The sequence below is a fragment of the Tympanuchus pallidicinctus genome, unplaced genomic scaffold (assembly GCF_026119805.1).
Source record: "Tympanuchus pallidicinctus isolate F22 unplaced genomic scaffold, pur_lepc_1.0 scaffold4, whole genome shotgun sequence".
NCBI classification, from domain to species: domain Eukaryota; kingdom Metazoa; phylum Chordata; class Aves; order Galliformes; family Phasianidae; genus Tympanuchus; species Tympanuchus pallidicinctus.
The window spans coordinates 42,498,339-42,786,696 of NW_026294758.1; the positions used below are offsets into that span (position 1 = coordinate 42,498,339).

The 288,358-nt window shown below is 39.3% G+C and overlaps 4 protein-coding genes, 1 long non-coding RNA gene and 1 pseudogene across 18 annotated transcripts; 5 read left to right on the plus strand and 1 right to left on the minus strand.

Annotated features, from left to right (window-relative positions):
• The first annotated feature begins 1,884 nt into the window (after positions 1 to 1,884).
• Positions 1,885 to 87,797, plus strand: TTC39B (tetratricopeptide repeat domain 39B). Its single transcript, XM_052701117.1, has 19 exons — positions 1,885 to 2,008; positions 29,209 to 29,243; positions 50,550 to 50,654; positions 53,238 to 53,369; positions 54,928 to 55,004; positions 56,197 to 56,264; positions 60,195 to 60,259; positions 60,431 to 60,536; positions 61,932 to 61,997; positions 63,521 to 63,629; positions 64,510 to 64,577; positions 64,665 to 64,724; positions 65,041 to 65,202; positions 66,205 to 66,296; positions 66,624 to 66,744; positions 67,853 to 67,964; positions 78,110 to 78,227; positions 81,527 to 81,643; positions 82,691 to 87,797. Exons 1-19 carry the CDS (start codon positions 1,961 to 1,963, stop codon positions 82,785 to 82,787), a joined length of 1,758 nt encoding a protein of 585 aa, XP_052557077.1. The 5' UTR covers positions 1,885 to 1,960; the 3' UTR covers positions 82,788 to 87,797.
• Positions 87,798 to 93,489: 5,692 nt separating this feature from the next.
• LOC128089198 (PHD finger protein 7-like) lies at positions 93,490 to 95,625 on the minus strand (annotated as a pseudogene).
• A 4,305-nt stretch (positions 95,626 to 99,930) lies between these two features.
• Positions 99,931 to 133,547, plus strand: LOC128089690 (uncharacterized). Its single transcript, XR_008210647.1, has 3 exons — positions 99,931 to 100,258; positions 131,844 to 131,936; positions 133,392 to 133,547. It is a non-coding gene; the product is annotated as an uncharacterized LOC128089690 (long non-coding RNA).
• A 1,722-nt stretch (positions 133,548 to 135,269) lies between these two features.
• Positions 135,270 to 208,439, plus strand: FREM1 (FRAS1 related extracellular matrix 1). Of its 6 annotated transcripts, XR_008210501.1 has the most exons (38): positions 135,277 to 135,666; positions 150,433 to 150,935; positions 155,243 to 155,337; positions 155,901 to 156,202; positions 156,713 to 156,909; positions 157,556 to 157,879; positions 159,664 to 159,772; positions 161,108 to 161,239; positions 163,560 to 163,904; positions 164,526 to 164,668; positions 165,094 to 165,290; positions 166,449 to 166,539; positions 167,344 to 167,511; positions 167,967 to 168,175; positions 169,432 to 169,525; positions 170,123 to 170,375; positions 171,705 to 171,899; positions 173,060 to 173,245; positions 173,770 to 173,966; positions 174,489 to 174,711; positions 175,929 to 176,073; positions 179,300 to 179,441; positions 180,570 to 180,765; positions 181,509 to 181,773; positions 186,213 to 186,631; positions 187,296 to 187,493; positions 188,023 to 188,167; positions 190,904 to 191,033; positions 192,292 to 192,364; positions 194,407 to 194,556; positions 195,665 to 195,903; positions 196,607 to 196,654; positions 196,891 to 197,073; positions 197,340 to 197,465; positions 198,170 to 198,285; positions 203,300 to 203,324; positions 203,412 to 203,497; positions 204,427 to 204,547. XR_008210501.1 is itself a non-coding variant. In XM_052700719.1 (37 exons), the coding sequence occupies exons 2-37, from the start codon at positions 150,705 to 150,707 to the stop codon at positions 204,624 to 204,626; spliced, it is 6,552 nt and encodes a 2,183-aa protein (XP_052556679.1). In that variant the 5' UTR covers positions 135,279 to 135,666; positions 150,433 to 150,704; the 3' UTR covers positions 204,627 to 208,439. The 6 variants fall into 6 exon arrangements, 4 of the variants coding, with proteins under 4 accessions (XP_052556681.1, XP_052556680.1, XP_052556682.1 ...); XM_052700719.1 differs by lacking the exon at positions 203,300 to 203,324 and having other exon boundaries at positions 135,279 to 135,666; positions 204,427 to 208,439; XR_008210502.1 differs by lacking the exons at positions 203,300 to 203,324; positions 203,412 to 203,497; positions 204,427 to 204,547 and having other exon boundaries at positions 197,340 to 197,988; positions 198,170 to 198,281.
• A 5,241-nt stretch (positions 208,440 to 213,680) lies between these two features.
• On the plus strand, positions 213,681 to 216,259 carry CER1 (cerberus 1, DAN family BMP antagonist). Its single transcript, XM_052700791.1, has 2 exons — positions 213,681 to 214,205; positions 214,392 to 216,259. Exons 1-2 carry the CDS (start codon positions 213,681 to 213,683, stop codon positions 214,683 to 214,685), a joined length of 819 nt encoding a protein of 272 aa, XP_052556751.1. The 3' UTR covers positions 214,686 to 216,259.
• A 6,088-nt stretch (positions 216,260 to 222,347) lies between these two features.
• Positions 222,348 to 263,917, plus strand: ZDHHC21 (zinc finger DHHC-type palmitoyltransferase 21). 9 transcript variants are annotated; one of them, XM_052700808.1, is made up of 10 exons: positions 222,349 to 222,502; positions 222,653 to 222,756; positions 225,290 to 225,407; positions 229,435 to 229,636; positions 232,011 to 232,109; positions 234,541 to 234,652; positions 236,249 to 236,387; positions 245,691 to 245,807; positions 259,343 to 259,386; positions 259,869 to 263,917. In XM_052700808.1, exons 4-10 carry the CDS (start codon positions 229,483 to 229,485, stop codon positions 259,999 to 260,001), a joined length of 798 nt encoding a protein of 265 aa, XP_052556768.1. In that variant the 5' UTR covers positions 222,349 to 222,502; positions 222,653 to 222,756; positions 225,290 to 225,407; positions 229,435 to 229,482; the 3' UTR covers positions 260,002 to 263,917. The 9 variants fall into 9 exon arrangements, with proteins under 9 accessions (XP_052556771.1, XP_052556772.1, XP_052556768.1 ...); XM_052700805.1 differs by having other exon boundaries at positions 225,293 to 225,407; XM_052700807.1 differs by lacking the exon at positions 222,653 to 222,756 and adding an exon at positions 224,143 to 224,191.
• The last annotated feature ends 24,441 nt before the right edge of the window (positions 263,918 to 288,358 follow it).

Below are 288,358 nucleotides of genomic sequence, written 5' to 3' on the forward strand. Positions count from 1 at the left end.
AATAGAAACAGAGTCATGTCTTTAACAGAAGATGATAACCTGTGTAATTGTGGTGAATGATGTAGAACCATGGTGTAATGGTAACATGAGTTTTAGGTGGAGCTGCGTGGGCAGTGTTAAGCTGTGAATCAAACAGAAGACATGTGTGGGCCTGTCTGCTGCATCTGCACCATAAACACTTCTGGTATGTTTCGGATCAGTCCTGGAGAGGTGTGTAACAACCCTGGAGCATCTTCCAGTAAGCTGTCAGTGAAGAAATTCATATTGGTGCAATCAGAACATAAGAGAACAGTGTGTCAGTAACACCTTACTTGCGAAGAGTGCTGTCTTGCAGAGCAGAGGAATGCACTCACGTGTGCCTTCTCTTCCCTCTTTACCTACCCAGGCTGGGTAAAAATAGAAGAGCAGGTACAGCAGAAGTGTATCTAAATAAGACTAATAGGGACATTTCCTAGCCTACACTGAAAGCTTATAGTGCAATGTCATTATACTAAGCAAACTTGCTTATGTCTTGACTGTAATCTTCAGTCTGGCAAAAAGCTTTCCCTCCTGTTGAGCTGAATCTGTTCAGTTGCCTTTCTTAATCTCTCTCTGATTCTAATCGAAGTTGGTATATAAAAACTTTATTTTAGAGGCTGTAACAAAGATGTAACTTACAGGAAACTGAAACGGGGCACTTTATCAACTATTTTATTAGTAGAACTTGTCAGCTGGCAGAAAAGGTGAAAGCAAAAGCAGACAGATTTTCAGAGAGGAACATTACAATACTGTGAACGACTCCCCTTGCTTTCAAGAGGAGGCAGAGGGAAGGGAGCAGTGCTTCTCTCAGAAAACAAACTGCTTCGCAAACAACTTTTCAAGAACAAGCCTCCTGTGGAGATGAAGCAGCTCTCTGCAGAGTCAGGTCACAGCACTGAAGGACTGCAGCGTGTTTCCATAGGATCTCAAGTGGCAGATACCTGGAGCAGACAGACAGCAGACTCACTCGGCAGCCTGCATGAGGAAAACATGCTGCCTGCACAGCACACTTACTAAACCATCTAAAGAAGTCTACTCAGATGAAGACCAAAGCAAGCAAAGAAGCATGGGCCCTTCTTTCCTTTCCATGCAGTCAGTGGCTGGATACCATGACGAATTCACACTTGTGGTGCATGGCACAGATGGTAGTGATCACACAGTGCTGGGCACCGATGCAGATAACGGCGTCCCATCAGGGATGGTGACAGACAGGCTCTATACAGCATCTCCAGTGACTGAAATGCCTAGTGGGTTGGTGGGGCTGGGTGATGCGGGTGGAAGGCATGTGATGTCCCCACAGAGCGGGCCTCGGGATGGCTTGTGATGGAGCTCAGCTTTCCTGGAAAGCCAAGTACTGAAGCGTTGTCCTGACAGACCTCCTTGCCGCGAGGCAGACCAGGAAATGCGTTTCCCTGAGATGGAAACCTCACGGATGCTCTCACCATGAAACGGCGGGCAGAAGTTAGCTCTCACTGAGGCAGCTGCCGCCCTGGGTGCCCGGGGACCAGCACCGAGCAGGCTCGCTGACGGGGCCGCCGGCAACTGAGGCTCCATCTGAGCTTCGCTGCAAAACCCCATCGGAGCGTGCGGCGGCCAAACTCGCCGTACTCGGGCCCCGCCGCCAGGGGCGCCGCTGCCCCCCCGCTTCCCGGGGCAGAGCCGGGCAGCGCCTCGCGGCCGCAGGACCCGGCTCGTTGCCCGGGGCGGGGCCTGCGATGCAAACGAGGGGGCGCGGACACCGGAGTTGTGTGGCGGTCGGGGAGGAGGAAGCGAGCGCTGCTCCTCGCGGGCCGGACGGCCGGGACAGGCGGCAGGCGGCGGGGCCGGACAGGGCGGAGCGGGGGCGGCCGGGAAGAACGAGAGGCGGGGACTCGGCGGCGGGGAGCGGGACGGGGCGCGGCGGCCGCGTTCATCCCGGAGCGGCGGGCGGCGGAGCGGGAACATGGCGAGCGTCGGAAACGGCACGGAGGAGAGCGGCGGCGGGGAGGAGGTAACGGCGGGCAGCGCTCGGGCCCTGGCGACGCGTCGGCGGGGGCAGCGCAGGCCGGGCCTGCCCGCCCGCATCCCGCTCACCCCGCGCCGCGGCCGCCGCGTTCCGCAGCCGGCTCGGCCCGGCCGCCGTCGGGGAGAGGGCGAGCCGGGAGTTGAGGAAAGTTGCGGCGCGGGCGGCCCCTTCCCCTGCCGCACAGCGAGCGGCCGCCGGCCCGCGCCTTTCCTTTCCTCTTCTTTTTTTTTTTTCCCCCTTCTTTTCCCCCTTCCCTTTTTGACTCAGCTCCGAGTCGGCGCCGCGCGGTATCGCCTGTCCGGCGACGGCGGGGAGAGGCGGGCGGGCCGGCAGGTGCCCCGGGCTCCGCCGCCGGGAGCGGCCGTCCCGGAAGATGCGGTGCTGCCCTGTAGGCCCCGCGTGGAGGGCGGGCCGGGGAGCCGCGCGGGCAGCGCAGGGCAGGGCAGGTGTGGGCTGCAGCCCGCTGCGACTGGCGGGCACCCTTCCGCTGTTGCCCGGTGCAAAGTACGAGCGGCAAGCCTCGCGTCTGAACAGCGCTGCCCGAACGTTTCCTTTTTGGTGCCCTCTCAGCCGGAGGGATGCAGTGGCTGCGTCGTGCGGCTGTCGGCGGTGTGGCTGTGTGTCACCCGGCGAGTGCGGGCTGCTCCAGAAGGAGCGGCTCTCGCAGGGAAGGGGGCGCGCGTTGCGGTGCTGACCCGGCTTCTGGCGGCGTGCGCTTAAAGCGCTGCTTTACGTGTTGCTTATGCTCAGTAGCTCTTTCAAAAAGGGTTTGTAAGGCACGGCTCCTGCTGAACTTAGATGTAGGAAATTTATGAATCACATAGCAGATTTTATCCCGTCTTTTTTTTTTTTTTTTCCTTTTCTTTCTGTTTTTAAAGGCCATGCTAGGGTGAGTTTTTAAATTGAACACGTGCCAGTGCCCCATTGCTGAGGTAGGGCATACACCTGTATAACAGAGCATCTGAGAAATGCGTGAAAGTATAGGACTGGGTTGCTGTATGGTTCTGCACGTTGCTGGTGTTCTGTATTTGGCAGCTGCAGAGTTGTTCTTGGATGAGACAGTAGAAAACCAGCTTCTTCCTTTCCTCAGTTGGAAGGTGCGGATATGCCAGCGCCAGCACCTTAGGGCAGGCTGTGAAAGTTGGTACTTCTTAACTCTGTCGTGTGGAGAGATAATGCGAAATGCTTTTATCTCATTGTGTGTTGGAGTGAATCATTGCAAAATCATAGGGAGCTGAGTAGAGGCTGTGATTTCTGCAAGGCTAAGGTTTGTTTCCAGTGTAAGGAGTGAGTAAGTACTGGTGGGAACAGGTTATTAATCAACTCCTGCTGCTGTCAGTAAGCAAGAAGTTGGAATTCACAGTTGGTAGAACAGGTAGTTAGCAATTTAGCTGTAGTACAACTGTCCTGCATAAGCACTGTGTATTGTTTGAATATTGTTCAGTTTGCTGCCAAGTATCAGTATACTCTATCTCTTAGAGGAAAAAAAGGACATCCTTATGAAAGCATGTAAAAAATATAAAAGCACCTAGAAAAAGCTGTATGTAAGGAATAGTATGCAGAAAGCACACAGACTTTTTCCAGATGAGCTCTAAAGAGCTCATGTTCTCTGTAGAGACTTGTGCGTGATCTGCTGGTGTCTGAGAGAGTTGTGAATAGGTAATGGAGTGAGTACTTGAATGTTTTGCTGGTAGAATCTGAAAGTTCAAAGAGAAAGGGCAGGTGCTGGCTTTATCGTGGAGATGGTCGTTTCTGTGACAAAACTTACCCGTACCACTGGCATCTTATGTCTACAGGTTCACCAGCCTTCACTATTAAGCTTGATGTTCTGCAGTTCAGATATGAGCTAGTTGTTTTTATGCACATTTGTGTTATTTTTTTTAATTAGGTATTAAAATTTGTGTTTTAATGGGGAATGTTAGTGCTAGTTATGTTTGTGAAAGCAGTGTGCTTCTTAATAATGTTTACATGGAACATGAAGGATATGAGCTATTTATTCTTTAACTTACTTACTGCTGTATGCATATAGATCTTAACGAAGGATTTTTCCTCTGAAAGTACTTGGAAATACTTGTTCATCCCTGAAGCTTTGAAAAAAGATGTTCTTGAAGTTGTTTCCTGCCTACAGGGAACCTAACTAGGTCTCAACTAAGACGACTGTTCTGAAGTCCAGACTTAGTGGTGCAATTTAGCTATTCACTACTGAAGTCTGTGATGATACGAGCTGTGGTTTTTCTTATGCTTCCTTGTAGCTCAAGGAAATGCCAGACTCATATTTATATTTGTTTTCTTTTTTGCCGATTTATGCCTCGTCCTTCAGCTCTGGCTTTCCACTGTGCATTAAAAGGAAGTACTATGAACTGTATGCCTTTGTTTAATTCCCCCCAAACTATGCAAGCCTAGTAGTTTAGGTCTTGGTTGCCAACTGGCATTGAAGACATAAGCCCAAGAAGCTGTATGAATGTGACAGTGTTGTGAGTATGCTCATCTGGTGAAAACAAATGGTTGTCAGACTCAGGATTTTCCTGTGCGATGATTTCAGGGTGCTACAAGTGTGTGTAATGTTCCTCTACCAGGATTTATTTTCCTGGCTGCTGTGTTACCAGAATGAAAGTGTCCACCGATTATGTGTCTAGTTGTGAACTCAGAGCATATGTTGTATGTGCGTCAAGAGCTATTACCATTGAATTTCTGTTTTAAAAGTATTCGTATCTGTATTCTTCTGGAACAGGTTGCAAATCTAGGACAGATGTGCTTAGGGGCAAAATAATATTCCTGGCCACAGCAATCTTCAAGCAAAACTTTAAGCCTTCCCCTTCTCCCCCCCTCAACTGTCTAAAGATTACTTAAAATAGTGGGCCAGATCTGCTTCCCATTAAGTTCACTCTGTGCTGCCCTGGTTTTTCAAAGTCTTAAAGCCAGCTTAATTGGTTACTTGGGGATTCCCTATGCATTAAGAAAAAACAAACCAACAAACCCATCCTTGGCCTTTGTGCCTGTGAGGGTTGTGGCCAGACAAAAAGGATCATGCTCAAGAAGTGTTTGTGTGCTACGGGAAAGTCTTGTTTGGTCACAGCCAGCTAGGCTAAGGATTAGGGAGGGATCTGCAAGTGATTGTGCCCTTGCTGTGGTTAACTCTAAGGCCTGTATTAAGGACAGGTTGGTCAATTCAGCTAATGTGTGCCTCAGCACTAGCCTAACCTGTTAAAGAAAATTTGTGTAATGGAGATTTGATGATGCATGCTGTACTCTCTTGAATTGCCCAAGCTAGAGCAATACTATGCAGGCTGGCTTTACAAGCCTGGGCAGTTTATCTTCTGAACTCAGTTCAGCATGAAACAAGTGTCTTCAGAACTGGTATTCTTTAATCTAAGAGGTGTTTAGTATTCCCCAGTACTCTGTTTAAGTACTCAAAGCTTTTTATTCACAGCTGCTGCGGCTATGGCACTCGTAATCACAGTTGTAGAGTCCTTGTTTTCACCAGTAACCTAATATCGCAATGTACTTCATGTTAAAGAAGCCTACAGTGCTGTGTTTTTACTCTGAAAACTTTTTGCTGCTTTGGATGGTAATTCTAACCTGGAAAAAGAATGCCAATAGGGAGAAATGAGGGTAGCTGCCCTCCTCCTCTTCCTCCTGGGGAGCTGGAGCAAGCTGATAGGGCACATTTTCTTCTCTTGAAATGGAAAGTTTTGTCAGAAGGAGCTAAGAAGGGGTAATGAAGGCATTTCCTTTCCTGAAGGATGGTTTCTGTCAAAGAGATGAAACATACAAATCCGGTAAGCTTAAAAAGTAGATCTTGCTGAAGACTTGCAATTTGGACTTCTTTTTTCAGCATAGTCTAAGGCTAGTTGTTTGGCATGTGCTCAGCTGTTTCTCCTGTTCCTCTTTTGGCCTCTCTGACTTCCATAGCACATCAACATCTGAGCTGAGGGACAGGCTTTTCTAGGAGTGCAGATAAGAAAAGAACCAAGGGAAAGCCAAGCAAGTATAATAGTTTCTTCCTAAATAAATAAGGCTTCTCTTTCTGTTTCTGAAGTCCAAAGGTTCTTTATTTTAAATAAAATATGCCATGACCTTGACAGGAGGCTATTTTACCCATGGATGCACTTGTTGAGAGACATTATTTTTTTTTTCTTGTAATATTTTGATAGTGTAATAATACACTCAAAATGTGTACTTCAATTTTCTATTACCAACTATTGGTACTGTTCTGAGATGGCAAATGATTTTTCTTTGCATTTTTCTGTGTTCTTGTTGGCTTCCTTGCTTTGCTCTTTGAGCCCCTTTAACAGCAAACAAACTTGAAGAAACTGTGACTTTAAGTCTTCGTTCGTTTCCTGGGGAGGCAAAGGAAGCACATGTAACGTGTTCCAGTTAAATATTCTTATTTAATGCTCACTCTGATTGGTTGTCTTCTCAGAGAGAGCTATATGAGAGGAAGTGTGGTTATAGTGGTTAATGGTTTACATCAGTAAAGCCTGGTTTATTGCTCACTGCCTGTGTGCACATTGCTTCTACAAGTAGTAAGGTCTGCTGAGGGAGCAAACATGGCTGAATGTGTGGTTTCAAGATAGCTATGTTATTCAGTAAGCTGGAGATTTCTTCAATGGGAACACTAAGGAAAATATTACAGGCTGCCATGATACGGGAAGCTCAGGATGCATCTTACAGAAGCAAAGCTGAACTTTTGTGGAAGCTAAATACCTGTGAGACTGTTTCAATCTGTTACAATTTGCCTTTACTTTTGTCTAATTTTTTTTTTTTAATAGGGAAATATTTGCTATATCTATTGAGGTGGGGGGAAAAAAGCTGAATAAAAGGTGATAGTTATTGCTGAACATTTGCTTTTCTTTTTGTATATTGAACTATTACTATATTATTGTGGAAAATGGCATCTAAGATTTTTATTTTTATTTTTAAGGGAGCATTTACTTTACTTTGAGTAATGGAGTTATCTATATTACAAGTATGGCTGTTTTGGTAACTGTAGCTAAGAGTTCTCCATCACTACATTAGACAGTTCTACTTTACAGAAACTTAGGGAAAATACAATATTGCTGCTTGTTGTTGAGTAAATCTGTGTGAGAATTAGGATTTTGTGGAAGCCTGATTTTGCCAATGTGTAGCAAGGAAAGCTTCAAATAAATAATGCTACTTTCACTTCTTATGTGGCATGAGGACAGCGGACTGACATCAGGAACACAGGCTGGGAGACCACATCCATTTGGTGGGCAGTGATTTTCGTGATCACTGTTACTTCTGGATTAATAGGAAGAATGTTATACTTCAAGGAGGAGAAATAGTGAAGCACTAATCTCTTTCTGATAAGTGAACGATGTCAGACAGGATTTGAGACTCTGCTTTTAGAGATGAGCCTATGCTGCTGTTGATACATGTTTAGATTGTAGCCTACATCTATCCAGTAATCTTGTGCTGTGGTTGGTGAGGTGCCTGCATAGAGAAACAGGTCTAAAACAGGTGAGAAGTCTGTGTTAAGTGCTAAAAATTTTTTGTGCTTTTCTAAGCCCTCTCAGGGTCAAAAACACTTTAGGTAAGTTAGCAATAAGTAAGTGTCACAGAGCTGTGGATTTATTCCCAGATACCAGGTGCTAAAAGCAAGAAGTAAAGATCTACCTGGTGTCTTTTTCTGAAGTCAGAGAAGTGATGTTGTTACCGCATGCACGTCAAGATAATCTGATACCTCCAACCTTAGTTGCAGTGATCTTCTGTCATGATGTGGTGAGTGCATTGTGTTTTTATTCCACTTCCCTTATGTATTCACTGTGCAATAGAATAATAAAAAAACCTTTATGAGCTAGTGTTTGAGTATAGCAGTGCTTTGGTTTCTTCCCAGGATCTGGAATTGTGCACATTCTTGCCTTCAAGAAATTCTTTTTTAAGAACGTTCAAGAAAACAGAATGTTTTTGTAGAAACTAATTCTGAAGGCATTTGTCTTTGGCATGTGCTGAGAGTACTGTAGGTTCTGAGAAGTGTAATGCTTAAGAGGTGACGAGTAACACCTGTCCATAACCAATAACAGGTGACCAGTAGAAAGAAATAGCCTTAGTAGTTCTATGCTGAAGGAATTTTGGTTATAAAGGAATTTTGGTTATAAAGGTGAAGACCTACTGGTGTTTATTTTCATCAAGAACTGATAGACTAGGAAAAAAAAACATTTATCTAGATTGTTTCCCTTACGACACTTGTTTACCAATCCAGTGGGAGAGCCAGCTAAACAAAATGTTTTTTTGGTGTGATGGTGCTTTTTTTCCCTTTGTATCTGTTCTGCCAAGTTTTTAAGCTTCCAGCTTTCATTCAGTTTCCTTTAAATAATGTGAAAAAATAATGTAAAAATGTGAATTCACTGTTTAAATGACTACTCTAAGATTATGTGGCAAAAGCTAAGTGTGCTGCTAAATATTCTGTAGAGATGTAGAACTACCATTTATGGCTTTGGAAAAGAGGCCTTTTAGATGACGCAAATTTGGAAGGATATTTGGGTTTCTGAAGTTCACCTGGCTAGAAAGCGCTGAGGAAATATGCCATAAATCTCAAGTACTGCGTGTTCTTTACAGAAGTTATCTCCCGTTTTAGTTTCGGGAGACAATGCTCTGTCATGGAAATTGTTGCAAGTAATGGCTTTGAAGGGAGCAATACTGTATGATATATATAGCTAAAAAATATTAGCTATAAATATACATAGCTAAATATATATATCATATAGCTATATATATGATACAGCTAACCTTAAGTGTGTAACTTGGATGAGAACAGAAGCTTCAATACGAGATCCATTGGTGTAAGCCTAGAATTAAAGAATATCTTAATCTATGCTTCGTACATGCTTTTCATACTAAGAGTCTTCATCTGTACAACTCTGGAAAATCCCATTAAATGTGTCTGCCTATGTACTGTTGCCTGACACCAGTGGAGTAGCTGACTCTATTAAGTTACACTCTACTGAACTTAAGCAAAATTTCTTTAAAGTCTTAGGAAAGCTCAGTGTCTGTGTCTTTTAATATCATCTGTATTAAAAACAGCTATATATAGCTGTACCTCCCTCTATCAAGATATCTCTTATTTATCATCAGTCTTTAGAGTCTAAAGATGACCCAGGTGACTGGAAAATAGCTAATGTTATTCTAGCTTTCAAGAAAGGCAAGAAAGAAGTTTTGGTAGCCTGTCAGTCTCTCTTCAGTGCCTTACAAAATTATGGAGCAGGTTGTTTTTGGAATTACTGAAAAGAGCTAGAAAGGCTATGCAGTCATTTGTCAATACCGTCATGAGTTCCTAAAGGGAAGATCATGCATTACTAACTTGATATATATATATATATATATATATCAAGTTATCTGTCATGGTACTTTTCAGAACAAGATGCTCAGTTTAAAGCTGGAAAGTATACTGTGCATTTAGCCAGAGGGTCAGGTTCAAAAGGTGGTAGATGGGATAATGTTAGACTCCATCAGTCACTAGTGCTGTTCACCAAGGCTTAATTTGAGAGCATTTCTCTCCCTCTTTATTTATTTATTTATTTTTTCTGTGAACTGGACGTAAGAGTTAAATGTGTAAGAATGAAGCTCGCAGATAATACTGATGTAGGAGCCGTCCGTACCTTTGGGATAGTGAGGTGTTACAGAGAGATCTTGTTAGATTGGAGTGCTCAGCAGTCACCAAGAGCATGAAATTGAACAAGAACAAATGCTGGATTTTGCACCTAGGACAGTGCAATCCTGGATGCACTTATTGGTTAGGGGACAAGTGGTTGGAATGTAGACTTGCACAGAGGGCTTTAGGGAGTTTTGGTAGATGGTAAGGTCAGTACGATTCAGCAACATGCACAGGTGACCAAAATGTCCAACCTTATTCTGAAGTGTATCAAGTGCAGTATAGCTAGCTGGTTAAAATAAGCGACTGTCCCATTGTGCTCAGCAGTGGTGCAGCCTTCCTTCTAGTAGTGTGTGTAGTTTTGTGTTCCTCACTGTAAGGAGGATACAAGAAATGTGTAGAATGTGTTAAAGGAATTATTAAAAACAGAAAAATATGTGGAATGTGTAGAAAGGAAAGCAACAAAAATGGTGAAAGCGCATGACTTATGAGAAGTAACTGAGGATTCTTGTGTTTTTGTTTTTTTTCTGCTTGGAGTAGATAGAGTGTACTGAAGTCATCACTTACCAGCTGTATTATGGTGGGGAGTGGAGAGGGATGTGCTGATCACTCTGGTGACAGGATGTGAAGGAATGTCATACTGTTGCATTGGGGAAGTTCACATTGGTCGTTAAGAAGTTCTTCACTGAGGTGATCAAACAGGAAACAAGCTCCCTGTGGAAGTGATCGCAGCCTCCGGCCTGTTTGTGTTCAAGAAGCATTTGGATAATGTCCCTAGGTATGATTTAACTCTTAGGTTACCCTTTGGGAATCAGGAATTAGACGTGATGACCCTTATGGGTTTCTTCCAGCACAGGGTATTCTGTGACTCTAAACTGAACTATTTTTATGGTAGATTGAGTCATGCTGATTACATCAGAAAGTACTAGTTGGGTATCTAAATTTCAGAGCAAACATACTTCTCAGTGAGTCAGCACGAAATGAATGTTGAAGTCCAAATAAAAAAAAAGATTGTGTTAGGCTGTCTTGAAGTCTGTTTCACTATTTTGGTGGAATTTTTATCGTCCTCTTAAGTTCATTCAGTGACATGGGAAAGTACGCTAGTTGTTACTGGAGAGACTCTAGAGCTCTGCATCCATGCGTCCGTGGTGCCTAGGTTGCTTTGCTATTGTGGACTGTTTTGTGTTTGTGGAGGTACTTTGCTGTTACAAGGACAGGTAGAGTGTGAAAAGGATAAACTGAAGTACTAGCTCTTGGTGTGTGGCCATCTTTGTAATGAACTTCCATAGCCATGTTCTCTACCTGGGCGTCAGTATCTTTCTGTAATGCAAAGGTTGCTTCTTTGGGCAACCTGTTCTAATGCATTTGCACCCTCAAAGTGAAGAATTTCTTTGTAATCTGTAGTCTGAATTTACCTACTTTTAGCTTAAAACCGTTACCTTTGTCTATCGCAGCACTTCCTGATGAATAGTGCATCCCCCTCTATACTGTAGACTTCCTTTAGGTACAAGAAGTCTGCAATAATTTCTCCCCAAAACTTTCTCTTCTCCTGAGTGAACAAGCACCTGTCTCAACCTGTCCTCAGGAGAGCTGCTCTAGCTCTCTGGTCATCCTTGTAGCCTCCTCTAGAGCTGCACTGCATTTTCCTTATGCTGGGAGTCACAGAGGTGAAGGCAGTACTGCAAGTAGCATCCCATAAGACAGTAAAGGGGAAGAATTGCCTGCTGGGAGTCACAGAGGTGAAGGCAGTACTGCAAGTAGCATCTCATAAGACAGTAAAGGGGAAGAATTGCCTCCTCTAACTTGGCTAGCTACGCTTCTTTTGATGCAGCTCCAGATATGGCTGGCTTTCTGAGCTTCAATTGCACGTTGTCAGTTCATGTTCAGTTTTCTGTCTGCCTAGCACCAAGTCCTTCTCCACAAGGCTGCTCTCAATCTGCTCATTGCCCAGCCATCAGTAATTGAACACAAAATTATAGTTAGCATTGGCTGGTGCTATAGTGGCAGTAAAGCACATAACATTATGCTACCTACAAAGGACAAAACTTATATTGTATTTTGTGATTTATATATCTGGTTAGAGTATACATCATGGTATAATTTAGTCACTTTTGATCATGCAGGTGAGTTAACTAAAGTCATGTGAGATTTCAAAAACATTTATAACAGTAACCACAAAGTCATAAAAACTTTCATGGTGTATGACAACCACATGCTAAAGTGAAAATGAATATGAATATCAGCAATGGGCAGAGGTCAGATGTGACATGAATAGTTCACTGCCAGCCTGTAGTAGCTAGTTGTCTATCTACACGTTCCATAGTTAAGAAATATCCTATGCTTTGTCTAATGGGTCTGTCATTTCTGTGGTACATGCCTGAATGCTGTTGGAAGAAGTTGTAGAACTTCAGTGCTTTAGACTGGACTATGCAGTTGTGGGGGTTCCTTTTCTGTTGCGTGAGTCATCCCAGTCCAATTCACCAGCCATTTACTGCTGTGTGAACTTGTGAAGGAGCCAGTTTGTGGACTTTCCCTGAGTAGGTGCTTAGTATTACAGAGAAGTGTAAAAGTACTGAAGGAGGGAAAGTGTATCTGAGCAGTGTCCTAATCACACCGGCATACTGTAAGTGTAACTGTACTCCTAATGTGATGTTAACAATCCTTTGGGCCAAACTGTCGATTGCAGCAATTGTATGTTCCTTCTGTCATTATTACATTCCTTGTAAAACTTCTGAAGGCTTTAAGTTGCTTTAAATGACATCAGTAAGCTGTACTGTATGTGTGTGTGATAGAGAAAACTGTCTTTGACAGAGCTCAGTACGTAAATGGATGGTGTGACTTCTCTGTGAGAAAATGTGTGCTAAATTCGGTGCATCGGTGTATTTTTTTTTTTTCTGGATGCTGTAGCTTTCTTTTAATGCCTGAGGAAATAAGCAAGCTCTGCCTGGGGATCATTCTGGATGAAGAGTTAATGTAGAGGGAATTTTGACTTAAGAAGCAAAGTCACAGACATATGTCACACCAGCAAAACTTCAGAGGTCCCTTAGTAGATTAACTCTTAATTTTTATTAGTGTAATTTGAAAGCATGTGTTACTTACAATATTGGTTGAAGCAGAGTTACCTTCATAAATTCAGATGAACTGGTACACTTGGGTGCAAACTTTGTACTTTCCCTTAGGTAGCCTAAAAAACCTTCAGCTTTCTGTTCAGTTGAGTCAAGATCTGATTCTTCTCAGCGTAATTTAATGTGATACATGTTCTGGTTGTGACACTGTGTTTTCGTGGCAGGCTTTTGTTTGTCTTGCTCTGATTCTAGTAAAAACAGAATGGAGTTTTCAGAATGTGTGTATAAAACAGCTACTGATTTGTTAGTTTTATACTAGTAAGGAAATTAAATCCCTTTAAGATGGTCTCTCATTTTTCATTACTCTAATTTCTAGGGGAGATGGAAGGTGGTCTCTTTTTCTTTCATCAGGGGAACAGGTTGTGCACTGGATGAAAGTCATTGCTTTAGTCCTATGCAGACTAGATCTTCAACTCTAGATAATGTTTTCTAAACCTTTGCTGCTTTGTTACTGCACTCTGTGCTAATGGTGAATTAGAAGATATCCACAGAGGCTTGCATATAATGTGAAGAACATCACAAATAGGTTGTTGCAATTACTGTTGTTGCAGCAAGGGCTTCTTTTAAAGGAAATGATCCACTTAAGGATAATCACTTCAGTAAATTTTCACTATGAAACAGAACTTTTTGGTGCTTCTTGTGAAGCCGCTGTTTCATTCTATACAAATAATTGATCAGCCATGTAATCCAAAAAAGTGCTTAACCGAGGGAGGGTAGGGAGGTTAATACCTAAGATGCTTGTGCTAATATCTGTTTCATATAACTAATGAAATAAAGACAGACAAAACTGAAACTGAGTCATCTTTAATACAAAATGAGCAGATCGTTCTTCAGTTTGGATTCCTCTCTAAGGAGTGTTAGCAATTCCAAAGTGGTGTCTCTGTAATGAGACTTATTTAGAATTGTTGACTGCATAGTAATTGATAAGCATTCTGGAATTCCAGTATTACCAGTGTTTGGTAATAAGCGATGCTTTTGTCTAAATAATCTGTAATAGGTATACAGTGACAGTTATGTAAACAGGATTTTTCTTTGAGACCTTACAAATCGATAGAATCAGCAAGCATCTTTATTTTAAATAGTCTATGTTTGGAACAATATGACTTACTCTCTTTCTTGCTATTTGTATTATGTACCTTTTTTTCTTTACTGGGATGCAGTCTTCACTGCCTATTCCTTTTGCGTTCCACGTTAAGGTTAATTTTCAACATGTAGTTGAAGTTTGACGTAACATTGTGCCCTTCTGTTTTATACATTCTGAAATGTGTGAGACTTTTGAGTTTTTTAAAGATTTACTTGTTTTGGTTTTTTTTGCTTTCAACTATGATGAATAGCCACTTACGTTGTGAGATAAGGGGAGAGAGACTGGAATTGAAGTTTTGATGCTTCCTACTCTGAGCTACTCATGCTTAACATGAACTTGATTATGCGAGTAGAAACCTCATCAAAGTTTGGTAACTATTACTTGATAACATGATCTTCACTGGAGAAAAACTTGGAAATTCAGTAAGTTCATTTAAATCTCAACCATGAATACTTATTTAGTGTAGGTTAAAAACAAACAAAAAGCCTTAGATGTTAGGAAGCCTTCATTTGCTAAAGGCTTGCATCTAAAGGTCTGGGATAGTATTTCAGAGGATGACATGTAGCATGAGTTGCATTTCCAGCCATTCAATAGTTGCTTCCACCACTATAAGCATACAGCTCTTGCTCTGATGGGTTTATGGGGGGGAGATATAATCAGTCCACCGGGTATTTCAGCAGTATTTCAGCTGTCATTCTCCATTCCAGAGAGGCTTTACCCACTTGGCTTGCTTAATTGCAGTGCATGTGCTGCATTCATGGATAATCTGTGCGATAGCATTCGTGGTCAAGCCCACCTCTTGATTCTGAGCCCATCTATGAGTTGCATTTCTTCCTGATATTTCTTCCACTAATAGCCTGAGATGTCATGGGCCTACTGAGCTGGAAATAATTCACCCTTACCTTGCTAGTCCAGATCTTCCAGTGCCCCTTCAATCCTGTAAGCGTGATCCATGTGCTGGTTTGTCATGATTCTGTCCTGGTTTCATGACAGGGGTACCGATGCCTGGGGAAAGGAATAGGCAGGGAGATGGGCCTGGGAGCAAAGCAGTGACTAAGAGCTAAGGGAGAAAATTAATTTACTAAATATGATAGTGGAATGTGAGATAATACAATATAATTGGAATTGTAGCTAATACGTCAAATAGATGAGAGTATCCAAAACCCAAAGGCTTTAATGCTGAAGATGAGATGGCTAGGGAGTACAAACTACAGAGACAAGCAGAAAGAGAAGGGATTATGGTCTTGTGACTCCCAGTAAGTTTTATCTTTCCCTTTGAATGGAAAACAGAATGATGAAGTCTTCTGGGAGCTGTAGTTTGTTCTTCTGAGGGCCAGAACAATCAATCTATAGAACTGCAGCAGTAACTCTTTAACTCCCAGTGCACAGTGTGATGTTATGATGTGGAATACTGATAACAGAAATCAAAAACCACGGCACGGTTATCTTGGTGTTTTTCAATAGTACAGCTCTTGGTGTGTGGCCATCTTTGTAATGTACTTCCATAGCCATGTTCTCTACCTGAGCATCAATATCTTTTCTATAATGCAGCTTCTCACAGGTGTTTAATCTCTGTGCTGCCAGTTGTTCTACTTCTGTTGCTGTAACAGCCCCCATAGGGCATTTGTTACCATCCATGAGGCAGTATGGAGAGAGATCACTGATCACTGCTCTCATTCAGCAGTTTATCTCGTTCAGCAATTTATCTGAAGCAAGCTGGATTGCCTTCAGTCCTGTACAGTTGCTTGATTTACCTTCTCCATCAGCAGTGTCTGCAAATTGTCATGTAGGGCTCTATACAGTAGCCTTCCATCACTGATGTTTTCTCCCGAAACAACAGAACCCATCAGTGAACAAGACTTACTGCTTCTCATTTTCTTGTAGTTGACTCTACCTGGCCTCTTCAACACACGTCATCTCCTCCTCTCATAGTGTTTGAATTAAATCTTTGCCTCTGGACCAGTATATGATCACTTCTGAGATTCTTGGATGACTGAGGTTTCCTCTTTGAGCCCACTGTGTGATCACTGCTTAGTCTGTGTGGCATCAGTTGTACAGCATGTGGAGAGGACCTTCCATCTGAACGTCCAGCTCAGCACGGACAGTTGAAGTGTGTCACGTTGTCATATTACTAAGATAAAAGTGAATTTAAAAAAACATTAGAGTGCTGTTCTTTAATGGCTGCCACTGATACCCAATACCGACCAACAGTAATAGATTTTTCTGAAGCATGGTAATTCTCTAACAGCAGCACTCCCTTGCACATATCACACAGTTCTTTTTTTTTTTTTTTTTTTTTTATGGTTGCTTGTAATATAGCTCTGACTTGAGCTATTCTTATTTATCTGCGTGTGCTTAAGCCATAAAATAAGTTGTTGTGTGAAGGATGTGAAGTCTGTAGAATCATGACAACTGAGGATGCATTTAAATGAGGTTTTCAGAAAGCCTCCTTTTATAAAATATGAAATTCTCTGTGGTAGATGAGACGCAGGTTATCTTGGAAAAAGCAGTACTGCCAGATGTCATATTGTCAGACTGCCTCTCTGCTGCCATCTGTCACACGGCATCGACATTCAATGGAATATTGGTGGGAAGGTTCAACCTGTACTTCCATACCACCAACATCTACCTCTGATGTCCCCTTGTATATATGACATACTTAGTGAATACAGGTACCAAATCTTATTTTAATCTTTAACATCTTTTTATTTGAAAAAGGAAGCAGTAAAACCACAAAACTAGTGGCATATGTGACACTTTTTTTGTGAAGCAATTACATCAGTCTGTCTTGATAGCAGTGGCTGCAATTTTAGGTGAATTCTCAAGTTGTTCATTAGAGGTTTTTAATGGAATTTTACTCTTCCTGTACTTAATCCTTCGAGCAGTTTCTCATAAATACATGTACTGCCTAAAGCAGTGTTGTGAGTAAGATGCACTGTGCCCTTCCTGTATCTTGGTTTTGGCCCAAACAGTGCCTGTCATGCACCGATGTTTGGTGGTTGTGACAGATGGGTACATGCCCAGGGCTGGGCTGTGCTGCTTGGTGGGGCAGAGCTGCTGCCATGATGGCACGGGGCAGGGCATGGTGCAGAGTGGGGTGGGCTGGGCTGAACTGGGCTGCCATGGGTTGTAAGTGCCCGCTTTACCCCGTGGTAATATAGACTGTGCTGTTTCATTAGTGAAAGGGATGGCTTTTGTTTCAGCTTCTAAGCAGTGCTATTGGGAGAAAATATGCGACTAATTACTTATTATGATGAGCAGGTGTTTTGAAAGATAGCTTTTTAATTCATGTTTGAAAGGTAGCTTTTTAAATCAGTTGATTCATGACTTTCACAAAGAAAGAGGAGTGGCATCCCAAACCCCTCTTTTTAGCCCTTTTGTTTTCCCATGCAGTTTAGTGCAGGATTAAGTCCTGTCTATTGAGAAGTGTGCTCACGCTGCTTGAAAGGTGAAGCTGTTCTTTCTTACCACCCGTTTTGGCTGGTATCTTAACTTTGAAATTGTCTTCATTTATAAGACAGTTCAGCATTAGAAATGCATTTACCACAGTATCAATGCTTCTTGTTTTACTTCTATGTTTTTCAGTCCTTGGAGGTGTTCTTGAGTGCTAACTAGCTGCTTTCTGTTTTTTGTTCTCTTTAGAGTTGATCAGCTGCATCAACAACTAAGTTCAGTTGCAGCTAATGGCATTGCTGTCAAAATCTGGGGAAGGCAAAGTGCTTACTTTGTGGTCTGAATAAATTGTTCTTGACAACTATGAATTTCCAATTTTTTAAAAAATTGATTTACTAGCAAATATGTACACTTGCAAATGAACAAGTTAGCAGGGCAAAAATAGATTCACATTTATGAAGCAGAAATAAAAGTTACTTTTAATCGCTATAGAAGAGATACTTCTGTCAAACTGTTCAGTCTAAGGTCATGGTGGAAATAAATCTCATGTGGAAACAGGAGTAAGTTTAATTTAACTACTGCCTTAATTTCATCAAATTAAATTTCATCAAGTCAATTTGTATGAAATAAGTGACTTAAGAAATTATCATTCAACTTTATCATTCAACTCTTTCTGTTTTTTTCAATTGTTGAGGAATGCTTTTCAGTCAGCAAACTGAAAGTCTTTCATGGGTGGAAGCAAATATCTTTTTACATTGGCTGTTGCTGCTTCTGATTTTACTGTTGTTTTTTTTTTAAATGTATTTTGAGCATCCTGTGGTAATACTGTGGATAGTGTAGCCTAGAAGCAAAACCTGGCAGCTTTCACTGCCACCTGCATTAAGAGTACTGAAATAAAGAAATTAATGTGGGAAGGCTATGTGAGGCACCTGGGCAGATCTGCCCTTATGAGAAAAAAAAAAAATAATGAAGATTGTGTACTGTAAACAAAACAGTCAGACCGATCTCACAGTCTGGTGTTTGTAAAATGGATCCTCCAGATTCCCTTTTCATAGTAGCTTTTATCTTGGTGCATTTTGTGGAGTCACATGAACTCAAGTGAACATCGTATCATTTTATGCACTACGACTATATCTTTTGAAGTTACGCTGTTGTGTTAGGATCAGATTGTCTCATTACCCTTTGACTTGTCTGAACTGAAGTTTCTGTAATGTTTTGGCAATTATGGAAAGCTAACCTACATGAGCAATAGTCATTTCTGAGCTATAACAGGTGAATTTCCCTAGCTGTGAAATTTTGTCTTCACTAGACTAAAGATCAAGCTTTATAAATTGCATCACAAACCTGTGAGTTTGATTTTTGATGTCTTGGTTGCATATAAGCAACTCAAGAAAATGCTTTTTCTGTCTAAAACAGAAGCTCTATGTTTTTCCTTTTGTGTTTTTTCCCTCTGCTTGTCTCTCTGTGAAAATGCATTTCCATATCTTCTGATGGAGAAAAAAAAAAAAGGCCTCTGTAGACTATTTGGAAACTGATTCGAGAAGGCTGATAATCTAGATGGCTGGAAGTAGAAATGTCTTCACAAGTTTTGTTGTGGAAAATGTAGACATACACAATTACTCTGTACATGGCTACGCTTCTGAAGAATTAGGTTTAGAAACTTCCAGACATTGTAAGAAGTTCCTTTTGATTTCAATAGGGCTTCATGCAATTTCTATGAAATTACTAAATACTCCTCCCACTGTAAGTGAAGATCAAGTTTGCAAACACCTGAAGAACCTGAATGTCCTTAAGTCTGCAGATCCTGATCAGATGCACCCCAGAGATCTGAGGGAATTGGCTGATATAGTCACCAAGCCATTCTCAATTACATTTGAAAAGCCATGACAATCAGGTGAAGTCCTTGGTGACTGGATAAAAGGCAACGTCACGCCCATTTTTAAGAAGTCTAGAAAGGATGACCCAGGGAACTACTGGCCTGTTGGTCTCACCTCTGATCTGGGGAAAATTGTGGAAAAGATATGCCTTATCATAGTCTGGGGAGACAGGGAGGTGATACGGCACAACCAGCATGCCTTCGTCAAGAAGTAAGGCCTGAGAGTTGGTGGTGTCCCTGGAGATGTTCAAGGTCAAGCTGAACCAGACTCCGAGAAGCCTGTTCTAGCTATAGATGTCTGTATTTGTTGTAGGGGTGCTGGACTAGATCACTTTTAAACGTCTATTCCAACTCAAATGATTCAGTGATCATTTTTATGACAATTCTATGGTTACAAGAGGTTTCCATTGAAGTTTTTAAAAAGCTTGACAAACTTGGCACAAAGTTTTACAGGACTTGGAAGGGCATGTCTGGTTAAAGAGGTGTTAGGCTAATCAATTGTTCTTTCTTACAGCTAATGACAGCAGACTTGTAGTATCTGCTGGAGTGTCTGCTTTGAGGAGAGTGGTTTTGTGTAGTCCTGTTGTGGTTTAACCCAGCAGGTACCTAAGCACCATACAGTCATTTGCTCACTCCCTCCCATTTCGATCTGGATGAGGGAGAGAATCAGAGGGAAAAAGAAGAAGTAGAACTCATGGGCTGAGATAAAACTATTTACTCAAATAGAGAAACGGCAGAGGATAATATTTATTTCTGTATATATCTGGATTAGAGTTCAGCCAACTTTAACTGTAATTATACTGTCACTTTTATGTGCGAAAAGTCAGATCTGAATATGAACATCAGTAACTGTTGACAGGAGCCATTTGCATGCCAGTTAAAATGATATACTTTTAGATTCTTGCTGAACATGTAACTGAATCTGCTTATTTCCACTTCTCAGTCATAAGGGAGAGGTGCTGTTTAAAACAGGACAAGCTCAGCCAGCTGCATTTGGAACAATTAAGACTGATGTCAGTGTACTGAAGTGTGGTTCCATTAGGCAACCTGTTCAGAAGCAGATTTAGAAAGCTTCATCTTGTTGCTTACATCAGTACAGACACATCCTGCAGCTGGTACAGCTCACCTATGGCTGCCCCCTGCCCCAGACTATAAAGGCAGTGGCTCTAGCCCGAGTCAAACCTCCACTGCAGTATTAACCCTAAAGGGGTTGAAAGCTGGAGGGAATGATGCAGTGCTAAATCAAGTGATGGGAAATAAGTTTATGTGTTATGATACATTGGCTAAACACAGTCCTGTGAGCAGGGAAAAACAAAACAACAGCAACAAAAACCTGTAGCTGTGCTTTCCGTTTTGATGAAGGTATTTGAGAATAGATTTTGAGATTGCTGAAAAAGTCATCATTTTTTGGTGTATTTGTGCTTCTATTTTCCATCAGCATAAATTATTTGTGAATTTTCAAGTGGGATGTATGAAGTTGTATGGAGATATTCAATTCACTCAACCGGTCATGTGTCTTCATCAGAATTCTATAAGCCCTATCTTACCATAGAGAAATATTCCTCACTTCACAATGACATCTTATTTGTGTCAGTGTTTTTTGGCAGTACATACATTTGTGAAAAATTGCTTAAAAAGATGAAGTACAGGAAGAGTAAAATTCTGTCAAAAATCTCTGACAAACTTCTTGAGAGCTCACCGAGACTTGCAGCCACTATCATCAAACCTGATATGTTAGTTTCACAAAAACAGGGTCACATATCCCGCTAGTTTTATGGTTGCGTTGCTCTTTTCTAAAAATAATATTTTAATAAAAATACAAACAATAAAATTTATAAGATATACAAAAATAAGATGTTACTACTTCACATTTATTTAATATATTTTATGAGGGCTGCTCCAAAATCAATGCCTCCTGTTTTATTATGTTGTCCCATGATATCAGAGATGGATGTTGGTGGTATGACAGCAGATGTTGAACCTTCCTGACAGTATTCTATTACGTGTTGTTGTCGAGTGACAGATGGCAGCGCAGGGCAGTCAGACACAATGGCATCTGGCATGAAGTACATCTAAAGCAAGCATGAAATTAAATTTTTTTTCCCCTGTGCAGAAAAAGCTGCATCCATTGACATTCGTTGACTCTTGCTAAATATTTACGGAGACCGAAGAATGGATGTGAGCAGTGTGAGGTGATGGCTAGCACATTTCAGCAGTGGCAATTGTAGCAAAGCATCATCTTTACTGGTGCAGATTTTGATGAGCATGGTGTGCAAGCTCTTTTCATTGCTGGTGAGAATACGTAGCCAGTTGTAGTGACGGTTGCTGGAAGATAATGTTGCGTAGCTGACAATGTGCTCTATCAAGCAGTGTTAGTGCGCTCATTGTGTTTGTTACAGTTTCCATGTGTCATGGTTCTATGTTTTTGTTTTTGTCTTTTTTTTTTTATGGTTTCAGTATTCCACATCAAAACATCATGTAGTGTACGGGCCATTAAAGTGTCACTGCCCTAATCCCAGGTTCCTATCCCTGTACATTACAGCAGTCACGGGATCTGGCCCTTCCGGGTGGGGGGGGCGCTCTCTTGCTGCCTGGCAGTGGGTGTTTGAGGGTGCTTTCCTGGCCGTTCCAAGCTTTTCAGGTTTGAATCGGTCCCGGGAACTCTCTCTCTCTCATCTTGTCTGATTTATTAATCTCAATTTCAATTAAATTGTATATATTGTGTTATCTTGTACTCCAATATTATAGTAAAATAAGTTTTCCTCCATAGATTGTTGCCGCTGCTCTTTTCCTCCCTTCCTTCCTTCCCATTTTCTGTGGGACCGGGGTGGGGGGGGGAGGGCAGAGGCCTGCCGCCCCTGTCACGGACATAGATTGATCTGGTCAACTCCGTGACACCATGGGAATAAATGGAAGGCATTACTTTTGGGATAGCAAACGTATATTCAACCCAAGAGAATTTGTCTTCACTGAACACAGCCCCGAGAAGCTGAAAGGTTGGGCATCCATGCACTAGTGTGTGTGTGGTGTGTCTGACCCACAAAGACTAGCATCACTGCATGTAATCATTCTCACTGCAGCTTTCATTTGTACAGAATGACTGCTATGATGCTTTAGAATTGTCCAGTTTTTATATAACTAAATGTAAATCAGAATTGCCTTTTTTTTGTTTTGTTTTAGAATGCCTTTTTTTTGCTTTTTGTTTTAGAATGTGCTGGTTATTAATATCTACCTACATCAGATATTTTCATTAAAAACTTTTAAAATTGAGGGCGGAACTTCCAGCCCTCAATTTTCCTATGACTTTGGTAGTTTGGAGGTAAGCAGCTATGTGGAAAGGTCACAACTGCAGTGAAAGGCTGCAGTGGAAATATCTTCGTTCTTGTGGGCGCTGACATCTTATGTTTGAACTAAATGACACCAAAGTTTATACTGCTGAACTCAGCTTCAGTTTATTTAGCCAAATTTCTAGTAAAGCTGTGCTCTGTCTTGTTGATTCCTGATTTCTTTTTAGATGTAGAGTTGTTGCTGTGTTGTTTGTTTGTTTGGCTAAAGCTTGACTCCTGACCAAGATACCAATCTCACTCTGGAAAAACTCAATCTTTTATGCAAAGCATAAAAGCATGGATCATATTTAAAGCTCAGGTATGTTTGAAATAATATGTAAGCGCAAAAAAGTCAACTGCTACTTAAGTATTCTGTTTATATATATATATATATAATTTATATGCATATATATTAACAACAAAACAGAATTGTTGAATTCTGCCCTTACATGACTATCATCTAATAGTTTGAAGGAAAAGTGTCCTAAGCAACAAAGTTGTAAGAATCACTTCTTATTTTTTGTTTTGTTCATAGAGCTTCTGTTTGAAGTTTTGAAACGTGTGTTGCCCCAAAGATGATCAGAGGTCTGGAGCACCTCCCCTATGAAGACAGGCTGAGGGAGCTGGGCTTGTTCAGCCTGGAGAAAAGAAGGCTGTGGGGTGACCTCATTGCGGCCTTTCAGTACCTAAAGGGAGCCTACAAACAGGAGGGGAATCAACTCTTTGAAAGGGTTGATAACTGCAGGACAAGGGGAAATGGTTTTAAGTTGAGGGAGGGAAGATTGAGATTGGATGTCAGAGGGAAATTCTTTACTGTGAGAGTGTTGAGGTGCTGGAACAGGCTGCCCAGGGAGGTTGTGGATGCCCCATCCCTGGAGGTGTTCAAGGGCAGACTGGATGTGGCCCTGGGCAGCCTGGTCTGGTATTAAATGGGGAGGTTGGTGGCCCTGCATGTGATGGGAGCGTTGGCAATTCATGATCCTTGAGGTCTCTTCCAACCTGGTCATTCTGTGATTGCCAAGTAACACTTGGCTTACTCTAGATGAATGAAATGAGTTTTAAAATTTGAACATATTTTTAACTGAGCTGTATTATCAACTGAACTTTTACAACTTCAGATCAGTAAGCTTGCACTGTTGTCTCCATCATTTTTTTTTTTGTGATGTTATTATTTCTGATATTTGATGCTTCAAGGGTGGTTTTAGGTGTGTATGTAAGGGGAAATTATTAAAAGCAGCAAAATGAAATCCAAATAATCTGTTATGGAGGTATTCTATGATATGTGGAGAATGATTGCACTTCTGGGAAGCAGCAATGTTGAGAAACTAAAAATGGAATCTAAAAATGTTATCTTTCTGATAGTGTGAAATGGAATTCTGATAGTAAACTATAGTGTAATTCTGTTCTGTAGCTCAAATTACAGGCTATGAGTTAATTTGAACAAATTCTTCATAAAGTAATGTTAGAACAAAAGCCATCAGTTTTCATGAGACTTGGCAGGCGCAGGTTTGAGGCTAGCAATTTTGTTCTTAGCTGAACCATAATGTGTGCTTCTCAGAATCTTAATCTGGAGCCATGAGAAACATGTCCAGTTCCACGAGTTAACACACTGCATGAGAGAAATGTGAATTTGAATCAGCAAGGAAAACATTATGAAAACTGATGTTCAGAAGAAATCACAGAGGTTTTGCTTTTTAGTGGTTTTATGTATGAGCCAGAGATGGTAACTATTTCTGCTTGGAAAATCAAAATGATTCAAGTTCTCAAAAAGCTGTTAAAATCAGCCGCGTGTTCAAGTTCCTGAACTATTTTGGGAGGAATCTCTATTGTATTCTTTAATAATTATCAGCCTTCAGGAAGGCTGAACTCTAAGGAAGCTAAGCTTTGCTGTTTTCATGCTCTGTGTTGCATCGTAACTTGTTTTTTCTACTGTTTGCAGATTCACTTATGGATCATAGTAACAATAGGAATTCATGTTGAATTACTTGTCGAAATTGCCTCTGAGTTTTCTTCAGCATTGTTGCTTTCTGTAGTACTGCCTCAGCCTGTTTCCATGTGCAGCTCCTCCTTCTAGACTAAGTACTCTTTAATCCCAGTCATTAAAGGCAATGTTTTCTTTTTCTTCTGTTTTGCTTTCCACTAGTTCTAATGAAATCTTCACCCATGAATAATTATGTTCATTTCTTGGGTATTGATTAGAAATTGAATTGGGGAAAAAAAAAAAAAAAAAAAAGAAACAAGTTTAATGATAGTCTTTTGATGACAACTGTTTTTCATTATGTTTAGTTGGCAAATTCTTAATATAAAGAATGTTTGGGTGATCTCTTAAAAACTAATCACTGTGGCATGTGAGCAAGCTTCCGTAACTGTGCTCTAATTTTTATTAATACCTTTTTAAAATTGCAAAAATGACATATATATGTACATTTTAAACAGAGATAGGTTTCATGTTGAGAAGTTTACAATGATACAGATCTTTCCAGTTCCATGCATTTATAGTAGCTCTGTGGTAGTGGCTGAATTTATTTCAGACTACTTGAAAGAAAGCTAAAGAAATAAAAATTAAGACTTGAAAACTCTCAGTATTTTTGTAATACAAATATAGAGTGAGTAGAGAACTGACAGTTGATAGTGTAGTATTTGTATTTCATTTAATACTGAGGATGTTGTTGTCCTCAAGGAGAGCTCCAAAGGAGCATGATAAATGGAAAGAAAAAAAAAGAAGAAAATGTCTGTGAAAAGTCTTGACTTTAGCACTGAGTAGATGAAACAAGCAGGTAAAAAACCTAAAATGAGGAATCTTACTGAAATTAACCCCACTAAAGTGGGATTATCCTATCATTTTGTTGCTTTAGAGTCAGTCATGTTCCTGTGCTGCACGTCTCAAGATATTTCCTGTTTCACTGATGTTTTTGTTCTTGGCTTGGTCAGGTCAACAGAAAGGAAGTATGTTGTCCTTTTGTATCATTGAGAAAAGTGGTCAGGAGCTTGCATCTTGCTGTAATGATAGCATATTGCTGATTTGTAGCTGTTGGCTTGTATTAAGCTGCCACCACCAAAGGCCTGTAGTTTAAAATGTATAGCCACTAATTTCTTTGGAATTGTTAATGTAACACTGGCTAAGGGCTGAGGGGAAATGAATGTACGTAAAGTAGTGTAATACAGAAGAATATCTAAATTCTGATCAAATAATATTTTTAATACTTGATTCCATTTGCTAATCAATCTATGTGGTGACTCCTGGCGTCTAGAAACTAGTGGCAGTATCCAAATGAAGACCATATAGAAAGCCTCTTTCATAGTCCTATTCCAAAGTATGGATATTGCAGATCAGCTTCGTTTCCCTATACCTCCTTATACCTCCCCTCCTCTTATCTTTAAAAAGTTGCAGTCCACAGCTGCTTAAGACATCATAGGTGACGCTGTAAATATGAAAGAAAGGAGAAAGAAATCCTAGCGTCAGAAATGCATCCTGTTATTACCAGGACAAGCAGTTGTTTCTACTTTCTACTAGTGTATTAAAAATGTAGTAACTGGTAAATCTCTGTAGTAATTTTAAAGTGACTCCGATTTTATTTTTCATGAGGCTTTATATGTAAATGGTGGTCTACTGTGAATGGTTTCTGCTGTTATTGCTAAGGAATGCTCAAACTGGTTTTTTTTTCTCTGTTTATATACTTGTCTGTTTATGTTTATTGTTGTCTGAGCTGAACTTTCTTGGATTTGGAAAATGGAAGTATCTCTAATTTATTGAAAACTTTTCAAACTGGCTTACATCTTAAACAAAAAAAACAAAACAAAACAAAAAAAAAAAATTAAAAAGTTGTTAAATAGAACAGTGGTCCAAGAAAAAAAATGATGGTATGATTCAGGAAAAGTCTTTTTAAGACAGCTTTATTTTATCAAGTATTCTGCCATTTTTTTAATTATTTTTTTTTTTACAGATTTGCAGGAAAGTCAGTTTTTGTCATGCCATCTAGTGGCAGGTTTATTTTCATTCTTGTGTTAAATACTCATACTGACCTGTTCTCTGGATGTGGCATAAAAATCTTAAGATTCAGCACTAGCCAGTGTATGTACTGAGGAACACCACTGTTAAACTGTTTCACTTGGTTCCAAATTAACTGTTAAATGTTTTTTTTTTTTTTTTTTTTTTTCTCCCCTCCCAATGAATAGAAAATATATGGAAAAACTGTGTAGGGTTTTCTTTCTTTTTTTTTTCTTCCTTTTTTTTTTTTTTTTTTTTTTTTTGACCCCACTGTCAGTATATCAGGACAAGGATATACCTTGGGACTTGCTTCAGCATGCACTCAAGTCAGCAGAAGAAAGTGGATAAGGGTTTGCATTGTCTGTGTCTGTGTCTATGTAAATAAAAGAAGTTCTATTAATCCGCTGGAGATTTTTGAATTATATAGGTCACAAATATGGCTGACTTAGTTGCACACAGCATTAGATTGGAAAGAAATTGTGCTTCTGGCATAAACTGACGTAAATAAGCACCCTTTGAAGCTGGTTATGGCAATGCAACTATATCTTCTGGATGTGATGAGGCGCTGAAAATGCAGTCTTTAGTAGGCTTTAGCTATGTGTGCAAGAGTGCCTGTTCTTATCTTCGGGCTGCTTCTGTACTCCAGGATCTAGATAAACATTACAAACCACTTGATTTTTGTTTTTTTTTAAATACATGTATGCATGTAATATATGCACACATTTATGACTTTACATGTTAAAAATGTATTTTATGTAACTCTTCACTCTATATTTTCTGTTGTTGAGCTGGCTAATTCATAAGTAAATTTGTAACAGGCTGCTTAGAAGAAAGTGAGTGTTTTCTGAGTGCTTTTGAAACATTTTATATTTTGGCAAGAACTTGACAAATCTCAGAACTTGATCTGAGGGAAACTATTTTGGGTATTTCAATTCAGTGTTTTCATTTATACTTGAGCATCATATACTTGTTTGAGTTGGAAGGAATTCTTAAAGGCTTTCTGATCTGTTCTTCCACTCCTACTGCTGGATCAGAGCCCTGTCTCACCCTGACCTTGAATGTCTCCATGGCTGAGGGATCCACCACACCTCTGGGCAACCTGAGGTCAGTGCCTGACCATGCTTATCCTAAGAAACTTATTCCTTAGATCCAATCTAAATCTCCTCTCTTTTAGTTTGAACCATTTCCCCTTGTCCTGTCACCACAGGCCCTGCTAAAGAGTCTGTCCCCTTCTTTCTTACACCGCTTTAGATTCTGATACTTCAGCTTAGAGGAGCATTTGATGAATATGAATAGCAGGAAACAAAATTCATCAGGAGACAGACTGTTGTGGTCCTTGCTGAGTGTGTGGAGGCAAGAAGAGATCCATTTGAGTTGTGTTTTTCTACATTGATACGGACTGCTGGTTGCTGCTGTTCTCTGCAAATATCTGACAGTTCAAACATCAGATAAAAAATCAGTTTCTTTCCATATAAAAAAAGGAAGCATTCTCAAAAAAGCTGCCATTGTGTTTTATGTATGTTGCTGAATTCTTCCTCCTGTCTCTGGAAATGGATCAAGGAGGCAAACAGTCTTCAGAGAAGTGCTTTATTATAAAACTGACTTTTATCATTGTCTGGAGTGAGACATGGATACGAGTGAAACAGGGTTTTTGTTTGGGATATTTGTTCCTGTTGGCATCTATACCGCTTTTGGAAACTTGGTTCCACTCTTCTCAGATCACATGTCATTTTATCTGCTTCTGACTTGATTACTGTACTTTTCAGAGTAGTCCTTATCCCTGTCTACCATAATATAGGCAGTTAACTTACTTTGAAAGAGAGCATTTAAGCAGTCTGTTAATGATTTTTCTTTAAATACATTTATAGTACTTCTTGGCCATGGTAGCTGCAGGCAAAAATAATAGCAGTTGCAGTATTTCAAAACGTGATGTAGTAATGTGTTCAACTGTTCAGCAGTTACTCTGAATGGATATTTTCCCTTAGTTAAAAATAAAAGTAAAGTAATGTTTTTTGGAAGGTGGATCACTGCTCATGAATATCTCCTGTAGAGGAGAAAGATTATCTGATCCATTATTGCCATTTGATTATTCTGATAAATTTGCAGGGAAATTTAAAATTCATGAAGCCTAGGTTTGTCTTCTGAAGTACTGCTGAATGTTAGCTTATATCTCATGTTATCGTGCTTGGGGTAAATATCACAAACTCTTTATCTTTCATCTCACCAGGAGTGAACTCTTAATAATATTGCAGGTGTGTGCGTTGTCTTTAGTAAGTGGATAACTTTAAGCTGTAATTGGTGTAAATTCAGCTACTTACACAAGGGTGGTACTTAAGAAACTTAAATTGCTTTCTTGTATTATTGTTGTTCTGCAAACATTTCTTTTTTTGAAAGTTTGTTGCAGGCATTATAGTGCTTGTATTATTTGTGGTAAAATATACTAGGAATGTTGTATAAGTTTTGTATCATTTTATTCCTTTGCATACCACTTTCAATGAGGTGTAAGACTGTATTCCCCTCAGTAATCAGTGAAAGTTGAAGAGGCTGGAGAGGAGAAAAATCTGTTTTATACTTACCATTAAACTATACTCTAGTGTAGTGAGCCTTTGGAAAATGTGTTTGGGTGATGATTTGCACTGAAAGCATGACTATGAATAATCCAGTAATTACTCCGTATTGAAGAATAAATGCTGCCTGGTAAAAGTGAATTTCTACTGTGTTACATAAAGAGTACCTGAGCACACACAGACTATTAATTGAAACACTTTCTTTCTTTTCCAGGAAAATTTTGAAGATGCTTTTGAAAACATCCCTGTGTAAGTAACAATTTAAAAATTGTGGGCTTGTTTTTTAAACTGTGTACAGCAATGAAATACTCTGTGCACGCCTTCTCACTGAAAAATGGTTCTGTATGCACCAACTTCATATTTTCTAGAGCAGTTACAAGTTCTCAAGAGCTGGGAAATGGAAGTGTAATTAGGTTGATGTATATGATGAAGTGCTTGTCAACAAATGAGAAAGTTGTGAAGAATTAACATAACAATTTTAGTAACTTTGCTGTACGCTGACAGCTGCAGGCATATTTCTGTATGGTGAGCAAAAGATAATTTACATAGGTTGAAAAAGTTTGGATAAGACATTATACTTGACCACCAAGGCAATGCTTTTGAATGGAAATTGCAACACCAACTGTTGCTCAGGTATTGTTCCTTAATGTAGGTAGGTACACATATATACATCTACATATATTTTTATATATATATTCTGTCTATAATAAATGTGTGTATATATAAATATATATATTATATACCTATATATATATATACTAAAACCAATTTTCCAGTTCTTTAGACTTCACAGATTTGAGTTCAGCCTGCTTTAGTAACGTAGGACCACATGCAGTTCTTGTGGAGTAGTATTTGAGAGATCACAAAGTGAACTTCATAACCTATGTTTATGGCTATTAGAAAAGGAAAACAGCTGGACAGCTATGCAACAGATTCTGTTTTTCAGGGCTAGGAGAACACGCAGTGTGACTAACTGCATTCACTGAGCTCTTAGTTGTTTTTCTGATTTTTTTTTTTTTTTTCTGATTACTTCAGTATTTTATGTAGAAAAAAATGCATAAATTCATCTTCACGTCTCAAGAATTGTTTACGTTTATGGAACAGCTACATCAAAAAAACTGTAGGTACATAGTATGGACAAGAATGGCATTTGAACAAACTCTGAAATTATATGTCATGATTGCATATGCTGTTAAAATGGTCTGTACTAAAAAAACTGTCATAGATGGAAAGGGCAGCGTGTGTCATCCTTTTGGAAGCCTAGCATGCTGGCTTGTCATGAGGTGTGCATTGTGTGCTGAACATTCTTCATGGAGTGTGTCTTCTCTTTCTTTGGTTAGTTGAGTAGCACAAATATGAGATGGCAGTTTTAGCCCTGAAATAATTTTGGGATTAATCTTTGTCATACTCACTGACAGGCTACTGAACCAGTGAAGACCTCACTTTTTGTAGCTGTCAAGAGGATACCTACTAAAGTGCGCTGTGTTCAGACTCATGAACGCTGCTCAGGTGTACTTGGCAGTGCCTCTTCTAAACAGACAGCTGTTTAAATAAAGCTTTTGCAATAAGAGAGTTGTGCTTTCCAATTCGCTGAAGTGAAGTACTGGGCTTCTCAAGTCCAACAGAATGTATAGATTAACAAGCAAGTATATGAGGTTTTCCAACATTGGGTTCTGAATGTCATTATTTTTTGACTGTTTTGATGGACTTAAGCATGAATGAAGGGGCTAGTAATATTCAAGAGAAAGTATTCATAGTTTTCTATGCATACATCTAAAATGTCTGCCATTAGTCCAACGATGTATGGTTTTCAAAATTACTATGAAATCCTGTGGTTTTTTGTATTTTTTTTTTAAGCTTTTTCTTCCAAAGAGGAAGAATTACTTGGAGCTGAATTTTAGTAGTTTTGAACTACTATTTTGTTCCATTTGAGTTATGTGGTGGCAGTTAACTGGTGAAAGGTACCAGGAATACATGTCTGAGCAGCACTGTTCTTCCAACTATTGTGATTTTTTTTTTTTTAGTACAATTTAGAAATTTGGATTCAATTGTAATATTAATGCAAAACAAGATTTGGAGTGTATAATAGGACTGTAGAAGTGTTATAGTATAGTATGGAAGTTTGTAGTTGTATGGAAGTATTGTTAGTTTTACACACTACTGCTGAGCTTTGAGTACCTTTCATTAGATATTTGCAGGTAGTGAGGAGGCTGTTGAAGGCTTTTGGTTCATCAACAGTATTAAAGGCCTTTAAGTTCTTAACTATCCAGGATAAAAGGAAGGAAGAAGAAATTGCCTACCTAATAAAGTTTTGCAGGGTTCTGAAAAGCATTAGTGATTTACAGTGTCAGCTTCTAATTTCAGTTAAACATTCTGCTGAAGCTACAGTAAGTTTCAGGTATTTCTGTTAGTACTTTCTTCTGGTTCACGTGTGTTTACTGTAGGTGACAGAGGAATGCGCTGTGAGAGTGAACTGAACCTCTTGTCATAGTGATCACTGTCTTACGAACTTACACCTTCCCTTACCAGATGGCTCAAGCTTTCCCTGTACCTGTCCTCATGACCTACTTACCTCTTCTTCCCCCAAGTGCATCTTCCTTACTCCTGGATGGTCAGTGTGCAGTTTCATTTTTCAGCAGATCAATGCAAGTATTGCGCTGTAACTTGTCCCTCATTAGGTCCCTGTTTCATATGTTTCTGCACTACCTCGGTGTTGACTTAAACTGTTTCTTAGGTCTGCTACTGTTCTGTAAACTTTACTTGATTGACAATGGTCAATAAGTTAAGAGATAAAGAGTGTGATCAGACAGTTGGGATAATTAGTGTGCATTATTTGCTTGGAAAATAAAGTTTGTGGAGAAGACTTGTGAAGATTGGAGCAGTAAGAACAGGATATTCTTGGAATACTTGCTGCTGCTGACTTGCTCTATGTTTAGATAATTAGCTACTTTTCAGATGTGGACATTATGTAGAAATACATATATTCTTCTGTATCTGTCCAGGATTTATCACTTAACTAGACTTTCTCCTTCATCAAATTCTTCAAAATGTATAGCTGTTATACAAAGTCTCTACAGAACTTCAAAAAGCCTTGAGACTTTAATGTTCTGGGACTGTTTTGGAATTCTTTAACCTTGTTTTCTTGAAATTCCTTGGTTTCAATATTCAGAGGACACTGCTAAGCAGCTTCGGGAAGGCCTTTCCCAAATCTAGTGTCACACTGGTCATTCTTCGCCTTAATCTGTCTAGATTTAATGGTAATTTTTTCTTTTACTAAAACAGTAATAAAAACTTGGAAACATGACTGCATTGAAACAGTGAATTGCTAGAGGCTCTGTCTTTTGGGAAGCTGCATCTTGTTTTTGATTTTTGCTGTTGATAAAGTTCCTCTTAGAATTTTCCAATGTACCAATGTTTCAATCTCTTCTAATCAGAAAAAAGTCAGAAGGAAGTTAAATGGTTACAACTGTGACAATATATCTGGCATTTATTTGAGTGACTTACTGCAGTTTGATTTTACACAGGTGATTTCTACTAAAATTTAACAAAAATATTTTTTAATATACAATACTGTAGATATAAAACGATTTTGGTGTACTTACAAGGAAAGAGTTTATTCAAGACCAATTTGTTATTTTAGAGAATTCTAAAAGAGTGAGTGGGACCCAACTCATCACAGTATTTTATATACCAGTCTGTAATTCTTTTAATAAAATATCTATAAAGTGCCATTGCTCTGTGTATTGCTTCACAGAATCACAGAATCACCCGGGTTGGAAGGGACCTCAGGAAGTTCTAGCAAATAATTTTGTTACATTATCTTCTCTTTAACTATCTTTATTCACTTTTTAATTTGTTATTATTGCTGAACCATGGATAGGTTGTATAAAATTAAATGCTAAAAGGACAGTGAGTTATCTTCAGAGGGTGAAATCCTTCCCTAAATCTTTAGTACTGGCTGCTGTATCTGTGGATGAGTCTGGGAGGAAATTGGTCTTTGCTCTGATTGTCCAAATGGATTAGATTCTTTATCTAGACTCTTCTGTGATCTTCTACTTGTGCTAGCTGCTGTAGGTATATTCAGCAGCTTTGCTAGTGTCCTTGGTTTACAGAAGTATGAACGGATCATGAAGTGTGAATAGGTTTCTTTATTGACCAGAGCTAAAGTAAGGCTACTAAGTCATTCTGCCATTTTGCTTAGAAGGAACAGTGGCACGTGACGTATCTTCTCTGCTGAATTTACCTACTGAATTTTGTAGGTCTTGGCTAGAATTTTTGGTATGGCATGTTCAACCTCACAAGGAAGATTGGTGGGATAAACATGAAACTAGATCTTTCATGACGTGGTTGTGTTAATTCAGAACTATTTTTGTACTGGCATCTTCTTTTGCAGAATGACTGAGTAACTCGAAACTAAGGGATCTTTCTGTTTTTAAATTTCAAACCTCTGCCAGTAATCAAGTTTTCTAGTGGTAAGCTGCTGCTTACCAGATATTTTGCTCTGCTTCTGTTTGAGTGTCTGCTTGCTTCAAGCACTGTGCAAGTCTGTTTTATAAGGTAACTTGACGTTATTAGCTACAGAAGATCTATAGTTTCAAAGACATGCATGAATACAACAGATTTGTGATTTTTTTTCTTCTAGTTCTTGCTAAAATACTTCACCAGTATCTGAATTTTGTGGTGAGAAAGTTATCAAATATAATTCTATCCTTATTTCTGCTATTTAAATTTGCCCCCAGATTATTCATAAATTCTTCTTACAGAATACAGAAATCCATGTTTTCTGTTGTCAGAATATGGTATTTATTTATTTACCAAGAAGATCATTAAAATGCATGAGCTCTTTCCAGCTTCTCATCATATTATGCCTGGTAATGTACTGACCTTTGTCACTGATAATTTTTGTATGTATTTTCTCCTCTGAAGTTCTCCATCTGTTAGAAACTTACATGAAATGTTGATTATTTTGATTTTTCTTGTTTCATTTAATTTTTCCTTGCAGTGTTATCTTTATGTGACAGGAATAAGTTACCATCAAATTATTGTACTTTCCAATAGTCTCGTGGGTGTGCAATATTTTTCTCTATGGAAAAGGCAAGAAAATATATTCAATTACCACCTGTTTATCAGAGGCTTATTTAAAGGAATAACATCTAAAGTAACAATATTGTGATAGCTCCTTGGATTTATTTTATAGAGGATGCCCTGTAGTTATTTTTGGGAAGAAACGTAAGTCTGCCTGAGTGCTGTAATCAGTTCACTTACAGAGGTAGTCTTCATGTTACTACTCTCTCTATGTAGAAAATCCTGTCACTAGGTTGTGTGTTGTACCATTGATGGGAGAACTGGAAAAATAGTGTGATCTCCTGTAAACATAACTGAGCGATGAAATAGAGGAAATATGGGAGCTAGAATTCTACAGAAAAACAGACCAGTGAGTTTTGGTGAAGAATGGATTTCTTAGAATTTCCTAACCTTACTGATTTCAGCGAAAGTGCCCACATTTTCCTGTTGTAATATCATTCCTTTTGTATTTCCTTTTCCTACCCAAAGCTGGATTCAGCTAATCCTTGATCCTACCAAAGCAGCTCTGTGTGGTATTACTGGGGTGATAGATTAAGGGCCAGAAGTGTTTAAGGAAGTTAGAGCAGGTTATCCTTGTAATCTCAGAAGTGTAGTTAAGATTTTGGTTATACCTGCCCATGTGTCTGTGTTTTGTCAATTAAGGAGGCTGAAGAGCTGAGGAAAAGGCTGTGAATTCACATTTGAATACAGGAAGCCAAGAATGTGTAATAATGTTTTTTCTCTAAGTTGTAAAGCAGTGAGAAGTAGATCAAAATTTTATGTTCTTTTGTTCTGTCCTGAAGGCCAAAGAAAAGAGTAATCATGAAAAAATGTTTTAATAACATTTTCAGAGCTACACAAGTAAGATACTCTAGCTACTTTATATTGTTAGTCTAAAGATTTGCAGCAGCAGTAGGCACCTAATGTAACTTGTCTAAATTTGGGAGTTTTGAGTGCCCAATTATTGCAGTATTGCTAATTATTGTGTATGTGTTGTAACTACACCTATTGCCTCTGGTGCAACATTTGTTTGAGTCTTCAGACCAAGTACTGACCAAGTATTTTCTGATGACTCTGAAATATGCAATTCCACATGTCATTGTTTTCTTAAAAAGGGGAGAAAAAGGCAGCAGCAACAAACAAATACTATTGTAAATTTTCTAGAACAGCAGAGATGTGAAATTGGGCAACAGAATTGTGTTTGGTTGGGAACACTTAGCTGCTGAGTCACAGTTTTAACTTATGCGTGGTTGTGTTGTGGATCAGTTAGGTAGGCAATGATGTGCTGTGTTCCTATGGGTGTTCCATAGGACAAGAATTAATTTGATGAGTGAGCTAGTGAAAGTACTGAGATGCTGTGGTGGAATCAGTTGTTTAGGAAGAAAACCTATATGCTTAGCCATAACTGGCTTGGAAGTCAGTGTCAGAGTGGTAAGTATTAATAATACAATTCCTCTTCATGGATGCTTTTTGAGAACGGTATTTATTGCACATACTTTGGGGAGTCAAAATTTGTGTTATTTTTAATATTTTTCTGGTTGAGCAAAGAATTATTACTTGTACATGTTAATAAAATCCTTTATACTGTATATTGGTTTCCTCCAGGGTTTCAGGAAATAATGTGCAACTGTTTCCTAGTATGTGATGTGTATGTTTGCTTCCCAGTATTTATTTGACGCAAAATACGTTCTCACATGTTTTGAAAAGAGTTTTTTTAAAGATATGTTTGACATATTGCTTAATACCCAGCTGTAGTGACACATTTCAGTAAATGCAAAGCTATTGTTTGCTGTGCTGTTCTAATGGCTTTCCCAGACGAGTTTTTGTGAACAAAGCTCAGTTCCTCACAACGGTGGAAGTTGTGAATAGATCTCCTTAGCCCCCATGGTACAGCTTTAAAGAACGTTTTTAAAAGGTAACAATAGGTGGAGAAAGGTGGGTGGGAAGCTTGCAGGGTGGGGGGAGGCAGGGGGAAGAGGGGAGAGGCATGGCTTAACTTTCTGCTGCATAGCACCCATGTGCTGAGCTTTTTCTCTCATCTGGAGAGACTAGACCTAAGGGGTGAAACTTCCTGCTAGCTTCCGATTCCTACTTTCACCCGTGGCTATTGATATTACCGAAGATAACTTATTATTTGTATTAGCTGAGCTGTTTGTAATGTTTCAGTCATGGGACTTCAGCTAAAAATTTGAATTTCTAGGGAAAAGAATGTCAAAGGATAAGCAAAATTGTTGATTTGTGTGAGGACTATGAAATAATGAAAATCCAGCGTAAGCCAGTTAGTTCTCCTTAGAGGGCTGCTTGCTCCCAACTCCTGCACGTTTCTGTTCTGTTCTGTTTTTACCGCATTTGCATTACTATAGTTTTCTGTCTGACTTAAAAGATGCTATAATTAATCAGTGAACACCGAGGCAACTCCCTTTTTGTCTTTAAATATAAATCACTTTGCGTTCCTCCTGTCTCCATTTTCTCCTTGCAGTTAGGAGTGATGGATTAGAATTAGGCTGCAGCACAGATTGGGAAAATCTCCCAGCATCCTCTCCCTGCAGAGGCATCAGCTTCCAGCATTGACTGTAGCTGCTGCCACTCTAACTGACATTTCTTTTAAATTCAGCTATGGAGAGTGCCTCACATGCCAGCTGCTGGCTTGTGAACTTTTATCCTTTTTTTTTTCTTTTTTTGCTTTAACTCATTAATGGAACCTCACGGATGCTGAGGAGTAAAACAGTTTTCTCTGCATGCTTTTTTTTTTTTTCCTGTCTTTTTGATGTGTGGATCAAGGTGGAAAAAGGACAGTGAAAGAAGAAGCACTTATTTTTGGGTAAGGACTGTATTTACTTATCTGAAGTTAACCAAATTAGCCTTGTAAGTACATTGTTTCTGCCTATTAGTTGCTGAAAATGTAATTATGATGGCCAGATACATGGGGTTTTGTCTGTGGAAATCTACTTTGGCAGATATGCTGAACATTTTAAAAAATATATATTTGTAGTTTAGGTTGAGTTCCTTGGAGGAGAGAAAAAGGTTCTATTATGTTCAGAATGGATTTAAGAAGTAATTGTTTCTCCTCTTTTCTCCTCTGCACTTTGCAGAGGTGAACAATGCTTCTGGCAAGCAGCAGCTTCTCTGCTGATGTCAGTGCTTGATCAGCAAGGATGCTGTGGATTGTAGAACACCGCAAGGTGTGTATTTTGGGATGCTGTTCTTTAAAATGTGGGAGTTGAAGGACAGTGTAAGTCTTGTAGTCGTTTTTTGCACTTGCAGATTACATCTTTTCTTGGTAGGTGGATTGATTAAGCATTTGAGGTAGTATAATTTTTGATTTAAATAATTTATTTAATGGAATGCAGTTCTGTGCTCTTTAAGTACTGAATGCTATGTATAACAGTGTGCTTTTTTTAGAGATTTCAGTAATGTAAGGTCTCCAACAATGGCTGTAAGTTTAGTATGTGATGAATTCTGATAAATTGTTTTAAAGTTAGGTAGAACAGTCCTGTTAGTAGGACTGTTAGCAGTGTCCTAATTGTCTGCTTGGATCTGAGCCAGTATTCATGTGACGCAGTGCGAGTCCCATAAACATCTGGCCTGATCTGGTGTCCTACTTGCTGGATGATTTATTTCTTATCTTTTCTGTAGCAAGATAAGTGGATTTTTTAAAATTCATTTTGTGTAAATCTGTCAACAGTTATTATCACTTAAATATACTAGCTCTTTCCAAGAGGATCTTTTTGAAACTATTTTCTTGTCTTATGTCCTATTCCATATGGGAAATGCTGAACAAATTGATTTTTTTATTAGCTATGTAGCTATACATATATGCTGTATATTAAATTTTGACTGTATTGTTCACTAGCACATTCAGATGTTCTTTTTTCTGTTTGCTGTATCTTGTATTGACCTCAACTGGATTATTTCATATAAGGTATTAGACTCATGGCATATTAAACATAGTGAAATCTGAGTTTATCTGCAAAGATCACGTGTTAAAATGCACATCTAGATATATAGTTGAATTACTGTGTTTTGTTAGTGAATTTGGTACAACCTTTTATAATGGTATGCATTTCTACCGGTGTCCAACAGAACAGTGTTAAGCACGTTTGTACTTTTGTACCTGCTTTGTTTATTTCTTCTGCCTGTCCCCCCAGCCCCCAATCAAGCTGGTCACCTCAAAATTTTCAAGCTTTGATTTTTTTTGCTGGCTGTGTTTAGGGTAATGTATGTTTTGCAAGGTTGCATCAAAGTCATACTTCGTTTGCTTGAATAGGCTTGTATCACAATCAAACTAGTGATTAGATTAATTATATGTGCATATTCAGACAGATAAGTGGTAGCCTAGGTTTTTGCAGTGTCTGTTTTCTCAGTATGGCTGATTCATTGTGCAAGACATGTATTTTGTTTACTGTGCATGTGCAGTGCCAATTGCTGTTGAAGTAAAGAGTAGGTAAGAGCAGATAAAGGTGATTTTTCTTTTACTTTATTCACCACTTTAGCTTCTCTTTTTGAGTTTCAAACGGGTGCACTGTGATGTTGGCAATGACAAATGCTAGTCACCCAATAAGAAGAGTTTAATATTGACCCTTTATTTTTCTGTGCCATTTGGGACCTCAGTAGGTGAAGAACTTACCTCAGTTTTCTTGCTTTGTGCTTCTTCAATCATTTTTTTGCATCTGTACATCATATGTGAGAACAGAGCAATTGGATGTTTTCGTGTGCTATGGAGATACTACATTAATAATAAAGATACAAGTAAACTTCTTTTATCTGCCTCCACTATTCCATGAAGTCATGGATGTAAATTAGAGTAAATGTTTGGAAGCAAGATCTTTTGATCACTTCATTGCATTTCATTGCTAGGTTCTTCTGAAGTAGTGCAGTAGGCACTGGATTTCCTTTTAACTAGAACACACAGTTCTATTCATATCACAAAGCCCAAGACCACTAATAAGACTCAACTGAAGAATGTAAAGCAAAGATACACTAATAGTCTCCTGACAGGTGGTGGTCTAGTATCTGAAATTGGATGTCAGCTGAGATATTTTAAGAAGAATTTTTTTTTTTTAGAACATGTTTGTTGCATCTGAGTTTTTGAACATGCTTCATTCATAAGAGTATCAGAAATATTTTGACTAATGTGAGGAGTAGTACTCCCTAAAATAAAGCCCATGTCTTCTGTAGTGTGTATCTAATTCTAGCCTTTCTGAACTTCATAAAACTTACTGTTTTAAATAGGAATGGAGGCTAGGCACCTCTCTTGATGTGCCAGCATTTTTCTCTGACTTCTGATCCGTGAGGAATAAAGCCTTTTCTAGCTACCATCTGTCGTCTTTATTAGATCGTGTATGTCTGGTGAGATAGGAACTTTACTAAAACCTTTTTGTAGTTTCTTTACATAGCAAATGGTCTCACCTGTATGAATTTTCCAGTGTCCAAATAATACAAGTGAATAAAACTGCCAGTTTTCTTACAGTAATTTGCTTCTGGATCTCTTTTACCTCTCTATTTCTGTTTTCACAGTTGAATTCTGTTCAATTTTGTTGAAACTGACAAGGTTTTTAAATGTTGTTTCAGTAGAGGGACACTGGATAAAACAATCTGAAAAGAGTGCAGAAAAGCTGCACAGCAATTTCTTTTTTTACAAAAACTCTGAAAGGAATGATCCATGCAATTTATTGGCATAAGAGTCTACTGTGGTTAGCAGCTTAAGAGGACATTTGCTATGTACTCTTAGAACACCCAGGTACAGGTAGTGAGAGCTGGAGTGCTATACAGTCACCTTCATACAATTACAGAGGTAGTAATTAGCACAAAGCTTAACATTCACGAGCCCTTTTTTTTATAGTGGAGAGGGTCAGGGCAAACAGCAGCAACAATGATGAGTTTTAAAATAGAAGTGAAGATTTGATTATTAAAAACTGGAAAAACAAAACAACAAAAAACCAACAAAACCCAAAATAAATTCAAACACTTTTTTTTTTTTCAGGTATATTTATTGATGAATTAAAATGTTATCTCACTGAAATTCCACTATTCAGTGAAAAGCTGTCAATTCTAACTTTTGGCAATTCTGATGTTAAGTGAGAAGTCCTTATTTCCATGCATATTTTAATAATTCCTGATTTTTCACTAGGAGCAACTGTTTCATTTCTCATGTGGATACCTCAGTCTTGTTAATGTTTTTCTTTCTGATAATTTCATCTTTTTTTTTTCTTTTTTGCAACTGTTTCTTTTGAAAATTGATGTTTTGATGCTTTCTCTTGATTATATATACAAGTTTATAGTAGCAGCTAGCTAGTGTTTCTTTACTTTCTGTATCAACATTTCTGTCTCCACTGTAAGATGAGGGGGAAGAAGCAATTTGACTTTTAAAATATGCTAACTGTGATATTGCTTGATCGTGTAAATGCTCACAGAAGCAAGTGTCTTGGCATTGCAGCAACAGCAGTGTAATTCATGGTTTTAGACTTAGAAATAACAGACTAAATGCTGGTAGCTTATAATGAAATAGCATTGGGAGTGGAAGTTCAAGCCAACTGAACTGAATTCTCTCTACGTGCGGCATTTCTATCTTCTGCCGTTACTAGTTCTGTTTTGTGGATAGATGACTAACTGCAGTCTCCAGAAATCAAGGCAAACATAAACTCCTACTTGTGTGAGAGTAATGTGGTTTGCTGCTTTCATGGAATATTAATATAATTACGGTGTCCGGAAAAATCTATAGGGAGGAAGAAGTGAAAGTATTACTATTATGATTTTTCCAAAAATAACAAATGGAACTGACATCGGTTTCCCATGCAGTGCTATAGGCTTGGGGCTGAGTGGTTGGATGACTGAAGAGGTAAAGGGACCTGGGGGTGTTGGTTGATGCTTGGCTGAACATGAGCTGACAGTGTGCCCAGGTGGCCAAGAAGGCCAACGGTATCCTGGCCTGTGTTAGAAGTAGTGTGGCCAGCAGGAGCAGGGAGGTGATCATTTCTCTGTACTCAGCACTGGTGAGGCTGCACCTCAAGTACTGTGTTCAGTTTTGGGCCCCTCACTACAAAAAAGACATCAAGGCCATGGAGCACGTCCAGAGAAGGGCAACAGCTGGGATTGTTTAGCCCGGAGAAGAGGGGGCTCAGGGGAGACCTCATTGCACTCTACAACTTCCTGAAGGGAAAGGAGGAGGGGTTTGGCCTCTTCTCCCAGGCAACAAACAGGACCCGAGGAAACAGCCACGAGTTGTGCCAGAGGAGATGTAGGTTGGACATAAGAACTTTTTCTCTGAGTGAGTGGTCAGGCACTGGAATGGCTGCCCAGGGAAGTGGTGGAGTCGCCGTCCCTGGCAGTGTTCAAGAGGTGCCTGGATGAGGAGCTACGAGGTATGGTTTAGTAGCTTGTGGTAGCAGTGGTGATGGCAGGACAGTTGGACTCAGTGATCTTGTAGGTTGTTTTCAATCTCATGATTCTATGATTCTGTAATTCAAAGTGCAGGACCCAGCATTTGGTCATATTGAACCTCATCCCATTGGCTTCAGCCCAGCTATCCAGCCTGTCCAGATCCCTCTGAAGGGCCATGCTACTACTAGGCAGATGGGTACTTCCAGCCAACTTGGTGTCATCTGCAAACTTACTGAGGGTGCACTCAGTGCCAGCTTTTGCAGGAAAATAGCATGGGAGACAGTGTTGAAGGCTTTGCTGAAGTCTAGGTAGACTACATCAACAGTCTTTCCTTCATCCACCAGGTGGGTCACTAGATCATAGATGAAATCAGGTTGGTCAAGTAGGATCTGCTCTTCGTGAGCCCTGCTGGCTAGGCCTGATCCCCCGGTCACCCTGCACATGCCGCATGATCTCCCTCAAGACAATCTGCTCCATACCTTTCCCTGGTACCGAGGTCAGGCTAACAGGCCTGTAGTTCCCCGGATCCTCCTTACGACCTGTCTAGTAGATGGGAGTCACATTGGCAAGCCTCCAGTCTTCTGGGACCTCACTAGTCAAGGAGCACTGAGAGATAATGGGAAGCAGCTCAGCTGTCACCTCTGCCAGTTCCCTCAGCTCTCTTATTGAAAGGGCACTCAATCCCTTCATCAGTATTGTTGAAAAAGATATTGGGGAAAAAAATCTGGCCCCAATTCTGAGCCTTGGAAATGACTTGTGACTGACTGCCAGCTGGATTTAAGTCTGTTCACAGCAACCCTTTGGATCAAGCCATCCAGCCAGTTTTAACTAGTGAACAGGGCATCTGTCCAAACAAGTAGCAGCCAGTTACTCCAGGAGAAGGCTATGGGAAAGAGTATAAAATGTCTTGTTAAAGTTCAAGTAAACAGCAGACAGAACCTTCTCATTGTCCATTATACAGATCATCCTGTTGTAGGAGGACATCAGGTTAGTCAGGCATTTCATAAACCTGTACTGACTGAGTCAGGTCACTTAGTTATCCTGTACCACATCCTGTGCAGTGATGGTACTCAAGATGATCTGCTGCATGACTTCCCCAGGTACTGAGGTAAGGTTGACAGATCCAGTTCTCTGGATTATCCTTCTGGCCTTTCTTGTAGACAGATGTGAAAGTCATCAGCCTGCAGCCAGCTGCAATCTTGCTGGTCAGCCAGAACTGCTGGCAAATTTTTGACAGTGGCCTGGCTAATACTAACCTTCTTCTTCATCGTTGAATGGGGGGCTAGGGTATGTGTTGTGTGTCTGTTTTGTAGTCTTGTTTCTTTGTTTGAGTTTGCCTGTTTTAGAAAACTGCCCATTTTTGAATAGATCATAATACGGTGAGCTTTCAGAGTAACTTCTGCCTGTTGACAGTTTTGGCCAAAACTTGAGTAGTGCTGTTTCCTTAATAAATGTTGAATACACAATCTACAGCATGTGTTGATGAAGTTCTTCTGAAAAAGTGAAGACACTATGCCATTAAAGTAATTATTTCTTCAAATCTGTATTGCTTTTGCAAAAATTTCATTGTAATGCTTTCCATTAGTTGGTAACATTTCCACTGAATATATATATAATCTGCACAGATTTTACATTTGTAAAATTCATGCTTCTCGTGAAAGAATGTGTGCATAATCTACTAGGGAGATAAAACTGATATAAAACTGTCTGCTTGTATTTTTAAAGATCAAAACAACAACAACAAAAAAATGAATCCCACCTTTATGAGTGTTTTAAGAGTACTCCCTTCCAATAAGAAAATAATCCAGCATAGTTAAAAGCTACTGTCTTTGCTTCCATGACCATTTGTCATGTTCACAGTATGTGAATCTGAATTGTATTGCCCGGGTCCTTGATAAACTTTCCGACTGACCACAGCAAAACTGTGCAGAACATGAAATGTAGACCTAACTGCCTAGTTCTAAAGACAAGGTAAATGGCCAAACTCTTTTGTAAGCAGAAGGTTACTGTAATCTTCATTTCATCTCATAAAACTGTTGGTGGGTATTTACTATTTTATCTGTGGTAGGTAGGTAGTACACCCAATAAAATCTCTCATTGTATGTTTGGTGAGATTTTTGACTTCTGTTGCAACTTAATGCCTGTGTGAGGGATTGATGTGTGATAGCAAATAATATTGCCCATTAGGAAACTACCCAAATTAGTTTTTTGCACTCCTCAGCTCAGAGGAGTAGAGTATTACAATTGACTCATATGAGTAATGAATGATCAAGACAAAGTGAAACCAATTTTTTTCTTCTCAGTGGTGAGGACTACTGAGTTTAAAACTATGAAGAAAAACATCTGAAGAGAGATTTCCAGGTTGAAGAACCAATAGTTCATTTGTCTTTTGGTTTGCTTGGGTGTGATGTTTGCACATGGATGCATGTTAATGTGAAAATCATTTCCATTGGAGGATGGATATCTTTACAGCTCCTGTCTGCAGATATGCAGTCCTGTAAGTCACTGCTGTTTTGAGTCAGTACTCTGAATTAAAAATGCAGCAAAATGATGCTTGCACAGAAATCATTCCTTTTGCAGTAAAGCAGTGTCAGGGTCATTTGAGATAAATAAGTAGTAATGTGGTAATGGCATTCTAAGTGTTTTGGATCCTTGATAAGTAGAAAGGTAAGCAAAGAGGACATGAAGACTATTTTGGCATGTAAAGACATAGAATACTTCAGCTGGGAGGAGCCTTCAGAGATTATCAAGCTCAACTTCCTGACCTCTGCAGGACTAATGAAAAGTTACTGCAAAGGGAGGTTGCTTCTCAGCTTCAACTCTAGTCTTGGCAATCTGAGAGAGCTCAGCCTCCCTTCACTGGACATGCCTTGCTGCCCTGGTACCAGTTTTGGTGACCTTCTTTGCACACTTGCAAGTATCTTAACATCCATTTATGTGGTGGAGCCCAGAACTATGCACAGTATCTAAGGTGAAGTTATGCCAATACCAGATGTAGCAGGATAATCACTGCTTTTGACCGTCTGGCTGTGCCGGGTCTGCTGCACCCAAAAATGAGGTTTGCACTCTTGGCTGCCAGGGCACACTGCTGTCTCATACTCAACCTAGTGTCACTGGCATCCAGATCCTTCTCTGCTGAGCTGCTCTCCAGCCAGTTGTCTCACAGTGTATGTCTGTGTCTTGTAATTACTGTCCAAAGTGCAGCAGAAATACCCTTTGTGAACTTCATGCCTTGAGTCAGTAGCACCTCTCAACTTAGTGTCATCAGCAAATTTGCTAAAGAATGTGTTCAAATCCTGTATTCAGATCACTGATTGAAAAGAAGCTGAATAGGACTAGCCCTAGAGTTGAGCTCTGTGGCTATTTAATATCCACATGATGAGAATAGGGAATGATTATTTAATGATTTCTTTGTGAACTGACCGAGGGTGTTGTAGTTGAATGTAGTTGTTGTAGTTTTGGTGTTGTCTGGGAGAAGGTCTTCCAGGAAGACAGTTGTCATGGAGTTAACTAGGTCAGTCCATGCCCGTGACAGGCGGGCAGTTGGCCCCTGGGCCCCTCCAGCCCCACAGAATGGGAAGGGAAAAGGAAAAGGGAGATGGAGCTGGGCTCAAGGAAGGAAAAAAAAACAAACAGTGGCAACAATCTATGGAGGAAAACTTATTTTACTAACTATAATATTGGAATGCAAGATAATACAATGTAATTGAAATTGAGACTAATAAATCAAATAAAATGGGTGAGAGAGATCCTGAGACAGAGTCAAACCTGAAAAGCTTGGAACAGCTAGGAAAGTACCCTCCAGCACACACTGGAGGCAGTAAGAGAGTGCCCCACCCAGAAAGGCCAGATTCCATGACTTCTGTGATGTGCAGGAGTAGGTACCTGGAATTGGAGCATTAATACTTTAACTCCCAGTGCACTGCATGATGTCATGATGTGGAATACTGAAAACCAAAAAACATAAAACCATGGTAACAGTGGATTCCAACCCACTAAGACTTTGAAGGCTTGAGTTTACTTTATGTTAAGCACAGATAGCGGTGCACATCAAACACAGAGATCTCTTCTTCAACTGTAAAAAAATCCCTGTGTGTCTGCATGGTGGTCCTGCACAGGAGGAAGGAGAAGAAGGATCCCATCAGCTAAAGTTATCAGAATCTGCATTGATCTTGGACATTACAAAAGAAGAATCCATTCAAAGTAAGGAGTGTTCAAAAGTAACACAAGCCAGAAAGGTAGACATAACTGAGTAAGTTCTAGTCAAGCGATACTGCTATTTATTGTTATGTTGTGAGAAAAACTTAATTATTCATTTTGACAGTGTGGAACATAAACAGCAAAATACTACATTTTCTCATTGAAGATACTTATTACTTATGAAAGGAAAGTTCTGTTTTGAAGTTGTAGAAACAGTGAATAGCATCAGCGAGCATCAGATTTTGACAGTGTATTAAGGCTATTTGATTTATTTACTTGGTGAAAATACTTTTTAATGCTGTTTTGTCATCATTGTCTTAGCAATAAATGTCCTATTAGATACTTGCATGCATGTTGCTCAAGAAGAAGGCTACACGTTGTAGTTTCTTACTATCTTATCTATTGTATTCTGACTGAACCCAAAACAGTTTTTGTTTGTGTTAAGGAAACCAATATGTCTAAAGGAGATTATTCTTCAGCAGAGCTTCAGTAAATGCAATGAGTCACATACTTGCTAGCTCTTTCCTGAGAAATTATTCCTTAAGATGCAGTGCATTGTATTTTCTTGATTCTTTACATCAAAATAGCATCCTCTCTGCAATGTTCTTCAACATCTTTATCGAAGAGCTCATCAATGGGGTTAAGTTCACCACCAAGCAAGTTTGCTGACACCTAGCTGGGTGGCACAGCTGGGTGTTGTATCTGGATTGGGGCAATCCCACCTGTGTACAGACAGAAGAACTCCTTGAGAGCAGCCCTGAGGAGAGGACAAGGGAGATCATTGTGATCCTCTCTGCACTCCTGAGGTCCCATCTGGAGCACTGTGTTCAGGTCTGGATCCCCAGCATGGGAATGATGTGGAGCTGTTGGAGCAAGTCCAGAGGAGGGCTGTGAAGGTGATCAGAGGGCTGGAGCACTTCTCCAAAGAAAGGCTGTGAGCTGGACTTGTTCTGTCTGGGGAGACCTCATTGCAGTCATCCAGTACTGAAAGGGAGCTTAAAAGCAAGGGGGAGACAGACTTTTCACACTGGTATATGGTGATAGGACAAGAGGGAATGCTTTTAAGCTGAAGAAGAAGGGATATAGTTTAGGTATTAGGAGGATTTTTTTTTTTTTTTATTTTTACTCAGAGGGCAGTGAAGCACTGTCACAGGCTGCCCAGAGAAGTTGTAGGTGCCCCATCCCTGGAGTTGTTCAAGGCCAGGTTGGGTGGCAGCTTGATCCATCTGGTGTGTGGTAACTGCCATTTTTCCAGAGAATGGTTGCTAAGTTGTTGCAGTAAGGTTGACTGGCTAAATCTTAGATACAAAGGCAACAGCCTGTTCCACTTGATACTTTGAAGTCGCAATGACTGCCCTCCTGGGATAATCTTACACCGATAATTGACAGATTGTTTCTATCAAACTCATTAAATACGTGAATAACTTTATCTTAAATACTAAAGCAACAACTTTTTTTTCACCTACATTTTGAGCTGTTTGTCGTTACCAGTTCAGCCCATTTTAAATTAGCTGGGAAGTGAGGGGGGATAGCAGTGGGAACAGAGAATTAACAAGCTGTAAATAATTTCGGTGCGTTCAATTACTAACACTCCTTTATATACATGCTAGGGATTATTGTTCTAGTAGTAAATATTTCAATACATATTAGAAGAGAGAGAATAAAGGCTCATTCTGGCCATTTGCTAAATCTCAATTGTGTTTACTTTAAAAAAATAAATAAATAAATGAAGCAATCAGTGGAAATGTAGTATTTAAAAAGGAAAAGCCTATTAAATGTTTGTTGATGTTTTTCTTTGGAGAATTTCTTCAAATGAAACCATTTTTACTCTGGAAAGACGGATTACATATTCCATTTGTTAACCAAACACATGCTGTATGAAATTAGTTTCCTAAAACTAGCAAAGTCAAATGTGGACACAGAAGCCTTGGAAGGCACAGTGGTAGTGATGCTTTGTTACTGAAAGCTTAACTCATACCTCTCTCTTATAGCAGGAACAGAGAGAGGTAGCAATTAATTTTTCATAGCTATCTGTTTGCAGGTGCTGCTTATGGAATTAGCTAACTATTGTGTGAAGTTTTCAATTGTTCTAAATGAGTCTCTTATTTCTTACCACTGCTCTTTGGAGAGTATGCTGTTGAAGACATTTAAAGAAGATATGTAAAAACACATACATTTCTCTGCTAATGATATAAATCTTTTAATTTGGACTATTTTGTTGACATTCAGAATTCAAATACACAGATTGCTCTGGTTATATTTAGTAAATTTGAATGTTTATCAAGACAATATTTATTAATGAGAATAGGATCACAAACATACTGATTATTGATGATGGCTTTAATGGAAAACGTTTAACCCCTTGAACAAGTTTAAATGAAGTGCAAAGTCCTGTTTTGCCAAGGAGGTATGGAGCTTCCTTGCCTGTGTTTGTCTGCAACAGTGGCAAATTGTTGCTTTCGAATAAAAATCTGTATACTTGGTAAACCACTTTCCTTTTTCTCCTCATTAAGGAGGAGCCGATAGGAAGGATTAATCAGTTAATCTAAGTTAAGGACTTAGAGGAGAGAGTCTAAAATCAAAGAGATTATGCAAACCTTGTTAAAAGGGGAAAACTAAAATTGTCAGTGATCCTGTTGAAGTCACAGTGAAAATGGCATCTAGTTTTGTAGGCATCTTGAAACAGTGCTTCTGCTTTTCTTCTTTCCCTCTCTTCTAATTTTTCGTTGATGTGTGAGATTCAGAAATTTGAGAAAATACATATAGCGAGGGGGAAATGAAAATCAAATGCATAATGAAATACACTGCTGTCATTGAGTAGGCTTTAGTTATCTCGTGGAGATAATTCACACAGACTTGTATAAGGTTTAGGACTTGGAAAATGAAGAAAAAAGTAATAAATGAACATTTTTTTTTTTTTTTTTACAGTTCAGTTGTAGCACTACAGTCTAAGTACTCTCAAAGCTCTGGCTTCTAGTAAAATCAGTGATTTTATACTTAAATGCACACTATAAAGCTTTCTGAGTAAACAGAAAAGACCTGTGGTTAATGAAACTACTATAGCAAAAGATGAATGTGTAGGTTGGGTGAGAGTAGCTGACACTCTTTGAATTGTGAATTGATTCCTTATGTTCTATATTGTGCAATACGATCTAGGGTACGAAGAGCAGTATAGAAATAACAGGATACAGAGTTGTTTGACAGAAGCAGAAGAAAAAAAATTACTGCTGTTACTTAATCTGGTTTATAACTTGTTACTTTTGTTTTTGTTATTGTGATATTTTTATTTGCAGCTGTAACTAAATAAAATTTAGTAAAGATTGTTAAAATATTTGAGTAAAGATTATTCTTCCTGCATTGATTAAATGCTATATAAAATCATTGCTGTGTGTGATCGTGTACTTCTGTAGTTAGTTGACCAAAATTTACTTTATTATTCCATAGGGATTACATCAGTATTGCAATCACCAGAGCACCTTTCAGTAACAAAACGAATGTATGACCCTAAGTAGTACCTAGAGTGTAGAATACATCTCTTTTTTAGCCAGATATAGCCCATAGCTCCAGGCTCAGGATATGTCTTTTGTCTGTTTGCTTTTAAACAGTATCCCAAAGACTAAAAAAGGAGGGCTCTGTTGAGCAGTTTGCAGCTTCACAATTTTTTATAATGAAGTGCAAGATTTTCCTTTTGGTAGGCTCAGTATTAAATAGTGATTTTGAAGTGCTGAGTATATCTCTATGAAGTGATTTTTTTTTTTTTTTTTTATGTATGCTGTTAAAAAAGGGACAAACTTGAATAAATGTTTTCAGTGTTCATCTAGCCTTATCCCAGTTTTCTGCCCCAGAATGAATACAACAAGCAGAACCAATGTTTTTAAAAGTAATGGAGAGGTGGGGAAAAAAAAGGGGTTTTCTGTGTAAAAGCTTTTCCAATCATTTTAATATCATCTTTTGTTTAGGTTTTCTGTTCTGTTTTGTTTTGTTTTCCTGCATGCTTTCTTCCAGATTTAGAATAGCTGAACTCCCTATGGTTTGTCTTTCTTAAATTCCTCCTTTGGGATTCATCTCTTCTCGTGAGCACTTAAATATTCATCTCATTGCTGTGATCTGTTGCTTGGCACTGCTTAACCTTTCTTGAATAAAGCCCATTATGGAGCCTAAACCTGTTGTTTTAAAGCTGTAAACAGATTATCTTTTCCAGATCCAGATGCGCTCTTTAAAGGCTATGTAGCTGCTAGCTACTTGTTACTGCTGGGAATGTCTGGTGTGTTACCAGCTCCACACATGGAGTAGTAAGAGTGCTTCTTGACTATCAGACAAAACTGGTTGAGGTAGAAGTGTTGTTAGATAGCTTGCTCGTAAGCAATTCCCAGTAACTTAGCTGTGAAGTGAATTAGGAAGAACAAAAACTTTTGACATGTCTGAAGGCTTCTGACTGGAGTATTTTGAGGTTATTTGCAGAGTGAGTGTCTGTTTACTGCTTTCTTGGACTAAAGCTATTATGCTATCGTCTCTCTCCAGACTTTGAGTCTGAATAGAGTCTGATGCTACATTTATACTAATACAATTTATACTAATATGCAATTTATACTAATATGAGAGGTTAGATGCAATAACTTGTATGCTTGTTACACAAATATTAGTAAAAATGACTCCATTGCATATTGACTGCTAAACAGGATGGCAAAATGCTAACGATCAATTTAGTAAGTTTTCTTATATGTCTGTAGCATGGATAAAGTGATCTGTAGTGTGGATAAACAGTCTGACTTGGTTTTGTAATGTCAGATTTTAAAAATGAGCAATACCATACAATTGCTATCTAGCACCTGTTCAGTTATATTAGAAAACATATTTTTGTGTTTATTTTTACAACTTGACTGAAGTAAGAAGCTTCCTTTTTTTTCTTAGGGCATCCAAGATGGATCTCAAGAGTTCTCTGGAAGAATGTTCAATGGCACTGAATTTGTTTCTAAATAACAAGTTCTCTGAAGCCCTGGAATTACTTCGCCCATGGTGAGGTCATGATATTTGCTTGAATTTCCATGAACAGTGTAAAATATACTATCTGTAAGCTGAAGATCGGTTTAAAGCCTCTGAAGATAGTAGCTTTCATTTATTTCCTCTTGTCCAAAAGTATTTCTCAGTATTCTGGGGTTTTAGAACTGCTCATTTCTCTAGTCCATCACTAAAACTGTTAAAGAAATAGTCTTTTCACCTGCAGCAGGAAAAAACAGAAAAAGACCTCACCTAACGTGTCTTTGATCAGAGACTTTGTGCAGTGGAGATGTTTTTTCACACATTAACAAAGATGAAGAAATGCCTCCAGAATATTCTTTTAATGGTTTTTAAATTACATTTGCTTGACATCTGTATTTACTTTTAAATCAAACCTTTCAATTTTCTGATTATCTTCTTCCCTATTGCCTTTGCTCTTTACAATAAAGTCTTCATAAACTGACAGAATTACATAGAATGTTCTGAAGTGTGTGTGCTCTTGCTTTCTCAATATCACAGTCATCAGTGCAATACTGATAAACATGGTAATACACATTAGCAGTCATTTGCTTGCTCTGTAAATTATTCTGGTTTATGAAAGGAGACTTCATTACCATTTCACTGCAGAGAAATACAGGAGAAGAACTCTTGGGATTAGAACTGAAGCCTGTACAATACAAGCTCATTATTTCTAGGTGGTGTTGGTTAATAGCTATTTCAAATCATCTACTGGGCCATACCCACATTGAGTTCAAGAGTAGGTAGCTAGGGAACTTGAAAGGTTAGCTGGTGAGCTGTGTGGGTGAACTGTGACTGTGGGTAATCTGTGTGTCTGGGATGTGACTCCTATTCACAGTCCTTTTCCTGTCTGCTGTGTGTTATGTCAAAGGGTATTTCAGTGAGGGGGTTCTGTAAAGTGTGTTGGTAGAGTGATGTGAAGTTCCTGCTCTGCTGTTTGACAACAGTAAGATTGAGTGACAGTGGTGGGTTGGTAATGTTAGGTAGACAGTACAGACAAGTGAAAATGCACTGTTAAGTGAAATGTTGGGAAAGTAATTTAACTGTCTAATGTGTATCTAAGTTATATTCTGTGCATATTGCACCGTGTCTTCAAACACAAAATTGCTTGTTATAGGACAACATTTTGAGAAAGTACAATACAGAAAGCTAGTTAGATTTTTCTGAATTATTGTGAAATAGTACTGCATATAAGGGTTGTGTATATTAATAAATACAGGTACACACATTTCCAAAATATTTTAGTATATCTTTCATTATATATATTGGATTGTGATTATATAATAAAACAGCTCTGTAAGTCATATCACCATTTTATACTGTAATATATGGGTTTTTTAAAGTACAGTGAAGTGTTTCTTGTAATTGATTTAAGCTATGAAGAAAAATAATACTCTAGATACCTTGATTTCAACACTGAGTTCCTGGCAGTTAGCAGACTCTGAGCCTATTATACAGCATATTCAGCTAATCTGCAGAAGAGGGCTTAATCTAGCAAAGAAACAAATGCCACCTTTAAGAAAGAAGTTAAAACTGTTTTACTGAAAAATAACCTTTTAAAGAAAGTTAAATGTAAGTTCAAAAAGAACATTGAAAAATAGAGGAGGTGATACGTATAAGAAATAAATAGCCTACTGATAAATCTTCCCTGTTCTTACTGAAGAATTCTGTTTCCAAAGCTCTCCCAGGGTGTAAGTTCCTTGATTTAAAAAAACACACTGAAGAAACTGGAGAGGATCCTGGGAGGGATAGCAGCGTGGCCAGAAAATTATGTACATATAATTCTGTGATTGAGAGGTGGGCTGTTTTTAGTTTGGCAACAGGGAGACTTGGGGGATTAATCTAATAGTAGTTTGCAGCTATTGAGGGGAAGTGGCAGAGACAGTTTTATCCATAGTGGCAGATGGTAAAACAAGAGGCGGTTGCCCTAAGTTGAGGCTTAGAAAGTTCAAACTGGTTGTTAGGAAAGGTTATTTTAGAGGAGAAGTACAGCACCAGCGAAAGAGTGGCAGGAGATGTGTTCTGTCTTCATTTTCCTGGAGCTGTCCAAACTTGGTTGGTAGGTTTCACTTTGAGAACCTCTTTCCAACAACTTTTTAATTGTGTGATAGTATTTTTCTGATGTTGTGAAAATCAGGCTTGCTCAGTGTAGCCTTTTATGCAGAACTGATTACAGGTGTACTGCCCTTTCTGTGACATAGATGCAGATTTTTTTATCTTGGGGTGAGTTAACCATTCTCTAAGGATGTCCTTATCTCCTTTGTTAAGTGAAGGCAGAGCCAAAGGAATATGTCGTGGCTTAATTAGCTAAATGAAGCAGATATGCCAATGAACTACAAATGGCAATATAATTAAGTGCAGGTATTTATGAAACCACTTTTGGACATTTTCTGGGGCTTGCTGCAGCAGTAGCCTGTGAAGTGGCAAAAAGAAGAAAATTGTCCTTGTCTACATTATATTCTTAAGTCTTCTGTTTTTCTTTTGTTTTTACATAAGCTAATGTAGGTGTCTCAGACAGCATTTAATTTTGTCTTTTAAATTAAATTTTTGTTAAAATGTGCAAAACTTTTATGTTTGCCCTAGGTCTAAAGATAGTATGTACCATGCCCTTGGGTACAGCACTATTTTAGTTATGCAAGCTGCTATGACCTTTGAACAACAGGATATACAAATGGGAATTTCTACAATGAAAGAAGCTTTGCAAACCTGCCAAAGGTAAGTCCAAGCAATTTGTATTTACAAAGTACTTAATCTAGTGAGTGTTCTTTGTGAGATACCCCAGCTGTCTAAGTGCTTCCATGGCAGGATGCTGTTGATATGATAGAGATCTAAATTTGGAAAGATGAGGTAAGTCACCTATCGAATTTCTTTGAGTAAGATTATGCTTACTAATATTGTCAAATTTGGGTATTCATAACCTGTAAAGTTAAAGTGCTGATTGCACTGTAGACCTAGAGTCAAAGCTGACATTCTGAGCTATTTTAACCTGTGATGTTTATTCTCCATAGAGATCAATAGCTTAAAGCTCCCTATTTAAAATTTCCTTTTCTTTATGAAAATGTTCTTTTTAAGAATTGTTTTCAAAAGTAGACAAAATAGTCTAAGAGGACCAGGCTTGTACTTACGTTTCTTCTAAAACAATTAGCTACCTGAAGGGAAATTGTAGCAAGGTGGGAGTGGGCCTTTTCTGCCACAGGTCTAGTGGTAACGAGTCGTAATGGCCTTAAGATGCTCCAAGAGAGGTTTGGGATGGATATTAGGAAAGATTTCTTCTCTGAAAGAGTGGTGAGGCTACCCAGGAAGGTGGTGGAGTCATTGTCCCTGGTAATTTTCAAGGAACCTGTAGATGTGGTACTGAGTGATGTGGTTTAATGAGTATGGTGTTGCTGAGTTGATAATTGGACTGGATATTAGAGATCTTTTCCAACTGTAATGATTGTCTGATTCTAAGTAAGCTCTCATTGTTTTTAATGAATGACTCCCTGGTTTGGAAAATGTATTTCTTTTCTGAATTGTTTGTTGAGCTTCTTTGTAAGGCAGTTTGTAAATATCAGAGAATTCATTTTGGGAACATGATACTAAAATAATGATGCTAAAATAATAAAATAAACTAGTATGTCATAATATGAATAACTGAGATCTGTTAAAACTAAAATGTCTGCTCATCTGCTCTGGGAGGTCCAGTGTGAAATTCCATGTCTGGCATAAAAGGACATAAAATACTTACTCATTTACGTTGAAAACATCTTCCCCTTATTTTCATTGTAGCTCCCTGTGCAAGTTTGAGAACAAATAGAAAAAAAAAAATCATTAAAATCTGAAGTTGAATTAAAGTGGCTTACCCAGCATCAAAAAGACTTCTGCAGCAATTCTGGCAATTACATTACTTTGCCATCAGTTTGACTTTTTTTCTCAGAAGTCTCTTTTCAAATGCTAGAGGTCCAGTGAGAAACTTTTTAGCCTGTGGCACTGATTCATTCCCCAGCAGTGTTTCTGCATGTGTGTTGAATTAGGCAGGAACTTTATAGATGGAAGCTGGAAACGCTGTTGTATACTTAACATAGATTACATTTGTACTTGGAAAATAAATTAAGGTTGGATAGGCCTCTCAAAAAATCACTCAAAAAAAATGTAGCTATTTTAAAATTACGACTTTCTTAAGAATGTCTGCAGTTTGTGTTGGAATTGGTTAAGAATTGTAAATAATAAAGTTCTTTTCAGAATGTCACTTATGCTGTTTGGGTTTCTTTTCTTCTATGTATGACTGATTCAGATTCAGGAAAAGAAGCACAGTGGTAGAGTCCTTGTCCAATCTAGTTTCTAAACAGTCAGTGGATCAACTGAGTGAAGGTAAGTGGTTTATAATGCAGTTAAGTTAACAAAATTTTAAAAAGCCTGAGAACACTCTATCAGTGTGCACTAATATGCTATGCTCTATAATTTGAGTAGTATCTTACAGGAAAAAAAATTCCTGCATGTACCATCTTCGGTATTGCAGAGTCCTTTGGAAGCAATAATATTTAGTGCAGATCAATTACTAATTTGTCCTTTTTAATGCATAGTTTCTCAAAATTGTGTATTCCAAATCATTTGTCAGGCTCTGAGCATGCATCAAGTAAGAAAGGAGTTTGATAACCAGTTATGGTTTATTTTTTTCCCCCTCAACTTAAGATTGCTGCGAAAAGCTTAAGAATTACCTATGCTGTGGAATAAGTCCTTATCATTAGTTGTATTTGAATTGAATATATTAACAAGTTTTGTGCTTGTCTGTTTTGCCTTAAGGTGTTTTGAGAAATGGTATCAGTACATTGTTCATGGCTCTGAAAATGCTGATCTACTATTTCTGATTCAGGCAGAATCAAGTATGCATTTTTTTCTAACCTGACACAAAAGAACCCTCCTTATACTGAACACATCAAATTCACCGTGTGTGCACTGTACATACAGCAGCCTTATGCATGTGTCTGGTCTTGCAGCATGCAGTTACTCTTGTAGCAGAGTAACTCGTGTCGTGTGTGTTAAGTCAAATGGACTTTAGTGGTGCATGAGGACAGTCTGCCTGGGGCTTTCAGATTGTTTAGCATGACTTAATGAAAACTTGTTCATAATGTCTTACTGGACTTAGGATAACAGCTGAGCCACTGTGTTAGTGTTCATCTATGGAAGTTTTCTCAGATTTGAAAGGAGAATTTGAAGAACTAGCTGCTCTACGCTTGTATTTAAAGATAGTATCAATGGAAAGTACAGGAGATTATCAACCAGAGTAGTAAGAAGCTTTTGCCCGAGGCAGAAGGCAGCCATGACAAGATCAAGGTTTTTGTCTGAGGAGAGGTGAAACAAAATACTGTTTTTAGCTAGCTTCTCGATTACTAGTTCTGGTGGGATCTGCATGTTACAGCTGCTGTTCAGTAGTTATCAAAGCAGCAATGGCAGAGTCTGACCTTTTTTCTTGGCAGCATTTTATTTGTTCCATTGACCTCAAGAGGAGAATATTGATACTGTCAGCTTTGCTGACAGTAGATTACTTTTCTTTCTTATATAGAGGAAATGCATGCTGAAATCTGCTATGCGGAATGCTTACTGCAGAAAGCAGCTCTCACCTTTGTACAGGTAAAATCATTCCCATTCTGTGTTTCTATGTAACAGTTTAATGGAAAGATGTGAAGATGTTAGTGCTGGTAGAGCATTATCTCCAGAATAGATAAGTTAAGAAAAAAAAACTTCCTCTGAGTCAACTGATGTTACTTTATGACAGTAATTGAAAGTACAGCAAATGCTATGCTATCAAGCAATACTGTCACTTCAGACTTTTTGTTTTGTTTTGTTTCTGTGGATAACAAAAAGATGTCATTAATACCCAGGATCAAATGGTTGAAGGTGTCATACTGAATTACTGGCATCACATCTAAAACTATACAGGACTTGTTTAAAGAGATGTTCAACTGTGAGGAAATGTCTCGTTTGGAGAGCGAGTCTTTTTTTTTTTTTGTGCAAAAAGGATGGAGTTTTTTTCCCACCTAAGAATACTTAAACTGGTGTGCCATTGTCTTTAGTTCAGCGTGACTCTCCATGGCCTTTTGAAATGGTATCAGGGACAATACAGTAATGAATGACTATAAATTAGATGTGCCTTAGCATTGTTGAGATAATTATTCTGTTCACAGGAGAGTCTACTGTTACTGCTGTTTTAATCTTCTTGTTTAGCTTGTATTTTAGAGACTTAATATTGGTGTTCTTAAATATGAATTTTTTTGTCTTTTATACTTCGATTGCTTATGTGGATGTTTAATAAGTGTTTAATGAATGTATTTTAGATCACAGAATGGTTGATTGGAAACAGGATCCCTGGTGACCATCTAGTCCAACATCCCTGCTCAGACGGGGTTCCCTAGAGCAGCACATTACCAGTGATTGTGTCTCAGTAGCTTTGAAATATCTTCAGAGGAGATTCCACAGCCTCTCTGGACAGCCTGTTCCAGTGCTCAGTCACCCCCACAGTAAAGAAGTTTTTCATGACGTTCACTTGAAACTTCCTGTATTTCAGTTTGTAGGATGAGCCTATTTCATCTCATCCTCATTCATGCTTTCTCCTCCCCCAAGAAGAGCTTGTCTCCTCATCTTCATCCCTACTCTTAGCTATTTGTATGCATTGATCAGATCCCTTCAGAGCCTTCTCTTTTCCAGGCTAGCCAGTAAGCAGGTCCCGCTCTCAGCATTCCCTCATAAAAAAGAAGCTCTTGTCTCTTAATCAGTTTAATAGCTGTTCACTGGTCTCACTCAAAGAGCTCTTTTGTGTCTCTCTTGTACAGGGGAGCCCAGTGCTGTTTGTAATAATACAGTTGCGTCCTCACCAAAATTGAATAGAGGGAAAGATTACTCACCTTCAGTCTGCTGACAGTGTTCTTCCTAACACAACCCAGAATGCCATTGGCTGTCTTGACCACAAAGGCACATTTCTAGATCATAGTTAACTTATCCATCAGGATAAGTGGTGTACAAGATCCTTCTCTGCAGATCTACTTTCTAGCAGGTCAGCCCACAGCTTGTACTGGTGCCTAGGCGCAAGGCCTTGTACTCACCTTTGTTAAATTTTGGGAAGTTCCTCTCTGTCCATCTCAGACTGTCAAGATCTTTCTGAATGGCAGCAAAGCTTTCAGGACTATCAGCCACTACGCAATCTTATATCATCATCAGTCTTGCTGAGAAGGCACTCCAGCTTCTCCCATCCTTCATCCAAGTCTCTGATGAGTATGCTGAACAATTCTGGACTCAATATTGACCTGTGGGGGACACTTCTAGCTCCAGGCCTCCGACCAGACTCTGAACCATTGATCACAGTCCTTTGTGACCTTCTATTCAGCCTGTTCTCAATCCACCTCATCATTCACTTGTCCAGCCTACTTAACTATAAGGATCCTGAGTGACACTTTCAAAAGCCTTGCTGAAGTTCACATGCCACAGGGTGCATTGTTTTTGAGCTTGGAGGAAATGATCCTTAAATGTTAACCAGCTTCCTTTTCCTTCTAGAACTTATTTCCACGGGATAATTCTAGGAAGATTGCTGAAAAGGTCAAAGTTAGCCCTCCTGAAGTCCAGGGTTGCAGTCTTACTTATTGCTCAGTTTCCTTCTTGCGGGATCATGAACTCCATGATCTCATAGTCACTGTAGCAATGGCTGCTCTGAAGTTTTCATGTCCCTAATCAGTCCTTTTTTATTTGTAAGAACAAGGTCCAGCAACACACCTCTCCTTGTTAGCTTCTCCACCACCTTTATCAGAAATATATCACCAGTGCTTTCCAGGAGCCTGATGGATTGTTTGTGTCCTGCTGTGTTGTTCCTTCTGCAGATGTCGGGGTGGTTGAAGTCCCTCACAAGGGAGGGGCCAGGGCCTTTGATTGTAAAAGGCCTGATTTACTTCCTTGTGTTGATCCTGTGTTCTGTAGTAAACACTTAGAACAAAGTCACCCTTGTTAAGTCTTTCCTTTAATCCTTACCTGCTCATCATGCACTCTTAGGCAGAGCTCCATACATTCCTGGTGTTCTCCTGTATACAAATGAGCTACACCACCAATTCTTCCTGGCCAGTCTTTCCTAAAAAAAAAACATGTAGCCATTCATGACAATATTTCAGTCATATGAGCTATCCCACCATGTCTCTGTAATCACAGATCTCTAATTTTTCCCACACTGCATGCATTGGTATAGAGGCACTTCAGAGAGGTATTTGAGAGTGCCAGTTTCTCAGGAGGGGCGATAATCCCTTCAGATATAAACTAGGAGGAAGAAGTGAGACACAAATGTATAGGATCAATTTGACCCAAATAGTTAATTTAGCTCAGCTTTATATATCACTTAATAGAATACTTAGGTCCGAAGTGTCAGGAAATATTAGGAGTGGAATGGCAGTCTTTCCTTTCCTAATGAAAGAGAAGCAAATCTCTTTTTTTTTTTTTTTCCTTTTTTTTTTTTTCTTTCATTTGTTTTCTGATTTTGTTTTTAAGCACAAAGATAATTTTTAAGTGCTTGTTGAAGGAGATCAGCTTTGGGGCTGAATGAAGTGAAATACCTCTAGGGGAAGTGTACTCCTTCTGTGAAGCAGCACTTGCTGTCCGTTGTTTCATTTGCTTTGTTCTTTGCTGTAATACCCTGATCTGCTGATTGCCGCCATACTCCATTACCCCCTGGCTGACCTCCATTTGTCTGAGGATGGTGGTGGCAGTGAGATTGTAGTTATTTAGAAAGAGGTGTAGCAAGAATACTTGTAATAAATACCCACATTTAAGTGTTCAGTCTTTCAGGCAGAACAGTTGATTTTCAAAATGGTTGTCCATCCATGGAACCAGCACTTCCTTTAGTTCCTAATTCTGATAGTCTTTTTATGTGTGTTTATTTATTTATTTACTGTCAACATCGTATGTGCTGTCCTGGAATATTCAGTCAGGATTTCTGAAATGCTTTCACATGTTTCCCTCCTATGTTAATTCTAAGAGAAAAAAAACAAAAATCTGTCCTGCTGAATCGTTGGCCATCTTGCTATTTAGGAACTTATTTTTGATAGCTAGTGGATCATGGCTCTGATTTTCTTAGGGATGATAAACATGTATGTTGAGTAGTGTATGTAATAGCTGTTGTTTAGCAATCATAATTCATCTGCTTAGGGATTTTTTTGGTTTATCTTCTGCGAGGTTGTGCGTGTCAGAATCATCATTCCAAAATTTTTTAAAAGATTCCTACAGCACCACCTGGTGGAGAGATTTCTTTTTTGTTTATACGTGCTGGAAGTTCAGTCAAAAAACAGCTGCTCACTTTGCCTTCTTCTGGGTTTTGAAGCTCATCACATGCAACAGAAGAATGTTTCTATAAAAACATAATGCATGTGCTAACTTTAGTCTTAAAGATGACTCTATTAACTGAAAAACATTTTTAATATTTCCAGTGACTGTAAAGTGCTAAATAAAGTAAAATGTTGCTGAAAGTTTGTGTATGTTACTTGTATAGCTAAATATGTGTTTTTGTACAATTAATATTTTGTATTTCAGGATGAAAATATGATCAACTTTATCAAAGGTGGCCTCAAAATTAGGACAAGTTACCAAATATACAAGTAAGCTATTGGAAAATACTCAGATTCAGTGTTGGTATAAGCAGTCGAATAAATGCCTCCAAACTGGAGGGCGAAAAAAAAAAGATTGTTTTATAGAAAAGATACTGATTAAATTCAGTATACTTTCTAAGTCATGTTTCTCATCTCTCCTCTTTTTTTGTGCATCAAAAGAGAATGTCATCAGGTTCTACAGATGACTCAGGGGAACAAAAGCAAAATTGAAACTTACCACCAGTTTGAAGGAGGGGTAAAACTTGGAATTGGAGCATTCAATCTGGTATGACTTTTTCAGACTACATAAATTCATTTCAGTAATTCTGTAGGATTCTTTACATATATAATACTGTAATCCTAGTTTTAAAAAGTTAGTAAAACATGTTTGTAGGTTTTACAGCTTTTATGAAACATGAAAAGTTTAGCGGCTTTTTGCGTTGTGTCTTCTAGGATTTTTCTGCTAATTTGTTTTAAATTTTGTTTTATCTATTTTAATAACATATGCAATGCTTAAGATGGAAAGCAGCTATACTTACCTATATATGACTAGCATGACTTTTAAAGATGCTTCTACGGTTGGTTGTAAGATATCTGGAATGAATGCTTTTATTCTATCCCTCCCGTCATGTCATTCTTGTGCTTCATTATTTTGACATACTGTAAATTGTCACTGTGAATTACTGTAGACCATTCACAAATTCAGAAGAACAATCTGTAGCTTACTGGATTTGAATGAGAAACGACTGGTGCATCCACTGATGTTTTTATTTGCAATTACTACATTGCCTTTTCACATCTATCACAACAACAGTGAGAGTTGATTTCTGCTGGTATTTTAATTTCTGTATCATTCCAGACTGGAGCTGGCCAGTTCTGAGTATGGTCAGAAGAACTCAGGTCTCTCTGCACCTGTCAGTCTTTAAAACCCAAGCAACTGGTAGATGTCTTTCACAAGTACTCTGACCTCTCCTATACTTCATGAAGTCTTCTCAGCAAGAAGCTTAAAAGAAAAAGTCTGTTCTGGGCAGAATATAGTAGAGTGAATGGAGCTTACAAAAACTGACCTTCAAATAGACCTTCCTGTAATATTTTTTGAAAAGGTGGTTGTGATCTTTAAAAGTTTTCTCTTGTGTAGAATGTGGAGATTGCAGTTATGGGAGAATTAGAAAGTGCATGTAATATGGCAAAATTAGCTAATATTTCTAGAAAAGATAGACTGGCTAGTCTGCTGGTTCCATACTTCCCAAGTACGAAAAAGTGGAATTTTTGGATACCACTGTATTATTTCACTGGGATTAAAGGAAGATGACAATTGTTGATACGTACTGTCAAAATAGATAATACTTGCCTCTTATTCCACATGGCTCAAAATTTTCAAGCAGTTCTGATCAGCTGAAGACAGGAAAGTCATTATCTGAAAAAGAACAGATGGATTCTGTCTTGCTGTTTCCATGCTGGATGATCATCAAGTGTTCGAGTTTTCCTTAAGCTGCAAACTGATTGCATGTTGTTAATCATGCATGTCTGTTTTTGAGTTCATGTGTATTTTACTTTTTCAGTGATATGTAAGAGCATTCAATATAATAGTTAGCATTCTAGCTGTAGTTTATAGTAGTTTCACAGTTTGTGTGAATGTGTGTAAGTTTTTTATCTTACGCTTGTTTGAAATGTATTGCAGATGCTGTCGCTTTTACCAGCAAGGATCCTCCGATTTTTAGAGTTTATTGGATTTTCTGGCAATAGGGTATGGGATTTGTATTTGCTTTTTCCAATTAGACTTTTCCCAAGTAAAGACCTGGTGTATATAATACCATGCATTTCACACTAGGTATATAATGATATACATTGTTGATTATTACTTCAGTGTTCTTAAAAAAAATAAGTAGAAGAGATTATGCAAGTATGAAAGCAGATACGGTGATACCTGAATCTTTGAATCTTGATCAAGGAAAATCATGAGCTTGCTTTAGAGATGGTTTTCAAGTTACAATTTCATTTCTTTTTCCTGATCCTTATAAGGAGAATATCAGCTTCTTTTTTTCTTTTTTTTTTTCTGGCTCAGTGAGTCACTGTTCTACGTTTCTTTTCTTCACTTTCTCCTACCTTTGGGAGAATGAAGTTCCGAGTGTCTTGCTGTGCAATCCCAGTACCTCTGTTCCTCATGGCTGAAATATTTGTAATTATAACTTCTGATTATTCTGCAGCACTTTAATACTGCCTTTGCCACCTTCAAGAAATGAAGCAAACAAAAAAACAAATAAACCCACAGAATTACACAGAATTAAGTGTCATGTTGTTCATAAGCCAGAGAGAATATGATCATATTCCTCCTAGCTTGTCCACTAGTATATTTTATATAAAATTAGGTTTCAGCAGAGAGGCATTTGTTCTCTTGCTTCCTGTTCAAATTGTACTGCATGTTGGAGAATTTTCACGGCACATATTAGTGCCGTAAGTGAAAAGTTTATAGAAGTTTAAAGGAAAGCTGAACAATTGTTACGCAATAAAGCTCCTTAATTTTATTTTACTGTTCATTGATTTTAATTTACTTATTACTTTTTTTTTTTTCCCCAAAAACTGTTTAAATCACCTTCTAAAGACTTATTGCCCTTAAGCAATCTTATCAGTCTTATCAATCTTATCAATCTTACTAATCTTATCTCATCTTAACAATCCCCAGAGGAACCAAGCTGTCCTGTAATGGACATAAGCTGAAATGGTTAAAAAGAAGTTTCACATGTAATAGCCAAGTAAATGTCCCTGGTTTTTTTCAATACTCACAAATTAAATTGTAGCTTCTGGAAACTGTCTAGAAGTTGGTTTCTTAGCAAAGCTGTTATTTTGATCAGAAGCTCTAATTAGTGGCTGACTTGACAGGAGAGAATTGAGAATAACCAGTGACTTCTGTGAAGGAAGACTTTTGTCTGAAAGTAACACTAAAGAAGTTTCTATAAAACACAGTGTTAAAATCATTATTCTAAAAGGCTCATATCAATAAAATAGTGAGGAAGGGATTTAGGCCTGTGTAGCTGCATGGTCTGTGGAATTCATACGTAATTCTATTCAGCATTAACTTAAGCTGTTTTTGGCCAGCTGCGATTGGCAGGTCAGAAGTATTTTGGTAGAATGTTATGTTGGATCTGAGATAATGAAGTCCTAGATTATGAAATATTTATATTTAAAATGGGGTTTGGGTGATCTATAAATGACTGAAAGTAACTGTGTATACTGATAGCTAATTCTGCATGTGTTCGTGATGTTTCTTAGGAGCTGGGCCTCTATCAACTGTGGGAAGGAGCATCTGGCAGCAGTTTGAGAGCCATTCTGTGTACTTTTACTCTGTTGGTTTATCATACTTATGTCTCCTTAATCCTTGGTGAGACCCACTGTGTAGCTCTTCAGTCATATTACACATTGTGACAGACATTCTGCTATTTGAACTGAATTTAGAATCTGGGGCTATTAGTTTTGTAAGAGGAGATTTCTGTGTAACTCATTACATTCTGAAACTGATCTCTCTGACAAAGCTATGCTCCAAGAAGTAGTTAGACAGATGCTGTATTACACTGACATCAGGTTCTGTTTGAAGAAGTCCTTCAATTGTAACAGCAGAATTTCGTAGAACACTTTTAATTTCTGACAAGTCCTTTTCCATATATGAACATCAGGTATAGTGAAAGCCATCTCAGGAATGAGGTCTGTACTCCTAAATAATTTTCTTGGAAGATCAAACATAGAGAGAATTATTCTTCTGCCACATGGGCCTACAAGTTACTTTTAATTGTATATGCATCTTTAACAGACTTGTTTATGTTCTTTACTTTCTGCCCTTGTCCTTTAGGCTAATTAGGAAATTAAGATGAACTTCATTTCTTCTAGTATCACCCATGCTTTGTTATTGAGTTTAAAACTAGGAAAGAGGGTGGCTAGACATTGTTTTCTTTACTTGTTAAAACAATCAAAGGGACTTGAAAATATAAAAGAAATTTATAATGGAATAGTTTTAAGGTTAATATATTTTATCTTCTGCCTACAAACATTTTCTATACTAAAAGCCATTAGTTCTTACCAGACAAGAATTGATTTTTATAGACACATAATATGATCTAATGATATTTCTGCTTTTGAATAAAACTGGTCATTCGTTAATCTATACGTGTGTCATAATATGTTTTGGAAATGTAATTTTTCATGTGTTAAAGTCCTTTATCATATTTTCTGTAGGTAAACTGAAGTTGATTTATTATGTTTTCTAGGTACAGGGGACACCAATCTTCAGGAAGCAGACAGTCTCCTTGAACCCTACCTCCAAAAATTTCCAAATGTGTGTATTCTCAACAGATTTTGTAACAGTAATATATTTCCGTAAGCTTAAAGTAATAACTAAGTATTTTTCACCTCTCCTTTCAAGGGTTCCATTATACTGTTCTATGCTGCCAGAATAGATACGCTGAAAGGAAATTTTGAAAAGGTAAATCAATTTTTGCTTTTTAAGGTTTTTACTTGTTAAGTGTACAGCTGTGTTTTGTGCAAAAAAAAATTAGGTATGATTCATCTCAAAGTATACTGGAAATAGTAATTATGTTGTTTTCCCTGTTGACATCTAGTGTCAGTATTGATTGCAAGTCTTACTTTAAGATAAACTGAGGGGGAAGATTATGTGATTGTTGAAGTTGATTGTTCTTTATTTGGGTGCTGCAGAAGAATTTTCTATGTAATTAGATGCATCTCTATCATGGAACTGTAACTGAACAAGTTTTTGTTATTCCTACTTACCTAAATCCTAGGCGCAGTTAACATTCCAAGACTGCATAGCAGCCCAGCAAGAGTGGAAGCAGATTCATCATCTCTGTTACTGGGAACTGATGTGGTGTTACACCTTCCAGCAGAACTGGCTGCAGGCATATCGGTATGCAGACCTGCTGAGCAAAGAGAGCAGGTGGTCTAAGGTAAATGGTCAGGTGGACATTAATATGATATTCCAATAGCCACTCATAGTTACATTTGCATTTTGCTGTGCAAAATAAGTTTAATTTCTCCTTTCTTCTTAAATCTGTGAGTAAAGGGACAGTGCAACCAAATTGTAGGTTGAACTGTGTGGTTAAGGACAGAAGCACTAGCACCATTTAACAGTGTGTTAATCTCAGTAAAAACAGAAGCGCCCATCACAGTTGAGAGGAGAAAACAGGAAAGAAAAACTGTTGATTGCAATTCTAATTGAATTCTAATATTAGCTAATAGAACTTGGCTGAAGAAACAGTGTTTTCATTAATTATAAAAAGATGAAGGCATGTCTAGTCAGCACATGCTTTGTGACATGAAATAAAAAGTCTTCCGGAAATTGAGTCTTTTGAGTAAAGCTGGTCAGCCAATCTTATCCTTCTAAAACTACTCTCAGAGTAGGAACCAAGCACAATGTGCAAATAATTTTGGATAGATCTTTTATCTCTTCTTTTTTAGGTAATTCTTTTATAGTAGGTGAAAAAGAGGATGCATCCTGTTTATGACAAAAAACAGTGATAGTATCTTTTGTGTGAAGTGAAAATGTCTTAAATAGAATTATGGATGTTTGCTTTTTCTCTGTGCTAAGTCAAACTTCCCTTGAGGTAGTGCTCAGATCAGATAATACTCATTAGAATAGTTCGTTTGTCATTAACTTCTTTTTTTTATCAGTTATTTGTATTGTGAATTGTCTCACTTTTTGCAGGAAGGATTTTAATATTGACTTATTAAGAATATCAATAAATATGTTGAAAATAAAATTAAACTACATAATAAATGCATGGGTAAACATAAATAGTTCTATCCAACTGAGAATTACTGGAAGTACTTCACTGCAGCATGAAGGGTTTCCAGTAATTCTCGGGTGGACGAGAGATTTCAGTTCTTAGTGTATTCATTGAACACAGCATATCAGTGTGGTAATATGTTGATTTTTGTTTATGAAATAGGCAATATATGTATTCCAAAAAGCAGCAATTTTATGTATGCTTACAGAGGATGAATTGAAAAGTACCGGTGAGGACATTGTATCTTTGTTCAGGTAAACTTTTATGAAATAATTAGATATTCAGTCATTATATTCCATCCCAATTCCACACTCACAAACTAATTTCAACTTGAATATCTTCGTTTTGTATCACCTTCTCCCTATGTTTTATCATCAACTTTTCAACTTTTTGCATTACTTTTTACCATCACGTTGTTTAAAATGCATTTATTAGCAACGTACATCTTGCATCAGCATACTGTGTGGTGGAAAACCACACAGTTAAGATGTTATTCTTCCCAGAAAAATATAATATCTTACTACATGAGACTAAAGGAAATGAAAACTACTTAAACTGAGCTCTCTTTTGTCTCCTCTTAGACAAGTGGATGGTCTAAAACAGAGAATTGCAGGAAAATCTATTCCAACTGAAAAATTTGCAGTAAGGAAAGCTCGACGCTATGCAAGTTCTCAACCTGTGAAGCTGATATTACCTGCCTTGGTAATTATACTTGCTTTCTTTTTGTCCATTTTAAATGAAGAAATGGAGAAAAATTGTGGGGAAGAAAAGGAGTATAATTTCTAATATAATTTCTTACATTTTATCAGGTAATATGTATTTGATAATTACATTTTAAACTTTTTTTCCAAGTAATTATTGGCATTCATGCAAATGGAGTGGCCTTGGGATTTTTGTAAAATGTACTAATGGCAGTTCAAAACCAAATCAGATTTTCCACAAGGCCAGGCTGGATGTGGCTCTGGGCAGCCTGGTCCAGTGATTGGCGGCCCTGCACATAGCAGGGGGTTGAAACTAGATGATCACTGTGGTCCTTTTCAACCCAGGCCATTCTGTGATTCTGTGATTTACAGCTGATGACAATTCTAGTAAGTTGGTGTTTCTTAACACCAGACACCATCTGAAAAACCACATAGTTACAGCAGAAATATAAGCAGAAATATTTGAGTGGTGTATTGTATCTGCTTCAAAATGACATTGTTTTGTATTTCACAGATGTAATTACAATGCAAATAAACCAAACTGTACTGTATACTGAACTTTGTCATGAAAGCAAATATTATTTTTGGCTAGAATGAAACCTGCATAACTGTTCTCTCGTTCTTTTCAATTTTTATCACATCACACTTTAATGCATCTAAACAACCATATTGCTTACTGAAGCATCGGGGGAGCTTTTTGATAGGATTTGCTTGATGCTTAATTCTAAATAAGATTTGGAGGAATATATTAGATGCAGTTGCTGGATACATATATTATGATGTATTTATGTATTAGAACCACAGGGAAAATTTTATCTACTGTTGCTCTACATGGAAGATAGAGCCTATGATTGCCTTTGAAAATGTATATGTACCTGATGAAATGTCCATTACACATTCTCGAGTGCTTATTTGAAGTAACACGATTACTTCTATTCTTGGGCTTCTTAACAGTGACAAACTTTGAAACCTTTCATATTGTTTAAAACAAGTTTTTGTAGGCAGTATTTTCATGTTTTCAAAATGTTCCATAACATTCCCCCAGTGTATTCTCTTTAGTTAAGTGTATGTGCAATTTCATGAGATTGTCTTGTTTATTTTTTTGTCAGGAAATGATGTACGTCTGGAATGGCTTTGCAATTGTGGGCAAAAGAGCAGATCTCACTGAAAATTTATTGGTAACAATTGAAAAAGAAGAAACTGCTCTAAAAAATGAGACTAGTAAGTAGTTGATCAAGATGATGTTAATATGCTGGTACGAAACATTGACATTTTTCTTTGCTTCCATTTTACTAGCATTCTGTGAGGTAAGTTCTGTCTTACACAACATGCATTTAAATCTGAGCATTGAGATTTTGGAGCTGCTTGAATGTTTAATAGTGGTTCGTGATATGTCCTTCATCAAGTTTGATTAATGCTAGAGTAGAATATAGGAAAGTCAAGAATTTGAGGCCATTACTTACAAGACTTAACATAGTCTTCCTAGGACTTAAATGTCTGAAAGTACTGTTACTGAACCAGATTATACCACACTACAACTGTATATTGAGTAATGCATAAATGTAAAATGTATAAAAGAAATGCTAAAGTATTGTGCATGAGTGTATTTTGCTACTATTTTTTAAACTTATGTTAAAGTGAAACATTTGCCTTATTTGCTCTTCCTTAATTCAGGCTTTATTAGATTGCTGCTGTTTCCTGTTATGTAAGCTTCTCAGTAGACTTCTCCTATAAGTTCTTCTAAGATGAATAAATGTTAGGTTTTTTCCATAATGGTAATTCACAAAAACAGTTTGTTTTGTAGTCAGATTGTAATCATACCTATTACCAGTGTGGCAAGTTAGTTTTCCCACATCGTTAAAAGATGTAATTACATAATGTGTCAGTAGTTCTGTGAGAAGAGTTTACGAATTGCTGAATGAGGTGTCAGTTGTGTACATCAGTAATACTAATGTTCTTTGGCTGGACAGTACCAAAACCCTTTCAGTTTTTTACTAGCAGATAAAAATACCTGTTTAAAAATTGTCCAGAATAACTCTTCCTAAAGCATAGTATTCCTGTAAAGCCAAAACCCTTGGAAATTGAATTTCAAACTCCACCATTATGAATGTTCCCCTGAGCTCTATTCTGTAGGGAAGGTACAGTGTGAGGTGTTTGTACAAGCTGAGGAAAGGAAGCAATTAAATATCCTTGCTAGTAAAGAAAAGAATAGAAGTGAGTGCACACCAAAACTAGGGACTGATATTAATAGTATCCGAATGTTACAGCTTTATTTTATTCCAAAGATATATAAGAAAAGAGAGACATTCTAACACACAAGCTAAATACAAAATAATGTGGAATATAGTACCCTGTCTCGTGCTTAAATATTTCGTCTTCAAATAAGCAAACATGACCAATAGACTGCTGTGGAAGGTGAGGTTCTCTTTTCTTTTCCTCTTTTGTTGCCTCATTGAAATAAAGACATAACAAAATGTTTGTACCCTCAGTAAGTTTGCAGATGACACCAAGTTGGGAAGTATTGTTGATTTTCCTGAGGGTAGGAAAGCCTTTCAGAGGGATCTAGATAAGCTGGATCTCTGGGCTGAGGTGAATGGGATGAGGTTCAACAAGGCCAAGTGCAGGGTCCTGCACTTTGGCCACAAGAACCCCACGCAGCGCTACAGGCTTGGGGATGAGTGGCTGGATGACTGTGAAGAGGAAAGGGACCTGGGGGTGTTGGTTGATGCTTGGCTAAATGTGAGCCAACAGTGTGCCCAGGTGGCCAAGAGGCCCAATGCCATCCTGGCCTGCGTTAGAAATAGTGAGGTCAGCAGGAGTAGGGAGGCAATCATCAGCCTGTGCTCAGCACTGGTGAAGCCGCATCTTGAGTTCTGTGTTCAGTTTTGGGAACTTCAATACAAGAAAGACATGAAGGCTCTGGAACGTGGAAATAAAACTGGTGAGCACAAGTGTTATGAGGAGCAGCTGAGGGAGCTGGGATTGTGTAGACTATAGAAGAGGAGGCTCAGGGGAGACCTCATTGTAGGCTACAAATTCCTCAAGGGAGGCTGTGATGAGGAGGGGTTTGGCCTCTTCTCCCAGGTAACTAACACGACCCGAGGAATTGACAACAAGTTGGCCACCAGGTTGGTCAAGCAGGATTTGCCCTTGGTGAGGCCGTGCTGGTTCTCCCATATAAACTCACTGCCTTCCGTGTGGCTTAAGCATGCCATCCAGGAGGATCTGCTCCACCATCTTCCTTGGCACAGAGGTGAGACTGACATGTTGGTAGTACATGGAGTCATTCTTTTTACCCTTTTTAAAAATGGGGTACCAGAGCAGATTTAGATTAGACATAAGGAAAAGCTTTTTCTCTGAGTGAGTGGTCAGGCACTGGAATGGCTGCCCAGGGAAGTGGTGGAGTCACTGTCCCTGGCAGTGTTGAAGAGGCACCTGGATGAGGAGCTACGAGGTATGGTTTAGTAGCTTGTGGCAGCATTGGTGATGGGAGGACGGTTGGACTAGGTGATCTTGTAGGTCCTTTCCAACCTTGTGATTCTATGATCTGTGATTCAAATTTGTCTCAGCACTGCTCAGCCTCTAGGACAGCAGCCTCCTGGCTGGACCCCCAGAGCAGCTCTGGGGAGGAGCAGTGTGGGTGACTAGTGCTGGCAGGTGAAAAGGGCACAGCTCCCGTCTTGGTGGCACAAGTAAATAAGCTTGTTTATTTAAAAAAATACAGATTTTTTTAAAGAGAAGAGGCACTGCTGAGCCTGGCCCTTCCTCTTCTTACAAGCAAGATGGATGGGCTTAGAGACAGACGTTTAGGGCATCGAGCACATCTTCGCCCAGACTACGTAGACCTTCTTGTCAGTTGGTATGGCAGCAGCATCCTGGGCATGGTGCGAGTGGCACGATTTCTTGGAGCCACAGACAGGGTCACTGCAGGGCTGTGATGATGAGCTGTGTCAGGTGGTGATACTCTTTTGTGCTCCACAGAACGTTACACTGCCCGGTGGAGGGCTGCTGCCTTCTGCTTTGGTGCTCCAGCTGCTCTTGCTTCTCCTAGGGCACTTCTTCTACCGGGGACACCACTTGTGTCTTTTGGGGCCTGCCTTAATCCAGTCTGCCCCAGATGGTGCAGTCACATATGTGCTGGTGGACTGTTTCTCCCAGGACACTGCTGGCTGCAGTGGGCGGCCTGAAATGAGGCCAAGGTGGTTCAGCTTCAGAGAGCGGATGTGCAGCTCCAGGGTCTCACGCTCCTCCTCGGTCAGGAACTGAGCCTCGCAGTTGTGGAAGTACGTGGGCACCAGGCAGGATCCTGGTGCCTTGGCCCTACACTGCTGCCTCCTGACCTGGTCAGGATGGAGGGGGCACTTTGTCTTGGGTGTGGAGAGCGGGGCATCCTGTGTTGGCGGTAGGTGTTGCAGAGGTTCTGTGGACTTCTGCACTGTCGCAAGGGAGAGTTGAAACTTTAGGTCCAGGCATTTTCTGTCTGTGTGCATGGAGAGCTTCCCGCAAGTCACCTGATTGAATTGATTGACCTGCAGTTTTGGCACTGCCCTGATAGCTTTAATGTCAGCCACATCCAGGTCTGAGGTGCCCGTTTGACTGCTGCTGTTGTTTAGCTGTGCTGCTTTGGCTGGGCCAGGAAGTGCTGCTCTAGCTGCTGGACATTCTGTCTCCTTAGGTGCTGCGCACAGAGGCAAAAGAATCTTTGCTGACTCCTCAGGCTGGCCCTGGTGGTGCTGCTGCCTCTTACTGGGATGCCCCTGTGCCTCAACCTGGCCCTGGAAATAGGGAACAAACTCAATGAGATTCTCAGAAGGACCTATATTCTGGGGAAGCAGAAGCAGTGGGGGGCATGGCACCAGTGGGTTCTGGAAGATCTCAGTAGGGTTGGGGCCCTCCCACTATTTCAGCTCTTGCTTCTTAAGAATGTTGCCTGCTGTGCAGTCACCCTTGGTCTGCAGCAAGGGGCTCAGACGGTGCTGCAGCAGGGGCTGAGTCTGCCCTGGCTTGATGAGTTTGGGCAGGACAGAGCAGCATTGCCTTCACCTTGCCTGCATCTGGGAGAGCAAGAGCCGTTTGTGCAGGGCCCCCAGGTGCACTTTCAGGCTTTTCCGTGCATGCTCAGGGCTTTGTGGGCTCCAGCACTCCACACGGGTCCAGGGGTGCAAACTGGCACCGGCTCTGTTGGTGCTCTGCCAGGCAGTCAAGGAGTGGTCATAGCCTTCTCTGGGATAGCATCGAACCTCAGAGGAGCTGCAACAGTGGCACAACAGGCTGTTCTGCTTCATCAGTTCTTCCAGGTCCCTCCAGGCCGCCTGCCAGAAGTCAGGGCCCAGCACAGCCTTGCACCCAGGCAGCCCTGACAGGACCAGCTGCTGGAGCTCCTGGTCGGCCTTCCTGCAGGGGCGCAGTGGCTCGCACTGGGAGCTGCTGTGTCTGGCTGCCCGTCTCTCAGCACCTGCAAAACAGGGAGAAATCCTGAGCCACGGTGGGCTGGGGACTCGGGGGATGCTCTGGGTCAGCCATGTCCAATCTGCGGCCTGCGGGCCTCATGCAGCCTGGCACAGCTGTCACTGCAGCCTGGCTTCAGCCCGATGTCACCTGCAGCTCTGCCCTGCAGAGAGGCCCAGCCCGGCCCTAAGCACACACCCACCACAGCCCGGGGAAGCCAGAAGTTTGCACGCCCATGCCGTGGGCCCATCTGGCCAGGCTGCACTGTGCCACGTCCTGGGCCGCGGCTCAGCTGCTCCCAGAGGCTAGGCCCTGCCTGGGGACGGATGCTCCTGGGAAATGGATGCCTGGGGCTCAGGCTGACCCTCAGAGGGCTCACCTGGCTCTGGTGCCGCTGCTCGCCGCCACCATTTCCTCCACCGCAGGCGTCGTCTGCCAGCCTGTGGGCACATGGACATGGCACAGTTACACTCCTGAGATGTCCCAAGGCTTGACCGGGATTCACCCAGCCACGAGTCCCCCAGCCACAAGTCACCCCCACCCTCATATCTCCCCTACCTTTAGGTGTCGGATCACAGTGAGCAGGGAGATTCCGGTTGCCAGGAACATGAGGCCGTAGAGAAGGACAAGGGTGACAGGGACAAAGAGAGAGCTGCTGTCAACCATCGCTAAGCGCTGGTCACGACCGCAATAGCAGAGGTGGGACCACCCCTCTGAACTCAGAGTTCAGCTGTGCTGACATTACAGTGCTGCCCACTCACCCCTGGAACCTGGACGCACTATGAGGTGGAGCCTGGGTGGAACACTGCCTCCTCCTGCCAACCCCGTGCCTGCACACGCTTCGTGCTGGCCTCCATCTTGTTTTGAGGGCCCCTCTGAGATGGCAGCACTGGAAGTCCATATTCTAATGATTTGTCTTCCCAGAAGAGCTAGTCTCTTCCATTTGATCTCTACATTTCCCAAGGAATCTGCCTGCATGTCTAATGTCACCCTGAATCCAACACTTGGCTCAGAGGCTGGTGTTGAGGCAGAAACTTTGGGTTCTTTGATCATGGGGCAGTTGACGTGGTCCCTGGCCTGTGCATGGAACCCACCTGTCTCAACGTGGGAAACAAATCCTAGTGCAGGAGTTAGCGGGGCTTATTGAAAGAGCTTTAAACTAGCTACAACGGGGGAAGGAGACTTACCAGAGGCTCACCAGAGAGAGAGCCTAGGGGAACAATGCTCGAGCTGCGGGTGAGGCAGGTGACTCAGTTGGAGTTTGCACCTACTCCAATGCACACAGCATGGGCAACAAGCAGGAGGAACTGGAAGCGATTTTGCGGCAGGCTAACTATGACCTAGGTAGTATCACTGAAACATGCTGGGACCACTCCAATGACTGGAGAACTGTGATGGATGGCTATAAGCTCTTCAGAAGGGAAGACAAGGAAGGAAGCGTGGTGGTGTGGCCCTTTATATATTAAAGACTGTTTTGATGTTGAAGAGCTTGGGGTTATGAATTTGAGAACTTGAGTGTCTATGGGTACGAATCACGGGGAAGGCCCGTAAGAGTGACATCTGGCTGGAGGTCTGTTATAAACCACTTAATCAGGATGAAGAGATGGATGAGACATTCTATGAGCAACTTGTGGAAGTTCCACAATCACCAGACTTCAACTTCCCTGTTGTATGTTGGAAATATAATACAGAGCAGAGGAAGCAGTCAAAGAGGTTTCTAGAGTGTGTGGAAGATAGCTTCCTTACGCAGCTGGTACCAGAGCCTGCCAGGGGTGGTGCCCTGCTAGACCTGCTCTTCACTAACAGAGAAGGACTTGTGGGAGATGTGAAGGTTGGGGATTGTCTTGGGCAGACCGACCATGAAACTGTAGAATTCTCTCTTCTTGGAGATGCCAGAAGGGGGACTAGCAAAACTGCTACCTTGAACTTCAAGAGGCCGGACTCTGACCTGTTCCGGATGCTTGTTGCAGGGGTCCCTTATCTACACTCTGATCTGGAAGTCTGGAATGCTACTCAGAATATGCCCCTGGTGATTCAGGTAGAGACAGACAGCTCCTCCTCCGTCTGGATTGTCACAAGTCCATTGGATCAGACAGGCTCCATCCTAGGGTGCTGAAGGAGCTGGCAAGGATGATTGCCGAGCTGCTCTCAGCCATCTACCAGCGCTGGTTATCTGGAGAGGTCCAGGAGGGTTGGAGGCTTGCCAGTGTGACTCCCATCTACAAGAAGGGCTTTAAGGAGGATCCAGGGAACTACAGGCCTGTCAGCCTGACCTCGGTACCAGGGAAATTTATGGGGCAAATCACCTTGGGTGAGATCACACAGCACGTCCGAGGCACCCAGGGGATCAGGCCCAGCACAGGTTCACGAAAGGCAGGTCGTGCTTGACCAACCTCATCTCCTTCTATGACTGGGTGACCAGACTGGTAGATGAGGGGAAGGCTGTTGATGTAGTCTTCAGCAAAGCCTTTGACACGGTCTCTCACGGTATTCTCCTGGGGAAACTGGCTGCCCATGGCCTGGACAGGCATACTCTTCTTTACACAAGGAACTGGCTAGAGGGCTGTGCCCAACGAGTGAATGGAGCTAAGTCCTGCTGGCTATGCGTTACAAGTGGTGTCCCCCAGGGTTTGGTACTCGGGCCTGTCTTGTTTAATCTTTACTGATGAACTAGATGAGGAGATTGAGTGTACCCTCAGTAAGTTTGCAGATGACACCAAGTTGGGAGGTGATGTCGATCTGCCTGAGGGTACGGAGGCCCTTTGAAGGGATCAAGATAAGCTGGATCGTGGGGCTGAGGTGAATGGGATGAGGTTCAACAAGGCCAAGTGCAGGGTCCTGCACTTTGGCCACAAGAACCCCACGCAGCGCTACAGGCTTGGGGATGAGTGGCTGGATGACTGTGAAGAGGAAAGGGACCTGGGGGTGTTGGTTGATCTTGGCTAAAAATGAGCCGACAGTGTGCCCAGGAAGCCAAGAGGCCCAATGCCATCCTGGCCTGCGTTAGAAATAGTGAGGTCAGCAGGAGTAGGGAGGCAATCATCAGCCTGTGCTCAGCACTGGTGAAGCTGATGATGATCTTGTGGGTCCATTCCAACCTTGTGATTCGATGATTCAAAAAGCAAGACATCTGCAGATAAAGTTATGCTGCTCTGAATTTTGCGGAAAGAGTTCTGGCAGAAGCTGTTGAGAATCCAGAGGTGTTTCATGCAGAGATCTATGCTGTAAGTATCTAGTCAATTTAGAGCAGTGAAGTCAATTTCCTGTCAAATTCGTTGGCAGATATGTGCAAGATGCCACCATTAAAGAAACAGTAAAACAGTTGCAGTAGCACTGAAATAGAAATGAATTAGATGATTAGGGGTATAGAAGATACTTATATCTAAAGAAACAGGTGAGGTCTTGTTGAAGCAGAAAGCAGCTGATTGGTGTTTTAGGATCTACGTATCCATAAAAGCAGAGGCTGGAGGAGAAACAGAATGGTCTTGTTTGTTGTTTTAATTTTCTTCGAAACACTGGTGTGACTTCCTTTTTAACAACCGAATGGTAGGGTAAAACATGAGTGAGGATAAATGGATATGCCTTAAGTGAGTAAGTCATTAAGAATAAGGCTGCTTTCTGCGTGAGAACTTCCTGCATAGGAAAATGAACTTAGTTACCCTGTCCAAGCAAATAAACCAAGAAGTCCAAAGAAATCAGACTGTGTATCTAGAGGTTCTTTTCTGAGTTGCTGTCACATAAAAAATAAGCTGAGCTATTTATCTATAGCGTTCAGATGGAGATTAATTCTTGTAAAAATGAGTGTCCAAAAAGTAAACGAGTATGTGTGCAATGAATATTATAAAAATCTGAATTACATCTTGCTTAGACTAAATAGTAATGCTGTGGTTTTAGACGGTGGCATAAAATGTTTATTCATCACTTGGAATCCGTTGTTAACAGCAGCTAAAATAAATAAATTACTGGTGCTTTCAAATAGTATTTTTCTGTAAAAACAGTATGTTCTTCTAATAGAAACAAGCAGTTTACAAGTAAGATGTAATTCTGAAGCATATTTATTTTTACATTTTATTTGTCTTTTGTAGTAATAACTGCAGTGAAGTACGATTTTGTTCTGGAATTTCTCTCTTTGAGCCTGATAAACTTTTAATGATAAAGAGTCAGACAAAATAAAGACACTGATTACCAGAATTGCTGCCACTGAGTTGAGATCCAAAGAAAGTGTGTAAGGCTATTAGCAGAGTGAGGCGTGGATACAGCATTATTTTAAGAGACAGCTGTCAGTAGTAGAAAGCTTAAAAGGATCGCTAAGGTGCTGTTAAAAAAAAAAAGTAGGTTAATTATACACAGAGGTCATTTAGGGATTGATGCTTCTCAGAGAGAGCTGTTACTGCATTTGCTTCGTGTGAATGGGCACAGCAAGGAATCTGTCAGTGACTGAAAAATGGTTGTATAGAGCTCAAAATAGAGATGACAGATGGAATGGGATGGAACGCTTCAGAAATTACATTTTTTCTCAGGATTTTTCAGCATTTTTGTCATTTCTAAATAAGTATATAAAAAAGAGAATTGTTAACATTAAGAAATAATCATTTTGTAGTTATATTGCCATAAAATAATGGCAGTATTTCCTGCAGTACAGAGAACTGAAGGAAGATGGTCTTCCAAATATATTGCCAAGGTCATCCATGTTTAATTGGACTCTGCACTTACTGTTCCTGTTGCAGTGTTTTGGCTTACTGTCTTTTTTTCCTGTGGGACATACCAGGGAGATGTTAGTTGGAAAAAACATAAATAAAGAGCGGCTGGATTTTACTGATATCAATCTCAGTCCTAATAGTTTTGAGGAATTAGCTCTTTGGGAGATAACCACACGAATCTAACACTAGTAAAACAGGCTAGAGGAATGCAGCCATCTTTTTCTACCTGTCACTAAAAGCACAGTCTGTTGATTGTTATCTATCAAGACTTTCTGAGTTTAAACACAGAAGTAAGCTGGAGTACAGTGCAAAAGCACTCCCCCAAATCCTAACATACTCTTGTCTCACATATTTCAGAACTACTTTTGTAGGATGTTTTGGCAGACTATTAAAGAAAAAAAAAATTAACGTGACCTCAGAGAGCTGGTAATTAGTTGTAAACAACATGATGTGGAGGGAGGATGTTTTGCTTCTTGAATTGTTAATGTATGTGCAGCCATCTGTCTATCCATATGTGTTTTCTTTCTTTTCCTTCCCTACACCTAGCAAATGCTATAAACCAAGGCAAAAAAAAAAAAAAAAGAAAAAAAAAAAAAGACGAACAATACACATTTATATTTCCATACCACTTTGCCACAACTCATTTTGTCTGATATTTTTAGTCCTATTCAGCATAAAGCTTTCTTGAGTTTTCCAAATGTCATACTCTAATAGTGAACCTTTTTAATTGTTAGAGTTAATGCTAATAAAGATGATTTATTGAATTTCTATTGCCGCATAACGCATCCTAATAATTATGCAGAAATAAATCTTGTGCTTTTCACATTTCTGGCTGGTGCTGAGGGGGTTCTGCCAGCACTTTCCTTTCTGCTGTAGATGTTACATGTGTTAGAAGTCTTTAGCTGATGCCAATTCATGTCCTCTTTGTAATGACTTCCTAATACAGAAGACAGGGCAACACGTGGATATTTAGGTTTCTTCTTGTTCCTAGCTTCTATTCTTAGATATATATATAATTGCTATATGTGAATGCTCTCTAGTAGACATTTAAGTGTCTTACAGTATTTAAATTGTGCCTATGGATTATATGTGTGTTGAGTTGTAAAATTCTGAGAAGCAAGCTCCTGACTCCGATTACATATCTCCTACTGAAAATCTTGTTTGCCTTTTCATGATCATGTTTTCAAATTGTTCGGTGTGTTTTGCTTTTACTTTCAGGCCACACAGAGTACTATATGGATGATGTGTGCATGTTACAGTTACTAAAAGGCCTTTGTCTTAAACACTTGGGAAGACTCATGCAAGCTGAACTATGTTTCAATCAAGTAATTCAAAGGTAAATATAATAGACATTTTACTTCTATTTTGTACCTGTCATTGAGATTTATGATGTTTCTGCAGAAACCTTCACATTAGAATTTTGTATAATTAAACTTCATTATACTGTTAAGGGGCTGGAGTTAAAATATCTCTGAAAGTAGCTGGAGGATCACAAAATTTTGGTTATATTTTTCTACAGCAATTTAACATGAAATTATTTTTATAAAAATGTGATGCTTTAGGCCAAGTAAATCACACTGACAAGTAATGCATTTATCTGGATACATTTGTAATATTTTTGTGTTTGCAGAACTATCAATGTAAGTAAAGGTAATTTGTGTGAATTTATTGTTTCTCTCTCTCCTTTTTCCCCCAGTATTTAGTGCTTCTGGAGCTAATACTTCATTAAATAATGAGAAACTGTAGAACTTATTAGTTTCAATTGACAAATTGGATTTCCAGTGTTAGGAATTTATTCAACATTTTAGATCCATATCTACTATTATCTACTGTTACATTGAGTCATGCATTTATTGTTAATTTCTTCTTTTTTTATTTAATGAAGTAATTAGGTTGGAAAAGAAGTTACAATGTTTGTGCAATTCTTCTAATAAATAATAGTCTAGAAGAATTACTTTTTGTTAAAATGAGAATATTTTCTATAATTCTGGTGTCTTTTGCAGCTTTCTTGCCATCAGGCTTGTCTTACCATTTGTAAGATCCCTAATGGATTCAGTGAAACACTTAGCAAGTTACCTGACTCTATAAACTTCCTGAAAATCCTTCTCCAAAGATATTTGATCCAGTGAAGGCTTGATGCATCTCAAAAACTAATCAGACAAAACTTCTTTAAAAAGATGTTTTGAATGGGGGGGGGGAAGGAGGGATCTTCTGGTAAACTAAATATTTGGTTAGCTTTGCTCTCTACTTTCTTGAGCAGCTATAGAACATAAAGACTGTTTTAAAGACATATTTCTGTGCATCACAGCTTGCCTTGGTGGATGAGGTAACTCTAGAAGTATGACTCTCAAAATGTTGGTGTTTGTTGCAAACGTTATGTTCTGCAAAATTGTTTGATGTTTTATCTAGAAAAGAATGAAAGAATTGATTGTAGAGGATATTGGAAAGGCCGAGGTGCTTGGTGCCTTCTTCACCTCATTCTGTACTGCCAAGATCACTCTTCAGGAATTTTCCAGATCCCTGAGAGTTGTGGAAAAGTCTGGAACGAGAAAAACATTGTGGAAGAGGGTTATGTTAGGAAACATTTAAACAGACTGGGCGTACGTATGTCCATGGCAATTGAATATACCTAACGGGACCTATTGGTGTACATCCATGAGTACTTAGGGAACTGGCCAATGTTTTTTTTCTTTGAAAAGTCATGACAATTGAAGGAGGTTCCTGAGGAGTGGAAGAAAGCAAATGTCCCTCTAGTCTTCAAGAAGAAGAAGGAGAATACTTAGCGGAACTACAGAGCACTCAGCTTCACTCTGTGGGAAGAACAGTGGATGTTCATCTCCAGTTTAAAGAAGCTTTTGACATGGTGTCCTGTAATAGCATCATAGAGAAACTGATGAAGTCTAGATTAATTAAGGAGGCAGTGGTGTGAATTGAAAACTGGCTGAACTGTTGCATTCAGGAGGCCTGTGAAGGGAAGCACAAAGTCAGCCTGCCAGTCAGCAGCAGAATACTACAGGGTTTGACACTGGAATGCTTGTAGCTATAATGCAGTTGATACCACACCAGTGTTCTGGCTGTTATGAGGTATGCTCAGCTAGTCTGTCTCTTTAATGAACCCCTCAGTGAAATGCCAGTAGGCTGGGATTAGGCTAGAGGTGGGGACGGGACATCACCAGGACAGCTGACCTCAAAGCTGACATCAAAGAAATGCTCCATACTGTATGACATCATGCTCAGTAACAAAAGCTGGAGAAGGAGAATGGGAACAGAGGGCTATCGTGATTATATTTGTGTTCCTCAATAATTGCTACATGTACTGAAGTCATTCTTCCCAAGATGTGACTGATCATCATTTGGTGATGAGAATTAGAGAATTGCTTCTGCATTGTTTTAGCAGGTTTTTTTTTCTCCTGCATTAAACTTTTTTTTTTGGAGGGGGATTAAGAAAATGATGTGATTGAACTTAGCTGTCTGTCAGTGTGCAAGCACCATCCTAAGCTAGACAGATTATCTGATAGCAACCTCATGAAGTTCAGCAAAAGGAAATGGCAAGCTTTGGTGAAGAATAAAGCTCCCTGCACTGCTGCTTCTGGCAGCATGATGGGAAAGCAGATTGTCAGAAAAAGCCTTGGGGATATCCTAAACATCACAGTCAACTCCAGGAAGCCTTAGCGATGGGTTGTATTAGGAACAGTGTCCTCACTGGGTCAAGGGAGGTGATCTTTTGTCACTACTCAGTTCTGATGAGGCCGCATCTAGATTACTGTATCCAGTTCTGGTCTTTAGAGTACAAGAGAGGCATGAATGTACTGTATGAAGCCCTGCAAAAGGCCACAAAGATGATTAAGAGATTGAACTTCTATCATATCAAGAGAAACTGAGATAGCTGGGGCTGCTCAGCCTGAAGAAGGAAAGTCTTGGGTTGGATTGGAAGAGTCTTATGTATAAGTCACAGAATCACAGAATAACTTGTATTGGAAGGGACCCACAGTTATCATCAAGTCCAACTTCTGACTCCACACAGGACCACTCAATAATCAAACTGATTACATTGCTAAAAGCATTGTCAAAAGGGTCAGAGAGTCTGTAGAGTCTCCATCCTTGGAAATACTTAAAATCTAACTGGACACATTCCTGAGCTGGTTGCTGTTGTTGACTCTGCTCTGAGCAGAGTGTTGGATTAGATAATCTCCAGAGGTGCCTTCTGGCTGTTACGATTCTATAGGTTTTGTATGCTGAAGAAAAGTTGAATTTTCTTAGTTCTTTGAAGCTTTGTTCAGGCAAACTGACGTAATAAGGTTTTGTGTATAAGAAGTATTTGCATTGCTTTTAATCTTGTGTCATCTTTTTGTTCTTTTTTTTTTCAACTGTAAGTCACACCATCGAGTTCTAGTCCTGGGTGTATGTAGCTTGGATAATAATTAGGAATGAATAAATCTTTGCTTGCTGAAGATCGTGATAGTATTTTATACCCATGGCTTGCAAGTGTTACTGATATGCACAGTGTCAACTGGTAAAAATTTCCAGAGTTTTCTGTGGCCGTGGACTTCTACATATGGTGTTTGCGTTTGAAAGTTAATTGATCACATAAGACAATGTTGTATTTAGCCATTCTGTATTTTTCTGATTTCCTAGTGAGAAGCAAATAAAATATGATAGCTATTTGGTGCCATTCACCATGTATGAGCTGGGACTTCTATACAAACAACAGGATGAGAGAGAAAAAGCTATCAGATACATAGAAACTGCAAAGTAAGTCAATTTGTTTGTTTGTTCGTTTGTTTTAACCTGGAGATTAAGAATATCTGAGTAAATTTACCAACAAGAAATTTTTTTTTCTGACAGTCTCCTGCCAGAAGTAGAACTAGTATGCAAGTAGATCTTTGTTTTTGACTACAGAATTTGTCCAATATGGTTGAATTTGATAGTTTTGCTGTTGTACTGCTTCAGGCACAGTGGACTAGAGTATGCTGCACACACGGAGTATTCAGAGAAAGCATGTCCTTTTAATTTAGTTTTTAGAGATTCTGATGCTGTATGTAGGAAAGGGCTGCACTCTGCTGTATGTGTGATTTAGAGCTGGTGAGTCCATAGAAAGCTGTGACATGGAGAGCAGCTGTGGGCCTTGTATCTGCTGCAGTAAAAATGTCATTGAGAATAGGTTAAATGCTATCTGACCTACTTTTTTCTTTTTAAATTTGGTTGCAGAAGAGCACAGATAACAGAATTTACTAGAGTGCAGCATGTTCATTTCAAATATTGAGCACAGGAAGGAATGTAATTTGCCCCTAATGTGGGTAGGGAAGTGTACCAATTGTGCAGCAGTGTTGTGAATTAGAAAGAACAGTCTTACAAAATGCCTTTTAGAAACATAATAGCTTTTGTTTTCGTTTTGATTTGGTTTTGCTTACATAATTTGATTTCTTTGTTGTTTTATTACACTGTCTGAGTTCTGTTCTGAAGTTGAGAATGTATTTGCAGCTTACAGTCTTTCTTTTCTGTATTTTTCTAGTTTGTGTTTTCACAGCAAACATGTAGTCGGAAGGACTACTGAATGATCAAACTAAGTGAGGGAGACATGTTAAGACATGGATGAGGTTTGGCAGGAAATGTAATTGTTAGTGCTGGTAAAAGTCTCTGCTCTGTAGAGATAGCCTTAAATGTCATCAGAAGACTGTAATTCATCTGCTTATCAACCTCTGTCTCCTGTGGCAAGAGTGGAGGCTTTTAACTTTGTTATTTCAGTTGATATGTGAGGTAAAAATAATTCAACTAATAAAAGAACTTTATTATTTGCAGAAACAACTACAAAGAATACTCTATGGAGTCCAGATTGCACTTCAGGATACATGCAGCACTCGACAGCTTGAAAGTGTCACCTGCTTCAACACCTTGAATGAGGAGGGATGCATTTCATGCATATATTGCATGCAGTAGTCTGCACAATCTTTTTGCAATGTTTTTCAAATCTTCAGAAAGAAACAACTTAGTGATTGTTTTCTGACATCTCTGATTTGATGTATGTTATTTCCTTAGACTGTTCTTTTTCTTTATGGCTCATATATTGTATCTACTTGATACATTAAAAAAGACCTTATATTTTATTTGATAAAAATAATTTAATATTTGACTTAGTGGGGGATATTTAAAAAACAGTTGATGGTGCAATAACATTTAATTCAAACACTTTATTTTTTTATATGAAAACAGATGCTGGCTATGCAGTGGAACTGGTGATAATTTCAGCCTTTTGAGGAGGTTTGATTTTCTGCAGTACACTTGATATCTTTTCGCCTTTGGAACAATACTGCAATGGCTGCAGTAACTTGTACCCATATTTAGCATACCGTATTCTGAAATTTGCATTCCAGAGGAAAAAAAATCTTCATTTTTAACTTTATTTCATTTTGAGAACAAAATGAATTTGTCCAAAGTGCAATATTTTTATATCTTTTAAGGTAAAATTAAGCAGAGCTGCAGGTAAAAAGTCTCTGCAGCTCCAGTTCACTCGAAATAAGTGGTCACAGGGGACATTTATCAGTCACAGAAAAGCAGGAGTGCTAGGGACAATAAGAAACCATCTGTTATGTATTTCCACCCTTAAAGCAGAATCAAGGTCTTACGTTATTCTTTGCAGGTACTTGTTTAAACTATTTTTAACTACAAAAAATTGTAACTTGCACAAGCAGTGTTTTCCAGTACTTTATTATTTCTATGGGTAATTTTTTTCCTGATGTCTACCCCTAAATAATTCCTTGACTAAAACTGATTACTTTCCATCCTCCATGTCATGGATCTGGAGAATGGATTGTTCTCTTCCTTTTCTGGAGCAGTCTTGCAGTATTTAAAGACTGGCTCTTTTGTTGCTTTTTTTTTGTTCCAGCTAGAACAAATAAAATCTTGCAGAACATAATTGTTTCCCTGATCTTTGGGAATATGAGTTGCTTTTGCATCAAAAAGAGAATCCAGTTTTAAACTTGGAATTTAAAAAGTGCATATTCTAACCATTACTTTCTACCAAAAAGTGGGTATTGAGATATGGTTGTAAGTTTTGTTTTCTCATTAGTATGGGGAGAACATAATCAAATTTAATATCCCAATTCATTTCTAGTACTTCTGCAAGTTTTACTAGCACTGTATTCTTAATTAAGAATATACCTGACATACTGAACACTGGAACAAGCTTTGTAGAGAGCTGCTTGATGCTCTGTGACTGTCGGTGTTTAAGAGGCATTTGGACACTGCCCCCAATAATATGTTTTAACTTTTGGTTGGCACTGATGAGTTCAGGCAGTTGGACAAGATGATCTTTGAAGGCTGCTTCCAACTGTTCTGTTATGCTCTATTTTATTTTATTCTGTTGATTCCCAGAAACTGTCCTGTCAGAAATTATTGCAAAACCTGCCAATATCCATATTTCAGTAATTCTAGTATGCTTGTTTTCCTGTGATAAATAATTGATAGCAACTAAGTATGTGATTCTCTGCCTTCAGCTCCCACCCAAGAGAAAAGAAAGAAAGTAGGTGAAAGAAACTCTCCTCAATAAACGAGAGTAGATGAACAATAAAATTCTAACTAATTAGTGAATCTACTGTAAACACTCTAATTAAGAACACAGCTTTCTTCCATCACTGTAAATGAGAAATTATGTTGCATAAAAATCCATAATACAAGTGAAATAAGAGTTTATAAATAGTAGCTAAATAAATACAACAGGTCTTTCAAAGTGGAAAGCTATTCCAAAGTCTATTCTCTTTGCTGATTTGGATTTTTGTCCGCCTGTTTCAAATGTGCAATTAAACTATTGGGCTGAATTACATGTTTGAAGGTTAGATACCAAAGACACTGATTCATCAACACTTATATCGGAATGTGCTCTCTTAAGTTTGGCTCTTTGTCAACCAAGAGTAGCATATGCCACCACTTCTTAGACTTATTGTCCTTCTGTACACATCTGATTATAAATGATTAGGCAGCAAAATTGAATTTCTCTCTGTTTTGAGACAGCATTTTTATTGGACTATCTGGATATTTTCATTTTAATATTATGATTAACTGTGTTCAGTCTGGTTATTAAATTATAGCAGTCAAATGGGACCGCTTCATTTTCTTGTGAAAGGTGATGAAAGCAGTAGCTGGTGGAACTTCTGTAGTTTCTGTTTCAGATAACGATTCACTCCACTGAAGAGTAAGAACTGAGACTACAGACTCAGGATGGAGCATGAAGTAGTCTCTGCTCTCTTGTTTTTGCTCAGAGTGTCTTACATTTAGTATTTTATTGGAGATTTGGAATAGAAATTGAAATTGACAATATATAAAAAATGAGCTTCCTTAGAAGCTGATTTTTTTTGTAGTTTAGTTGCAAATGTTATGTAGCACTGTACTTTATTGATAATACAGACTGCAGAGGTAAGGAAGATCTTCATTTTCTTCATTTCAACCTTCCAAAGTCATTATTACACTCAGAACATGCCAGTTTTCTTATTCTCTTTTGGGATCACCTTTTTGCACACCTGCAGAGAACAGACATATCAACATAAATTTGCATTGTAGTCTAGTGTTTTGATGCTCTGAGGTCCCCAACCTAATTACCCTTTACAGTTTGTGTCCCTTTCTTTGCTGCTATTCCAAAATTATTTGATAGAATCTTGACCAATCAGGTTTTCTTAGCTTTATCCTGGAAATTAAAAAAAAAAAACCACAAAACTTAATAACAGTAGAAATGCAGCTGTGTAAGAATAACACGTAGCCCTTCATATAAGATAGGTCTTAATAGATCTCTAGAGATGCTTTTCTGAACACTGCAGAGGAAGCACATGGCTATGGTCTGCTCTTACACAGTGCATCATTGATGCAATAATATTCAGTACATTGTGTGTGTTAGGATAAGTGATCTGTGGATAAGAGTTTGAATGAAAAGTCATGTGTTCTTTTATACTTGCTGTGTACTGTACTTGGCCTTAATTACAACTCCGACTTAGTTTTAATTTTTTAATGCTCTTTAGAATCTTCACCTCATTTGCTTATGTCATGGGGCAATTCTGCATTATGTGCTGAAACTTTGAAACTGAGCAAGGTGGAGCATTTTCTTAGAATGCTGCAACATCTGTTGATAGTAGGGGACGACAGTGTATCCAGGAACTAGGCTAAGCCCTTTGTTTAAGCAAGCAAGGCTGAACTTGTAATGTTATGACTGAAGTCACACTGATCGTAGGTGGATGTTTTTTGAGGTGAGGATTAATAAAGCAGCTTGATTACAAAACAAAGCTTTGTTCACTCGAGATTTGTCTTCTTGGAAAACCAAAAAACCGCCTTGTCTGTGTATGTCAGTATTGTTCGGGCTCTTGGAGAGAGATGATTATATTTTGATTTTTATGAACGAGTTCACCATTTGAACATATTTAACGAAAGCTGATTAAAGATTGTGTTTCATGTCTGCTCTAATACACGTGGGTAGCAGCTGTGCTGAGGAACTTACAGCAACAATGATGTATAATGATTGGATCCTGTCATGTTTCTAAAATACTTTGCTGCTAGCTGAAGTATAAAAGAAGCCATTTACTGTGACAAATCCTGCTTAACTTTGCAATTATTTCATTATTCTTCATGTTTAATGTCATTTTGTTTCTGTATGTTGTTACATTGCATAGTTCAACAAAGAATGTTTGTATTTGCTGGTGAACTGGTGACTCAGTTTATTTGCTTATGAACTGTTGAGGTTTACACGTGTTCACGTTTGTTGCTTTAGTAGAGACAAGGTTAGAATAACAGACAATGAGTGTTAAGTTTTTTTTGTATTAAGAGCATGTAGAAGTGTTCATTTTGATGCAGTTGTTCAGATTCTCTCTTCAGGGGAATAATGACATGATTTCATGCAGATGCTGCTGAGTGCAAAATCTGTCACTGTCGTCTCATTGTATATAAAGAACCTTCTGCTGGGATTTATCAACAAGATCAACAAGAAGGATGTACACAAGTTTCAATATGCTGTCACAGGCATATTTCTCTGTTACCTATCTTCCAATTTATCAAAGTCTAGTAGAGAATACAAAGTCTTTTGAATTGTGATTAGCAAGTATAAAATTAAAAGCTACTTTAACTAGTCCCCGCAAGCCATATAACCCTTTAAAATGCTGCAGTGGTTAATAATTAACTCGTTCTGTTACAATTTATGACATTAAAACTAGTGAGATGTAGAAACGATGTAGTCATAGTATTCTATTACAATTCTAGCAAAAAACAGGGAGAAAATTAATTTTATATATGTGCAGGATTTGATTTTAATAGCATTCAACATTCAGAATTCTACATGTTTGGAATATTTTTCTTGGGTGGTACGATTAAACATTTTCATAGTCATGTGTTACTTCTAACCATTTAGGCCAACTTTTTGTCAAGAGTGGTGATCATAGTTCTCATAAGATGAGACACAATGGATGACTTAACTCAGAGAAAGGCAAAAGAATGGATATGCTCCTGCATGTGTTGTTATCTATAAGGCACTAATTTACTCGCAGTTGTAGACATACCATAACACAGAACAAAACAAAGCCTTAGTGGGTAGATTAGATTGCTTCCAGTGTGTTGAATAAAGATAGTATACTGAATAGAAGGATAGAACATGTGCTGAAGAAGAACATGAGTACTAAAGAAGGAACTGTATCTCCATTCATACATTTTGCAGAAGCTATTTTACATGTGAAAATCTACACTGTAGTTACCTTATGAACTCACTAATTGGCTTCCTTTGTTCCAACGGGAGGAAGAATATCTGTGTTGCTGGCACCTTAGCTCCATTTGGCTGCTTATGTACTGCTTTTGTTTGTTTACCTCTGGTCTTGTCATTTGCTTTTAAGTAAAAGCAAAATAATGTAGGACAGCTTCATAAGGAAATTTAATCATTGCAGCTCAGAGTTTTGCACTTTGTAAAAGAAATGGAATCCTGTGGTTAGCATAGCACGTTCTGTGTTCGAGGAATGCAAAATTAAATGCTGTCCTTTAGAAATGTAAGCAGGTAGTTCTGGAGGGAACTCATGTACAGGGAGGCATATGTCATCCAGTAATCATAGATAGGAACACTCTTCTAGTTGCTGTCACTCATTTCAGGAGAACTTCAAATTCATTAGCAGAAGATGGTGTCTGTATTCCGTGCCATAAATGTCATAATTGGAGCATTCAAGCCAAATGGGACAGATCTGATATCTACCTCATCTTAAGCCATAGGATGGAGAATACTCAGTGTTGATGACATGCCGTGCATGGAAAAACTGTTTAGGTTATTCTGGAATCCCACTGGAGGTGTTCATACCCTTGTATACTTAAGTATGTAAATGTGGATCACAGAGCATATTTTTATAATGGAAAGTGTGCATAAGGTTATATTGAATTTTTAAAAAAAATTTTTTTTTTTTTTTTTGGACATGCTTAAATGACCTGCTCTTACTTCAGTATCTAAAATCAGGGTGGAGGGATATGTAAGATTAGGTTAATGCTGCTTATTATAGCTTATGTGGATGGGGCTTAAGTAGTTTCAGAGTATTAGGAGATCTTCAGAATTAAACTTGATGTGGAAAAGAGGGTAGTATGAATTTAAATATGGTCTTTTTAATGCACTTTTTCTCAAGGGGGCAGAGCTTGAATCCAGGCAAAACGCAAGCTATGAATGCTGTGCTGAGCAACAGGCATAAAGCCAGAAAACTTCCATTAAAAAAAACTCTCAAACTGATTGGAGTCTCTTTTAAGAGAGATTATGTACTGCATGCATTGATAAACTTTCTTAGACAAATTTTACAAAGCATTCCAGCTGTGGTTTCAAATTGTATATAACTTAAAATGTGCATGTTCATACCTTACTTTGACAAGATGCTTGTCTTAAATCTTGCCAAAATCATATTAGTGCTATTTCAAGTTGATTTATGTTAGTTTATACGTAGCAGCAATCAAAACATCCTGTTGTTGGTGACAATGAGAAAATATGTGTTTTTTCACCTATTCTTTATTGTTTCACACACTTGAAGAATACTGGAAAGAAAAGTACACTTGTTTTTGTGTATAATGCCAATAAAGTTCAAGATTCACTTACTTTGACAGCCCAAATGGAAAATGCTGCTGTATTTCACATGCATTTCACTTGCAATGTTATGTTATGATTTATTTCACTTATTCCAAACAAATAATATGGATAACACCTGTGTTTATTCTGTAATGAATCTTTGAATGGTAAGTATATTATAAGTACAGAGGCTAGGCTTGTTCAGCCTGGAGAAACGAAGGCTGCAGACCATTGCAGCCTTCCAGTACCTAAAGGGAGCCCATAAACATGAGGGGAGCAAACTCTTTACAAGAGTAGGTAATAGCAGGACAAGGGGAAATGGTTTTAAGTTGAAGGACGGAAGACTTAGATTGGATATCAGGGAAGTTCTTTACTGTGAGAGTGGTGAGGTGCTGGAACAGGCAGCCCAGAGAGGTTGTGGATATCCTGTCCTGGAGGTGTTCAAGGCCAGGTTGGATGGGGATCTAGGCAGCCTGGTCTAGTATTAAATGTAGCAGGGGGGTTGAAGCTTGATGGTCCTTGATGTCCCTTCCAATCCAAGCCATTCTGTGATGCTATGAAAGTGAAATAATAGAATTATAGACTACCATAAGTAAGAAGAGACCCACAAGGATCATCGAGTCCATCGGCTCCACCAAAAACCATCCAGAATTCAAACCCTATGTCCAAACGCTCCTTGAACTCTTTCAGGTTTGGGGCCATGGCCACTGTCCTGGGCAGCCTGTTTCAAGGCCTGGCTACTGTCTGGTGAAGAACCAGTGCATTGGAGGAGGATTATAGTCTCTACAGATCATGAAGAGTCAAACAGAATGCTGCTTAACATGTAGTATACTCTGGAGTCTAGTGGCATGTTTTGCGTATGAATCATCTAGTGAATATTAAGGAATTTATAGAATACACAGCAGCCTTTTTTTTTTTTTTTTTTTTTTTTTTTGAACTAAGCTTTTAATCGTTTTCACTGAGGACAGAAAATAAACCTTAAGTCATGAAAACAGAACCTGCAACTTGAGATACTACTGCATGCTGTTAATTGGATGGTAAGAGTTTTGCTTATTGAACATGTCCCGCTTCTAAAGAAGTCTGGCGGTTGGACTCGATGATCTCTGGAGGTCCCTTCCAACCCCTACAATTCAATTGTGTGAAGAGTCAGTAAACCAGCTTCATGTTTTGTTTAGGTGAATGAAATGTTACTGCTCAGAAATCAGAGCATATTTTTTCTCCTTTGAGCAGTGGGTGCTCTTTAATGCCACTTCATACCGTAGTGGATCTTATACTATGAATGCTCATTTTCTGTCATTTTCACTTATTTAAAATTGCTGGGTTTTCTTTGTTTGTCTGCTTCTTTTACATGAGATACCATTTAAGTATCTTGTTGCAACACAAATATCGACAGATCTACTGTAAAATGGAACTTATATTCTCATGGCTAATGCTGGCAGGGCAAAAAACTGATACTTAAGTCTTACTTTCCGATACAGAAGCCAGTTTTGCTTGACTTTAGCAGTCCTATGTGTGCATGCAAATGAGATGAGATGTGGCAGTCCGAAATCCTTCCAGCGTGTCCTCAGGAAACTGTCCAGGTAGAGTTTCTGTTGTTCAATGACCAGTATTTCTGGTGTGTGAATGTGTGAGAGGTTTGTCAAAAGCTGTTTTTCTGGGTTTATATAAAGATAGGGAAAGAAAAACAACAAGAACAATAAAAACAAGACCTATACCTCTGCCTTTATTTTGCATCCTTGGATTTTTCCCTTAGTCTTGGAGAGCTAGGTTGGAACTTGTACTTGCTTACCTGCTTATGTGGAACCTGTAGTGGAAACTGTCAAGGAGAGACTTTGCTCATCATTAGTATCTGTGCATCGCGCTCCCCTGGTGTAATGCAGAGCCAAGATAAATGCATGTTGTTACTAGCAGTAGAAGTTGCTACCATTTGTATAGGATGGACAGTTATCATTAAGAGATGACCAACAGAGAAAATGCTGGAGATATATTAGAGGTGGGGAATAAGAGTGGGACAGAAGTAGGAATATACTCAATAGGGGTTTCAGTAGCACCCCTATTATTGATACCAAAGAGAAACGTGAAACTACAGAATTAAACAGTAATGTGAGGATAAAGCAAATGTGATCGTGGTAGAAAGATGTCATGAAAGAGAAGTTACAAAGTGGAGTCCTCACTAGTTGGTAAGAGGAAATAATACTGCTGATAGAACAAAGCATTTTATTCTGTGTAAGAAAAGAGCTGGTAAGGAATAGACATCCCACCAAACCATGATTGTCAGAAGTAGTTCTACTTCTGTGGTGACCAGGGGAATAAATTCTGCTCCTGCAAAGAATATACTCAAAGAAAAAAAAATCAAAGAAATAAATTCGATGTAAGTAGTTATTTTCAAGTCTTTCAGATGTTCCAGCTCAGGAAATCTAGATTGTTGCAGATATCTCTCATGTAGTTTGAGAGTTATCTGCTGAATGTTAAAGGATAAAAGTTACTGAGTTCCAATCTCTGAGTAACCTGGCCTAGCTGTGGGCGTTCCTATTCCTTTCAGGGAGTTGGACTGGGTGACCTTTCAGGTCTCTTCCAATTGAAACAATCCTATGATTCTAGGGATATGAACGCTCATCAGTGCAGCCTGTGTCTGTCTGAAAATCTTGCAGAACGATGGCTCATGGCAGTTTCTTAAGGTGACAGATGATTAAAATCCACGCTAAATATGGGGGGGAGGAGAGGAGGGGAGAAAGTGGGAATTTATAGTGAGGACTCAAGCATTTCATGTTTTTAGTTATCTCAAGAAAGTTTACTTTTGTGAATTGTTGACTTATTTTGGAAGAACTTCTTTGAAATTCCTTGTGTTCCTTCTGGGATAACTGTGCAGTTATCCATATGCAGATGTGAAACGTGTTTCATTCAGCCATCTGAGATATGAGCATTTATTGTGGTTTTCCTCAGTGGGCTTTGAGAAAAATCATGTGGTTTTTCTCAGAAGGAAAAGTTTGGGGCTAGGGTCTTGAACAAGGATCGATACTGGTCAGACTTGATGGCGAAATTAGATCAAATTAAACTGATTACTTTGAAAACAGTTGGTCTTAAATTTTTACTTATGTTATCTTCGGTGTCAAATTAGAAGCTCACGGTGGGCAGCACCTGTTCATCTCCTCTGTAAGGTGCTCAAGCTTCATGACATTTAACAGCAGTAAGGATCCCAGTATAACTGAGTTAACAGCAGTTCCACGTGCTCTTTGTAGTCTGAAATGTGGCTCAGCTGGCTTGAGATGTGTTATGGCATCTGTATGTGATGCCTTCTGTAGCCAAGGCCGTTGTACACTCTGCCCAGCAAAAGCAGCTTTCCCATGAGCAGTGTTTGTAAAACAGCTTATGCGGGCTTACAGTAACTCTGCTCTCTGCTACAGCAATACTGTACTCTCTCAAAATAAATGCAGGTTATATATATATAAAGGCACTTCTCGTAGTAAATTAATAGCAGCAACAATCAACAATCCAAGTAGAGGATAGAGTATACAACTGGAGTAGAGAAGAGTACAACAACTTCTTCCAGAACACTAGTGAAATAGTATGTTCCAAGGTTTTCAAGAGCTGTATTAGTTACTGTTCTATCAGTGGACCTATAAGCTCTTGCTGCTGAATTCTCTGTGACGTCTGTAAGGTTTGTGGACCTTCACAATTAATTTTGAAGCTTCTGTTCTTCTGTGGCTTGTGGTTTTTGGTTGGTTAGTTTTGGTTTCTTTGTCATAAAGTCCAGCGTGACTACAGTAGTTGTATATTTCATCACATAATAAATCATTTATATAAAAACATATGTGCTACTCGAAGGTGATGGTTTGGTCCTTTGAAGGGGTGGTGTACTAATGCAGTCCAGCCAGAGAGATCTACCTGGATAAGCAGGAATTTTGACTCTGGTTGCATCTCGACCTGGGTAGGTTGTTTGTTTGTTTTGGGAGACCAGGATGTCTTCCGCCGAGGAAGAGTTTGAACGCTTTTCATAAAGATAATTGTACGTTACCATTGTATTGGCATGACAGATGCTCACATTACCACGCTTACCATGTCTCGGGTGCCTTTCAAAATGTGTTTACTGATTTTAAACAATCGATGAAACATTAGGGGCTTGGATGGATTCTGTAAGCACATCTGATTTTAAAACAGTGTTATAAAAGGCAAAATTGTTAGACAATTTTCAAATAGTAGATGGAGAAACCTGTCTGGCTTTCTTCAGAAATTAAATTACAAGCTTGCTTTTATAGCCTGATGTGACAGCTGTGCTATGAGGTGCGAACCTTGGACTATGTGATTACGTGTCCGGTTTTAAACTCAGGTCTCCGCTTCTCATCACAAGGACTTTACGTTAGTGGAGGATTACTGCTGCGGACATACAGTAGGACCTTCAAATGAAATCTGAAGTTGGTTTCATATGAGATCCATTTGAAGTGTGCAAAATCACATTGCTGAAATGTCAGATCAGGATTAAGTTTTAGCCAGATGGACTCTGATGACTTTATTCAGCAACTCAGGCTTACACATGGCTGCTCCTGCATCAGCGGGGCCGGCGGTTGACGTTCTGAGCCTGACATGGTAACTGGGAGCGGCTTCACCCCTGGGCTGGCCCTCACCGCCTGGACAGGCTTCTGCGGCGTCTTTGGGGCTGGCTGTGGGTCCGTGCAGCCCGACATTCTAGAGGCGAGCGGCTTCGAGTCCGCGTCTGCCCTGTCTGCCTGGAGAGCAGCTCAGGCACCTGGGAACCTTGATCTGGTCCCGATTGGTGATCTGGTGCCTGGTTGGTGGTGTCGGAGCCACTGCTGTTCTGTCCTACAGGGCCTAGGGGATGGCCCCAGTCCCTGCTGGCTGGTGGTGCTGGGGCCAGTGCTGTCCAAATGGGTGCTGGAGGCTGTAAGGGGAGACAGGAAAGTGAGTAGACAGATCTCCAGCCCTGGGCTGGGACAGAGTCTCATTCCTCATGGGTGAAAGGGACTTGAGCAAGGCCTCGCCTGGCCCCAGCCCAGCAGCAAGTGGCTGCTTGCCTCTTACCGATGCCCTCTCCAGCACAGGTGTTGCACTCCCAGCCGGCTGCGGTAGGACTCAAGTTGGAGCAGAGTCGATGTGCGCCTTGTGCGGCGCAGGAGCTGCAGAGGAGCAGCTGCCAGGGCCTGGGGAAACCAATGGGTTGTGGCCGTGAGGACAAAGTGACCTGAGCCAGGGAGCACCCGGCAAAGCCCTACTGCTCAGTCTGTGCTCCCCCGGCCCGTGGTGAGGCCACAATCCCACGCAGAGCCCCAGAGGGCTGCTGATGTAACTCACCCCTCTCCCTCTGCTCGCTCCCTGCCGTGTGGGTAACGGCAGTCGCAGGCATTGCAGCTGCTGTGCCTAACTCCAAGGGAGGCGTAGGCACGGTTGGTCTCCCACTTTGGTTTCCTGCCAGAGAAGGGAGGGAATGTGATGAGCTCCCAGTGCCCGTAGACTAAGGCTGCCCAAATGCATCTCTGCTCTTCCAGCCTGACCGCAGTTCCACCCTATCTGTGAAGCTGAGGCCACTGCTCATGGGCAGCGAAGGGCCAGGCCTGCTGGGGCAGTCCCTTGTGCCCTCGTGTCTCGAGAGCTGGCTGAAGGACACCAACCTGACTGGGATGCGGATCCCCATGTTGATCATCTCTTGGATGAACTTGTCTCTGTCTCTACACAGAGGGCACTGGAAATAACGAAGCTCAGCACTCTTGGCCATTCCCTGCAGCAGAAACAGAAGCAGTGTGAGTGTAAGCAGGGTGTGGTGCTGCTGAGCACCTGTGGTGCCTGTGGGCAACGGGAGGGCACCTACTTGGATGCAGGCCCGATGGAACCAGGCATGTTGGCAAGCTGGGCACACCATGGTGGAGTACGACCGGCTGTCCCCCACAGGCTCCATGCAAATGATGCAGGTTGTGTCCTGCGTTGGCGCTGTCTCCACTGGCTGCTGTGGGAGGTGCTCCCAGCAGAAGGACCTGGGGGAAGATGGGAGGGATGGGCAAGGTGAGAAGTGCTGCACGGAGGGAAAAGGAACAAGAAGGAGCCCCAGGCCTTGGCTCTGGCCCTGTCAGGCTGCATGGAGGTGTCACAGCGCGTTCCTTGTTTCTTTGGCTGGTGCTGACAGCAGGGGTTGGAGGCCCACAGGCAACGCCCAGCAGCCCCTACCTGTGCTGATCAAAGTGCTGGGTGACACACTGACCCTCAGAAGCGCAGGGGAAATGGAAGCTGCGCTCACAGCCCGTCTCTGCACAGGTGACGAAGGCCCCCCTCTTGCCACAAACAAAGCAGAGCTGAAAAGAGCAGAGCAGCCCCCGTCAGCAGAGGCTCAGGGCCAACACAGCAGGCCCTGCACCTCTGGGCAGCGCACAAGGTGCGGGCAGGGCTGGGTGGCACTCTGCAGAGCTGCCTGGTGAGCAGGGCTCGTCTACAGAGCAGGAATTTCTCTTGGAGCTGGTTGCAACGGCTGCGTTTGTTTTCCTTGGACCAGGCTAAGCTCGCCATGCCTCTCCTGGCACCAAGCTCCCTGTTCCGGTCTGGTACTCACTGTCTGCTCTGCTTGCCTCATGGTGCGTATCAGGTCTTCAACATAGAAAAGGCCTTTATTTTGTTTGTCTATCCCATGTTGACAAAGACCATTGGCAAATCCCTGTACATGAGGAAAGAAAGTGGTCATGTTAATGCAGAAAGGAGGGAAGCACTGGTTGGAGGAAGGTGGCAGGAGCTACGAGGGAACTCACCACACAAAACGCATGGAAACACATCCCATACATCTCGTATCTCTTGCCAAAGATGGATGTCTTGTTATCCACTCGGCCACAGAGCACACATGCTGGAAAAGAGAGTAACAGCAGTGAGCACCTTGCGGGGCCAGGTGCCCCTGGGGACTGTCCCAGGGGCTGCTCTGCACCAGCAATGCCAGCTGAGGGGCAGGGCCAGAGGCTGTGGAGGGGAAGGGGCGCTGCAGGCCCAGTGGTGCCAGCAGGCAGCCACAGCCCAACCATGGCCCCACTGGCCAAAGAGCAGAGGGACCCTGCGTTCCCCCACCTCCCTCTCCACCGCAGGCAGAGCCCAGCACCCCTCCGCCCCATGGCGGGAAGCTGTGCAGGGACACTTTGTTCTCACCCAGCTCGCTCAAGCCAGCGGCCTCCTGCGTTCCCTCAGACATTGCATGCATCCACAGCGAGTGCTCGCAGAGTGTGTGTCCCAGAAACACCAGGCTTTCTCCTCCGCATGCCAACCTATGGGAGAAGCAGGTTGAGGCTGAGTTCTCAGCTAAGGCCCCTGAGCGCTGGGGAACCCTCCTCCCTTGGCAGCCTCAGGCAGAGCCATCCTCCCTGCTCACCTCACCAAGTCGCACTGAGCTCGGCCTGAGCCCCGCAGCCTTAGCTCTGTTGCACAGCCAGGGGTCACAGTGGATTGCTCTGTGCCTCCCCTGTGGAACCATCACGCACCACAGGGGCTGAGGGCACCCAGGCAAGAGGGCGGCGGCTCTTGCAGCCAGCACAGAGTGACACAGCCCCACTGGAACCTGGCGTGCTGGGGCTGCTGAAGGCACTGGGTGACACATCCACCCTCCTGGCCCCGCTGAATGCTACCAGGCCTGTGGCTCCATCAGTACCCCAATTTAGCGTTCATGTGTTGCCGTGACTTTTTGGCTGTTTGCTGCTGATTACCTCTCACTACAATAAATGACTCAGTTCATAGAATCACAGCATCTTTATGTCTTTCCATTACATGCTTGAGGCCTTACTCCTCCTGGCCCCAAAAGTAACGCCTCTCCTTTATTTCCACGGCAACAATAACAGGTAAAAAGAGGACAATAACACTAGGTAATACAGCAAGTTGTCAGCTACAAAACACTATTTTTCAACACAATCCCCCCCATTAGCTGTGCATCCTCAGCAACGATGATCAACAGACTGCATGCTACGCTCAGAATGTGCTCACCAGCCGTGATGATGCACTGTTGCTGCTGCCACTGCTGAAACGCACCACCCACCATCTCACTGCGCTCACAACTGCAGCTTGGCCTCCATAAATGTTCAGCAAGCATCAGTGAATATCAGTAGGTGACTTTGTTCTGCATGCATGGGTTCAGTGACACGTTGCATATGTTCCACACATGCTACTAGACCTGTGGGGTCTGCTAGCATTGATAGAAGTACTTCTCTTTTGGCTGCACTCACAGTGCAAGCAATCATGCTGCATCTTTTTTTTTTAAATCCAAGATTTCCAACTCTGAATTTATGGAGTGATAGATTTCCATGTTTGAAAAAAAAAACAATTGAAGAGGAGAGGTTCATTTGGAGATCTGTAGCCTTGGAGCTTGGCATGACTGAAGCATGGAGCTGCCATGTGGGGTTGTTAAAACTGTATTCAGCATTCAAGGTGTAAAGGCTAACAGCACACTGGAAGTGACACTGGAGGGAGTGGCAGATACAGAAGATGACAAATCCGGTGCTGGGAATGTGCTCAAGGTCCCTTTTCTTTCTTTCTGACTGTTACTGACTTTCCCTGTCCCACACAAGAGAGGAAGCAAATGCTGCAGAAGTCCTTCAAAAACTTGTTGGTGGGGAATTTCAGGCAGGTGCCTGATATGAGGCAGGAACATTAAAAAGGGGCTACTTGAAAAACAGCTGTGATCTGTGATTGCAGTGGGGAGCATAGCAGGGCCCAGAGCTCTGGGCTGCAACTCCTGACTGCCAACACCTTGATCTGCTGACTGCCTGGTACAAGAGGCAGGAGGGCAAGCTGAATAGTATGCCAAGAAAGAAATAAAAAAGACATGAGAACGATATTAGGTAATAAAGCACCAAGACCAGGTGGGTCAGCAGATGATTTTGGAGGATATTCTCAGATAAATTACATGCAATTTTAAGTGAGGTTTCTTAATGCACATTGGGAACAAGATGTTTTTCCCTAACTTAATTTATTCATCCAGGAAGGAAGACAAGGAAGTTTAGACTGTATAAATCTATTTCATTTTCTTGCATTGATTGCAATAACTTTAAAAGCTAATCACTATTAGATTAGGGGCCAACCTTACAGTGTTTGCTCAGGACCAGTTTGCTGGAAGCAACTGCTTAGTGGATCACAGCATAAAGAGAATGCATCACCTCTGCTATAGGATTACAGTTTGATCATATCTCAGCAGGGGATTCAGTTTATCTGAATAACCACACACTCATTTGTTCCTTCTCTCCGCAATTCCGAGCATAGAACTTGTCTTCTGTATCAGCCACTCCCTCCAGTGTCATTTCCAGTGTTAGCCTTGCAGCTTGAATGCTGAAAGCAGTTTCAACAACCCCACATGACAGTTCCATGTTTCAGTCATGCTGAGTTCCATATCTACAAGGCTACAAGCCTGTGAGAGCTGCAGTGCCCTTCTCCAGTGCTGCTCTGTGAAACGCAGCACAGCTGCACTGTGCCTTGCACAATAACTAATGGTATACTGTTTAGAGGTTTCCATTTTGTGGACTGTGCCATCCAAATGTGGACTTCTGTCTGAAGACATAATGTATGTGCACATGCCATTATGTGACAGATGTAGTTCCGATAATCCATAGGCCTTACAAAAGTCAGATAGAAGTCTAACCTGGACACATCCAGGGTTGAGTATTTCTGCTCCACAGGGAGAAAGATGCGCTATGTGCAGAGCTGTTTCTCTGTTGTGCTTGGCAGCAATCTCATCTGCAGATGGGGAGTGCTTTTTTGATGAGGTGTTTATATCCTTATGACCGGCTCCAAAATAACACTCAAAGTCCTCTGAAGCTTTATCTTTTTATTATTATTATTTTATGTGATTATTGTGTTTGTGGCTTTATCAAAGATATTAACAACATTTTCAGTTTTACTGCAGTAAGTTTGAAGTGAGAGCAACTCCATCACAGCCAGCAAAGTCCGTATGATCTCAGCAGGACTTTGTCTTCCCCTGAGGTTCTATACATGCCATGAATGTCACAGAAAAGTATACTGCGAGGTTTTCTAAACCTTAACATGTATTTCTGAACTTTAACAGAAAATATTTCTTGTATGCCTCCTGTTGTTAAGACAGACTCTTAGTTTCTTAACAGTACTTCTCACCGGCCTTGGAGCTAAATAAAAACTACTACTGCAATTTTAAGTGACCACAGTAAGACTTCCCCTTCTGCAGCAATTTGTCTCTGAGGACATCTCAACACATTAAGTTTTTGGGGAATTACATGTTTCTTCAAAAACCCGGGAGTCTATTTTTTAAGCAGTTTCTACTTTTACAAGACATCAGATCTCAACTCTAGGACAGGTTTGGGATAAAACAGACTCTAAGGCTAGGGTTATTCTGGAGGGAAATTTGTGTGTGAAAGAAGAAAAGAGCTTCTGTTGTTTGTCAGTCCATTGGCAACTGTCTAGAGCTATTCATATTTCTTTGTGGTTATAGTTTCCAGGAGTCAATATGATAAAATACCTCTAGCACAATTTTTTTTTGTTGTTTTTTTTTTAATCATTATTTTTTTCCTCTTTTCTCGGATTGTTGTGTTGTGTTTTCCTCAGTAGGTGGCAAACTTCACAAGCTGTAGCTGGTGGGATATGTTTGGCACTCCTGTGCAGTACAATTAAAAGCTTGCCTTGGACCTCATCCAAATAAAATTTTCTTTATTTCATTTGCAGAAAGGATCCATTATTGTTCCTAATTTAATCATTTTCCTTTCTGAGCTGATCTGGGTTATAGCCACTGTAGTGGAGTATTTACTTTCTGTGCACGGTGTTTTTTGAGCTCGATGAACAAACAAGGGAAAATGACCTTCAGCCATTGAAAACAAAAACCTCACATCAGCTCCATCCATGAGACACAAGCCTGGTTTGTTGATACTACAGAATTGTTATTAGTAACATAAGAAAAGAGCACCACCTTTTTTTTTTTTAATTAATATTCCTTGGTGCTGCTATTTGTTTATTATCATCATTAAGTGTGGGCAGAGCTCTTGGCACAACACCGAGAGAAGGGTGACCTTCAAGAAAGCTTAAGAGCTCCCTCCAACATATAACTAAAATGATTCCTGAGTTTAGCAACCACATAATCTAATTTCCAGTATGCAAACAAAGTGAGCAGCTGAGCGTTATACAAAGCAGGACTGGCTGTGAGACTTCAGCATATTTTCTTTTCTCCCCTGGACTGGTGGCACTCAGCTTCGGTGGATCTTGCAAGGGAAACAAGACAAATTAAATACACTTAATTTGCAGAGTATTTATTATACAGAACTGTAGAACTTCTCACAGTAAGAAGAGGGAGAGAAGAATAGTGGAGAAACAAGTATGGAGAACAACAGGTAGGTTTTTAACAGCAGATTCAAAAAGAACTGGGAAGTAATTGGGATGACAATTCAGCTGAAACAGTTTTTGCAGCTGTTTGTTCGGTTTATTTTTAAAGATACTGAATTTAGACAAAGAACAAAGCCCCTTTATTGAACAGCAAGTAAATCCTGTAGGGGAGTGTTTCTTGTGAAAGAGGGGTTGCATGCTTGTTAACAAAAATGAAGCATGCTGACAGGGAAGAGTGAAACTAGTTGGACTGTTACGATTCTGTGGTTTGAATGGGGATATGCTCCTCTGAGTATCATGACTATAAGTTGTGCATCCAGGTGCAGGTTGTTTGACTGTTCTGTGCCTCTGTTTATTTGCACTGCCTGCCACAAGGTCTAGAAACAATAGTAGGCTTGTTTTAAAATCTAACATCTGTTCGTTGAGCTTGATGGTCAAATTCTGCAGGATTCATTTAATCTGGTGAAACCATATTGGCTTGCTGTGAAAGAATTATGTTAATTCTCATAATCCTTGGACCAAATCTTTATTCCCATTTGGACCATTTCCTTGGATTTCATCATTTCATCTCCCATCTGCATCCTCTACAAATCTGCTAATATGGTCACTTGGTATGATCATTTTCTCAATGATTTTTTCCCTTTTCTTATCTTCTCACTTCTGCTATCCATATCCTCTTGATCTGCATCTCCCCATCGAATTTGTTCCGCCTGCCTGACCTTGTGTTCTTCCTAATCCTAGTGGTCTCCAAGGTTTGAAGCGAGATTTCCTCTTACTGTGCTGACCCTATTGCTCCCTTCTCGTTTTATCCATGTGGTCTCTGCATGCATGCACCTCAGGTTTTCATTCATGCCCCCTGTTTCTGATCAGCAGCCATCTCTCCTTGGGGCAAGGTGGCTCCTAAGAAAGCTAATCAAAACAGGAGGAACTTGTAGTCTTCTTGGGCACAGTCATAATAAACACTGGAGCTGAAATGAGAGACTCAGGCAGTCAAGACTTTCAGTAATAGAAGGCATGGCCCAGATTAGAGAAACTTTACTGAATGTGGGAATTTAAATCTAGAGCAGCACTAGGAGGAAAATATTCCTCTCCTTATACACAGAGAATGGAAAAAATGTGCTGAAATGGTGGTGCTTCAGATCTGCTTCTGGCTAGCATTGTAAGAAGAAAAAAAAAACTTGAACCTTAGCTGAGGGAAAAGCACAAAGCAGAGGTGGTTCCTCCATACAATATTTTATCTGATCTGCAAGTAGCTGGGACACCAAAATAAGTGGGAAACTGTGACGTTCTGGGTAAGTCCTTGCAAATAGTTGAAGAAGAAGACTGAAGAAGGGGATCCACCACCTCTAACATGGCTGATGCAGTCAGTTTGTGAGGGGAGATGATGAAGCTAACTAGAGGCATGAGGAAAAGCACCACGGAAGGGAGACAGTTGAAAAAAAATGCAATTTGGGATGAAATACAGGGAAGGGTGGAAGCAGAGTGAGGCACATGTGGCCAGCTGAGTGCAGAGAGCTGGCAAGGATGCACACCCATTGTGGAGAACACGCTGAGGAGAAATGTCCCCTTTGGGAAGTTGAGCAGAAAGTATCTTCAGAAATATAGTATGATACACAGGGTGGAAGAAGATGGTAAAGATGGCAGGAGCAGGAGAGAAACTAAAAAGCTTAAAATGTTTGCCTCAGGCTTTAGCTCAAGCATTGTTACCTGGCCATTGACGCTCTGCCAAAAGAGCTCTGTTTCTTTTCCTGGACTCAAAGATGGTGACCTCACAATTGCTTGCTGGTGTAGCAGAAAGCCTGGCCCCTAAAGTCCTCTGAGATAGCCATGGTGACACAAGGCATGCAGGGCTCAGCTCAACTACCTCCATCACAGTAGTTGCATCAGGCTGTGCATGTGGTGTGAAGCAGTGGGTTGAAGGGAGGTGAGGAGGTCCTGTGCGAACACTTCAGTCATGGCACAGCAGTACATCTGAGCACTGATGGCCCATGTCCCCTGCTGTGTGGGAGAGCTGGGCTCTAGAGGTCTACTTTTGCCTCCTTTCACATACAACTGCTTGATGGACTCTAAAAGTCTAAGAAATGAGAGAGAAATCCTCTTGGGAGATTATTGTTGGTAAAAGTACTGTTGATTTTTGTGCCTTCGCTGAACAGAGGGTGATTTTTTTCCCCAAATATTAGCCAACAATACAAAATGGCCATTCTGAGTCCAATTCAGGTGTCTGCTCAGTTGCATGGCCTCCAAAACATCTTCATCAGTAGTGTTCATCAGCTGGCCCAGTCTATGCATCTAGACAGTGTCTTGTTGAGGATTGCCATTTCAAGAAAAGTGTTTTAAAGCATTCCTGAAGATGGCAACATGGGGCCAAATACACTGCAAGAGGAAAATAGTTACTTTTCCCCTTTATATGACCAAAAAGCTAACAAAGGAATAATAACAATCAATAATGGAGTAAGTATCATAAAGACATGGGGTACTAGTGAGAAGGAAAAGAAAAAGGAACATAAAAATTTAATGTGCTGAGACAACCAGTACCTTACAGAGAGCAGATTGGCTGGGTCTCCCACTGCATGTCACACTGACTTTTACAGATCCAGTCCCCTGCTTCCCCAACACGTGCCTGGCAGTGGAACAAATTGAAGCAATATTCACTGCCTTACCAAGTCAGGATCAGCTCCCTTTCTACCCTGTCATAGATAAGTTGGGTTGTTTACCACATTTGAGAAAGTTTCAGATAAGATGAGTGTTTGACTCCATTCTGAGCAACCTGGCAGGTTCTTCAGGATGGCAAAACTGAGACTGAAACTTAGCTGAAGCTAAATCATTCAGTTGCTTTTCTGTGCAGAATGATGAATTGTTTGGGAGATGCATTTGAGGTATTTGGAGACTCCTGACAACTTTTGACTTTGGAGTGCCCAAACTCAAGGCATTTCTCACTCTGCTATGCAAGTGGAAGTTGCAGAAAGTTTCACTCCTGAGGACTGAAGTTCCAGTGGCAGGCAAGAAGTTTTATTGCTAGTGAACCCCTTTTTGCGAGATGATGGCAAACTTGTGATAACAGTGCACCAGTTCTTCCCAGAGATGCATGCAGGCATGTCAAGAACAGCAAATCATGTGAAAACAAAAGGAACACACACACACATACACACACACACACACAAAATGACCACCATTCCTATTTGCATGAAATATGGTAAAAATTACAATGAGAAGGCATATGGATCAGTTTCAGTTATTACATTGCTGGACTTCTGGGATGAAGTTCAGCAAGAACAAGTGCCGGGTCCTGCACTGTGGCCACAACAACCCCAGGCAGTGCTACAGGCTTGGAGCACAGTGTCTGTCTGGAAGACTGTAGAAGTGGACTTGGGGGTATTGGTCAGTTTTGGGCCCCTCACTACAAGAAAGACATTGAAGCCCTGGAGCATGTCCAGAGAAGGGCAACGAAACTGGTGAGGGGTCTGGAGCACAAGACTAATGAGGAGCAGCTGAGGGAGCTGGGATTGTTCAGTTTGGAGAAGAGGAGGCTCAGGGATGACCTTATACTCTCTTCAACTTCCTGAAGGGAGGTCGTGGTGAGGTGGGAGTTGGCCTTTTCTCCCATGTAACTAGCAGTAGAGCTAGAGGGAATGTCCTCAAGTTGCACCAGGGGAGACTCAGGCTAGATATTAGGAAATACTACTTGTCTGAAAGAGTGGTCAGGTGCTGGAATGGGCTGTCCAGAGAGGCAGGGAGTCACCATAACTGGAGGTGTTCAAGAAAGGTTTAAATGTTGTACTGAGGAAATGGTCAGACTGCATGATTTTAGCAGTCTTTTCCAACTTTAGTGATTTCATGATTCTGTGATGCTATAGCTGTCAAAGAGAGATCTTTTCATGTTTGCACCTTGGCTGTCCTTCATGGAATTATTATCTGAGTTGACTCGAACAACAGGATTATTTTTGGATCGTTCCCCTTGGACATTCTAGTGCATCAGTAGGACAATAGCTATAGAAGCTCTTTCCCTGGGTAATCTACATAGTTTTATGTAAGTTCTCAGAAATGAGGCAGAGGAATCTGGAATATACAATCATCTCATTTCCACAATGAGAAGCAAGCCTTGCTTCCAGAGATCAAAAGTGGCCCACTGTCCAAGCTATTTATAGGCTTTGCCTACTGAATGTTTCCTTCTTGCCATTTTACAGGAGCAAAGGTTAAGTGTTAATAAAGTGCAGGGAAGCTCGGGGGACTGGAATACTAATCTTAGATAGAGTCTGGAGTTCTTCCACCTCTCTTTAGTCAGCGGTTGCACTGGGGCAAGTTATTTCTTGCATTTCTTTTCCTTTATTTGTCAAATCAGGTTATTTGTTATCTCTCTGTAGTCTTACTTTTTGAAATATTTTATGCAAACTAAAGATATATTTTCTTTGTTTAGGACAATCATATCTACATACAGAGATTTACTCCTCTCGTATTTCACAAATCAGAGTAAATTAATATATTATTCAGAACAACTGATTCCTCTCTCACAAAACAAACAAACAAACAAACAAAACAACCAAAAAGTGCCCCTTCTTTTCATGACATAAATCTTTCATAAAAGGTTCCCTGGTACAGAATAGAGATGAGTTTTCTTACTGTGAAATAGCTTAGGATGGCCCGGTTTCTGGTTTAGCTGTATGCTAACAGAATAGTAAGGATGAGTTCCTTAAGAAACTCTTAACTCACCATCATTCTAGGGACTCCATTTCCAGCACTTAGCATCTTTTCTCCTGTTCTAAATCCAGGATTTATCCTTCTTTCTAATGATTTCTTTTCCACTTCAATGCACAAGGAATGGAATGTAGGAAAAAATGACCTGAATTGTTCAGTTACTTAGTGGACTCTCCAGGTTTTTGACATTATTCTTGACTGTATTAGTCTTTCCCTCATGTAAACTTTTGTTGCTTGCAGAAATGAGTGGGTGTTTTACCTGTTCTGGTTGTTAACTTTGGCACCTGGTGATGGTGAACAAGAAAGTACATGCTCACTCTTTGCTGAGAACTCCCCTCTAAGCCCTGAATTGTACTTCAGAAAAACTGCCTGTTCTTCCCATTCAATTGCTTGATCAATTAAAATTGGATTAGTCACCAATTCTATCTGTTGTAACGCAATGTTTTTTGGCATGCCTGTTGATTCTTGGTTGATGAAGTGAGGGTAGTAAATATAACAGCCTTCTCAGGCTCCTCTGGATCAAGTTTGCTCCCAGAAAAGTAACATCTACCTTCTTTCCCATTTTTCATTTTGCTAGTCTAGGGAGGGCTTTGACTTCCTCCTCTTTTGTCCCTTGCATTCTTTTCTTTTTGTCCATGGAGTACCATAGTACTTAGCAGACCGCAGACACACATGATTCCTTCATAGTCATTGTAATCATTTTATCTTTGTCTTTGGCCATTCTGGTATACGTGAATGTCTTCTTACACCCTTGTAACCCCATTCCTGTATTTTTCATCTCCCTTCTTCTCTAGTTTTTCTCTTCAATGCATTACATTTAACCATATCCCCCAGTTTTAATGCTCTTCGGCAGTGCTGTCTGCTTTCTTTCAATCCCAAGTGGAACTTACAGGCTTGCTTTGATACCTTTCTTTTTTTTTTTTTCTCCATACAATCATATCTCCATGTTTAACAAAGCCAATCTCATGCACAGAATGCCTCCTTATTGTAATTGTTAGTCATCTCTTCATTCTCCAGAAACTCATCCATAAGCACCATTGTATACCATTGCCTTCAGTAAAAGCAGTAAAATGTTAAGGTACTCCCAGGGCCATTCCTCTGCTTTGACAGTTCATGAGTGAATTACCATGTACTTTTTCTGCTTTCGCTAGACTCTTTTCTAATTCTTGCCTCCATTCTGCTTCAGCTTTTGTGGCCTGTAAAATATTCAGTAACAAAAGTGATGTGTCTGCTTTGTAAGAGGACTCTGGTCCCAGGATTAGAAAAGAGCTCAAATATCCACTTTGCAGAGCTCATCTAAAACCAACTAATATTTTACCTGGAAGGCCTGAACAACACTCCCATGATCTAGGCATTTCAAAATCTTTTGCTATGCTTTTAGATTCCTCACTGTAATTTATACTTTGAAGAATACCTTGGGGTTCAGTCCCACTAGGTACCAATTACTCAGAATTCTCTTCAAAATGCATTCTCTTACTTCTTGATGATGTCATTGTCTTTTTTACTGCTAATGAGTTACTTCACTGCATGATGCTTCAATTTCCTTTTAAATACTTTTAAAAAAATATATTTATTTATATATATATTTTATGTAGAAATTATGGACTTTTTACTAATAGAAGCAGATTATTTTCCCTATTTTTTGTAATATGTCATTTTGTATGCAGTATCATATTTTCTGCTTTTAGGTAGACCTTATATTCTTGATGTTAGTTCAGTAGGAAAAATCGCAAAGATTACCTTCTTCAAAGGTAATGATCTGAACCTTGCAATGATTCAGGAGAATTAACCACTTTGACTTAATGGCACACTGCACCCAAAGTTTGTTTACTGGACTGGATATAAAAAGACTTCTCATTTTATCCTAACTTTGAGGTACTTGTGGGCATAGAGCAGCTTTTAGGTTCACACCTCAATCAATTTGTCTGTTTCATGGACTTTTAACTCTGGGTTTCAAACTACAGGGGCGTTGACATTTGCTCCTGCAAAGTTATTATAGATGTGTACCACCCACTCTCAAACCTGGGTATTTTCCTTTCATCTTAAGGAAATCTCTTTAAAACCCATTCATCTCCAAACATTTTAAGGAGGTAAGTAAGGGTCTGAAAAAATGGACACAAATTCTGCTGTTTTGAAACATTCCAGGCTTTCACTCCTTTCACAGATCCAATTCTGCTATCATTCATGAGCGCTACAATTCTGCTGTCTTGAACTGTGGTAATGCAGATATGATTTCAGCTTGTTCAAAGCTTGACATAGGGGCCCAAACAAAGAAAACTTCACTTTTTCCCCCCCCAGTAAGTAGGGAAAGCAACAGGGACATGAAAGGGTACATGCTGTGAGCCACAATCTTTTTTTTTTTTCTTTTCTAAAAAGCAGTCTCTTAACAGAACAGCCTTGCTTTTATTTACAGTGTTGCTGTTATTTACTGTTATTTACTGCTTCACTGATTGCAGAAACTACTTGCAGAGTTCCTTGGCCAGTCATTCATAAACTGTCAGATTAGCAAACAACAGCTTTAGTTTTGTAAGCAAGCACAAAGTAAATGTACCACTGATTGATTTACTGCCTTTCATCTTGATCCTCAGTTTCAAGAAATAATTTCCATTTAGATTTGAATGAAAATACACCACCAGTGGTAGTTATGACACCTCCATGTGCTGAGAGAAAAGTGCACCTTATTTTTGCTTTTGTAGATGGCAAAACATTGCAATGAAAAATACTAGGTGTTCCAGTGCACAGATGGAGCAACTGAGGTGCCATAAGGAATGAGAAGAGAAGGCTGGGGTCCAGCAGCCATCTTCACACAGCTGTCTTCTAGTCATGCCCACAACACCCAGCAGAGCATGAGGCAGTTGCAGTGGAGGGCTTAACAGCTTAACAAAGCTAGGTTAACTTTGGGTTTTCAGCTCTTTTGTGCAATGTGATATTTATTTTTGTAACCCTTCAGATTCATGCCCAAGGGATATCTTTCCAGCTTCCACCAGAGCTTGCACATTGTTGTAGTTTCTCACAGCTGTGGTGAGGGAAATGGAGCATCTGCCTTAAGCTAGAGATTCTATGTATTCATTTAAAATCCTTAGCGAAGCTTCTTCACTGTTTGAAAGCTGTTTTGTTTTAACACCATATAAATGTAAACTCATTGAAAAACTTTTAAAAGTCTGATCTTTAGCTCTTCAAATTTTACAATATTGAAAACTTGGAACGTTTTAAAACATCAGGAAGTGTTCTTCTGTATGTTCTGCAGCGTTTGTGAGCCAAAACAGCTTCACAAGGCATGTTCTTTAACAGGTAATGCCGGCCATGTTTTTTAACCAAGCATCCAGCAGAAGACCACACAAGGAGCTCAGCATCAATCTGATGGGCAAGCCCTTAGTGATCTCCTAAAAGCTAGTGAGACCTCAGAACTAATGCTGACTGGAGAAAAGTCCTGTGAGTACTTAATTGTCAGAGAATTCAGCTCGGGCCCATATCTCTGTCTATGTACAGATGTAAAATTTGATATTAGCTGAGCTCAGCTGGCTGCTGTGCCATGATACTTTTGTAATAGCTGCCCATGTGTGTTGTGGCGATGGGGATTGAGTTGGGGCACCACTGGGCTGAGAAACCTACAGAGGAGTGCATGGTGGCTGCAGTGGCTGCAGTGGTGCAGGCCCATCAGTTATCTGAATCCTGCAGTGCGTCCCCGCAAATAGTGAGGCTGTGTGCATTTTTTTTTATGCGTGTCTTAGCAGTATCACATGTATTTGAGCATTTACAATATTTGTAACTATTTGAGTAAGTCAGCTGAGGTTAATTCTCTCGTAAGTTTTCACCTGTGAATGTCTTAAACCAACTGTGTTGTTTGGGGTAGGAACTACCCTGTGACATTCTTCAGAGTAATCTTATTTTAGACATCTCTCAGAAGTTCTCATGTGTTGTGTTCTGCTGACCGTGCCTTTCATATCGATAATCCTCAAAACTGACCTATTACTGGGGGAAGTGTCACAACTTCAGAGTAGCAACCTGCAGTTTTCCATGTGAAAATTAAGCATGCATCCTGTCCCTTGCTGTGACATTCCTGGGATTTATGACTCTATTCTTTTTCTCAGTTGGATCTGGTCACATTTTGGGAATTTAAAGCAGAAAAGCACAACTACAGCAACACACTGCTTATATTAATGAAATTTGCCTATGCTTTGTAGTTACTGTGAATGTCTTAGTTGGCTGCTCTTCATCCATTAGCGATAGAAGTGCACCTATCAGGTAAAGAAACTGTTTGAAAGGCACATGGCCATTCACTTATAAGCTGGGAGGCTAACCAATAATATTTTATCTGCCTGAGGGACTTGATTATTGAATTTTCTCCTTGAGAGACCAGGCAAAATCAATTTCCAGAAAATCCGTAATGGAATCAGGAATCCTAAGGGATTTATAAGGAATGTTACTAAATAGATCTATATTCCCATAAATGTCAGTGCTTCTCCACCAGTTGGGCATGTGCTAGCTATTGTTTTCAGTTTCTCTGTGCTGTCTTTTTTCAACATAAATTCTGTAAAGAAACTCAGTTTTCTGCTGCTGAGTTGCATTCTTCTGTGTTCACCTTTGCAGGACTTCTCTTAATCAATCCTTATGGTCTTCATTAGGATTATTTAGACCATTTGAAATAATTATTTTTTAATCAGTAATTGTTAGAATATACATGGTTAGTCATGGAAATACCCAAGGAACAGAGCCAATAATTGATAATTTTAACGAATGCTTTGTATTAGGGGGTCACTACTTAAAAATCAGACCCATTCAGCCCTTTCTACTGGAAGAAATTGCAGAACTTGTAATTGTGCAGTCATTAAATGGTATTTCCTTGATTGGCCCCGTCTTACTTTCAACTCTAGAAAGTTACTGCAAAAAAGCACTACAATTTCAGTTTCACAAATAACCACTTGTCAGATGAGGTCTTTGCTGGAGCTCTGCCTTACCAGCAAACCTTAATGAAGCAAAATGTTTCAGTGTTATCATCATCTTTATTTTGGCCAGTGTATTTTACTATGTACTTGCCATGGAGGAGGAACATACACTCACTTACTACAGATAGAATGTAGAATAAAGTCTTTGTAGGCTTTAATTGCTATAGATTTTTGACCTCCTACCCTTAAAATGCCTTAACGTTTCCTGAGATCTAATATAAAAGCCAGAATTTACAGACTGCAAGCCCTGTGTTTAGACAGGTTTCGTCTGGTTCATCAGTTAGTCTTCATTTTCTTCTTGTCATAATTGTGTTTTTTATTACGAGGTTACAGATCAATTCTCAGTCTCAGCAAGACTTGCAGCACTCACTCCTACTCCTGCTGTCGGGGTCCATATGTACTTAGTGACATACCTTCTTGTGGGAAGAGTGGAGGAGGAGGCATGTCAGTGTTTATTCTTTCACTAGGGCATGCAGGTGTAACATTCCCCATTTTGCCAGTTCCAGCCTTGTTACACCTTCTGTGGGAGTTCTCACTGTGTTGATTGAATCCATGATAGGAAACCATGCAACTGTACTGTAATCTTGTTGGGACTCACTCCTCAAGTGATTAATTCTGTACTGTGCAGTGCAGCTTGGCACTCCAACAGACGAATTCTTGCAGAAATTTAGTGAACCTGTCGTAATTCAGTTTTTGTGGGCAAGGTATAATACATTAGTCTCACCACCACCTCACCACTGCCTTTTCACTGCAGATGTTTTCAGTGTGCATTAACAGCTTAAGAAGATAACATGACAACTGGAGTTTTTGGACAGGAATTTTCAGAACTGGATTTCCAACAACAATTTCTTATTTGTTTCTCAGCAAGTCTGGGATTGAACTGCAGTAGGTCTTTAGCATTACCTTTTATTTGCAGTCTGGATTATGACCACACTCTGGAAAAGTTCAGAAATATTCAAGGCAATGAACTATTTTGTGATTACAAAAATCACTGTGGTTTGGATCTATGACGAGAAAAATATCATCCTTAGGTAGTACTGAGTTCTATTTAAAACCAAGTTTGGACCTGCCCACAAAATAAAGGAGTGAAGTGAATGTTCCAGAAATCTTCTCTAGCACTTGATACCTGCATCTTTTATATTTATATACATTTATATACAAGCATTGGCCCAAAGTCTGTGGTTCTGGCAGATGTGCATGTCCTCAGACATGTCACATGGCGAGCAGAGAAAAGAGATGCTTCTACAAGTGGTATGAAAAACATGTATTAATTTTCGCTGTTATATTTGTTGGTCAATTTGCTTTCTCTTATGATGACTTTAATATCTATCTTTTGACAGTAAGTAGCAGCTGGAGTGTAAAGACAAGCAGATTAAGAAAAAATGGACATTTTTTTTTCTCTAAATACAAATTGAAAAGGGGAGTGACCAGATGTACATTGCCAAAGGCAGCTACATTTTCTCTTCTAATCTAGAATGCATTTTTTTTTCTTGCATTCCTCTTTTTATTTTTAAATCAATTAGTTCCAGAGATTAGAGAAGGCTCTTGAGTTCTCTGATGGAAATTTCCTGCAACTGGGCAATGACATGTTTGTGTAACTTTATTTTTATCATCTCCAGATGTAAAATGTTCATGTTAAAATGAAAAGGGTTTTTCAGAAAATAATACTGACAGAGAAAGTTGCTATTTTCTATTCCAAATATAACACTGGCACTAATAAAAAAGGAACAAAAACTTTGTTGCTTATGGCTTTATATGGAGCTTCTTTTTCTTCCTCTTAAAGCCATATTTTTCAAAAAAAGCCTGCAAAAATATAATGAAGTTACATGGATCTAAACTGGATGAAGTCAGGGCCTACATCCCAGCTTCTATCTCCAACAATGCTAATAGTGGATGAGGACTTTGGCAGATTTTATCTAATGAGTTTGAAATCTTCTGTAAATTTCTCAGTCAGACTACAGTTTTGTTAGGATGCTGAGTCCCTGTCACTGCGTTTTGGCCCTTTCTGATTCTGAGTTTAAATTATTGGTATTTTCTTTTGCAATGCTGCTTGCTTTGCAAAGGTCCTTTTGCTCTGTCCTTTGAGCACAACACACTGAAGAGCAGATTGTTAATGTGCTCAAACTCTGCTTATGGAGTTGCATTACAGTGGTGGGTTTTGTTAGGATTGATGCTTTTGTCTGAATTGGAAGTCCTGTACAACTTACGCTGCTTTTCTCTAATGGTGGACAGGAGGCAAGACTTCCTACTTGTATGCTTGCAGGCTATATATGGACAATGGTGGAGAATTCAAGCTGTTATTTAGTAGCTCTCAAAGGCAAAGTGGTTATGTGGTCCCATCTGGAGTATTGTGTACAGGACTGGAGCACCCAGCATAAAAAAGATGTGCAGCTGTTCAGGTGGATCCAGAGGAGGGCCAAAAGGATGCTCAGAGAGCTGGAGCACCTCTCTGATGAAAAAAGGCTGAGGAAGCTGGGCTTGTTCATCCTAGAGAAGGCTCTGGTAGGACCTCATTATGTCCTTCCAGTACTTGAAAGTAGCTTCTAAATAGGAAAGATATTGACTTTTTACATGGTCTGATAGTGGTAGGACAAGGGGAAATGGTTTTAAACTGAAGGAGGGGAGATTTAGGTTTGATGTTAGGAGGAAATTTTTTACTCAGAGAGTGGTGAGGTGCTGGAACAGGCTGCCTAGGGAGGCTGTGGGTGCCCCATCTCTGAGGTGTTCAAGGCCAGGTTGGATGGGGCCATTGGCAGCCTGAGCTGGTGGGAGGTATCCCTTCCATCAACAGGAGGTTGGAACTAGATTGTCAATAAAGTCCCTTCCAACACGAGTCATTCTATGAATCTATTATGTGTACTACTTCCAAACAACCAGTGTATGTGCTGGGTCCTGTCTTACCAGATTCAGAATGTTGAGAAGGTATGGAAATGTGCACTGAAAGGCTAGGGTGATGCTGGCAGTAGGCCTTTCTACTTGGTCAAATGCTCTGGTAAGTTTACTTACTGCCTCTCCCCCCATCCCCACCTTCACAATGGCCTGCATTTAGGCAGGTAAACTGCTTCTGTCCCATCCTCCTCTTTTCCCAGCCCCACTCTTGGACCACTTTGGTGACCCCGTGAGAAAGGGGCTATCTGCTACAACCATACCCGTGGGAAGGGCCAAGGTACACATTTGTAACATAAGGTCCTGCATGATGCAACTCTGACATTTCTTTCCCTTAACTAAATGGAAGATATTCTAGTAGGTCCTTGGGTGGAGTGAAAAGGAGAAAGAAGGTTTAACCCCACCTTGACAGCTTTTGAACACTGTGGAATGTTTGGAAGAAGGACTGGATCCCTGGATGAAAAAAATGCCCTTGCTCCAGTATTTGTATAGCAGGAGCTCTGAAATTATGTTCGTATCTTGTTCTTGTGTTATGCCACACACATGCTAGGGGTGCTGTGATGCTAGGGAAATGCGTAATCAGAAACCAAATGGAGGTTTTTGTTCTGTTTTGTTTTACTTTGCTTTGTTTTACTTTCTGTGAACAATAAAGACTGGAAAAATTTATCTAGAAAGGGAGGGTATGGCTCACTGCAGTAAAAGTGTGTGGCTCATTGCAATAACATCCTTTTCTTTAGCTGTATTTTTCAGTTTCCAGAACTTTGGGGGTTGTTTTAGCTCTTTCCAGTTAAGATATTGCCCTCTGCCCTTCATCAAATGAAGTTGCTTCAGGTTTAATGTTCTCTCTCTGATATGCTTCTCCAACTTTTTTGACTATGAAAGCCATATGTTCCCTGTCATACAGAGCCAAGCTGACTGCTAAGTGTCCTGGAGCTTGTGAGATTCTGTGTCTCTGGAGATGTTTTCCTTTTTCATCTTTTCTATATCTGCTTGTCTCTTGCAGAGACCTGGCTATAACTCACAGCTGTTTCCATGAAGGGAAATAATGCAACTGGAATTTCATCTTCAGCTACTCTGGGAATAAATCAAATCCGGGGCCCCTTTATCTGCTCAGCCTCATGAATGCTGATACTGACACAGAACAAATTGCCTTGCCACTCCACTGGACAAGTGGTGAGCAGCAGTGGGAACCTGATACAGTGTTGTGCAGCCCAAGCTTGAAATCTCTTTAGTATGTATGAATGGGGAAGAAGATATAGCCCTTAAAGATAGTTTATTACTATATCAGGTTTACGTTATGTGTTCTTAAAATTTCGTTCCTTATACATTTGGAAGAGGAAAAATTAAATACAACCATTCACAGAATGTGTGTGTTGATCTTCAGGATACAAAATACGGTGTTTTCTCAGGGTATTTTTTAATTATTAATGAGAAGTACATGTCAAAACTTTCAAAAGCTAACAAGTTTTACCATTAAAATGGGTAGCATTTCTTATTGTTCATTTTAAAAGAATGCAATTTTGGATTAGAATGAATCAGACTAGACAAAACTCTGGAAACCTCAAATTGTTTTAGTTCAAGAATAAATACATTTTTTTGACAGCCAGTTACTGTCAGCTTTTCTACACCTGACAGAAACTATCTGTAGTACTATGTAAAGCCCATGAACCATATCCTCACTGAAAATGAGACCCCAGATAGGTGAAGGACTTGTGCAGCTTTGTGGGGAGGAATGTGGCCCCTGTGCTTGTTCCTGAATGATGATCTTTTCAGGGTAGGAAGACCTTTTAAGCTTTAGTGGACTAAAAATGCAATGTGTGGAGGTACAATGAAAATCATTTGCTTGTGAAATGACTCCCTTGGCCTGGAATGCAGCTGTAGCCTCTGGAATGGACAGGAAGCTCTCAAAAGGAGAAGAGATGCTGATTTATTTCCTGACCTGTGACCTTGCTGACTCTGTGCCCTGTAATGCAGATACTACTGGGGAAAGCACGTCCTCCAACATCTCTGATTTGGATCATGAATCTCCAACCCCCCTGCCACATGCAGGGCCACCAACCTCCACTTCTAATACTAGACCAGGCTGCCCAAGGCCCCATCCAGTCTGCCCTTGAACACCTTCAGGGAAGGAGCATCCATAACCTCTGTAGGCAGCCTGTTCCAGCACCTCACCACTCTCTCTGTAAAGAATTTCCCCCTGACATCCAACCTAAATCTCCCCTCCCTCAACTTTAAACCATTTCCCCTTGTCCTGCAGTTATCAACCCTTTCAAGGAGTTGATTCCTCTCCTGTTTGCAGGCTCCCTTTAGGTACTGAAAGGCTGCAATGAGGTCACCCTGAAGCCTTCTTTTCTCCAGGCTGAACAAGCCCAGCTCCCTCAGCCTGTCTTTGTAGGGGAGGTGCTCCAGCCCTCTGGTCATCTTTGTGGCCCTCCTCTGGACCCTCTCCAACAGCTCCACATCTTTCCTGTACTGGGGGTCCCAGACCTGGATGCAGTACTCCAGATGGGGCCTGACTAGGGCAGAGTAGAGGGGAACAGTCACCTCCCTGTCCCTGCTGGCCACCCCTCTAGTGATGGAGCCCAGGATACCATTTGCTTTCTGAGCTGCAAGAGTACACTGCTGGCTCATGTTAAGCTTTTCATCTATCAAGACCCCCAGGTCCTTCTCTGCAGGGCTGCTCTCAAGGGTCGCTCCTTCCAGTCTATATGGATACCTGGGATTCCTCCAGCCCAAGTGCAAACCTTGCACTTTGCTGTGTTGAACCTCATCAGGTTCACCCAGGCCCACCTTTCCAGCCTATTGAGGTCTCTCTGAGTGGCATCCCTTCCTTTCACTGTGTCAACACCACCACTCAGCTTGGTGTTATCAGCAAATTTGCTGAGGGTGCACTTGATTCTCTCATCGATGTAATTGATAAAGATGTTAAAGAGCACGGTCCCAACACAGACCCCTGGGAGATGCCATTTGTTACAGGCATCCACCTGGACACAGAGTCATTGATGATCACCCTCTGTCTGCGGCCTTTCAACCGGTTTCTTATCCATCAAGTGGTTGACCCATCAAATCCACATCCCTCCAATTTGGAGATAAGGATGTGGTGGGGGACCATGGCAAAGGCCTTTCTCAAGTCCAGGTGAATGACATCGGTCACTTTTCCCTTGTCCACCGATGCCATCACTCTATCATAGAAGGCCACCAGATTGGTCAAGTGTGACCTTCCCCTGGGAAAGCCATGCTGGCAGTCTTGGATCACACGCTCATGATCACAGTCTGCATCAAAATGTAAATTGCTGTCCTCTAGAGATATAGGAATTGTAATAAGGAGATATGCCTACAGTAACTCTCCCCAGAGTGCAGGGGCTGCCCATGGCATTAGCAGGAAAATAGTATGCAACTCTCCCACCTCACTGACAAAAATGAACAACCTCACTGACAAGGCTACATAAGCTGAGTATAAGATACATTCATTGTCTCATATCATAATTCTGAATTAGTTGGGTTATACTGGGGCTTAGTGCAGCTCACTACCTCAAAACAACATGGTACATAAGTTATGTTTGTTAATCTGTATGTTTATGAACTCAGTTGGATAACTCTCCCCGCTATGGACCATCCCATATGTGATGTTAATGTCAAACACAGTGAACAGAACAATTTTCTATCATTTGAGAGTGGGTTGACAGATCCACCATGCAAGTGGTCATTATATTGTCCACCAATTGTCCCCCTGCTAAACAAAGAGCCGAGGCACTGGCAACCTCTCTGGCTAACCATGCTTTGTGAAGTCCAAGAGTAGGGCTTGTAGTAGCTGAGCCTCCTTACTAATTGATTCGATAGTATCTTGCCCACATATTGTCTCAGATAATATCACTTATTTCCTTCTATCCTCTGGGTTGGGGGCTACTTGGCTAGGGCGTTCTGAACAGCAACTCATAGAGTGACAACCCTATGTCTCCACTAGGTTTTGCCCTTATTTAGGTGAGGGCCAAAGACCGCAATCTGACCCAAGGTAAGTGAATTTGCCTCACCTGCTTTCAAAAATGTGTCTTTATTTCCCCATTTATTCATTTCACCTTTCCCAAACTTTGTGGATACCAGGAATTATGCAAGTCCTATTGTATCTACAGTGCAGTCACAATTTCCTGCAATACCTTCCCAGTGAAATGAGTTCTTCTATCTGAGTCTATTGCCTCTATTACTGTATCTGGGAATGATTTATTCTAGGAATATTTTTATGATGGAGTTGGATGCTGCTGAGGCTGCAGGAAATGCTTCTAGTCTCCCTGTAAGCTGGTACACTATCATTAAGAGGTACTTAAGTTGTGTTACCAAGATGTCTCTGGCATCTTGATAAAATCTACCTGGCATGACATGGCTGGAAGCATTGCATTGCCCAGGGTCTATCTCCTTTGCTGTTTGTTTTGTTTGTTTATTATTTACTTTAGCACATGCCTACTGGGTCATTTTCCTAGGGCAAATAGCCCTCTGGTAGCAAAGATTTTCATAAAGTCATCTGGCTAATCCTTTGAAACCACAGTGGCTTCCCTCATGAAGTTTCAGGGTCAATGCCTTGGGTAGCCATGTTTGCCATCTATGCTGAACCAGTTATTTCTCTCTTCTGCCCCAGTATTTGATAATCTCTAACTCCTCCAATGGGAAACACATTTCATTCAGCATGTCCAGGCCACTGGGAGTGAGGGGAGGATCTTAGATACTTCTGGCAAAAATGCTGCTTCTCTAGCTTCTTTGTCTGCCAACTGATCACCTATTCCTTCCTCTGAAAATCCTGTCTGATGTCCCCTGACATGTATTACAGCGATCTCTTGTGATAACTTCACCACCTTCAACAAGCGAGTAATTAAGCCCTCTTGGGCTAATGCTTTTTCTCTGCAAGTTAATAACCCTCTTATCTTTTGGCACTATTTGTCTTACACTTCTTAAAAAATAAACAAAATACTTTGGCTCTGTTGCGATTTGCCCAGCAAGTGGCAGAGAACCATGCTGTCATTTGCTCATTTTCCCCTTCCCAGAGGGATGGCAGAGAGAACTGAGGAAAAAAAAATTAATAGAATTCATGGACTGAGATAAAACTATTTAATAAGATAGAGAAAAGGAAAAGGATGATGGTTACGACCACATATATATGTGATTGTATAGAACAAGAAATGTGAAAGCAATAGATTATCACATCACCCAACAACTGATGCCCAGCTAACCAATTGAGCAGTAGAAGAGAGAGAGATGTATTCCCTCCCCCTTCCATATGGTGCAGAATACCTCTTTGGCAAGTTTATATCAGCTGTTCTAATTCTGTTCCCTCCCAGCTCCCAGCTTCTTCAGGCCTTTGCTGCAAAAGGCCATGTCTGTACAACACTGTTTAGCAGAAACTATAAACACTCATATGTTATCAACATTGTTTTTCTCCTAGAACCAAAACACTGAATCATAGCAGACATTGAAATTAATTCCATCCCTGCTGAAACTAAGACAGGCTCTTAAATCAGAACTGAATACAGAAATTTTATGGTCACATGTGTGGCCATATAAGCCTATAAACCTAGAAAACAAGTTCCCACATCTGTTAACAATGGCTGAATGAGGTGTACCCTTTCATCATTCCCACTGGCCCCTTGAATTACTAAAGAGGCACCTGAGAGTCATCAGCCCCCTCCCTGGAAAGGAATTTTAATGTGGATCGAGAGGCTGCAGTGGACTAGAAAATGTACCTCCTTCTGATCCATACCTGCCCTACAGCTTATCAGTTTCTATTCTGGTGGGTTCCTGAAACACAGTGATCCTTCTGACCCCCCCAAGAAATCCATTTGCATTAAGACTTCTTGACAAGAAAAGTCAAGAGACTTCTGGATCACCCTGTCTCTCCTGACAGTTTCTCAAATAATGTCCCCAACACTGATCCCTTCCTGACTTAAGCTGGGGAGATTCCCACCTCATTGTGGGGATGTTCAACTCCTCTTCTTTGGGATCTTACTGGTCCCTGCATCCTGTACCCCTGAGTGGGTAGGAACTGGGCCATCTCTCTAGCCTTTGTTTTTACTTTTCTTTGTTCTGTCTCATGTCTCTGACTATTCCAGAACTTTGACATCATTCCTGAAGTGCCTTCCAGGGGTATCAAAAAGTCTTCACCCCCCTTGCAGAGATGCTTGACTTGACATGCCCCAGGCGTCCTTACCTTTTTACTCTCTGTAGCCTCCATTTCAACTCAGTGCCCAGTGCCTGTTGAACAACAGCTTCTGGCAGACCCAAGGCTACTTACTCTTAATAAATATCAGTTTATGCAGTTATAACAGAACTATGTGTTCTGTATTCACATGCATGTTACTAGCACTCTTTAAGCCTGCCAGATATTTACTTATATTTATTTTAATCGCTGATAGCTTGTCCTTCCTTTTGTCATTTCACTAATGTGAGTTTACAGATCGGGCGAGTATTACCTTAACGTCTAGCTGAGAGCACAGCATGTCTTACTTTTGTTTCTGCTGGGCCTTTCTTTAGCATCATTCTGTGCATGAAGCACAGAATAAATATCACCCAGCCTTGCAGCACACAGGATTTTTCTAAGCACTTATGTGCTTGTTCAGGGCGGAACTTTAATTTAAAGTGCAGTTCACTGGAAATGATAAATGGGGCCTTGACTCAGTATTCTTTTTTGTCTACCTTGGGAGCTTAAGCATCTGTTAGAAGAAATGCAGGAATTTTGTGGGTTTTTTCCCTCTTCTCAGTATGCTGAGACTCACACCAGTGTGCCTAACACCACTTCTTTGTCAGTGCCACTAGACGCAGGCTTTTGCACCTACATCAGGAGAGCACAGCAAAAGAGCAGCATGGTAACAAGTGAGTACTTGAGAACAAGTACTTGGTCATCTTGAGAAAGCAGTTAGCTTTCACTAGAAAAAGCAGTTAAAGTTATATGAAGATATGATTTAATGGACATACCTGATATTTTTGAAATATCAGGCTTTGAAATCATCTGGGACTGACTGTAATTGCAATTTACCAGCCATCTGTGATAAGAGAGGATCTTGCTGCTGTTCTTTTGCTACATTAATCCAGGATCTGTGTTTTAGCTCGGGCCAGATAATGTAACTTTCCACATTTTGGGCTTCTGGCAGAATGTGTTTAGATTCCATTTCCACAAATATGTCTCACGGGAGGTGGCTATTGCAACCAGTACAATGTATGTAGATCACAGTCCTGGAGAGGCCCATCTATGGACATCTGTGTGATTTGAAAAATAGAAGGATTTTTTTGTACAACAGAAATTTAATATTTTTGTCACAGAAAACCAACTGGAAAAAAAAAAAGCAAGGATGAGTAGCACTGCTGCAAGTAAAACAGACACACGTCCCTGCCTGCATCTAGGTCTGTCCCCCTGCTTCCTTTGCTCTAACGTCCAGGGCGACTATAGAAATAATGAACTGAGTTTAGTTACTCCTCCAACTTGAAAAAAAGAAGGAATTACTGGTTTTGAAAAATAGACCTGTTGAATAGTTTAATGGCAGAATATGGTTCAGATATTTAGTCCACATCAAATTTAAGTCATTTGTTCTTTTTCTTCTTACGGAAACTGTGCATCTGCATTGAAATAACAGACCTGTCCATCCTATTTTATGGGAGGATAGATGCATCCCCTGTTTGAGAAAACAAAAGAAGACAGTAAACACTTACTTTATCATGCGACATATTCAACATTTCACTTAACCAGCTTTCTTTCTCCGAACAGCTGTATTCTAATTAAAGGAGTGTGTGCGTTCATGACCAGAAAAGGATATCTATGAAACAAAAGATTTGATAACATCATTATTACTTTGAGGTGGACTGAAATGTAATCCATAAAGGAGTCTTAAATTCATATTTTTACCTACATTTCAGCTTCCTGAGATTTTAAGTGCTGACTGTTCCTTCTCAGATTACCTCTTTGTTTGTAGAAGTATTCTTTGGTTGTTTTCTTTCTTAAAAGAATCAACAGAAGTGTTCTCTTGTCTTGTTTTGCTGAAGAGTTGTATCACTCAGGAGGAGACCCACATGTGTGCAGTCAGATCTTATTCTTCAACTGACAGCAAGATGTTTTGAAGGGTTAGCCAAACACGTACTACAAATCATGATAAAAAGCTACTAATTTATTTTTATTTTATTTTATTTTTTTAAAGCTGAACATTTCTCAAAAATCTGACGTGGTATCTTTTTTCCTTGAGTTTTTAGTTCCTTGACTATAGTGAAAAAATCACTTTGCCAGTTCCCTGTATATCTTAATTTTGTAAGAGCCAAAGTGTGATGTTCTGACCAATGAGAACATCTGTTGCAGGAGAGTTCTTTTAAGCCCAGTTTCTTCCTCTCTTACATGTTTGCACCTTTGCAGAGTTCCTTAAAAAAAAGCCATAATGTTGACCTTCCTGATTTTTATTTCCATATTTTTATTTTTATTTTTATTTTTATTTTTTTGCACCCCCTAAGCAAATAGGGGTGAAAGGGTGAGAACAAAGAAGTAGAGCAAATAAGGTTGTGAGCTAACAGAGAAGACACTACTTTGAACTCTGGCTAGTAATTAGCCCCTGAGCTCTCTCTGCTTATGACAAAAATACAGAAAACACTTTTCACGTGGGGAGGGGTTAGGTTTCTCCCAAAGTAAGCAACAGCTTGGATAGTGTACTTAGCACAGAGTTGTGAAGCTCATTTAGGAAAAAAAGTTATTCTTTGTAGGATGCAGAGTTAAGGCTGATTTCCTAAAAAGTGCTTGTTAGATTTTGAGTGATGCAGCAGATGTCAATGCTGCTTATGCTTACAGCTACTAGCCTGTGTTTTTCTCAAGGAAATTTCCTGCTTTGTCTTTCCTAGCCACCACAACCCCATGACTCCCCATTCTGAAATATTCTCTTCAGTATATTGTGCTCTGGCTGAGAATGGCAGATCTCCTAATCTTATGTTTGCTTCAGAGAGTGAAGAGTGATTGCTCACATTTGAGAAACAAAATACGTTGTGCAAAAGCAGCATGAATAGTTACTCTGGCAGTTGCTTTGTTTATGGAGGATGACATACATGCTCCACATCCTGTCATCTCCAGCATTTGGCAGTGCTCTTAGCAGGAACTTGTTTGGTTAATCCAGTGGGATGCAAACTTGGGGCCCCTTGCACTGCGTACATTCGGGAACTTATACTCTCATTTTCGAGGAATGCTGAAATAGATTTGGTTGCTTTAAACATATTTAAAGTCATTTTTTTATACGCAATTTACTCGTGTTTACATGAGATGTTATCTAGAGGACGCTAAGAATTTAAACTTCACTGCTCATTTATGCTTACCGGTAAAAGCTGATTGCAAACATCTGTTGTAAAATAAGTTCGGAAAGAGCTGACATTTCTGAGGAGAAGCCCTTGCCTGCCCAACCTCAGCCCAGAAGAATGAGTGAGCAGTGGAAATGCTGTCATGCTGCTGGGTCCTGTCTGAATAGCATAGTGGGGGATCCTAAACACATGGCGCAACATAGGAATTGACGTTTCTGTTTGACAGAAACTTGAAGTTGCACATAATTCTTGAATGCAATTAGCAATTTATTTGGCAGGGTTTGTGGCAGCAGTAGGACTGCTGCTTTGCTTGCAAAGCAAGGTACTGGTAATAATATTTCTGTTGAACTGTACAACAAGGCAAGGCTCGGATCCCCTGACCAACTCTGAATGGAGAGAAGCATATTTACTTCAGTGAGGCTACATGCAAGTGCAAAGATCTACCCAGACAACATCAGTTCATTAAAGGACTGAAGAACTGACACTTGGCATGCCCTGTCCTGGAGAAGAAACTCTTCAATTACTGTTTAAAATTGAAGTTTTCTAAACAGAAATATTTTAGTTTTAATATGCATTGATAGTAAGTGTTTTGAAAAGTACAGATAAGTAAAATATTGACTGTGAACTTGATGACAACTCTCTGCTGGTGTGACAGTGTCACCTGACATCCTGAACATGTGATGTCAACAAACTGGAGATGCCAGAAGTCTGCACCTCTGCAAATGTGGAGTCCTCAGTACAGGAACATGGACCCCCTGGAGTGTGTCCAGAGGTGGACAACAAAAATGATCCAAGGGATGGAACACATCTCCTACAAGGACAGACTGAATGAGTTGGGGCTGTTCAGCCTGCAGAACAGAAGGCTCCAGAGAGACCTGACAGCGGCTTTTTAGTATCTAAAGGGGAGCGACAGGAAAGAAGGGGACAGACTTCTTAGCAGAATCTGTGGTGATAGAACAAGGGGAAATAGTTTCAAACTAAAAGAGGGGAGATTTAGGTTGGATATAAGGAAAAAGTCTCTTACAGTGAGGGTGGTGAGGCACTGGGACATGTTGCCCAGACATGTGGTGGATGCACCATTGCTTGGGACATTCAAGATCAGGCTGGACCAGGCTCTGAGCACCCTAGTGTAGCTGTGGATGTCCCTGTTCACTGTAGTGGAGTTGGACTAGATGACTTCTAAGGGTTCCTTCCAACTCTAAGGATTCTATAAAGCAGATAAAACTGAAGGGAACTCACTATATGAAGTTCATGGGAAGAGGAAACTGCTAAATACTGTCAAGAGGTGATTTCAGAACTGACAGAAATAGGACTTCAGAGAATTATATTGGTGACATTTATGAAGATCAGGAATGAGAAAGCTGAGGCTGAATAGGACAATACAGCAGAGAAAGGACACCAACTTAAGATTTTCAAGAAACTGTAAACAAAAGCCTAAAATGTATTTTGGCTGAAGCTCTTGGTTCATATGTTGGTTAAAAAAAACATTGGTTAATCTACTTGATATGATTGTCCATTCTGTATTTAAGAGTGGGTATTAAAAGGCAAAATTTATGAAGCCTAAATAGAAAGACTGATCCTCATGGCAAAATCATTAATGTTATCACAACTCTCACTCGTTTAGTAGAGGGGGGTTCCTTACCCCAAACCTGAACAGAAAGTCTGCAGTTTTGTAGCTCGCCTTCTTCCTTGTCGATAGTATGAGCAAGTGTTAAGTGGCTCAGCTGTACAGCGGAGGAAGGACAAAGGGAGAGGCAGGTGGGATAGCAAGGGGGATTTTCTACCCAGCTCCAGATTATGTTAAGTATTAATGCCAATGTTTGTCTTACAGTGAGCACTAAGGTGTGGTTATGAACTTGCCATAAAATTTAAGTGATACTTATCACTGCAATTGGTTGGCTGTGCTTCCCTGAAGGCCAGAGAAATTTCACTTTGTTTTCTACTCCTGCAGGGCTGCTCTGGAGGGAAAGTCAATCCTACTTGGGAGATGCAATAGGAAAGTGAGAGGTCAAGTATGTAAAAGATGCATTTTAATACACTTTATTCAAAATTATGCTAATATACAGGAAATATGAGCTTATTTTTGTAGTATTGTTCTTCCTCTCCCTTCAGCAGCTTTTACTGATCTAAATCCAGGTGTGGGGCCTCCAACAAAAGAAAGACATGGAACTGCTGGAGTGAGTCCATAGGAGGGCCACCAAGATAAGGACTAGAATGCCTCTTCTGTGAAGAAAGGCTGAGGGAGTTGAGCTTGTTTAGCTTGCAAGAAAGAAAGCTCTGAGGAGACCTCATTATGGTCTTCAGTACTTGAAGGAAGCTTATAGATAGGAGGGAGGCCAACTCTTTACACTGTCTGATAGTGACAGGACAAAGAGGAATGATTTTAAACAAAAAGTGGGGAAATTTAATTTAGCTGTCAGGAATAAATTTGTTATTCAAGAGGGCAGTGAGTCCCTAGCACAGCTGCCAAGAAAAGCTGTGGTGCCTCACTCTTGGAGGTGCTCAAGGCCAGGTTGGATGGGGCCCTGGGCAGCCTGAGTTGGTGGCGGGCAGGGGATTGGAACTGGATGATCTTTAAGGTTCTTTCCAACCTAATTCATTCTATGATGGTAAGTGCAAGGCAGATTTACATCGTCTTTTCAGACAAGGTGTGAAAGCAAGATAGTGGTACTTGTGAGCTATTACCTGCATCAGCCACGAGCAAAAATACCTTTGCTTGTCTGCAAGGCTGAACTAAGTATTGTGTGAAGTTTAGCTACCACCTCAACTCTCTGTAGAAGTACTATGACGGAAGTACTACAACAGGCTTGTGAATGACAGTAACAGTCACAGCAGAAGAAAAGAATTGTATGGTCAGCATGATGCACACAGGGAGAACCAGCCTGTGCAGTACTGGTTCACAAGTGCTCAGTGCTGCACTGGCAGTTGTGATCTGGCCTCTGCCACAGTATGTGCAGGGCACAAAGCATCTTCCAACAGTGGCAAGCCATGGTGGGACTTGCTTCTGATTTTGGTGCAGGAGGCAGTTGTGCTGAAGGTACTGACATTTTGTTCAGAAGGTCAGTAAGATGAGGGGACCCAAGACATGTTTGGATAACAACTTTCTCTCTGAACTTTGTACCTATCTAAATGGCTGCAGCTGGGAAATTGTCTCAGTCATGAACATACTGTCCCTCTCCACAGCACAGCAGCGGGACTCCAATCTCTACTGTTGTATGCATGCAAATACAGAAAACAGTCTTAAAAAAATAAGACAAATCTATCAGGATATGCTTTTAGTCTCATTTATTTTAATTACCTAATTTGGTCCCTTCTACCTTATCTTAGAGCAGTTAGCAGGATACAAGACCCTCCAAGGTTTGAAATTCAGTATGTTATAAAGCATGTGAGCCAAGACCATGTCAATGGACATGGGTAAGAGGCCTTTGATACTGCTCGTGTAATTCCCTTCCGAGTAGTACATACACGACCTGAACCTGCGATTTAAAAGATTCAAATTAAGTTTTTGGCCAGACATTTAGTGGGGCTTTTGTTGTTTGCATTGGTTGCTTTAATAAAGGTGCTGGCTGAAAAACTAAATAGTTCAGTAAATTCCATTGGTGAGGCTGCTGGCTAGTCTTGCTTGAGCTTTGAGCTTCAGTGAAGTTTGGAGTACTTCATAATGGTAACATTTAAATTTCCTCCCAGAATCTGAAGCACAGCCCAAGCATTTGTGACATTAAAATTCTCTCTTTTTTAAAATGTAAAAGTTATTTAACAAAAAGTCCTCTTCAATACTGGAAATCTTCTTAAAATATCAAATGATGTTGCTGCGGATGGTGATGCACTGAACTGTTTGGAAGTAAGAGATCCCTGTTCTGACCCAGAGAGAAGGATTCTGTTCCATTAGCATTTTACAGCACTTGTGTCTCATTGGACCCCTTCTTCAGTCTTCAGTTAGGATGACAAAATAGCACATCTTCTGGAAATGAACCAACAGTCAGCCATTGGAAAACTTAATTTATGATCACAAAACAGTATTTTAGGTGGAGTAAAGGCTTTAATCTTTTCAAATCAGAGGCCTCTCTTTGGGGATTGAAGCAGAGCTGCTTGCTTTGAATAAAACCATGTTCTATGCTGGTTTTCAGTTCCAAAACATCAGCAATTCTGGCCATATCCTAAATGATAACAGTTGCTGAGACTTGTGAAATAGCCTGGGGGCTGTCTTGGTCCTTGTGGTGAAGGATGTGAGGAGCACCCGGGCAATCTCCTGACCCTGCTCCAGGAATCCAACCCCTGGACAAAGGAAGTCACAGCTCCTCGGTGGCAGGAACCATCCCAGTATCTCTCAGAGGGTGTCAGTGCTGCTCATTCACTCATCGGTAGTTTCTTTTTTCTTTTTCATTTTCTGACATCTGTTTTACTCTGGTTCAGCCTACAAAGTCCCATTTCCAAAAGCTGTGCAGGACTGAGACTCCTTATAAAGTGAATAAATTAATTTAATTACTTTGGGGGGAGATGCTTCCTGTTCCCTGTGTCTGCATGCATGGCTGAATAAAATGACTGGATATTTTAATCTAACACTGACACTTAAGACATGTCCTCCCCTCCTTGTGAACAAATACACACTACAAAAGGGTCTCCTGCTGACCTTGAAATTACCCAGCTTGCTCCTGTGTCTGAGAGAGCCCAGTTTCTCTGTTTTTGCCATTAAACCTTAATCTTTGTGAAGGGAAGGCCAGAATATCAAAGAACTTTTGCGATTATTCATTCATATTTCTGTGCCTCCGCAACACCTAGATCCCTTGAGAAATACCTGCATTTCTGACCATCACACTGCAGTTCTCAAGAGATTTGCTTTATGCTTTTTCACACTGGCCTGGTTTGGCTGATTTCCAGCTCTGTTTGAATGGTCTTCTGGGGGAGCAGAATCTTCAGTATCATTCAGTGGTACTCTGTAAAGAGTCTCAGTGTAGAAATAGGCTTTAAACCAAGATTATTTATTTTTTAAATTGAGCTCACCATCTATCCAGTGCAGGGAGGGAAGTGAATGACTTCTGAACCATTACCTTGCTGAAAGTTTTAAGAAGAGCAGCTATAAAAGAATCTAAGACCAGAAGCAGATACTGATTCTAGTCAGGCATATACTTTAAGTTGGTACAGCATTCAAAAGAATAATTTTTCACATGGAGATAAAGGAAGATAAGGTATTAACTAACCAGTTTATAACTTAAAATCCAGGCTCAAGGATCAAATAAATTACAAGAAACAGATACTGAGGATTAAAAAAAAAAAAAAAGCATAAAACATTTCCAGGATAAACTAATGGATCTACATCTTCTGGTCATGTAAAGAATTGGAAAATTATATTTGAAAAAACGAAAGGAAGAACACTAGCAGGCAGGTAAAGAAAAGGAAGCATTAGGTTTCTTTAAGAAAAATGCTGCCAGCCACCTGTGTGACTACAGGGCTGATATTTTAAATTTCTGAGGAAGTATTTGCTTTTGGTAACTTCAGGTGTTTGGGTGTTCAGGTGTTCTGTGATGTGTTTTTTACAATTTTCTAGAAAAGGAGACTATGAAGTTGACACAACTTAATACACCTAGGGAGGACCTGTGTCAAGTTTTCAGAAATTTTCTCTCTCTTATGCAGATGCAGATTAACTGTAATGCTTGCAGATTTTGCAATGAATTTTGTTTAATTTTTCATTAATTTTTATTTAAATGTAATTCTATTTATTTATTTATTTAGCTGTGTTTTTTTTCCCCTCTGTACATCTGGGGAACTGTTGCAAATGAACAAATACCAAAACAGAGGGGCATGCCTTGGGCCTGCATGAGATGGAGCTGCAGGCCGTACCTTGGTGACTGGCTTTCAGGTTCTCTAATTAGAATTTGTTCTATACTCTTATCTCTCAACCTGGCACCTTCCATTCTCTCTTATCTTCCATGTATCTCTCATTCTCAGGTCAGTACCTGACCAGACAATGCTGATTGCTGCTTAGGTCTCAGCTGGACTTCAGCTTTTAAGTAGAAACAACACAGAAATATCTGTACATGCAGTGACAATTTTCTGGAGAATTGTGGATTTTGCACTTACAGTTGAAACTTTCATTCATTGCTAGGGAGTATCAGATCCTTCAATTACCACCATAACCCAAGTAACATCTTCCTAGATTTCCCAAACTCTCTCAAGGTGAGGCTTCTTTTCTCCCTGTATCTCAGAAGGCTCATTCAACTTTCTCTAATTAAACTGTCACCTTAATAATACCTTGGCTAAAAGCCAATATATGAAAATTCTTCAGGAACTAATCTTTTTAGAGGATTATATCAGATTAAAGCTCCATCCTGTGCTAAAAGACTTTGGCATACCTTCTAAACTATTAGTGCTTGCAGTGGTTTTAGAATATGCTGTTGCACTTATTAACATATTGCTGTAAGTAAAAATGTAGACTTAAGAAAAATGGAAAGTGTTTATGATGGTTAGCATTCCTGGGTCCTGTGTGTAGCTCATACAAGGATAGGTAAAGGGTAATTTCATAATACTGAATGTATTGTTTTACCAGCTGAGATCTGGAGTTTTATCAGTTATAAGAAGTTAGACTCAACAGATTGTGCGTCTGAGAAGTGTTCTGACTTTGGAGAACTTGCATGTTCCTGCAGAAAACAAAGTGAAATGCATGATATTTTTCAAATACTTTATTTTGCATGTCCTTCATAGTCACTGACAATGTAAACTAAACAAGGAAAGTCAGTGAAACTTCAGAAGCATTAACTAGATTGAAAATCCAGTTGTGCCAGCTGTGGTCTAAATCCATGTAAGCCAAAATTAATGGCTTGTCTCTGAAAAGGCTCAATTTTCAAAGACTCTGGGCACCTGCTACAAATGTTCAGATCCCATTAATTTGCTTTAATTGATCTACATTAAAATAGCTAAGGAACATATATACTGAATGTATTTAATGACAAAGCTATATTTCTAGAAGTTGTAGTAAACTGGGTAGTTTTGTAATGTTGATAACAATTCTCTATCTGCATTAATGGGGCCATGTGACCTGGGTTTTTTGATAGAAGGACTGTAGAGGGAACAAGAGAATTTAGAGTAAGGGAAAGAAAATATTTTTGGACATGCATTTTGAAGTGCTGTTGTGAGTATTGTTACAGGAAGCAGGCAGACTGCCAACATATAGCAGTCTTTTGCATTTTTCTTTTAGTTTGTGAAGACTGACTACATTTTGAACAAGCAGTCTTTACCTTTTTCCTCCTATACTTCTCAACTTAAACAAACAAAACAAAACAAAAAACAAACAAAAAAAAACAACCCCCAAAAAAGAAAAGAAATGGTCTTCTTATATCCTATATTTGATACATTAAAAAGTAAGCCAGCTTTTCTCAAGTGGTAATCCAGCTATTACTTCTATTATGGGGACATTTTTTCTCCTGTGATGCCTTTTGTAAGTTTCAGTTATGCCAAGTTCATTAATTTTGTAATGCTCAAGACCTGTTTTTGCCTCTTTTGAGTATCCTACTGTCTCAGGAAGGAATAGAAAGAAGTTCATCCTGGGCTTTCTGTGTGATGTCTGTGAAACAGATCAGCCCATTCCCACCCTCAAAAGTCAAAAATCCAGGTGGCCATATTAGCTTTCTGCCAATCAGTTTATACTATCCTACCTGAACATCTGAAAACTCAATCTCTCTCTTTCCTTCGATGTGCAGCTTATAGTAGCTGCTTGGATTAGAAATTAGATTAGAAATTTGGAGAATGGTCCGCCAGCACCCTGAACATCCAAACTGAGGGTGAGAGGAGTGGATTCTCCAACAGTGGAACAAGTCCAAGACTTCCATATAAAACTGAATGTATGTAAGTCTGTAGGGCCAGATGATATGCATCCCAGGGTTCTTAGAAAGATGGATGATGTGGTTGCTGAGCCTCTCTCCTTCATATTTGAAAAAACATGGCAGTTGGGTTAAGTCCTCAGTGACTGGAAAAAGGGAAACATTGCTCCCATTTTCAAGAAAGGGAGAAAGGATGACCTGAGGTAATATAGGCTGGTGATCCTCACCTCCATGCCCTTGGAAGTTCATGGAGCAGATCATTCTGGTTACTACACTATGGCACATACAAGATGAAGAGGTGATCCAAGACAGGTGATCCAGGGGCAGATCTTGCCTGGCCAAACTGGTGGCCTTCTATGATGGAGTGACAGCATTGGTGGACAGGGAAGAGTGATGGATGTCATCTATCTGGACTTCTGAAAAGCCTTTGACATGGTTCCTCACCACATCCTTTTCTCTAAATTGGAGAGGTATGGATTTGAAAGATGGACTGTTCGGTGCATTAAGAACTGGTTGGCTAGACGCAGCCGATGGGTTATGATCAACGTTTCTATGTCTGGGTGGAGGCCTGTCACAAGTGGTGTCCCTCAGTGGTGTCCCCCAAGGACTAGTGCTCTTCAACATCTTTATCAGTGACATAGTTAATGACCTTGAGTGCATCCTCAGCAAGTTTACAGACAATACCAAGCTGAGCAGTGCAGTTGATATGAGTAGTGTAGTATGATGTGAGGGGAGGGAAGCCATCCAGAGGGACTTGGACAGGCTGGAGAAGTGGGCCCATGTGAACATAATGAAGTTCAACAAGGCAAAGTGCAAGGTGTTGCAGTTGGGTCGGGGCAATCCTGGGTATACACACGGGGAGAAGAACCAGTTGAGAAAGATTTGGAGATCGATGAGAAGATGGACATGAGCCAACAGTGTGTGCTTTCAGCCTGGAAAGTCAGCTGTGTCCTGGGATGCATTAAAAAAGGGGTGGCCAGCAGGGAGAGGGAAGTTATTGTCCCCCTCTACTCAGCTCTTGGGTGGCCCCATCTGTAGAACTGTGTCCAGGCCTGGGGCCCCCAGTACAGGAAGGATGGAGCTCAGGGAATGGGTCCAGAGGAGAGCCACTAAGATAATCAGAGGGCTTGCGCACCTCTCCTGCGAAGAAAGGTTGAGGGAACTGAGCTTGGAGAAGAGAAGGCACGAGGGAGACCTCATTTTAACCTTCCAGTACTTGAAGGGAGCATATAAACAGGAAGGGAAGTGAGGGTGGCTGGTGATAGGACAAAGGGGAATGGTTTTAAACTAAGACAGGGGAGATTTAGATTAGATATTAGGGAGAAGTTTTCATTCAGGGGTGATGCTGCATTGGAACAGGTTGCCCAAGGAGGTTGTGGATGCCCCATCCCTGAAGGCATTCAAGGCCGGGCTGGATGTGGCTCTGGGCAGCCTGGTCTAGTTGTTGGTGATCCTGCCCATGGCAGGAGGTTGAAGCTAGATGATCTTTTCAACCCAGACCATTCTGTGAATCAATATCTTTATAGATGTTGGAAGTACAAGAACAAATTCTCATAACTGCATTTTCTAGAATTAAAATTCTCTGATAGGCTTCAAAACACAAACATGTCTTTTACTGATATGGAAGATGCTCTGGAGGAGCAGTGTTAGCTTAAGTTTCTCATCCTATAACAGCTTCCCCCAAGTCTCTCTCACAATTAGGAAAGGAAAATCATGGCTATGATGAGGTATTTTGATGATTAGCAGTATGTACACTGCCCCTCAAGACTATATAACTTGAAGAACCCTTAGGAGCACTGATGTGTGCTGAGGCCAAAGGACTTCAGGGAATGACAAGATGCGGAAATCTTTGTAGATCTTTAGTCACCATTTCTCTGCTTCAAGACAGAAAGAAAATCAAGAAAAATGTGTTTAAAACAAAGGAGAATAGCAACAATTTTGTTTTTTTTCAGTAAAGCTACACATCTTCCTGAAAATTCTACTCCCCTGGAACTCAGACTTCCATTTCAGAAACCATTCTGAGGTTTGGATCTTCTTGACACAAAGTGAGTGCTTTGTATTGTCTTGTAGGTTATTTTCAGTAGTTTCCAGAATGACATTCTTAACCTTAGAATTTATGCCCCTCCTGTAGTTACAAATTAGAATTATTTGTAATCAAGGGCTGTGCTATTACACGTACACTGCATGTAATTCCCAACAAAGCAGCTGTCGTGACACAGTGCATTTGATCTTCTAATAACTGTGCTCTGTGTTAGAAGTTAATGTATCACAGTATTTTCTTCAAAAATTCTGTGAAGTTAAGAAGTGTAATACCAATATTTTACCACAATGCTTGGTTTCACTCCCTGGAGTTGTATCCAAATCTGAAGTGGACTGTTGTCAGACTTACTCAAGAAACAGTTGTATGTTGTCAGAATGATAAGAAACAGTAAATCACGTCTTTCCTGTAACAATCTCAAATGTTAAAGACACAATTTATAGACAGTTGGGGAGATTAAGGCTTTGCAGATGTGAGACAGATTTTGTAAAAAAGTTGGGCAGCTGTGCTCGTGGAGAGAGAGCTTCAGCTTACCTTTCTAGTATGTGAGTGGAACTGTATGCTAGCTGAAACTCAGTTTAGGTTACAGCTTCATGGTCTTTTTGTTTTTGTTTTTGTTTTTGTTTTTTTTTTTTCCAGACAACACAGCAATGTCATGGTTCATGAGGTCAACTGTTTGTCATGAGAGCTGAAAATATCTCCCTAAACATTAGGCATCTGAGAAATTCTTTAAAATGCTGTTGAATTTTTATGACAATGATCCTTTGAAAAGAATGTTTTCTGATACTTACCAGGGAAGAAATATCAAGAGTACGATGCCTTTTCATTTTGGACTCATTAGCTGAGAAATCTGTGCTACATTATCTGTATAGAAGTGTATGGTTACTCAACATTTCTACTATTGATTGTAGGGAGATTTGAAGCCTTCTCCTACGCTACATTAGATTTAGTAATGCTGATAAATAATAATTTTAGTCTTTTTGTTTCCTAATAAAAATTTTTCTGAAGAGGGGAAGTGAAGATGAAGGTCTTCTCCCAGATGATAGGTTATGCAGGAACAGCACAAAACAGTACTGGGGAGGGTCAGACTGGACAGTAGGAAAAAAAATACTTATGATGAAGGTGGTCAACAATGGAACAGGCTTCCTCAAGAGATGTTTTATCACAGAATCATAGAATCATAGAATGGCTTGGGTTGGAAAGGAACTTAAAGATTATTCAGTTCAAAACTTCAGTCATGAGAGGGTTACCCCTCACCAGCTTAGGCTGCCCCAGAGCCCATCCAACCTGGTCTTTTCTTGCTTCCAGGAGTGGGGCTTCTCTGTGCAGCCTTTGCCAGTGCCTCACCACTCATGCAGGGCTACTTTACAGACAGACAGAAGGATCAGCTCTCCGTCAGCATGACTACACTTATTTTCCTATTGACCATCTGAGAAGTAATTGTTTCTGTTTTTCCCCACAGTTCAGCAGATCTTCCCACGTCCATCTTCAGGCTTTGGATGAGCATGTGTTTTTTCTTGCATCTAGAACCTCATCCTTCTTACAGAAGTGCTGACTGAGTGAAGATCAGTGTACTCCTCATAGCAGTAGACATTGTATTAATTTAGGACATTGCTTATTAATGTAATTTGAAATAAAAGAGGAGATCACTCTCTTCTTGTGTGTTCTTGTCTATCTTATATCTCCGGTGTTTTTCTTTGCAGGTAAAAGCCAGGAAAGAAATAAATTGATTGTTACTATATCCTGTTAAAGAAAGCTTACAAGCAACAGCTGAATGAGCACCTCAAGTCAGGGCTGTGAGATTGCAGCTGACAATTAGGGAGGTATAAACTGTACTTACGTTTAATTCACAGGAAACAGAGCATTCTGTTTCCTGTGTGGACAGATGTTGAAATAAGAAGTTATTGTATGCACAGAAGGCGTATCTTCTCTTCAGTGCTCTAACGTTTCTCAAGAAATCTTTTGTAATTTTGTTTTACTCTTTAGAGAATGTGACAGCAGATCACAGTACAGCACAAATAGACCATTCATCTCAGTGAATTGGAATCCACGTTTCAGTAAGCACAAATACAAACATACAAATTACCGTCATCCGCATGGCTCAGAGCAGACGAGCACTCATTCCAAATTCTTCTGAAACTCTAAAAAATCCAAGGATTAGTATGGGTCAGAAAACCAGGATTTTATACATCTCTGATACTGTTACTGTAGTTGAAGGACCTTCTTTTTTTCCTAGTGTTTTTTTCTTAAGCAAATACAGCCTGGAGTGTAAAGTGTTACACATGGTATAGCTTTGAGTTTCATTCTAACTTTCAACAGTGACTGTTTTCTTCATCTGCCTTTATGCTGTGCCATGGGAATATTTACTGGTTTTCTTTTATACCATTGAGATTTTCCTTTCAGTGTGAGGGTTGAACTCAGTGTCCTTGATCATGCAAGAGGAGACGACATGCCATGCAGTTACATTCACGGTGGAGTTGACCCCTGGTTACATAAAGCAGCCACCAACCTTTCTCCTCACCTCCCTTTGACTTGTAGCAATGCTCCTGTGGCTGAAAACCTTTGCGTTCTCAATGCTTAAAAATGCCTTTAGCTTTAAAATACTGAGGTGGGAATAAAGGCGGTTTGATCCGTCCCTGGTAATTCTGAGAAAGGTTACTTTGCATTGCAGCCTCTGTGTTTTTTAAGTGTGTGCTGTTGAGCTCTCGGGATACACTAACGAACCAGAGTGGCAGAAAATCTCACAGAGGGTCCCAGCAGACACTCATAACTACAAATCTGATTTAAATCTGGGGACCGAGGCTGGAGGGGTATCTTGAGATACTGTGCCACTGTTGGGATTTAGCCTAGACCCTTCCTCTTTCCTGTGGTTCTGAATGGGGATAAAAAAATTGAATACTCATAGCAACAGCAACAGTCAATGAAACAAATGTGTATTAGATTGAGTACTTAAAACTTTCACATACAATAGGACTTAGAACCACATTCAGCCAAACATTTGAGTTTCTAAAACTGATCACACTTGTAAACATGCAATATACATCACAAAAAATCAATAATTCACTTGAGTTTAATTTCATGGTCTGTCCCAAAAAAAGGATCAAATCTGCCTTGATGTTATCTTTGGGAAGAAATGAATCATATCTGTTTTACAGTAAGGATTCTCTCTCCCTTTTTTGTGGGGATAAACTGGAACTGAAAAGATTTTAGCTCAGAAGTCTTTCTCTTGTCTTTAATGCACACAGAGTTTGTGTGCATGTGTCTGTGTGAGTGCACGCAGCAGACAGGCAGCCAGCAGAAGTGGGAAGAAAAAATGAGCAAACGCTATTAACAGGGGCTCAGTTTCTAGTCCCAACAGACTTAACTAGCAGAAGGGGAAGCGAAGATCCGGGGGCTGGCTGCCAGAGAAGCACTGCTGAGTGTAAACACTCCAAAGCATCTCAGAATGCCCTTATCATAGGCAGCCCGAAAGCAGTTGTGCTCTGGGGCTCTGCAGCCAGGAGCAATCCTGCAAGCAAAGAGTGTTTACTGTTGATTATTAGGACAAAGGAAACTACAGCCAAGCTGACCAGAAAGACTGGAATTTCATCTCTCTCACTCTGTCTTCCCCTCTGTCGCCCACTCGTTGGGTTTCTTTCCTGCCAGCTTTTAAAACCAGAGATTACTGGGTCAGTGACACTCATTCCTTTCATACAGCATGATCTTGTGCTCAGCCTCCTGAAGTAATGCTGCTACCTGTAAGTATCTGCTTCAAGTTTGTCGAATGCTGTGAATACTATTGTGTTTATGCTTGTAATAGTCTTGAATGGCTTACTGAATGCCTCAGTGAGGCACTCGCTCGTTTTTGTGCTTGGAGTGGCTGAAAGCTCAGTTCCATAAGAGGGAACAGGCGCTGGGTTTCGCTGGTTGTTTGTGGCTCCAAGTAACTTAGTTTACACTAAGGTTTGAGTTGATACAGATTTCTAGCCTACGCTGGCTGTCTTCCATCAGTACTAATAAAACTTTATGCTTTTACGTTTTATAAAAGCTTGGAAACAGTTAGTGAGCATTCCTATATTACAACTGTCTTTTTAATAGAAACACACTGAGGGAGAGAAATGTGATACACAGCACTGAAAAAAAAAAACAAACATGAAATCCTTCAGTATGGAAGATTTTTTTTTTTAATGAGTGCTTCAAAATTGTAGACTTTTATTTTGAAGCAGGTATCTGTGAGAGCTTTCACATGTTTGTTCGTATTTAGAGAGCTGACTTTATTCATTTGAATTAGATGGATATTCACTGATTGTACGTACATGTAAATGTTTACGTGCTTCTGACCACACAAAGGCATGCTTGTGGTCTTTTTGTTTCTTGCTCACTTTTATACACTTGTAATTAAACTCTGAAACAGCTTTTAGAGATTAGTTACTCTCACTCTGTGCTGTGCTGAGATACTTCAGCAAGTCCAGTAGGCAATCACATATAGTTTCTTGAAACAGTTACTGAAAGGGTATTTCAGAAATTACATTTTCTGCAGTTCATAGAATTGCAGAAGTTCATCATCTCAGGACTTCATGCCAAATGCATCGCTGCTGTTGGCACGTGCCCCTGTGTCCGTGGGAGGCAATGACACTGCAAACCACCTGCTGCTTGCACAGCAAAAGCGTGCACACATCTGTAGAAGTCATCTCAACTCATTTCTCTTACTTGGGTGTTATTGCTGTGGGCCTGCCAACATTTTTGTTACAGTTCTTCCCTGGTCTTTATTTTGCATGCAAACATGAGTGCGTGCATTTTGCTTAAAAAAAAAGCTGGTTTGCATTGAGGCACCTCAGAGTTTGAAAATTTTCTTCAGCATAGATCCCTGCTCTGAGAAAAGTTAGGCAAATGTTCTGACAATGAATAAAAAGCTTCTTAGGCAGTGATTTGAATTTTTAATTGGAGTTGCTCCAGGCCTTTTTCCACATCAAATTAATTTTCTGCGGTCCCTGAAGGATCTGCTGTAATAACGTTTGTGATATTAACTACAGCACAACAGAAGTGAATTTATTCATGACGAAAAGAAATACTGACCAACTCATCAGTCTACCTAACAGTGAATTTAGAAAGCAGCAGTAACATGTAGTAACAACAGCACAGTAACACAGCACTAACTGATTAGCGCTACTTTAAAAGTGCAATCTGCTTGATTATACCTGCTGAAAGGTTATACCTGCATTAAGGTAGGCTTCTCCCATTTTCTGAGGCTCTGTGGCTGTGATTGTGTCCCCTGATTAACTTCCCTTGAGCTAATGAAGGCTGTGAGGGCTACAACTGCTGCAGCAATGGTATCCATGCACAAATTCATGGTTTCACAGCTTGCGGCATTACATCTTCACAATGATGTGACTGCCTTTTGGGCAACGGGGCAAGAGGCCTGAACAGGCTGTCTTTGGGAAGTTGCTATCCCAACTGCTATCACTAGCTGCTATCGTTGTGAACAGCATGTCAAAGAACTCTGATAGCTGGCTGTGAAGATAAGCCTTCGTTAGACTCTGATTTTCTGACTAATGTCACCTCCAGTTCCCTGAAGACACTGTATCACCAGATGAGCCCACAGGCTGTAGCTGTAGCATGCAGGCATCCAGAATGCATAAGGATATGCTCTTATTAAAGAAAACTCTTCATAAAAGAAGAACTTTGTGATTTTGCAGCAACTTCCACTCACACCACTTTGGAAACTGAAATTGATGTCTGCCATAAATCCATTCTTTTGCCCTTGGATATCTAAAAACATGAGACTGTCTCTTTTTGGAGAGACAATGGATTTGGATTTTTCTCCCAGATCATAGCAGCAATTTAGATGAAAAGCTCAAACAAACCTTAAAGTTAAACATGTCTAAGGCTCAGAGAGATTAACTCTGTTTGTGGGAAAGTGTAAACCACACCATCTACCAGCTGTTAAGATTTAAGCATTCAAAAAAATCCTCTGTGCAGCATGTGCAGAAGATTGCAGCTCTTTCTCAGTAAGCAGCAGTACACCCCTGAGCGAGCTTGTCCTTGTGCAGAGTGGTCTGTGAAATCCTCTTTTACAGAAATTCAGAACTTCTTCCATTAAAATCAAGGCTCATCATTCCTGTCGACCCAAAAAACAGACAACTACTAACAGTGTGTAAAAACATTGAAACCTCTCCCCATGGACTTTCATCCATAAAAGCTGGAGTTTGTAACCCCTCTGCCATGCTGTTGCTCCGCAATGTGAGGCACAAGGCCAGGCATTACCATACAGAGTGTGTGGTATCCATCAGCAGACACATACTGCTGTGGAGACCTGCAGTGTGTTGGTGGTGCTGCATTTCATCACCACTTTTGGATAACTGTTTTGCAGAAGTATCAGATCTTGCAGCTCATGGTGCAGTGCAACAAGGTCAGTGTAGTACAGTCAGACACAGGCTCCTGTTCCTGTCTGTTGCACAGGAGGCTTTTTCTGTTCCTGTTTAGTGGGCTTTCAGGCCAGGGATGTGTTCACCCCCTGGTGGAGCTGTCCTGCCACGAGCAGAGCTCCTCGAGTGACTTATGTTTGAGATCTGGCCATAGTTTGCAAAGGCCATGAAAAAGAATGAGGCTACAGAGCTAGAAGCTGTGTATTATCAAAAAAACAATGAATGCAATACCCTAGTTTTTGCTTTCAGTTGACAAATTCAGGACTTGAGCTGAGGCTAAGAGTTTTATCCTTGCAGGACAGAGTACAGTGCTCATTGACTAGTCCTAGGCTGCTTGCTGTGTATGTCCTGTTTCTCTTCTATCCATTGCTCGTTGCTTGCTAAAATGAAACATCTCTTGTAAGTTAAAATCTCTTGGGAAATTCCCTCCTTTCACCTTTCCATGGTTGCTATTATTAGAGGTGTTTTTAATAATCACTTTCAAGTTCATTTCTTTGTGGACCAGGGAAAACTATTCTTCCACCTACTTGTTGCTATAGATCGCTTTTCTGTGAGGAAGTGCAGTTCTTGTTCCCTCTCTGCAGTGCATTTGATTGTATACAAAATCAAAAGAAAGGCTAATCTAGCCATTTGGTTTTACTGTCTACACAAGTTTTCTACTAGTTTTTATCCTGTCCCATGACTGAGGATCTCCAGTATCAATCTCTCCCTCCTCTCCTTCATATTTAAATTTAATTATTAAGTATTGTCCTGCTGCAGCAGAGGATAACAGAGGAGCATCTGGACATGTCTGGACGTGCTTTACATCCTGCACATTTCTAATTTCATGAAGAAGGATCTATTCATTGACTGCAGTGAAACACTTGTTTCCTTACTTTCCAGAAAAAATGCAAAGGTTTTGTCCAAAAAAAAAAAAAAAAGAAAAAAAAAAGAAAAAAAAAAAAAAAAAGAAAAAAAAAGTATATGGCACTAAGAAGAAAACTGCCACCTAGCATTCATTAAATCAGCAAGTACCTTGTTCAGTACTTCGTTTGGCTGTGGCCTGTAATCTTTGATTGTAGTTTGTGGAATAAAGATGTTAAATAACAAACATTTGAAGGAGGTCATGGATTAACTGCACATTCTGAAGTGGCAGTCCCCCAGTTAAACATTTTAGGGTCCTTTAAATGCCATGGGCTCACTTTTAATTGCCATAATAACAGTAATCTGTTTCCTAGAATGTGTGCAAGGCCGCTATTTGTTTTCTTTAATCTTTCCTTTAAAAAAAAAAAAAAAAAGCAACCAATGGTCAATCTTGTTCATTAAAATAAATCAGGCCAACTCCCCACACACAACAATTGTCCTCCTTTCAAGCTTTGCGAAAAATGAGGGTGATTTTGAATGCCATTCTTCAGTAAAATCTCTCAGGCCGCTGGAGGTTTTGTCACACAGAGAGAAGCTCTTGAAGTCTCATCCAAATCTCAATGATGATTTTGGATGTCATTGCTGTTCAAGTGATTAAGCTAGTAAACAAGCTAGTGATTACACATTTTTTTAGTTAGATTTCAGGTATTACAACTGAGAGCTGCTGGTGTTTTTTTCTGATCTCATTTTCAGTAGTTCTACATTAGTAGATGTCTCTCCACATCTACTTTGGGATTAGACTGTAACTACATGCCATTAGCTTTAATTACATTCCTCAGAATCAGACTCAGGATTTATAACTTTAAATAAGAATTGCCTGAAACTTTCATTGATATTTACATTCTTTAAAGTAAATTCTATTCAGTGGTACATCAATATACCATTGCAGTGGTACGTACATATTTTTGAAAGATTATCTAAAAGACCAGTTCTACTTTGACACAGCTGGATGGGTCCTACACAGATTTATGTTCTCTCCACAGTCTGCTGTTGAAAGAGCAACTAACATTCTGTAACTTACGGATAATTTTAGGGACTTATAGTTTCCCTTTCCTTCCCTTCCTCTCTCTTCCCTTCTCCTCTGAAAGTCAGCTCTATTTGGTGAGAACACTTATGTTTGTAATTAACCACTGCAAAATGTTTCACATATGCACCAATAGCCCTAAAGGAAAATAACTTTAGTATTTGTAGAAAATGTTTAACAAATGGTATCTGAAGTTCTCTGTCACTCTCCACTAAATTGCCTCCAGTATGCTCTGTTCCTCCTTTAGCTCCTCAGAGTCACATCCATTGGCTTTCCAGAGTTTCCCTTTCCCTCTGCCTTCTCACTCAGGATCATTTGAAGAGCAGGGAGAGGGTTCCACTGATAGATGAGAAGCTTTTCAGAGCCCCCTTGCTGAGCATCCCTTGTGCCTTGGCTACATGCTTAGGGTCATGTTTTGGGCCAAGAAGAATAATCATTGTCCAAATAAGTGGAGGCAGACTCCTTTTCCAGGTTCCCAACTTAGGGGTTGGTAAGTCTACATCCAATCATGCCAAAGAGGTCTCTTTATATATCACCACATCAGTATAATTTTAAATTTGGTATCTTGGGAATCACTCTACAGTTTGGAGAACACAGTGCAGTGTTTTGCAAAAATAAAGCGGGTAATTAGCTTTGTCCCAGGGTCTAGAAAACTGTCATCACAGCCATACAATCACAGCATGATTTAGGTTGTAAAAGACGCCAGACAAAAACACCAGCCTGAAAGATAACTCTTAAGACCAATGTGATATTAAGAAGCAGTCATTCTTTTACTGCCGCGCCAGATGCAAGGGGAACACCTCCACCTAAACATGTGTATCTGGCATGAAAGACCTTCAGCTTACCTGCATTACTTATGTTACATATGTAAATGTTTTCCCGGACAGCACATACATATTCAATACTTTCCCTGAAATCGCTAACCTGGGGTTCTACCTCCTTGCACATGCGTGGTCTCATTGTGGTGGTGGTCCTGAGCCCTCTGGTGGTCATCTCAGTGCGTCCTTCGGATGAACTCCCTGATCTTTTTATCTTATTAGGGATGGAAAGTTCCTCTGGGGGATGCTTCGCTGACTGCAGCCCCAGAGGGCTATTACTGGTTCTTATATTTGGAGTGGCTTTGTGCAGTGGTCTTGATATGTGGGCAGCAACCGCCTGCAAACAATCTATCTCCTGTTATCTAAAGTGCCCATGATGCTTCAGGACACCTGCAGTAACTCCTCACAGAGAGACTACAGCCTCTCTGGGCAATGTGTTCCATGGTGTGCTTGTTGTGTTTCTTTCCCAGTATCTGAGGTGAATATCCCTTGTTGCCTATTTTGGTTGCTGCACTTTGGCCCTCTGCTATGCACCTCCAGGTTCTCTTAGATGTCCGAAAGTAGCAATAAGCTTCCCCCTAGGCCCCTACTTCAGGCTGGGCAAAGTCAGCTATCTCAGACTCTCCTGCTCTCCAGACCCTGGTCATCAGTAACCCTGCTAAGACAGATAGCAAATAGTGCAGAATACAACAACAGTGCACTGACACAACTGCTTTGCTTCTGGCACACAGCTCATCTGGTTCAGGTATTGCCTTTCAGCCAGACTCTTAGAAAATCAATGAGAATCCACTTAATCTAAAAATGCTGCACTAGTCTTCCTAAAATTATGAATGAAACATCATTTTTTCATTAAGTCTCTAAATTTATCTGAAATAACATGGTGTATTTGACATTAATGCCTCAGCCTTTTGTTCTTTCTGGATGCAGAGGCAGAGGTGACACATCAAGAAACAACAGGGGAGAATCCAGCCCCGCTATGGTGTGAAGGGCAGAGCAGTAGGGAGGCTGAAGGGATCTCTTGTAATTTCATTTTGCCATCCCCAGATTGAGAAAGTGAGATCATGCTTCTCAAGAACTTCAGTCAGCTGCAGAGGAAAGCAGTCCTATAAGATCACTTGCAGGAACATACGGGACAAGCATATGTGTACTGTGACAGAGGAACAATGTCTTCAGGCAAAAGCAGTTAAAGCAAGTCTGTAAGACACTGACACTATGGGACCTATTTTGTGGTAGGGAATGTCTTACACTTTCACTGTGAAATTGGACAAAGTGCTTGTGGCTCCTCTGGGAGCCTTTCTGCTCTCAGTGTTTGGTGCAAGGTAAGAAAAGGAACCACTGCCTGTGCCTGAGGTTGGTATCTGCACTCAGTCTTGGGTTTTATGGTGGGTGCCAGAATTTAGACTGACTTTCCCCAGGATCAAGCTGTGGATGTCAACCATTAACTCCAAGAACTTGCTGGGCAGCTCATGCCTTGGATCCATGCTGCTGAACACGCTTTGAGTCAAGCATTCTCCATCTTCTCATGTCTCAGACGGCTGCCTCTGAACAAGCTTTGAGCCAGCATTGTTCCCACTTCTCACACCACCCACTGGTGCAAAGCTTGATATCACTGTCCCATGGTGGTTTCAAGAAAAAAAAGCATTAAGGGGAATGAGAGAAGAAGGGAAAGATACATGTTAAAATCACACAAAAGCAAAGGAACAAAATAAGTGTTGCCAATGTGCATAGCAGGACTCACCTTACCCATGGATCACCTGGAGGCTAGGAAAAGTAATCTAACACCTATGCCAACTTTCAGACTCCTTGGGAAATTCGAGCCGGTCTATTTGCCTCAACATGTGCCAGACTTTCATATATAATATAATTACAAGCAATAAACACATTAGCATTAGGATTAAGAAGATCACAGCAGAGTGAACCACAGAATTAAAAACTCCTCTTGCTGCTGGTGACCATCCACGGAGTGTTTCCCGACAGTGGTGTTCTCCATCCTTCTTCACCCTTTCCAGGACATGGTGTATCTCTTCTGTATCATGGTTAACAGTAACCAAAGTTTTGGTGTTTTTTGTCCGTTATCTTGGATGTGTTCTAGCAGTTGGTACAGATTGTCATGTTGCAATAATTTCTTCACCAAAGCGAGATTCATTCCAACTGGGGCAGGTGGCAAATTGTGGATTAATGTGTGATTGGACCACAACAACTGATATGACATAACTGGAACTGAATAATTAAAATCACATCCCATAATGTTGATAAGGTTAGAAACACATACAAACAAAGTTACAAACATACAAACACAGACCTTTGAATGATTGTTTGTATTTATAATAATATCATCTATGAGTATAAAATAATAAGAGATTCTCATACACACACATCCTTTTGATGAGCACTATTTCAGAGTTGTCATTGGGATACCTCTAAAAATGCCAAATATTTTGCTCAGTGTCAAGACAAATGTCTTGAGTCTTGATGGTATTACTCTCACAAATAAATCCTTGTTGTTCCTATACAGCACATGAACTAATATCAACGGTTTGCCATTTGTTTCCATTTTGTTGGGCCCATACTCAGTGTTCTAACAGCTAAAGTATAACCCCCTTGTGATTCAGAGCCACTGCAATGATTGGGTGTACGGTATATACCAAAGCACTGTGCATTGTTAGGACAAAAGCTGTGACAAAGATATTAACAGGATCATAAATAAAATTAACTAGATGACACTAAGATTGAAATTCTTTCAAATTTGTTAACATTGACCCAAATCACTGTTGGCACTCAGTCGAGTTAGAGAGCTCTCACAGTTTCTTGTAGCATCAGAACAGTTCTCCAAATAGTTCTGCTTTATTGTGTTCAACATACATCTTATATACCATTCACTTATGAGAAGGAAATTTTTCCTGTCCCTCTAATCAATTAATTAGCCTAGCTTCTCACAAACAACAGTGATAAAGGATGAAATGTTTCTGAAGTGTAATAAGATTAACAACGCATACAAACAGAACCTCCTGTTTACCCTTAAACTCAAACAGATCCCATTTGCTCTCTGTCTTACACTCCAGACTCCCAAGGTTTCACAGTAATAGGGTCTATCAAGGAGTTTGATAAACTCTTTGGTGACTCACTCACAGTTACATCTTCCCTCATAACATTGACCCAAATCACCTTTCAAATTTCAGTGGGTTAAGTGTTTCTTTTTACCATCTACAACTAAGAGCTAGGAATACATTTTGAGTTATGGCGAGTGCATCTACAATTAACTGGTGGTCTTTTATATTAATTCTTTCATTCTTTCCCATGGAGATGATACATTAGAGAAGAATTGCTGATTGGTTCCCAGTGCTGGCAGGGAAGACTGCAGGGGTGTTTCAATATACGTAGATCACTTGTTCATCTGACGCCCTACTTTTATTCTTTGTCCTGCATCTTCCCAGGGTACTAACCAGTACTATCCTGGCCTCATTCATTTCCTGAATATATTTCATCACTTTGCTTAACCATGGTTGAAAGGGTTAAGCCTCTGTTAAGATTAGAATTCAGTCCCATACACTCAGTATGCCCAATATGTGCACAGGACTGTGACCAGCCAGTGAATGTGATAGGGTCAGCATAAGCAATTACAAATATTAATCTGAAGAAGATGCCTGTCTAAAACAGTGACATTAATGATACCACAGGGATCCCAGAGAAAGGAGCAGCGTGAGAAGGGAATATGTGAGGAACAGCAAAAGGATCAGCACTCATTAGTATCTGGAAAACAAAAGAGAGAACTTCCCAGTTCCAGAGGAACCAAAGTTAGAGAAAGCATAACTGGAAAACATCAACAACAACAATCATTCCTGGTCCCAACTGAACCAAAGTTGGAAAGTGGGTGAAATCCAGGTGGTTAATTTTGTACATTTTTTCCTTGATCATCTCGAGCCTTCCAGATGTATTTGTTAAGAGGCTCTTTGAGCGTTAAAGGGACAGGATCAGTGTGCAGCAAATCAATCAACATCAGTTGTCTCGGGGAGTGATCATCCCAGTAAGTAGCTCTTTGAGTAAGGGAGCACAGGGCACAGGGGTTGCCAGTGGTGAAAAGTCCCCAGTAACGCTCTGATTCCTTTTCAGTCAACAGGATCCGTTCTCCCCGTTAGTGGCACTTTCCACACATACTCCGTCTCTGATTTCCTAGGGGTGCGACCAAAATCTTTCTTTAATTTGGCCACCTTGGTAACAGAATAGGTGACTTCCTCAATACTAACATCAGAATACCCACCTTCATTCTCTTCATATGCACGCCCAATTTCTATCAGAGGATAGAGAAGGGTCACCAGGTTTTCTGATTTGTCTATTTGGGCTCTCACATTTTCCAGATTTTCTCCTGGATAAAAGTCACTACCTGGGGAACTAGCATTAATCTCCCTCTCGTTTACCAACTGTTCTCTAAGAGCTTGCTGAAGGAGGACTTTCAAATGTTCTTCTTTTTCTGACTGTCCCCTAAGATCTTCTACTTGGTCCTACAGGTGTGTAGCCAACTCCTGCAAGGACTGAACAATATGGGTTTCTGCTGTGTGCTGTTTGTTGTGGATTTCTACGGCAGCAGTGAGAGCAGTTCTTAATCACAAATGATTGATTTTCCCTTTTCCTCCCTCATACGAGTTTGCTTGTGGAGCTATATGATCTGCGACTCCCTCTAAGTTGGGCCAATTATTCTGTGCCCACTCCAACTCCACAGGGGAGGGTTTGGCACCATGCTTTTCTAAGAGGTCGAGGAGTGGATTCCTGCCCTCATTCCCTCCCCAACCCCCTTTTTTTTTTCTTTTTTTTTTTGACAGATGTGGAACAATCTCTTTGGGGGGAAAACACATATTATCAATAACTCAACGCTTTGCTCCTAGTATCCCCAAAGGGTACACACATATTCTAAAAACCTCAAAAGTGGAGTGATCTCCTCGGGGGAAAACACGTAAAATCAACAAATCAACAACTTGCTCCTCACACCCCTGAAGGGTCCACACGAACTCTCTTCTACAATAAGGCAGTTGCTACTACCACCTGGACACATCTGGGCTAACCTTGAGATACAGGGTTGAGTAGCTTAGGCAATTGTGCAATAGGTTTTCTTTTGTCTCCCTATTCTTCTGTTAGAACTTCTAAAGCAGCTTCTTCACTTACAGTTACAAAAAGGTGAAATGGTTTCTTTAAGGCATGCAGTTCTAACGCAGGTGCTGTGAATAAGTCCTGTTTCAATACTTCCACTAATTCTTTTCCCTTCTTTGTCTATTATAATACATTGGGTTCTCCCTCTGATAGTTTTAGATAAAATCTCTTTGGTGTTTTGTTTTTTTTTTGTACATATGCTTCTACTCATAATTTACAGTATCCAATTAGACCTAGAAACTTGCACAACTCCCTCTTTGCCCTGGGCAGAGGAAGCTGCACATTACCCTGAATTCTTTCAGAATTAATTCTCCATTTCCTTTCAGAAATTAAATGCCCAGAGTATTTGACTTTTTTTTCCAGTGCTGCAGTTTATTTTCAAACACCCCTAGCATATGTTTCCCAAGAAATCCAGAAGCTTACTTGTAGTCTCTTTTACTTTGACAGACTCCTCTGTTCCACAAATCAGCAAATCATCCACATACTGCAACAGCTTTACCCCCCTCTTCAACCTGAAACTTTTCCAAAACTTTCTCCAGCACCTAATTAGTTAAAATAAATATAAAATATAAAATAATATAATATATAAAAATAATATAATACATTATAATATTATATATATATATATAAATAATATAATAAATAAAATATAATAAAAAGAAATAAAGTAGGTGATTCCCTGAATACTTGGGGTAAAACAATCCACCTATATTGCTACTTTTGTCCCAGTTCTGGGTCCTCTCGTTCAAGGCCAAAAGATCTCAACTTTCTGAGTCTAAAATGCAGGTCTAGAAAGCATCTTTTAAGTCTGTTGCATTAAACTATTTATGTCTGTGAGAGATCTGACTCATTAAAGTATAGGAGTCAGGAACCAGAGGGTTTCATTTGAGAATTCTTTCATTAATTTTTCTCAGATCTTGTACCAGTCAATAGGTGCCATCTGCCTTCTGTAATGGCAAAATTGAAGTGTTACAGAGTGACATACGGAGTCCCAGAAGACCATTCTTAACCAATGTTTGTACTACAGGCTTTAGACCTGTTATCCTTTCTAAAGGTATGGGATATTGTCGCTGTTTCACAGCTTCACTCCCTCCTTGGGCAGTTATTTTTTCTTTAAGGGAGTAATTGTGAGTCCACCTGTGGTTTTCTTCCCCTGCCCACACCTTTGGATTCATTTCTTTTTCACCAGCAGCTGTTAACAAGATCTTTGACACTTTTATACCTGTTCCACAAGTATTCAACTGCAATCTAATTTAACTATTAAACCTCTCCCCTGTGAATTGGTCCCTGCTTCTGGCACATATAACAATTACCCTGTGACTATTTTATCTTCCCATGTTCATTCAATAGACTCATAAAGTGAACCAACATTCTTGATCGCTCTACCCCTGTTATTCTGAAGGTGTTTCCAGTTAAATTAAGTCCCAATTTTTATAAGCTAAAGATGACCAAGAATTGATCAAACTGTTCTGCTAATCCAATAAGATCTTTCACTCAAGATTTCATTTCCTTTTTAAAATTTCTCACCTCTCCACTAGTAAGTAGTAGGGAGTTTACATATCCTGTATCTTCTGATAACACTGGAACTTCACTAAGAGGATACATGGAAGTATTAGTGGGGTTAATTGAGTTAGATTTAGCAAAAGGAGAATTTATAATGTCCTTTTTGCATTGTTTCTATATTTTCTCAAGCTGGCAGAACTTTTTCTTTTCAATATCAGCACTAATCACAGAGCTCGGTTCAGGTGGGCTGTCAAGGGGCTGATCCGAGCCAATATCCTCCGCTCTGTCAGCTGTCTCTGGCCTCCCTCCTGTAGTTACAGGACTTGACTCAAGGCCAGGATGTAAGGGGGGGGGGGAAAACACCATTTCGTAGAGGAATGCGAGTGAGTTTAATCCTAGGGAGAAGTACAGGGAGTAAACAGCTTAAAGGATCCCATCTGGAGCTTCTCTGTTCTTCCTTATCTACACAATATTGTCTAGCCGTGATTAACTGCTGTACTCCCTAAATATAACAAGAAGCATATGCGAACTCCTCCTCCAAAGCAAAACAAAACAGTAAAATAATACTTTTACTTTTAAGTGCATGTTTGAAGCCTGACAAATGCACTCCTCCTCAGACCTGTATTTTGGCTAAAATACTGATTCCCTATAATCGGCTCTTTAGGCAATACAATAATACAATTCCTAATCATTTTCTGTTTATCCTTAACCCCAGTTTTTGAATTTCTCTTCCAATTTTTCAACATATTTCCTAAAGGACTTATAGCAGGCACTCCTCCAGGGGCCCTCTCTCTGTCCCCTACCTTGGAACTTATTCCCCATTTCTCTCAGCAAATCGGTTGTGCTACTACAGGAGATGCTCTTCTGCAGCATTGCACACACCAATTCTCAGTTCTAGGAAATGATGTGGATCGTCATGCAACCCTTTTGCAAGACACTTCCATACAACATAAGACCAGACCTCGACCTCCAAGGCAGTACTTAATCACACTTGATTGTTTTTACTTTAGTCTGTGCACAGAATTGCCAGGAATTATAAGGGCAATCACACATCACTGCAGTGCCCACTGTCCGTCCCTTTCCCCCCGCTGTTCACAGATCTTGCCTCTTAAAAACATCCTCAGGTCCACAGCCGGTTCCACGCTGAACCACCGCTGCCAACTCACAGGACTGCAGAAACAAGAGCGAGGTGCACTGCCCTGTGCTGTAGAAGTGCAGGCTCAGAGCAGGAGACATTGTTCCTGGATTTCAGAGCCAAATTGTGAGAAACATGCTCAAGATCAAAAATTTCCAATCAGGCAAAGATATCTGTGAAGGGCATTTTATTCATTACTGCAATAATGGGCACACCCCCTACTGGCAGGGGAGAAATGGCACAACTAGTCAGTGAAACTTATCGTATGCTACATACAGAAATACTGAAAATTTCCACTGCAAAAACACAATCTACCTCTTAAACCTTCTGGCTAGAATTGTGAATTTTTCTTCAGATTGATCTAGCTGCATAACTTTTGGGCAAAATGGAAATATTTTTAGATAAAAACCAAAAAAAGAAGAGTAAAGGTTTGGGATCCAAATTACGTAGTCAACACACATCTAACTTTCAGCGTATGTTAGTTGCAAAGACTTCAGTCTTAAATCAGGGCTGAAATGAATGGATGTCTCTCGCGTTACTTTAAGAAGCTGATAATTTTGATCAAATTCCTAAGTGTTGTTCAGTGGAATGTAGGACTGGTCCGATAAGTACATGCCACTGCAGACCATTTAGAGGTCATTCTGCAGTAATCAGTAAAGAGAACACTTTTATGTGGACATTAATGGAGGAAATAAAGAGAGATACATGCATTTTTCCTTTTAAATCATTTTCACATATTTTCACTATTGATAGGGTCACTGTTATACCTTGTAATTAACTAGCCAAAAATCTGTCAGAACTTGAAGGAATTCTTGGAATTTTTAAGGATTTAATCAGACTTAATTAAATCAATGTTGTTTCATATTCTTTGGGCCATAGATTCAGTTTAGAGAGCTGTAATAAAGATTCAGCAGTGCTCATTCAACAATAAAATATCTGCTTTTTTTTTTTTAACTTATAAACATGAAAAATAAGATTAATCTCAGCTTCAGGTATCATATCACAGAATCATAGAATGCCATGTAGCAATTGTCACTGTAGAAAGAAAAATAGAGAGGTACAGTGAATGTGTTCTAAACTAAAGGTTAAATGCCTCTTCCCTCTCCATCTCCCACCATTAAATGGCAAAATGATAAGGTATTAAACAAAAGACCACACTGCCTCTATTTTACCTTCAGCTACATTGATTCCAAATGAATGCTCCCTTCTGTACTTCGAAATTACTCAGATACTCATACTCTTTTATTAAAATGCTATTCAGCTTAGCTAAAGTGGTCCAGCAGCAAAAATGTCCCATAGCAGAGGGTCTCACGCAGCCAATGATTCTATGTGCTTAGGTGCCTGAAATGTATACTGAGAGCTGATCTGTTGAGATAGAAAGACTTATAGATACAAAGCTGATTTTCAGAGCACATGCATTCTTAGTAATTGTCTTCAAAGGTAAAGTTCATTTGCTTGTTGAAATAAACAACAATTATAAAGCAATTATAAAGCAACAATAAGGAAGTGTGTTTGTTTGTTTTCAACAGACGTTCAATACCTTATACCATTTCTCCTTCTCTGTTTATTTTTAGGATTTACAGACATTAAAAGTGGTCTGAGAGAACATCTGCCATTTTCTCAGGCTTGACCAATGCATTTTATAAAAACTTAAGGATATTTTGAAAGGCGTCTGTTCAAACTGCAGTTAAAAGGTGCATCCTAATAGAAAACATGATACGTTTTTACCTGTGACTGACGTTTTGGTCCTCCATTATACGGTGAGCGTTTGCTGGAGAGGGAAGAGAAGACTCCTTTTATCAAGAACTTTTCCTCTAGCAGAAAAGAGCTGGCGTAGCCTCACAATATGAAGCCTTTTGAGAAAACCTGGTTGTTGCTATTGCTGTCTGTTCTCCTAAGAGTTGTCTGCTCCTCTTTTATAAGTGTCAACCTTGGCATTAAAGTGATGAAAGGACAGTCTGTTTTCCTGTCAGAAGATGACCTCAAGTTTTCCATCCCCAGAGAGAAGGATGTGTGCAAAGTCGAAGTTGTGAGAAACGAGCCAATAACGCAAAGGGTTGGGAAGCTAACCCCACAGGTATTTGGGCCCTGTTTTGCTGTTCTGAATATTGCTTTACATAATTCTTTTTGGGTACTGCTTAAAGCACACAAATCTGAATGTTCTGTGTGAATAAGATTAACTTTTTTTTTTTACTAAAAGTAGCCAGTTGACAGAGAATAGCACTCCTGAAATAAAAAAAAAGCTGAGTTAAATACCACAAATGTATAAAAATGGTTTTGGTCAGAGCTTTCTTTCACAAATGTAGAATCGGCATTTCAAAACTTTGGGTTAGGAGACATCTCTCACAGTCTCACAGTTGCCTGTTTTTCTACCACTGCAGCATTCACTGTCCCTTGGGTAATGCATAGCCAGCTAGAGCATTCTGCATTTCAGTCACACAGCCACTACCTTGGAAACAATTAGGAAAAAACCATCACATACAATAAGCACATTGTGTACAGTATTATTTACTCTGCTCTGCAACTGCCAAATTGCTAACACATGGCAAATTGATTTTAAAAAATTGTTTACTTTTAAAATTTTGAGCTTGTAGCAATGATGAAATGTATTTTACACGTCACTGTTCTGCTACTCATTTGCTTAAAAAATCTCCCCGTTGAAGTCATTGGAAGAAGGAATTAGAAATAATTGACAAGAAAATGTAACGATAGAAATACAAGATTAATGTTTTTAAAATGAACCATAACCCAACAGCTTTTGTCTATGTTTGAAAAGTTTTGTTAAGCATACACTTCCACAAATTGGCATATGTCAAATTTTTCACTTCCTCTCAGGCTTCTGGTGTTCTCTGCAAGGCCAATGCAGAAACACCAGTCTCAGGTTTTTCAAAGCTTCTGGCCTGCTTGTCGACTTTATTTCTTTTTTGCACCATTTTGCACCATGATTACTTCAGGCAAACCAGCCGAAGTAACGGCAAACTTTCTATCCCAAGGAAAGCAGCAGGCATTGAGCAGTGAGCGTGTTTTCTCCTCCAGAGCCTGGCCCCAGGAGGTACAGGGCCTCTGCTGGGAATCTTCCCCAGAGCTTCTGTAAGCTCAGGGTTGTTTATCTCCCTCCACTTCCCCGGTCCAGTTTGATCCACTAGAAGAAAAGGAGAAACTTACATGCCTCTTTGCCTAGAACACTTTTGTATGCAGGGCAGTTAACTGTGTGGTTGAATTTGCTTTCATTTTCTGCCTCAGTCACTAATGTGCAGTAGGACCTAGGTACTTTGAAAAAGCCACTTTTACTCTGTAACCTAGCATGCTTTAAGCACAGTCAGCATTTTCTAGAGGCCCCAGGAGATATGTACACATCACAACTTACTTTCTGATATACCTACGGTCCTTGTCTTTCTCTGCTCTCAGACTAATCTCTTTCAAATGTCTGTTCTGTCATGGTCCCAGTCTGAGAATGCACAGCTGAGTCTCTGCGTGTGCAGAGGTCTCTAACCTCTTGGAGGCTGTGCGTGTACCTCACCTGAAACGGTAAGCATTTCTGGGCAGGCGAATGTGGGGTACCAGGCTGGTGGTGTGGGATGCCTCCCCTCTGTATGTCCTGTCCTGAGTCCCAGGAAAAGTTAGGAAAAGTGCCTTCTCCCCTCTGCATCCTCTTGGAGGTAGGACCACTGCAATATGCTTCCAAGTCAGCTTATCTACAGTCCTATTCCCCAGGTAGGAAAGAACAAAACAACTTTTAAAAGATGAAGGCTTCTCGTTTTTTATGACACATTTGGATGTGCTGCCTGAACCTTAACCATTCCTGAAAGAGTTTGCCAGAGTTTGGCCATCCTGTTGCCACTCATGCTCCTTCTATCAGGAAATAATGCATCCAGAAAGTATCCCTGATCAGATCTGTTTTACTATCATTAAACTGAGTAATGCACTAGGAATGTGTGACAGTGTAATTATAATTTGTAATTTAAAAGCAGTTGAACTGGAAAAAAAACAAAGCTTTGTGGTAATTAGGAGAAGATTCAAATCTCCTTTGTTGTACCCACTGAGTTTATAGACAATTAGAGCTGGCTGTTTATATAAAAGGAAATATATTAGGAAATATAAAACAGATGTTTCTTTTTTGCAAAGCAGATTGAGTCTTATACACATAGAAGATAATCAATCAGTGTTAACAGACTTTTGTGGAAAGGTCTTTCATTTTCTACCCCCTTGTTGACAATTAAGTGGTGAAAATAATGATGTCTTGTAAATAAAGAAATCAGTTAATGAGTAACCAGCTCCTCTGTTGTAGGCAGTCTCCTCTGATATGAACAGGAGTTGTATCATCGGAGGAATATCTGATTGCCATGTGCAAGTCAAGCCTTCAAGTCAGACAGTCTTACAGACCTCGAGGCTCTACACTGATTTACACCAGTGATGTTACTGAACTGCAGGAGGCTATAATGAGCAGCTTTTCTCTATAATTTGTATTTTTGTTTAACTTGACCACTCAACACCTCTGACTTCTTATCTTTTTTCACATAATGTCACTTAGGACTATCTAACTCATTACTTACCTCTCCCTTACTTTCATGCTTTTTTTATCTTGCACAAAGAAAGAGAGGTAAAAGAAAAAACAAGAAAACACATATTGTTTCCCAAGTTCTGGAAATAATGAGTGTCTCTGTGATTTGGAAACAACTACAACATAGTCAGAACCTTCACCATATGTGAATCAGATTTTCATGAGCTGTTCTTGTCCTCTTTTTCTAAGCAATTCCAACAAATAAAAAAAACAACTGTGCCTTCTGTGGTGCAATATTACAGATTGGCCCGAGGTTATTTTAACCAATTGAAACAGAGTGGTAAATTCATGTATATGTATCTGATAATAAACTAATTAATTACTCACTGGAAAAAAATGACTTTGCACGATGTACTTTTTGATAAACAATAAACCAGGCAGCACCTTTTGAAATCACATGAAATATAGAAAAATTATCACATATCTTGAGACTCTGAGAATAACTTTAGTGGAAATGAACACTTCCAGTAACAAGAAGAGATGATAAACCCTAATTTCTAAATTAACTATTAATGTGCAATTAACAGACATGCATCTTGGCTGTTTCATGGATTCATGAAGAATGTAAGGGCTACTGGCCTTTGTTTCTATCTAGCTACTGCATAGAATTAGAACTTGCATGTTTCTATACTGAATAAATAATCATAAGGTTACTTCATTTTTACATTGAAATACAGAGCATCTAATAATTTCTCCATTTATCACAATTTCAGTTAACGTTTTAGAATCTCACCAGAATGCCCTTTCCATTTTACAATTCCCCAAAGTGGCTGGGAAGACGTAGCTAATGAAAGCAAGCCACATTTTTAAGAGAACCTTGGTAGTATGAAATTATCTCTGTTTTCTGCAAAGAGTTGCTGTTTGTCTGACAACTGCATCTGCTGTTAATTCTCATTAGCTATGGCCTCATCAGAAGTATTAGTGAATGCTAAACAGATTTTATTTTAGTCCATGGAAGAACTAATCACATGTGAATACTGCCGTTAAAAACTGAATCAAAACCAAATTTAACTTCACCAGGAATCACATGAAAAATGTAGTGATTAACATCTTTTTTCTTGCTGACAATAACATGCTCTTTTTGCAAATACAAAATATGAGCATCCTTTGCCTATGAACAAGCTGTACAGTGGCCAGGCAAGTTTTCAAAATCTTTTTCATACCAGGTGTGGCATAAGAATTAATCTCTTTTAAATTAGCGCACATTTGATGTGAACTTCTGGTTGCTTTTATGTCACAGGATTAGACAGGGTGTTGGTATGGTACAGAGAAACATCATCTGATCCAGCAAAGGGCTGCAAGTACAAAGTCAGTGTTCCAAAAACATCCGATGTAGCAAAGTTTTCAAAAGAAAAATTTCACAGACTCGAAGTATTCCAATTATAGTGGCCAATCCAATAATAGGATTTACTGTATAATCAAGCTACAGTCAGAAGCAATTTTAAAAGCAATTTAACTCAATACAATTCTGCAGGAACTGCTGGCAGTTCAGACCAATTGAAAACAGTTCTTGTTCTGAAAACAGATGCATCCATACATCCACAGTCTGTGATAACAGAGAAGTGAGAGCTCAAACTGATTACTAAGTTAGAGGAGAGAGGAGGGAAGTGGTGGCAAGAAACCATCGTCTTGGTATGCCTTTCTTATGGCAGAGTGCCAGCATCCCCAGTTACTGTGCTTGTTCTGGCTTTCTTTGAGGGACCAAAGAATGGGTGAATAAACAGAAGATTAAAGATTTCCCAGGCCAACAGCCAGAGAGAACTGAAGCTGTGAAGTTAGCTTCCTCAATAGCATTGTACTTGTCTATTCTTTCTCTTGCATAGGTTTTTGACTGTCACTTTCACCTTAATGAAGTCAAGTATACCCACAACGGTTGTCCGATTTTAGACGCAGACACAGTCATGCTTAGGCTGTACAGGTAAGCAACACTGGGTCATCATACCTTGTTGTCACAATGCAGCATTCTCAGGAAGAGCAAGCAGACCATTTTTCAAGGGAAAAACAGGTTCTCTTGTACCTGAGGTAACTACATAGATTCAGCTGCAGCAGCAGCAAAGAACAACCAACCAACCATCTATTTACAGGTACATTATTTGCAGTGCATTTCAGATACGCAAAAATGTGAATGTGAGAATGTGTTTGTTATTACCAGGCTTGTTCATTACAGAAAACCAGTGATTTTTCTGATTGCTATTGAAAGAGGTAGCAGTACTTGAGAGCACAGCAATATTCTGTTTTTACTGCTAACAGGGACGTGTGTCCCTGAGTATACACAATAAATAACCTATTCCTTTTCAAAATCTGTTTACAAGTAGAAAGAGGTGAGCAGCTGTGTCTCATGGCCTCTGGAGATCTGGGGTTTGAGTGCACAAGAGAGAAAAGGCTTCAAGTAATTTTGTTAGAAAATGAGGTTAACATCAAATTTACGAAGAGCATCAGAAAGAGGATGAAGTGCAATTATTTTTTTCTTATTACCCGTAGGTTTACAGAAAATGAAACATTTGTAGAAACATTCACCCTCCACGTACAGTTACTTGAGCCAGACTGTAACATCATCAAAATGCGCTCCCGAGCTTTGGAGGTACCTGAATACCATGGTCTGTCCAGGGCAATTGACAAGAACATCCTCACTTTTGACTACAACAGGAAGATGAATTTGGAATGCACCATTTCCATAGCTTCTTCAGAAACCCACCTCCCTGCTCATGGCCAGCTCATGCTGGAGGACATGCAGCAGGAACAGCTTCGAGGGGATCAACCACAGAGCTTCCTCCTTGGCCCTAGTATGATGTTCTTTAGTTGTTTGTATTAGCAGGTTCAAAGAGTCCTGGCAGATTAAGTCTGCTGTTTGCTCCAGACATGCTGGGTAAGAGTGGGTCATGTGAAGTTTAATGAACAGCTTGAGCTGTCTTGCAAACTGAAAGGATCATGAAGTCTGTGTGGGGCAAAATTCAGTTCACTGATGGTCGGTAATTCCCAAACAGGAATCTGGTTTTTAGCTCCTAGATCTGTGGATCAATGTGATGATTCTGGCAATGCCAAAACCCTGTACAAACAGCACCGGGAACTGTTGGAGGTAGCCAACAGTTGGAGGTCCCCCAAGAACCAAGGGAAGCTGGAGCAGAAAGATCTCAGTTAAGAACAAAAGCCTGTAGGAAAAGTTAGGATGGGAAAGGAGTCCTAACTGTCATCACACCAGCTTTTTGTCAGGCTTAGTTCAGCCCTAAGAAGAGGCTTCCCACACTGGTTTCTGCTCAGCTAACTGTTTCCTTATGGTTTCTGTTCTATTACAGAGCACAGCCCAGGCCAGCAGTGCAGAAACGGGAGCTGTATGCTGGGACTGAGAGTCGTCCATAACACAAAAATGAGCTGTGAAGAGTTTCTGAGGAAGGGCATTCGGTATCAGCACCTTGACCCTCGCTCACCAGATATTGATTACATTCCAGTGAGGCTGGATCTCACAGATAGCAGAAGCAAAACTCTGCACAAGGTAGAATCTTATGCAACCTTACAATGTTCGATTGTCTTCCTGATTAAAAAAAAAAAGAAAAAAAGAAAAAAAAAAGAAATTTGTTGCTCCCTTTCATCTTTAAGATAGGTAGTGGGTCTTCGTGGGTGTTTCATTGTTGTTGCTGCCAGCTGGAGAGATTAAATGCATTATGACAGTATGCTACAGAGATGCAACCCTGGATGTTTGCTGGTAATCTTAAGTAGTTTAGACTGGGAGAAAAAATTAACCCTGGCATTATTCCACATCCTTATAGAGCATGAACTACACTGACTTCAACATACATAGTAATTAATAGTCTAAGAGCTGTGTGAACATATTCAGTTAATAATAATTAATGGCTCATGTACATGCTTCTGTCAAGTAAAATTATTCATGAAACTCGCATCAAATTAGGCATGTTGTTTCAGCCCAGAATTAAGAACACTAATAAAAACGAGTGAACCTGGAAGACCTTTCCTGAGATCAAAATAATTTACTCTGGGCATTTTTTTTCAATAAGATGTTTAAGTTCTTCTATAATATATCATTTTAACAAGTGTCCCAATTATGAATGTGAAGGTAGTGAAAATCGAACTTAGTTTGCTTCACTTCATCCTTTTAGTTCTCCTTTTTCTCTTTGTTGTAGACTGAGTATGCGTGGCTCCCTGTTCAGATTAAAAGTGCTACGCCCAATCAAATACCCAAAGCTGTTCCAATGACGAAGTTCATCTTGGAAGTAGACCAATTTATTTTAACTCCCATTACAACCACAACGGTTGATGCTGAAGACAAGGAAACTCCAAAGTCCCTGCTGGTGTTCAACATTACAAAGCCACCTCTGCAAGGCTTCATTACTCACCTATCAGACCACACAAAGCCTGTTGGTTCCTTCACATGGAAAGATCTCAGTGAAACACTTATTGCTTATCAGCCTCCAAACAACAGCCACACAGAGAAGAGGAATTATGAGGTAACAGTGTGATTCCTGAACATTTTCTGTTTTTCTTCTCAAGATTCTATAAGCTGTAAATAAACACTTATTTTTTTTCCTTTTTTTTTTTTTTTTTTTCCAGAAAAAATAAATATTGTTTCTCTAACTGTATGCAATGCAGGGTCTAAGACAGTATCTTTAACACATTCAGCTATTACTGATATCAGCTTACCTGTCTAATGCAAACCAGGTCTTTGCTCACAACTGAAGTAATTTCTTTGAACTCAAAGACTTCTAACCTTTCCATGAGTGAATATCAAAACAGTATTTTTCAGATCCTCTTGTTCATCTTCTTGTTCATCTGCTGCTCTTCTTATAATTATTATTTCTATTATCCCTTTTTAATGAAGGGAATAGAAGCATCATTCTTCTTTTAGATACACTTTAGAGCCTTTGGTAGGGCAAGCTATTCTTTCTCCACTTCTGTTTCATGCCTATGCGACAGTAGTGAACTCTGTGCTCTTTAGACACATACCTAAAGCCACAGAAGGCAGACAAAGGTAAAGACTGCCACTGGATCTCATAGCCTACTGCAGCAGTGGTGGTATAAGGGTAGCATGAAGGGGTCCCTAGTAGTTCCTGCTAGGATGATTAAAACTATATCACTAACTCTGAAAATTTGATAGAAACAGTGAGAGTAGGCTGGTGCAGATCTGTGGTAAGTAAGTAACTAGACACTGCCAAAGTGAGTAAGGCCAAGTTTGCAGAAACACATTTATATTTTATGTGGAAGAACAGAGCATCACTTCTACCTTTTCCACATTTGTTGTAAGTGATGTTTGTCGCTCTGAGTCTGATCTGCCACAGAGTGCTGAAAGTGAATGTCTCCCACCTCAGGGACAGTATTGCTTTACTTTTTAAGTAATCAAAACATTTTGTGGAATTCAATAGTGTGCCAGCAGAAACCATAAAATAAGAAAAATAAGTGGCAACCATAAAAAAGAGGGATGGGAGGAAGAGAAATCAGTTGAAGGAGAATATAAATACACTGAAATTAAATCAGATGAGATAATTAAGAAATAACCCAAACAAAACAAAACAGTTGATACTAAAGCAATGAAACTGTCTAAAGAAACATGAAATCAGAGGAGGATAATCCAGAGAAAGGGTAAACTGGAAAGCAAAGCAGATGCAATACAATTTGGCATCTCTTGCTGATAGAACTTGCCTTTTTTAACCTCAGCTGTCAGAGGAGCTGCCTTTTTGCTGTTTCCTTAATGTGAGGAACTGTCATCCTACCAAACTCCGCTCTCTGAGCACATTTTCACCAGTCTGCTTTTGGAATTCACTGCAGATTTAAGAATTTCTAGGCCAATGAACAGTTTGACAGATATATTTAAATATATAGATATAAAATTTTAAAATCTGTTTCTCTGTGCCAGTCCATAATTTTCCTTCCAATTTTTTTCAGTCTGAAAGATGTTAAAAAGCGGGAAAAGCCCTATTCCTTTATTATCGATATTAAAAAGTCTTATGTTAATTGCCGTGTTGATTGTGTCCCAATCTACAGTTAAAATTGATTGCTACACATTGCAAATTACCCTTCCCATCTTTTGCTGGGAAGAACATTGAAGTCAAGATCAAGTACAGAATCTCAAATACACTTTATAAGCTAAATCAAGTTTCTTTCTTTAACTTATTATCTGATGTTAAAATCTCCTAGGATTTCTCTCTCAGATAAGAACCCACTGCATGGGTTCTGAGGTATATTTATTTTTTCAGGCTCTTTTTACCAATAAGCTCTTTGTTTCCTTGTATTATAGCTGGAGGTTGAGGTTCACGACTTCTACTTTGAGAGGAGTTTACCAATCATAGTGCAACTTTCTATTAGAACAGCAGATACAAATGCTCCTCGGGTTTCATGGAATACAGGTGAGATCTCTGTTCCTCAGTTTATTCTGCTACAGAATTTATCACACTTTGGACACAGGAAATCCCGACAGAGCTATAAAATTTAGTTCTACGTCTGGAGTTTAAGGATCACTAAGTGAAAAGAATGCAAATCTATCTTTTTCTCTACTTGTTTTTTCGAGGGAGAAATGTAGAAACTCAAATGCTTTAATTGAAATGAAAAATAAAGAAGTAGTTACAAAAAAAAAAAAAAAAAAAAAAAAAAAAAGAAAAAGAAAAGAAAGAAAGAAAAGAAAAAAAAAAAACAGGATTTTTGTATACAGCATTTTCTCCAAGAATGAACAAGACATAAAAGAGTTTAAATAATAAAGACAAATATATCATGGAGTAAAGGTTATAGAATAGTGTGTTGTCTGTACTATTTTAAGTAGAAATCTCAAAAGATAAGCAGACAAGTCACAAATTAGAAAGATATGCTCATTCAAAATCTGAAGGAGAATGGGATGGGAAAGCAATAGAAAGGAGCTGAGAATTGATGAAAATGGGAAAGAGAAAATACAAGTGCTAAAAAGTGAGTATATGGAAAATACACATCAGAATGTACATGATAACATGCAAGTGAAAAAAAAACACCATATGGCATGGAAGGTTTGACTTGTGTAGGTCACTGTTGTATTACATTCTGGGAACACAGGTCAGAGCACGAGACACCAACAGCAATTTGAAGCCTACAAATGTTGAACTCATTCAAACATGTTTATTATTTCCCACTGGAGAAGGGACAGACTCTTCCTTTCACATTAAAATTTACACTGATATTTGGCCACAAAAGGCAAAGGCCAAACAAGTCTGAAGCTATCACCGGAGAAGGTGCAATCTCTTAGCAGTGGAATAGGATAGGATTTCAGAAAAAGAAGCCTTGTGTTTCTCAGAGAAACTTCACCTGAAATGGCTGTCTCAACAAAAAGAAGAGATACTGTCCTCCATTGTGAATATCAATATAATTTTCAAATTCGGACTCACTAAGAAATGGAGCGCCCAGCTTCAGACACTGTGAGACCTCAGGCACAATTCTTTCATCTCTACAGATGTCCAGAAATCATTCTAAATGGCCTATTTGATAACTGGGAACCAGAATATGTCGTTTCTCTGAAATATAAATTCCTTAAATGCAACTGACTAAAGTAAAGGTAGCAGTAGAGAAGATGGTATCAAGCTTTTAGGCCATTCTTGAGATGTCTGTCTCAGATACGTAGGTGGAACTAAGCATGACTTTTTCCTGACTCCAGAAATGTTTGGAGAGGGGCACTAGCAACCTTGAGTGATGCTTTTGTGAAATAACTGTGCTGCTTGCAGGCCTCAGCCTCCTGGAAGGGCAATCCCGGCCGATCACATGGCAGCACCTGCAAGTGGTAGACAATGATGATATCCAAAATGTTCGCCTGGTCACAGTTGATGGCTTACAGCACGGGCGGCTCACGGTCAGAGGTAAATAAATCCTTGTTTACACTTGGATGCTGGAAATACCTTCTCCAGTGATGACTGGTGGCAGACCACATGAAGGTCATGGAGACACCAGCAGATACGCATGAGAGGCAGATGTGCAGGGAATGAAGGTGCAGAGGGGAAGATCAGGGATTTTGAAAGTTCACAGGTTCCTAAGGAAAGTCGGTCACATAGCACAGACATTTTGGCAAACAGTGCATTTATGTGGTCTCCATCATTAAGCGGGGGAAAAAAAAGTCTGGTGTTTTCCCTACAAGCCAATTTCATACATGCAGTTTGTTATCATTTTCCTCGCTGCGCATGAATTCAGCCCGGTGCTGTAAGTGACCCCAGGCAGCAGCTCTCATACGGCTGTCTCCCCAGAGACGGTGCTCGGTTGGCACTGCAGAGTCGGAGAAATGGCAGCGGGGCTGTGTACATCCTCGAGCTGCTCCGGCAAGGAGGCCACGGGCACGAGAGGGAGGGCTGCTCCTGCGCTTCTCACTTCGGCAGAAGGCAGCCAGAGGGAGCCGAGGGAGCGCAGCAGGGGCCTTGGCCACGGCAGGCGAGTCGGCGGCCTTCCACTCCCTCTGCTGACGGCCTTGCTCCACTGCAGCCCTGCAGCAGGCAAAGGCACGGCTGTGCAACTGCAAAACGAAACAGAAAAGCCCCACAACCCAACCCCAAACAGACAAACAAAAATCAAAACAGACAACAACCCGAGCAACAACAACAAAAGCATCTATTTAAACTTCTTACTTTCTGAACTTTCAACTGAATCCCAAAGGTGAAAATTTAAAGAAATCATTGTCATAGAGCAGGCATGGCCTAGGCTAAATGCAGGTGTTATGTTTTACCATTTAGGTACTAGGATATTTAGGTATTTAGGTATTTAGGATGCTTAAGGAATGATGAGTGATTTTGATTCATTGGCAAATACAGAAAATATTTGGATGTGGTTGCTATTTTCTGTCAGTTTAAAGGCTTATTTGAAAAAAGAGGCAATTAAATTACTTCTAATTTTCTAGCCCTCTGCATTTTCACTATCACTGATTTCGCTTTGCCATTTGTTGAGTCATTGCAGTGCTGCTCCCTTTAGGAAAGAAACAGGTAAAAGAACTTGCCGCTGTTAGCAGGGTGGAAAGATACTGCCACTCTTAATGCTGGCCTTTTGATGGTTAAGTGTTTTTAAAACACACAGCCTAGAAACATAGACCAACCATTTTAATAAAGGAAGAAAGCGATGCACAGAATTTGATAGAAATAGAAATTACAGAAATAGAAAGTATGTTTCATCTCAGGAATCTCCTGGCATGCAGTTTTGGGGTCTGTGGGACCAGCTGTCTGCCACCTTATAAGCAGAAGATCTCAGTGCCTTCATTTTCAGAGGAGCTGATGTGGGAGGTGGACCAGGGACAGTCTGATGTCAGCCAACACCCCCTGAATCAGAACAGGGATTCCTGCTACCTGCAATGTGATCAATGCAGTGCTTTGAGCGCTTATGTGCCGGGTTTTGTTATGCCAGTCCTAGGCAAAAGCCCCGAGAGAGAAAGAGGAATACATGGTATTGCTCTCTGCCTCCTGTCACCTCTAACAGGCTTTTTTGTTTGATGTAGTAGATGTTTTTGTTTGATGTAGTTTGATGTAGTTTGATGTGAGATGTAGTAGTTATCACTGCATCCTAAAAACTACCTATAATTCTCTTAAAATAAGGAACAAAGGGAGGGAAAATGCACCTGCAGCTGTGGGTGCCTCTGTGCGTGTCACACAGCTTGGAGGGCCAGAAATATTTTCCTTAGAGGCCCTTGGTATAACATCTATTCCTGCATCAGCTGGGAGTTCACCAAACTTTTAACCTGCCTGAAATATTTTATGAGTGTATAACATGCTTAGTGAAATGTTATATTGTCTTTTTCACGCACAATCATCTGCAGAGAAAAAAAACAAGAGCTGTAAATGTAATTTTTTATTTTCACTGAAACAAGGAATCGTAATTACGCAGCACAGCATCCTCAGTTCTTGAAATAAAAGCAAAGTGTCCTGATAAGAAAGCAGTTTGAAAGTCATAATTAAAAATCACTGGCATCTCAAACTGTCTTAATGCAGTACACATTTAGAAGATTTTTCTGTGTTACTATGGTTGTAAATTCTGCATTCTTAACTGTTCTGATATCTGCAAGTTTATTTCCAGTAGAATAATGTGTTTGTTTCTTTCCTCTTCCTCCCAGTTAGAAATATATTCTCCTTGTCTTTACCTTAGTAAGAATTTTTTTCAGGGTTGAACTACATATTTGTGATGCATTTGTTTCTACTGTTTTGACAGGAGGAAAAGGATTCATGTTTACAGTTTCTGATATTCAGACTGGAGCTGTTTACTACCATCACGATGACAGTGATTCCACAAAGGATTTTGTGGTGTTCAGGATTTTTGATGGCCTGCATAGTATTCGCCATAAGTTTCCAATCAATATCCTCCCTAAAGATGACAGCCCTCCATTTCTTATCAGCAATGTGGCAATTGAAGCACAGGAGGGACAGACGATCCTGATCCAGGGCTCCATGCTTCAAGCTTCTGACATGGATTCCAGTGATGACTACATAGTATTCAATATTACCAAGCCACCACAGGCTGGAGAAATCATGAAGAAACCAGGGCCAAACTTAATAGGTAATGGGATACATCCACAATAGCACAATTTTCTTTTTCCTCATTTTTTAAACTGTATTAAGCATGACACCTAGACTTAACTTCTGCTCAGGTTGAATCAAGGAAACTTTAGACTTTTGTTATTACATGTGCAAATTCCCACTTTTCTTTAATGTTGGTCTATGTTTGCACCAGGAAAGTTATAAGTGAACACAATTTCACACGTAAGTTTTCCATCTATTTCTACAATTTGGTTTTGGTTTTTTTTTTCCTCAAGAGGAACTGAGCTAGTCAGGAGATATTTTACCCACAGGATTAAAGCCAGCAGATTAACTGAGCTCAGAATTCCTGTGTTAGACTGTGGAGTCTGGCTGTAATGCAGATTCCTTTATCCTCTACATAGAGCTGTTAGCCACTTTGCTGTGTTGCTTCATTTTTTGAATGGTTACTGAGTGACATGGAAATGAAGGTGATGCAAGAAATGTGAAAGACAATGAGAAAACGTTTCAGAGATCTTGCCTTAGCTGGAGTGAGAAAGGAGGCATGATGCCTCACTATTTACTTGCATTGGTAATGGATAGTATTTATGAAGGATTAAAGTCATGCACAATTCAATAGAAGATATATTCTTTAACTAAACAGGGTATCCTGTCAGCAGTTTTCTTCAGAAGGATCTGTTTAATGGAATTATTTACTATCATCATTTGGGAGGAGAAGTATTTGAAGATTCTATTGAGTTTGTGCTGTGTGATAGCCATGACCCTCCCAATCTCTCAGAGCCACAGGTATGACATTGAAGCATCTCTGGGAGGGAACTTTCAACTTCTGCAAGACTTTCAAATAAAACTAGGATAAGTCTCTCCTGTTTGCCATCAACCATACTTCTTGGCTTGTTTTTCATGGGGTAATGCTCTCTCTCTGTTCTCAGTGAATTTCTCCCAAACTGTAACATTAAGTGATGGAAATATTAGATTCAAAGATGATACAAACAAACCAAACAGCTCTCCTGAAGCCAACAGTGAATGGACTATTCCTCTCAGGAGTTGAACATCCAGGATTGCTTTGAAAAAAAGGAATACTGCTGAAACTTGTGAGATTTGAGCACCATGTATCTCGTATTCCAGTGATATAGTTATTTCTGTGTAAACTATTGCTTGGACACTTTCTCATCAAGGGAACAGTTGTTGATTTTGCCATCTTCTGATTTTAGGTGATGATGGTGCACATTATACCTGTGGATGACCAGCTACCCAGAGAAGCCCCAGGAGTGACCCGCCACCTGGTTGTTAAGGAGACTGAGATTGCTTACCTAACTAAGAAACATCTCCACTTCATAGATGTGGAAGAGCATGACAGGGAGCTCACGTACACCATAACCTCTTCCCCATTTTTCTCTTGTGTACATGGGTAGGTGTGTCCTGCTTGTATCTTCCAGGTGGGATGGAGCAAAGCCTCATGTGAGATTGGCAGTTTCAGTGGAGACAGAATGCCTGTATTTCAGGATTTCCATCTGTTTGCTTAAAGTGCAGGTGATAATAGCTGAGCGCACATCTCTTGTTAATATTTAAGGCTGAGTTACAGCTAAAAGCAGCAGAATAATACAGTTGCATTGTTTAGCAAGAAAGAAGAAGAAATGCACCTGGAATCTCTTTGTTTATCTCAGATTTGCATTTTACGCTGAACAGTTGGATTCTATATTTCCTTGGATACAGTTCACAGAAGCTTTTGTAATAAATAGATTGGTGTTGATCTGGAGATATCCCAGACAGAGAACATGAGGTGCTACAGCTAATTCTAGGCAGTGCTCTACTGCCATGGTGTTGTGAAGTTCTGGACCAGGAATCTGTGTAGCACAATGGCAGGCAGGATAGGCCAACAAGGGCATATGGTAAACAGCTTTAAGAGCAATTTGCATGTCACTGAAGCTGCTTCACTGTTTTGTAAAACGTATTTTTGCAGTTGGTTGCACTGACAACTATCTGCTAAACAGAAAAGTTTAAACCACTGTATGGTTTATGCTGCAGATCAGCATCTGCAATTCTGACCTCAACAAGCCACGAAGAATCAGTAAGTAGCAGAGGGTTTAGACAGCTTCCTGTCCAGCTGATGAGGCACAAGTACAGCTGTTGTCTCCATTGCAAAGATGGCTTGGTCAACCTTGTTGACTGGAGAAATTTGTGAGATGGAAGAGAAACAGAATAATTTCATTTTTTTACATACTGATAGTTGTAGGCATGTAATCATTAAGAGTGTGATGGGCTAGCATTGCAGGTGGTGTAAATAGGCCCAGCAGCGCCGAAGCTGATAGCTGAGATGTGCAGAGACACATCAGAATAAATCCCTGTGCTTGCTTTTAAGGTATGCGATCATTTTATTCACAGTGCTGAAAGACTCATGGTGAGAGTTCTGTCATAAACTTTGAAGAATAGTAGGGATAGAAGAAAGAAAAAGTTTTTCCTTTCAGTGAAGTTGGGAGTGGGAAATTAATTTGAAACACAGGACTAAACTTTGTGGCTGCTGTTTTTCCTGATCTTCAGTATTGCTAACATACATGTTTTTGTACAGCCACTCTGATGCTGGGAAGCTATTTATGGTGGACACCATCCCCAAACTGGTCAAGGATCCTGCTGCTCTTGCTCTGAGGTCATTTACTCAGGTTTGTTGTGTTATGCATGGTAGTGTAAGCGGTACCAAACGCTCTTAAGAACAATCACACATATACAGCTTTTTCCTGATAAGAAAACAAGAGGTGAAAAGTGAATTGCAGTATTATTACGTGAACATTGTTTTAGAAGAGCTTATTAAATTCTTGCTAATTCAATTCCAATTTTTAAAATGAATTTTCATCATGCTTCATATCTGCAAATGTAACTCTCCATCTGAAAGCGTCAGGGGTTGCAGTTGCTTAGGGTGGGCTGAATTTGGCTTATGATTCTGAGATGGAAAAAAAGTGCACAAAATAAGAAATGGAGCCCTGACAGTTCTCTATTTCTCCTCAATGTCTCCACTGGTAGCTATGGAACAGGTAGAACAGGGCTATGTTTTCTTTTTCAGGATTTTGTTCTGTGGTTTGACAGATGTCTTTTTTTAGAATATTGTTAACATGTCCTGTTCTGTATCATGAGGAATGGTTAAGGCTATGTAGCACTGACCACTGTAATACTGTAGTGGTAGGAGCTCTGAGTCTACCTGGCCTGAATCTCTGGCCTAGTATGTGTGTTTGAATGGAAGATTTTGTTGATTATTTTAGTCTCTTTCACTGGCCTGTCTGTGTGGGTACCCTACCTTGGTGGGCAGGATGTCATGAACTGGCAGTAGATAAAGAACGTAAGCAGTTTATGGAATAAATTTTGAAAGTTCATGTAACATCAAAAGAAGGGATGAAAAAGTTTCTTAGTGTCCTGGCTAATGGCTACACCCATCTTCTCCTCTTACGTGAACACCTCTTCACTTTTTGCAGCACGCTGTGAATTATATGAAGGTTGCTTACATGCCCCCACTGCAGGACATTGGGCCCAATCCTCAACAAGTCCAGTTTGTATTTTCTGTCAGCAATCAGCATGGTGGCACTTTGTATGGAATCTGCTTCAATATTACTATTCTTCCTGTGGACAACCAAGCCCCAGAGGTAGGATGATGAAGAGGTGAAGGTTGTGAAGAGTTTGGAAATGGCTTTGGGTAGAAACAGAAATGTAGGGAAGTTTCCTGATTGGACAGAAAGAAAAATACTGCATGGGACAGTGTTTCTGTGTCTGGCATGTTGGCTTCACTGGGGCAGAGGAGGAAGGCAAAGTTTGATGAGAGTGCAAGGTGATTTTTTGCAGCACGTAAGCTAAGGGTTGCAATCACAAGTCCTAAATCCTTCCTTAATTGCTTATGGGATTCTGAATGAGATCAGATCAGGGATCTGTCATCAGAGATCAGTGTGTATCAGGACATATTGTCTGCAAATTCCTTGTTTTTCCAACAGAGCAGAAAGGAGTACGTCTTTTGGCATTTTGACTTTAAGGTGCCACATGAACTAGTACTGCAAAAAATTGAAGTGCAGATGAAAACATCAATTCAGCATTCTCCTCCATGCAGGTTTTTACAAGCCACTTGAGGGTGGAAGAGGGTGGCCTGAGCCCTGTCACAGAGGGACACATTCTCATCTCTGATGTGGACACAAAACAGGAACATCTCCTCCTCCTTCTGCAGCGACAGCCTCAGCATGGGGCAGTGGAGCTGGATGGTGTTCCCATGAGGCAAGGTGACAAGCTTTCCTGTGGGGACCTGCGTACCCTGGCAGTCAGGTTAGCTGCTTTTCTTCTCGTGATAGCTGAGTGTCCTGGCTAGATGAACAAGATCCCTGTGGAGAGGCTGATCAAGGAGGCTACAGCAGATAGTGCTCACCACTGCATTGCTCAGATAGTGTTGCTCCAAGCCAAAACTTCTTGTTTAACCTGATGACCACAATGGTCACAGTGGTGTTTGAGCAGAAGTGTGGCCAGTAAATGGAGCTGCCATGGTCAGATATAAGTAGTTTTCTCTATAAAGTACTGCCCTGTGCAGGTGAGGAGGCAATTCTATGTTGAGCCTCTTGTGAAGAGGACAATGCTTCCTCTTTTATGGAAGTTATGTGTTTATCAAGCTTACAAGAAGGCTTGTTTTGACAGTGATTACTCTGAAGATGCAAATATTGCTGCTGTATTTGTGGTGAGAACAGGATGCTGACTTCCTACATATATGCAGAATTAGAGCTCCTTGACTTTATTTCATTCCGTTAGTCAAAGAAGGCTATCCTACATTGGCTGCTCCTAAAGTATTGCTTCCTATTGTACTGTGTTGTCATCAGAGGTGGATGTTGGTGGTATGGCAGCAGAGGTAGAAGCTCCCACCAATAGTCCCTTACACTTTGTTGCTGTGTGACACATGGCAGCAGAGGGGCAGTCTGACACAAAGGTGTCTGAGATGGAAGTGTCTGTGAGACAATGGTGTGGAACTGAATTCCTCCATGTGAGAAAAATGGCACTTTGACATTTATTGACAGTTGCTTAATGTTTATGAAGACTAAACAGAAGATGTGAACAGAGTGAGGCTGTAGGTGGTATAGTATGCAGGTTCTTTTTATTGCTGGTGAAAATACATCATGACTACGTTGAAAAATATTGTTTGAGTAGTTGAGAATTTCCTCTATCCAACAGTGTTATTGTGCTCTTTGTATCTGTTGTAGTTTTCATGGAAATAAATAGGCATTACTTCATTGCAACCTATGTACTGCAGAAAGCCTCTTTAATTGGTAGCTCACAAACAGCCATACTGCAGATGACAAAGGTTTAGTGACAACTTTTCCTAGCTGATAACTTTCTTATTTTGGGGGAATTCTTCATGCTAGATACCTCACAAGCTCCTTGAACCCACTGTGATCTAGAACTCCAAGTCTTAGATAGGCACCCTTGCGCAGGGATTGGCTTTCTGTTTTGGAGAGATCCACACTATCTGGCATGACCAGGAACCACAGCTTCTTTGTCTGTGTGAAAATATTTTAGCTCTTTTTTTTTTTTTCCAGTTATCGGCATGATGGTTCTGAGACTCTTACAGACGAAGTCCTTTTTGCAGCCACAGATGGCATCCACTTCTTAGAGTTCACTCTGCAGGTCAAGGTCAGTGTGTTGCAAACTTCTGAGAGCATTTGTCTATGTAAAATACTGCAAAGTTTACCTTCTGAAAATCTTTAGACCTTAGGAGCTGAGAGATTATGGGTTTGTTAGGCTTCCTTTTTCACACCATCTTTCAGTTTCAGGGTACTATGCCAAATGTAAAAGCCAATTTTTCTCAGACTGTTTGAAGGGCATTTGTGTTTGCTTTAACTTGAGCTCTTCTGCCTGGAATTATTCTCTCTGTAGTTAAACATACGAGGGAGTTTTCATTCTCCAACTATAAATGTCACTGCCAAAATTGTGCAGTGAATTTAAAGATAAACAGTGGATTTTCATCTTTCTCACTGAGAAACTGAAGACAGTAGCAAGTGTACCATTTCCTCCACACAGTCTTCTCAGTTTGGTTTACTTTTTTTCTTGGTTTTTAACAGTGGCCCTAATTCAATTGTTTCAATGCAGTTCACAGAGTGAACTGTGTATTCTGACCCTAACACTTTGTTGCTGGTTTGAACCGGAAAGCTAAACGTTTAAAACAGCAGGTTTTCATTGGAATGACAATAAAAGTCATGTCAAAAGATGTTAAATTCTCTTTCTGATTAGGTGTTGCCCGTGAATGATGAGCCACCTGTTATGCAAACAGGGCTTATCAATGTGGTGCGTTGCCCGGAGGGTGAAGAGGTGGTCCTCTCCTCAGAGTACATATATGCCACAGATGCAGACAGTGATGACATGAAGCTGGTGTTCGTGCTGGTTCGCCAGCCCTCCCAGGGGGTGCTGAGAAAAGCTGGAATTGTTGTGGAGCGTTTCTCCCAGGCTGATGTCATCTCTGGCTTGGTCACCTATAAGCACACTGGTAAGGGAGACTGGGAGGTGGTGAGACAGTTTTGGTGGAAAGTCTTCACCTAAATCCACAAAATCTTTGCAGCAGGAGCTGCTGAAAAACCCACGTGTTGTGATTGGAGAGAAAACTAAGCTGGTTTTGAAACAGGTCTGATGGTGTAAAACTACCAACTGCTTCAATGTCATTTCCAAATTCCTTTTTGAACTGAAAATTAAAGTACATCAAACACATGAAATCATCATAATCCTGGAAAATATCTTTCACTGTTGCAGATACAATATGATTTTTTTCCCCGGGAAAATTATTGATAAAACAGGAACTAAATTGAGTATTTTTATTTGTTTCATGACATTAAAGAAATCTTTGACTTTTTTCCATAATCGTGCATAGCTCAAGTAATGTAATGTTTGATATGAGGATGCAGAATTTTAATAGAAAACTGCTGACAACCTGAAATGCTAACTGCTCGCCTTGCCAGTCTGCAGAGGTACTCATTTTTGGAGAGATTACAGTCCATCTTTGCCTCAAGATAAAGAATTGTTCCAGATTCTTCAAGGAAATGGTGATTCTAAAAATACACCATGTTGTGGCTTTATCTTCAAAATCCCCAAATACATATTGTAAAATTACTCATAGAAATCAATGGCTGGTTAAGTCTCTTTCCTGCTTAATTTAGTTCTTTCATTAGCACGAAAGGGATTCTCTTTTCTTCATTCCTGATGACAGCTTTAATCTTTTTTTTTTTTTTTTTTTCCTCCAAAGGCTCTGGTTTTCTGTGTAATTAGTCTTTAATTTTGTGCTAGTGTGGGGAATATATGTGATATTTTCAGGCTTGGCACTGTCTAAAATGAACAGCTGGTATTTGAGAAGAGAATGAAGTACTTGATTATGGCTACTCATAACAAACTTTTCTTCAATATCCTTTAGATGCTGGGAATGCTGTTTTAAAGGCCATGCTTCGCACGGGCAACAAGGGGCAGAATCTGACTTGCACAAGCACAATTGCCTGTATTTCATGTTCCCTAATTTCTACATTGTAAATGCACTGCCAGTACTTACTGTAAGTGGGGCAGGGAGTCACTGCCCTTTGAAGTTAACGTATCAGCCTGAGAACTGGGCTCACCGTTAGATACTTCTCATAAGGGCTGTCAGCTTCCAGTCATTTTACCATAGTTTTTTTTTGAAGTCATTTTGGTCTCTCTTCTGCATGCAGACTCTCCTAGCAGGATACAAGGTTCTTCTTCATGAAGTTTCAGTTCCCTACAGTTAAGACATTTATTTTCAAATGCAACGTTTTTTTTTGTTGTTGTTGTTTTTTGTTTTTTGTTTTTATTCTTCCAGGTGGGGAGATTGGCTTGAATCTTTCCTTTGAGATCTTAACTTTTGTTGTTTCTGATGATGAAGCCGGCCCAGATGTGAAAGACTGCTGTTATGACAGCCCTCTTCCTCCAGTTCCTCTTCACCGTCCACTCCCAGTGTATAACCTTAACATCACTGTACTTCCAGTGGACAACCAACCTCCATCTATTGCAACTGGTGAAAGTTTCCTCTCACTACAGCATATTATTATAACTGTACTATGCAGTATTGATAGAGTCAGCTGAGATCAGTATGTAAAAGTTTTGAATCAAAATTTCCACATTTTTTTTTTCTTTTGCTAATGCAGTGTAATCACCAAATTCAATTGCAAGTACAAATGTCAGTAATGGCTCTTGTGGCTCTTCAGCTGCGTGATTAAACCATGTGGCTGGAGATTAGAGTGCTTGCATCTGCTCCTATCCATCTATATACCTGTATTGTTGCACACATAAGCTGTGTCTGAGTAAAACTGAGCAACATCTCATCCTTGAACTTAGATTCAGGCAATTGTTAGGCTTATACAGTGCCAAAATACAACTCTACATCAATCTTTGCATGTTAAGAACACAATGAAGTATTAGTTTGAATAAATATTTAAATATCAAGGGAGGAAATATTTTATTTCCTATGTTCTGTTGATGAATAAAGACAATCCTAGACTATGTCTGTAACTGACCAAATTAATAATGAAACTACATTTTCACCAGTACTTTTCACAATCAAAAACACTCAGATGAAAAAGAAATAGTAGTGGCAATGTACATTTAGCCTAACAACAGGACAGAAAGTTAGATTTCCATTTAATCACAAGGTTTGGACGAGATATACTTGTTAAAGGTGTGTTCTCTGTACGTTTGTCATTTTCAATGTCATTTGTTTGTAGGCATCATGTACATGTTCTGTATTCCAGAGAATATTTAAACATATGTATGAGTAGTTCTGTAATTTACAGGCTATCACCTAAGCAATGTTCTGGAAATGAAGCATTGTCCCAGCAGGGAAATTAAGCAGTGGTGCATGAGAAATTGTTCATTATATGCAATTCCTAACAGCTATCATGTAATTAATGCTCTGACAAACAGAGGTAACAACTGATTTTGAACATCACGTAAGCCGTACTTAATAACTTACCAGTAAAATCAATTTGCAATACCCTTCCCCTTTGCTTTGTGATGGGGAAAGTCAACAGTGTAAGCAAAAATCTCAAAAGCAGACCAAATTCAGTAACAGATAATGTATTATCTTTTCCTCCTTATTTATTATTTCTGTTCTCATTAACACATACAACAGTAAGTGAGCTAAATATACAGTAATGCTTCTCATGTATTTTTGTGCAGGTGCAAGGTTTGTTGTGGAGGAGGGCTCCTCAACAGCCCTTACCTCTAACCATTTGTTTGCCACCGACCCTGACACCACTGCAGATGACTTAGAGTTTGTCTTGGTTTCTCCTCCTCAGTTTGGTTATATTGAAAATATACTGCCTTCTCCTGGGTTTGAAAAGAGTAACATTGGTATAAGTGTAGGTAAGTGTATGCAATGTATAGTAATGAAGCAGAGGAAACACAGAGTGCTCATAGAGGGCAATACAATGGGCTGTGGAAAGGTAGATGCAGGTGTGAGCATTAGTATGGTCTTATTGATGAAAGCAGCTGCTGGCAAATTAAGAGCAGTGGGACTGTGCAGGAGGACTTCAAAGAGAGTCTGCAGTTCTGCAAATGTGAAGAAGAGGTACTTGAAGTAAACAAGGCAATTCTTCTTTTATGCATCCCAGCTGCAATCTATTAGAGGTAGCAATGTGAAACATTAATCTGCTTTCTCTGCCTCCCTCTTTACTCTCTCAAGCAAGCTTCTTCCAGCCTCTCTTCACTTCTGTCAATAAAGTGCTGTAGTTGAGAATTTGAAAATTCCTGATCCTGTGTTTATCTCCAAGGCAAAGTTTCAGAAGTGATTTGGTCACTGAAGGACATCATTTCAGAATTGTTTACGCTGTGTCAGACCAGTGGGCAGGAAAACAATAATGCTAACTCAACATTTCTAAAATTTCTAGCTTCGTTTCAGTTGAAGCACCTGAAAGCCCTGAGTATAAACTATGTACAAGCCAGGCACATGCGAGTGGAGCCAAGAGCAGACCACTTTGTACTTTATGCCACCGATGGCCTGCGTCGTTCAGCAGAGATTCCATTTTTTGTGCTGATCAACCCAACCAATGATGAAGTCCCAGAATTCATAGCAAGAAACATTACTGTAAGGAAAAAAGTAAAATGTCTGCCATAGAATTACTTTATACTAGAAAATACTTTCTAATTTAAATCAAAACATTTTTTGAACACATGTTTCTCTAGATCTTTCCTTTCCTTTGCATGATTCAGCTTGTTTTAGGAAACTGCTCTGTTAAATCCCATTAAATCTGTATGACAGAGCTTTGGTGAGATTGGAGCTGTGCACAATTCTGTTTGGTAACCTGCAGTAAAGTAAGCGAGGACTTGAAGAAATACGTTGTCTAGAATGCAGAAGGATCTTTATACTTCTGTTTTCACTAGTGTCTTTCATAATTCTTGCAGAGTAATTTTTGTACCTGGTGTAGTCTATCCCCTCTCTGTAAATTGTGGTTTTAATATGAGTAATAACTGTGTGACAAGCAAGCTACTGAGGAAGGGATAGAGGAAACAGACTCCTAAAAAAAAAATGCCTACTTAGGAAACCATGCTAAAATATTTTAAGTTCTTTTTATGTAAAAGAGTGTGACTTTTGTTTTTTTATGTTCAGGTTCAAGAAGGTATGGTGAAAGAGCTGGATCTCTCTGTTATCAATGCTGTTGATCTGGATGTGCCTCAAGACCATTTGGTATTTGATGTTGTGCAGCAGCCTTCACATGGATTCCTCATTAATGGAGTTCATGGCAATGATATTCTACAGTACAAAGAGTTAATTCACCACCACAGCAGTGGGTTGCTTGTTCATGACTTTTCTATGGAGCTACTGAAGAATGGTAGGTGCAGTGCTCTTCTGACGCTGGTCTTTCATTCCTTTAGTAATTTGTAACAGATAAGGAGGCACAGTAAGAAATCTGCATCTGTTTATTCATTTGCCTTAGGGGTACTTTCAAGAGAAAGTTTAAGAATAGAAATAAACCTATCTAATGCTAATGCTGTCTAATGATTTGAGGAGCTGTCAATAAATTCACCCTGAGAGGCCTACATGTCAGAAAGGGTAGTAGTATGTCTAGAGAGTCCATCTACCCTGAAAAAAACAAAGGGAGTATTAAAGCATATCACCAAGACATTTCAGAGTGTTTCACAACACCTAAAATAGAGACAAACTGATTTTAAAAACATATTAGCTGATTGTGAGAAATCTTTGGGATAGATGTAGATATAGATAAAGCTGTAAATGAAAAGAGTATAAAACGGTTCAATAGCTTGCCATTATCAGTTATCCTACTTTGAAGTGGCAAACATCTTTCAAGAACTTGTGATTAAATTTGTATTTAACATTTAAGTCTATGGTAGATTCTTCCATACTGAGGCCACTGTGTGGAAACTGTATCTATCAGTATCAAGAGGGACATAAACTTAATTCAGCCTCACAAAACCACAAACAAAAGTTCAGTCCGCAAATCCTGACGAAAAGACTTTTTTCCACCCATCAAGAAATATCCCTCAAAAATGTGTAAGCAACAAAAATTACTAAGACTTCTCAAGTTTTATTTTCTACTCTCTTCCAATTACTGGGCTTTTTCATCATTTCCATAGTGGAGAACCAGTCATATTCAGGTCAGCCATAGCCACAAGTACAGCTTTCTTTTCCAAGATTTTGAAGCTTCCTGAAGATTATGTGAGGTACAAAGAAGTGTTAACTGATGATCCTATCCTTTCTATGTTTCCTGTTAAAATGAGTTGGAGTGAGGGGAGCAGACAATAGGGACCATTTTATGAAGGAGACTGCTCCTTCAGATTGATAGGCTTAGTGTCTTTGAGTCACTAGTATACTGTTAGATTAATGAACAGAAGCAGCCCACCAAGCCCATCTTTTGGTGTTGAACAATATTTACTGTGGCCAGGGAGTGTATAGAGGGGAGATGCAAGAAGAGTGATGGAAGCAGAGCAAAACAGAACAAAATATTTTGCAGGAGACAAATTTATTTGTTTTGTCTCTCTCTCTCTCTCTCTCTCTTTCTCTTTCCTAATTTTTTTTCCCGATGTATAGGTATGAAACTGATGTACATGCATGACGATTCAGAAAACCTCAGTGACAGCTTTAAAATCCAGCTATCAGATGGGAAACATAAAGTCCTCAGAACCATTTCAGTAAAGGTCATCCCAGTTAATGATGAGAAACCAGTGCTGAGCAAGTAAGCCACGTGTTCCTGTTTCTGACAGGAAAAAATTCAGACAAAATGATCCAAAAATGATCAAAACAGCTAATCAGTGACTGATAGGGATAGGACACCATAATTAGTCACAGCCTAATGCCAACACAGATGTTTCCATGTGGTCCATTCACTATTAGTCTGTTTTGTAAAAGCATTTTTAGAGAAAGAAGGACACACTGAATGTTGCTATGTATTGAGAAAATAGGGTTGGTGTTTGCATTTAGAGATAAAATATTTAAAAAGATGGACAACAAATTTATTTTATCTTTCAAAACCAACTTCAAAATTGGACCAGTACTTACACATGTCCACCAAGTTATCCATCCCAGATGCTTTGCTTTCCTCTTCCCTAGGGAAACTGCCTGTATCAAACACCCCTCTGGAAGCAGCTCTGGATTTTGGCATGAGAGAGACTACGAAGTTGGTATCTTCATGCCTCACTGGGGAAAGTCTTTCAGTTTGATGATTATCTTATTTTCTCCTAAAAATACTCTATATCTCAGCCATAATTCAACTTTTGAAGAGGTATACATTAATTTCCTTTACTGTCTAAAACTAGAATTCATAAATGAATTAGATCTGGTCAGAAATCTCCTGGCAGACAATTTTCAGATAAACAGCTGGCTGTGAGTGAGTTGAACCTCCTGGACATTACAGCAGGGAACTTGTCCCTTGGGATCCTCATTTTTCAGCCGCAGAGTATTGTTAGGGACTCCATCCCCCTGGCTGCTTTCCAGCCTTAGGAAGGCAGATGGAGAGCTGGGGGCCTGAAAGCTTTGGGGATATGGCTCCAAAGCCTACATTTTAGAAATGACTCACAGCCTGTCAAGCAGGCTGCCATTAAAATAGGAATTCTGATCCCTCAGGATGTTTAGCTACAGAATATCCTAGTTTTGGCTTATCTTCAAACCAGACCTACATTTGCTATTCTAGAGAATTCTGAATGTTTTGTTTACAATGTAGATCTTCCTACAGTAACAAATGTTGGTTTTCTAGTGAGGATTATCAAGGGGCACATAGTGATAACAAAGGGGAAAATCAATTTTGAATTAGAATAAAGGATATAGTTTATGTAGTCATATCAGATTCTGATAATCTGATAATTAAGTGCCACTGCTAGTTTGTTCTTTGCTTGTTAAAGGTTAGTATATTGTTTTTCATTGTTTTTCTCTGAAGAAATGTGATGGAGAGCAGGAAGCTGAGTTTTTATTTTTGCTCAGCTGAATCCAGAAACCATTGCTTCTTTGGCTGGGAATGCTAATTTGCCACTTCTGTTGTGAACAGTAACATATACTGAGCCATTTCCTTGCCAAACAGTTTTTTCATTGTATGCTCTTAGTGCTTCTTACCTGTTAGACTTCCACTGTGATGGTTGTTAGCTGTTACTCTTCCGCTGTGATGTGGTGTAATACCAGCAGTTAGGCAGTAGTACCCTAACTTGTCCAACTTGACAAAAATGTAGTTTAACCATCATACAGCTGTCCATCTTTGCTGTGGGGTAGGAGCTCCCTTTTGCTATCACTGCAGTGTGTTACAGGTGAACATATGACTGACAGTACTTTGATCTAATTGCACCTTTTTGCCCTAAGGAGTTTCAGTTCTCATCTTCATTAGCTGTGGTCCACACGCTGAAGAATGGCTGGCAAATTGTCCCTATCTACAGTGACTGCCAAAAACTCAATCTGTCACTACTTGGATTGCATCCTTTAGCAAGGAGTGCCCTTGGGGAATGTAAGGCCCTCATGCATTCCACTTGAAAGTTTAATCTCAAGATCAGATATGTGGGTGCTATAAAGACTTAACTGACTAACTGCTGTGCAGAAAAATGTGTTGGGATTAGAATGCATTTGGAGAATGTAGCTAAATTTATCTTCTGTCATTGTTTGTTTGAGTTTTTACTCCCTAGCTTACACAGTCTCTGGGTCAAATACCTGGTCTTCCAGTTTGCAAAGCCCCAGTGTGATTATCAGTGACACGAGTAAAATTTTGGAGTTGCCTGACCTATCATTAATATGGCTTGATGTGCCTTGTTATATGATCCCATTCTGGTTGCTTCTCATTTTGCCAGACATGAAATCTCTATGCTTCATACTCAGTTTGAATATAGCAACTTTATGAAAAAAGCTCAATTTTTTCCAAGGACAATAATTACATTTTCAGATATCAATACATAATTTTTAGACCTTATTTGGAAATCTTAGTTGTTACTCTGTCTTGAAGCAAGCTCTTCATATTTAGCAAATGAAATGGCTGATCCAGGGAGAATGCCTTTGGCAATTTTTGTGAAAATCCACCAGTATTTGGCCTGTGAAATAATATGGCTTGCACATGTTCAGTTGAGTCTGGTAGAGCTTATCTGCCAAAATACATAAGGAATCTGTCCCTTTCCAACCTGCTCTGTGCCCTCTGTACAGATTACCTTGAGTAGGTCCCATCCCTGGGGTGTCTGAATATGCTGAATTCCCTTCAAGCTCTATGAAATTTTTCTGTAGTCTTATAATGTGATTTGGATGCTACATTACAAAAATATAAGGTAGCTAACAGAAAAAATAGTAAAGCAGTATATGCAAAGGCAAAATGAAGGATGGTTACTGGCTGAAAACTGAAACAGAAGAGACACAGTCAATTTTGCTGAAGCAATCATCTGGATTTATTTCAAACCATGTGGGATTTTCCCCAAAGCTCTCTCAAATTTTGCTTTGGCTAATGATGACTATTTCTTCTGGATCAAGAACACAGAAAAATTCTGCAATGAGGAGCAAGGAAAGTCACTTAGGACTTTGTCGGGCAGAGTCTATTAAAGATAAAAAGTTAGCATTCAACTGAAAGAGAATCTTTTATTTAGGTAACAATGGAGCTAATATTCTATGGTCTGTAGTGGCAGTAGCATGTTAAGACAGGCTCTCTGCTTATGTTGCCTTCACTGTGAGAGGGTAAATGGAATAGCACCTGGGGGAAAAGACAGATGTGGTGAATTCCATAATGTTGTAGGTAGCTGCTGTGTTGTTTTTCACCACTACTAGAAGTAGCTGTTCTGTCCTGTTTGGTTCTCTTCTCTATTGAACTGAAGTAGGGGCCCTCATTCCATTCTTTCTTCAGTTATTTCTGTCAGCATGTGGGTAATCCATATTCCCAGGAGAGAAATTATATGTTGCAAAACTTGTATTTCTTTTGTTATGCCATATATAAATTTTAATTTTTGCAGGAAGGATAATATAGAGGTGCGTATGGGTGAAACTCGAATTATTTCTGGTGCTGTTCTGTCAGCTGAAGATAAAGATACTCCTAGAGAGAGAATTTTCTACTTATTTGAAAGACTTCCAGAAAATGGCCAGCTTCAAATCAAGGTTAGTCTTTGTACGTCAGCATAAAGTAGGCATGCAAGCAACTCTGTCTTGTTAGCACATAGTGAAGTTGTCTTCCCTTTCTCCAAATCTCTTTCATGTTTTAAAGTAGACTGTTATGGTTAGTTCAACAGTAAAAGGAGTTTTTAAACTAAACAATGCTTTCTCAGAGAATTTGACACTTAAGGCCAATATCCTTAACAAGAGCAGAGGGAAGATGAAAAGCATAGCAGAACATCTGAGGTGACAATGAAGAGAGATGCTGTAAGTCAGCTTAGAGTGATCGAAAGCAAATGACAAGGTAGGAGGCAAAAATTCCTAGGTCAGTAAAGGTGACAAGACAATACTTCAGAGTTCAGAAGAAATGCAGGAGATATGGCTGAAAGAGGAAGAAATAATGATTTAGAACAAAAATATGGGCAGAAAGAAGGAAAAAAGAAATAATATAGAAAATATATAGCAAGCATAGATCAACCTAACATAAGCCACTGTAACAAAAAGAAAAAAAAACCTCCTTTTAAACGTGTGCATATAATAGAAAATAACTGATTTTCAAGATCTGTGAATGTAATGTATTTTAATTGTGGATCTCTGCAAGAATCTGTAGACCCCATGAAAATTTTGACTTATAAGAGACTCATGCACTAGGACAAAAGTGCTGATGGTTTGAATACAGAAGGTACCTGTCAACCAATTCCCATCTATTTCCCAAGCAGCGGATTCCCACCTGGCCAACTCCCCACTATTTTTCAAGATATGGTTTGGGAGATAAATAGCTTTGTCTAATTAAGAAATAGAAAACATAAGCTGGGTCAGCAAACTAATTTTCATCTTATTGATGTTGGTGTGTAGAAATGTACTTACCTGAGTAAAAGTGACTGAATTCCATTTACCTGCATTTACTCATGATAGCTATATTTTCTCCAGCGTTCTTAAGGATCCTTGGGAACAACTGCAGCTATATACCGCCCTTCAAAACACAAAATATTCTATGTGCAAAGACTCTAAAGCTTAGGAAGACAGCCAGGAAGCTGTCACTATCAGCTGTCATAGCTGCTAATAACCAGAATTAACTATGGAGGATGCATAGGAGACCGCATCTGTTTACTGAAGGATATTCAATCTTTCTAGGTAGGCAGAGACTGGGTGACTCTCCAAACCGGAATGAAGTGCACTCAGGAAGAACTGGATATGAACCTTGTCAGATACGTCCACACAGGAGCTATAGGGTCCAAGAACCAAGACTTGTTCACATTTTATCTGTGGGATGGGTACAACAGATCCCCAGCTGTAGACTTCTACATAAATATCAAGAACATGGAAAAGGGTAAAGATCTGCCTGATCTTGTTTCACAGTGCCTCTTTCTGAAAAAATGTCCTGATATATGTCCTGATACATCCCCAAGCACTATGCAGGCCCGTGGCAAATCTCCCTGCAGACCCCAAAGTCTGTCTGCTCAGATTTCCCTGCTGCCCAGAGCCCTGATGTTCCTGCTGCTGCAGAAGTGATTTTGAGATCTGAAAAGGCACTGCCCAGAGCAGTGGCGCATTGCACCTTTCAGGAATCCCAGCTGCTGTTCAAACAGAGTAGAAAATATTCTTCTGAAACTAGCTTTTGTGAGTAAACTACAGTGCAGAAGAATGGTAAGAGTGTAATAAGGTAAGAAAAGCACTGTTCATAACTGTCCCTGCCTTCCAGGATTATGCTATGGTCTTACAGTCACCATTCATGGGATAACTCCTAGAGCACTAAATTAAGTGAGTTTGGAACTGAGATTGGAACAGATGTCCAGAGATGTTGTGCTACTTCCACTCTTGCCAGTTTTCAGGCCCCAGTGGAATTAAGCCCTGTGCAGCCTGGAAATTACTGGTGGTATGGCTGACTCTACTCTGAGCAGAAGATAGATAGTTTAGAGATATCCTGAAGTCCCTCCCACTGTGAAATTCCCTAAAATCCTATGATTCTATCATTTTTCTACTGGAGAGGGACTGTGTATAGCTAAATGATAGGTAAGAGATCAGCTTTCACTTCAATACCACTATTTTAGTGTTGTTTTGTTTATCCTGCAGGAGACATTGCTGTTTTCATAAAGCCTCTCAAAGTACCAAAAGGGGATCGAGGCTACATTACGACTGATGTCCTCCTTTCACTGGATGGTACTGACAAGCCTGAAGAGCTTCTCTATGTGATAACTTCCCCTCCTCAGTATGGACAAATAGAGTATGTTAGCTATCCTGACATCCCCATAACGAGCTTCAGTCAAATGGATGTTGCAAGTCAGATAGTCTGCTATGTTCACAGCACCAAGGCACATTCAAGGCAAGATGCATTCAGGTAAGACTCTCCACATACCCTTCTCCTATGTGTTCTTGGGTATCTACTGATAAAATATGTATAAATAGGAAGAGGAAGCTCTGAGGGAATTCTCAACATTCATGTGACAAAGATATTTTCACTGCAATGCACGTAGTTGTGACTGCCTTAGTAATAAATACATTTTCTAATTGATACTGAAATAGTAACTAGAGCCACGTTTATTAAATTATACTGGCTTAAGTATTACTCTAACACCCAAACATATACAGATGTTAACATTTAAGTGGGGGAGATGGACTTAGAATATCCTCTGTGGAATTTTTCTTTGACTTCTTGATATGCCTGCCTTTTCCATCCAGCTATTAGCCAACTGCTTGCCTGTCTTTTCATGTATGTCTATTGTGTTGTGGGCTTTTTAAATGCATAAGTGGTTCTTCAATACACCAAAAACGAGTCTATTTATCTGTTCTGACATAACAGTAGTTCAGAAATTCATACAGACAGCCAGGTTTTTTTGAGCAAAGCTGACTACATATAGGCCACATTCAGCTGTCTAGTGATATGTAAGTTTACTTTCATCTGATTCTGAACTTTTCTCTTAGATTAGCTTAAACTGAGCTCCATCTCAACATGAATGTTTTCTTATTTTATTAAATAAACCTCCATTAGCTAGAGAATGGCGTAATGCAGTGAGTTATTTCTAGGTAATGATTGTAGAGGTGTCTTTAGAAAAGAGCAAATTCAGGAAAAATAAATAGCTCAGAAGTAAATACATTTTTTTTGAAGGAAGAATGCTAACTCCTTCTAACATTGGGAATTTTGTCTAAAAAGAGCCCTTGACAAGAAAAGAACTTCCTGTAAAATTCAAGATTTCCATGTGAAAAGTTAATTGTTTTTCATTTGTGATTATGAAAAATGAAATGTTTAGCTCCTAGCAGTTGCAACTCACAGCTATTAACACACTTCTAAGAGTGTGAAAAGATTCCTGACTTGAAATGCATTTTCCATGATGCATGTTGAAGCTGCAAGGATGTATTTCATCAACTGTTTTAGGAGTTTTTTTCCATGCAAGCCAGGAAAGTGGGGCATGAAAATATCAAATAAACCTGTTTATTCTGGGACTCTCCTCAGTTGAAAAACATAAAATTATCCCTTCTACTAAATTCAGTGTGATGGAAATTCTGATTTTGAATTTACTCTAATTCTGAGATTTGTCTGATCCACTTATAATAGAAAAATGGGAAGAAATATTCTTTGGCTGTATGGAAACTTAGCAATACAGTTGTGAAACACTGTGACCAAAACTAGAATTACCTTAGACAATGAAAGCACTAGGATAGGTAGTGTATAAGTGGCTTAAATCAGTAAGACTTTTGAACCAGGCTAACAGAAATAGACCAATAATTCTACGAAAACTATGCTTACAGATAAGGCCAATGTCCTTTGTTTAGGCCAACAGCTTAAAACAAAATTAGAAAGTCAGCCTTAATAAAAGTAAGATTGTGATTCTTTAATAAATATTTTCAATAAATATTTTAATCACAATACTTGATGTTCCTTGATGTTAACATTTGGTCAATAATTTGGTTTTATATACACATAAATATTGTGGCACAATACTATTATTATTTAAACAAGGAATGGTTATGTTAATTATATGGGTAATTATGGGGAATGGGTGGGTAGGAGGCTGGGAAATGATCTGATCAGATTTTTACCTTCCACTGAAGTACTTTCTTTGGTCATAAATTTGTGTGCATTGTTTGGTGCTGCTGGCCTGGAAGAAAGATTTGGCAGTGCTTGTTTGGACAGATGACTTCAAGTGATTAGCAACTTGACATCAGATGCTGGCAGCAGGATGCTAAAAGTACATGCTAATGTCCTCCATTTTGACACGCTGGCTCAATTTTGTAATGAGCTGGCACTATTTATGATTCCATTTTTATCTTTTAAATGCCATGACAGATGGTAGGTTCTACAGCCAACTCTATTGCCATCGAACTGCAGAAAGCATGAAATATTGGTAATGGTGAAATCAAACCACGCAACATGTCCTCCAAACTGTGCCTGAGAGTTGTCCCCTAAATTTCATCAGAGTGAAGAGAATATTGGCTGTTCTCCACTCCCAAGGGGAAAATGAAGCAGCCATAAACGAGAAATAAACAAAGACCCCAAACCCCCAAGGTGCAGGAGAAAAAGGACTTCTTGGGCACAGACAGCTTGATTTCACATCACCTGTGAAATCAAATGGCATACAACATTTGCATTGTAATGTTCAGCCTGATGTACATAATCAAAAGGTTTTCTCCTGCCTGGCATTCTGTAGAAGATTATGGATGAATCTTCATTTTCACAAACTGAATTATCCTAAGTCTTTCACTTACGTATGATTTGAGACATCATCCAAAACGATTTTACAGCTGTCAAAGGAGCTGGAGGAAACTCACTTCAGCTGCAATCTCCTAGATTTTTTGAGATGCAGATAAGGTCTTGACAGAACGTGTTTGGCTTTTTTTTTTTTCTTTTTCTTTTTTCCCTTAGCATACTATTTATCATCACTATTCTAGTTCTGTGTTTGATTTTAGCTAGATTACTAATAGCACAATGCTTTTAGCACTGGCACAATAGCATTAGGTCAGTGCAGACAGATGTCTTTAGGTTCCCAGCTGGGAATACCATCCTCAGTAAACATATTTCTAACTGTTATATTGTCCCTGTTATGCCCATGCTCATTGCCATCTGCTTCATGACATATTGCCTGCTTACGAGTTGATCATCCAGCATCGGTGAAGGTAGTGAGGAGTTTTAGATGGACAGCCTATGTGATGCAGTAAGCTGCTCCCTGACCTACTGAAGGTGACATATTCAAACCATGCAAGAGCAGACCAGTTTCTGGCCCTATATTTCCTTTAATACTTCTCCAGTGTCCATAGGCAAGAAAGTAAGAGGAGAGAAATAATCTAAATGTCAACCTATCCTCATTTCACTGCAATATGAAAGTGTGATAGATGGAGAGCAGCTAAGTAGGTTGGCCCACATCTATTCTGAGACATGCAGTGGTACTGTCCCAATCAAGATCAACAGTGTAAGTGTGGATATATGTGCCATCAAAAGACTGTGCACTGGTGAACAGGAAAAATGAAAGGATGAAAAATATGAACATTTTCTTTGCAAAGCAAAGAAAAACTGGCTCAGACAGAACAAATATGGCTGAAAACCACTCTCCAATAAGCTTTTCTATGCACTATGCACAACCACAGAAAGCTTGGTACAAAGAAAATAAGCCTTATGTACTATGTTGTGATGTGACATAAGAGATCGTGAAATGTTTCCAAGGCAATTTTTATTTTCATATACCCTCAGTGGATGTGCAGTGTTATTTCCTTCAGAAAAAAATACTGTAGTAGTGATCTTGGCAGTGATTAGATGGCAACTTAGATTGGTTTTCTCTTTATCCACAACAAAATTTGATAAATGTCTGCAGAGCACGCTGTCAGTTGTATGGCAAAAGCCCATATCCAGCTGGTAGATTTCCAACATATTTTCTCTCCAGACGTGGATGGTTTTATCTTTTTCTACTTTAGGCAAGGAAAAGTACCAGTAAAGTCTAATCATGTATTTTGTTTATCTGGAGCTATTACTGCTTGGGAGAGAATTATAAGAAATTATGCTGCTGTTAATACAAATTGCCAGCATGGGATAATAACGGCAGATCTGACTGTGTGGTATGGAAAGCTACATTTTAAAAATTAATCTAGCTACTTGTACAGTTCTGCCCAATATATTCCACACAATCTTACTATTTCAGTGAAATTTCACTTAAGTTTTGTAAAGAAATGTTAGTTCTTCTGAATATGCAGAAATTTATAAGTATAATTAGTGCTTAAACTACTATGAGAAGCAAGATAAGAATGGATTTCTATGTTTCTTTTCCAATTTTTCTTCTTTTTAAAGCAGTTTGGGATTACTGGGTATGACAAGCGTGCAGCAGTGAATAGAACAAACCCATTGTCCAGGTAGATCATGTACTTTACACATCTCTTTCTGTGAGCTGTAGATAAAGCTAACACTTTCACTAAAGATACATAAGGATATGTATAAAATGTGCATCTATGTCCCCAGCCAGCCCATAATTTCAGATCTGCTCCATTTGTATCTGAGATAGATTAGAGGACTTCGAAGACTGATGGTGTATCCTCAAAGCCATTCCTCTGGCATCACACCAGATTCCTGCAGATGCAGTGTAATTATTTCCGTATACCTGCCCATCTGTTCTCATGCTTTTAAGTTATACATCCACCCCATGGTCAGAGTTTGAGCTCAAATCAGCTCTAGTTCTCATGTTTTGCAGTATCACCACAGGCAAGCCCTGTAATAAAGGTTTGCATTATCATTTTATTTCAGTACTTGGTGAACCAAGAACACATGCTGAAGACTACCTTGCCTCTCTTTGCCAGATTCATCATCAGCAATGGACTGAGGACTAAGCATGGAACATTCACGATCTCCCTGGAGGCAGTTGACCAAACTTTGCCTACACTATCTAGGAACATGGGGTTAAGATTAACGGAAGGCAATATGGTACTCCTTTCTCCTGATGTCCTGCAGCTTACAGACTCTGACACTGCCAAAGAAAACCTTACCTTCCTCTTGGCTCAGCTCCCCCAGTATGGTCATCTCTATTACCGAGGGGCTGTACTGCTACAATACAATTTCACCCAATGTGATGTGGACAATATGGATATTGCATACAAGCACCGAGGTGGGGATTCCCAGATTGACAGATTTACATTCGTTGCAACAGATAGGACTAATCAAGGCTTCATCGTGAATGGGAGGGTGCAGATTGAGCCAGTGGCATTCATCATTCAGGCAAGTGTGACCACAGGCTTAATTAAAAGAGATATATAAATATGGTGGAAAATGCAATGCTGTTGACTAAGGATTGCTTTTTGCTGAAGTCTTTGAATTAATAATGATATTTTTAAGCTAGAAAGGTTTCTTTCTGTGTTCAGTGAATCAATAACCTGGAGAACTAAAGAATTACTACATTACATTACTCAGAAAAAATACATAACTACGCTTATATAAATGCAAAGAAAGGGATTATATTTAAGAAAAGAAAGACATCCTGCTTAAATTTGCTATAATATTCTATATCAACATTCCAATACCAAAACCGAGTCCAACTATGGTAACAAATAAACTGATGGAGCTTAAATTTGCGATGAAGAAAATGGAGAAGGATTATGAGGAATGTGGGAGACAACAAGGCAGAGATATATGGTATTTGTGTTTATCTCCCAAGTATGTTCTGTCTCTCATTGCATGAAACAATTGGCTGTCCAAACTGAGCCTGGAAACCTCTCATGGGAACTAATGCTTAACTGTATATCAGACTTCTACTGGAACAGACTGCTTGTCAAAGTGACTACTGCTCTCCTAAGTGGGCTATTGTGCTTTTAGCAGAAGTAGTACAGACAGAGAATGTTCTGATACTGTAAAATGAATATACATTTGTCTAATTTTGATTTAGGTAGATCATTTGGACAAAATGGCACCAAGAATCATTCATCTCCGTTGCTTATCTGATGTGGAAATGCTGAAGAATGGCAATTATGGTATCTACATTACTTCCAGGTCCCTGAAGGCAACTGACTCCAATACAGAGGATGACAAAATATTTTTTAAGATCTTACGAGGTCCTCGTTATGGTTACCTGGAAAATATAACAACAGGTACTGTATTCCATAATCTTTGTCCTTTGAGACATACCAGACCAGATTTCAAAACCATCGTGTTAATGCTTGCTTGATACAGGAAATCAAAATTTCTTGGCAAATGTTGAAGTAGTTTTGAATGCAACAGAAAAACTTTTGAACGAAGACTTGAGTCTCATGTTCATCATTAATACCTCCAGAGTTCCAGAAGACTGTTAGTAACTGCAAGTGGGAATCTACTTGTGGGAAAGGAAACCTGAAAGACTGTTGCAGGAAGTAGTAAAGCTAGAATAAAACAATTGCACTCTGAACTTTATGAAAAAGAAATAGGTGAACTAGGTCACTTGATAAACAGAGGAACTAATTGGCTGGGGCTTATAACGAACTGGGATGTTACTGTGTAGCCATATAAGCAGATTATGGGAAATTCAAAGTCTCTTAAAAGTGTTTTGCAAAACAAAAAGTTGAGAACAGATGATGCAAGTGAGATAAGTGGTTCTTGCGTAATGGGCTTTTGACTTATCTTAATTTTTCTTTTCTTTCTCAGGTGGACTTATCCATGAAGGCTTTAGCCAAAAGGATTTAAATAGCAAAATTATATTTTATGTCATCAATCCACTGTGGGAAGTGCATTCAGACAACTTGGAGTTTCAAGTCACAGATACCAATGGAAATTCAGCGATTCCCCAAATGTAACTTTGATCTGCAGTTTTGACAACTGCAGTGTAGCAAATACATCGCTGCTGAGGGTGGCTTGTGGCTTAGAACAAATGAATCTATGCGTCCTTGAAGCTGAGTAGAAGTGAACCTAGATATAATTTTAAGGACTTAAACTACCATTTCTTTTTTTAAAGAATACAGAAGTCTATTCCCCTCAAGGTGGCAAAGTAAAAAGGGTTATTTTGACTAGAGCACATTTAGAGTCTCAGAGTCTCGTATAATGGAGTTTACTGTAAGTGATTTAGACCCATAGCATTTGGAGATATAAGACAGTAGCTTAGGGACAGGTCTGCTGCTTCTTACAGCTGATTTTGCAGCTGTAAGTCACTCTTCTCCTGTGCTGATAGCAGGTTGATTCTCACAGGTCTGAGATCTTGATGGTCTGAGATCTAGAATCATATTTTTCAAAAGAGCTCTGAGGAAAGGTGGAGGGAGTATATTAATCTCTTTGTCATGTAATTCCAAAATTTCAACTGAGCATGCAATCAAAATTTTCTTCTGACACATGATAAGCTTAATGTACAAAAATTGCAGAGTACTTGATGCTAAAGACCAAAAATGGGATAAAGCTTTTCTGAGGAGACAATGTTTCTTTTATTTCTATATATAGGATTGAATTTTCAATCAATTTATTTAATCTGAAGTAGCTGGGAAAAAGAACCAATGTTATTTAAAAGGGAAGAAGCAGAAAGCTGGCTTCAAGCTCCAAGCTGCTCTGCAGAGCTCTTGCTTGAGTGACAGAGAGGATGCAGACAGAACAGCGGGAGACAGTGTTTCCGCAGTTACACAATGTGCCAAGAGGTGTCCCTATATACAAACACATCTGAACAAAACTAACCAGAGCATTCTCTGGCTGCCCTGTGCTTGCTTACAGAAGCACTGATATTAAATGCATTACTAACATGCAACCCTATTAGTGAGAAATTATGGGTTCTTGAATAGAAGTAGTAGCACTTATTGTACACACACACACACACACACACACACACATATATATATATATATTCTTTTTTTAGGAAGAGAGAAAAAATCCACTATTCCTGTGGGAAATAGGATTTTCAGAGAACTAGAACTTATATGTAAAGTGTGCTGGATCTCAGAACAAAGAGAAATTTGGCTTTTAAGGGCATAAATTTTGATTATTCTGAACTTCTAAGAGATTTATTTGAATAGTTCTGTATCTAACTGCCATTGGATTGGAAGAAATGTTTCGTGTCAATGCTGATATTATTATAATGGAAAGCCACCTTTTATCTTAATGCTGCAGGACTGCTTTCAGCTCATACATGCTCTTTAGAAAAAAAGCAAATCAGCCTCTGTATAAGCTGTCTACCCTTTGAAGTTCAGAGGATATGGGAGGACAGGAAGAAATCTCTAGTGATGCTAGAGCTGTTCAACCCAGAAAGGTCTAGGCTATGAGTGTTCTACCTTATGGCTTTCCTGGTCTGCACTGAATGAAAAAGAGTTGACTTGGACTGCATATAAAACACATAATGTCATTAATCTACATAAGTAACAAAGCCTTTTTTTATTATTATTAAAACTTGCAAAAGAGGGCAACAAAACCATAACACTAGTGAGATATTTGACCTTGTTTTCCTGAAACTAGTGAACATGTTAACTTATTAAATAATTTGATAAACTATCAGAAGCACAAGTTCAGTAGTTAAATGAGAAAAATTACATCTGCTTAATAATGAAAACTGCATATCTTCAAAGACACACACAGCTTGGTATGTTGAAATACTATTGGTAATCATTGTGTTTTACTTGCCAAGTGTCACAAGTGCATATAGATGTGTAATACATGTTGGTTTTGATCTGGCTGTGGTGAGTGCAAAAGGCAGTCAGCACTGCAACTGCACCCTCAACTCCAGTGCATTTTGTTGCCGCCTACACAGTCAATGCTTGAGCTACGAGCAAAAATATTGCTAAAAGTCACATAACAATATTAAAAGTTCACAATCATGTGGGGCTGCATTATTATCTGTCCAGGGCCACATGCAGCCCACAGGTTGGACATGTATGGTTAGACATGTGTTTCAGAAAAGTTCAGGTTGATTTGTAAGTACAAGGGTTCATTTTCCTTCCTTCCGCTTTTCAAAAGTTGATCTCTTTATTGGTTCGAAGTATGATTCTCTGAGGTTCGGTCATATTCTCTATAGGCCATTCTAAATTTGTTATGAGAAATTTTTACTCTATGGCTGAAGACAAAAGCATAGGCATTATTAAAGGAAGGGTTAGGGGCAAGCATATGCAAAGACAGTAAGTGCTGGGGTGCGCCTATTCAGTAGAGGAGGCAAGTTAAAGATGAAGAAAGGAGGGAGGAAATGAGGATATTGCTGAGAAAATACTGAGGAGAGACAATAAAAACAACTTACACAGGTGAAGAGAACCTGCCTTGGCCTGTTCAATGCTACAGACAAACTCTACTTTTTGAACTTGCTACAGAACCTCTTTCGTTCTGAATCAATGTTCAGTCTTTGCTTGGAGTATGTAAGGGCTTGAGTGGGGGTTTTATTTACTGCTTCTCACTTTCTAATCTGCCAAGTCACGCACAAATACATTGACCAGGAAGCAAAGACTTAATATGTGTATTGGCTAGTCCAACAGTCAAGAGGCCACCTTACAGACCCTTCAGACAGCAGGGCTGGGGCAGCAGGGCTGATGGCTCTGTTCTACATGGGCTTTGTTTTCTGTGCTTGCAGGCTGGAACTACGCTGGTCTCGCATTGAAATGCAGCAGACTGAATATGAAGTGTGTGAGAACATGGGGATGGTGTCTCTGAAAATCACCAGGGCAGGGCACTCTACTGACTCTGCCTTTATTGTGGTGAAGGTAAAGATGAAACAACAAGTTTTTAACTGAAAATTGAATAACAGGCACTGGAGCCCATTAGTTTCTTCTTTGGAGCTGATATTTCATTAGTTAGTAAAAAAGCCATGCCATTCAATCCAGACTCACTGGGACTTTACCCAGCCCTGTACAGACAGCTAAAAACTTTCTGCCAGAATAGTTTTGAGAAGAAATGCCGGTAAGCCCAAACTGGAATGTTTTGGAGTGATATTGTAGTTTTGATGAGCTTCTGTGACAGAGCAAGTGGTCTCATGGTGTGGCCAGGCTGGGTATATCCGTGACCTGATGCTCTGGGCAATCCCAGACTGGGGGACCTGGGATCTCTTCCTCTTCCCAGGATAAGGAGCCCAGCAGCTATTGCAGCTTCAGCGTCACAGTAAACCAGTCTCCATCTCCTCTTAACTCTCTGCCCAAGGAACTCCCATACCTTCAGTAACAGGCTGTGCTGCATGTCAGAAGAAATAAATTGAAAGCTGTGTATTTTTTATTTTTGTAAAATAGGTTTTGTGCAATTTGACATCACTAGCTCCCCTTTTATTTTTCCTCCTAGTACGGAAGTCCCAAGATTTTCTAGCAGACCTTGCTAGCAAAATACTAACAGGTTCCTTTAAAGTTACATTGTAACCCTAATTGGAAATACAGTTCTGTCTTTTCTCCCTCAGAAGTCTGTGAGAGTTATGCTATGACTTCAGCAGGGGCCATTCTGCCTTATTCTTAGCAGACTCCAGCAAATTCAGGGGCACTGGTGTCCCTGTACATGGATACATTCTCATGTATCCCAAAGAGTCTGTTGCTCTGGCAGGCAGGCAGATCTCTGTGCAAATTCTTCTTCTTCCAAGGCCTCTCAAAGGGCAGAACGGGCAAACACATCCTGGCTGATGCTGCCCTTCCAGGAAGCCATTATGTGTCCTTCCCAGAATTGGGTTCCCAGGATTAGTGATCAGCAGCATGATCTGATGCTGTCCAGCTGCAATCTGATGCAAGATTTTTAGATGAGTGAATGGTTTTTGTTTTTGTTTTTTAATGGCAAGTTTTAAACCATAAGTGAGGATAAAATGACAGTTGCATATCACAAGGTTATCCTGTAAGCTTTCATTTTGTTTTTCAGCCTAAGCACAGGTATAGCTTGGCATGTCTCATTGGGACCCCATGAAGAGAAAAGTACCTTCACTGTAGAGCAGAATCACTGGTTTGGTGACGTAGGTCACAGCTTGCCCTGTACTGCTTAATTTCTTTGCAGGTCAATGAAATATCTGCTGTGCTGGGAAAGGACTTTACAGCGAATCCCTCCAAACTTATTCAGTTTGATCCAGGTATGAACAAGAGCACTGACTCATTTTAAAATGTATTCCCTGATTTTGAAAGTGTAAACTCTCATTTTGGAGAGTGAAACATGTTCTGTGTTCATAGATAGAGGAACTGAGTAGGAATAAAAATGCCCCAGCTCATTTTCTGGAAGTGCCGTAGGTCCCCTTACTGTCACACTGTAGGTGTCTCTAGGCAAAAAAATAATCTGGGAGAGAGTTGCAAGATTCAGCATTCGGAGATTCAGTTTCATCTGAAAAAATTGCTTCTGCCCATCTAAATAGATTATCTAGTAATGACAGCCCATTTGTTATCATAATAATTCCACTTGCACATGCAAGCCTGAATTTTTGGAAGGCATTGTGCAAGGCATAGACTAGGGTTCTCTCAGTGGGTTGAGGACTGGCTGACTGGCAGAGCACAGAGGGTCGTTGTTGGTGGTGCAGAGTCCGGTTGGAGGCCTGTAAGCAGCGGTGTTCCTCAGGGGTCTGTGCTGGGTCTGATCTTGTTCAACATCTTCATCAATGACCTTGATGAGGGGATAGTGGCCACCCTCAGCAAGTTTGCTGGTGATACGAAGTTGGGAGGATTGGCTGACACGCCTGAAGGCTGTGCTGCCATTCAGCAAGACTTGGATAGGCTGGAGAGCTGGGCAGAAAAAAAACGGATGGGGTTTAATAAAAGCAAGTGTAGAGTCTTGCATCTGGGGAGGAATAATTGCATGCACCAGTAGAGGTTGGGGGATGAGCTGCTGCAGGGGAGCTCTGCGGAGAGGGACCTGGGTGTCCTGGTGGACGACAGGTTGGTCGTGAGCCAGCAGTGTGCCCTTGTGGCCAAAAAGGCCAATGGCATCCTGGGGTGCATTAAAAAGAGCATGGCCAGCAGGTCGAGGGAGGTGATCCTCCCCCTCTACTCTGCCCTGGTAAGACCTCATCTGGAGTACTGTGTCCAGTTCTGGGCTCCCAGTACAAAAAAGACAGGGATGTCTTGGAAAGAGTCCAGCGGAGGGCCGCAAAGATGGTGAAGGGCCTGGAGCATCTCTGCTATGAGGAAAGGCTGAGTGATCTGGGTCTGTTCAGCCTTGAGAAAAGGAGACTGAGAGGGGACCTGATCCAGGTCTATAAGTATCTAAGGTGTGGGGGGCAGAATGGCGAGGCCAGACTGTTTTCAGTGGTGAGTGGAGACAGGACAAGGGGAAACGGCCGGAAACTGCAGCATAGACAGAGCATGACGGAGCACTGGAACAGGCTGCCCAGGGAGGTGGTGGAGTCTCCTTCTCTGGAGATGTTGAAGACCTGCCTGGATGCCTACCTGTGCGACCTGCTGTAGGGAACCTGCTTTGGCAGGGGGGTTGGACTCGATCTCTGGAGGTCCCTTCCAACCCCTACAATTCTATGATTCTGTGATTAATTCTGGATGTTAGCGTTGGGTTTTTAGAAACCTTTTCTGTGATGTTTTTATGATAGCAGTGTGTTTATTTAGATCAGTTTCTGTTGCACTACCTCTGACTTTTTCCAAACAAATTTCAAAGCTTTCTTTCTAATAACCAGCCTAATCCTTTATGTTGGAATGATCTTTTCTCTTTCCCAGTAACCCAAGTCTCAAGTTACCTCAAGTAAAGACAGTCAACTGAGTCAAAATTTTGTAAACAGGTATAAAATATGTCTTCTGAAAGGCTGTACTTCAAGCCTGTGCAATTCTTTTATCCTTTTGCAGGTATATTAGATGAAGTTTTCAGCGCATATATATGCTACATTTTATTTTGAAAATTCCAGAAGTCCAAAATTTATATATTGTAGTGTCATTTCTCATGTTTGAAGCAGCTTTTTTGTTACAGTATATGCTCTCAAACTGAATCAACATTGTTTGGGAACAAATTTGAACCTGAAGTTATTTAGAAGAACAACAGGAGTCCAGTCAGTTGGTAGCAGAACAATAGCATACACAAGCTACTTCATTCTAGCTGCAGACATGTTAATTAATATATTTCTGACACTCTGATTGATTGAAACAGCAATTAAAGAGTAATTAAAATGTTTATTTCTGTTAGGAATGTCAACCAAGATGTGGAATATAGCAATTACTTATGACAGATTAGAGGAAGATGATGAAGTCTTTGAAGTAGTTCTGAACTCCTCTGTGAATGCTGTTCTTGGCACCAAGACAAAAGCTGTAGTGAAAATTTTGGACTCAAAAGGAGGTATTCTCTTTTGATCTTCATCTTTAAATGTGGGACAGTCTTGGCTAGGTAGCTACTTATTTTCAACCACAAGTTGTTCCTAACACTTACCTTCACTTCAAAATGCTTACTTTCTTTTTAGAGAAAACAAGCCTGGCAGTTGCAGACCATTTATTCCCTCACACAATCACATCCGTCCTCTTAGGAAACACAGCATGGGGAAAGCAACAAGTACAAAATGAGAGGAGTGGAGGGGAAACAAGCCACTTTTCATAACAACATGAGTCCAGCTCTCATTTATTGAAGTGAAAAAAGGATTTTTGACTCCATTAGAATTGGCTTTTTTCCCCCAGTGATTGTATAACACTAGTCACACGCTTCTGAAAAAGATTGACTTTCCTCTCGAAAAAGAATCTTAACAACTACACTCAGCTCTCAGAAGTACATTTTCTAATGCCTAACAATCACAATCTACAACATTACAGTACACAGCAGTGATTACTACAAAGTTCAAGCCTTTATTTCCTTACTATTATTGTGTTTTTCAGTAAGTAAATGTGGTGCCTAAAAGCTCACCAGAAAGCAGCAGAAACATACAAAGGACTCAGCAAAGCAGCTTACTGAAACTATATTTTAAATGAATGTGTTATAATGAATGAGGCTTGATTAAAAAAAAAATCCTTTTAAAAATGCAGATTTAGTTTTTCTCATAATGTAAAGATATTCATTGACTCAGTTAGATCGAAGGAGCAATAATGTCTGAGTTTCTGGATAGGAAACTGGCTAGTCATGATGGGAATATCACTAATCTTAGTTAAACATACCCATCCTTGCCCAAAACCTGGGCACTTCAAACCCCAATTTATACCTGGAAACTGCTATGTTTGGTAGGGATTCTGACCTCTGGTTAGATAGACACAGTGCATACACAGATTGTTGCAGTCATAGGCAATTTTAATTAAAGAAACTCCATAAAAATGGCTGACCAAACAAACAGAAAACCAACCACATCAAGTGAAAGAATCTTCCAGCTTTTAATGACGAGCTGTTTATGTGGCCATGTCAATGTGACCAGTTATCTCTGCTCATGCAGCTGGAACTGACCACCTGCCATTTTTAATGCTTTCAGGTCAATGCAGTTCTTTACATTCTTCCAGCCAAAGCAAGCAAGACTTCTGGAGGAGAAGCACACTGTTTGCAGTTTCCTCAGGCTCCTCATCACCTCCCAGGCCTGGCAGTGTTAACTTGGAAGGGATCCCACCACCTCCTTCCAAAAGGATGAGAGAACACAGAAGTGACATACTGCAGGAGCCCAGCTTGGCAAATCGGTCAAGGGCCAGGCTGAGAGTGACTGGAAATGGCAGAATAGTAAGAACTTCTGTGTGATTTAGCTGATTTTTGAATTAATTGGTATTTGCTGTCTTCATTTATACTTGTTCTGTTTTTGCAGTGACTGTGCAGTAACTATAAACAACCAGTTTGCTTTGAGTCTGGCCTAGGAGCTGTAGAATTATTTAAAATACTTTAGGGAGGGCTGGAAGGGCATAGGAATGTTTCCTGAATTTGAAGATCTATGTATATAAAAGGGAGGAATGAAAAAAGAGTTGGTCAAGGAAACATGCAACAAGCAACACCAGTAATTATGTAGGTTCTGATCTTGTCTAAATTGTAGGTCAGTTACAAGAAAGACACAGAGTTTCACTGGAATCACCAGAGTCAAGCCAATATAAGTATGGTCTTGAAGTTGTAAAGATGAAAATATTGTCATCTTAAGCAGGGTGTAGTTACTGCCCATTGAGTTTTCCTGTTTAAGCAAAGTTGGTTTAATAGGTGGTTTAGTCACATTCAGGTACTGTGATCTTAAAAATTAATCTGGATTATAGCACACATTTAATGTGAGCTATTTTCAGAAGCCATTGATTTCCTTTTTCAGAACTCAGCCCAAGATATGCTGTGTGTGATTTGTAACCTACACTACACAGTAAATCTCACATGTTGTTTTTGTTTGTTTGTTTGTTTCTTTTATGCATAAATACACTCATTTCATTCTTATATTCTACCCTTTTTTCAGGTTCATCCTTCATCTGTATTTAGAAATGGAACAGATGTGGTTTACAAAGTAAGAGTATAATGAATATTGCTATGATTTATTTGTGATTCTGTTATTTACTGGCTTTATGTAGACTAGTACTTTCTTTTTCTATGTATCTTTCTTTTTCCTTGGTATAATTTGATTTACAACAATTGGATTGGTCGCAGGCAGGAGGAGAAGGCAGTATTCAAAAGTTGCTCGTAAGTGCTAACTCTCTCTTTTACCTCTCCTGTTTTGCTTGTGTCTGATACTGTGAAACCAAGTACCATGGGATGGTATCACTCAAAACAGAGGATGACATCTCATCAGCTAAAGCAAACAAGAAGGCTGAAGTGTCAGTAATTAACCAAGCACAATCACAGATAAATGCCATTTCCACTAGGAAGACAGAAATCCCACAAGCTGATAAGGCAGAACTGGCATCTGAACCAAGCTCAAGACATCGGGTATGAAACCTTTTGTTTCCACAGACATTTTTACCATCTGTTTTCAGTCATGCTCTTTCCCAAAATGAGTTAACGCCTCTGAGATCTGAAGCCTGACTCTTCTTGTTCCAAAACAAAGTTTAAACAATACACAGATAAATAACAGTGCAGTCCCTTAAGAGTTTTCATGTCACTAAGTTTTAAAATGAGCTGTCTCACTAGTTTCATGTAGCTTGTTTTGTGTAAGTATTTTCTTTTGAATGTTCATATGCTATTCCCTTTTCCAGGACATTCACTCCTTTTCAAGGGCCTGTACACCAGATTTGAAGGGGCTCATGCATTATGAAGGAAGCATTCAAAAGTTATTTCAGTGTGATGGGATAGAATGGAAATTTTGGAGTTCCCAAAGCAAGGTAAAAATGTCATGAGTATGCATCTAAATCAGAATATGGAATCTACAATAAGCAAGACTCTGAAGTTACAGATCACCCTGTAACAATAATTGATTTGCACAGGAGATGAAAGAATTGTCCGGAGCCAGGTCTGCTGTCACCAGAAGAGATGATTCCCAGAGACAAGATGAGGGCTTTATTGCTAGGATTACCTTTCATCTGTCACCCGTGGGTGGTTCTGGACCAGCCATGTGGGCACAAACACACTGATACTTCTGGGAATAAGTATGAGAGAACCAGTGAATGAAGTCTGGACGTAATTGATGTGATTTAATAAAACCAGAAAACTTAGGCATTCTATAAGCATGGATCTTCATTCACCACTTACAGTCTCAGACTGAACCATGCGACACTGCATTCCCTACACAAACCACAGGAGCCAGAAAAATTATCCAAACTAATTTACACTCTGAGAAGGTTTCTAGATCTGAGTCTTTATGTTGGTTTTAAGCTACTAATTACAAATAGTAGGATCCTCCAGTAGGTATGTAGTTCTTTACATCTTTTAAATGATGTTTTAGCTCTGCTGACATATGTCAATGTCCATGTTTAGTTAGATCCTGCAGAGGCCATAAGCAGCACCTCCAGCCTCCAGCATGATTATTAATGTGTAGAGCTGACTAGTGTGAGCAAGAGTTGTTTTTCCTTTTCATCTTTCATTGTAGGAGGCAGACATGAAAAAATGTCCCTCTGGATGGCGTCATCGTGATGGCAGCTGCTATTTCCTGGTAGTGAATCAAAAGGTCACCTGGGATACTGCTGCTCAGGTCTGCAGAGAACAGTAAGAGACTTTTTTCAAACACATTTGTTGTGCACTGGTTGTTTTCCTGAAATGGCTGCTGTTCCTAAGGTTGTGGTGATTTGGCTAAGTCCCACTTCTATTATGCTTCACAGCACCAAAATGATTGAACAAGCCTAGGATTATGGCCCTGTGGAAAACAGAAATATTGTTAGTCTCACTACATTTTCCTTGGTTATCCTACCTTATTCACTATATTAATTCATGGCTGTTTCCCAGTGGGAGATGTGGCTTAATTTGGAAGAAGAAAAATGTAGCAAAAATTCAGTTCCTCAGCCTTCTCTGATTCAGTACTTCCTTTGCTATGCCTTCAATAGATTAAAACAACAGCACAGTTTGCCAGCTCCTGCGTTCCTCATAACAGTCTTCTCAAGATGCAGCTTCTCAGAATCTGTAACTACTCAAAAATCTTAACATCCAGTCTTATCTTCCAGAAAATTTCTTACTTCTAAGGATAAAAGAAAACTAATTAATAATAATAATAGTTATCTCAAAGAAGGAGACAAGTATAAAATCCACCATTTAAGCTAGTCTTGATCTTTGGAGGCCTGCTTTATGGTTTTGGTCTTCAGAGTTTAGGATTGAAAGAAATGCTAGCCATGGCAACATTACCTTACCCTGGGATTATGTATGTTCTGGATACTGTGTCAAATTCTGAGCCCCAGATTGAACAAAACAAGGGAGTTTGATAGTCCATTTCCATTGCTCTGTGAAATGAAAATTGAAACACAGGTTGGACATGAAAGAAACAGAATATATTCAGTAAGCAGCTAAGGAGCATGCAGGGAATATGAAACGTGGACCAGCAGGCATAACAAACCTTGATTCATTCTAGACAGTTACATTAGCTTATTCTGTTTTGGTAGTGGGCAAATGGAAACTTGACCTTCTAGGTGATGCAAGATACTCTTCATGGAAACTCAACACACATTTCACACTGTTGATTATTTTACCTAACGATTCAATTTATCCAAGTAAAGTTGTCAGTTGTGGATGTTCTGATTTTTTTTTCTGAAAGATTCAACGTGCAGTTGCTTCCTGGGGAATTCACAGTGAATTAATCATATTAATCGCTGGGAGGCATTTCCATTTCCTAAAAGAGTGTGTTCCTGAGGACACATACTGTTTGTAGGAGATAACTTTGTGCTGAAGGCTACAGTGTGTAATACGGAAGTTAAACTCAGTAACATTAAGTTAGTGGCAGTGTGAAAAAGCCACACAAAGAGTCAAGGCATATCACAATCCCCAAGCAAATGAATCCTAGGGCAGTGACAATTTAATTAATGTCAGATTACCACAGACTGGGGAAGTTTTATCATGGTAAATGAAATACTCCTGACCTCCACCTGGAACTGATTTACAAAAGTGTGACCCCAGGCACACACTTAAAAGTGTTGCTAGAAGATAACTTAATACTTATTTTGTGCTTTTGCTCTCCTCTCTGAACCCTCATCATCCACTCCTCCCAGTTCTGGTAATTTCTGGTAGTTAATATTTCTAATATTTCCACTGTTGACATTTAAATGACTGGTGTTTTCCAACAAGAAAATGAGATCGGCATGATTGTCATTCCTCTGTTTTTAGTATATCATACAAACATTAGATACTGAATCAAAAAATAATAATAATAAAAAAGAACTGACAGTCAGAATATCAGCTACTTTTCACTGAAAATGAATAATTCTTATTTAAACAAAAAATATGTTATTTTCAATTCTTATTCAATTTTGTTGCTAAACTTTTGATAGTATATAAAACAGGAGAAAAGCACAATGTCAAAGCTATAACAATCTGCAACTAATCAGTCAGCCATTTGTTCTTTTAAAGAAAACATTCTCATCCCAGGTTGATGGATTTGAGACCAAACTATTCAGTGAAAGCAATGTTATTGTTTTATTTTGTTCTCAATTACTGTCTGGATGTAACTGTGTATGCACATGGGCTTATGCAGACCTGTTTGGGCTTCTTTTGCTGCATTTTGCATCACTGAGCTTTGCATCTATTTGTTACAAGAGGCATACCAGTCTTTGGTTTCCATATGGAAAGGTAAAAGACAACAGAAAGATGTGCTTGTCTTCACTCAAGTTGCTGTGTGCCATGGTGACAGTGAAATTGAAAACAACTCAGCTCACTGCTCTGAAAACCTTACATCATTTCAAAACCTCCTGCAATACATTAGAGAGAAAAGCAAATTCATTCCTCTAGTTTTGTTTCTTATGGATGAAGAGACTTGGCAATGTGCAGAGAAGCATCTGAGGGATATTATGGCTCAGTGATCACAAAGCAGCCTGATTCAGTAGCCATTTTGGTAATTTATGCAGCAGTTCTTGTTTATACTACAGGAACACTGTTTCTACAGGCATCAGGGCAGCAGGACTCACTGACAGGAGACAGTTTCACTGCTGCTACTGAGGGGACTCTTCACTGGAGAGACAGAATCCACTGTTGCTTGTTCTGCCTGATTAGTCAAATCATGCCTTCATCTTCCTGAAGTTAAATATTTATTGAGAATCTAAGTATGATCCAATTTTTGATCCTTTACAAACAGCTTATTAAGGAAGGAGCTGTTCTTTTGTTCTCTGTGGAAAGAAGGAAGAGCCATACTACCACAATGGCTAGATCCTTCATGACAACTCAGCACTGCATGATGCAAAGCAGGATGGACCCTGTTGCTCTCCTCTGCTAACGCAGTGCTTAGTCCTCCAAGTGATTTAACCTACGTTAGTGCTGATGACTCAGATATCTAAAGTCATTTTAAAGGCTGAGGGTGTCTTGTCTGACCTTCAAAAGCCACTCCAAAAATGTAGGGCTGCTGTAAGCTCTACAGCATGTCTACCGATCTCAACTCAATGTTTTGAATACCAAGAGGTGTCAGAAGCAACACTAGGCAGCTATTTCAAGGCACCAGGATTACTCCCCAGGCAGTCAAACAAAAGCCTGGGTTAATGAGAGCAGAGACTTTCAGACACTTCCCCCTTCCTTCACTGTCAGTTTGGGATGTGAATTTACTGAAGCAGTTTGTATCAGGTGTCCTCCAGGCTGTGAAGATCTTCACAACTAGTTGAGCGTGCTTTTGCAGAAGTTCAATTTATCAGAGTGGTACAAAGCTGCTTTACGTGTGCTGCTTAATTTAATGTAAAATCAGGAAAGTCTTCATGCTAAGTGTTTTGCATATAACTTTTGAAGCACAAAGCAATAATTTACTAATAATAACTAACTAATTTACTAAACTAATAGCTAACTAATTTACTAATAGTAACTAACTGACTTAGCACAGGAATCACTGGTGTGATTTGGTTTTGCTTGTTGATTTTTTTTTCTTTTTTTAAAAAATTTATGAAGCAGTATGATATCCTCTCTGGAGTAATTCATATTATGAAGATGGTAGATGTATACAACTCCATAAATAACATGATCTGATTAATGTTTATAAGTCTCCTAAGTGTGGGAGTCAAAGGGACATGGCCAACCTCATTTCAGCAGTCTGTGAGGACAGGTCAAGGGGGAATGACTATAAACTGGAGCACAGGAAGTTCTTTACCAATATTGCAAAGAACTTCACAGTGAGGGTGATGGAGCACTGGAACAGGCTGCCCAGGGAGGTTGTGGATTCTCCTTCTATGGAGATATTCAAGATCCACTGGATGCCTACCTGAGCAGCCTGCAGAAAGTTGCTGGACTTGATGATCTCTAGAGGTCCCTTCCAGCCCCTACAATTCTGTGATGCTGTGATTATCTTGTCATTTCCCGTGTCTGAATCTCTAAAGGTACAGGTTAGTAAAATTATCCTAAGTGGTACTTCAGAACTGCTTTCGTTTCCCTACAATACAGCAAAACCCCTGACTAGGTGTAACAATTAGAATGGTTGTTCTCCCTTCAGCCGTGTGTTTCTCAGATTGTATTTAGAAAGCACTCCTATGGAGAAAAGATTAGATAACATTATAATTATTGCAATGCTTTCACAATGCTGAAGTCTCTGTGGTACTTGAAGTAAAAGTCTGAAACTGTTATTGCTCAAACCACCTCTGTATATAAAATATTATATACAGTCAGTGATACAAATTGACACTTTTTGTTTGTTTTTAGTTTTCCTAAAGCAATTGGAACAACAGGAATAAACGACGCTTATCTAAAGCAAATGACTTAAGTTCTGGTGCTTTGATTGTTCTTAAGTAGCAGACAGATAAAATGCTCTATTGTTCTCACTTAGTTAATGGCAATGCCACAGAGGCTGCTAGGAAAATTCATCCTCAGCCCCAGCTTCAGCAACTGGTAGACCACGGCCACTGCAAAGGGGAGTGGTATTCTGCTACTGAACCAGTTATCCTGGGAGCACGCCCTGAGTAAACTGCTCTGCTTTCCTGGATATTTTTTGGGGGGAAGAAGAAGTCAAAACATTCCAAGATCATCTGCCAAAATAACTGTTTAGTTCCTTTCTCACTGGAAACTTTCTAGATGGACATGGTGGTTGGGCTTAGAGAAGTGGAAACATGCCACTCTTGTGACATAAGGGAATGGAGAGCATGTGCTAAACTTTGCCAAGAAGCCTGGTCAAAGCCTCTGTAGGGAGCTGGCAGGACAGCACTGCAATCAGCCAGTGGAACCTGGGGAGCCTGTTCCATGAGGGTGTGCACAATGCCTGATCCCTATCAGGATGCTTCTAACTACTGTTCTGCTTGGTCAGTGTACCATTTGTGTTTCTGAGACCATCCCGCCACACGTTTAGCTGTGAACAGGAAATGTCATTAAGGTTCTCTACACTTTGTTCTTTGATGGTGCCAGAACTTAGGAGGCTCTTGGTGGGGCATTTTACTATGTAGTTCTTGGTGCAGGGCAGACATGATTGCACACAGTGTGAGGGCTAACATGCAGATGTCCTGCAGGCCTTGGTGTACTTGCACAAAGTAGAGTCGTGAACCCACTGTACAAAGGGGCATAAGTCATGACTTCAATTCTTCTACAAGTAATACTAAATACAATTATTCTTTCCTTCTAGTACTGAGTTTCCTGTAAAATTTCAGGTATGTGCTTTATATTAGAATCAGTACTTCTCGTTGGTAAGTCCATGGGAGATGTCTGTCACTCTCGTCCTCTCTTTTTGATCCTAGATATCTGGGGAGCCTCACAAGTGTGGCTAATGAACAACACATGCAGTGGTTGTGGGACTTCAGTGGGAGGAAGCCCTTTTGGATAGGCAAGTACATCAGCTGACAATAAAGTCTGTTTCCTCAGAACCTTACAGTTTCTCTGCACTTTGGAAAGAAGAAACTGCAATAAAGGTTTACGCCCAGGTTTCAAATGTAGCGTCATATTTCTGCGTCTTCTGGTATTTCAGATCAACTAAAAATCAAAACACATCAATTACCTGGCTGTTTTATTTTTATTTTTTGTATCAGAAGAAAAGTTTATTGAAGTTCACTATTGCTGAAGTGCTTTTTGCCTTGAAACCTTTTCCATTTTAAAGCTAGTTAGAAAATCAAAGGTACCAACTTCAAAAACTGCAGTCAATTGAAATCATGTTTAATGGTATAATGATTCTATTAATCTGATGGAAATAAACTCCTCTGATGAGAATAAAGACTATAAACCCATTGTGTCAAATTTCTGATGGTAATCTCTTGTAGCTAAGAACACAGTTCATAGTTGAAAATATGCCACCCGTTTTGGTCTTGAGAACTCAGAAGCTAAGTGAAAATGCATGTTTTAAGATGTGTTAACTAATATGCTTTCAAAAAGGTGAATAAAATTTACAAAGATCTGTAAGGATTTTATTTTCACGTGGAATCTAGATGAAGTCTGAAGCTATAAGATATTTTGTTTGGCTTCTTCAGTGTCAAAAGAGAAATTTGTGAGATGATAAGCATGCAAGATATCAAAGAAAGAAAGGAAGTATTTTAGATTCAGCCAACAATGAGGAAAAGGATATTTTCTTGTATTCAGATGAATCTAGTTGCCATACAAATATTCAAGTGTATTTTACTTGTATTCCTCCAGATGTTATTTTTTCTTGCAGCATAATACTGTATGCCATTTAAACAGAAGGACAAAAAAAACATGCTTCTGTTAGCATATGGCTGCAGTGATGATGAGTGCCACTAATTTGTCCTTACTGATTTCACACAGGCCTGAATGACCAAGCCAATCCTGGACAATGGGAGTGGAACGGAGGAGAACCTGTTACCTACATAAACTGGAGAAGAGGCTCCAGTCACTTTCCAAAGAGAGGCAACAACTGTGTAGTGGTGCAGAAAAGAGGAAAATGGCAAGCAACTGACTGCAGGAAGGCCAGACGGAACAGCTACATATGTTCAAGAAAGCTGTAAAAAGTTGGGATCCCTGTGAAAGCATGTGGACATTCCTTTTGTTTCTGTCTATCTGCAGACAAGTGATATGCAGATAGAAAACTATCTTAATTATCACCAAAGATTATTTTACACGCTGCCAGAGATCCAGATGCTTTGGTCTCTTACCAAGAAATAGAGGTCAGTAGTAAACAGCAAGTTTACTTTACTTTACTGGTCAAGGCTTTGATCTCTTTCCAAATACATCTATCTGTCACTTGGTTCATTCACGTTTTCACACTAAAGAACTAGGCCTGACAGCCTACATAAAATTTCTGTGTAAACATAGTTACTAAAAAAAAAAAAGAAAAGTCATCATCATCATCAGTCAGTTTGTTTCAGTCTTAAAGACTGAATGTGGATTGGCTTTAATTTAAATAGTTTAATTAAACTGCAATGAAAACTGCAGTTTTGTCCTGCAGTCACAGAGAAAGAAAGACAACTTGGGACCAACACGAGAGCAGACTCTGCTGAGTGGCTATAAACAAGTTCTCTTAGGTGAGGATGGGAGAGACACTATCAGAATACTGGTGGTTATTCTGTGGATGCCCCACTACAGTGTTTTACAAAAAGAGTAACCGCAGAAGGGTTTACTGATAGCATACCATACAAGCAAAGCTTTTTTGTTACTTTTTTGGCCTTCCAAGAACAGTTTCAGATCCAAATTAATCTTCTCACACACAGTTGTATGTTGTTTGACATTCTGACTAAAATCATGCAATGCTTTTTGGAGTTCCAGGATGGTGGTATCATTCGTGCAATGTAATTAAATAATGTGGGCTCTCTAGATCTAATGCTATCTCAAAGGATAATTCACATGCACACAAAATTAATATGGAAGCTTAATCCCAGAATAATATCATGGGATATTCAGTGATACACGAACATCAATAGGATTAATATGTGTGTACACAGTGTAACTGTGATAGGCATATTATATTAAAGAAGCTATGGATTTTCAAAAGTATTAATCTAAGTCCTTATTAGGGATTTGAGGTTTTTAAAAATAATAATAAAAAATCCAGATTTATTTCTGAGAAAGGCTTAAAAATCAGCATTTAACAGGAAAAAAAAAAAAAAGTCAACCAGCTGCCTGTAACTTCACATTTGGTAACACTTCGACCTGTCAAAAGACTTGTTTTAGGACCTTTTTACTGCCAGCCTCAGAGTTAAAACAGAAACAAGTCCTAAGCTTCCTAAAAAACAAACAAACAAACCAACTTCTCCCAAACATTCTCTCTGTCCAGAAGGAGAGAGTGACAGGTGGTGTGGTACAGCATATGGAGAATTTGCCCTGTTCTATATGAAATCTCAGCCCTCCTGTCTGCCTGCCTGCTGCCAGCAATGGATTCTGTCCATGCCCTCTGTAAGTTCATTGATTTGTCCAGCCTCTGAACCAATTGCATTTCTGCACCATTTCCAACTCTGCTCTTTCTAAGGTTCCACAAAGTCTGGTGAGGAAACAGATGCAGCAGAATCACCTCTCTAAGCTGCAGGATACCATTCGGGGTTGTATTTATCCCTCCTTCTTGTCTATGGTATGTTAGAATAGGCATGTCAGTAGCTGGACAACCCTTCCATTTAGTGAGGACCTTTGTGAAGTTGCTGTGGTAAATAAGCACAAGTGCATCACAAGTTTAGATGTAAAACGCTGTGGACAGAACCTTATCACTCTTAATGCTAATATCAACAGATACAACCTAACACATTTCCAGGACTTTTTTGTTGTTGTTGTTATCTTTTTGCCAAGCTTCTAGACACTTCTGCCAGTAAGAGTCCAGTAAAGCACATGTGGGATCTCTGACTGTATTCTGGAATCACTGAGAAAAGCTACTAAGAGAGCGTGTTAAGATAACCGGAAACTTTTATTTCTTTGAGATTTCCTGCTGTGTTTATTGGTGCTATCTTTGTGAAAATTATGAGCATTGTTTAAATATCTCTCCTAATTATTTAATGAATGACCATAACAAAGAGGGAATTTTGGCCACAGAGTTCTTGTTACTTGACCAATAAGTAATAAATGGCTAATGCCTAGACTGAGAAATCAAAGATCTCAGGTTTTTGAAGAGGGGATAGTTCTTCTATATTATACCTTTCTTAAAGTACATTCAAGTGTTTGAAGAATATGAAACCTTCACTATGAAACACATCATTATTTCTGCAAAATGTATGTGTTTACTTTTTTCATTAAATCTACAACAATGTATTCATTAATAAAGCTAAAACTTTTATATGATACCACAAGGACATTTCTAACCTGAAATGCTGCAGAATTATTTTTCAGTACAACAAACTCTTCTGAGCATGCACTCATAAATTTTAATTTGTCTGTCTTTAAAAATGAAATGTTTTTTGAGCAATTTTTGTATCTTTTATTAGAATGCCTGAGTTTGAAGAAAACAACAAACTCAGAACAGGGAAAGCAAGAATAAGTCACTTTTTTTTTTCCTGTTGCATTAGGAAGGTGATGTCTCTATGAGAAAGAGGATAAAATCCTAAAAAGTTACTGGGAACATTTTTAGTCTTCAATACTGTTCAAATTGGACTTTGAGTAAACTCAGGGGGGAAAGGAGCATTCAGGGGATCAACATAAGCAGGGTAATTTTGAGAGGGTGCAAGTCATGTAAATGCTGCTGTTCACCTATGGATGTTCTGGATAAACATGAGAACTACTTCATCGGAACTATCCATATGCCTTTCAAAAGCAACAGAATTCAGAATTAAGAGGCGACAGCTTAGTCTTTAGGCCGGCTTTTTACAAAGGGAATGATGATGTAATGTGAGCTTCTTATTTGTCTGCTTCTTTTAACCACCTCCTCTCTCTGTTAAACATCTTATCTATTGACCAACTTCAGACAAGCTTGACAGAGAAGATAACTCAAAGATGACAGCTGTGTAAAACATTTCTAGGCAACTGGCCCCTGAAGCATTTTCCAAATCAATGTTTTCTGATCTGAATTCTTGTGCTTTTAAACTACTGAGATCTTGCAGTCGGTGGAGACCCTCTGAAGTAATCCTGCAACTGGAGTAAAGACCTTTCTTCGTCCCCCCTCATTCAGCCGAACACAGGGAGACCAAGATTCATTAACTTAGGAACAAGCTGTTTTGAGTGTGTTATTACCAACTTCACAGAGATAAAGCTTTAATTTGGAAAAAAATCTGTGAAGCTTTTCAGATCTCTTTTGTGCCACTTAAACCTAATGAATGCATTCAAGTCTTCACTCATTCTAAAACTATAAAAATAGATTAACTAAGTATTGTGATTCTGCCTTATTTACATCTCAAGACTGGTGCTATCCTAATGACTGTATTCAGAATGCTATATGTATTGCTATGGGCCTGATTTTGTAACGTTAATACAAACGGAAACATATTATGTTGGTGAAAATACATTTCTTCAGCTTACTTCCTTGCGCAGAGGGTTGCTTTCTTCTTTCTTTAGCTAATGATAAAAAAAACATAGAGTTGAACATAGCAGAAATGAGCTTGCACAATATACCTATTTACTTTGTGATATTTCTGAATTCTGTCTCTTCTTTTGTATGAGTGTTTTCCTGAATTAGTCTGTCAGGCACATTTGTATGATGAACAAACTATATTTACTCTATCTCTACTGCTTAACTACTATTTGTTTATTTTTGTAGAGCTGAGAAGTCAGCAGAAGTCTAGAAAAATGATCTCCAAATAACTGGATCTAAACAGAATAAACAAAGGCTACTATTATCATGCATACGGACAAAAATTTCAGAAAAGTCTTCATACATTTTGACACTAATAAAATAAAGCATACATGCATCTTTTTTGTTGGCTTATGCTAAAAACATTTTTTTTGGTGTGTTGTCAAAGTGAATCACCATAGCTCTTACAAGTTATTCTTGGAAATCCAAGAAGGAAGGCATGTTTTCCTGAAGAATGAATTTTCCCCTCTCCCTTTGGCTCATAGTCATATGGCACGACAAGCTAAGGCAATCAAGCACCTGCCAAATATGGCCCCTCAACCTGAGTTTAGAATTTGGTATGCTGTCAATTACTTGGTAGGCATGTACCGGTATGATTCAGGAAGTGCTTCAGAAGTGGGTACCTGCCCCAAATCTTCCAGGTTAAGAATTAGAACTGTCCATTTCTGCTGGAGCAATGAATCAGCACATAAAAAATAAACAAATTTAACCCAGCTCTGCTGGAGACAAACAACATTTTGCATCTAAATTGTAGCGACAGTTTTAAACTTGGATTCTAGCTCTGTTTGTGTAGCATGCAAAATGGAAAATGTGAATGGAAAGGTATAAAATCAGGGAAGAAAGAAATAGCATAACGGAGGACTTCGAATAGTGAAAAGGTGAAGTTCATAATGTATAGTACCCAGGTTGAACGTACAAAATTAAACAGATTTATTGTCTGTTCTTTCATATTTTACCTCATAAAAGCCTTTTGGTTTCATAATTGTAACCTCCCCGCGAGGCCTGTATGTGATCTGTTTCCCTGAAATTCAGTAAAACAAAGACCACAGATGGCTTTCTTTGATAAGTGCAATAATTGGAGAGTAAACCGCATAGTGCTAATTCATTAGTTCTGAGGTCTTCGTATGGGCTCTGTAAAAGATATATCTGGATACAAGTTTGTCTGCATAGAATGTGTTTCTAAAATGATAGGATACTGAACTATAAAATATAAAATCCATTTTAATGATTTAATCATCAATCACGCTATGATGAGATTATTTAGCTCAACAGAAGGCAAGTAATTCAAACCCTGCCTAAGAATTATTTTTAGGCATCAACTGGCAGTGCAACTAATTACTCAGTTTATGTCCATAATGACTGAATAAACTCCAGCTCTGAAACAAATGAATAATGCCACTTTGCATTTGCATGGCACTTATCATCTATAGGCCTGACAGTGTTTTTAAAAATGGGCAAACATTCATGGTGACTATTTCTAGTGAAAGCAGAATGTCCTGAATGAAATGTGACTGTGAAGACAAATCAAAGCCTGCTTGAAAGACACTGCTCCATTTAGCCACAAGTTTCAGCAACCAAAACACAGTGAAAACATGTGCCTATGCTTACATGAAAGGGTAATCAGGCAGGAAAACAAGTTTTTATAAAGGATACTTTATGCAAAAAGGGTTGCTTTTCATAGAAATCTGAGATTAGCAGTATGTGGATATAATGATAATGTGCCCAGTTCAGACTGTTGTCAGTTATTATTCTATGCAGTTGATGTCATCACAAACAGACATACAAATACTCGCTATTTTTAACTTCAGAGTGATTGTCCTAACTCGCTTTCTGAGCTGGAATGCCCTTCGATAGTGCAAGCAGACTAATGGAGGAATGCAGATGCTGAGGACAGATCCTACTACCTGCATGGGTATGCACACAGCTAACTCCAAAGCAGCTTTAGTCTTTGTGCAGATATAGAACAAACTGCACCCTGATGTATTAGGACCCATTTTGTCCCAAATTTGTCCTTTGAAAAATATCTACAGCTTGGTACGGAGTACTGACCCTAGTGGAACTAGAGCTGGCACACAGCTTTTGGCTCCAAGATCATTAGGTAAAGAAGAAAATTAAAGAGCTGGCTTAACCTAGAGGAGATCAGAGCTCTATTTTCTGATTATTGGTTGCAGAGTGATTTGTTTGCATTATTTTTCTTGAGCCATCTTTCTTGTTATACGATGCAGGATATAAGATAGAACAGCACAGCAGAAGCAACATCTAAACATATACTCCTAATCCAGAAGTGTGCCCTTTTGGGTGAGAAGGTCAACCAAGAATTCTTCGGTGTGTTAAAATAAGCACGACTAGCAGGTCAAGGGAGGTGATCCCCCCATTCTATTCTGCACTGGTGAGGCCACATCTGGAGTTCTGTGCCCAGTTCTGGGCTCCTCAGTTCAAGAAACACAGGTAACTTGTAAAGAGAGTCCAGTAGAAGGCCACAAAGATGAGTAGGAGCCTGGAGCATGTTCTGTACGAGGAAAGGCTTGAGAGGCCTGGGCTGTTCAGCCTGCAGAAGACTGAGAGGCAATCTTATCAATGCTTATAAACATCTAGTGGGCAGGAATCAAGTGAATGGGGCCAGGTCTTTTTTGATGATGCCCAGCAACACAACAAGTGGTAAGGGATACAAACTGGAACACAGCAAGTTCAATAAAAACATGACAAAAATCCTCTTCACCTTGAGGGTGGCAGAGCGCTGGAACAGGTTGCCCAGAGGTCGTAGTGTCTCCTCTTGAGATACTCAAAATCCAACTGGATGCTTTCCTGTGTGACCTACTGTAGGGAACCTGCTTTAACAGTGGGTTGGACTCAATGATCTCCACAAGTCCCTTCAAGCCCCTATGATTCTGTGGTTCTGTGATATGCATCTTACTAAGTTATTATGCATTCCTTGTTAACGTTTGCACTGCACCAGTAATCCACACCATTTAACTTTAGATACACCTGCCTGGAACACTCATTCCAGTATCATCATTTTAATTTTTATCCAATTGTTGGCAGTAAAATCCTTATATTATTTGCATCATATTTGTTGCTTGCAACCTGGTTTATTCTTTGCAAAGAGCTAGGAAGAACCATCCATATGCTACAGTAATAAAATCATTTCACTCATATTCATGCCACAAAGAGAAGCTTCTGGCAGAAACTCTATGTCATGCCTCAACCACATAATAAAAAACACCTTATATGTATGCCTTTTCTTCCAGGTAGATTAGGTTAAAATTTCACCAAGAATTGAGAAGTCTGCTCTCTTTTACCTTGAAGTTGATGGGATTGTTTTTCAGAAAGTTTTGAAAAGGAGTTTTAAATTGGGCCCTTTGGGCACTTTGTGATCATATCTGTAAACATATGTGTGAGATACTTAGTGAAGTTTTGCGTATATAGATAAAATTTAGTACAGGCATTACAGGGTCAAGATCACAGGTGGGCTTTTCAAATAGAGAGCTGGTACACCACTTGATCAGATTTGGTAAAAAGACACTTCTGGCAAAGGAAGTGAAAAACAGCTTAAGAGTAAACAGAAATAACTGCTTTTTTATATTGCTATAATCCAGAAGCAATAATATTTAAACTGTTTTACTGAGTTTTCTACTTCTAAATTATGAAGCAAAGAGCTAAAAACTGATATGTATTGTTTTAAACAATAAAATCCATGAGAGACATTAACATTAAAGACATTAACAGATATGTCAACCCCTTCTGTGTCAGTATAATACAATACACAAGTTCCAGTATCGTCTCTGTCTTGTAATGTTCTAGCAACAACAATACTATAAGAAAAAAAACACAAAGTGTCCTTGCCCATGGCAAGGGATTTGGTCCTTTCCAAACCAAGCCATTCTACGATTCTGTGATTCCTTGAATAATACTGGACTACTACCAACCTGTACCAAATACGAGGAATTTTAGACCCAAACGTCATTTATATCAGCTAGACCTGTTGGGCAATTAAAATAGGATGTGAGGATTCAAACTGCAATTTTAGGCTACTTAATTAACTATCTACAATCATTTGTACAGTTCATTGTTTTTCCTGACTCACTGCTTTTACTCTCTTATACTGTACATGCTTATATAGATATGATGCAAGGACATTTTGGAGGCATGCTTCACAGGTAGTCTTGCTGCAGTGCCAAAATTTCCTACAATTTCACTTTTAACAGCTGTGTAAGAATCTTGCATCCCAGGGCACACCTGAGATTTCAGGAAGGCACCAAACCCAAGGCAGAATTAAATTTCTCTGGGCAGAAGCTACAGGGCAATAACATATGTGGCTGACAGCCAATACAATCATTCCACTGAGTTCAAAGCACAAATAGGCTCACACTCATATTATTTCATAAATCTGGTACAGACTAGCTCAGTTTTCAAATTAATGAGTGAATTAGCTACAAACTTAAAAGAGCCTACTGAAATTGACTTTCCATTAGAAAATGGAATCTGTAGAGAATAGAGTACTGAAATTGCAAGCTATCTGAATTTTTTTACTGTTTTTGGATTGAGAACAATGTTTGAGAAGTTTATCAAAAGTATCTTTTTCCCAGCACTTCCCTTAGTATGCTGTACTAACATATCTCCTTTTTTCACACAAGATGTTAAGCATAAGTTATAAAAACGTGGCCTTCAGTTTAGGTTTGATAATTGTTATATATGCGAGGCATGCAAGTCTAGAATAATAAAATAATAAAAAAATAGAATAAAATAATTCCTACAGTATTTCACTTAAATGCTCATTTTGTTTGCCAACTTTACTGTATGCCTGAAATGAGGCGACTGAACAGGGAGTAAAAGTGTTATTTTTGAGAATCTAGAGTGCTGCTTCTAAAACAGGAACTTATTCTGATTTGGTGGTATTTCTGCACTCCACTATCTGACAAACTCCTGCAGAAGAAGTCAATCTAGGCTTAGTGCTCTCTGCTGGGTTCCTCTGGGTGAGCAAGCACAAATCTGCCAGTTTGCAGCAGTGCTGATGCAGGCCTTGAATCATATTCCAAACCCTGAAGAACAAAATTAGAAGCAGCTTTTGAAAACACAAGCTGATTGACATCTCTACATCTAGCTTCATATTTTAGAAAACATTAGTCAGTTTGCCTTTTCCTGTAGTGATGAAATAATCCTCCCTGTTTTGACAGTCTCTAGCTTTGTGGAATGGAAAGTCAAAATAAACAATGCAGACCACACTGAACATGCTAATACACAACCTCAAATGCTTCTGTAATTCCTAGGCCTCAGCCAGACGGCTTATCCAAACATTTCCTCCTGTTGATTCTCTCTGTCTCCCACGCCATCCTGGGCTACTAGATTTTAGATAGGAACTTCTAATACACATTATACAGATTGAAAACAATTTCATTAGCACAAACTCCACTATCGTAATTGTAATCTTCAGTAAATTAATGCAATTAACTGCACAAGGGTCTCCTCTGAGCTGTCCCCTCCTCTCAGCACACAAACCCAAGCAGACAACAGGCTCCTGTATAAAGCTAGCACGCAGTGCTCTCTGCCACCTTAGCAGGTCTATAGCATTAACAGGATCATGTCACTGCTTCACCTTCAGCTGCTAGTGCTCCTGTGTCTTGGAGCCACAGAGCCACAGTCAGATTCACAGCAGAGGAAAAGAAGGCCACTTCAGCGCCTTTTCTATTTGGACAGAAATCTACTTGAAAGCCAGAGTTTTCATGAGTTGGTGGGGGAAAACCCAGTAGGTGTAAAGGAAACCCAGGAAGAGCCAAGCTTTTTTATAGCATTTCCACAGACAGCGGGAGACAGTCAAAAGCAAGGGGAGAAAAAAATGTCCAGATTCATCCTTCCTAACGCAGAACTCTATGCACACCAAGATCTGAGAACCTGGGCAGCACCCAGAGAGATCTCTCCTGTGGAAAATTTCTCTCCATCCTACTACTCCAGTAAGAAGGAGGTTGAACCTACCTATAGGAAAGATGCCAAAAAATTCTGGGACCATTTCATGTTAAAGAAGAATTCAGCTTCTGAAGAGGTTGTTCTGCCAATCAAGACCAATGAAATGCACCAAGAAACCTGCAGAACCCTGCCTTTTTCCCAGGTAAGAACAGGTGTCTTCTCTCTTGCCTCTTCTAATCAGCAATCTAAGATACATGGGTTAGTTTGTTTGCTAAGACACAGGGCCACTTCAGAATATGCAACATTAGCCCCTGAGAAAGATTCAGTACTATCTTCGATTTATGTATCACTGCTACTATTGTGAATTTCATTCTGCTTTCTGTTTCAGCGTATTGCTCATGAGAATTGTGAGAAGGTGATCATCCAGAATAATCTATGTTTTGGCAAGTGTAGTTCCTTTCATGTACCTGGTCCAGAGGATCGCCTTTACACCTTTTGTTCTAAATGCCTGCCCACCAAGTTTTCCATGAAGCACTTGGATCTCAACTGTACCAGTTCTGTCCCAGTGGTTAAAAAAGTCATGATTGTGGAAGAGTGTAACTGTGAGACTCAGAAGATAGAAGATCCTCTGCCTGGATCTCTACAGTCAGATTTTCTTGGAAACGTACCAGAGCACAATTAACCCATTGAAGGTAACTCTGAAATCCCAGATTATAAGGATTTGCCAAGAAAAGAAAAGACAAAAATAATCAGTGAGACAAAACTTTCATCATACAGTTACACCATAATATGAAAGACATAGACTTTCTGTTTAAACCGCATCTCTGCTTCAACAACAACTTTACTTAAAATTTAACAAATATTTCCTTGCTCAAGATTATGTGGTTTATGGGTACAGCCTTATTTTAGCAAGATAAATCTTAAAAAGCTTTCCATCCTTCCTATACCTAACATCTTAGCACACTAAGAGACAAGAGCTGAAGAACTAATGTGATTTATTTCTGCAAAAACTAAAGTATTAGATAGTTTATGCTGTGTTTACTTGCTGAGAACGCCAGTATTGTTCTATCAGTAACACAGAGAAGGCTTTAGACTCTTCACTGCAAAAACAGATTTGCTTTTATATCATGAGAGTGACTGGAGAATTTAAAATATAAATGGACAGAACGCAGAAAGAAAGCTGTGACGAATTCCTCTGATTGTTCCCAGCTGGAGTTCACTTTCCAGTAAAATCAACCTACCTGACAGCTTACACACTTAAGATAATATTTGCAAATGGTGTTTTGCCATAAAAACTATTTACTCTCCTTTTATAAATCTGCAGTTGTTCTGCATTTATTTTTATTGAAAGTTTAACATAGTAGAAGGAGGAAAAAAAGCAGGTCTACTTCCATATTAAACACAGAAATTAATGGATAGTTATTACTGTTATTTGAGTTCACTTTAGAAAGGCAACAAACATTTTCTGTCTGATGAATTTCAAGGTTGAAATTGACAACAAGATACGTTTAAGTCATGTTCTCAAGAGTTAAACTAAAGAAGATGCGTATCTGTGATAGAAAAACAGCAAAATAATTTTAGAAAGCTTTTTATTGGGAAAGGTTTGATTCCAGTCCTTGCCAGCACAGCACCAGAGGCTGTTAGCTGACTGCTCGCTTTCCAGTTGCTTCTCTCTGGGTTTGCCTTGCAGCCCTAACATATCAGACATGGATCACCTTTCAGAAACCAGACTTTATCCTGTGTATAATCCAGGTCCTGTAATCTGCTGGGAATATTATTCAAGTGCTATTGCCAATCTATCAGACTTTTGTTCCTGTTATGGAACTATCTGCACCTTTTTCTTTGGGTATTGGAAATAAGTATTGATACAGCTGGTCAATTCAAGGTAAATGATCCCTTTGTAAATGGACTGCACAGTGATCAGAAGTGTCATAATAACCTGTCAAAAACATATGTTCACCATAATGGCTTCATAATGCAAGGCCCATGTTTAATTTTTATAGAAAAGAGCATCTGTCTGAGTGATAACCTGGTACAGAGTCTGGACTGCTGCAATAGCTGCTTGCACACTACTTGCAGACAGTGAACTGAACAAAAGTATGCAGATGTTTTTAAATATAAAGAAAACTGTTTTTAAATAATAAAAAATTGCAATATTAAAACTGAGAAAAGCTTTCTGTCTGTCCTTTTGCACTGAGGACTAACAAGTGAAACTTCTATGTCTCTTTGTATGTTATGGTATGATATATAATGTCATTTCAAATAACAAGCTGTTAGTGTTTTGTGATCCCTGTATCAGATGCATTATACACAGTAAATATTTATTTTAACCTATTTTAACATTTGTTCTATCTTTATTATATCGATCAATATTCTCAGGATGCCAGCTGATGAAGTGAACTAGCACCCAGATTCAAAAATGGGCTATCACTTTAGACTGAAAGGAGGATGAGTAAGCAAAGGGTATGAACAAAGAAAAAATGTTTTTCTAAAAGGCAGTATCAGCTAGAAACCACACAGCTTTAGAGAACAAAGTAGTTCTGAACAAGTAATGCAATCTTTTACAGTAGCAATTTCTCCTTACTGGGCACATCCAAATGCATAGCCAACCCCAAAAACTGGTGCTTTGTTAAAGAATTCTGTATGCAAGTGGAAAAGCTAAGAGTCCACTGTCTCACTGCGAGGTACCTTATCAAACATTCTGAGTTGTGATTACTAACATTCAATTTTAATAAAGCCTAAACACACAAAAAAAACAAAGTTCCTAATTTTTTTTTCTATCTTTATTCCTGTTATTTAACCCTAAGAATTAAATTTTCAGAGTTTTCTATTTCTGATGTTTTAAAGCTGCATAGATATATAGGAATCTTTGTTTGCATTTTCTTCTTCGAGAGAACCATTTGAAGGTAGGACCTATACTTCCAATAAGATCACAAGACAATTAAAATGAAAAATCCTTCAGTCTCATGATTTTAACAATGGCTTACTCCTAAACTGTGACCTTTCCACATAAAAATGGCAGAGCTCAGGTTGTATTTTGGACTGCAAAGCATTCAATCCAGTTTTTAAAGCTCTTTCTGTATGCTGATGATTATTGTAATCAAAGAAATCTATTCATGTAAGGGGTCTGCTGGACTGGATGCTTAGTGTGAATTTGCACAGCTTTAAAGTAGGTGAAAAGAGGTAATGACAGCTGTAGTAATTGCTAATTAGATTAGTGCTGTAGTTTTTTTGGATGAATGTTTAATTAACCCAGCAATGACTGGTCGCATGTAATTAGCGCGGCATCCTGCGAAATCAAGAATGTGTTAATTGGATCAGATTTCTCAGACTCTAAAATTTCTTATTAGGAGTAACCTGTGCCTAGAGGCTAACAGGATTTTGTTCTCACAGCACAGCTACGAAGGCCTCTGCTAGTATAATGATGTGGGTTAGAAAGGTGAGGGTCTATGCCCTTATCAATATATAGGTTCATCCTGTAGTAATGCCATTACAGCAGTAAGCTTGCATGACTTCTGTCTAGCTGCATCCATTCAGAAGCTCTATGCTTCATGTAATGAATGTTTTTCCCACTGCCATTGATTACGGTGGAAGTGTTTCTATTGCAAACCAACTTCACAGAGCAAGTTTATTAAACTGTTATTAAACTGTCTGAGCTTCTGCATTTTTGCTATTTATTTGAGCTACCAGACACATTCAGACATTTTCCAAACACACTCAGAGTTATGTTCTTTACCTTGGAAATAACTGAGGAAAGGCACTGTTTATTCCTACTGCCTGAGGGAAGTGTATCTTTGCTATACACTATTCTCCTGAGTAAGGATTTCATCAGACTGGCATTAATGCCTGTAATTACATCAAATACCAGAGGGTAGCTCTTAATGAATTTCACCCCACCATAATTTCCAGGAAACCATCTCAGAAGCTGCCCTCAGTAATTTACGCTTGGTACTTTGTCCACCACGCTTATGAAATATTCACAGCTAACATCATGGCTGTCAGCTAACAAGCTTTAGCATGTTTTATTGACAGGTGGTGAAATCTCATCTCCCAAACTTCCTACCTCCTTGCAGCAATAGCAAGACAATGAGATTCCTTGCTCTTTGGGAGAGCCCCTTGCCAGTCTGTATAAGTGCATAATCACACTCTGTGGGGGAATTGGGCACATGTGCTGTGCAGGAGGGTGCAAGGGTGCAAGGGAAGTGGAGTAGGGTTGAGAATATCTGGGGCCCTCCATCAGCAGATCTGCATTTTGAGACTTTGCCAGTGGGAACAACAAACATATACTGATAGTGAATTACAAATAATTCACATTTGATATTTTGCAGATATTTGCTAACTCCTTGAATATCTGGTAGGAAGCTACCATCTCCTCCTCCCTTGAAGGCTCACCCTGGCAGCTGTCAGCACTTACTTTGCTCAAATGAGAAAGAATGGGGACAAGATAAGCAAGTTTGTACTTAGCCCACTGCAAGAATATTGCCAAATTTCCCTGCTGAAACAAAGTCATCCTGTTTACAGAGCTTCATGTTCCATGGTACCAGCAAAATGCATTTCAATTCAAATAATGAAAAATGGATCCAAATTTACAATTAATTAAAAAAAAAAGAAGGAAAAAAAAAATCTGAGGCATTTTTATTTTGTTGGTTTAGGGTTTTACTATCACCAGCCTTTTACATACTTTTGAAGCTGGTTCAAACTCACATTAATAGAGAGGCATTTGACCATCCCGTCATCCTGCCAGGACTTCCAGCAGTAAACCCTGGAGAAAGAGAGAAGTTAAAAGAGCTAATGCCCAAACCTCTACAGCAGGACACATTGGCAGAAGAGCTCCTTGTGCTTGTGGACTAAATTAGAGTGCTGCTTGGTCTACTTCTACTATAGCCCCCATGTACCCTCTCTGGGCTGGTTGAAATCAGTAGATTTCACCATGTTTACCACTGAGGCAGATGGATCACAAAGTGTATCATGCCTTTGATTTCTCTGGTAATTAGGTCGAAGAGAGAGAGAGTAAATGGAGTCCAAGAGCAATTTTCCTTTAAACTGACTAATGATTCATCCTCAGGATGTGACATTAGGGCTGACAAAACTTCTGAGCCAAGATCAGGACTGATCTCATTTCACTGTAGCATGTCATTAATGCAGACTGCTGTTATGTATCAGAAATGTGGTCCTTCAGTGACAGAAAGAATTTGACTCTGATTCAAAAGCTAACAAGAGCCTTGTGTACATGTTAGCAAGATTTTCACTGAAGTAAGCGGTGCCAAAGAAAAGAAGTGGCAGTAACAAACTGCACAACTTAGAAGGATCCAGGAAAGCAGGTACTATTGAGAAAGTGAATTTCTCAGCCCACAAGATACAGACAACCTTCTGCACATCGATCAAAGGGCACAACAGGGCACAAAATGAATCCTGAAACACAGTCTTATGAAGCAAGGGACTTGTAAGCAGTCGGAATCCAGGGAGTCATGGTGCACACTTCTCTCCTGCATGTGTGCTCCATAACAGAGCATCAGCTGTTACCACACATGGCTTGATTTTAGCATGCTGATTTAATGTTTACAGAGTGCCAGTAAAATTTTTATGATGACAGCTGGTGGGTCGTGTGGTAATTTATAAACAGCAACAACAACACAACACAGACATCAGAAAACTCCAAGAGGGATTCTCTACTATTGTGCAATATTTAGCACCGAAGAATATGGGTATTTTTCTAATTTTGCAGACTTTTATTAGTCGCTGTGTAATACATCCACTTTATGTAAAGTCCGTACTACGCAGATAGTATTTCACCTAGGTGAGTTCTTTTCTTCAGAATAGAGTTTACTATAAAGACTCATTATTATCTATCACAGAGTCCAAAATCAAATTATCTGCATTTGCTACTCTGGTAAAAGTGTCATGTAATTTCTGTGTTTGAGTCTTTAAGTTAAATTGGTACACCAAGCACATGATTGCTTGCTTTTCTTCCTGTAGCAGAAATACAAACAAATGGAAACAGATGTTCTCACTACTGAACTTGAGCAGACTACTGCCTTTATTCCACAATCTGTTTACTATGAAAATCCAGGAGTAGAAAAGAGTAAAATACAATCAGTCTGATAAGACTATAGATCCAATGACTGGCCAGTATCAGTATGCCATGACAGCTGGCATCTGACTTGATGAGGACATTATTTGTTTTTCATTCCACGGGAAAATTTCATCTGTCATACTTCCCCTCTTTATTTATTTTTTCCATTGTATTTCCCAAGTCCTTACTCCCCTATCTTGATTTTTTCCCATCTGTATTTAGTCTTCAAAAGGTGAAGTGTTTTCACAAAACCACACATTATGCCTTTCACATATAAATTTGCATGCACAATTTGTAATGGAATGGAGGCTAATTTTGTTGTTGTTGTTGTTACAATGACTTTTCCAGTGATTCTGTTACCTACGTTTTCACCGTTCCAACTCATCACCCTGTTTTCATTGACTTGCTCCTGCAGCCATACATAGATAGCAGCTCCTGAGGTAGCCCCATTCCCTGAGCACAGAGGGTTGTCATTGGCGGTGCAGAGTCTGGTTGGAGACCTGTAACTAGCCGTGTTCCTCAGGGGTCAGCGCTGGGTCCAGTCTTGTTCAGCATCTTCATCAATGACTTTGATGAGGGGATAGTGGCCACCCTCAGCAAGTTTGCTGATGATACAAAGCTGACACACCTGAAGGCTGTGCTGCCATTCAGCGAGACCTGGACAGGCTGGAGAGCTGGGCAGAAAAAAAACGGATGAGGTTCAACAAAATGAAGTGTAGAGTCTTGCATTAGGGAGGAATAATTGCATGCACCAGTATAGGTTGGGGGATGAGCTGCTGGAGAGGAGCTCTGCAGAGAGGGACCTGGGTGTCCTGGTGGATGACAGGTTGGCCATGAGCCAGCAGTGTGCCCTTGTGGCCAAAAAGGCCAATGGCATCCTGGGGTGCATTAAAAAGAGCATGGCCAGCAGGTCGAGGGAGGTGATCCTCCCCCTCTACTCTGCCCTGGTGAGACCTCATCTGGAGTACTGCGTCCAGTTCTGGGCTCCCAGTACAAAAAGGACAGGGATCTCTTGGAAAGAGTCCAGCGGAGGGCCACAAAGATGGTGAAGGGCCTGGAGCATCTCTCCTATGAAGAAAGGCTGAGTGAACTGGGTCTGTTCAGCCTTGAGAAAAGAAGACTGAGAGGGGACCTGATCCAGGTCTATAAGTATCTAAGGTGTGGGGGGCAGAGCGGCAAGGCCAGACTGTTTTCAGCAGTGTGTAGAGACAGGACAAGGGGGAAAACTGGAGCATAGGAAGTTCCGCACAAATGTGACAAGAACTTCTTTATGGTGAGGGTGATGGAGCACTGGAACAGGCTGCCCAGGGGGGTTGTGGAGTCTCCTTCTCTGCAGATATTTAAGACCCGCCTGCACACCTACTTGTATGACCTGGTGTAGGGAACCTGCTTTGGCAGGTGGTTGGTCTCGATGATCTTTGGAGATCCCTTCCAACCCTACAATTCTGTGATTCTGACATACTAGGCATGCTTAGTTCACTTTCCAGACCAGTTTCCGCTATGAGTGTGTATTTTCTGGTTGGAGCAACTTTGGCTTGAAATGTTAACAATTGTCTTCTAAGGCACAAGAAAGTGGATACTGAAAGAAATGAATTAGGACAAGGGCCAAAATTGTAATGAATCATGGAATGAACCATAGAATGGCCTGGGTTGAAAAGGACCACAATGATCATCTACTTTCAACCCCCTGCTATGTGCAGGGTTGCCAACCATCAGACCAGGCTGCCCAGAGCCACATCCAGCCTGGGCTTGAATGGCTCTAGGGATGAATGCTTGAAACCTGCCCAAATACCAACTGACTTTAGATGTTGAGTGCTCTTTTTTCAAGATAACATATAGCTTTTGGAAGAACCTGTCAGTACTAAGGAAAAGCTTTCAGTATCAGTGATGATCACCACACTACTCTTCACCCATTTCTGTGCAAGAAAAGCACAGCAGGGCAAGATCCAACAGCTTCCAGAGGGAACCAGGCCACTCAGCAGATGGGGCTGCCCTGAGGTTGCCAGGAGATCGCATCAGCGATGGGTGCTCCAGGCGTGAGTCCCCAGATGGGAGCACTGAAATCACCTTCCATTACAAGCTGTCTGCAGCTCTGAAGTATTGCTAATTGCCCTCCGGGCAGAACTGACTGCTAAAAACAACAACAAAAAAATTGCTTCTGCGGCCACACTCAACAGCCGCCTCGAACAGGAACGAAGCCAGACGCGCGGAACGCGCACGCCCTAGGCGGACCCGCAGCCACCCGCGCGCATGCGCGGCCGGGCGCGCGGAAGCGGAAGGTGGCGCTCCCGGCTCGCTGCTGCGGCGGCCGCCGTTGGGGAGCGTGGGAGCGGCCGAGCTGGCCCCCGGCGGTTGCTATGGAGAGCAGGGGAGAGGGGGGAGCGTGACCGTGGCCCCTCCCTTCTTCCTCCCGGTCTCGCCCTACGGTTGGTTCCGCCTCGTGCCCAGGGCAGGGAGGGGGGCGAGGGGTCTGGCGGGGGAGACGGTGGGTTGCTGCGGGACTCAGGGGCGGGAAACGCAGTGCCTTTAGCCTGCTTCGTTTAGACGCTTTCATTTTTTTTATCTCTGTTGGTTAGCAAATTGCAGGTCTCCAGACTGAGGTTCTGCTGAAGTAGTGTGTGCTACCTTTGGTCAGCGCCAGGCTAAGACACCTCTCTCGTGTTGGTGATGTGAGGGTGCGGTGAGTGCGTGCTGGCAGCGCGAACCTGGTGGTGCTCGGCAGTCCTTTCGTGGGCGCGGGCGGTGTTCACAGAAACACCTCTCGAGCTGTGTCTGCAACAGAATAACCGGGAGTGTCATGGCTACCTGCCTGCTAACTGCATCGTAACGAGGTCTTAACAGCCAGCTGTTGTATCCGTGCGGAATGCTGGCTGCGTGGGGTTTGGCAGTGGCAGAAATACACTACTGCGTGTATTGGCTGTTCGGATGCCGTTTTTGTTAAGCTGAAGACCTGTGAAAAGCAATGCTATTTCTTGTCTGACACATCTCTTCACTAAAATGGCTTAAAAGTGTAGCTGAAAAGTGATTCAGTCATTTGCTTTAAGTCCACTTTTTTTTTTTTTCTTTCTTTCTTTTTTTTCTCCTGGTAAAGCGTAGTTTTAGTTTTGTAATAGCTGCTTTAGGCAGTAGCTCTTCAGCCAAGTGCAGAAGACTTGCAAAGTTTTAGATGCCAAACCACAGGTGAAGCCATAATAGGCAGAGCCTATTGATTGCTGCACCCTTGCTTTTGCTACCACACATGGAATGTATAGCATATGTAGCAATGAAGGTGGTGAGGGGTCTGGAGCACAGGCCTTGTAAGATGTGGTTGAGGGAGCTGGGATTGTTCAGTTTGGAGAAGAGGGGGCTCAGGGGTGACCTTACTGCTCTCTACATTTACCTGAAGGGAGGTTGTAGTGAGCTGGGGGTCAGCCTCTTCTGTATAATTGGCAGTAGTACTAGAGGGAATGGCCTCAAGTTGTGCTAGGGAAGATTCTGGTTGGCTGGAAGCTGGATGTTAGGAAAAAGGTCTCCTCTGAAAGAGAGGTTAAGCACTGGAATGGTCTGCTCAGGGAAGCAGTGGAGTCACCGACCCTGGAGGTGTTCAAGGAATGTTTAGGTGTGTGTTGAGAGACATGGTTTATTGGGAACTATTGATGATGGTGGATGGTTGGACTGGAAGATCTTGTTGGTCTTTTCCAACCATGGTGATTCTACAAGTGTAAGTTTCTACTTCCTGTTCCTATTTACAGTACTTAGAAAATACTCTTCAGGAAGTGGTGCTTTTCCTCCCCTAAATATGTACTTTATAGAACATACTCTTGCTCAGTTTGTGTGAGTTCTATAAATTGTACTTCAAAGTAACCATGCCAAGAAACATTAATCCATGTAAACATTTGTTGGAGCATTTGTGGAGAAAAGTTTTGGGGAGGTGAGATTTTGCAAGTCTTAGTTTCCATACTGAAGTAGAAGGATTTTTTTTGTGTGTGTATGTGAATCTTGCATTCAAGCAAGTCTGTTACTTCAATTCTGTTTTGTGTGAAGATTTTTCTTTTTTTGGAAATGACATTCTGCCTTCCTGTTTTAGGTTATGGGCTCATTATTCTGCAGATGTCAAGTCAGAGTTCATACTGAAGGTTACTGTACTGAGCAAATACTGTTTATGACAATGTAAACTGAACTGGGGAGAAGGAAGTGGGTTAAGAAAATGCTCTTTATGCATCTTTATGCGTCTCATAATAAATGTATTTTTTGTAAGTTAAAGAATAATTTTTGATCACATAGGAAGGAGTCAGCCATCTTTTTAACCAAAACAATTTTTTTCACAGCCACAGGTGCCATTTCCTTTCAAACGCTTTGTGTTTGAAATGTTTATTTACAATAGGTTGTTATAAATTCTGTTAAGATAGGAAAAAAATGCAAAGCCTTGGGCACATGGGTTTTATCCCAACTTATTTTGTTGGAAAAGTTCTAGGCATTGCACATATGAGTACTGGTGTGTAGACATAAATCATTTGGGTTTTTCTTTTTCAGTGGTTTTGTTGTAAATTGTCTCGTAAACTTCTATCCTGAACATACAGTAATTCTTCTTATAAAAAATGGTACGTACTAAGGAACTAACTGAATTATGTGGGATTGATCTTCCTGTGTTTTGGTATAGGTTTTTTTGAAAGAATGAATACAGACTTTTTTTTTTTTTTAAGAGTATATTTTAAAAGCGAAGACTACAAATTCACTTTGCCTATGAGTTAAATTCAAATCTAGTGTTTTCTACCTAGTCACTGGAATGTGTTTCTGTTTGTGTTTTAATATTTTCCCCCATACTAACCTGTATGAAATACACAGACCAACAGAAGGAGGGAGACAAACAAACTTTGCTAGAAGTCATCATGTTAACATTATCTGTGCAGTATCACTGCCAGAAGTATAAAGGACAACAGATTTATTGTTATAAAAGACATTGCCTGTTACACGTACAGGGAGTACTAGGATGTAGTACTGCAGTTTTCTATTGAACCTTACCTGAACAATCCCATCTAAAATGTGTGTTAAAATTTTGAAATGTTCTAGAACTGAAATTAGAAGAAATAAATTTAGCACCAGTGTAACAGTTCAGATGTGAGAAGCTAAGGAGCTGTGTATCTGTGTAAATAGCTTGAAAGAAAGCTCTGTTCAGTGAGGTAAGATACTGGGATGAAGATCATTTGAGTATCACACTCTTTTCTATATTTCAGAAGCAACAGAAAAGAAGTTCCAGATCTGGATGATGAAAAATTTCCTGGTTTCTATGCTTGTCTTGAGAATGGATCTTTCTTTTGCATAGTTCCAAATTCGTGAAACTTGTCATCAAAGGTAAGTCATTGGTTTGATTTCATTTATTATGAAATTAAATTATATAGCAGGTAGTCATTGAGTAGTAAGAATTTGGGATAAATTTCCATTTTAGGGTTTACTGTTTTTTTCCAAAGTGCTCCTCTCTAGTTACTGCTCACACATTATACTTAGATAAAAGTATATCCACTTACAAGCAAATATTTTAATTCTTGTAGATCTGTTTTGTTTCTTGAGCTGTTATTTCCTTTTCTGAAGATGCAGGTCTTGGAATATTTACTATTCTAGGATGACAGAAACCAAATGGGTTCCCAAGCATTAAGCAGTTTTTCTAGGTTCTTTGAAATATGTTCTATGTGACTTCTTCTTTATAAATCCATCTTAACTGCTACCAGTCAGTTTGTTTCCTGTGTTTTGAAACAGTTTCCAGGAATGTAAGCTGGACCTTCCTGGGCTCAGAAGAAGCGTAATACACCCGTAGTTTCCTTGCTCTTAGGAAATGAAAATGTCACTTGCATTTCTTAGTCCTCAGGACTCTCTCCCATGAGCTCAGCCTTTCAGTGATGAATGTGAATGTCCTCACAATGACATGGACTAGCTCTCTTCAGTGCCTGTCCAAAGGCTGCTCCAAAAGTAATGCCTTCTATTTTATTATGTTGGCGCATGATGTCAGAAGTGGACTTTGGTGGTATGGCAGTAGAGATTGTCAGGGTTTTATGATTTTTTTGCTATTGGTATTCCACATCATAACATCCTGTAGTTCCGTGGATTGTTGGTAGTTCTGTGTGGTGATTCTCAGAAGAGACGAACGACTGCGTATCCCAGGAGACTTTCACTGTTCCATTTCTATTTTCCATTCAGAGGGAAAGATAAAACTGCTCACAAGTCAAGAGTCTGCCCTTTATTTTTCTTCTCATTACTGCATTGTGTGCTCCCTAGCCATTTCACCTTCAGCACTAGAGTAGAGCCTTCAGTTTTGGACACTCTCTCTCTGTATTTGATTTATTAGCTTCAATTCCAATTATACTGTATTGTATTGTGATATATTGCATTCCGATATTATATTTGGTTAGCTCATTTCCACTGTTTTGTTTCTAGGCCAATCTCCATACCTTTTCCCTGCCCACCCCCTTCCTCTTGGGGCGGGAATCCATTTGTTCTCCCTGCCCCATTAGTCATGGAACCAGACCATGCTGGCCCCAAAAAAAGATAGGCAAGGTTGAATCTTCCCTACAATATTCCAGTACATGTTGCTGCTGTGTGACAGATGGCTGCTGAGGGGCAATCTGACAGGGTGGCATCTGACATGGAAGTGCGAGTGAAGCAAAAATATCGAACTGATTTCCTTCATGAGAAAAAAATGGCACCCACTAATGTTCACTGACGCTTACTGAATGTTTGTGGAGACCAAACATTCATGTGAGCGCAGTGTGGCAATGGGTCACGTTGGCTGGTACAGAATTTTACAAGCATGACATACAAGCTCTTGTTCATTGCTGGAAAAACTGCAAAGCTAGTGGTAGTGCCTCTGTTGAATAAATGTGTTTTGTAGCTGAGAAATTGTATTAAATAATGTTACTGTGCTGTTTGTATCTGTTGTAGTTTTATCGGATATAGATAGGTCTCTCCAAAACGTAATGCCTCCTCTGTTGCATCTCACCAGGTGCCATGAAATTTAGTACATTCAGCTTGTTTAGAGGTTTCTTTATCTGTTCATCCCTCACAGTGAGTAAGTCTCTGTGGCTCTACTTTCTCACTGGTCTCAGGGGCCTGGAATTCCAGAAAGCAGGTCTTACTCATGGAGATTGAGTTCAAGAAGGCAGTTTGACCTTTTCTGTGCCCTTTCATCAAGTATTCTGTTCCATTTAGCAGCAGGCCCATATTTACCCTAACCTTCCTAATGCTACTTGCCTGCCTCTGGAGTTCCTTGTTGACTTTATTTCTCACTAGATTCAACACCAGATTCAGCTTCGTATGACTTTCCTAACCCCAGCCCTGTTCATTCAAATATTTTTCTGTATTCTTCATCGGCCACCAGTTTATGCTGCCCCCACATCAGTGCTTCATTTTTATGTCTTAGTTCTGTTAGGACCTCCTTGTACATGTGTGAAGTTCTCCTGCCACTGTTGGTTAGGCTCCTGTGCATGGTGCTGGACCATTCTTGAGCTTGGAAGTAGTCCTTGAACCTGAGCTCTTCTCTAGGTGATAGTCTTACAAGGAGTTCTTCCAAGCAGGTCCTGGTACAGGGCAAGGTCTGTTTTGGAGTCGGATTGTGATCTCACTGTTTGCCTTCTTTCCTCTTTTAACTAAGTCATCAGTACCACCGTCTCATGGATGTCACGCCCAAGGCCACCCCTGACCTTTTCATTCACACCTATTTCTTTGTTGGGAAGCAAGAAGACTAGCAGAGCTAGGCAAATAGGCAGTTGGATTCTGTGTCAGGAAGTTGTTGTCAGTGCACTCCCAAAACATGGATTACTTGAATCCTGCTCTTTTTACTCTTCCATCAAATAGAAGGATGGTTAAATTTGTCCATGTGGTATGGAACCTGTTAGTGTAAGAGCTCTCCCAGCTTTCTGGTTGAAACTTCATCTGCTTTATCAATCCTATGCCAGGTAATCTTTAGTAGACAGCCTCCACAGTGTTAGCCACACTAGTCTTCTTGCTGTACCTGACATTAGCTCAGGATATCTGGCTCAGGATTTGCCCCAAGGTGGAGCTCCTGATGCCCTCTCATGTGAAGGGCAATTTTCTGCTTCACAGTTTCAGTATGTCCTTCCTAAAGTGCCTGTGTTTATCTATGGCAGCACTCTGGTTCCATAACCTATTCTAGCTTGTCTTTGTGATATGAGTGAGAAAGTAATGCCACGCATTTTCATGCAGACCTCTAATTGGTCTGATTTGTTTATACCTGTAGTGGTATGCAGGCACTGCAGATGGACCCCCAGTTATACTGCTTTCCCTGAAAAAGAGTGCAATCTTCCCCATTCAGCCCTGTTTTCTTAATTATAAGATCTATTATCCACATCACCCTGCATGCTTTGTTTGCCTGTTCTGGCCGTCACTTCCTCAATTTGATGCATTCTTAAAGCAAAAATGAGCACTAAAAAAATGAATGCTGTACTTGGTAAAGCACATCATTGTTCTATTGCAACAGCTGTCAAGGGGTTATGATAAATTGTAGAAACATCATCTTATTTGGGTTTGAGTTTATTCTTTCTCTAGATAACTATCTAAAACAAGGCATTAATGAAACCTGTGGATAGTGTTAAAAAGAGAAGGTGAATGTCAGTGAGGATGAAGCTATCAAAATCCCTGAATAGAGAGGTAATGTCTGATCAGTAAATAATAGGAAATTTTGACAAAACAAATAGAAATTGAAGGACATCCAGAAATGGGCAAATAGCCCAGAGGTAAGTGAAGCTTATGCTGAAAAGGGAGGCTCTTGGATAAAAGTGCAGCCAGGATTTTAAATGTGTGTTACAACATTAGGATTCTTGCTATGAAGGCAGGATGACAAAAAGTGTAACAGTAACAATTCTGCTCTTGAAGGTCCTGATTAGTAGTGCTTATAATTTGTAGTGCAGGGAAAGTGAAAAACAAACAAGCGCCAGTTAATCATGCCCTGAAGTTTGTATTCATGGATTTTCTTCAGACTAAAATTAATTTTTTTAAAAAAAAGTCATATTAAGCTATGGGAATGGAAGCCTTGCTGTTTTAAGTGTGAGTAATAGTGAAAAAACTGTTGCATGATACTTCTAGACAATCTGTATGAAAGCTGTTAAGGTAGCGTGCTTTCTTTCTCAACTTCTTTGTTATAAAGAGAGGAAAACATGGAGGAGAATACTTAGGAAGTGAGAAACAACAAAACACCGGGGGATCCTCTGAGGATGTTATCATGCGAGTTTTTAAAAATGTTTAGATTCCTTAAGTTGTAAACTGTCAGGTTTCTTTTCTCTGTTTGAATGTATGTGAAACCCCACAGGTAGCACAATTCTAGTTTAATATACTCTTTTTTTCTTGGTTATTGTTGTTTTTATCTCTCTAGGATCATCTTTTCTTCTTGGATGGATTGATTATTACTTGTTTGTGTTCAATGGGACTTCGAATTCACTTTGTGGTTGACCCTCAGGGTTGGTGCTGCATGGGCCTGATAATCTTTGTTTGGCTGTACAATACAATCTTCATTCCAAAAGTCATCCTTTTTCCTCACTATGAAGAGGGGCATATTTCAGCTGTGGCAATTTTGTGTAAGTCTATTTAACTTAGTCCTTTTCTTTTACTAGCAACAATAGTACATTTGACTAGCAGTTATCAGGCTAAAGAACAAGGTGAAAGTTAAGACTGAAGGATAAAATAAAGGGTAAGAGTACTGGGACATGTTCTGTGTTTTGTGCACTTGTTCCTTTCAATGTTGTTACAGTAAAACTTTGTGGAAAGCAGAGAAAAGCATTTATACACCTTTCAAGTCTTGCAGCTAAGACTTTTTAACTGTATTAAATAGTGTATTTACAAAACATTGATGGACGGTGTCAGAAGTTGTGATGGTAGTACTGATGGTTGAACATTTGAGTTCTCCTAACTCCAAGTGTCCCTTGATGGATGGGTTGGCTGAGTTATGTTGATAGGATCAACTTGTGTAAAAGCTTGTATTATAATTACAGCCATCTTTTTGGTGAAGATCAACCATTGGGTTCCTTTTATCAGAAGATTTTAGAATGATTGGCATTTATTTGATGAGGCAGTGGAGGAGCTTCTTGACACTAATTAATAAGATTGAAGTGACATCTTGCAGCTACTACCAGAACAGTGTTCTCTGCTACTTTTTCCTCTTCCTTTTTGAGATTATTTAACTTCGTAGAATGCATAGCATCAAATGTATATCTGCAATTCAGAAGGCAGAGTAATTTCTAATTTAGTACTGGATCGTGTACATTTTTGCTATAGTGTAAAGCAGTTGTCACTTCAGAATAGTAGGCTGTTTACTGCTATAGACCAAAACTGAGAAAATGCTGTTTCAAATGCTGGGTTGCCCCTCTAGTGTAACTAACATATAGCTTCTTAAACATGAAGATGCTGTAGTTTGAGTAGCAGTCAGATCTTTTTAGATGGTGATCTGTTTTTATCTTTCTTTTTGGCGTAAACAGTTCTGTCATGGTAAATGTCCTAGAGGCTTTAGCTTTGTCATTGCTTTCCATATAATGTTTCTGAGATGGGGATGCTTTATTTTGCTGGGTGGAAGAATGTTAAAGTAAGCTTAAAAATGTCATGTATATAACTCAGAATTTTAATTTTCTTTGGGAATGCCTTCGTTTTTTTGCAATGGTCCTGTGAAAGAAAGATTTGTAGAACAGTATTTTGGTAGATTCAAAAACAACATGGAAGTTTGGAATTATTTTGAATTAATAAATCTAAAATTTGTATGCAACTGTATTCTTTTGTATTCTAAATTTGTATTCTTTAATGTGAGAGATAATGGTACTGCATGCTGTGGTGTGTTTTTATTTTAATTCGTCGTTTAGTACTTCCTGCCATCAAAATGCAGGAATTGAGTTTGGAAAAATTCAGTGAGGCTTTGAATCTTTGCCAGGATGTGGCTCCTTGCAGGGGCATACAGCTGCTTACTGCTTCTAACATCAGTGCTTGACATAAAACTTTTTGTTCACAAGTCTTACTATGTTTATACATCCAGCATTTGTGGAAGATAGATTAGAGGATACATCCACCATCATTCTGGCAAGACTGTTGGGATTTATGAAGGAAGCTAGAGAAATGTGCTGTTTCCTAATAGCTGGGAAGCAAAGCAAAGGATCAGTTTTTACTTGCCAGCTCCTTAATTTCTTTTCCTGGGTACCTGTGATTAGCCAGTGATATGTCAAATAGAGGTCTACCTGGACTTTTTTGCAGATGGTGCAGTATGACAATTCTTGTGTTTATACAACCCACAGGTCAAGTATTTCTCGAGTAGAGTATAATTTTCTTTGGGGTTTCAAAATAGGGTGATTTGAAACATCCATGAATAGCACATAGCAAATTAATGAACTTGATGGGTCTGTAAAGTTATGCTGGTGTTTTCTGAAACATTTGAGGATTTACAGCTGTCCCTATTATTATAGACCTTGTAACTTTGTAAGCCCCTGTGACAGGGACTCATTGAATAGATGTGTAATTTGATGAAACTTGTGGATACCAATACAGAGTCTTGTGATTTTTTTTTTTCTTTAATTTCATCTAAAAACTGAAGAAGTTACTCCTATTTGTTAAATTAGGACCATGGCTTTGCTTACTAGATCTTGGAAAATCAATTAGTTTTGCTTTATATAACTAAAAAATCGTCATAGTCTGTCTGCAGTTTTTTTACACCATTGGAGTTTTATAGTATTATGTGGTTAGTATTGTTTTAATATTTTCTTGTATAGTGTACGTTGAATTTTTATACCTAATAAGTACAGTGGTTTGTTAAATATGTAAAATTTTGTTCGCTATAATGTAAAAAAGCTTATATTTTAAATTTCATTTACATATCCTTTTGAAATTTTAATATCACACTTTCATTTACTTCAAATATGTGTTCTTTTTCCTGCTTTTTACCTGAAAAAGAATAACAAATGCTTATTTTTTCAGGTTATTACCTCTGCTCATTGTTTTGTATAGCTTCTTTAGTAAGAGCCTCAGTTGCTGATCCAGGAAGGCTACCTGAAAACCCAAAGATTCCAATTACAGGTACGTTAAGCTGTTTCTGTTTATCTGAACAAAAATTATTTCAGTGTCATCAGAATAGTCGGGAGATAACATACTGTTTAATTTAATTGAAACCACTGCTGAAGTATATATTGTTACTGAAATGAAAAGCTTTATAACTCACTATTTCTGGCATTTGAATTTCTTGTACTTAGTGTAGACTTCAAGCTTCTTTTTTTTAAACATCCACATTCTATCAGAAGTATGATCATGCAGGAACTTATGCTAGGGCATTTTTTGGTGGCCAGAATTTTGCATTCTGTGCTTTTAAATACATTGCATGCGTTTCAAATGATAATAACAGTTTTTTAGAGATGCATAGTCATTTTAACTCTACTGCTTTTCTTTCTAGATAAATTTATAAGATACTGAAACTAATGGTAGAAGCTGTTGTTGCATGGGATTATACCTGGTTTTTTTTTTCTGTACATTTTATTGCAATAAATTCTGTTTGTATGGACTGTTAACCAAATAAACAGATGGGTTACATTGCATTACAGTAGAGTAGCAACTTAACATTTGAGAATTCCCTCTGTACTTGTGAATTTATTCCACAATTGCTAAATGGTATCTGATGTACTAGAAATTGGAGGGTATTTGAAACCTTAATAATTCTCCAGGGAGAAAGACAATATTTTAATGACCCATTTGATGCTTTTAAGGTGCTTGTCTAGTCCATAAAGCTTTTACGTAGCAGTTGATAATGGAGTATTTAAGCATGAGTTTTGCTGCATAAAAGGAAGATACTTTTTCAATATAGAAAGCATAACAAATCCAGTGAGAAGTGAAAACTTCAGTCTCATCTTGTGACTTTGCATTCCCTTCCTGATGGTAGTGAGAATCTGTTATCGTCAGGACTGATGTCTGCACAAAAACTATGTAGGAGATAATAGCAAAGAATATGCTTGGGATTCAGGTGTGGCATACTGATTGTGGAACCTCTCTTACTGGTATTACTTCTTTTCCCATTATCTAAGCATCTGAGTCAGTAAAAGGAAAGGTTGCAGAGATGTCATTCTTCAGTCAGACTTTTTCTACAGGTAAAACAACATAGAATCTGCAGTCTGAGAGAAGGAAGACATTTAGTACAGCTACAGACATTTACATTTGTGATTCAGTGTATTTCTTCTTTTTCCAGTGAAATACCAGTACCAGCAGGAGCAACTACTTTATGCACAAGCATTTCTTTCTCCTTTAGGGTGTATGTTTGTGTACATCTCCAACCTTTTATCTTCATGCTGCATTCATATCACATAGAAATGAAACTCTGTAGATGTTTCTGAAGATGGAACGCTTAGGCTTGATTGCAGTAATGATATTATGATTTGAGGTGCATCAAATCATATTTAACGTGAATCTAGTTTTTGGTCTTTCTAAAGTAATAATTAGGTTCCTGATATTCTGTGGTTTGATGGGAAGATATATTTTGAATGGTATAAATTATATTCGAAAATGTAGTTGAACTGTGCTATTTGCTACTTTATTGGGGTGTGACACCTTTGTGACACTGGATTTATGGGAACAGATTGTAAAACAGTTTCCATATGGTATTATTACTAGTTTAATGATCTTAGATATTGTGCTTCGCTACTTCTGATGTCTAAATGTTATTTGTCAGCAAGAAAGACAAGATAAGGGCTGCCAGCAGGTGGCTTAAAAAGTGCTAAATTCATCTTTATTTTCTTTATGTAGTGAGAATGTTTTATCGTGCTAAATTTCTGAATGATCTGTAAAAACTTATTTTCTTTCCCTGGGATTTAAGAAACTTATGTGCATCAAAAAATTACTGTTTAAAATATTTAAGATTCTTAATCTCGCAGCCACTGCCTTTAAAGACAGAAAATATAGTATTTTTTTTGGATTGAATTATTACAGTGTTAGTGCCATTTGTTTCCCAGGTGTAGATGAACTTTCTGAGTGCACCATTAAATTTCATATTTTCAAAGGCTTCCTCTGATTTCAGTGACAGGATTTGGGAAAATAATAGGTAAGCTGACCAATAGTTGCTCCTATCAATTTCAGCTGGTTGGTATTTCTGGAGATCAGTTTAATGCATCTCATGTGGGGCATAGAATACTAGTGTGTATTCTTAAATAAAAGCCTATCTTATGTTTGTTTCAGCGTTTCATCTTGAGATTCATCTCTTCATCTCTTAGCATACTTTGAGATGGAAGATGCTTCAGAAGTGTTTATAGTGTGTTTTATTTTAGTTGGCTGTATTTGAACAGTATGAGTCCTCAAGGTTTTGGAATGGCAGAGAGAGTGCATGATGGTTCTGTTTAAAAAGCTGCTTATTGTACTCATCTCATAGTAAATTTGTTTTTTCTCCTCATGTCACTAGGATATGTGTTTATTATGAGTGTGCTGTACTGAGTTCAAATCTTTCTAAGGCTGTCTTTACAATTTCCCCTAGAAAGAGAATTTTGGGAATTATGTAACAAATGCAATATGATGAGACCAAAGCGTTCACACCATTGTAGTCGTTGTGGACATTGCGTGAGGAGGATGGATCACCACTGTCCATGGTAAGACCAGGGCATTTATTCTAATGATCTTGTACTGTTATAGTTTGTCTTTTTCAAAATTCGTGGTTAGATTATTGTGTATTTGTGCCCTTTCTTTCCCAGTAATGCTGAATCATTCAGGCGCTTTAGTTCACCGTAAGAAGAGCTTAGGGTTTCTTTTTTGTGTACAAGTAAAACTAAGAAAAATTACTGTTGCAATGTAACATTTAATCATTGACAAATTGTTATATATCATACAATTTTCTAAAGTTTGTGTATTTTATTTTAAAAGTTGCAAGTTTTACTCCTTTAGTTACACTGATGGCAGTGTAATCATATGTTGCATGTTTATTTGTTGCAGTTTAGTTTCTTGTGCTGGGAAAATATTTTTTTTGTAAGAAATTAAGTTTAATATTTCTTGGATGGAAATAAAAATTACAATTTCAATACAAAAATGAATGTTTTTTGTAATACTGAAAATATTTCATGGTTTTTATACAGTTTTTTATTTTTAGTTCACCTAATGTCTGTGCTGGTTAGAAAACTTTACTGCCATATAGCAAATCCCATTTGTCATGGTCTCTCTTATTTTTTTGTGAAATTGCTTCTTTCATTATTCTTGATTACTCATGGTCAGTCTGGCTAAGATTCTTTGTTTAAAGTAAGTCAGCCTGATTGTTGCTTAAAATGAAAGTAAGTTTTGCCATCAGTTGTTCTGTGGCATAATTTCCATCAAAGAAACAGACAAAATGAAAAAGATAGAATAGAGGTCAGGATCATTCTGTATTGATGTAGCCTTTTTCAAACTAGCCTTTCATCTGTTTGCAACTCAGACAATAGTGCCAGTGTAATGTGTTTGACATCATGTCTTAGTGTTGTGCTGTTGTCTGTGCCAGTGCTTGTGCTGGAGCTACTGTGCTTGTATGAAGTTATAATTTAACCCTAACCAAATTTTATGCATCAATATAATAACTTCTGTAAAGGAAATGAAGCAAACTAGACCTAGATTTCAAAGGTTTGGATCTCTGAGTTAACATTTCTAGAGTCCTTGAGATTCTTTTGCTCCTTTACATCAGAAGAACTGCAGAAGGACTTTCTGAATGGGGATAACTGTTTTTCTTCTCCTGTGTCTTACATTTTTTTCTTAGTCATGTTTATTTGTCACCCTGTGTTCAGATTTAATACAAATTTTTAATTGCGTTTCTAGCTTTTGGACTACATCACTCACTACTGGTGGAATGTTATTAGTGGAGAACACATACTAAAGTGAAGTTTTGCAGATATTTTTATCTTGTTACCTGAGTATTTCTTGAAAATGTGAGTGTATCATTGCTGTTTGAAGATGAAGGGAAGTGAGTTTTGTAATCTAAGCAGTAATTTCAGTAAGGCAGCTTAGATTTTAAGCAACCAAGTAGCCTCTTTACAGTAACTGCCATCTCTAACATGGAGGCGATTGCTTTGATTAAGGATGGAGTTATCGTGTGTAGTCCTTACGTTTGACCATAAATAATCTTAACTTTTCTTAAGCATAATTGGTAGTTCTGTAGCCTGACTAATTCATAAATAATGTTGACAAGCCTTTATATTTCAATCTGTGTATACTTTGTTTCTCTGCAGGATTAATAATTGTGTTGGTGAAGACAATCATTGGCTGTTTTTACAGCTGTGTTTCTACACTCAAATTCTTAGTTCCTATACGCTGCTACTTGATTTCTGCCATTACTACTACTTTTTGCCTCTGAAAAAAGATAACTGGGTAAGAATTTCTTTTCTCCCCAGGCTGAATTAATGGCTAGTATTGTAATATTTTGATTACTAGACATTCCTTTTGGTTCTCTTATTAAGAGTGAAAAAAGTACGTGCACATGTATATTGTGAAGTAAGCAAATTCATTATGGAAGTAACAATATATGCTAAAACAGTTCATGATTTTGAAGTGTTAAAAACCTAACGTCAGTTTTCTTAGAAATCTGGAAAAGGAGACAAAACAGCTAGATTCCTTTAGAAGTGATTACTCAATTCTTGTATAAAGCAATGTAGCTACTTCTGATATTTTCCTTTTTTTTTTTTTTTTTTTTTTTTACTTTCTCTAAAGTAAATCAGAATGGTTTTTTTCTGTACAAAGTACATACTGGAAAATTGTGATACTGCTAGAAGATTGAGAATGTATGATCATTCTGAAAGGTTAAAAGCACACATTGGTTTGGAAGCAGTATTTTGTCCTGCTTGGAAAACATCATGTGGGCTAAAGGAAAACTAAATTTGATTTGTTTTACATGGATGGTGTGCTATTATTATATTTCAAAGTCTTGTCTTCAGCAGAATGCCTTTGGACACACACACAGGAAATTAAATTATACATTGAAATAGAGTGAAAAGATGTTCTACAGTTATGGAACTGAAGTTGTTAAGTGCTTGTATCTAGTGCTTATTTGTTTACTACCTGTAGCATTCAGAATATTCAAGAGGTTGGCCTGAAATTTGCAGAATGCTTGTAAGTGTTAGAATAGCAAAGCTGATACTCCTTACTTTGAGGGAAAAAAAAAAAAAGAAAAAGTTATGAGAGCTTCCTCATAAAAATTCATAAAAACCTCTCCCTAAAATGTGAAATAAGCTTTATTTTTGTCCTAAAATATGCAAGCACAAGCTGACAAAATAGAAAAACCTAGAAAAGAAGGTACATACAAAGATACAGTAACCATTCCAGAAATTTGTAGTGCACATTAAATTTTATTGAGGTTTTCTTGTAAGTGCTGTAGATTTTTTTTTATTCAGTGTTGATGTGACACCCCGTTGCTCTCTCTGCTGGTAATAAATATTACATTTATTTTTGAAAAGTGCTGTAGGCTAGCTCTACAATGTGAGTAAGGCAGGTCTCATTTTCTGTTTTGTTGAACATCTTAAGTTTCTTACCTTATTTTGTATCCTCAATGATGTAAAATAAGAGTGCTAAGCTTTCTGAAAAATACTGTTTCTGGAAGGGAATGATGGGGCATCACCTCCTGAGATCCTTCTTTACTCTCATGTCGTTCTGCAATGCTCCCAGAAAAGCATACATGAACATGATGTGTCAAAGGAGAGATAAAAGGTGTAATAAGAATGCATTTTTTGGATCATCCAGAATTCATAGAAATGTTAATGTGAAGTTCATAGATACCAGCTTCATATTATATCGAATTTACCAGAATTGAGGATTTTTGTACCTCACTAAAAAGAGATCATTTTCATTTGCAAGATATTTCCTATTTTATTTTTTTAATCTACATGATTATTTCCTTTTAAATGAGTCAGAGGTCTCTAGTAACATGGGAATCAGAATTTGCTGGCTGCATGGATCATCTTTACATAGACAGTACCCTTCCATCTGAGGCAGACTACAGAGTAATGTCTAGAGGATTTTTATATAGTTAAGGGTAGCAGCTAAGCCTTCACAGCAGCTTGCTCACTTAGTCCCAGTGACCTAGAGAAGAGAACTCTAAGGGTAAGAGTGTGAAAACTCACTGACTGAAAGACTGTTTAATAGGCAAAGCAAAAGTTGTCTGTGCAAGCAAAGCACAAGAATTCTTTCATCCCATTGACAAATAGATGTTCAGACAGATATTTAGCCATTTCCAGGAAAGCAAGGCTCCAACAATTGCTGAGGTCACTTTGGAAGACAAACACCATCACTCCAAATATCCCTCCCTCTTTCTTGTTTCCTCTAGCTTTAACTAGTGAGCATCATGTCACATGGTACATGATACCCCTTTGATCAGTTGAGGTCAGCTGTCCTGGCTGTGTCCTATACCATCTTTTCATAAACTCCTACACCAACTGCTGGAATGGGCATCATGAAGAATGCAAAAGGCCTTGACTCTGTAAGCACTGCTCAGCAACAGATAGAAAATATCAGTGTTATCAGTACTGTTTTGGCTGCAGATTCAAAACTGCACTGTATGAGCAGCAATGAAGAAAACAGCCTGCCGTACCCCAAACCAGTATGCTTGTCTGTATTAAATCAAAGAATGCTCACATTTTTCTCGTTCTTTCCAGTCTGTTGTCTGTTAATGGGCTTTTTATGTTCACCTTGCTATAAAAGCATTGCGTGATTTGAAGGAGCCATTTCAATTTTTTTTTAGCTACAGTTAAGATAATAAGGATGCAAAATTCCAGTGTTCCTTTATTAGTGATAAGAAGTCTGTCATCTGTGTAAAATTCTAGGTAGATGTGTTGTATTTTCAGATTTTGGAATCTTAATATTTTTGAGAGGTGATCAAATGTAAATGCCTTTGCTTTTAGTTTCAGTAGCTTTGTAAGCTTTGTATTTAGTAAAATAAGCTAACTTATCACATCTCAGGACAAGATGAATCATAAACTGCCTCTTGTCTTCCCATGCACAGAATTTTCTGGTTCCAAGTGTAGACAGCTTGTAATGACTTAGATGTGAATACTGGAATGGGCATTGCAGTGTTACTGTAAAGACTGTTTTTTTTTCTTTGTATGGCATATGCAGTACTTCTCTAATAGTAAAAAAAATTCCCTTTTTATTGGGAGAGTATCCTGAATGTTATAACTTTTAAGCAATTTCACTGTCTTTACATCATGAGCCCAAATTCTGTCAGCATTATTTTTTAAAAGTAGTTTGGAAGGGAACCAAATTCCTTACTTGGAGGCGGTGTATGCAAGAGAGGAAACAGAAGATCATATTTGCTTCAGTCCATTTACAGCCTGTGCATGCTAATAATAGTAAATGGTTTTAGAAATGAATGCATGTTGAAGTTTGTTCTTAAAATTGGGCAGATTTCATATCTTTTAGAGACAAATATAGTTTTAATATATTATATACTGTATATCTATATATTACATAGTATATAGTAACCTAAATAATGAATCTGGTTCCTGTGTTATTGACTGCCTAGACTTAGAGTCATGGGGCAAAAAACCCACACCACAGTGGGTTTGTTTTGTTTCAGTTGTGTTGTTTTTGGCTCATGCATGTATGGACACCTCATATGACGCTCTTGCTTTTGAAAAATGGGATCTGTGTTACTGTGTATCACATACAAATGTAGTAGAAAAATTAGGTAGACAAAGCAGGTCTGATCTTTTCAGATCTTTTTTAAGACTGATATTACTCTTAATATTAATCAGCTTTCTTAGTTTTTTACATGGAGAACCTGGGGCACACCCTAAAATTCAGAAAACGAAGAATAATTTGCTGGGGAGTCTAGTCAGTATTTCTGCCTGGAATATGACACCAGAGCCCCACTGGACTCATTATTCCAAGTGCAGCTAAGATTGTTTTGTCATAAAATTTTAAGCGACAGAATTGTTTGTCCAAATTGTGGTTTTTTTTTATATCAGATGAACAGTGTGAAAATTTGGTTCTAAGTAGGCTTTTAGTCATTTGTCTTGCAAAGTTCTTTCAGTTTTCAGATATTAATTAAGCTTGAAGTACTACAGTGTTTTAGAGACTGCAGTATATTCCACCTTTCGTGGAAATACTGTTTGTTGTAGAAATTTTGGCTTTGTCTGAGAGCTTGCATTTTTCTAAGCTGACGGGCTAGTGTTTAGCACCGATTCAAAAACCTGGGTATTTTTTTCTACACAGCCATCTGGAATTAGCCTTCCTGCTCATTAAAAACACTTGTGATTTTTTTTTTGGCTGTGTGCCTTCCTCTCTCTTAATTTTTATTTTTTAAATATTAAATAGAACAAAATACAGATGCTGTGGAATTAAAACCACTTTTAATAATTTGTGGTATAATCATTTTATCATAGTACTGATTAATTCATGAGTAAAATATTATCAGTGTTTTTGCTTGCTGGCATTTATTCCCAGGTGAAAATAATGCATTTTGAACTTCAAAGGCAAAGAGAAACGTGGACATTTTAAATTAAAAAAAAAAAAAAAAAAAAGTAAGGTAAAGGTGATAGCTTTAAAGCTAATAGAGGAAGCTGTTTCAACAGAAAGAAAATGGTTTATCTTCAGGTTTTACATAGTATTCTTGGATCTTGTAATTGGTCTACTGTCAGAAGGATAGCTTGTGGTTATTGCTTCTATTTGTCCAGCAGGAGGAGTGCAATTACTACTAGAAACAAAGGAAATAATTAAAACGTCTGTGGAGGATCCTAGCAGAAAACACTGTGGTCCAAATAAGACTGCTTATGAGTTCTTTGGCTTTGATGATCAAAAATATTTGATTTTTGGAAGCTCAGTCTAAAGAGTTGTGTCTTCATTAAAATTCTGAAGGTTGGGGAATCTCTATTCCTTAGATTGTATTCAGTGTTGCAGATTGTGAAATAAGATTAATGAAAGATGTTAGGAAACATTTGTTGAAACTTGTGAGAATATTATTTATAGAAAAAATTATTTGAATAGTATTTATGCATTGATATTAAATGAAATCTAGAAATAGGAATCATTCTATTCTTTAGTCTTGAGACACTAAAGGAGACATTTTTCCTTGGGGTTATGAAATGACCTACAGGACGTATGAGGTGTTTTTATGTGTTAAAAACAAATTAGCCTCCTTGGTTCTCTGCAAAAGCAAAACAAAAAACAGCATAGCCTCCTGTATAGTTACAGGGACAGTATATGAATTCTTAATAAAATTAAAAAAATAAATACATTGTCTGCATTGAGGAAAAAAAAAAAGACTGAGAGGATAACACTTTTTAAAAACTTGATCTGTTGGTAATGTTATTTTTATGCTAAGGTTGTTTTCCCTTTTAAACTCTTTTCTACGTCTAAAGTAATTTCAGAATTATCACTGGATTGAGCTCTGTGTAGACAATTAATTTTATAGTTGGAGTTCTTTTTGCATTTTAGTTTATTTTTTGTGTGAGTGAATTTCCTCTCCTCCAAAACCTGTATTCTGTGAGTTCTTTTCTGCTTTTTTCTGCTTTTTTTTTTTTTTTTTTTTTTTCCCCTAACGTAGCAGCCTGGCTTTCTTCTGTATTCTGCACTGTTTTTGTGATATGTAGATTGATAGACTGACTTTATCACCAGACTGAGACAAAAATGCCAGACATTTGAAACTGAGAGTAAATACGCAGATTATGGTGCATGGAGCTTATTCTGTGTTCCTTTCCTAGGAGAAACATGGAATGTTACTGTATTTTGTTAGCAATTAATATACTATGTAGCATGTTTTTGTAAAGAAGCAGAATTGAGTGAGTATTACTTCTTAAACGCAAATTTATGAGGGTTGATGGTTGTTTTTACTTTGTCTGATCTGGAAAAGATACTGTAGTCCTGGATTACTTCTGCTGGGAGCTGTGTCCTCTGTACTAAGTGTGCTGTTCTTAAAATAGTAAACCCTGGGGAATAATAGCAATAATGGTCGTATCATTTATAATGACCTTGGGCTGTACTCATCAGTTTTGACCTTTTTCTTATATGTAAGGATGAACTTGTAACAGTCTTAGTGGTCAACATTAGTATGCGTTACAGGGATCATCCATGACAGCTGATGCTTAGAAATGAAGACATGGTGTATGCTCTGCCATAGGGTAGAGACAAGAGAAAGTCTTGTGTGACTCTGTGTCATGGAGATTTGCTTTCTGTGGAAAGTGTTGGTATTACTTTTTGAGATAAAGGTGTTATAGCTTGCAATACAGCCCTCACTTTCTTATTCTGTGCCAAATTTCTGTTCCACACGTTTCTATCCATGTCTTTTTGCAAGTAATCCCCAGTCTTTCTGGTTTGTACCAGAAGGTACAGGTAGAAGTAGTGGCTAATGGCAGCTTATAAGCCTCATTTAACAGGCAAAAAAAATATGTTGGGGAAGCGTGAAAGGGACACAGCATATCTGAGCTACATAGGAAGGAAAAGTGTGGCAACAAGCCATTTGTACTGATAATTAGCCAGAACAGTCAGACTGTGATGTTAACCAAAAAAAGAGAAGGGGGCTGGCTACCTAAAGTGCTGCTTTTATTGTTAAATCAGTGTATATTACGTCTGTGGTAAGACCACTGATGTCAGCCGGGCCACATGTGGAAAAAAGCTGCTATGAGACAAAATTCTACTGCTAAGAGAGAAAGTTTGTATATTGATGATTAGTTTACGTATGTTTGTGTAGTTCTTGCTCTGAATGCAGTTTGTGTGATTTTGGAGACAGAGGCAAGCTATGTTAGTATGGTTAGTACATTGAGATGAGTGAGTCCCTAAATTATGTTTGAACAAGAGGACATTTGAAGAGGGATCAGTTACTTATTGTCTAGTCTCAGGGCTGGTTTATGGTACCTTTCTGTGGTTTTCTTACAAGGAATTTTTTTTTTTTTTTTTTCAGTCCTGAGAAAGAGTAATAAAAATAGATTGAGATGAACTCATATATAACGCAACAACATCCTAAATGTATAATTATTATAAAGGAAAGACATGGAGCTCTTGGAGCGGGTGCAGAGGAGGGTCACTAAGATGATCAGAGGGTTGGAGCACCTCTCCTACGAAGAAAGGCTGAGGGAACTGGGCTTATTTTGCTTGCAGAAAAGAAGGCTCCAGGGAGACCTCATTGTGTTCTTCCAGTACTTGAAGGGAGCTTATAAACAGTAGGGGGGACAGCTGTTTACAAGGGTGGATAGTGATAGGACAAGCAGGAATGGTCTTAAACTGTCACAGGGGAGGTTTAGGTTAGATATTAGGAGGAAGTTTCACACAGAGGGTGGTGAAGCACTGGAACAGGTTGCCCAAGGAGGTTGTGGATGCCCCATCCCTGGACACATTCAAGGCCAGGCTGGATATGGCTCTGGGCAGCCTGGCCTGGTGATTGGTGACCCTGCACATAGCAAGGGGTTGAAACTACATGATCATTGTGGTTCTTTTCAACCCAGGCCATTCTATGATACTGTGGTTATCATTGCTGCAATTTAAATGAATTCCTTTCAAAATGTTTCTTGCTTTCATGGAATGACACGTTTCTGTATCACAGTAAAATTGCAAAAGTAGCTCTATTTCTGCAAATGGTTTGGTTTCTGCAGAAAAGTACTGTCTTGTTTCTGCAGATTGCTAGGCGACAGCTCAGTAGTGACTTCTAGTTCATCACTGCATCAGAGACTTTGATTCCCCTAGGGACATACAATGGCTGGGGAAAAAATACATAAGATGTCACCTCTTCTCATTAGTAATTCAGCATTTTAGCTTCTTTTGCTGTAGAAACTTTCATGTTTTAGGGAGGAAGGAGAGATAGAAAGGAGTTCCTGGTCTTCAATAAAAGAGAATTAGATTTTCTTTCACTATATCAAGCCTGGTAATACTGACTTGAGAGAGAGACTTTCTTGTCTTATCATGAGTTCAAAGGGAAAACATAAGCTGTGTTCCTTGTTACTTACAGTAAGATTTTATTTCGTATTGGATGATTTTAAAAATGTATTTACTGTTTTCTTCTGATGACTGTGTTCAAGAGAAGAGTTTGTCCATCAAACTCTTGGGAGGTTGTACTGCTTTTATTAATGGGAATATGTAATGCTAGACCCAGAATGTGACTTCACTGCTGGCAGTCTTCTTTTACATCTTAGTGTTTTCTGTTAAGATAAGGATAAATGCATAGAAACATTTCAGATCAACAAAACACTGTATCTATGAAGATATGAAGATATTTTAAATATCTTGTAGAACTATCTTAGTGTTTTACCTTGTTTTTCTTTAAATGTTGGTGTAGGTGGTTAAAGGGGAAACTGAAATTATCATGGCTGATTTTGAGATAGTGTAATTTTGAATTAACTGGTTGACTGAATAAAAAACAGTTAAATAGAATGAAAGTGAATATGTTCCCTATATCTGTAAGAAAAGCTAGTCTTAACAAGAGCTGGCTTACCAGTTTAGAAAAAGAGAGTGCGTTTTGATTTTTGGTTTTTGATTTAGCTGTTTAGTTAGTGATTTCTAGTTCTTCCAGTTATTATTTACTTTAGTAGCCACTATAAACTTCTTCCTGGCTTTATATTTTGAAACTTAGTGGAAATAAGGGTAAAATCCTATGCCTTTTAAAATTGTGTGCGCGCGTGTGTGTGTTCTCAATTAAACCCCAGTGTTCCTGAATTTGAGTTCTTCTTCCTTGACTCTTAGTGGTTGAGTGTAAAGAATAAAAGTTCAAAAGCAGTAGGAATCTTTTTTTTTTTTTTTTTTTTTTTTTCATTCACTTCACTTTTATGTTCTGGTTGTAATTTATAGTTTACTTGAGAGGTTTTAATAGTTTCCTGCTGTGATCTGGCTTTTCTGAGTGGGAGAACAGATGTGTACATTCAAAAGACAGCCTTGAGAACATAATCGTGACTTAAAACTAAGAGAATGGCTGTGCTAATTCATTATCAAAGGATAAGATGGGGTGTGAACTTGCAGTACATCTACAGTAACTGCAATGTACAACTGTTTTCTTGTGGTAAAAATAAGATGCTTTATCCTTTGAAAAAAAAGCTTTAAAACTCTCTTGTGATTTTCATATTTTCTACTGGCTAAAATCAGACTTCCTAGAGCAGGTGGTACAGTAAATTCGTATCCTCTGCTCTGAGACAGCTTTTTTTGTGCACCAATATCCAGTGTGATAAACCATCACTAGGGGCTGAGTAAAGATAAGTTAATGTGGAATAATAGGTGGCATTACAGTTAGGCCAAGGAAATTGAGATACTTTGATTTTTTAGATATTGTCTTTAAGCTAGGAATGCTACTATTTTTATGATAAAGAGATGGTGCTAAAATGAAATTTGTTGTGGCTGTGAGACATTAAGTTCTATGCATTACACTATTTAACATAATGGCTTTGTTATATTTTAAAGCTCGTGTATAACAGTCTGACGCTGATGAAGGTAGAAAAATGAGGAACAACTCATCTGAGCTTAATATATTCCCTCAATTTAAATACCTGAATTTTTAGCAGAATAGTGAAAAAACTGTTTATGTACATAAATGATTGTTCTATAATTTTAACATACAAATAACTCAGTGATTTGCCACATAACTTAAAATCCGGTGTTTGCTTCTAGCTGTAAATCATCTAGAATGGTTCTTATCTAGTATGTGCAATCAGTTCAAAGATTTAAATTAACTTTTATGTTCTAAAGTCTCTTTTTGTCTTGTTCTAGGACTTTTTTGTATTTAGACACGAACTTGCTCTTCTAAGAATATCTGCCTTCATGGGTATAATAATATTAGGCGGAATAAGTGGACTCTTTTACACTCAGCTAATTGGTATTTTCACTGTAAGTATCTAATCCCTTAATTTTAAAAATAGGTATTCATTTTATTTTTGATAAAATTAATAAAAACAGAAAAGCATGTTGTATTTTAAGAATAGAGAAATCCTCTCACTATTTCCACTTATTCGTTATGTGATTTATCAAAAGTCTGTTTTCAAGGAAATATTAAGAAGCCTTCTGTCAAACTGGTGTCTGATAATTCACCTATCAAAGCAATTTCCTGACTTGTGTTAATAAAATAAAACCTTACATTGTTATGGATTGATAAAGCGTACAAAGTACTTACTTTGCTATATTTTGATATTTGTTTTTAATTTTAAACTTTTATATGCCATGGTCTCAGTCTTTATGACAGTGAGGCCTGCTGATAAATCATACGTTTTGAGAACATATACTTTTTCTTAAGTATGTTAATAAACAAGCTTTCATATCTTCTCAGTTACTCAATTGTGCAATGAGAATGTATTATATTAATTGTTACAGTACAAATTCAAATTCTATACTTAAATGTAGAAACAAGAGTAACCCAGAAAACCACTTCTACATGGAAATGTTTCACACTTAAATTAATTTAGTAATTTAATAAATGTTTGTGAGACAAAAACACTAGTTCCTTCTTTACATTAGAAATTAATCACTGCTAGTGAATGCTGTAGAACTGCATTAAGAATACATAGAAATGTATAGAGCACTCCAGTGTTGAACAGGAGTAAGCCTCTACATATCTAAAAGAATTATGATCTGGTTTGCCAGACATTTTTTAGACATAATGAAGTACAAGATAACTGCATCTTTGTGACTACAGCTGATTGAGATCTACCTGAGAATTAATTCTGGCATTACCAGGGTTTGTGTGCTAACCCACCAGATGCATAATGGAAAACCTTCTAATTGTAATGTGTAATCCCTTTGTGTGGAATAAAGGAAACAATGCCGTAAATTTTGAAATCTTTTAGATAAAAATAATATTGTTTTCATTGTGTTTTCTTTCTTTTTCTTTCTCTGAGTTACTGCCTTTGATCCTTCAGTGACTGTTGCAAAACAATATGCCGTCTAGCAATCTTCCAGCATTCTGAACTCTCAACTCTAGCTCTGTTTACTTTTTGCACCTCTTTGTGGTGTGCCTGATTTCTCTGTTCCAGGGTCTGGCTGATAAGTCAACTCTGTTTAAATGCCTGCGCACATCTTTTATGTCTGTGTAGAGTTAGAGTTTAGAGTTTTGCCTTGTTAGGTATCTAGCTAAAGTGGTGCAGACATCTGGATTCTACTCCCTCTCCCTCTGGTGGAGGGAGACAAGAAGCCTTAATGTTCATATGCTGAATTGTGCATGTCTTTTGAGACTGTTTAATGGTTATATGAGAAGAAACAAAAAAACATGCTTTCAGTACTACTCCAGAAATGATGCAGGAGAGAACAAAACAAACCCTACATGTATATGGCAGTATAATTCTGCCTGTTGCTGCCAGAAGCAAAATTAAATTTTGGCACTGTCAGTGTCCACCTATACTGTTAATATACATGAAAGAAAAACTGAGTGAAACCAATTGTCAGACATACCTAAAACTTGGAACATTTGTATTTTGGAGCAAAATACCTACTGTACTGCCCCTGTGATGCACATGAACTCTTAGTATGTTCTTTCACCAGTTTGACCCCTTATGCAGTTAGACTGCCACCAGCCTAGAAAATAATACTGAAAAGCTGCATTCTTTGTGCCAGTTCTGTAACACACTGTGTTGAACATCCCGTTGCAACTATTGAGCTGGCTACTGCCCTGAAATAGGTAGGAGCTGAAAATAATGTTTTCAAGACCAACCTCATTTTCTGTTGATTGTCGAGCTCCAGCATGCCTAGATAATTTCTTTTGTCATATTTGACAAACAAACTCACTACAGAATTGCACATATAGATATACAGTCTCTAAGAGTCAGACAGCAGAAGGTACAGGTCTGAAGTAGGGCCTGTTACTGCACTCTGCCTGAAGTAGAACTTCTATGCCTGCCTTTTATGCACAGTGTTTTAGGTCTGGGATTACTGGGAAGTAGAAATCTGTAATTGGGATTTCTGTTCACACCACGTGACTACTGTTGCATTGACTCATTGAATGTAGGCTAGAAGGATCTTCTGAAGGTTAAACCCTATGCAGCAGGGCCAGCTGCATAGAAAGGTTTATTCAGTGATATTCTCAATCTCCTCAGTCAAATATATCCAAATACAGAAGCAACACAGTCTCCCTGTTCAACCCGTTTCAGTGTTTCAGTCCTGCTAGTCAAATTTCAAACAAAAAAACCCCAAATCTGTTGTTGAGGTTGTGCTTAGACTGTAACTTGTGTCAGAAAATCCAGCTGCACAGTATTGTAGTGTGGGGATTTGCTTTCTCCATAAGCAGTTCCCAAAAGTTTTGGGTAGCCAGTGAAAAAGGCAGGTGAGAGGGCAACAGGTGAGTAGTTTCAGGGCTCCCCAAAGGCACTTGTGATGGTTTGAATAGGGAAACAAAGAAAATGGATGTGTCCACCCACAGTGCTGAGTGCAATGTAGATGCATTTATGTCCTGTAGAAAAAAAATAAAATACGGTCGCTTAGAAATAGTAGTAACGTGCTTACCGTGTTGGAGTTCAGCACCAAGCATTCCAGCATGAATAGAGCAAACTTTGTCTGAAGTGAAATATATTTAAAATGATGAATTCATGATGAATTCATTGTAAGGTACAGATAAAAATTTACCACAGTTTAGACAATTAGAGACTAGTAGTGCAGGCTTGAGGTTATTTTAAAAGAAACGTATGCATAGGTGTGCACAGTTACTTTTAATTGCTCTGATTCTTGAGATCATGCACTTGCTGAAACAGCACAGATATCTCCAAGTGGGATGGGAGAGAGCATGAGCCTCTGTTTAGATGAGCTAAGTTCAAGTTTGTTGGGCTTTATCTTTGTTATTTACCTGCATTTCAAATTCTGCCAAAATTGGATTTTGAAAGGTAAAAATGAAGATTTATCTAAATTTGACTCTTAGTGTAGCAAAACTTTTTGGTTCTCCGTAAAATGAGCTTGCATTGTATAACTTTTTAGACACCAAGCCAATAGTTTATATTTCCAGTCTCTAACAAAAAGCAATAGAAGCACCTAAGGCTTACTGTCAGTCTCACAGAAGCAGCGTGCTGTGTGAAACCATAGTTTTCTTCCTTCTTTAGTGTCATCAGTAGTAAAGAGCTAGTACCTGAAATGACACCTTCTGGCTTCTGTGTGCATGGATGGTTTCCACAGTGATGACTGCTCAAATATAAGTGATTGGAATGTAGCTCAGTTCTGAAGCAAGATAGGTACTGTCTGGTTCAGAGCACTCTGGTGCTTGTGCTGATTGTTCATGCTTATAGAAGTAAAATTGCTAGTTTATCTTTTTTTGCTACAGCAGCAGGACAAGTGAAGTTGAATATATGGAATGCATTTGCATGTTGTTCCCTTTTTATACGTCACTTTTCTGAGCAGAATTCCTCTTTAAAGTAAGTGAGCTATTATTGCTCAATAAGCCATATGATTTGAGAAATGTTGGCGTTTTCTCTCCTTGGTGCTTTCTTTTTCTGAAGTCAGAAATGTCTAACTTGTGACAGAGAGAGCATACCCAAGATACTCAGATATGCTTGAAATAGCTAAAAATAGCAAAACATATTATGAAATGCAGGTGTGGTATTCTGCCTTGTGTGCTGACACTTGCTAAATTCCAGTGTTGCTCTGAAGTTGTCTGATCTATGTCACTGTGCAAGTCTTCTTGGTTAAAACAGCAGATTCTTTATGTAAGAGTTCCTGAACTAAGAAAAAAGGGGGTGTTATCTTCTGTTCTTTTTTAACAAGTGTGTTCAGTGGGTACCTGGTGTAGGGAACCTGCTTTGGCAGAGGGGTTGGACTCGATGATCTCTGGAGGTCCCTTCCAACCCCTACAATTCTGTGATTCTGTGATAGATGCTTGGATAAAGTCTTGTCTCTGATAAAAATAAAGCCATTGTAACTTGCGTATGTGTGGCTCTTGTGCAAAGTGATTACCAGACCAAGTTACCCAATATGCATTAATCTTTTTGAGAATGTATTCCACTCTTCATACTGTGATATTACTGCTGGAATATCTTGAGCACGCTGCTATTAATATCTCATCTGAAGGTTCAGGCAGTCAAAGAGCAGGGGAGGTGACTTCCCACAATGAGAGTAGAGCAGCTGGTTGGCAAAAACTGTCCTTAGAAGAACTTTTGACATGAATTATTCTCATGAACTGGGGAGCAGCTGAGGTGGCCACTTTATATGAGATTAGTGCTTTCTCCCTAGAAACTAGCATATGTGTAACACTCTTGTAGCGGGAAGGGCACGTGGCTCTTGTCATTCTCCTGCAGTTCTTTCCCAAAGCTCTGTTTGCCTTTACTCTTCGGATCTTCATGAATTTTAGCACTTTTTCCTTTTTTGCATAACTTGGAGATAAAAATAACTAAATTATGTCTAATTTAGAAATCTCTGAAACAAAGAAAAAAACTCAGATTGTAATTCAGGGGATACTCTTCTTAAATTCTCAGCATAACAGTCTTATTACTAGCCATTTTTGTGCTTCTGTAGAGCTAGGTGGTAGAAATCAGTTTCACCCAAGAAATAAGATCATGTAGTATTGACAGCCTGCTTGTTTTCTGTGCATTACACTAGCTTTTTCAGTCTTCTATTCCCTGTCATTGTTTGTCCTGCAAATTTAAGTTTTGTTTTTCTTAACAGGAGATGAGTTAGTATTTGTAGATTTCTGGGCAGCAAAGGCAAGTTTAGAATAGTACAGTAAGTTTAAAAAAAAAAAAAATTGTTCTCCTGCTGTAAGTAATTATTACTGGTATCACTTAGTTCAGATGGCTTCTAGCTGGGACTCTCCTGTGAGCAATTATTTCTCAATCACTGCAAGAAGAACAAGTTAACAAGATAGCTCTAGTACAGGTGCTTCCAAACTACTTCATCAAGGCAAAGAGATGTTTAATATATTTGTTATTTGTTGGTTTGTTTTAAAATATAAAAATAGTATTTATATATAAATTAATGTTTTGCTTGAGACAGTTTATTGAAAGTTTTCTACAAAAACATCCAAAATATGCTGTCTTGCGTAACTACTGCTTATGCTAGTTAATGACATTTTACTGCAGTGACAAATGCTGTGTTTGTTTAGGAAGAATATTTTGCACTGAACTTAAGAGCAAATCTTGACGAGCGGATGTTACTTCATTTTATTTCCATTTACCTTCTTCTTTTCTGTAATTAACCTTATATCACATAAGAAAATTTGATTAGAAGTTAAATAGTGTCCAGAAGCTTGTTTCCTTTTTGAGGACACATTTTCTTCACATTTTTTCTTAAGAAATTCACTCTTTTGTTATTTTTTATACACGACAGCTATTTGTTTTCCTTGAAAAGTGTATATAAGCCAAATTTGTTCGTATGAAAAGACATAAATTCACCAAGAGGAAATAAAAGTCTTCTCATCAGCTATAGATTGCTTCAAATTTATGATTACAAGAGGTAAAGAGCTGTAATCTAGTCTTCTTTAAAAAGGTGAAACTGCCAGGTTACTTGAGTGTTTGTAGAATACCAACCCTGGCATTTACACTTGTCTGTTTTGCTCATAGAATCACAGAATCGTGTTCTTGTTCTGCTTACAAAAATCAGTATTATTTTATTTTATTTTTTCAGAATTTCAACGGTTAAATGAAATAAAACACAGATTTTATGAGATTTAATTTAAATGAAATAAAACAGTTAAAAACACTGGTTTTTGACTGATATGGTAAGATTCTGACATGTCAGTTATGTTTGATTCACAAGATATTACTGTAGTTCCATACTATACATACTATGGCGTGGCATTTAAATAATGATTTATCTGATCATCTTGATGTGTTGCAAAACAACTCCTTTTCAAACATTTCTGCTTTGTATCCAGTGAGATTTTTAAATTGCACCAGACAGTGCTAAATATATTCAATTTTCTGGCCTGTTGTAAGGTATGTGGTACCTTTTCCATGTGTGAGGCTTGGGTTCTTCTCAAGATCCGCGCTGTTTTTTGTTTTGTTGGCTGCCACCTGTCTACAGCAATCAGACAGTTCTCTCTTTCTCTTCCTCTGTGCAAAAGGAAAATCCCATCTTCCCATGGATGGTGGAAGGTAACAGGATAATCAGTTCAGCAGTGATCCTCTGATGTCATTGTGGGAGCCCTGTAAAAGCGGATTATCTGTGACCCAGATAAAATAATTAGAAATTACTCGGACACTTACAAATAACGGATCTACTAATCTCATTTCCAAAGTTAAAAAAGGTCTGTCTCTCAACATAACACTACCAGATGTTTCAGTTAAACAGCATCCTTTGCAGAGACTAATCTGAACCCTAATTTTAAAGGATTACCTTTGGTTGTTTTTTATTTTAAACTCTAAACAGTTAGTGTTTTCATTTTTCCATATGTTCAAACAAACCCTATGAACTTATATACATTTTCTTTATTTTTCCGTGACGGTCTATCAAATAGGATTTTCTGTGATTTTAAGTCAGTATAGCAGGTATGCACTTTTCTTTAAAATTATTTAGTAAGTAACTTGTTTTTCTGGGGCAAAACTATGTAATGGATGGACTTCTATAAGTTTAATAGATACCACATGTTCTTTATGCAAGGGAGCATATGTATTATCATAACCTAAGTGGACAGTGACTTTATTAATTTAATTAATGCTGCCAGGGTTTCCTGTTAATTGATGGTTTGAATGGTGCAGCGCGATATACCAGCATCCTGGAGCCTCAATGCTATGTGGATGCGGTAGAGAAATTTCCCTTTGTTTGCCTTGAGGAGGATGGGAAGGAAAACAGTTTAACAGCTGGTGTTCAGCAGTCTGTCTGGTGTACAATATGATGCCTATCCACATAAATTTGTCTCTTTAGAAGCATGTTTAAGTGTTGATATTTGTATCTTGTTGTTGCATTGTTTCTCCTTTTTACCTTCAAGTGGCAAATGTATTTCAGTGGTATTTTTGTGGTCTGGCTGAACAGATATATCTCAACATGGACATCCTAAACTTACTAACCCATAACAATTGAACATCTTACTGTGACTGATACAGTAAGAATGTGTTGAGGAACATTGTTCATTTTGATCAGGGTTTCATTTATTTTCTAAAGAAAAGAAAACAACTTTCATTTTAAGGAAATAAGTGGAAGTTGCACAAATTAATTTTTTGATGTTTTTATCCTAAAGAAATATTTTCAAGCACTTAATTCCTTTAGAAGTATCATTTCATGTAATAACATAATGTAAAATGAAATACACACAATAAAAAAAAAAAAACAGGGGAAAAATAAATACAATTCTGTGTAGAATCAGCATCAGACAAAACTTTACCAGAGATACAATACAAGATAATGCAACGTAGATGAATTTATTCTAGGAACAAAATCAAATGGATGGTAAATTCTTTCCATATTTTACAGTGTTGATTCATTATTGTTTAGTATATGGCAAGCACGAGTTTTCTAGTTGTGCTAAAATGCTTTTTTTCTTAAGAAATAAGTATCTCATAGTTAAAAATATTTATAATCATATCTTTAATCAGATAATCTATTAAACTGTTTTGATTAGTGAAATAATAAGAGCTTTTTTTTTTTTTTTTCCCCCTAAGGATGGCAGAAAAGTAATCAGAGAACTATTAATCCTCATAATTAAGTTTAGCACAGAAGAAATTGGGGTTTAAAGGGGAAATCAGGATTCCTAGGCGAGCATATACTTTGCCCGGTTATAATAAACTGTGAAATACGAATTGTGGAGAAAAAACAGACTGCATTTATGTATAAACCCAATTAATAATTTCAAATCAGAGATATAATGGAAAATAAGTTCACGTAAACCCTGCCAGCCTGTATCTACTCCATTCTTTTTATCCATTCTCCTTTTCCTGTCTCCACCTTTAATCTGCTGATACATAAATCTCCTATTAGAAGACTACATAAAGTCCAATAAATTAATTGGTCAGGAATTAATTGGTCTTGGTCTTTGAATGAGATTTTGTTAACTGTTTAAATTGAATCTCTAACTTATTTTTCTCAAACAGATAAGGAATTAGATTAATTTGTAAAGAAATACATCCTGCCAGTCTAGAAGTCTACATACTTTCCACTAAAACAGAACTTTAATTTCCTTTAAAAAGCTCTCTCATAAGCTATTTAAAGTATCAAAATAAATTCAAGTATAAAATGTCCAAAGTGGCAGACGATCTTGTTTGTTTTAAATCATGGCAGGTTTTTAGGTAAATTGAGAATACTTTTATTGAGAACCATCATTTTCATTAGTTTTAAGGAAATGCATTACTTCGAAAATTTAGTCAAAGATATTTCATATTTTGCAAAGAAGCAAGAATACCACACCAATCATATCCTCTTCACTGCCCAGGGAAGAAGCCCTGATATAACTCAGTAATTTTTCTAAATAATAAGAGAAGTACCTTGGAACAGCTTTAAATAAATAACTATAGTAACAATGTATGCCTGTTCTCAGGGCCAAATACCGGGTTGTCAAATTTAGACATGAGACAATTAAAATGACTTGTATGTGAGGACAGCCAGTGGCTAGCCTTGCAAAGCATTTTTTCCTTAATATTTTTTTCTTTTATTGCTATGTATGAAGAAATATAATGTGCATGTTTTGTCATGTGTTTGGGGGTCAAGCAGGAACCTGCACCTAACACACCATGGATTTGAAATACACTGAGGAAATCTGTTTTTTCCATCTTATTTGCAAATGCAAAGATGCAAATTTGTTGTCACGTTTTCTTTCACTGAATTATTTAATAAAACTGACATGAGTAAGAAGTTTTACAAACACAATGCATCAGAGACTAGAACTGTGTAGGAATATTCCTTATACATATACCATAGCCTCTTTTTTTTTTTTTTTTCATTTTGCATGCAGTTCTCTGATTTAAGAATTTTAAAACATGGAGGCTAGAACTCAACTAGTAATTTTCAAACTGAACCTAACTGATATTGATAAAACTAATTGTATTTTCTTACGTAAGAATTCGAGATTAAGAAAACTATGCTAAAAGGTAGCCGTATATAAAATGAAAATGTAATTAATGCCTACATGGGAGATTTATGAAATGCTCAATGTTCTTTTTGTGTGATGCTCAGTGTTTAGTATTCTTCAACTGTGTGGAACTGCCATTTCCATACAAACAAGAGAAGATAGGTAGAAGGAATGAAAAGTTGATGGATTATTCAGATGCAGTGGTACTTCCATGAGAAAGCAATGGTTGCAAGTGCAGGAAGACTTGCAAATTTTTGTTTGTTGTATGTAATCATACTTTCAAGCTAATTTTTATCTTCTAAATGTTTGAAATTAATCAATTAAGAAAGTAGGACTTACTGTTTGTCTTCTTCTAGTACGAGTGTTAAGTAAAACTGCATTGATTGCACATCACTTTAAGCAAGTACAGGAGTAAAACTAAACCAAAGGTTGTGGATACATGACTTGGGGTTAGTTCTGTGAGTTACGAATTACTGCTTCTCCTTTGGAAAACATGAACCACTTAGAGGAAAATATTTCTTCCATGTGCTTGCTCCATCATAAATTAGTTCATGATGAATCTCATTCTATAGCTCAATTTGTAAAATGGTGCATGGGATCTTTCTTGAAATCTCTATTTTGAGGCAGTTGGTTATACTTATTAAAAATATAGATGTGAAAGATTTCTGTTTCTTTGTAGGTAGCACAGGTGCATTCATTTGCAAATTAATCTTAAATCCACAGAATTCTCTCAGTACTCCTATCATTCCTAACAGTATTAGCTGTTGCAGTAGCTTACTTAGAGCAGGCAAGCTGCTCAGCTCGTAGTAAGTCCTTAACGCAAAAAACAAAACAAACAACCCACCAAGCCAGAAACAAAAAACTGCAACAAGAAAGCAACCCAACGTTTTATCTCCTCTGCAGAATCTGAGCACTTTTCCCTTTGTCTCTTTTTAAAGTTATACGCTGTTAACGATTTCTGTGTTTATTTCCTCGAATTTCTTTTGCCTTTCTCACTAAGTTATTTTTTTTTTCTCCTTTTATACACTTACTGGTGGGTGTGTATCTGAATAGCCAGGTGTTTCCAGTCGCTTTGGGGTCCACATGACCCACTGTGTAAAACTGATTGTTTGCTGATCAGTCAATTTTGACTTAAAGTCAGCGTTTTTCTTGAAGATAGAGGTTACTAGGTCTCAATAGGTCTAACAAGGTGGTTCATACCATGTGATGTTAAACTTCTGTGTGAGTACCAACTCCCTAGGACATTTAAACATCAGCGTTGGCTATGAGTCTGAAAAAAAAAGAAAAAGAAAACCCAAAAAATTCTTAGAAGTGTTCTATTAATTATAATCCAAGCTGATAGTATATGCAGACAGGCAAAGCCTCTTAGGCTGTATGCAGTAATGCCGATGTTGTAATAAAGCCTTTGTATGTGAGGTGATACTCTGGTTGAAAGCCATTCATGAGATACATTAATGAACAGGATACATTCAGAAGAAGAATGGTTATTCTGGTCCTCCTGGTCCTTCTTTTCATTTCTGAAAGAAGAATATATCTCCCTTTCCTTCCTCTTCCATCTCCAGAGGGGCTGCTGAGTTTCCTGGGGTGCTGTGAAGTTTCACTTTCATGTGAAAAGGTAAATTGGTTCACTGTCAAATTAAAATACATTTCAAATGAGCCCAGCTGTTTGGCAGTGGTGTTGGGAGAGGGAAGCAGGGGGGGAATTTGAGTAAGTTAGTCTCCAGCAGTTGTTAAGTAGCTAAACTTCAAAGAGAGATGTTTCCTCCTGTTCCCTCAAGCACTAGCTCACAGCTTTTAAAATGTGTCTATAAAGATTTTTTTTTTTAATAAATTCTGAGAAGGTGTCCCAGAAACAAAAGTTTGGCTGCTTAGTCCAGTTCTTTTACTGTAAAGCGCAAGGATGATAAAGTATATTCTAGAACTTTAATGCAAGAAGAAGGAAAGAAAGGACTATTTTCTTGGACTTCCTATCCAAATAAAGTATTTGGTATGTTTGAAAGATTTGAAAGTTTGACAGTCTTTCGGCAGGTCCCATTGTAGTGCTTTCTGCACGTGGCAGAGGTTTGTTTTTTTTTGACACAAGCACACCCTGAGTAGCATGCTTCAGGTCTCAGTGCCATGACGACAACTAAAGAGAAATACAACTCTTCCCCCCACTCCATCTCCAAACAGGGAATTACTCTAAAAATCTCAAATGTGATGTTTTAGGTAGCTTTACAAACACATTAATGAACAGACCATGTGGAGAAACAGTAAGAAGCTGTGCTTAATGTATTAGTTTGTTACCGAGTATCTGTCCAAAGCTGCTTTAAGATTCCTTATGTGTAATGGTAATGTAAATCCTTGATAGGTGGAAATCAGTTATAGTCTGGACTAGCGTAGCACTGTTCTAAAATGTTAGTTAGCAGTCACTGCTTTCAAACATACCAGTAGTATTTTGTGTCATCAGATAGACAGCTTGAGGTGACGAGAAGATAATTCCCAGGGATATTTTTGTAGTTATGGAAGGGGCATGTCATGAAACCACTCTTATAACCTGATTGATGTATTGTGGAGGTAATATCTGTGTTTATTTATTCAGCTGTGTGTGATTTTCATTGATCAGAAAAGAACAAGACAAAATGCTAGGACAAGGAAACAGAATATTCTTTGGCTGTGCAGCCCAGTCCTGCCATAATGGGGAAAATGGCAAATGTCTTCTAATGCTTTCTTGCTGCTACCTGTGGAAGGTGAGGGGAGGGAAGGCAGGCCAATATGCTCGACAGGCCTATAAGGTTTGTGGGAATTGGAATACAAACCATTATTGACAATTTGCTGTCTCTATGCTGGTCCTCTCTGTCAGTCTTGAGCAGTTGTTCAAATCTGCCTAATGTTGGGTCCAGAATGGATTTATATAATCTCTTGTGGGCATGCCTTTTCTACAGAAACAGGGAGTAAAGTTTTCTTCCTGGTGGGTTAGAGTAAGAATAGGCAACTTCTCTCCTTTGCAGTAGTGAATGTAGAGTTCGTCAGGTAGGCCAGAGGGCAGAACTTAAATTTGTGCCGTGTAGCAGTAAAGGGATCCTCTTCCAAAACTGATCATGGTCAGGAAGGAGATTTAGAAGATTGAAGTTTGACTAGGGGAATTGAGGACACCTGTGTTCAGTGAAGTAGGGATGCAAGTGCCTTTGTTACATCCCAATAACATTTTACCAGTGCCCTTCAAATGTTTGTGAAAGGTGGTAGCAGAATCCCAGCAGCGCCTGTACTGAACTCGATGCAGCGGATGGCAAGAACAGCCAAGAAGCACAGTTTTATTGCTAGGTGGTGTTTCCAGATGACTTAATGAAGTCACAGCCTAATTAAGCCACATCCTTTGCATCTCTGAATGGCTGGGATAATAAAGGCAAGCTCTGTTTCATTCAGATGCTGGTGTAATCTGACAGGTGCATTATGTACATGCCTAGAGAGTGAAAATTGAAGGGAAATATCAAGCTGCCATGACAAGAAGATGGAATGATGAAAAATATTTAAATTGTTGTATTTTAGATCTGATTAATGATTTTGGGACATAATGAGCTGTGGCAGTGCTTGGAAACACTAATACTGCTGGAGTTGAAGTGATATTCATCTACAAAGCAAGCTTTTCATTAAATACGTAGTGTGGAAGTGAGAGAAAAGCACTATTGTTCGTAGTTTTAGAAGTTTTATTTGGAAATGATCTAAGCTTAAATTTATCTACTGGTTACAAAACCTAGTGAATTATTAAGTTAATTATGATCGGGAAAGCATGATTTTGTTTACTCTTAGCAGAAGGGGCATCTTCATTCTGGATATTGTTTATTTTTTAATGAGTTTTAAAATAATTATATTTACTTTTAATAGTATCTCTAGAAACTGAAATGATTGGTATATTCTTAGCAGCTGTTTGCATTATGATATTTGTTAAGATCAGTATTGCAACATTTTTTACTAGTTCCTGCTTTTCAAAGTACTACTTCTGCTAATGGTTCAATTTTATTAAGGTATAAATATATTTAGTTCCTGTGATTATCTCAGTGGACTACTCCAAGTCTAGAATGAGTGCTTATGAAAAATATGGCAAGAGTTTACTTTGTGCACACTACTTATAAGTGTCTTGTGAATTAATTGTAATATCTGAATTTATTTGAACTTTAATAATACTGTAGTTTTTGTTAATATTCTGTGGTGTGTGCTATCACAGTAAAACTACACGATATAATGTTACATCATGTTCATCATATTTGTAAAAATCACTGACAAACTGAATAAATTTGTGCATATAATCTTACAGCTCTTTACAACTAACATGGAATATGAGTAATATGTGACCTACTGGACCAAAGTCAAAGCATCATATGCTTAGAATTGTTCCCTGCTTTATTCCTTTCACAATGGCATGTTAATATATAGGAGTATAAAGAAATAGTTTTTCAGTCTGTTTTCTTTTCTTCAACAGGACACAACAAGCATAGAAAAAATGTCGAACTGTTGTGAAGATGTGTAAGTGCTGCAAACTTTCTACATTTATTTGCTGAAGCAGTAGCTGCTTGTTTAATTGTGTGAGAGAGGCGAGGAACTAAAGGCACTGTTTAAATTGTTTTGTATGTTAGTGTACTCAGTGATTCCTATCTCTTGCAGTAGCTCTCTAATCCTGTAATAATTGGTTTTGTACAAAGCAGATGCACGTTATTCTTTTTCCTTTCTTACTAATAGTTGAATGAAATTGCATTTTCTTACAAAAATAAGGATGAAAAACCACTTCCTTGACATACATTCAATTGATTCTGAGGTTCTCTGCTTCAAAAAATTACCTTTAGCTGATTTGATGACATAGATAATTTCTGTTTTCTGAAGCTGAGTTTCAGCTGCATGCAACAGTGAAAAAACTCCATTAATAGATCCCTAGCCAACATGTTTTGTTTCAGCTGACTGAAGTGCACCATGGGAGTGCTGTCTTTCACTAATAATGCTGTCTTCTGTAGATCGAGGCCCCGAAAGCCATGGCAGCAGACCTTCTCAGAAGTTTTTGGCACTCGCTGGAAGATCCTGTGGTTTATTCCTTTCAGACAGAGGCAACCACTGCGAGTTCCCTACCACTTTGCCAATCACGTCTAAACAGATGGATGGTGGGCACAGATGGGTCCTCCATGCTGGAAGTGTGTTACAGGTTTTATGATGATAGGACTATGACAGTCTTCAACTCAATTAAAAACCCACCAATTGTAGACATCACAGTGTGTCCCAAGCTTTATTTTCATTGTGGTCTTGATTCTGGTCTGAAATTAATACATTTTGTATGTTTACATTTAGATATATTCACTTTCAAATTAGCTTTCCAAAAAGATTTCATTTGTCTTTGAAGTTAATAGTAAAAACAAAAAAACAAATGCAGTCTTACGCTATTTGTTTGGTAATAATGACTCTCTTTTCTTTTTTTTTCTCTGGAAGGAAACACTGAAGTTTACATTGATTGTTAGCTTTCCCTCTAAGTGTCTTAATATTATTATTTTTTTTTTTACTGTTTCTACGTGTAGGTCTCCTAGATAATATTGAGGTCTCTGGTTCTGCTGCATGTATTTAAAATTCTCCTATACTGCCATTTATTTGTGATGATTGACATGATTTTAACCATGCAGCACAGCACTATAAAAGGTAGCATTTAAAACAAGCAGACGTTTTCCTAAACTTTTGTCTGAGAAGTTATATAAATACATGTATATGTTTATATAGAGAGATCTTATAGTCATCCTTTTGAATAGATATAGTCTCAGTGGAAAATACTAATGTATTTATGTCAGCAAAAGCTAAGAAAAGCCACAGGGTAAAATATGCACATGCAAAGCATGTTTTCCCTAACACCCCAAGGACTTCTTTGCAATAATTCAACAACAACAAAAATTGTGTGGTACATACACAAGAATGATTACTTTTTAAAAATACATATTTAATTTGTTGGCATAATGTACCATAAGAAATAGTATATTAAATAGTATATATAAACATTTTACATTTTCTCTTCCTTAGTCAGTTAGCTGGAATTGATTTAGGTGTTTATAAATGGGAAGTATTTGTGAAAATATTTAAAAGTATTTATATAGAGATATAGATATTTGCTACTAAGAGGGATGGCATACTATACTGATTACGATAGCTTGTTTTGGGCCCTTTATTTATGGAAATAATTAACCAAAGAAAGCATCATTTTCGTTGTGGTGGAATGACAATGATTCCCAAAACTGGCTTAACTTTTCTGAATCTGGAAAAAAATATGTAATTTATGATAGCCTTGTATATCTGTACAAATGCTAGCATTTGTAGTAGTGGTAGTTTTTAGAGGTAGTAGTGGTGATTTTTGAAAGTTCTGTGAATTTTCAGGGGAGATTCTCAGCTGCAAAGCCTATAGTGTTTGTTGTCTAGTCTAACAGGACCAAAATCCACCTTAAATTAATCACAGATCAATCACCTTAGGGTTGTGATTAATGGTTCTGTGTCAGGATAGAGGCTGATCACAAGTGGTGTCTCTCAGGGGTTGGTCTTGGGACCGGTGCTCTTTTACATCTTTATCAATGACATCGATGATAGCATTGAGTGCACCTCAGAAAGTTGTCGGATGACACCAAGCTGAGCGGTGTGGTTGATACAGTGGATGGAAGGGAATCCATCCAGAGGGACCTGGACAGGCTGGAGAAGTGGGACCTAATGAGGTTTGACAAGGCCAACTGCGTGGTGCTGCGTTTGGGTTGGGGCAATCCCAGGAATTTATACAAACAAAGGAAGATCTCTTTGAGAGCAGCCACACGGAGAAGGACTTGGGGGTCCTGGTGGATGAGAAGCTGGACATGAGCCAGCAGTGTGTGCTTGCAGCCCGGAAGGCTGACTGTGTTTTGGGCTGCATTAAAAAAGGGGTGGCCAGCAGGGAGAGGGAGGTGATTGTCCCCCTCTACTCAGCTCTTGTGAGGCCCCATCTGGAGTACTGGGTCCATTTTTAAAAAGCACAAGAAAGATGTAGAGCTCTTGGAGCAGGTCCAGAGGAGGGCCACTAAGATGGTCAGAGGGTTGGAGCACCTTTCCTATGAAGAAAGGTTGAGGGAACTGGGCTTGTTTAGCTTGCAGAAGAGAAGGCTCCAGGGAGACCTCATTGTGTACTTGAAGGGAACTTATAAACAGCTGTTGTGGATAGTGATAGGACAAGCAGGAATTGTCTTAAACTGTCACGGGGGAGGTTTAGGTTAGATATTAGGATGTTTTTCACTCAGAGGGTGGTGAAGCACTGGAACAGGTTGCCCAAGGAGGCTGTGGATGCCCCATCCCAGGAGGCATTCAAGGCCAGGCTGGATGTGGCTCTGGGCAGCCTGGTCTGCTGGTTGGCGACCCTGCGCATAGCAGGGGGTTGAAACTACATGATCATTGTGGTCCTTTTCAACCCAGGCCATTCTATGATTCTGTGATTCTATGATTAAATGACAGCCAAGTGATGGTAATTTTTAAAGGCACAGGCAGAGAGTGTACAGCATGTAATCTGAGTTTGCAGCAAATCAGTTAATTTGCAAACAGTTCATTGAGGGTGAAGGGCTAAATTTGTCATGAATGCTATTCATAATGAATTTTTAGATTTGCTCCTTAAAATGTTAATGCAGTCACTGCTTATGGTGGATGTTCCTTTACGGAACTAACAGGTTTGATCATTGAAAATGCTAGAAGAATCATCTTAAAGTAACTTGAATTTTAACCTTTTTCTGAGCTTTTAACGTTTGAACTGACTTCCCTTCTCTCTTTAAAAATAAATACAATACTTTCTTATTTTAAATTTTGAGCCTAATATTCAACTGTTCTCTGTTGCTGCATTTATAGATGTGACTTCAGAATTTAAGATCATAATTGGCAGCAGTCCATAAACAAAGATGAGCTTGAGGAAAGTGGATAAAAAGGCTAGACTAGCACTTGAAATTAAAAATAATATTTGTATTTATTATAAAGTAATGCCTGTATTCACTTGTCTTTGGAAGGACTTCAATTACTATAGTCTCTGTAAAACACTTAAGAGAATAATAGAGGTCAGTTTTGGTTTATGTGCCAATTTTTTAATGAGAAAAACTCTGTTTTTGTTTTTAAAAATTTTTCATGCTAATCAGTTTTCATAGCAGGTCATTACACTTTGATGCTTGTTAGGAGAGAGGATCAAGAATATAATTATTTGTGATACATTTGTGATGGGGGATATATTTCATTCCTTCTGTTTTTTGATATCACGTGGTTAACTGTACAATTCTATAACCAATAGATATATAACCAATAGAATAGATTATACATATAGAGAACCAATTCTATAAATACAGAATCCTCTCAACTCTGTGAACATCAGTTAAAATTTTTTTACATGATATATACAATGAAATGATGACACCAGTGAATGTTACCTGTTCTGTGGGGATATAATTTCAACTCTGTTCCACTATTTTCAAAAAGGAGGAAATATGAAACAGAAAAAAATCTGTCCTGATAAGGCACAGACTGGGGATAAACATGCTCTGAGTGCATAACAGGGCATGCATATAAACATCCTTGCACTTTTTCTCATGCTTTACAGTTAATGCTGATTAATTTTTAGGCTTGAGACATTACTATGTGTTTGGTCTCTGAGATTGTGTAGTTATTTTCAGACTGTAGTCTGCCTAGCTAATGCTCCAGTGTGAAGTAGAGCCTTTCCTCTCTTATTCTCGAAGTGCCCTCTTTTGGCCATATTAAGCAACGACAGTTGACTCTTGGCCTGAAGCAAGAATGGTGTGCAGCTGTTATTCTTCCTTAGTGCACACTGGTTATCTGGAGCAATAATTGCATGATTTGGGTGTGTGTCTGTGCTAGTGGAAAGAGGAACGTTGCAAGACAAAACTGCATCTTAAATGGACACAGTCTTGGGCCCACATCAAATGTTTTGTAGCACATGCAAGTTTTCTAGAAAATGTGTAGATCGGTTGACTTTTCTTTTGAACAATAAATAATAAATAAAATTGCATTCTAAAGCACTTAATCACATTATTCTACTTGGATTTAATCTAAAGTGAGTGAATGTGAAGGGAAAATTCATAAAACAGTGGAAGTGAAGATGGTACCAAATGCTTTGATTTTTAGCAAAGCTCACTGAACTGAGTGAAGTTGAAAAGAGCAACTATTTGCAGTTTGAGTACACATGCCATCATTATACAAGTCTTTTAATGTTCATTTTACAGTTTTCCAGTTTTATTCAACAGATTATATTTTCTAGAAACAATGAAAACATTTTCTTTTATTCCATCAGGCCACTCTACACCAGTATAAGGGGACAAAGATAAGATTTCAGTAGTACTATAAAAGAGAATCTTTTTCGTCTTCGCATTCAGATGAAACAAGTGATAATAAGGTGGGTTTCTGATAACCTGAAATTGTAATTAACATAAAACACCTTTTGTGGCACATTATATACTGTATTTTGCCAGCCTTCCTACCAGCAGGACATCACTTGTAGCAGAGTGCCACTGTCTCTTGTATTTGAAATTGCTGACACTTTGACGTATTGTTTGACTTCATCATCTCCAATCTTTGTCTTCACAATGGACTTAATTTTGATGCTGCTAAAAATAAGAAAGTGATGTGGCCTTATTGGAATAATATTATCACAAAGAGAAAGCATAGTACTGTTAATGGACTCTTCTCAATTTCCCAACTGGACATATCATTACTTTCCTTAGAAGTGTTCTGTTTGCTGCAGTCCTGATTTTTTTGGACAAAAAATGTTGCTTAATCAATAGATATTCCAATCAACGGTACTTAATAGTACTTCTAGTAGCAGTATAGAATAAAAGCTAAATGTACTTCCATGGTATCTGCCTCCGAAGACTAAGTTGTGTAAAATTAGTACCACATTCAATATTAATTCTCATTCAGTATTAGCTCTACAGTTTTTATATTTATGCAAGAATAACAAATTGATTTTTTAGCAGCATGTGTAAGAAATACATTTTCAGTCATAATAGTGAAACCAGTTGAAAGTTAACTGTCTGAATACAAAGGTCCTACTCCATTTTTTGCATTTCAAGATACTACTGGATTTTCTTCAGCAGTGAAAACTCAAATCTCTTGTTAAAGTCCAGAAAAAAAGATTTGAACCTGATGAAGATATCCAACTGAACATCGTACTTGTCCAGCAATGCTAATACATAGAAAGAATGCTAGAAATGTTAGTATGGGTGTGTATATCACAAGCCCAGCATTTAAACTTTTCAGGTTTATTCCTCTTCAGTCACATAATTCCCCTCAGAGATGGGAATGCTTTGTTTGTTCCTGCCTTCTATATATGTTGCTTCCAGGTATACCAAATAACTGCTTCTGTTGCATTCTGCTAGCTCTTAAATATTTCAAATCAGCTGTGGGCACTTGGCACAGGTTTTCAAGTCCTGGTTAGGCTTCAGCTTAGTGTGCTGCAACTGCTAAAGGTAGAGGCTCATTTTACCACATTTAGAGATTATCCATCAATGTCTCTCAGATTCTGTATGCTAGCTAGTGTGAGGTTGTGAAGAACCTTCTAAAAATTATGTCCGATATCTCTACAGGCTTAATTTTCACTTTGTCTTAAGCAGGAGACTTGCTTTAGTTTGAAAACTAAACTGTTGAAAACTAAGTCCTAACTTAGACCTAACAGCACCGAATTGTTATGTTCAAAAAACAGCAAGTTAAATTTAAAAATAACCACAATGTGTGACTTATGGGTTAAAGATGCAGGTAGTTTTTCCAATAAAATCAGGATGATAACGATTTCTCATTTTGTTTGGACCTTTTAGAAGCATTTGCATGATGTAGGAAGAAATTATCCTTGGGAGAAATTCTCCTAATTATTCATATTAGAAACCAGACCTTTTTAATCCGACTGCTGTCTCATTTACCCATTCCATTGTAGTGAATTCAGAACTATGTGAAAGTTCCTGCTATGAATGACTTCTGTATGTTCATCTGCCCTCATTTTCAGCTGTAATAGTTCTTTTCATAGCTTCCTGCAGCACATATCGGCACAGACTAGTTCTACTTAAAGCCACTCTCATATTGAACAGAATAGATGCTCTGGTAGAGTAACTTGGGCAGGTATGGAAATATAAAGTGACACGTTCCTACTTGGTGTGCTGTTTTTATCAGAAGAGAAACACCATTGTTACTGCTACACAATATATCAGGCATGTCATTTTTCTACTCACTTTTACTTTTGTGATTTTTTTAAGGTTAATAGATTTAATAGTTAAATGCATAAAATATACTGTGAGTTGCCTCCTGCATTACTGAAGATAAACGTAACTAATTCTTGTACACTAATGAATCTATATCTAAATTAGTAAAAATATCAGGACTTCAAAATGGATTGAGTCAGAGACGGGCTGCTTGAGTTTTCTTTTGGAAAGAATCAGCACTTACAAATAGTGTTCACGCAAGGTCATGCCTGCTGAATCCTTCCGAATGTGTTGTTTTTCAAAAGACTTTTATGCTACTTTCTTAGGGGTAGGGCAGTTGACCATCAAGGTTCATTCATGAACTTGCATCTGTGGGCTGTGTTCAGCCTCAGACTTCCATCGTGCCGCATTTGCTCAATGACATTTGATGTCCACTTTTCCCAGCTATAGTGGAATACGATTGAAGTCAACTGTTGCAACAAGGGCCACATAAGAATTGCCTGTGTAACTGTAAGAATAATTCCAGTTTACATAGGAATACATGTTATTTGAGTTAGAATATACTAAAATTGTAATATAATTGTAATTTCTGTGTTAGGGGTAAATAGGTATTTCTGTGCACATTCTAAAGACTGACATACTGAAGGTCAAAGTATAATTTATAGATTGAGAGTTATCACTGTCTCCTTAGCATCTTTGATCCAGGTGCCAGAAAGCAAAATCATACTGATTTCTATAAATTCTTACTCTGAGATATGTAACTCACATATGGTTGTATGTTTGACTAATTTGCTTTTGTTTAATCTTGAATGTTTTCAAACAATTCTGAAGAATGTTTACACTGAACATATTGAAATTACGAGATTCAATACAGTGATGCTGTATGATATAGAACAAGTGATGTATGAGGGGAATTGCTGAATTCCTCTGTTTTTCCCAAAACAGAGAAGCATACTCTGCTATTATGTAATCAAATCTGACATTATCAAAACAAATCTAAAAGTCGAAGATTATGTCCAGCTGACAAAGAATGCATTGTCCTATTTCACTTTCTTTAATTTATTCATGTAATGTTTCTGGTTTTGTTTTGGATTAAGTTTTGTTTTGGATTAAGTTAAGTTTTGGATTATTTTTTCATTCCTACTGAGATGTCTTATCAACTGTATTTTTTAGAAGTCTCCCTTTTCTCCTCTGAATTTCTTTAGCATTGATCAAGTTGTTTAGCTGCTTTGCTTATATTTTCGGAATCTGTTTTCAGATTTTCCCAATTCTTTTTTAATGGCTTTCATTACTCAATACTTTTTGTTTTACAAGATTAATCTATAATCCACATTGATGGCTTTGGGAAACTGAAGTCTGATAAATAGTAAAGTTCTTGTTATCTTTTTTGTGTCTTTTCAAGCGAACGACTGGGTGTTGGCAGAAGCATCAAAAGTCCTGGTCTGATTTTCAATAGAAGTGTCTATGATAGCATTAGTTACCGGTTACATGTTAAATTTCCTGCATCAGTAATTAAATTATGTCAATGCATTTATGTTGATGCATTAAAGCTCCTTACTTTTTGTGTTCTGACTTCTTGTATGTAATGTAAAAACAAACAAATCTGTGGGCAGTAGTGGTGGTAAGTGCAAGAACACAACATCAAAGCATTGTCTGGCATGTTTGTGTGAACTCTCCTCGGATGGAAACTTATGTTGTAGGTATTAGCTAAAAGTTTATAAGTTATCACTTATCAAATTGCAAAAATAGAGATTTTTTTTTTTTTTTAAAGAACTTTTGGCTTTTATATTTTTGTATTGTGTATTAAAACTTTCATAATCACTCTTGGAATCCTTTTTCTATCTGAGCTAGTTAAAGGGATCTGAATCGCCAACATTTTTGTTTCATGTAAGTGCAAGCCGGTGCCAGAGATGTCAATGCAGAGAAAGCTCATATATTTTGGTTTCGTTCATATGAGTTATTAGATTTAGACGTGTAAAACAAAATAGTAGTGACCACAGAAAAATGGATCAGAAAGTAATAAAATAGGAGCTGGTGATTTTGGTGTGAGCAGTAGTTTCAGACATAGCAGAAATTATTTAGAGACCTGGGAAGATCCACGCTAGAAAAGTGAGCAGAAGCAAAGAGCCAGTGGTTATATCTGCAAGGAAATGATTAAAATAGCTGAATTGTAACACTTCATGAATATGGGAGTTCAAACTATGTGATGATGGTTTGTGGCACAGGACTTGCATCTTCTATTTCAACACATGAACTGGATTCTGGTAATAACAGTAATAAAAATCGCTTTCATACTCGTCCTTCCACAACAGCATAAAACCAACCTGTAAAATTCTGTGTTCTATGTGTATTCCAGAAAAGGCCATTCTTGCCAACTTCCAACAATTTCATTTGCTCTTGTTTGCAATTTTATTCTACTATGAAATTTATTTATTTTAGTATTTGCAAATTAGGTACAACTGAATTTTGTGTCTGTATGCCTACTTTTTGGTGTGTGGAAACGGAGATCTATTCCCACTTGCCCATAAAAATTATTTTAATGTGTACACTGCAATATTTTTAATGTCTAAAGCTTCTGGAAATATTTCTTGATGTGTTTTGTCCTTTTATAAACTGAATGAAATGAAGTATTCAATAGTACTTTCAGTCCATAAATTCATTTTAAGAGGCTGCCAGGTAGTGCAGATGAACAAACGCATACAAACGCTGCTGTAGGCTGACCAATTAACCATATGAGCTGCAATTATATTAGCGTGCAAGGGCAATTGGAGGGAAAATTGGACTCTGTGGACATCCAGCTGAGTAAACAGGCTTGAGGAAGGATGGAGGATGTGTTAGTCTGAATAAAATACAGCTGAGCTAATTTGAAAAAAAGCAGACCAGAATTTGTATCAGTCACAGCACATTCTTTATATGTCCTCCAGTTTCACAATATTTTTCTCATTAGGCTTCCCCTCTCAAAAACATTCCCTTCGCTGAAGGATTAGTTTAAGATCAGACACATACAGCAGTAGACTTTGTATTTGGAAAGCCAAAAAGCCGTATTTCAGTCACACAGAACTGAACATAAAATGAACTGGACAGGTGCTCCTGAGGCATAATGACTCTTTCAATTCCAAGTAATAATTTATCTCCAAATAGAACATGATCTTGCTGTTTAAGATTTGATTCACAACCTTATTTTTTTTTAATTTCATAGAGCAAGGATCTTTTTTCGTAACTGTGGTAATGTTCCTGATTCTCTGGTGTGTTGGTTTCCATTTGGATGGTGGACTCCTCTTTTTTTCCAAGTGGTATAAATGCAGACAGTGCAGTGATTTGGCCCTACAAATGTGAAATATAATCATTGTTTTGATAGCTAATGCAAGCCAACCCATTGAGTTAGACCTCAGTTCTGGAACTCAGAAGATCCGTCCTCTGCTTTTCGCATGACCTCTGATTTTCTTGGCCAAGATATCTGGGTGCCAGAAGCAAGAATTGGATGGCGTTGCAGTGACAAGATAGAAAACTGCAATTCCCTGCTCGCACACTGCTGTGGGTGCTGCATTCTGTGACACAAGCCAGGGCTGTGGTCATGCACTGGATTCTGAGAGCTCCACGCTGCCCCAGGCTGCTCCCAGGGTCTGCAATAACTTCAGTGAGCTTGGAGGATAAATATGTTGCTGCGTAAAAAGGATGTTTCAGCTTTAAACTGAAGGAGTGACATGATGAAAGAAAAGATTTATTGTCCCACACGCTTTTGTTGGATGAGTCATGTAGTACTTTGTCATACAGTACTGTTTCTCCACTGAGGCTAGTGAGGTAGAAGAAAAAAATTTAAATAGTAGTTCATTTTAATTGACTTTATTACTATAACTCACTATTTCCAGTTCAGATGGGTCACCAAATGTCTGTTAATAATAAAATAATTTTATTTTCTATCCTCGTACTGCCAAGAGGAAGTTAAAAAGACATGAAAATGTTGGGTTGTTTTGTTTTTTTTTTTACCTCTTTCCCACTTCATTAGAAAAGTAATAATTTTTTTGGCAAAGAAGAAGTGGTTTAGAGTGAATTTTAACAAGCCAATGATTAATACACTTTTCAGAAAACTATACATGGTAGCTTTCTGACAGCAGTGTCTGATTTAAATCAGCTAGAGAGAACCAATTGAAAAAAGTAGGTCTCGGTGACTCTCAGAGATTTTAAATAAAAATGTAAATACTGTGATTTTCACCATAAGTTAAATATTAATATCTGCAAGTCCTTTTGCATATGTTTTCTACACACTGTGGATAAGTAAACTTAAATCACTATGCTGATTTAAATTGGGCTACAAAATTCAGGGTTGAAGAGAGTGAATAAGAAATTCAACTCTCCTTTTTGCTGGATCTACCAAAAAAGATTTCTCTGGTCTCTGGGTTGGTAGCCAATCTTGTATGGGTGATTGCCTCAGATAATTTTTCAAGGTGTGTGAAAATGGTGCACAGTTTTGGTATAGTAACAAAGGACAGGTTGCAACTGGAGTCTAAGCTCTCTTGAGGTACAAGGAAAGCCACATTTAAGAGATTTCATCAGCTGAGCTATCCCAGAATTATTTCTGTCCTTTGGTGTTTGTATTAGTATATAGATATAATTTGGAGGAATAAAATTTATGCCATCTGTACTGAAGCACAAAATTGTGAAATTCTGGAAAGATAGAATCACGTTTTTAAAAGTTTTTTTCAGAAGTGCTGCTAGATGACAAAAACAACCGTTGTTCCATTCTGAAGGACTACAGTGCTTCTGGAATAGCTTTGTCTTCTGAGATGCAGTTCTTGAGAGGTGACTATGCAAAAGGAAATCCTGCTGAGTAGGTACATATTTAAAAAATAAATAAAAAATCCTGTAGGCATCTTTTGATGTACAAGTAATAAGTGTAAAGCATCCAGCTTCTGCCAGTCTGCCTTACTTCTGTCTTTTTTTCCCTTTTAGATTGACAAACTCCTGGATAACCACACAGATATAACTTAAAAGCTTAAAATTATTGAGCAAGATTTGCCAATTTATTCACTTTATATAGTGTCACCATTACTGTTCTCGGTAAAGCCAGAAATTACTGGAATGATTTAAGAAAGAATGTTCTGTAAGCCCTTTCTGATGGTTGCTAAGTGAAAGGGGCAGAGAATTGTTTGAGGAGGAGGGCAGGCTTTTATCTGAAGAAGGCACAGTGTACTGCCTCTCCAAGTAAAGGAGAGGTAGAAGCCTTATAGAATCATAAAATCACCAAGGTGGGAAAAACCTACAAGATCATCCAGCCCAACCGTCCACATATCACCAGTATTTCCCACTAAACCATGTCTCTCAGTACAGCACCATCATCATTTCTTGAACACTTCCAGGGTCAATGGCTTCAGTACCTTCCTGGGCAGCTCCTTCCTGGCCACTCTTTCAGAGAAGTTTTTCCTATCATTCAACCTGAATCTCCCCTGGTGCAGTTGGAGGCCATTTCCTCTAGTCCTGTCACCAGTTCCATGAGAGAAGAGGCCAAAACCCACCTTACCACAGCCTCCCTTCGGATAGTTACAGAAAACAGTAAGGTCTCCCCTGAGCTTCCTCTTCGCCAGACTAAACATCCCCACTACCTCAGCCACTTGTGCGTCAGGCCTCTCACCTATCTGGCCAGTAACTCTAATATGAAGCAGAAGAAAAAGGTGGGGGGAGACTTCATTCAAGACAAGATGAAGAATAACTCACATTTACAGCAAATGGGAAGGTTGCTCATGGTTTGGTGCAATTTTGACCTGTACATCATGAGAGCATAGAGGCGAGCAAGACTCTATAGGCAAAGAACAACGCACCAATGTGTGCTGTGCAATGCCAAGGAGGAACAAATATCACCTGGAAGAGCCCCTCAGCTCTTCTTCAGCTGTAGCATATGTAGGATTACTGAAAGATGGAAGGAGGTATTGGTCTTTTTTTTACAGAAACATAGGTTTAGTAATCTTAGTTAATCTATACACCAGAGGTTTCATATAGCATATGTCTATTCTGTCCCACACAGACAAAATAGAACATTGTGGTCAAACAAGGCAGAGAGAAATGTCTGTTTAATACGTAGAATCATAGAATCACCAAGCTTGGAAAAGATATCCAAGGTCATCAAGTCTGACTATCCACCTACCACTAATATATCCCCACAAAACCATGTCCCGAAGTACAACATTTAAATGTTTCATGAACACTTCACTCAACCACATCCCTGGGCAGCTTGTTTCAGCACTTGACCGCTCTTTCAGAGAAGAAATTCTTCCTAACATCCAACGTGAATCTTCCCCGGCACAACTTTGAAGCCATTTTCTCTCACCAGTATTTACACGGAAGAAGAGGCTGACTCCTATCTCACCAAAACCTCATAATTATTATGATAGTATTTACTGCTCAGAAATTATCTTTCTCCAAATACTTCACTTACACTCCTTTTCTGACAGAAATATATATTTTCCACACCAGTTAATTCCTGCACAGATCTATAAGCACTTGTCATGCTTTGGAAATAAGGGGAGAGAAAATAAAAAGTGGAAATCATTAGTAGTGCAGACACTTGTGTCCAGAGATAACTGTACAATATCTAATTTGTTTTCAGTCTTTTTTTCTTTTTCTTTCAAGAGCTCCAGCTGGTGCATCTATTCAGATATCAAAGCCACATTTGCAGAGTCTTGCAGGTATTCTTTCTGGAAAGACCTTTATATAGCTATTGCTCACCTGTCACAATGATGCTCAAATACTTCAAAAGTTTAAGAATTTAAACAGGCTTATAAAAAATAGACAATATAATTTCATTTGGCTCCCTGCAGTCTCCTGCAAGAAAGGTACTCTTGATTATGTCAAGAAACTGCAAATCCACTGCTTACCTCAGCTGCTTTGTCCTTCAGTTTACTGCCTTTTTCCATTTCCAGTTTTTCATTGCTTTCTTTTCCAGATTAAAATTTAGGGGTTTAATGCAAATATGTTAGATGTTTATCACGTCCTTTTGTAGTCACAAACCTGACCACTCTCTTCACTTAAACTAACTTGTAAGGTGGAATTAAGATGCCTTTCAGCCACATATTTGTTTGATAATTTAAGGGTATGTGCACTTGAAGTCTTACAATAGGAGATGATAAACAGTTTTATCGATGGCATTTGAAAAAAAGTGACAAATACAGTCATTTCATGTGAAACCACTCTTTATCTGCTGGTTATTACAGCATCAGTCTGTGAGTTTGCATGCTAGAACACTAAATTCAGGATACAATTCCCTAGACTTAGCTGCATTCATTGTTCCTTTGCATAACTTCGTGTTTAGCTCTAGTACGTTTGATAATGCCCAGCTTGTTAATTCTATCAGCCCTTCATTTATCATGGTGTTCATTAAATTTTACCATCAAACTTTTTTTTAAAGAACATCAGTTCATGTGTTCACTGGTGTGAATCCCCCGTTCGGTTCTGGCTCCTCACAGGCACCTATGTTTTGTAGTCCATTAGACTGTCTATATAGTAAAACTGACGCTGTTTGGAAGAATGAGTGCAGAACGTTTCCCTAACTGTTAATCTTACTCAGTTTTTTGCACGCTCTATGCTTTTCAAATTTTGTCCCTTCCATTACATTATTTTATCCAAGTCAGAGAAGTGTGACTAATCCAATCCAGAAGAAATGACCATATCCTACATGTGAAATAATAAGAAATCTGGGCTGCCCAAAATCCAGGACTGCATAGCAACGTGGAATTTGAAGTACATGTGTTTTTCATCTCACGTGGATAAACTTGGTTAGACTCATAACATACATCTGTACTGAGAAGGAAGATCGCACTGGAAATGATCTTCAGTTTCCTGCCTTTAACTGTGGATTAAACTAAAGAGGAGAGTAGCTGGTGAGCATGTTTTAGATGATCATGTTGAGATTCACATTTACTTCCTTTTCAAACACTGGAGGTTTAGGTGAATGAATACCTTTGATACTGAAGCTGCTCACAAGGAAATTGAAAACACCTTTCTGCACTCTGACCACTCCAAGTATTTGCACATTACAGGCATGTTTCTATAACAACATTTATATACAATATCTGTATGGGCTGGGAAAGATTTCTAGTCATTCATCACTAATAGCCAGGGCTGGAAGTTTTACCTCTGCTAGCTCACCTGTAATACAGAATCTCCAGCAAACAGAGGGTCAGAATTCCTCCACGTAAGCCTTTAAGGATCAAGTGGTCAGCTTTATCTCAAGTGTTAAATCCTGGCACTGGAAAAGCACGACATGGTTTCCCTATCCTCCCACCATAATACTCCCAGAAAGCAACAGGTGAGATTTTGTTTTCTCCTGGAGTGGTGAAATGGAGGATGTCACACCCTGCTAACTATGGAAAAATAAGCTTGGAATGGCAAATTATATACATTTGATATTTATATATCCTAATGAAATGAGAAGCTGCTGTAAAACTTGCAGACAAGGAAAAGAGAAACGATGAATTTTCCACCAGTTCTAGGTCTTCAAAGAGTTTGGGAACATGATGTTTTTTTAACCCAGTGTGTTTCTTAGGAAGAGGAAGTCACAGCATGAAGCCGGCCTCAGCTTGACAGGCAGAGATGTGGATATGGAGGAGCTTATGCATGGCAGCATGTCTACACAACCTTTCGTCCTCCTTGCTCTACCTCTGTACAAACTTATAACACCATCCTAAATATCTCAGGGCACATGTAAGTAAGAAAAGGCCTCATAAAGCCAGGGAGATAAAATTTCTCACTGCTGCAGTAAGTACAGAAGTTGAGCCATGAAGATCAGCTGTCTTCTGGGTTGGGAGAAAGCAAGGCTTTTCCTTTTTCTTTTTCTTTTTCTTTTTCTTTTTCTTTTTCTTTTTCTTTTTCTTTTTCTTTTTCTTTTTCTTTTTCTTTTTCTTTTTCTTTTTCTTTTTCTTTTTCTCTTTTTTTTTCTTTTTCTTTTTCTTTTTCTTTTTCTCTTTTTTTTTCTTTTTCTTTTTCTTTTTCTTTTTCTTTTTCTTTTTCTTTTTCTTTTTCTTTTTCTCTTTTTTTTTCTTTTTCTCTTTTTTTTTCTTTTTCCTTTTTTTTTTTTTTTTCTCCTTTTTTTTCCTTTTTTTCTTTTTTGTTTTGTTTTGTTTTTGTTGTTGTTGTTTTTCAGGGGAAGCAGCTAAGATAAGAGTAGTTTTCCTTGCAGGAAGCTTAGTCACAGGTCTGCCTCCAAGTAGCTGCTGATAAGTGGAAGATTGTGAAATCCCCTCCGAAAGACCTCCTTTTGGAGATGATGTTGGCTCTTGTTCTGTCCCCTGATGCACTTAGGAAAGAATAAGTGCATCATTACAGAAAATGTTTTGATATGCTTTTTTCCCAAAGCAGGAAAAAGAGCAGGAAAATATGAAATCTAGTCATATATTGGTAGGAATTGTATTGGTAGGAAATGTGAAACAGACAGACATTTAGAAACAAGAAGGGCTGAACATGCATGTCTGGCTTGCTTTAATTTTACTGGATGAGACAGGGGTTTTCCAGATTTAACAAGCATTCTGCTAGGAACTACTACTCAGGGCACTACTCAGAATTCCTTCCAGTGGCAACATGCTTCTGCTTCAGAGTTGCCATGGTAGGTGCAAGACAGTGCAATTGCCAGCAAGCCTGAATGTGAAGACTCTACCTTTTCTGCTGTAGCCATTTTGTTCTTCTAAGATGCAATGTCTTAGAACTGCACTGTGGAACTGCTGGCCTATGAGAGGTACACCACACAGGGGGAACACAGTTCACCCTCTTCATCTTCCCAAAACTTCCACAGAGATCAAATTTTCAAATTTAAAACCTATCTCAGGTCCGTCAGAACTTCAAGTGCTTAGTTGAAGATGATGTAGCTTATGTGGAATTCTTGGACTTCAGCCACAGTCTTGTCCAGTTTGGTCAGGTATCCCACATCTGTGTCTTTTATAACATAGCTAAGCTTTTCTTTATCTGAATATACCAGGAAGCCAAATTGAGATCTTCAGTTTTCATAGAGACTTCTCATTAAACTGTATCTGAAGATATGAAGAATGAACTCATAGGTATTTGAAAACGCAGAGGTTAAAGTTAGATCTGAGATAAGATAATCTCTCTGGATTTTCATATTTTAAGTATTTAGAAAATGAATCAGGAAAAAATCATAAAGTAATAGAATGGTTTGGATTGGAAGGGACCTTTAAGATCACCTTAGTTCCAACCCCCTGCTCTCACCAGGGACACCTCCCAATAGACCAGGTTGCTTAAAGCCCCATCCAGCCTGGCCTTGAATGCTTCCATGCAGAGGGCATCCACAGACTCTCTGGGCAACCTGTTCCAGTCTGTCACCACCCTCACAGTAAAGAATTTCTCTCTAACATCTAGTCTAAATCTACCCTCTTCCAGTTTAAAGACATTTCCCCTTGTCCTGTTGCTACATGCTACATAAGAAGTCCCTCCACAACTTTCCTCTAGGCCTTTTCAGGTACTGGAATGCCACTATAAGTTCCCCCCAGTCCGTGTCTTCTCTTTTCCAGGCTGAAGAACCCCAGCTCTCAGCTTGTCCTCGCAAGGGAGGTGCTCCAGTCCTCTGATCTTCTTCATGGCACCCCTCTGGACCTGCTTCAACAGCTCCATGTCCTCCTTGTGTTCAGGTCCCAGACCTCATGACGGGTCTCATGAGAGCAAAATATCTTGCAATTGAAGCTAGTGTGCATGCATGGATGCACATGAACAGTTCGGACAATTTTGGAAATGCCTTGATGCAAAACTACTACTCTTGCAGTAGTTCTTGATCTAGACTGAAAAGCATAATGCAGAGCGATATTTAGCCAAAACAGATAACTTAATGACATCTCTAAAAAAGCTAAAGAAAAATCTCTAAGAAAGCTAAAAATGGCAGAATTCTGAATAAAGGAAGTAAGAGGCACTTGTTTTCTTAGTTTATCACTTCAGTTCATTTATTTTTAGGATAAAAAATTGTGAGAGCATTGTAGAGAAATTTGTTTTTTCTTAATGGGGTAAGCAACATTAATGTATGGTTTAGAAAAGATGTGCTGGGGAGATAGCTTTGATATAACTGGGAGAAGATGACTGAGGACGCTTTGCTACTTTCTGTGCCCTGTAGTCTTTGCAAGACCTAGGAAAGGTTTTCTCACAAACACATCAGAAATGTACCTTGAATTAGAACTGTAGGAGCTTTTAAGATGTTTTAAAAGTTTCAAAATGCAAATACTGTATCACAATAGAAGAACTGTGCCATGAAGCTGAGCTCTATTTATCATTTAAAGCACGTGGCAAAAAGGCAGCAGAGAAATAATCTGTGAGGAGAACAGTAACTGCAGACCTGCTAGTTTAGTGGGCATGCCCTTCGAAAGGCATGCTGTCTCCATCCATACTCTTTGTGTAATTCTTTCACATAGGCCAATGGGCTTTTAAAGATAAGAACCCAAATCATTAGCCAAATATATCTTTTTGATTCCTGTTGTCCAAGTGCACTGGTGAGGTATTGAAATGATGCATTTATTTTGCTTAATACGTCCTTAGATTTATAAGTTGAACAGGTGAATTGAACTACATGATTGCTTGTAGTCCTTTCAGAAGCAAGCTTTAAAATTATGATTTCTGTGAAACCTCAGAGCTATTTCCAGGCAGATAATGATTTTCCCAGGTGGGGACTGAGGTAAACTTTATACTTCTTTCAATTTATGCATATCTTGCTGTCCTCTGTCAGCGGCTGAATTCTCTTCTCGCTGCATGTGCTCCTTTTGGACGGTGCACAGAGAGCAAACCGGAGCTGACTCCTCCTGAGCTCTTCCTGAGCTCCTGCCAGCTTCAATTCACCACGCTTGCTGTTTCCCGCGGGATTGCAGAGTCTTTGTTGGCTGGGCAGATTACTTCATGCTCTACCCACACTGAACTAACATTTATCAGGTAAGACTGGATGAGAGGAAGGCACAGAAACATTCAAATGACGGAGAAAAAATGATGGAGAACAAAATCCCACAAGCAAGCAGAAAAGTTATAACAAATCATGGTAGTATGAACCATTGCTAACACTAAGCCCATGTGCGTGGGTACCTAAATCATATGCCTGCAGACACTGAAAACCAACACTTGTGTTGATAAAAATCAGGAGGAGATAACAGTGCAGATAGCTGTAAAATAGATCTGCACTGATCCTTGCCCACTTGGTTTCTACCTCAGGTTCCAGCCTGAGGAATAATGGCCCAAAATTAGCATTCTGTTACGACAGAACTGTTGTCAATGAGCTATCAAAAACTACTGAGCAGGAGACGGTGTGCTGGTACCCACCACACTGAGGGTGCTCATGGCAGGTACAAGCCTTCACATGGGCTAACTCTGGCCCAAAAAGCTCTGCTGATACACTGTGAGTAAATTCCTATGGACAAAGTGTTCCTGCACCTCCTGTGTGGGACGAGCAGAAGGGACAGCAGTGGAACAAAGTAGTGAGATGTCTGCTGAGGACTGCATGTAGCTGCCAACACTTAATTTCTGTGGTGCTCCAGGAAAGCTGAGCAGCTAGCTTTGCTAGCTTTTTTTTTTTTCTTTTTTTTTTTCCCCTTTTTTTTCTCTTGAGCAGGTTTGTAGTGAGATCTGGGAAAAGGGAGTTGATTTCCCTGAAGCCCCCTATCTTGTTGTGTAGCTACAGATTGAGTACCAAGCAGGTGGTATGCTCTTGGTGCATAAGGTTATTTCAGCAGGCCCCAGATTGGAAGTGTGCTGCAAGCAAAGAGCTTGCTTCACATCCAGGTACAAAAGTGCAGTGTATTTGAAGAAGCCTATCAGTATGCCTGTCTCTTCAAAGAGAAGGTGAAAAGAATCCATCCCCGATTCTAAGGAGACCTTGAACAAGCAGAATAATGACTTCCATTTATTACCTAACTTCTTGGCATTCAATCTCAAGGGACACAATTCAGATTTCTACGATTGTAGCACAACTCACAGAGATGAAATCCAACCCATGAATGATGGGGACGGAGTATTATCCTGCATAAACGTTAATGGCCACACTTCTCGTGAAACAAGGAACTCAGTGAATAAAGAACACTTGTGTAAGACACGCAGTTCTTAAATATCAAGCTGTTTTAATGAAAGCAGTGTTAATTCCACCTCCATCTTTAAATAGTAGTTTTGCTTTAGAGATTTTCTTTTTAGAAATTAGGAAACTCACATGCTGTATTTTGTATACTCAACTAAAAAACAAACAAACAAACAAAAACAACATCGAGCTGCTGGAATGCTAGCACTTTCAACTCTTGTGCTGTAGATCCATTGTTCTGCATGAATTAGTTCAGTGTAAATAATGCAATTGAAGCATTTCCTGGAGCTATTTTAGAACATACAGAGGAACATTCTTGTTTTGGGCATGTTTCCACCACTGTGTATCTGTTGTCTAGGCTTTAAGGTATCACAGCATATACAAAGTGCATATACAAGCTGCAGCAGTTCTGTGCATGTACTGAAATGATTTCAATATGAATTTTCCAAGTTACATTATCATACTTAACCCTGAGTTTGGGTCCCAGATTCAGACTTTTAAAACCCAGTGTTTTTCACCTGGCTCTTTGGCCATGTCTGCTTTGCTTTGCCTTGCTTTGCCTTGCTTTGCTTTTCCTTGCCTTGCCTGGCTTTGCTTTGCTTTGTCATCAGCCCAAGAACCAAGTGTTTTTTGGAAGCTCACTTGCCTGCCCAGCTGCAACTCTCAACACCTGTCCCCAGCAGGCAAGGTCCTTCAAGAAAGCTCCTGCCACCCTCTGTTTTCTATCTGTTCCAAAAAATATTGCATTGGACCTGGAAGATTACATACCAGACATTTGTGATGGAAGCAAAAATCGATTTTTGGAAAAACCTCCATGTCAACCCTTATTAGTTTCACAGATGTTACTGCTGTTCCTAGTGGCTCCTATTAGCCAGGACTTGGAGGTACCAAGTCCTGGAGGTACCATGACACTTCTTCAGTATTTCAGAACTCCAGAGAATAATTAAATCTGACTACAGGAGAGGAAGTGAAATGTCTGCTTATGAATTGCCTAGCTGTAAAATATCTGGTGAAGGACTTATTAAGAATGCTGGCTTTCTTCATTCAGACATTCAGCAAAGACATTTGTTAGACAAATTCTGCCATGTTTAGATATTGTTGTAGGTGTTCTTGTTTGTTGGTTTGTTTGTTGGTTTGTTTGTAAAGCCTTGTCTCTGAATTCATGCCAAGAAAGTAAGCTAAGCTAAAATAATACTGTTCTCAGCTCCTACTGCCACATTACTGAAGAAATCATCACATTTGAATTTCCTAGGATAAATAACTCATTGGAAAGCAATGGATTGTTAGGCTTCTGTAGCTAAGCACTGCTTTCTTAGTAAGAAAAAATAGTCCCGGTGACCTAAAGGGCCTCTCTGTGTGAGTTTATGTGAATAGGTTCTGTAGGTGCCAGTGACAGTGTATGGAAAACATTTACCAGAAAACAGCAGGAAAAAGAAGAAAAGTACATGCTGAGGGCAGCATGGGAAAGCCTCCCCAGAGCTGTGAGGCTCTGGAGATCTGCAGTCCTTTTGAAATGACGAGAGCAGACAAATCTAGGCCAAGAAGAGAACATCAGCACATACTAAGGAGATGGCTGCCACGTGCAGACTAAGACCACGAGTCTACACACACATATGTGCTCTTGGTGGAACAACGGAACTCTTGAAGGACCTTCTGAGCATCTAAGAATCTTGTGAAGCAGTTCAGCTTCTCACTGTAGAGTAAGCAGCTGGAGCTGGTGTCCCACCTTCAACCTGGAAGTTACAGGAACCGTGCAAGTGTATGCACGTATGTGAGGAAGAGTTGTGTGGGAATAAGTGAACGTGAATGTGATACGTGATTAACTATCTGCTGCTAACACTAATGGTTTGAGTTCAGATAGTTAGCCTAGAAGTTTTCCTATATTATTTCTGATCAGTATCTGCTCAGAAGTCTATTGGTGACCATGGAAAGGGACTTGTCAACACTGGGAAGGTCTCTTTATCATCCATAGAAAACTTCTGGACGCTAGACTGTCTCTATCCACTGAAAAAAAGTGCTGTTCTAGAATTACAGTAACAATAACTTTTCAGATTTCTTTTCTGTCCAAAGGCTCTTGAGGATTTTTCCAACAGTAAATTAAAAAAAAAACAAAACCAATCAAGATCATCTCAAAATTTGAACATTTATCTTGTTCACACTATTTCCTTAAATCTATAGCCCTAGTCCAGGTCTTTCTACATCAGCACCATAAATACTGTGAATTCTTTGTCTGAGCCTCTCTATTAGTAGGTGTTGGGACCTTATGGAAGGAAAGTAATTGATTCCTGTGGGCTCATTAAGAGCAGTGATGTTTGTTAACTCCCTCCTGGATATGAAATGTGGAAGTTGCCTTGAGGAGAGCCAAGACTCAAGCCAGCCTGGAGAAAATAAACCTTGTGAAAATCCACGCTGCTGGGGAAAAGTCAGGCTGGCAATTATTTTCTTAATTTAATTTATTAAAAAGACAGATATTCAAAATTGGATAGCTTTACTTGTATTTTATTTTGCTCTTTAGTAATCAGATTTCTGCCCTTAGATAAAAATATATTTTGATACCTTCTCTCATTCTTTAAAAAAATGTGAAAAGTTGCTTAGGAAAGAATTAAAAAGGAGATTGGTTGGAACACGTATTTTATTCCAATTTTCACCTGAAAAGTCATTATAGTTTTAAAAAATGTTCTATCAAAATGAAAGTTTGAGTAATAACCTTGAAGTACATTTCTTTTATGTAATACGATATGCTTTTACCAAAACCTCATAAATTTGCCTTTTTCTAATGGGAGAAAAAGGTCATCAGAAACATTTGGACCAGTCGCATATTTCTCCCAGCAGTGTGTATGAGAGAATCTCCAAGTATTTCTGTGGCATTTTAAAATCCCATCTGCAGAACAGACCTGCCCGGGGGAAGGCTGGGCTCCCAGCTGGCAGAGGGGGCATGGGAGCAGCATGTGTGTGGAAAGCATGTGCTCACCAGCGCTGCAGGCACTGCTTTTTGGGTGCCAGAAATGCCCACTCTGTCCTCAGCCAAGGCAGGAAGGGCGACAGGCAGCAACAGAAGGAAGGCTCATCATTTACTCTGTCCTTCCTAGCTGCAGATAAAACATCCTCCTTCCGTCTGCGCCTACAGGAGGTGTGCAGTCGCCCTGAAATTCGGAACTCTGCTCCCCTGAGATGGAGCACGACGACAGGGTTAGCACACTGGCACAAGAGAATGCTGCAGGATCTGCTGCAGGCTGGGCATCTGAGCACAGCTCATCTTCCCCAGCTCACCGTGGTGCGATAAAACTTTTATCCTCTTTTGAGCACAGGGAACTGTCTCATGATTACCTAACGTGTGGTCTTCCACTCTCAGCGACACCGCACTGACTGGGGATTTGTCAGCTGCTCTGGCAAGGCCGATTAGAGGCTGGAACAGTTGGCCTCTTCATCTCTGATCAGACTTCAACAGGCATGAAACTGCTGAAAACTTACCTTATGGTAAGTTTTATGGTAAGTAACTTATGCCTGGGTATCCCTGCACTGGAAGGTACGGTCTTTCATTGTGCAATACATGCAGGCCCTGAGACTGGGCTCATTGCTGGGATGCTCCCTGCCCTGGCACCGGGGCTGCGCTGCATAGTGATGGAAGGAAGGATATGCCTGGCCCTGGAGCCATGAGCCAGGTGCTTATGCAGGGGAGTGGCCTGCTTTTTGCGGGTGTCCACCTCCTGCCATCACAGAGAGCTGCCTGCCTTCCCAGCCTGGCTGCAAGCTGGTCCATGCAGGCCTTGAGAGAGACGCTGGGAGAGCCCTGCACTTGACACCTCCAGGGCACCTGACTTGTCTGCCTGCCAGTGGCTGGGTAAAACTCTCCTATGCTTTATCCAGTGCTTGCTGGTATAATCTGCTCTGGCACTGTATTGTCTTCCAGACAAGATGCATAGCTGCTGGTGTTCCCCATGTCTTGTAAGTGTTATCACAAATCTGTTTGACCAGGATGCTGGGACTGAGAAAGATATAATGCTTCCTGTGCATAACAAGAGAGCTCAGCCATCCCACTGCACCTTCCCATAGGAAATATTTCAGTATTCCAAACATTTCTTAGGTTCCTATCTACCATTTTGATCTATGTGAAATGAAAAAGAAGGAAACACCCTCATCTGTTGTATAGAGCTCTTTATCTAGATATAAAGGAAAGATAAACATAGGAGACTAGGATGCCCAGAGTTCTCAGCAATTCCATATCTATCTTTTTTTTATTCTGACCTCACCACTGTATTTAAAATAGGAAACTGAGGCAGCAAGCTGAGTGTAACAGCACACAAGAAGAAGGAAAGCAGTTTTCATCTTTTGATGCACCTGGTGTTGCTACAGAGCATTTCTGTTGCTAGGGCTTGCTCAAAGTCATTTCTTTGGGTGTTATATCTGTTTCAGGCCAGGGATGCCAGCTCTGATGATGAGCTGATGGTAGTGGACCCATGCCAGACTTCTCTACAGGTCACCTCAAAGTGAAAAGCACTCTGAGCACGCACAGATCCCCTCCATATTGCCAGGAGTGTAAGCAGTAGCTTCACTGGCCTCTCAGCTGCAAGAGTGTTTAACTCTGGAGTTGATCTTCAAGCAATGGAAAAGAACTGAAAAAAAAAGAGGGAAAAGGAGCAAACAAGTGAATGGGAAAGAAAAAATGCAACAATGAGGAGTCCTGGTGGTGGCTGTGTGCTGTAGCATGGTACATACATAACACATGTGGTGGTCCTGAAATCTGACCTATGGTTCTTGGCAAATTGGTGTAATGATCCTGTGAAATGCAAAGTCTTTTTAAGTAGAAAATGCTCAGACAACAATGTGGAAGATGGCAAACTGAAAACACAGTCATTAGTAGAGAGATGCTAAGCATGTGTAGTGCTTGCTGTTGTGCCATTATTGTTTTAATGTGATAATTTTCAATCTCTGAAATACAATATTTCTGGCCTAAGAGGGACTTGTAAGTAAAGCACATGCAGAATCTGCAGCACAGTGGTGAAACTGATGCTGACTCCTACAAGCAAGACTAGCAAATCCTGTCCTTTCTGTATATCCATCCCCTTTAACATGATCCAGGGTTTATTGATTTCCTCTATGTGTTCATATACATACTTTCCTATTTCTGCCTCTTAAAATTGAACGAAAATTATCTGTTCTTCTAAGCCAGGCCTTCCTTCAGGGAATCTCGTGTTTTCCATTTTGCCTGGAAAACCCTGCAGGTTTTGTTTTGCCTTCTCTCCCTGCTGGCGGTAGGTACAACAGGCAGATGACCACAGACTATGGAACAGAAGGGAGAAGCTCCCTCCCCCTCACCTCCCCCTTCCCAGCCAGATCACCCGGAGCAGGGGAGATCATGGACATCCTTGGGAAGGGAGGGGGAAAAGTCTGCAGCACCAAAACCAAACTACATGCCCGCCCTCTCTCCTCACACCAGCTCGCCGGCCGTCCTATTCCCTGTGACAGGCTGATTGCAAAGAGTTAAACTGTTTCCATATGTCCAGTAGGAGAACACAGTTTGTAGCCTTTGGCAACCTCCGCGGCATCCAGCTGCAGCTGCTACCTGTGTGTTCCCAGGCGCATGTGCCTGCATGTGTGAGCGTGCGTATGCACACACTGGGTCTTGTGGCATCCAAAGCATGCCCCCGCTGCCTGGGTGAGGCCGGGCTGCCCACGCTGGGCAGGCATTAATTCAGAGCAGCCCCTTTCCCTCCGCTCTTGCTCTCGGTGCTGACCACGAACCATGTCAAACAATATACAACTGAGAAGAATGCAAATAAACTTAAGTCTGCATAGCGCAGTGATGTAGTGAGCCGCCCACTTGCAAGATACTAAATCGCGTACACATGATACACAAAGAGCGCTGACTAGTCTCACCAATCCCTTCAGACAGCAGGAAAAGAAAAAAAAAGCAAAAAAGCCCTGATCCTTGTCTTTATATCAGTGAGGTTGGAGTTCTTGCTAATAAAGGAGCTTTTCCCATGATGCAGTGTGATAAGGATTGGCCTACATGTAGCCCAGCAAGCCACTGCTGATGTTTTCTTGATTAGGTGTCTTATCTTCCATTGAGCTGCATCTGATGAAGGTTGCTGACAGCGTAATGGCAGGGAAAGCATCGGACAGCTCCATAAAATGGCAGCTATGCTATGACATGTCAGCCAGGACCTGGTGGATGGTAAGTTGGTGTGAAAACTTTTTCTCCCTCTCCAAAATCGCTTTTTTTTTTTTTTTTTTTTTTTTTTTTTTCCCCCTTTCTGAACTCCTCCTTCGCTACAGCGCACATGCTGCAAAGTTCAGGCTGTACAAAGTTTCAAGCTCCAGCTCCGTGACTCTGCAAGGCTCCCAAATGCCGCAGCCTGCTAGATAGGGTTTCTCTGCTATTGTAATGACATGGGCCTTCTTAGGAAACAGCAGCAAGGACAGCATGCGATTTCTCTTTCTCCTTTTTCTTCTTCCCTTCTCTCTTAGTGTGTCCTTTTTTTTAACTGTGAAATGCAAATTTTGCCCTGCCTGCCAAACAAGTTGGTGTGAGAATGTGAAGGTGGAAGCAGCCATGGAAAAAAAGAAAGCAGCCCTGTCATCATGCTCTTGCTAATTGTTACTGAGTTGGTCTTAAAAATAGAGCAATCTGCTTCTTTTATTCTGTTTCCTTTGAATAATTATTTAGAAAGTGTATTGTATCATGTTGTGAGCAGCCTCCTAATCAGCATGCGATTGTCCCCCACGCTTCCTCTTAATTTGGAGTCCTCCTCCCTCCCAATGAATGCAGTAACTGGAGCAACTACTGATTAATATGCCGCTTGTCATAATTAAATTTAGTTAATGAGGCTATGCATATTCAGTCCATTTTTTCTTTGTTTGGATGAGCACGGGTTTTTTGTTCATATTTATACAGCTGCAAACGAAAGCGGGGAGGTGGAAAAAAAAACTTAGAGAGATCAAGGAAGGTGGGACTCTTCAGAGGCAACTTTTTTAACATCACTGGGCAGAAGAGTCCAAAATTTTATTTAATCAAAGTAGTGGGATGAGGACCGAGCCTTTTGGGAAAGAACAGCTTTTCTTCTCTCTGGAGCTACATGAAGTTTTCTCCACATACTGATTTTGTTGCATGTAGACAATGGTCTCTTGTATGCAGTAGCCATGCCATGAAAGGGACCTTCTGCTGGCTAACATTGCATTATGAATATTAATTTCATTCTTGGGTTGCTTTGTCTGGTCGTGTATTTCTACCCTTTTCATTCCTTCCATGATTGCCTTTGCTTGTTTGTCTGGATAATTATTATGCTTACTGCATGGGCTGCTTTTTCACAATTAGCACAGTGCTGAGACAATAGGCACTTTATTCCTGGGCGGTGGGTCTGGGGAGCACCAGTGGATAGCACGTCCTGGTGCCGGGACAGAAGGCAGCTCTCTGATTATAACTGCCTTCCGACACTGCTTTGCAAGGACTTCATTATCTTTCCAAAGGTGGATGTTGATACGTGCCTTCAGTGAGGGTATCATATCTGAAGGGAGTATTTAATTTAAATTATGCTTGCTACTTGTGATTGTTTCTGTACTTTTTAAATCCAGGGAAGGAGAGGTTTTCTGTCTTTTCTACTTGTTGAACTACTGCAGTGTAAGCATTCGTATCAATTTAAAAAGAACACAGAAGAAAAGTAAACGATAAGAAGCTGTTTTGTGAGCCTACTTTTTGACAGAGAGTTGTACTTTATAGCATTACATTCATTGTTTAGAATTTTAATGAAGTTTTTGTCTAAATGTTTGCAGTATTAAAATGAGCTGTTAAAGCAGCTGACTTTAGGTGAAGGCACTGTGAAATGTTGTGTAGCAGATTTCCTTAATATTGCATGTTCAAAGGCTTTTCTTAAGTTGCATTATAACAAAATTGTAATATAATTATATTATAACAAAAAGTCTCTAGGGACAGCTTTCAGTAAGCTGTCATTCCTTCCGAAAAGAAAATCAATACTTTCACTGCATGCAGTATTTTATCCCGAACTGTAATCTGTGGAATACAGGTAATGTAAATGTTTGTTGTCATGAATGTTGTCATGTGTGTTTTTCATGCTCACTTTAAAAAGGAAATTTAAAAATGTCTGACTGTTGAAGTGTGGGTGAAAATCAAATGTTTTTTTAGCTGTGCTTTCTGCTTTGAGGCATATTTCTTATTTATAAATCTGTAGTTGTAGAACCTAAGGTAAACTCAAGCATAATATGAGTTATTTTCTCTCAGAGAATGACACAAATACCTTAGGATTCAATGTCACAGTGTACAAAGTTTTGCCACAGTTTATTGTGCATTTACTTGCAGTAAATCTCTGTCAGGAGTGTGCAATGAAAGAAAATTCCTCAGACTACTGAGTGAGGAAGGCAAGAGAGGCAGACTTCTTTTAGTTTTCTCCTCTGCTTTTCCTGAATGATTGTAAACACTGAATTGCAAATGCCTCTTGGGGAACAGGAAATAGTGTACTTAGATGGTTGCTCATAGCTGTAAAAAAGTTCATTAACAAAAGCTATTATAACAGACATCGTTACAAATCTTGGTTTTTTTCATCGTAGATAAGCTATCTGCTTCATAGTTATAGTGCAGGATGGAGCTTCTACACCAAATGTGGTTTGAGTTTTCCTAGAGTAATGGCTTCTTTAAAAAAGTATATATATATTACAATGAAACTATTTTCTAGAAAACAGTATTCTTTTCTTCTCTCTAAATTAAGTGAAACGGGTGCTCAGTAAGTAAAGTCTGTGTTTTTCCCCTATGGTATTGCAATACTGCTGCCTTGTTTTCTGTGCTACTCTCTATTTCTTTCAGGTTCTTTATTTAACTTCAGTAATAGCGAGTTGGGTTGATAAGGAAAAACAAACAAACAGAAGTTACACACTCTCTTCATTTGTGTTCCTTTAAACATGGATCTATTTACTAGAAAGTGCAAAAAAGTAAACTTGTAATACATTAAATAACAGTAAATAGACAGAAATTTTGAATTGGTTTCCTCAGCCTTTTATATGGCCATAGTGTGACCGTTACTGTGCATCGTCTTAATTTTGCATTTAACTCTATGTTGAGAGAAAATACATATTTAGTGAAGAGAGACAGCCTGTATATCAACTGCGGTGAGGTACAGAATGCTGCAGGAGTTTTTGACTGGAAAATCTCCCTTTGTAAGTGGAGAGAATGGTGGTGTGTGTGATTAAGAGGATGATACCTGTAGAAACATGAATTTTTTTTGCTGTTCTCAGC

Coding starts and splice junctions, on each gene's coding strand:
- CER1 (XM_052700791.1), top strand. CDS start 213,681: ATGTCACTGCTTCACCTTCAGCTGCTAGTGCTCCTGTGTCTTGGAGCC. Junction 214,206..214,391: donor GAACCCTGCCTTTTTCCCAG/GTAAGAACAGGT, acceptor TTTCTGTTTCAG/CGTATTGCTCATGAGAATTG.
- FREM1 (XM_052700719.1), top strand. CDS start 150,705: ATGAAGCCTTTTGAGAAAACCTGGTTGTTGCTATTGCTGTCTGTTCTC. Junction 196,655..196,890: donor GAACAGATGTGGTTTACAAA/GTAAGAGTATAA, acceptor TGTGAAACCAAG/TACCATGGGATGGTATCACT. Junction 197,074..197,339: donor AACCAAGCTCAAGACATCGG/GTATGAAACCTT, acceptor TCCCTTTTCCAG/GACATTCACTCCTTTTCAAG.
- TTC39B (XM_052701117.1), top strand. CDS start 1,961: ATGGCGAGCGTCGGAAACGGCACGGAGGAGAGCGGCGGCGGGGAGGAG. Junction 55,005..56,196: donor AGTGGATCAACTGAGTGAAG/GTAAGTGGTTTA, acceptor TTTCTTATATAG/AGGAAATGCATGCTGAAATC. Junction 66,745..67,852: donor AGCTGATATTACCTGCCTTG/GTAATTATACTT, acceptor TTTTTTTGTCAG/GAAATGATGTACGTCTGGAA.
- ZDHHC21 (XM_052700808.1), top strand. CDS start 229,483: ATGGGACTTCGAATTCACTTTGTGGTTGACCCTCAGGGTTGGTGCTGC. Junction 229,637..232,010: donor TTCAGCTGTGGCAATTTTGT/GTAAGTCTATTT, acceptor TTATTTTTTCAG/GTTATTACCTCTGCTCATTG. Junction 234,653..236,248: donor ATGGATCACCACTGTCCATG/GTAAGACCAGGG, acceptor GTTTCTCTGCAG/GATTAATAATTGTGTTGGTG.